Genomic DNA, 288,358 nt, shown 5'->3' with positions numbered 1-288,358 from the left:
AGCAGGAACAGCTAAGTAGTGACAATAGGGGATACTGACATGCGAAAAGGTTCTTATCTTTGCAACTGATGCCTTTACCCTCACCCCATCTTGGCTAACAGTGGAGTGTCCTCTAACTACTGAATGCTGCGATGAGTAAGACACAGCCCTTGTCTCTGAGTTGCTCATAATCAAGTGTAAGAGACAGCTAATCCATAACTGAAGTGTAATTTTAAAAGAGACATAGTTACTAGTGGGCAATTTTGCTTTATTTATGTCAAGTTTGGTTTAGCTGACCTGAGGGAACAGGACTTAGAGAAAGCAGGGAACAGAAAATCATGGAATACGAGGGCTGCTTAGGAAGAAATGGAGGAAAGTGGAATCTGCATATGGCAGGAGCTAAAGGAAGGAGAGATGACTTAGCACCAAGTGATGCTTTGCTTGTTTAACTTAATCTGAACCAAATATGGATAACTAAGAGAATAAACAAGTTTCTCATTTCCAAGCTATGTTCTTGAATTATGCAATACCCTTACCCTTCTCATACAGAAAATATTTTCTGGCCTATAGAGAACCCCATCCTGAAAAGTGGACATCATTCCCAGATTACAGGCCAGAAGGGTTGGCTGAAATTGAGAGAGAGAACCCGAACAGACATGTTCACCAGAAGCCATGTTGCTTCTAGCCCATGTTACAGGGGCACCCGCAGCAGAGTCTAGAGCTCTGAAACCAACAGCAAAGGGTTGCACAACTCAAACACAGCAGAGGGGCTCATAGAACATTGGGTCTGATTTTATTTCCTACACATTTTAAGAAAGCCAAATTCCTTCTATAGAATGATACAGAAAAAAACCAATAAGAGAGTAACAAATGGTGATCTTTTGCAATTGAACTACTAAACCCACACAAGCATTCGTAATCTGGGTATCTGGATTACTAAAATAAAATAATCAGAATAGATGATCTAAAGTCAGAAGAGTAGATTGAACCAGATCCTGAAACATACATGTTTTACTGTAGAATTTAGTAATTTGTAGTAACTGATTTGTTGAGTAATTATAGACATTCAGTTGCTGTGTTTTGAAGGGTTAGAAAAATCTGCTGATGTGTAAGAAAGAAATACCATAAGACCTGGCACAGCGGCTGGGGCCTATAATAGCAGCACCTTGGGAGGCCAAGGCAGCAGGATTGTTTGAGTCCAGAAGTTTGAGACAAGCCTGAGCCACATGGCATGACAACATCTCTAAAAAAGTGTTGTTTTGTTTTGTTTTTACGATAGCCAGGTGTGGTGTAGCATGCACCTGTAGTCCCATCTACGCTGAAGGTGAGGCAGGAGGATCACTTGAGCCCAGGAGTTGGAGGCTGTAATGAGCCATGATCATGCCACTGCACTCCAGCCTGTGTGACAGAAAGACCGTTTCAAAAAAGAGAGAGAGAGACAAGGGAAGAAAAGAAAGAGAGAGAGAGAGAAAGAAAGAGAGAGAGAGAGAGAGAAAGAAAGAAAGAAAGAAAGAAAGAAAGAAAGAAAGAAAGAAAGAAAGAAAGAAAGAAAGAAAGAAAGAAAGAAAGAAAGAAAGAAAGGAGGGAGGGAGGGAGGGAGGGAGGGAGGGAAAGAGACGGGAGGGGAGGGGAGGAGCAGGAGGAGGAAGGAAAGAGGGAGGGAGGGAGGAAGGGAGGGAGGGAGGGAGGGAGGGAGGGAGGGAGGAAGGAAGGAAGGAAGGAAGGAAGGAAGGAAGGAAGGAAGGAAGGAAGGAAGGAAGGAAGGAAGGACCATAAATAGGGGCAGTGAGAGGGCCTGGGTTTAGATTTGCTCCATTGCATATTACCGGTGAATCCTCGCCCTCTGACATTTCATCTGAAATGCTTAGGAGAGCAGCTGAGCCATTCTCTCCTTAACATGGATATGGTCCAAGAAATAGAATTCACAAACTGGTTACTCTATCTACCGACTTTAAATGTGATCCAGCTGCTACTAGGTTTATAGCTCATGAATGATAAACTCAAGAGGCAGCTATAACTAGGACTTGGAACATGCAGAGATGAAAGATGAAAGGGATCCTCAGTCCAGTTTACCATATTTATTTTAAAATAGCAAACTGATGCCATCTTGTGTTTAGTTTAATAGGGTCACTCAGCTGAAATTCTGGAAAGCCAACAAACAAAAGCTCCTCTTCGTTTTTCCTTTAAAATATTGTTAAAGATATTTCCCCTGGACTTTTAGACACACATATCTTACAATCTGGAGATTTCGTTAAAATGCTGCATCTACCCACATGAAAACACAATTACTATTAAACTATTAATGCTAATTAAGTGATTGCTAACCATGGAAAAAGCACTAAGCAATTTTCATAATTCTAGAAAGTGCACGTGATCTGCCTTTCAGTAATGGAGTTCAGTGCATGTTAAAAGATAGGATTTTCATTAAAATGGTGACATGGACACATGGGTCCCTCTACCCTGGGAACTGCAGAATACACCAAAGAAATTGAACAAAAGGGGACAAGTTTACAAAAATGCTGGAGACGGAAGGCAGTACCATTCATATCTCACATTTTGGAGAGTTTCTTCCAGATAGAATTTAGAGGAAATCAGATTTTAAAAATGATCCCATGGACTACTCATAGTTAATTGCTGGGATAAATGGTGCAAGCAAGTCCTCTAAACATGAATAGATAGATGCCTTTGTTTTATTCATAGATTCCCAATATCATTAAAAGAATGTATATATCAGTCCTCAAAAGTATGCTCTCTTAGCCAAAATTACCAACATGAGTATGGTAATTTACATATATGAATATAAAATACATTAAGATGAAAAAGGAAATACTGTTAACCAATATAGTCCTCTGAAATGAGAAAGAAAATAGCAAAATATATCCTTGTAACACCTGTAGACATATGCATGGCTTGCATGTGGAAGTTGTGGATGAGGATAGAGAATGACTTGGGTATAAGATTTTTCAAATACAATTTGACTAAATCAAACAGACCCAGGTTCTTTAGCTCTTGGACTCTGGGACTTGCCCCCGCGGCTTCTAGGGCAGTGTGGGAGGATGTTCCTCGGGCCTTCGGCCACAGACTGCAGACTGCACTGTTGATTTTCCTGGTTTTGAGGCTTTCAGATTTGGACTGAGCCACTACCAAGCTTTTCTCTGTCCCCAGCTTGCAGACAGCCTATCATAGTACTTCATCTTGCAATTCCATAAGTCAATTCTCCCTAATAAACCCCCTTTTAATTTTTTTGTTAATTTTATTTATTTATTTTTTTGAGACAGAGTCTCACTCTGTCACCCAAGCTGGAGTGCAGTGGCTCACTGCAACCTCCGCCTCCCGGGTTCAAGCGATTCTTCCGCATCAGCCTCCCAAGTAGCTGAGACTACAGGCCAGCACCACTACACCCAGCTAATTTTTGTATTTTTAGCAGAGAAGGGGTTTCACCATGTTGACCAGGCTGATGTCAAACTCCTGACCTCAAGCGATCCACCTGCCTCAGCCTCCCAAAGTGCTGGGATTTACAGGGATGATCCACCGCACCCAGCCCGTTTATCCTATTGTTTCTCTCCCTCTGGAGAACCCTAATAGAATAACCTATCCTTTGATCCAGTAACCTAGACTTACTCTTCTTGCCTCAGTTCAGTTATTACCTCACCTAAATTAGTTGAACATCTTCAGTTCTTGTACTGGGATCACCTTCAAATCTAAAGATAACACATGCAGTACAATCTCCATTGATGACTAAAAGCACTGCAACTCCAGCCAGTTGGTTAACTACTTATCAATAGGATTCCTTTCTCCTCATCGTTCTTTTTTTAATTATTTTTAATTTTAATTTCAATTTTATTTTTTGAGATGGAGTTTCGCCCTTATTGCCCAGGTGGGAGTGCAATGGTCACTGCAACCTCCACCTCCTGGGTTCAAGCGATTTTCCTGCCTCAGCCTCCCGAGTCACTGGGATTAAAGGCACCCGCCACCATGCCCAGCTAAATTTTGTATTTTTAGTAGAGATGGGGTTTCACCATGTTGGCCAGGCTGGTCTCAAACTCCTAATCTTAGGTGATCAGCCCGCCTTGGCCCCCCAAAGTGCTGGAATTACAGGCATGAGCCACTGTGCCCTGCTGAGTAAATTCTATTAATAGGAATTTTCAGAAAGAGGGAGGGAGAGGCTGGATGTGGTGGCTCATTCTGTAATTCCAGCACTTTGGGAACTGAGGTGGACGGATCATTTGAAGTCAGGACCAGCCTGGCCAACATGGCAAAACCCCGTCTCAAAAAAATAATAATAACACAGAAAGAGAGCGGGAGATTATATATATCGAAATAGAATGAGATTCATATCAGGCTTCCCATCAGCAATGCTAAAAGAAAACAATGCAAGAAGACAATAGAGTAGTATCTTTAAAGTTTTGATAGACAAAAATATTGACCCCCCAAATGTGATAACAGACAAATAATCATCCAAATGAACTACAAGATGCTACAGTGAGCTAAGTGATTAGGATATATTTTATTGCTTAAATAGGTTTGGTGTTTTTTTTTCATGGAAAAAACAATTTATAATTTTAAGGAATAATACCAATTTTCTCTTTTTCCCGTGTTATTTTTTTATTGATGCATAATAGAAGTCCATAGTTTTGGGGTACATGTGATAATTTAATACATTCATATAATTTGTAAAGATCAAATCAGTATACTTGGGATATTTATCACCTAAAATATTTGTCATTTCTTTCTGCTGGAACCATTCAAATTCTTCTCTTCTAGCTATGTTGAAATATCCAATAGATTACCGTAAACTATAGTCACCCTACTGATCTATCTAATACTAGGTTTTATTTCTTCTTTTCTTTTTTCTTTTTTTCAGACAGAGTCTCACTCTGTCACCCAGGCTGGAGTGCAGTGGCGTAATCTCGGCTCACTGCAACCTAGGCCTCCCAGGTTCAAGCAATTCTCCTGCCTCAGCCTCCCAAGTAGTTGGGACTACAGGTGTGTGCCACCACACCCAACTAATTTTTGTATTTCTAGCAGAGACAGGGTTTCACCATGCTGGCCAGGCTGGTCTCGAACTCCTGACCTCAAGTGATTCACTCGCCTCGGCCTCCCAAAGTGCTGGGATTACAGGCGTGAGCCACCACGCCTGACCTAGGTTTTATTTCTTCTATCAAACCATACATTTGTACTCACTAAGCAACTTCTATTCATCCCCTCTCCTGCTACCCTTCCCGGCTTTTGGTAACTACCAATCTATGAGAATTTTTTTTTTCTTAATAGCAAAACTAGGAACACAAATCCCAGATATCATCAATATGGGCAGTAGTTGTAAAGGAAAAGGATGCTGGGGAAATGCAGAGGAGGAGTAAAGAGGTTTTTTGACTGTATTAGATTTCCTATCATATCAACTAGAGCACATACATACATTCCTGACATTGTTTCAAAAAGAGAACCTTAAGAATGTTTATAAAATCTAAGAGTCATAAATAGGCTGGGTGCAATGGTTCATGCCTGTAATCCCAACACTTTGGGAGGCCAAGGCAGGAGGATGGCTTGAGCCCAGGAGTTAGAGACCAGCCTGGTCAACATAGTGAACCCCCACATCTTGACTAAAAATTAAAATTAAAATAATAATAACAAAATAACAGAAAGAGTTACAAGTAGAATAACAAAAGTAGAATTATAATTTACAAACCATTAAAAGAAAACAATTGAACAAAGAAAACTGGCAGTCCCAACCCCTTGCCTTCACCTGGGTCTGGTGCTCCTGAGCCCAGGCATCCTTAGCTTGACTGCTACAAGGGAAGATATTGTTTCCTACTGGAATAGAGGACAAGCAGTCATCTGACTACAGAGGCTGTGGATGAGTAACCTGATGGTCTAATCTTTACACAGACTTTCGACCCATTCAGCATTTAGGTTTCTACCTGGCACTGTTTTTCAGAAGTACCTGGTGCTTTCATTCCTGAGCCTTACCAGTTTCTGGCAGGATCATAGTTCACTGCAGCCTTGTGGCACAATCATAGCTCACTGCAGCTTTGAACTCCTGGGTTCGAGAGATCCTCTGTCCTCAGCCTCCCAAGTAGCTAGGACTACAGACACATGCCACCATGTTTGGCTAATTTAAAAAAAAAGTTTTTTTGTAGAGACAAGGTCTCGCTATGTTGTCCAGGTTTGTCTGGAACTCCTGGCCTCAAGCTATCCTCCTGCCTCTGCCTCCCAAAGTGCTCGGATTATAGACAATATTTCTTATCTTTATCTGCTCTTCTAGGTCAGCTGCTACTGCTGATAGCTCTCATTTTCTGTTGTCTTCTCTTGCATTTCCTTATTCGTATGGGTTTACACTTACATAGTTCCTGAAGGGAGATCATGGAGGCATGTATATATCTAACAGCCTTCTCTGTAGCTAGAGAGTATTTGCAGCCAATAATTCCCTGGGCTTATGTTTATCATTCCTAACCTCACTTTTGCTGAGTGAACCCATGCCAAAACGAACCCATGCCAAAAATGTCAACATTCTAGTGAACTTAGAGAAACTTCAAAGTCAGCCTTAAGGAAATATTAAATATAAACTGGAGAAAAGCAAAGATATATAAGTAATTAAAAAGATGATAATAGACACAGAAGATAATGTATGTAATTCAGCATTTCTGTAACTGAGGTTGCTAAAGAAAAGAATCTAATAAACATTTCTTTATCCAAGCCCTCAGAAAACCCTCAGGAAAGAATTCAAAAACAAAATTGGGAAAGAAAAGTTTATTAAATAAATGAAGACTTGAATATTCACATTGAAAAGGAGAAATTGATAAATGCACCATATGCTAATGAAGATACTGATTTTCAAACATAAATAAAGACTACTGTGGACAACCAGCCAATAAAAGGGTAGCGGGGAGTCACCTACAAAGGGAGATGACATCATACAAACAACATTGAAGGCCAGAAGACAGTGAAGCAATGTCTACAAAATTCTCTTAGAAAGTAAAAAAAGACTAGACACATATCTTCAAAGATACAAGATGCAAAGAGATGTAAGTCCTTATTTTTAAAAAACTAAAACTTCTTGGCAATTAAATCAGTTCAGCTAATAAATCAATCAAAATTAAGACCTCAGAAATTGGGAAGTCATGGTAAGGGAGCTTAAAGAAAATACTGAATCCATTAAAAATAGAGCTACAGATGTAAGCAGCTGCAAGAATTTTGGCTACAGAATAGAATGTAAGCTGAATAAATTATAACAATGTAAACAACAACAGCATATTTCACCAAACTCAGTGGTTGGTGGGGAAAGGGACAGAAAAGAAGAAAATTCTCTACTTTCAGGTTAGAAAGTCCAAAGTTGAAAAATCATGAAGTACGTGTTTAAGAATATCATTTAAAATTCATTAATTTTCAACAAATATTTATTGGGTACCTGATATGTCCAAGCTTTTTTTAGGTACTGAAGATACAAAATATAAACCACAATTAGAGACTTAAAACCAAACATAACTGAAATGTCAGTAAATATAAACAGAATAAATTATTAAAAGATAATCATTATTAGATTGAGTAAAAAGTGAATAATCTTCTATTAGTCGGGATAGGCTAGCTAATGGTAATGCTACAGGAAGAATAAAACAACAACATTTCAGCAACCTAACAAAAGTTCAATTCTTGCTCTATATAATGTTTAGACTGACTTCTATGCAATGGCTAAGAATTCCAGGCTGCCTCTATCTTATAGCACCTCCACCTCAACATAAAGCATTAGATTAGGACACAGAGAATTAGAACAGTGGCTCTGAAGTGTGTTGGACTGAAAGTAATACACAAAGGTTTTCATTATAACTCATTAGTCAGAACTAATCACATGACACTAGAGATTGGGAAATAATATTTTTCTTGTGTTTAAAAGGGAAAAGACAAGTAGAAATGCTAGTAAGCACTAGTAATATTTATCCCACTCCTGTACGGTGTATACAAAAAGCACATCAGGAACAAACAGATAAAAAAAGATTAAAGAAAATGTGGTCAAAAATAAACAAGGCAAATGAAAACCTAACGACATATGTATGTCTGTGTTTAAATACTGAATTAATTTCCTTTACAGTTATAGAACTATCAAAGTTTCTAATTTTTATTTGCATTGTTTTGTTAGGTTTTATATTTCCAGGTTGCTATGTCCCCAAAGTTTGGGCTTTTTAATTTAAGTCTTTAACTGATTAGGAATTTATCTGTATATGAAATATGATGTAAACTATTGTTTACCTATGTTAAATTGTTGTTACAATTAATGTTATTAATTTGTTATGTTATAATTAATGTATAATAATTGTTACATGAACAGTTTAACATAAACAATAGTTTAACATTAGGAAAACTCATACCTATAATGTTAACTGTTGTCTAACATTATGTGCATTCTCAAATTGTTGGCGAAGAGTACTAGAAATGTCTAATAAGTCAAGTTTGTTAACTACATTGTTCAAATCTTTTATACCAGCAAGTATTTTCTGGCAGATATTAGAATTTTCCTATAAGTTGAACTATTTGTCATTATATAGTCATCTCTTTATCTCTAATAATTACTTTTTATTGCCTTTTATATACATTTTTCCTGAGAATAATCTACATACTTCAACTTTCTCTTGGTTAGTATTTATTCGTTAGATATTTTTCTACTTCTCTTCATTTTTTGATAGTTGATTGACAAAATATAGAAACACAATTGATGTTTTTTAATATTGATCTTGAATCCTGCAACACTGTTGAATTCATTTTTTGGTTCTAATTGTGTGTGTGTGTGTGTGTGTGTGTGTGTGTGTGTAAAATTCCTAGGATTTTCTACATATAAGATCATGTCATCTGCAAATAGAGATGCTTTTACTTTTTCTGTTCCAATCTGGATGCCTTTTGTTTCTTTTGCAATTTCTCTTCTTAATTCTGTCCACTTTTGCATTATGTATTTTTAGTCTCTTTGGTTAGTTACATAAAAGTTCAAAATTGTTCTAACTTTTTGCTATATGAATTTTGCAATATAAATTTTTAAATACTTCTTTTATTCTCATGCTTCTAAAATTATTAACATCTTTTATAATTATCTTTTAGCATACAATTTACTAATATGATATCTTGATTGGTCATAAGATTTTTCTAGCTTTCTTTTTTTACAAATTCATTAGGTCATCAAAATAGATACCTTTAGTAACTTCATTATCAAATGAGGTAATTGAAAGCAACATTTGCCAACATCTTAACAAATGCAATATCATAAACAATTTTAATGATTTTTAATCTTGAGAAAGATCTTAATGATGATTGATATAAGTGTTGCCGGAGTTGCGAGGGGTATTTTATAGGTCATGACAACATTTGGATACATTTATCATAAATTGCTTTGAAATACAAGTTTTACTACAACTAGAACCAATGACTCTTGTAATTTTTCTTAAAATATTTACCTTTTAATACAAATCAGTTCCATGTACATCTGAGTTTAATTTTAAATGTATACAATAGAATTTTAATGTTTCCTCTGCAATTTCCTGTAACTTATGGAGTTTTTGTAAAATACTGTCTTTTTGATTTGTATATATTTCAAAATATCTATGTACTCATTCTATCACTGTATCTTCAATTATAAGAAAAAATTAATTTCAATATTGTCCTAATTAATAATTGGTTTATCCAAAACTTCATTCAAAAATGCTGTTATTTCCTGTTGAACACAAAAATCTTCACATCTAATTTCTGTTTCTAAGCCTGTGGAGATTCAAATTGTAATGTTGCGGCAGTATCAAAACCAGAGGTTCCAACTTAATTGAAGAATTCTACCTCCTTGATATGCTTTATTGAAATGTCTACGTGAGGACTTTTTTTTTGAGACAGAGATTGGCTCTGACTCCCAGGCTGGAGTGCAGTGGTACAATCTTGGCTCACTGCATCTTCCACCTCCCGGGTTCAAGCGATTCTCCTGCCTCAGCCTCCTGAGTAGCTGGGATTACAAGCGTGCGCCACTAGGCCCAGCTAATTTTTGTGTTTTTAGTGGAGATGGGGTTTTGCCATGTTTGCCAGGCTGGTCTTGAACTCCTGACCTCAAATGATCTGCCTGCCTAGGCGTCCCAAAGTTGTTGGGATTACAGGTGTGAGCCACTGCGCCCGGCCTGAATGCTTGTATTTTGTAATAATTTACTGACAAAGGTTACTGCCTGAGCACCAGCAGTTTCTGCCTCCACACAGATTTGCAAGTAAATATATGCAGCTGTCACAGGAATACACTCCAGGGACACACTGGCAAGTCAGCTTCCTCCACAGTTGCTACTACTTCTACTGCTGTTGCTGCTGCCACCACGAATCTGCCCAGGTCCTGGTCCCAGCTGCTCCCTTGGGACCTTTTGGCATCCCTGACTCCCCTTGGCATGCATGTGTTCACCAGGCTCCCAAGTCTACAGTTTAGTACACACACTGTTTCATACCAGCCATGCCCATGGAACTGAGCAGCACATGCACACACTGCCATTGGATACATGTCCTGTGCTTCATTCACTCATTAGACTTCACTTTGAATATATAAGTTCAAAGATAAAAATATTCAGAATTTCAAGTCAGCAACAGCAGAGCATTAAGTAGAGGGTGGAGTCCACCTGAGAATGGGCCACCAAGCCCTCCCAGACCCCCAGAGTTGTCCCACATCGTTGTTTCTATTTGGTATTGCCAGTCTTTTTCATTTTAGCCATCTAGTGAAGGTGGACTGGTAACTCATTGTATTCTTAATTATTTCCCCGATGACTTTTTATGTGCTTTTTGATCATTAATTTATGATCGACTTTCTTTGTGAAGAGCTTTGTCAAAGTCCTTTGCTCATTTTTACTGAGTTGTTGGTAACTTTTTTTTTTTTTTTTTTTTTTGAGAGAGAGAGGGTCTTCCTCTGTTGCTAATGCAATGGCACAATCATAGCTTACTGTAACCGGAGACTCCTGGGCTCGAGACCCTCCTGCCTCAGCCTCCAAGTACCAAGGACTACAGGCATGCACCACTATACAAGGAATACAGGCATGCACCACCATATGAGCTAATTTTTAATAATATTTATAGAGATAGGATCTTGCTATGTTGCCCAAACTAGTCTCAAACTCCTACCTTCAAGCAATCCTCCCACCTGGGCCTAACCATGCCTAGTTGTTTGTAATTTTCAAGATCTTTATATAACCTGAATACAAGGCTTTTTTCAAATATATGTATTAAAAATTATTTCTCCCACTCAGGAGCTTTCCTATGCATTTTTCTTAATGGTGCTTTTTGATGAGCAGAAATTTTTACAGTTTATAGAGTCCAATTCATTATTTTTTCCTTTTATGGTTAATGGTTTGTGTGTCCTACCTAAGAAACTGCTGCTTACTCCAAAGTGACCAAAAAAACGAATCTATATTTTCATCTCAAAGCTTAAGAGTTTTAATTTTTACATTTGGGTCTATGATCCACCATGAATACATTTTTACATCCCCTGGAAAGTATGGATACAGGTTTATTTTCCTCATGAAATAGTTACTCAGTTGTTCCAGCATCATTTGTGGAAAGACTATCCTCTCACCATAGGATTAAGTTGGCAACTTTGTCAAAAAATTCCATTGATCATTTACGTGTGCTTTTACTTCTATGCCGCTGACTTTTTTTGCCCATTCTAAAGACAATATCACACTGCCTTGATTACTGAAATGTTATGTTAGTTTTCTTAAATTCAGTTGTGTAGATTGGTCAAAAATTACATTTTTTTCTTTTCCAAATTGTCTTGGTTATTCCAGGTCCTTTGTATTTACTTGCTAATTTTAGAATCACTTGTCAATACCTCCAAAGCCAGCTGGGATCTTGACTATGTTGTGATAAATCTACAGATCAATTTGCAGAAAATGGATATCTTAGCAATATTGAGTTTTCAAAACCATTAGCATCATTTGTCTCTCCATTTACTTAGGTGTTCTTTAATTTCTCTGAGATATATTGTGCTCTTCAGTAGACTTATTCTTGAATATTTTATTTTTGCACCATTGCAAATAACATTAATCTTAAATCCCTTTCCAACTTTTTTCTAGTACAAAAAAAAATTGGTTTTGGTATAACTACCTTACGTTGTGTAACCTCATTATTCTCATTTATTAGCTCTTACAAATTTTTATGATTTCTTTAGCACTTTAATTTACACAATTATAATCTTTATCTCTTGTCTTAATCCACTGACTAAAACATTCAATAAACTGTTTAAAAACAAAGAGCAAACATCATTGCCTTGTTCCCACCTTCAGAGGGAACATGTTCAACATTTCATCAGTAAGTAAAATGATTATTTAGAAGTTTTTTATAGAGGTCTCCTATCAGATTGAGGAAGCTCCTTTCTGGTCCTAGTTTGCTCAAATGTTGTATCATGAATGAGTACTGAATTTTGTCAAATGATTTCTGTTCATCTATTAGGATTGTTGTATCATTTTTCTCTTTTAGTTAATGTGGTAATTCAACCTAAATGGTCTTTCAATATTACACCAACCTTAAATTCCTTGAATAATGCACATTGGTAATGGGATATTATTTTCATATACTACTATCTTTCATTTGTTAATATTTTGTAAATTATATTTGTTCCTATGATCACAATGGATATTGGTCTGCAATTCCCTGTTCTTGTAATGTCTTTCTCAGATTTTGATATCAGGGTGATGCTACCCTCAGGAAATGGGCTGGTGCTACTCATCCTGTCTTCTAAAATAAATGATGTATGGTTTATATAATTTCTTCATCGTTTCTTCCTTAAATGCTTGGTAGAATTTAGCAATGAATCAATTTGGATCTGGAGTTTTCATTCTGGAATGGTTTTTTTTTTCAAATTTATTTTCTTTAACAAATATGAGACTATTCAGATATTCTATTTCTTCTTGGGTCAGTTTTAGTATGTCTTCTCTCATAAGGAATTTACCAATTTCAGCTACGAGGTCAATTGATTATTTTCTTATTATAATTTTAATGTCTCTAGGTTCTCTGGTGGTATGCCCTCTTTAATTCTTGATGTTGCTAATTTGTATCATATCTCTTTTATTTTTATCAGTGCAGCCAGTGGCTTACAAAGTTTATTAAATTTTTCAAAGGATTAACTTTCAGTTTTATCAATTTTCTCTATTATTTTTCTATTTGCTAATTCACTGATTTCTCCTCTTATATTTATTTCTTCTCATTTTGTACTTAATTTGGGTTTAATTTTCACTTTTTTTTTTTCCTTTTAGGATGGTAGCTTAATTGATTTTATATCTTTTTATTTTTCTAACATAATTTTCAAAGCTATGAATTTCCTTCTAAACACTCTTTAGCTTCATCCATAAATTTTGATATAGTCAGCATTCATTATCATTTATGACAAAATATGTTCTTTCCTTTGCTATATCTTTTTTGGCCTACGAGTCAAACAATGTTTATATTCTCTTCACTTTTTAAGGATAAATTTACTAGATATATAATTTCTAGGTGGAAAGGTTTTTTTTCTTTCTTTCAGCATTTTAAGATTTCATTGCAATTGTCTTCTTACTACAATATTTGAATAGAAGTCAGCCTTCATTCTTAGTTTGTTTTATCCAATGTAAAAATGTCTTTTTTTCCTCCTCTCTCTCTCTAGCTTACTTAAGACTTACCTTTTGTTTTCAGTCATTTGACTATGATGTGCCTAAGTATGATCCTCTTTGTATTTAAAATGCTTGGGTTTCTTGCAGCTTCTAGGATCTGTGGCTTGTTTTTTTCCCATCACATTTGGAAATTTTTCAGCCTTTATTTCTTAAAATGTTTTTATGCCACTTTTCTCTCTTCTCTCTTTCAGGGACTCAACTACAAATATGACCTTGCATTTTTTTAGTTGGTTCATAAAATTATCCACAATTTTATTTAAATTTGTATCATATGGTAATTTGAATCTGTTGACACCTTCAGTGGAATCTTGTTTATGCAGCCTATTTTATTGAGAAAATACTCTCTCTAGAGACACTGAGATTCCTGGTGAACTCAAGAAAAATCTACTATGCGAATTTTGCTCTTTTTTTTTAACTGAAATCTTGAAATACTTAAGTCCAGTTATTTTCATTATTCGTTATTTTCATTATTTCAGGGTTTGCCAGAGAAACAGAGCCAAGGTTCACCAGAGGAACAGAACAGTGTGTATACATAAACACACACACACACACACACACACACACACACACACACACACACACACATACACGGAGAGAGGAAGGGAGGGAGAAAAGGAGGAAAGGAAAGAAAGAGAGAGACTTGAAGGTACTGGCTTACACATTTGCAGGGGTTGTAAATCCAAAATGTATGTCAGATTGGCAGGCTGAAAACTCTTGGGCAGGAGCTGATGTTACTTACATGCAGTCTTGAGACAGTATTTTTTTCTTTTTCTGGGAAACATCGGTTTTGTTCTTAAGGCCTTTCAACTTATTTGATGAGGTCTGCTTTCATTATAGGGGGTAACTCCTTTACTTAAAGTCAACTGATTGTAGGCGTTAATAACACCTACAAAATATCTTCAAAAATAAAATAAATATATAGAATATCTTCATAGCAACACCTAGATAATTGTTTTATTAAATTACTGGGTACTCCAAATTGACACAACAAACTAACCATCATAGTCCACTCCTTCATCAACTTGGCACCCATATACATTTCCTTAAACCATACATAATCTCCATATAAAAATAATTAAAAAGTTTTAATTCCACCTAACCTGACACAACTATCCTGAATGCAACTGAAAATGCACTCGCATTTTCCCTAGCAAAGTATACAAAGTACTTTGGTGATGTTCATGTTAATTCTTCTTTTTAAATACTGTGATGTAAAATTAACTATTATTAATATATCTTATCTTATAGGGGGATAAGAAAGGAAAAATATAAAAACTCCTAATAATTGCAGTCTTGGTTTCTGCAACTGGTCATATATTTGTAGGTAGTATTTATAACTACCTTCTTCCACTACCCATTCCATAGTTCCTGTGCCCAAAGCAAGCACCTCAGCTTGCTTGTGGTTCTTTGCACAGCAGAAAAACTCAAACCTTTATTGCTGAAGGGTCTAGGCCAGCTGTGTCCAACCCTTTGCACACAAGGACTTTTTTGCTTATCTGTGGTGGTGGATATCACGAAAATTATGCACAGACTTTTTTTTAAATAGCTCATCAGCTATTGTTAGTGTCAGCGTATGGCCCAAGACAATTCTTCTTCTTCCAATGTGGCCCAGGGAAGCCAAAAGGCTGGAGACCCGTGGTCTAAGTCATTAGTAGTCCTGCCTGAATTGGGTTGTTGTAGTTTTCCATTGACTTTAAACACAGGTATTATAATACTAACAGACATGCTATAGGATCTTCTGCATTCCATACATACTCTTCCTTACCTCCATTATGTAGCAGCATTCCAATTTCTCCTTGGTAATCAGGATCAGTCCTTCCAGCCAGTACAGTAACTTCCTTGGCTGCCTGTTAATTCAGAAGCATCAGAAGTCTAAAGTGGCCAGGTGGAAGTCTGAACTTCCATCTCAATGAGATCATTGTTGTGCCTCCAGGTGGAAACATACCTTTATAATTGAGACTCTGGACCAGCAGAACATAAAGTTGTGCAGACAAGAAAAAAAAAATAGTGTGTATCAATAAGGGTAATAGTAATGACAAGTGACACTCCTATTTCCACCCTGTGATTCCTGGACCTATGAATCCTGGATATAAGAGAAAAGGTACCATATGTTGGATGCTGATTTAGAGTATATGCGGCATCCTGGAGCGCATTTCCCCAAATCTGCAATGTAGTGTCATCTAGCTGAAACTGAGACTTCACAAGTCGTTCCACTGTTCTATCAATCTACCTGCCTCAAAGTGACAGGAAACAGTTATTATAATTTGATGAGCATGGGGCCATTTCCACGCCTCATTTGCTGTGGAGTTCCTTGAGCAGAAGCAATGCTACGAGTAATATCATGACAGTGAAAAAGGCATTTTGCAAATCCACAGATGGTAGTTTTGCCAGAAGCATGCTGTGTAGGGAAGACAAATCCGTATCTACAGTGTCTATTCCAGTAAGAATAAAAGTCCACCCCTTCCGTGATAAAAGCAGTCCAATGCAACCAAACTGACACCAAGCAGATAGTTGATCATCCCAGGGAATGGCTCCATATCAGGAACTCAGTGTTGGTCTCTGCTGCAGGACGACTGGGCACTCAGAAATAGCTGTAGCCATATCAGCCTTGGTAAGTGGAAGGCAGCTCAGCCTTGCTGAGCACATGCACAACCTCCATCTCTGCTTTGTTCATGAGCCCATTGGGGGATGATAGGGTGGGCTGAGGAGTAAAGTAAGCCGACTGCTATCCACAGAACAGGACATCTTATCCACTTGATTTTTAAAATCCCCCTCTGTGCAGTTCACCCTTCGGTGAGCATTCATATGAAACACAAATACCTTCATTTCTTCCCACTCAGAAAGGCCTATCTTTCCACAAGACATGCCTCTTTCCCAGATCTCCTTGTCTCCAATTTTTTCACTTCTGTTCCTCACAAGTACCTGACCATCCAGCCAAACCACTGGCCACAGTCCGTGAATCAATATATACTTATACCTCTAGCCATCTCTCCTTCAAGCAAAAGTAACAGCCAAATGCTCTCTGGGAGGACTTCCCTTTGCTGCTGTCCCTCAAGGATGTCCTAGAAAGGGACTGTAGTACTGTAGCTATCCACTTGTGGGTAGTGCTTGCACATAGTGCAGAACCACCTATAAACCAAGCCCTAGTTTTCTCTTCCTCAGTCAACTATCATAGGGAATCCCCCGTGAAATAATAAGGGTGGGCTGGGGCAGAGAAGGTAATGTAGCAGGAGCAAGGACGATGGGCAATTGGGCCACTTCATGTAATTTACTGTGCCTTCAGAGCCTCCTCAAGCCAGATCCTGTATATATCACTGCTGTATGATGATGGAGTATCGCTCTGCACACCCAAGTTTACGGTTTGTTGACTCAAACAACACTTAGGTTGTAAGAGTCAGCTCAGGTCACATGGTAGCCCATGGTTAAGCATTCAGTTTCTAAGGCCCAGTAGATAGACAAAAGCTGTTTCTCAAAAGGAGGATAGTTATCCACTGACTATGGCAGGGCTTACCTCCAGAATTCTAAGGTTCTGCACTGTGATTCACCTATAGAAGCCTTACAAAGGCTACAAATAGCATCTTTATATGCCAATGGTGCTCGGATCTCCTAGATCATATGGCTCAAGTGGCAGAACAGCTTGTATACCTGGACCTGTTGCAGAACCCTTCTCTTAAAACCAGCAGCCGGGCTGGGCTCAGTGGCTCACACCTGTAATCCCAGCACTTTGGGAGGCCTAGGCAGGTGGATCACCTGAGGTCAGGAGTTCGAGAGCAGCTTGACCAACATGGCGAAACCCCGTCACTACTAAAAATACAAAATTAGCCAGGCATGGCAGTGTATGCCTGTAACCCAAGCTACTCGGGAGGCTGAGGCAGGAGAATCATTTGAACCCAGGAGGCAGAGGTTGCATTGAGCAAGATCGCGCCATTGCACTTTAGCCTGGGCAACAAGAGGGAAACTTCGTCTCAACAACAACAACAACAACAACAACAACAACAAACTAGCAGTTTTTCAGGTCACTTGGCAAATGTGCCAGAGTAGCATATCCAAATGAAGAATATGTTGCTTCCACCAGAGATGGCCAGTAGGCATTGTACCTGATTTTTAGCTATAGGAAGAGACAGATGCAATCATTTATCCACAGAAATTGGATACAGGGGCTGTGAAAGTCCCCTGTATTTTTGTGGGATCTATTTTCCATTCTCGTTGTTGTTGTTGTTGTTGTTGTTGTTGTTGTTGTTGTTTTGAGACGGAGTCTCGCTGTTGTCAGCCCGGGCTGGAGAGCAATGGCGCGATCTCGGCTCACTGCAACATCAGCCTCCCAGGTTCCAGTAATTCTCCTGCCTCAGCCTCCTAAGTAGCTGAGATTACAGGTGCCCGCCAGCACACCCAGCTAATTTTTGCATTTTTAGTAGAGATGGGTTTCACCATGTTGGCCAGGCTGGTCTCGAACTCCTGACCTCAGCTGATCCAAATGCCTCGCTTCCCAAAGTGCTGGGATTATAGGTGTGAGCCACTGTGCCCAGCCCTCTTTGTTTTTAGATAGATGGGGTCTCACTATGTGGATCAGGCTGGTATTAAACTCCTCGCCATAAGCAATCCTCCCACCTTGACCTCCCAAATTGTTGGGATCACAGGCATGAGCCACCTTGCCCAGCCTATTTTCCACACTCTGACATACAAATGTCTTACCAATAAGTTAAGAGTAGTTATTACTTTTTGCTCACTAAGTCCAGTCAGCATAATATCATCAATGTAATGAACCAGTGTGATGTCTTGTGGAATGGAAAGGCAAGCAAAGTCCACATAGACTCAATAATGATACAAGGCAGGAAAGTTATATACCTATGAGGTAGGACAGTAAAGGTATACTGCTGGCATTGTCAGCTGAAGCAAAGCAACTTCTGGTGATATTTACTATAAAGTACTTGGGGGATAAAAGCACTTGTTCAAGCAATAAAGTCACATCTGAAATAACAGCTGCAATTGGAATCACCACTGGCTAAGTTTACATCCTAAGTCCATGCAGTCCTGGTGGCTTCCACTTGGCCTTTCCCACCATAATAGCCCTCACTCCACAGGTCAGGGGACCAATGTGGGAAATCTGCCAGTTGCTGAGTATCTCTTCCAACTGTGCCTTCTGGAACAGGGGAAATAACAATATTGATCCAGAGACATGCTGGACACACTGTGAGATGTCTAAAATTCACCTGACCTCCATAAGACAAAACTCTGACTGGTGGATCACAGTGAAATTTTGGGTCCTGAAAATTTTGGATCCTGTCAGTTCAGAGATAGTGTCCATTAATCCCCACAAAATACAATTTTTTCCTTTTCTCAAATGCACAGTCACCTAGTAAATGGCTTTAGTCTCCTGTGGGAAAGATAAGAGAAAAATTAACAGCACAAATTTTTGGCAGTAAAATCTTTCATCAAGGAGACCCAGCCTCCCCTTCATCCAAAGGGTTCTGGGTCTACAAACTGAATCAAGTCTGGAAATTGATTGAGTGGCTGCAGCTCTCTATTTTGATGACTCAAGTTAAACTTCTGTATACTTGACCTAAAATTCTTCCACATATACAGTAAAATTTAATAAAATTTCATAGTCTGCCCATGTATTTCTCTTTTAGAGACACCATAATCAAGTAGCTAATGCTAGATGGTTGGGTCTCTGCAAGTTAGAATATTCTTATTACTGATTTGATTATGGTAACCACATCCACCCTGTCTCTGGCAATTAAGTGTCACCACTTGACTCCTGTCACCCTAGGACTCAATTATCCCCATTTCAGTGGCAGAAGTATCCACTGTAATTTCCAGCTTACAAAGAAAAGTGAACACAGAGTTCTTCAAGGATGCTGGGCCTTCTCGACAAATTCAATCCTCATAAATTTGGTGAAAGATGTGTCCTCTAGTCCTCTTGCTCTTGATGGATAAGCAAGTTTGACATAATGAATCCACCCTAACATTCCAATCCAGTATATATAACCTCATCTGCAATATATGAAGGCAGTGCTAGAATTTCCATTTCATTTAGTGTGGGCCAGTTTTTGGTTCATGTTTCAGCCAACCAGCCAATCAAACTATTAAAGCCCTTTCTAATACTTTGAGGTGCAACATTGAATCCAGAATCTCTGTTTAGTAAATCCATATCAGTAAATTCAGGCTGACCCAACTGTATTTTCTTTCCATCATTATCTTACAGCTTTAATATCCATTGCCACACATATTCCCCAAATTTCTATCAGTATAAATTGGAAAAATCATGTGGTTCTTTTGGTGTGTAACATTACTCTTCATGGGTCACAGTTTGTACCCAACCCATTGGGAACAACTGGGACTTAATTAAGTCTATGTATATGCCTAAAATCAAAAAGGGGTATCTGGGATAAGTTTTGAGAATAATCAGCAGTATCTTGCAAGGAAATTACCTCCAGGAAAACCATTACAGATTCCTTAGGAAAATCAGGCTTAACTTATTCAGACAGGGGTGGGAGGACTGCTTCTATTGGTGAGAAAGATTCAGCAGAATATAGGAGTTTGAAGACCCCAGCCAGCTTCATCAGCATCTTCCTATATACCCCTATTCGAATTTTCAGGATCCCATTCCTAACCAATCAATGCCCGCAATTTAACAGAAGACACTTTGCAAAGCTGCAAATTCAGTTTGCGTTGTAATTTAGCCACTCGCAAATTCAGTTTGCATTGTAATTTAGCCACTCGCAGAATGAAACTCTGGGTTTAGTTTTCAGAAATCTTAGTCCTACAGATACTGGAGATAAGGGTTTCCTTAAGGACAGACATTAAAACTTTCAGTTCCTTTAGGAAGGGCTTTGAGCTGAGAATGTGAAGCTCTGAGATCATCCTTTTCTTTCCCCACTTTCTCCAGTGCAGTTAGGAGCAACTAGTCAACTGTATTATACTAGTTAAACTAATATGTTTTAAGGTATCAAATACATGGTCATGCAGGACATTGCCTTTCATAAGCATGTGTTTAAGAGTAACCAATGATAATATTTTACATATCTACTGCCACATCACAGCATGGTCTATTAGTACCCTCTTTACCACTGGAAATACAGTCATTTGTTCCTTTAAATATAATCAGATTAGAGAACCATTCCAAAAAACTCAAACTCAATTAATAAAACTCAATCTTAAGACTCTATTTCTCTGGAATAACTCTTGCTACCAAAATATATATAGGTCAGAGTCCTACAGGGAAACAGAACCAGTAGGATGGTGTGTTTTCTCTCTAACATCTAACTGTCTATCTGGCATATTTCAAGGAATTGGCTGCTAGAATTGTGGGGGCTGACAAGACCAACATCTGTATGGCAGGCCAGTAAGCTAGAAACTCTCGGGCAGGAGCTCATGTCACAGTTTTGAGATAGAACTTTTTCTTTTGGGGGGAAATCCTGTGTTTGCTGTTAAGGCAATTCAACTGCTTGGATGAGACTCATCCACATTACAAAGGATAACTACTTTATTTAAAGAGAACTGATTGCAAATGTTAATAACCTTCACAAGTTATCTTCACAGCAACATCTAGATGAGCACTTGATTAAATGATTGGGTATTGTAGTCCAGACAAATGGACATGACAAATTAACCATCACACATGGATACTGTCTTCTTTACTTCATTCAGAGTATCATTCTTAAGAAACACTTAAGAATTAAAATAAGTAATCTCTAGTTCTAATTATCTTGAATGTTTTGTCAAACCAAATAAGATGCTACAAAATAGGCATTTTCAATATTCCATTCATTACAGAATATAAATTTGTCCAAATAAAAACAGAAGCTCATCAAAATAGATATACATATATTTGAGACAATTTCACTCTTGTTGCCCAGGCTGGAGGACAGTGGTATGATCTCAGCTAGCTGCAACCTCCGCCTCCCAGATTCAAGCAATTCTCCTGCTTCAGCCTCCCAAGTACCTGGGGTTACAGGCATGTGCCACCACACCCAGCTAATTTTGTATTTTTAATAGAGACCAGGTTTCACCATGTTGGTCAGACTGGTCTCGAACTCCTGACCTTAAGTGATCCACGCACCTCAGCCTCCCAAGGTGCTGGAATTACAGGCATGAGCCACCATGCCCGGCCCAAAAATAATTCTTCTTACAAGTTCACATTTAAAAACACAATTATAAAATTTCTAATTTAAATCTTATACAGTGTTTTATTCTCATAGTATATATTCACTTCCTTCCTCACTTTTGTAGTGACAATTTCAATGGCTTCTAATACAAATTTTGTTTTTAATAATTGAAATTTGTTAAAAGTTTCAAAACTTTAAGTTTGGTTGGAATTCTATCCAATAAACACTTCGATTAAAGATCCACAACTGATTTTGAACAAATTGCAACAAAAATGAATAGAGGACTCATTTACAAACTAGTTTAATACATTGTAAGGCACTAGATTGATTGTCAGTCTTTCTTCAAAGACAAGCATTTGTAAAATGTGACTGACTTTGGACAACAAACTAAAGTGCATACTTTCATGCTTCATCTTTTTTTGTTTTTTGTTTTGTTTTGAGACAAAGTCTCACTCTGTCGCCCAGGTTGCCATGCAGTGGCACGATCTTGGTTCACTGCAACCTCTGCCTCCCGGATTCAAGCAATTCTCCTGTCTCAGCCTCCTGAGTAGCTGGGACTACAAGCATGCACCACCATGTCCAGCTAATTTTTTGTATTTTTAGTAAAGACAGGGTTTCACCATGTTAGCCAGGTTGCTCTCAAACTCCTGACCTCAAGTGATTCACCTGCCTTGGCCTCCCAAAGTGCTGGGATTACAGGTGTGAGCCACCGGGCCTGGCCATGCTTCATCATTTTTTAATTCAACATTGATTTAATCACCAAATATTTGTCCTTCAATTACTTTAGATATTTTATTAGCTCATCTTCCTCCTTCTTCATGCTATTCCTCAGACATAAATTTTGATTATTCACTTATATTAACAAAAAAGGGGTATTTTGCTTAATATGGGTTATTGACAAGATTCCAATGCAATTGTTAACTCTGTCTTCTGCAGCCAAAACTGGCTTCTTCTGTTGTCCTGGCAAACCATCTCATTTAAATTTGTTTTGGATGCCTTATTTCAAATGAAGTATTATTATCGATAGTTGAATTAAAATAAGCATGGACTGGTTTGATGTACTTCTGCTTTTTGCTTTCAGATACTGCCATAGTCAGATCTACCCATGTGGATGACACAAGTGCACTGAATAGAATTTTAACACTGGCTAATCCTGAAGTACACCCACTGACAAACCACCTTTCTTCCAGCTCCTTTTCAAACACTATGTAATTAACACCTCTCTTTCAATGTCAACAGGTAGAGTGCTGACTAAGTAAAATAAAGTGTGCTCAGATATGAGTGTTAGGGACGGCTGTATCTTCATGGGTTATCCAGTAGTAAAGCCAAACTGATCATTTTAATAAATAAGCCACAACATTTTAGTGGCTTATCACAATACAAATATATCGCTCACTCATGTAACAGTCACTACAGATGTTCCTGGTCAGTGACTAGGTATCTTGCCCGGAATGCTTCAGGAACCCAGGTTCCTGCCAGCTTATATACCACAGTTCAAGTAGGTTCCTCTGTCACCTATGTCTAGATGATGGGATGAGACAGAGCAATTATTAAAGGTCTTGGTCTGGAAGTAACACCCATCACTTCCACTTACATTCTGTAGCTGATTACTGGTCACAAGGCCACACAAGGGAACAAAGGGGACTCGAAAATGTAATCCTTGACTGGACAGCCATATTTCAATTACAATTCCATATTATGATGGAAACGGTAGCACAGTTTTTAGTTGACAACAATCCCTTAATGTCATTGATTCTTAACTGCTTACATTAAACTAAAATAAATTTCAGATGGATTAATATTTAAATTTTTAAAAAGCAGATAATTATTGTATTAGTCCATTAGTGCTGTTATAACAAAATATCTGAGATCCTGTTTACAAACAACAGGAATTTATTTCTCACAGTTCTGGATGGGGGAAGTCCAAAATCAAGATGTTGGCAGGTTTGGTGTCTGGAGGGCCCAGTCTTTGCTTCCAAGTTGGTGCCATGTGGCTGCACCCTCTGGAGGAAAGGACGCCTATGTCCTCACCTGGCGAAAGAGAGGAAGGGCAAAAAGGCCTAGCTAGTTATCTCCAGCCCTTTTATAAGGTCACTAATCCCATTCACAAGAGGTCTACCATCATGACTTAATCACCTCTAAAGGCTATCACATTGGGGTTTGGGTTCCAACCTTTGAATTTTGGAGGGACACATTCATTCAAACCACAGCAATTATAATCACAAAAAAAGAAAATTTATTATGACAAAAAATGGGATTCATGAAAGAAAAGTATTCATTAACTAAATTACAAAAATAAGCCATGGCAATAAGAAAAATGAGGGGAGAGGGGAGGCTTGTAACTCTGACCACAAGAAAAGTGGTCATTTCTTTAACATACAAATCAAGAAGAAAATCCTAAAATCCAATAGGAAAACTATTTAATGGAATAGGCATGCAAAAGATATGATAGTTTACTCAAAAAGGAAAGATAAGGATACTAAGCAGTACATTCAAAATTAAACCAAAGTAAGATACCACTGGCACAAACCACTTTGCTGACATTGTAGGATAGGCTATGGCAAATTGGTATATTGCTTATGAGGGTATAAATCAATACAACTTCTTTGGATTTTAATTTCTCATAGCTCTAAAAATTTAAAAAAACCTATCCTTTGGCCTAGTGAATCCACTCTAAAAAATTATTTCTGACAGATACGGTTCTTATGTACAGGTTTAAAAAATGATATTTATTTACTGAGCACTGTTTATAAAAGCAAATGACTAAACAATGTATGGGTCCATCAATAAGATTCTAGCTAAATTATATTTCATCCATACATTGGAAAAGCATAGAGCAGTTCAAAAAAATAAGATAAATCCACATGCACTGACATGTTCAAATCTTCTGCCACTGTAGATGAAAAATGTAATCTACATAACACGAATAGTGCAGTAGTATTTATGAAAAAGGTATATCTGCTATATCTTTGATATGCATGTATATGCATAGAAAGGGTTGGTAAGGATGCAGACCCACTTTTTAACACTTCTTTCAAGAGGAATGGGAGTGCAAGATTTTGATTTTTTTTCCCACTTTTCATTCTATGCATTTACTTCTTTTTACTAGGAGAATGTATGTATATGTTACACTTGTGGACAGAAAATAAAAATAATAACTAAGTCAAGTGCGTCAGGTTCACAAAAGTCTTACCCGAAACTGCTACTGGGTGAACGCCAAGAAAGGTAAAATCTGTCACTCAGGACACGTGGAATTTCTGTACCATTTGTGTGCGTGGAAGAAACACCCAAATTCTCCCAATAAATTGCGAGTCCCAAAGGATAGGCACACATTTGATGACCTTAAAGAAGCGTTCCTTGTATGTGCAGAACCCCTGAGAAACCAGGGACACCACAAACACATTTCAGATTAGTTGGGCGACGGGGCAAAACACGTGCTCCCAATGCAGCCTCCGCTTCTGGCGCGCGGCTGGAGCCAAACTCCCCTAGAATTCCTCCAGGAAACCGTTGGGTGGGGCCAGGAAAGCGTTGGGTGGGGCCAGGAAACCGTCTGGTGGGATCTCCGCAGCTACTTTTCACCTGCTGTCCCTCCTGCGCTTCCTTAGAGGAAGAATCAATGCCTTGGGTGGAGCCCGAGCCCAGGCCGAGCCCAGAGCAGAAGCCCAAGCTCACCAAGCAGGACTCGGCGACCGGGTCGGAGTGGTACCAGAAATCTGAGGAATCGGAGTCGGAGGGCAACCAGCCACCCCTGGGACCCCTGGCATCCCCGAGACCCCCCGAAACCCCAGGACCCCCGGCGTTGGAGCGGGACGATGCACCCCTGCCAGAGGGGGACGATGCATCCCCCCGGCCGTCGGTGCTGGATGATGCACCCCGCCTGCGGTTGGAGCTGGACGATGCACCCTTTCCAGAGGAGGAAACTCCCGAACCCAGGGCCATCTGCAGGCACCGGCACCGCTGTCACACCGACTGCCTAGAGGCGCCGCTGTCCCGCGCCTTCCAGTGGCTGGGGTGGCAGGTGGGCGCGCACCCCTGGATCTTCCTGCTGGCGCCCTTGATGCTGACAGCGGCGCTGGGCACCGGTTTCCTGTACCTACCCGACGAGGAAGAGGAAGACCTAGAGGAGCAGTACACCCCGGTGGGGGGCCCGGCCAAGGCGGAGCGGCGCTTCGTGCAGGGCCATTTCACCACCAACGACTCCTACCGCTTCTCCGCCTCCAGGAGGAGCACCGAAGCCAATTTCGCCTCGCTTCTGGTGGTCTCCTACAGCGACTCACTGCTGGACCCGGCCACCTTTGCAGAAGTCAGCAAACTGGACGGCGCGGTGCAGGATCTGCGTGTGGCGCAGGAAGACGGAAGCCAGATCCAGTACCAGCAAGTGTGCGCGAGGTACAGGGCGCTCTGCGTGCGCCCCAACCCGCTCCTGCACGCCTGGCAGGTGGACAAAACGCTCAACCTGAGCAGCATCTCCTTCCCCATCTACCACCACGGCGGGCATCCCCTCTACCTGACCGGCTTCTTCGGAGGACGCATCTTGGGGGGCAGCCTAGGAATGGGCCACTTACTCCTGCGGGCCAAAGCCATGCGGCTGCTGTACTACCTGAAGACCGAGGACCCTGAGGACAGTGTGCAGAGCAAGCAGTGGCTCACCCATTTCCTCGACCAATTTACCAACATTACGAACACCTTGGCCTTGAAGAAAATTGAGGTACCTGGTGGTTTGGGTTTACAGGGAGGCCAGGAGAAGGTCAGAGGGACGAGGAAGACTTGCTCCCCAGAACCCTAACAAAAGCACCTCCTGACTACTTTATGGAGCCCTTGCCTCTAGGCTGGGTGTGCTCTACCATATTTGGTACTCAATCCAATTTTCTTAACACCGACGGATGCCAGAAATCGTGAATCCTGAGTAACATTCTAGTCGATAACACAAATCTTTCGTCCACCCAATGGGCCTGTTCGGTACAGACATTGATCTTCATGTTTAATTTTGGGGTTTGGTTTCTAATCAAATTACAGTCTTCTGAAATTCTACTTTTAGTTAAATTCTTCACTGGCTTGGGGGAGCCCCTAAAACTTGCTTGGAGCTCATTGGGATTAAAAAACAAACCGTCTTGTAAGTAAAAGTTCTGTAGTGTTAAGAAGATAACTAGCTTAGCATTTTTCAAGTTAGATACATACAAAGCAGCCCCTGGCTTAGTGTGAGGTACATAGTAGCTGTTCAGTTATTGGTGGATCTGCAAGTCTATTAATAAAGATGTATAAATAAGCCCTAGTGAAAGAGACACCTGCTGGAAAGAGCTTTCAAAGGCCAGGCCCTCCTGAAATATCTATGCAATTGAAATAGTAAAAGACACCAACCTAATACAAATTTAGAAAAAGTTGCGGCCGGGCGCGGTGGCTCAAGCCTGTAATCCCAGCACTTTGGGAGGCCGAGACGGGCGGATCACGAGGTCAGGAGATCGAGACCATCCTGGTTAATACGGTGAAACCCCGTCTCTACTAAAAAGTACAAAAAACTAGCCGGGCAAGGTGGCGGGCGCCTGTAGTCCCAGCTACTTGGGAGGCTGAGGCAGGAGAATGGCGTGAACCCGGGAGGTGGAGCTTGCAGTGAGCTGAGATCTGGCCATTGCACTCCAGCCTGGGCGGCAGAGCGAGACTCCCTCTCAAAAAAAAAAAAAGAAAAAGAAAAAGTTGGTAATTTCTGAGCTATTAATGAGAACAAGATTAACCAGTTTCAGGCTAGGTGTGGCGGCTCACACCTGTAATCCCAGCATTCTGGGACACCAAGGCAGGTAGACCGCTTGAGTCCAGGGGTTCAAGACTAGCTGGGGCAACCTGGCAAAAAAAATACAAAAGTTAGCCAGTCGTGGTGGCACACACCTGTAGTCCCAGCTATTTGTAAGGCCAAGGCAGGAGGATCACTTGAGCCCAGGAGGTTGAGGGCCCTGTCTCAAAAAAAAAAAAAAAGATTTCAAAGTTTTATATAAAATTCAGATTTTGTTTATTCAGGAGTTTTATTTAAACTTTGAATTTGCAAGAAACTTGAGGAATCTTTAGATGTGTGGAAAGAAGCAAATTGACATTGTTTTCTCTATTCTGAAGTCATAATCCATGTATTTCTATCTTTTGCTGAATTTTAACATATTGTTTCATCACTAAAATAAAGTGTTTCAATAGTTTTTGTAACTCACACACAAATATTGTAATTAAAAGTTATTTATCTGAGTATATTTTTGTGGCAGGTGGTCCATTTTACATCACTTTCCAGACAACTGGAATTTCAGGCAACTTCTATGACTGTGATCCCTGTGTTTCACCTGGCATACGTTCTCATCATTCTGTTTGCAGTCACGTCATGCTTTAGGTAAAAAGCTTTGATTAGTTTTTAAATCTCTTACTTTATGAAAAATACTTTATTATGGTAAAATATTATAATATATATGACATATGTGCTATTCTAGCCATTCTTATGTGTACAATTCAGTGGCATTAATTACATCCACACTGGCGTGCAACCATCACAACTATCTGTTTTCAAATATTTTACATCATCCCAAACAGGAACTCTGTTACCATTTTGCAATAAATTCCCCATCACCACCACCACCACCCCCACCCAGTGCCAGTTAACCTTTAATCTACTTTGTCTCTGTGAATTTTCCTAAAGGTTTCATATAGTGGAATCATATAATTGTCTTTTTGTGACTGGCTCATTTCATTAGGCATAATATTTTCAAGGTTCATCCTTGTAGCATGTATCAGAACCCCATTGCGTTTTATGGCTGAATAATACTGATTCCTTCAGCTTCGTTCTTCTTCTTCAAGATTACATAGATCATCGAGACTCCTTGCAATTCCATATGAATTTAAGAATCAGCTTCTCTATTTCTTGGGGGGAAATGGCTGTTGGAATTTTGATGGGGATTGTGTTGAATCTGCAGACTGTTTTGAGTAGGACTGGCATTTTAGCAATATTGAGTCTACCAACCCAGGAACTAAGGATCTTTCCATTTATCTAGGTCTTTTTAAGTTTCTTTTACCTTGTTTGGTAGTTTTCAGTGTGCAGATTCTTCACCTCCTTGGTTAAAATTATTCTTAGGTGTTTCATTCATTTAGAGCTATTTAAATGGAATTGCTTTCTTAATTTCCTTTTTGGATTGTTTATTGCATATGTATAGAAGCACAACTAATTTTTTGGTGTTGATCTTGTATCCTGAAGTTGTGCTGAATTTATTAACTCTAGTAGTTTTCTTCTGGATTCTTTGGTATTTTTCAGGTATACAATCATGTGATCTCTGAGGAGGGAGAGTTATATTTCTTCCCTTCTAATTTAGATGCTTTTTATTTATACATTTTTTTTTTCTAATTGCTCTGGCTACAACTTCCAGTACAACATTGCGTATCAATGGGGAAGTGGGACATCTTTTCTGTCTTGTTTCTGATCTGATCTGATCTTAGAGGAAAGCTTTCATTGTTTCACCCTTGAGCATGATGTTAGTTTTACTATTTTTATAAATGTCTTTACTATTTTGAGGAATTTTCCTTCATATTCCTAGTTTTTTAGTGTTTTTATTATGCAAGGGTGTTGGATTTTGTCAAGTGCCTTTTAAACATCTAGTGAGATGATCATGTGGTTGTTGTCCTCTGTTCTATAAATATGGTATATTACATTGATTGACTTTCTCCCAATGACCTTTCTGGGATAAATCCCTGCTGACTATGATGTATAATCCTTTTAATATGCTTTGGATTGGACTTACTGGTATTTGTTAATGACTTTTGCACCTATATTCATGAGAGCTATTGGTTTGTAGTTTTCTTTTCTTATGATGTCATTGTCTAGCATTGTATCAGTGTAATGATGGTCTCCCAGAGTGAGTTAAGAAATGTTCCCTCCTCTTCAATTTTTTGGAAGAGTTTGAGAAGGATTCCTGTTACCTCCACTTTAGATGTTTGGTAGAATTCATCAGTGAAATCTGGTCCTGGACTTTTCTTTGTTGGGAGTTTTTTTATTACTGGTTTAATCTTTTGTTACAGGTCTTGAGATTTTCTATTTCACCTTAAGTCAGTTTAGATCATTTGTGTTTTTGTAGGAATTCGTGCATTCCATCTAGGTTATCCAGTTTGTTGACATACAGTTTTTGATAATATTCTCATAAACTTTTCTATTTCTATAAGGTCAGTAGTAACGTCTCCTCTTTCATGTCAACTTTAGTTATTTGTGTCTTCTCTTTTTCTTTGTGACACTAGGTAAAATTTAATCAATTTTGTTGATCTTTTCAAGTAACCAACTTTTGGATTGATTCATTCTATTGTTTTTCTATTCTGTTTTCACCTCTGTTCTAATCTTTACTCTTTCCTTCCTTTTTCCTGTGGCCTGAATGTTTGTGTCCTCCCAAAATTCCTATGTGGAAACCTAATTCCTGGTGTGATAGTAATATGAGGTGGGCCTTTGACAGGTGATTAGAATGGGACTGATACTCTTAAAAAGAATTCGGAGGGAGATTATTAGCCCTTTCCACCATGTAAGGACATAGCAAGAAGGCACCATCTATGGAGCAAAGAGCAAACCGTCACTAGACACCAAATCTTTGGCCTTGACCTTGGATTTCGCAGCCTCGAGTACTGTAAGAAGCAATTTTCTGTTGTTTATAAGTTTCTCAGTCTATTTTGTTACAGTGGGCAGAACAGACTAAGACACCTCTGTTAGCTTTGAGTTTGGTTTTCCCTCCTTTCTCTAGCTCCACAAGGTGTTAATTTATTGATTTGAAATCTTTTTTCTTTTTCATGTAAGTATTTACAGCTATAAATTTCCCTCTGAGCACTATTATCACTGTATCCCATAAGTTATGTTACGTTGTGTGTTCATTTTCATTCTTAACTATTTTCTAATGTCCCTTGATTGTTTAATAGTGTATTGTTACATTTTTGTAGATTTGTTAATATTCCAGTTTTCCTTCTATTGTTGATTTTTAGCTTTATTCTATTGTTGGTTAGAAAAACATACACTGTATAACTTCAATCATTTAAAATTTGTTCAGACTTGTTTTACAGTCAAATGTATGATCTATCCTGGAGAATGTTCCATGGGCACTAAAGAAGAGTGTATATTCTGCTGTCATTGGGTTGAGTCTTCTATATATTTCCATAGGGTCTAATTGGTTTGTAGTGTTGTTCATTTCTCTGTGTCCTTATTGATATTCTGCTCAGATGTTTTATGCATTGATGAAAGTGGTATATTGCATTGTCCAGCTTTTTTTTTCTTTTTCTTTTTTTTTTTTTTTGAGATGGAGTCTTACTCTGTCACCCAGGCAGAAGTGCAGGGACACAATCTTGCCTCAATGTAACCTGCACCTCCCAGGTTCAAGCAATTCTTCTGCTTCAGCCTCCCGAGTAGCTAGGATTACAGGTGTGCATCACCATGCTCACCTGATTTTTGTATTTTTAGTAGAGATGGGGTTTCACCATGTTGCCCAGGCTGGTCTCAAACTCCTGACCTCAAGTGATCCACCCACCTCAGCCTCCCAAAGTGCTGAAATTATAGGTGTAAGTCACCACGCCTAGTCCTCTCCAGCTATTATTGTAGAGTGCTCTATCCCCACCTTCACTTCTGTCAATATTTACTTCATATATTTCGGGTCTCTGTTATGCAGTGCACATATGTTTACAGTTGTTATAGCTTCTTGGGGAATTGACCCTTTTATCAATATATAATGTACTCCTTTGTCTCTAAGTCTTCTTTGCCTGATGTTAGTGTAGCCACTCCTGCTCTATTTTGGTTACTATTTGTGTAGAGTTATCTTTTTATATACTTTCAATCTACTTATATTTTTGGAGATAAAGTAAGTCTGTAAACAGCATATAGTTAGATCATGTTGCTTTATCCATTCTGCCAACCTGTCTTTTGATTGGAGAGTTTAATCTATTTACATTTAAGGTAATTGCTGACAAGAAAGAACTTTTAACTTTTTTATGTTCTATCTGTCTTATCACTTTTTTGTCCTTCATTTCCTCTATTATGCTTTATTTTTTTCACATTTCTTTTTTCTTTTCAGACAGGGTCTTTCCCTGTTGCCCAGGCTGCTATGGAACGGCACAATCGTAACTTACTGCAGCCTTGAACTCCTAAACTCAAGCAATCCTCCCACCTCAGCCTCCTGAGTAGCTGGGACTACAGGCACATGCCACCACATCTGGCTAATTTTTATTATTTTTTGTAGAGACAGGATCTTGCTGTGTTGCCTAGGCTGGCCTTGAACTCCTGGCCTCAAGTGATCCTCTCACCTCAACCTCCCAAAGTGGTGGGATTACATTGTGAGCCACCCCCACTGGTGGGTGCAGCATGAGCTACTATGCCTAGCCACATTTCCTTTTGTTTTTTTGGAGACAGAGTCTGGCTCTGTCGCCCAGGCTGGAGTGCAGTGGCACAATCTCGGCTCACTGCCAGCTCTGCCTCTTGGGTTCATGCCATTCTCCTACCTCAGCCTCTCGAGTAGCTGGGACTACAGGTGTCCGCTACCACGCCCAGCTAATTTTTTGTATTTTTAGTAGAGACAGGGTTTCACCGTGTTAGCCAGGATGGTCTCGATCTCTTGACCTCGTGATCCACCCGCACCGGCCTCCCAAAGTGCTGGGATTACAGGCGTGAGTCACCGTGCCTGGCCGCCACATTGCTTTTTTTTTTTTTTCTGGTATACAATACACTTGGGAATTATACTGCACCAGGTAAGATTTCTATCACAGTGACATTCCATTATGCTTTCTTTTATGTTTAGTTTATATTTTTCTAGTGAGCTGTTTTTATTCTCTTTTCATCCCCTTTTGTGATATTTTTAGAGATTTTCTTTGTGATTACCATGGGGATTTTATATAACATCCTAAATTTAAAATAGTCTGTACTGAATTGATACCAATTTAATCCAAAACCATATAAGAACCTCTTCTCCTCTTTGTCACAAATTACACCTTAATATATTGTATGCCCTATAACATAGATTTACAGTTTTTTTTTATGCATTTGTCTTTTAATTTCTATAGAAAATAAACTGTGGAGTTACAACCAAAAGTACAATAATACTTGCTTTTATAGTTGTCCATGCATTTCCTTTTACTGGATATTTTTATTTCTTCATACAAGTTAGTTACTGTTTATAGTAACTTTCTAAATTCCCCAGTATGCATAGTTGCTTTTCAATGTCCTAAATTCTCAGAGAAATGCTCCCCATCTTTTGTCTTAGTGTTTTGTACATTTGGGGTGTGATCTCTTGCCCCAGCCATCTGAGGGTTGTTAATTCAGGTTGCAATGTTTGCCACCTTTTTCAACCTGAGTTTTGAGTTAAGCAAAACAGAAAGGAGCACCTTGCATGAGTCCTTTGTGTAGCCAGACATATTATATATATATGTGTGTGTGTGTGTGTATATATATATATATACTTTTTTTTTTTTTTTGAGATGGAGTCTTGTTCTGTCACCCAGGCTGGAGTGCAGTGGCGCAACCTCCACTCACTGCAACTTCTGCCTCCCAGGTTCAATCCATTCTCCTGCCTCAGCCTCCTGAGTAGCTGTGATTACAGGCATGTGCCACCACACCCAGCTAACTTTCATATACAATATTTCTTGAGTAAAATTCGCTCTTCCCCCTCCAGATCCGGTGAAACACTCTGACACTGGGACTCAGGCTGTCATCACTTTAATACTGCCTCTGCTTTTGAGACTGTGGCCACTTTAACACCCCTGCTACCTTAACACTGCCACCATGCCAGAAAGGGGGGCGATTTTTTCTTTTTCCTTTTTTTTTTTTTTTTTTTTGGTTCATCACTCGCTTGGTTGCTCTCACTTTTTCCAGGGTTCATAAAATTGCTTCTGACAGTTTCTGCTTGTTTTTTGGATAATTCTTTGAGAGGACAAGAGCTTCTTATTCTACCATTTTTCCTGACATCCCGTGCTAAACTCTTATTTTTTAAGCCTGGTGATTTTTAAAAACATTTTTTCCCATCAGCAATAGTGTCTAATCGAATGGAATAGTAAAAGAAATTGTGGCCAGTTTTGTTTGATTTGGCGTATCTTTTTTACCTAACATATTGCATCAGTTACGATTAATTGTTCCATTTGGAAGGCAGATAAGTTGGTGGAACCAGGAAGCACGTCCTATTTCTACTAATTTAAAATAGCACTTTTCACTTCATAAAAAATTAAGTTCGAATTTAATTGACTTAAGTGTCTCCATTGTTCTAATGTGCAGTTTACCTTGTTAAGCACTTAAAAATTGTTCTCTAGGCATTAAGGGTAGTTTGTGTTCTTGTTTGAGTTCAAACTAAAATATGAAAGATATCATCAAACAACAGAATTTAGATGTAGGAGGAACCCCATAGATTATATTCTAATTAATTTACATCAGAGTCACCCAGAGAGCCATAAACCAGATATTCTCAGGCACCACCCTACCAAATTAAAATATCTTGGGGTTAAATCTGGAAATCTGTATTTCAGAAATTTCTCTAGCTGATTCTTACATGTAGGTAGGTTTAGGGACAAATAATATAATTTAACTATTTAGATGTATGGAAAAGAAAGATGAAGTCTCAGTAGGTAAAGGGATGTGAAAACATTGGGGACCTCTTTGGGTCAATAAACTACCTCATAATTTTGTTACCCTGGAAAGAAGGACCACATCCCTTAGAAACAAAGAAACTTTAAAAAGAAACAAAAAAATCCCGCAAAATTCAGTCTACTAAACTTAGTAGGATAAAGCATTTTAAAAATTCAGTCTACGTGTTACTAATAATTGGTTTGACAAAACTTTTCTACTAGATAGATAGTTGGTTTTGAAAATACAAATTCTAGTCAGTTCTTACATATCTTTACAAATGATTTGGACAATAACGCAGAAAAATATTTAATAAGAGAATTGGAAAATGATTTATAGTTGTCTCTAAAGACTCTTCTATGCTTATGTAACCACCATATTGAACACAAGACTCATAAGGTATAAACATAAAGCAGTTGTGTTTTTGTCTCCCTTTGTTTCCTGTTAGTTTACTAGGTAGAGCAAGTTCTTCCTCTGCCTCACGAAAATTCAGGCAGTCCCTATGTTATGGTAATTCTTAAGCAAGACAAAAAGTCCTCCAGTCAGAATTAAAATGTCCATGTTCATGTTCATGTCATAAACAAAAGTGGTAACTTGATTTGAAGCTAAGGTTTTTCCCCCTCTCCTAGCTGGAGCATGCTACATGGAATAGCCTTTAATAGGGAAAAAGGGATATTCCAGGCATCTCCTGTCACTTCTCCTACTATCCACCTTGCTGAGTGGTTCACAGACTGGAGCATGCTCAAAGAGTAGGAGAAATGGAATTGAAAAACTCTTAAGATATGAATGCTGCCACGACAGTCTAACATATGTCTTCTCTGGTCTTGAATATGAAATTGATCCTCTGGCAAGTGTTTGTTTGGTGTTTTGTGTTTTGTTTTTTGAGATGGAGTCTCACTCTGTCACCCAGCCTGGAGTACAATGGCACAATCTCAGCTCACTGAAACCTCCGCCTCCTGGGTTCAAGCGATTCTCCTGCCTCAGCCTCCTGAGTAGCTGGGATTACAGGCATGCGCCACCACACCCGGCTAATTTTTGTATTTTTAGTAGAGACGGGGTTTCGCCGTGTTGGCCAGGCTGGTCTCAAACTCCTCAGGTGATCCGCCCACCTCCGGCTTTCCAAAGTGCTGGGATTACAGGCGTGAGCCACTGCACCCAGCCGCCTACAAGTGCTTTTATAAGTTCCCTGGACACCTCTCGCTCCCCCTCTTCCCTTATCACAGAGGGTCTCTTATGTCTGCTCTGGGTGGAGCTTCCTAGACAGTTCTAGTACTTATCCCCATTTTGCCTGTCTCACACACACTCATATATGAAGGTTATACCTTGCATACACGCATTTAGCTCATTTAAGACACATATTCAAACATATTTCAGGATTCTATATTTATTGTCTTGCAATGAAGTCACTTAAATAAGACTTTTCCAAAAGCCTATGCTCTAAATTGAACTTAATTATAGTTCATGCTATTTCATGTATAGTAATACCCTGCCTTTCCACAGGAATACTATCCAAGACATCCAATGGATGCCTGAAACCACAGATAGTACTGAACTTTATTTATATCTAGCCAAAGTCTCTGTGGTCAATACTATACTTCACTCCCCTATCCTAAGAAAAATTCACAGCTAAGAAAAGGAGGAATGGGCATAACCTTGTCATATATACCTTTTATCCAAAATCTTTCTGATTTTGAAATTCATCTCTTTTACTTTCTTATCTTAAATCCTATCAACCAATATTGTTGTTTTAAAAATGTATTATAATAGGCCGGGCGCAGTGGCTCATGCCTGTAATCCCAGCACTTTGGGAGGCCGAGGCAGGCAGATCGCCTGAGATCAGGAGTTCGAGCCCAGCTGGCCAACATGGTGAAACTCCATCTCTACTAAAAATACAAAATTATCCAGGTGTGGTGGCACATGCCTGTAATCCCAGCTACTTGGGCGGCTGAGACAGGAGAATCACTTGAACCTGGGAGGCAGAGGTTGCAGTGAGCTAAGATCGCACCATTGCACTCCAGCCTGGGCAAAAAGAGCAAAAGTCTGTCTAAAAAAAAAGAATTATAATAAGAGATTTTATTATAACAAAGCAATTTACTTTTGCCCTGGAATTTATATGTGTATGTGTGTTGACTTGGGGCCCTGACCTAAATTCATAGTACCAGGTTGAGAAAAAGTGAAATACAATAACAGTACAGGCATTTTATTAGCAAGAAGAATTTTATCTATTTAAATGTGATCTCCCCTGCAGGTCTTTAGTCATGTTCCTGCTGTTTTGAAACCAGTGGTTCCAGTTCCTCAGCTCCTAGACTTTAATTCCCAAGTTAGTTTCTCTCCCCCACTAGAATATCTGAATGCAGGTATCAGTCATTTGTTCTGAAGCAATTTTTAACAAGTAAAATCTAAAGCCAGAGGTTGTTGCCAATATTTTAAAAGGTAACGTTATGGTTGTTGAGGACGTAAAGCACTGAATCATACTTTAAAATATTCTGTATATAGTCCCATTCCTGTTGGTTTGCCAAGGAAACAGGCACAGATTGGGTCATTTAAAATATAGCGCATTTTAATTTTTTCCAAATTCGTAGCAACTTTTCCACAGAATCCACTTCACCAGTAGAGAAGAATCCTGAAAGTAACTTGAAAGAAGACTTTCCTACTGTATGTTAACAACAATACACATTGTACTAGCTTTGAAATACAGGAGGCATTTAATGTTGTGTTGTGGCTAGTTAGAGATCAGCAATAGGTGAAAAGATAACTGCTTATATGTTCTTTCTCTAGTGCAGTTTGCTCTTCATTACCTGTTATATTCCATTCACACCCTTCTGAAGATCAGAGTGGAATTAGCCATTAGCAGTGTTTTAGTACTTCTTTGTGGCTCCAAAATGCCAGTCAGTGACTTAGTGCCTGGCTGGCTGCAAAGAATCACATGTAGGAAAGTTGGTAGAAGTACAGATTTACAGATTTCTAACTTTTCTGCTCCCTTTCTTTCCTTTTATTTATTTATTTATTTTTTAATTGGTCTGAGATTGTCCCTGGCAATTAAATGTCTCCAGAAGATACGTGTGGAAATTATTGCCTTAGAGATTTTTGACTACGTGTCCAAGTCAAAAATGTTATCCATTGATGAAAGCTGCCACCACAGATTCTATGATTTTTCCCTCCAACTTTGCAGGTTGGACTGCATACGAAACAAAATGTGTGTTGCAGCCTTTGGAGTGATTTCTGCTTTCTTGGCAGTGGTGAGCGGCTTTGGCCTGCTGTTGCACATTGGGGTGCCATTTGTCATCATAGTTGCCAATTCGCCATTTCTTATTCTAGGTGAGTAAAACCAAACGGGAGGCTACACACTGTGTATGTGGCAGGGTAGGGGATATAAGGGAAAGAATTGTATTGAGGTGGCTCTACAGTTCACAAATGAGGTGCCAGGAAACAGGGAAATGAAATTGAACTGGATATCTCTAGAGGTGGAAAGATCGAGTATCCTAATGGAAAAACAGACCATGTACGTGAACAGCAGTTCACATGTAAAAAACAAAATACGAATCACTAAAAATACAGTCATGTATCACTTAACATTGAGGGTCTGAGAAATGCTTCCATAGGCAATTTTGTCGTTGTGTAAACTTCCTAGAGTCTACTTACACAAACCTCAATTGTATATGCTACAACGCACCTCGGCTATGCTGGCCTCCTACTCCTAGGCTGCAGTCCTGTGCGGCATGTTACTATGCTGAATACTATAGGTAACTGTCACACAATGGTAAGTATTTGTATATCTAAATATATCTAAACATAGAAAAGGTACAGTAAAAATATGGTAGAAAATATAAAAAATGGTCCACCTGTACAGGGTACTTATCACGAATGGAGCTTGCAAGAATGAGAGTTGCTCCGGGTAAGTCAGTGAATAAATGTTGAGTGAACATAAGGTATAGGACATTCCTGTACACTACTGCAGACTTTATAAACACTGGACACTTAAGCTATTGCTACCTTTATTTAAAATGTAGTTTTCTTTCTTCGATAATAAGTTAACCTTAGCTTACTGCAACTTCATTATTTTATAAACTTTAAAGATTTTTTACACTTTTTGACTTTTGTGATAACACAGCTTAAAACACAAACACATTGGAGAGCTGTACAATAATATTTTCTTTCCTTATATCTTGGTGTAAACAAACTCTGCCAGTCTTATGAAAGTATAGCACATACAATTATGTACACAACATAATACTTAATAAACAATTGTTACTGCTTTATATATTCACTATGCTAAATTTTATGTCATTATTTTAGAGTGTACTCTAACTTATGAAAAGAATAGTTAACTGTAAAATAGCTTCATGTAGGTTATTCAGGAGATATTTCAGAAGAAGGCATTGTTATCATAGCAGACAACTCCACGTGTCCTGAAGACCTTCCAGTGGGACAGGATGTGGAGATGGAAGACAGTGATAGTGATGATTCTGACCCTATGAAGGCCTAGGCTAATGTGTGTGGGTTTTGGTTTGTTTTTTGTGATGGAGCCTCACCCTGTCACCCGGGCTGAAGTGCAGTGGCTCAATCTCGGCTCCTGGGTTCAAGCAGTTCTCCTACCTCAGCCTCCTGAGTAGCTGGGACTACAGGCACGCACTACTATGCTCATATGTGTTTTTGTATCTTAGTTTTTAATAAAAAGTTTAGAAAGTAAAAAAAAAATAAAATTTTTTAAAAATAGAAAAAGGCTTATAGATTAAAGATATAAGTAAAGAAAATATTTTGTATAGCTGTCCAATGTTTTTGTGTTTTAAGCTGTGTTATAAAAAGCCAAAACATTTTTTAAAAACTTAAAAGTTTGTAAAATAATAAAGTTACAGTAAGCTAAGGTCAATTTATTATTGAAGACAGAAAAATATATTTTAAAATAAATGTGGTGTAGCCTAAGTATCCAGTGTTTATAAAGTCTACAGTAGTATACAAGAAAGTCCCAGGCCTTCATGCAAACTCTACAAAATGGCTTACATTAAATCAATTATATACGTCTTAACTATAGTTATTTATGGCTGTGAGGTACACTGGATGATTAGGTGTGAGTGCGTAGGAGGAAGGTATGCCTTGAAAAGCTAGAATAAATAAGCTAATATCCAGTACACAACTCACTATCTCCCCCAGAAAACCAAGTATTAGTTTTTCCAAGATGCTTACTTTCCAAAATATAAACATCTTTATTTTCTCATGCTTACTGTAAAATAAATTCTGAACTTACCAAAAATACAAAGAAAAATGGAAAACAACTGTAATTCCACCCTTCAGGGATAATTCCTGCTAATATCTCTATGTGTATCCATCCAGAATTTGTTCTATGCAAATATACACATGTAGCTATCTCTCCATTTCAAACCTCTTATTTTATAACAAGAAATTTTCGTTTAACATTAAATATCTACCTCTTTTTAAAAAGACTGAATATGATTCCAATCTAACGCTATGTTTGATTTGGCCAATCTCATACTGTTATGGGATTATGTTGTTTTCGATATTTTCCTATTATAAATTACACCAAAATGAACACACTTGTTCTACTTTTGAGCATTTGTCCAATTAGGACAAATTCCTAGAAGTAGAATTGACAGTCAAAGGTATTCCCTTTTTAAGTCTTTTGCTTTGTTGCAAACTTGGACTGAAAAATTGTGTCCCAGTTTCCATTTCTCCCTAGTGGACTGAGTGTCTTCATTTGCAGAAAACCCTCCAGAAATCCTCAGTCTTGCTCATATTGATTAATAAGAAAACCAAGTGTCTCACTTGTGGTTTAATTTGCATCCCTTGATTAATTGAAAAGTCAAATATTTTTTTCTTATACCGTTATTCACTACATAACGACGTTTGGGTCAAAGATAGACTGCATATACAAAGCAGACCACATATACAATGGTAGTCCCAGAAGGTTATAATGGAGCTGAAAAATTCCCATCACCTATTGTTATCATAGCCATCCTACTGTCATAACGCAATTCATTACTCACATGTCTGGTAGGAGATTGGAGGGAGGTGAAATTTATCTGCAACACGCTCATGCTGCCCTTTCCAGTTCCTTTTTTTTTTTGTAATCCCCTTTCCCAGGCTTCAGTCATGACTTGAAAATTCTCTGATGTTCTCCTATGCCAACCAATCTGAAATATCACTGAGGAAAGGAACTAATTATCTAGTAGGCATTAATAGGTAAAGAATTCTTAAGATTTACCTTGATACATATTTCTGATCTCATTACAATGAACTGGGCAAGTGGAATTTGAATACCAACATCCTAGGTATCAGAAACAAACTAGAAGAAAAACTATATCTGTGTATGTGCCTGTGCGTGTCTATAAACTATGTGGTGCCTCTCAAATCATACCACAGAGATAGCCAGATGCTCACTGTAGAACACATTAAGTCCAGCTTATATTTCAAGCAACAGAATGTTGGCTGGATGTGTCTGTACATGAGCATGAAATATCTTACAAGAGAAAATGATCTCTCAAGCAGTCTACTGGAATCAAAGACACACATTGCCAATGCTGCTTTGACTGATACCCATCTAGCCAGGTTTCCTGACCTCATCATGGAAACACCCTAAGCAAAGAGTAGAGTATACTGCGCTACGTGCATAATAGGAGTATGTACAAAGCAAAGACTTATTACAAAGGAAGGAGTGATGAGTTCTGTTGTAAAGTCAGAGGCAACCAGGGAAAGCATCACAGAGAAGGTAGTATTTAATCAGAGGGTTGGACAAGATAAATAAAACCTTAAGATATAGAAAAAGAAAATGGTTTGAACCAAGCTGTTTAATTTCTAATGGATAGTAATATGTATGAAGATGAAGATTCTGTTTCTTTTTTTTTTTTTTTTTTTTGTTACAGGTGTTGGGGTCGATGACATGTTTATCATGATTTCTGCCTGGCATAAGACCAGACTTGCAGATGACATACCAGAGCGGATGTCCAATGTCTATTCAAAAGTGGCAGTGTCTATTACAATCACCACCATCACTAACATCCTGGCCTTCTATACAGGGGTTATGAGCTCTTTTAGGTCCGTACAATGTTTTTGCATCTATACAGGAACGACCCTGTTATTTTGCTATTTTTATAGCATCACCTGTTTTGGAGCATTTATGGCCTTGGATGGTAAAAGAGAAGTAGTCTGCCTACGCTGGTTGAAAAAGGCTGACCCAAAATGGTCCTCATTTAAAAAGTTCTGCTGTTTCCCATTTGGTTCTGTCCCAGATGAACATGGAACGGATGTCCATCCAATGAATTTGTTTTTTAGAGACTATTTTGGCCCCTTTCTCACAAGCAGTGAGTCCAAGTATTTTGTAGTCTTTATATACGTTTTGTATATCATAAGCAGTATATATGGGTGTTTCCATGTGCAGGAAGGTTTAGACCTTCGAAATCTGGCAAGTGACGATTCCTACATCACACCATATTTTAATGTAGAGGAAGATTATTTTTCAGATTATGGTCCCAGGGTTATGGTTATTGTTACTAAAAAAGTTGACTACTGGAATGAAGATGTTAGGCAAAAACTGGAAAACTGTATTAAAATTTTTGAAAAAAATGTCTATGTAGATAAAAATCTTACAGAGTTTTGGTTAGATGCATATGTGCAATATTTAAAAGGTAACAGCCAAGATCCTAATGATAAGAATACTTTTATGAACAATATTCCTGATTTTTTAAGCAATTTTCCAAATTTTCAGCATGATATTAATATTTCATCATCAAATGAAATCATTTCTTCCCGGGGCTTCATTCAGACAACAGATGTTTCTTCCTCAACCAAAAAGAAAATAATGTTATTCCAATTACGACGCATAGCTGAAGACTGTCAAATTCCCTTAATAGTATATAACCAGGCATTTATATATTTTGATCAGTATGCTGCAATAATAGAAAACACTGTTCGAAATGTATTGGTTGCATCAGCAGCTATGTTCATTGTTTCCTTATTGTTAATCCCTTATCCATTTTGTTCCTTGTGGGTGACTTTTGCTATTGGTTCTGTGATTGTAGGAGTAACGGGTTTCATGGCATTCTGGAAAGTCAATCTTGATTCCATATCCATGATTAATCTTGTCATTTGTATAGGGTTTTCTTTCGATTTTTCTGCACACATTTCCTATGCATTTATTTCTAGTTCTCAGCCCTCAGTAAACCAAAAATCAATTGAGGCATTATATCTTCTAGGCTACCCAGTGTTACAAAGTGCAATTTCAACAATATTAGGGGTGTGTGTTTTAGCTTCAGCAAAAGCATACATCTTCAGAACATTTTTTAAGATTATGTTTCTTGTTATGGTATTCGGGGCAGCTCATGGCCTAATTTTTATTCCAGTATTCTTAACCTTTTTTGGAAGGTTTATTTGAATATCCACTAACAAATCAAAGACCAATTCTATAATTCCTCATTGCCCCAATCCAATCTGATTTTTTTTAATGCACTATTAAGAATAGTCAACAAACTACTGGGAAACCAAGGTGGGTGGATCACCTAAGGTCAAGAGTTCGAGACCAGCCTGGCCAACATGGTGAAACCTTGTCACTACTGAAGATACAAAAATTATCCAGGCATGGTGGCGTGCACCTATAATCCCAGCTACCTGGGAGGCTGAGGCAGGAGAATCGCTTGAACCTGGGAGATAGAAGTTGCAGTGAGCTGAGATCATGCCACAGCACTCCAGCCTGGGTGACAAGAGTGAGACTCCGTCTCAGAAAAAAAAAAAAAAAATTGGTCAACAAACTAAAAACAAGGGCATGTTTCCTTGACTTGGAAATCCCATTTTAAATTATTATTTAAAATATACTGATAAAAATTAATTAGTCCTATATTAAAATATCTTCGCTAAATTAGGAAGTGTTATCTTTCTTACAGTCTTTACAATCAAGTACAAGGTACAACTTTTCTGTTATTTTTTCCCTTTACTTTATATTTATACCTGAAATTCAACTACTGTATGTATGGTTCATACTATAAATGGAATATTGTTTTCATTGTACTTGCTACATGCATTCATATGTGAAAATATATCTTATCATTTATTTTTCCATTCAAAGGCTTTTCTACACATTTTGTTCATGGTATATTTTGGTAAAAAATTTTTAAAGTTTATAAATCCAATTTATCATATTTTTTCATGGTTAGTGCTTTCTTATCCTAAGAAATACACTGACTACTCCAAGGTTACAAATAAAGTCATCTATGTTTTCTCCTCTAAGCTAATAGTTTTGATTTTACATTTAGGCCTGTGATCCATACACATGTATTTGTTGGGCCGTATGGATAGAGATCCGTTTCCTTCTCATAAAAGCTGCCCATTTGTCTCAGCATCATTTGTGAAAAGACTGTCCTTCAGGATAGGATTAACTTGGCATCTATATAAAAAATAAATCAGTTGACAATTTATGTGTGGTTCTAATTTTGTGCCATTGATCTGTTGGTCTGCTCTAAGCCCAGTACCACCACACTGCCTTCATTATTGAAGCTTTATATTAATTACTGGAATTAGGCTGTGTATGTTGTCCACTTTGATTTTTATTAATCTTTCTGATTTCAAAGTTTATCTTTGTTATGTTCTTTTTTTTTTCTTTTTTTTTTGAGACAGATTTGCGCCCTGTCACTCAAGCTGGAGTGCAGTGGTACGATCATAGCTCACTGCACCCAAAACTCCCGGGCTCATGTGATCCTCCTGTCTCAGCCTCCGAGTAGCTGGGAATATAGTCATGCCATTACATCTGACTAATTTTTTGTTTTAATTTTTTTTTAAGAGACAGGGTCTGTGCTGTCCAGGCTGGTCTTGAACTCTTGGCCTCAAGCAATTCTTCTGCCTCAGCCTCCCAAACTGCTGGGATTACAGGTGTAAGCCACCATACCAACACTTTGTTACTTTTTTATCTTAAACTCTATAAACCAATATTGTTTTTTTAAAGAAGGTATTCATCATAATAAAACTATACTGTAACAAAGCAATTCACTTTTACCCTGGGACTTGTTGGTTTTGGGCCTTGAATTTAACTCGTCACACCAATGGGATGGGAAAAGTGAAAAACAGCAACAGTGTAGAAGTTGTATTAATGATTAGAAATGTTAGCTATTTAAATATGATCTTGCCTAAAGGCTTTAGTCATGTTTTTCCTGTCTTGCAATCAGTGGCTCCCGCTCCTTAGTTCTCTCTCCTAGACGTCAATTACAAATTAGTTTCTTTTCCTCACCAAAAATATTTGGGGTGATGTCAGCATAAACGGGGTAGAATGTAGCTCCGAGAGCCCATTTCACCACAAAAATTTAAAAAAAAAAAATTGAAAAAAGCAAAAACTGTTAGAAATGATTCTAATTAAACTCTGAAAAATGGTCCAAGGTTTACACCAACCAAGTGGACACTAAATCAGAAAAAAAGCAACTTAAAAATGGTGGGAAAATTTTGTGGCATTTTTATTTGCCTTTGTCTCACACCCCCCTCCCTGGCTTGATAGTGATGGTGGTCCTAAGAAGGTAGCCTAGGCCAGGCAGGGTGGCTCAGGTCTGTAATCCCAACACTTTGGGAGGCCAAGGCGGGGTGGATCACCTGAGGTCAGGAGTTCGAGACCAGCTTGGCCAACATGGTGAAACCCCATCTCTACTAAAAATACAAAAATTAGCCAGGCCTAGTGGCATGCACACCTGTAATTCCAGCTACTCGGAGACTGAAGCAGGAGAATCGCTTAAGACCTGGGAGGCAGAGGTTGCAGTGAGCTGAGATCGCACTACTGCACTCCAGCCTAGGTGACAGAGCAAGACTCCGTCTCAAAAAAAAAAAAAAAAAGGTAGCCTACATTCATTCCTACCAGGTGTGGGACCCAGATTCCTAGTTCCAGAGGGAGAAAAGCCCTCATTCACAGAGAGTTTGTCTGTTTAAACATGTCTACGAGCTATCAGAAGACTGACACAAAGCACTTATGCTTGTTTTACCTTCCCCAGAACTCACTCATGGTGAAAAGTTAGCAAGAATTTCCTTAAAACATCGTAAGCCAAATGAACAGCCCACAAGCATCAGGGTCAAAACATTACTGTTGAGGTATTTAATAGTGCCCTATAAGCCGGAAGGATAGGCTGGGCCAAGAGTTTCTTTGTCAAATTAAGGCATTCAAAAGCACCTTTATATACTGGGAATTTTTTTTTTTTTTTTTTTTTTTTTTGGCTTTGAGACAGAGTCTTATTCTGTCACCCAGGCTGGAGTGCAATAGAGTGATCTTGGCGCTCTGCAACCTTTGCCTCCCAGGTTCAAGCAATTCTCCTGCCTCGGCCTCCTGAGTAGCTGGGACTATAGACGGGCGCCACCACGCCCAGCTAAGTTTTATATTTTTAGTAGGGATGGGGTTTTGCCATGTTGGCCAGGTTGGTCTTGAACTCCTGACCTCAGGTGATCCATATACTGGGAATTTTAAAGCCATGCACACGCTCAGGGCAGGACACATACTCAGAAAAGAGCTGCGAAAACTCAAAGCTTTAACCTCTGGCTAATCACTCCAGTCCAGCAGGAAGTGAGGGGGATGCTGTAGCTCCCTTGGGGTATGCTCACCAAGGCGATGCTTCCCTAGGGTACTTCTCCTCTATGGGATTGCACAAGGCTAGGGGACAGGGCCAAGAAATACTAGGGTGCTAGATCTCTCTAGTGGCACTAGTAGTCTCCATGAACAAATGGCTATGTTCCCAGAAGAGACTAAGCTGCTCACAGGGGATGCTGTAGCTCTTCCTGTAGCTACCTAGGGCCCAAGATTCAAACACATGTCTTCCAAAAATATGGCATCATTTAGTGATGGCTCTGTAAAACTAAAAGCAGATAGGGTTCATTGGGCTGCAAAGGTGGATGGCCATCTTTTGACTCAGACTGAATACAGATGTTCCAACCAACCGGCCAAACTACCTGCAGTGGTGATGGCCAAGCAGGCCACCCCTACCACCATATTGCTACATTTTCACGGGCCATTGCCAGCAGCCTAGTTAAATTGTCAGGAGAATGGTGGCTGAGTGACTAGGCTATTAAAGGATCCCCTGTGTGAGGACAAGGACTATGCCAACAGCTTCCTGTCTTGAAGGGACAAATACATGTCACCCATGTGGACGCTAGGAATACCATAGCCACCCTTGAGATAACATGTCATGTTTTTTGGATACTCCGTGAGATGTCCCGTTAACCAAACAACATACTTCACTGCCCAAGCAACATGACACAGGTTACACTTTCAGAGGATATGATCAGAGGATATGATGGCCTTTCCATGCAGCCTATTATGCACAGGCCAGTGAAACCATTAAATGATGGAACAGCTGATTCACACAGCAACTGAAGAGAGAACATCAAGACAACCTGCTGGTGGGGTGGTACCCCCACCTGACTAGGGCAATGTAGGCACTAAACACAAGGAAAACACAGCATTGCAACACGTGTTGAGAAACACTGAACTAGGTAAGGGTCGCGGTGGACCAGGCAGCTGCCTGATTGGCCTGAGCCTGCAAAATCCTCATGTTTTCAACAATTCTTTTTTCACTTTAGAAAGCATATCCTGTGGGTGGTTTGCAGTTCAGGCTGCCACAGTACCCCCAGACAGGGGGCTCTCTGACTCTAATCTGGAGGCAATGCTTCCTCTTGGTGCCTCCCCTCCCCTCTATGTGATTCCACAAGGGTGGGTGACAAAACCAAGGAATACAAGGGTGCTAGGGTCCCTCTAGGGGCACTAGGGACATCTGATCCTTCCAGTCAAGTGTCATCAGGCATATTAAGTTTTTACAGGACACCCTTTCTCTTCCTACACTGGACAAATGAGGACAAAAGGTCTGGGTTAAGCAGCAAGGGCAAGGGGTGCCCTCAGAGGTGGCAACCTCAGGATAGGGACAGACAGGCTAGGTCACTATACCACCTCAGCCCAATTCTTATCTGATGGGTAGGAAACACCTGGGCCCCCTGGGAGGGGTAGGGGTGGGGCACGAACCTGTCAGTCTGCTTTTCCACAAGGATGTGGCAGCAGAAGCCTTGAGTGTGTCTTTGGTGGGCTTTGGTGGGCTCTTTCAAGCTGTGGCCATGGCAGGCAACCTGACAAAGTGTTGGATTTGCCACCCTGGACCTCCTCCTGTCACAGACCACAGCAATTCTCTCCTGCCAGTGGTAAACTAAACCATTAATCTGTTCTCATGCTGCTAATAAAGACATACACAAGTCTGGGTAATTTATAAAGAAAAAGTGGTTTAATGAATTCCAGTTCCATGGCTGGGGAAGCCTCAAAATGATGACAGAAGGTGAAAGAGAAGAAAGGCACGTCTTACATGGCGGCAGGCAAGAGAGAAAACGTGTGCAGGGGAACTCCCCTTTAGAAAACCATCAGATCTCATGAGACTCATTCACTATCATGAAAACAGCACAGGAAAAAACCCGCCCTCATGATTCAATTACCTCCCACCAGGTCCTTCCCATGACACTTGGGAATTATGGGAGCTACAGCTCAAGATTTGGGCGGGGACACAACCAAACTGTATCAACCATTATTCTCTGAGTATTGTCACAGTGTAAGGCAATAACACCTGAGCATGGCTTACTGAGCAAGGATCTGGCACCTGCCACATGACAGGGAACCGGAAGTGCCCTATTAACTGACTCTGTGGCAAAATGTCACAACCACAACTAAAAAAACCTTGTTGGGCAGGTACTTTCATGGACACACTCCTTTGATTACATGGACTAGAACTGTCCCAGTAGTGATAATGAAAGCAAAGACTAGACTATCGCTAGCCCTCTGTGTAGGATTCATGAACAATATTGTATGGAAGAAACTGAGCTCATGCAACTATGCCATCAATCGGACTTGGTTGGTGAAAGCCAGTGCATCTTATCCCTATGTATGGGCCATTGAACAATAAAATGAGGAAAGGGATGTTATGTACAGCCGAGGGCTACATCTTTCTCTGCAGATGGTCTGGCGGTAACCCACAGGATGGGCATTGTCATGCCTGAAAATCTGTCAGACAGAGGGATCTTGCATATTGCATATGCTGGGGGTACCCCAAGATACCACCCCTGGGAATAATGAGATGCCCCCATTTGGGCCTGCAGCCCAAAGCCATACACCAGACTTACTAGGAACCTTCCAGGAGGTAGAACTGACTCTGGGCTTATGTCCTTTATGAGATCTTTGAGACCATGCATCAGAGTCAGTGCTCTGGAAAAAGTGATAAGAAATCTGTCCCTGACCATGGCAGATATGGCTTCCTCCACTGTCACTGCCTTGACCGCCCAGCAGACATCCCTCAGCTCCCTCAGGAAGGCTGTTTCAGATGACAGAAGTTATCTAGACTTTCTTTTAATCCAACTGGGAGGAGTGCATGCAATTGGCAGTACTGCCTGCCGTACCTGGATTAATACCACAGGTATGGTGGAAACACAAGTGAAGAAGATTCAGAAGCAGGTTCACTGGCCACAGACAGTGGAAACACCTGAAGAATTCCTCTTTCACCTCTTTGGCAACTTCTTAGCTAGATTGTTTGGATTCTGGGCTAGGTCACTACTCCAGGAAGGCTTGGTCATGCTTATGGTTGTAGTCCTCCTGAGCCTAGTGAAATGTATTCTGGCTATGGCCCAAAGGTGTTGCACTGAATGAAGATGTGTCAATCAAGATGTTACATGAATCTGATGAGACAAACCTCCACCTCCAGATCTGGGCATATGGTTGGTGAGCATATGATATGGACTGGTTTTGCTAAGGGTAATATCTTGTGAAAGTGAGGTGAGGCGCACTGCAGGACAGTTCTCTAGGTGTCCTTGGACCAACCCCATTCTTCCTCTTCCCTTACTCCTTCATAGTACTCAAGAAGAACTGTAGTATGTGCTGGGAACGCAACACCTTGAGATGTGGGGGAGTTTGCCAGAATAGTTCAGGCTCATTCCAGCCCCATTCTAAAAACAGAATGTCCATCAATGCTTCAGCCCAATGTGGAACAATCAAATGAGGAAAGGGATGTTATATGCAGCCAAGGGCTACAGCTTTTATACCCCAGTGTTGCCCCTGGGATATAAAACCCAGGGTGAGTTGCTTTCTGGAGTCCCTCAGCTGCAGTACAAGTAGGGCACTCACAGTTAAGGCTTCATCCATCCCGGGAAGCTTTCTGAGCCTTGGGAGGACTGACTCACAATGAATCCCAGGCATCTGCTGTCCCTTGTTGCCTATCCACAAGTAATAAATCCACTTAATGTAGCTTGTTGCATATGAGTACGTTCTGTCGCACTGGACTCAGACGACTTGATAAACCAGTACACAGTAAACCTGCTTCACAAAAACATGCAAGAATAAAAGAGTAATGTAAGCAGACATGGAATTCTAAGACATAATCCAAAAGAAATGGAATTGTAACAGAAATGAAGAATGCCCTCAGTAGGCTTATTGACAGACTGGACACAGCTGAGGAAAGAATTTCTACACTTGAGGATATATCCATAAGACTTCTCAAACTGAAAAGCAAAGAAAAAAAAGACTGGGGGAAAAAAAGAACAGGCTGTCAAAGAACTGTGGGATAACTACAAAAGTTGTAACACATGTATAATGAGAATACCAGAAGGAGAAGAAAGAGAGAAGGGAACGGAAGAAATTGCTGAAGCGATAATGACTTAAAATCTCCCCAAATTGATGTCAGACACCAAACCACAGACCCAGGAAGCTCCGAGAATACCAAACAGGAACAATATCAGTAATTATAATAATAATACTACACCAAGCATCTCATATTCAAACATCAGAAAAACAAAGAGAAAAACATGAAAGAATCTAAAGGAGAAAACTACTTTACCTATTGAGGAGTAAAGATAAGAATTACATTCAACTCATCCTCAGAAACTATCCAAGCAAGAAGAGAGTGGCATGAAATATTTAGAGTGTTGAGAGTTCAGAACACCAACCTAGCATTTTGTATCCTGCAAAATTATCCTTCAAAAGTGAAAGAGACAAAAATTGAGGGGATTTATTGGCAGTAGACCTGCCTTGCAAGAAATCTTAATGTTCTTTGGAAAGGAGGAAAATGATATAGGTCGGGAACTCATATCTACGTAAAGAAAAGAAGAGCACTGTAGAAGGAATAAGTGAAGGTAAAATGAAAATTTTTATTTTTTATTCTTATCTGATTGAACAGATAACAATTTGTTCAAAATAAAAATAGCAACAATCTATTTGGCAATTATAGCTTATACGTAAGTGAAACAAATAGCAGAAATGATTAAACGAATGAAGGACAGAATTAGGAATATGTTACTCTTACAAGATATTTTCACTACCAGTGAAGCAGAATGATGTTATTTGAAAGTAGACTTGTATTCATTGTAAATGTGTGTTACAAACTCTAGGGCAAGCATTTAAAAGTGTTTTAAAAGAAGTATAATTGGACATTAGTAAGATGGTGGAATAGAAGGTAACGTGCTCCTATCCCCCAATAAAGATTCTATACCTATTCACAGTCAAAAGTCTCTCTGCAGGAGCCTCATTATTCAGGTTGGAGTTTGTGAAACCCCAGCTGATCCCAAGACCTATGAGGGTCATTTTGAGATTGCAGACCAACAGCCAGGTAGCTAATCCACTGAGTGTGCTCCCAAGTTCTAGCACAGAAATGGCCCAGTCCCAGAAGGGCCTTGACTACAGCCCTGTTTGACCTTGAGCCTGCAACCAAAACCGTCTTCCAGAAGTCCAGGAGGAATTGTACATACTAGGATCTTGATGAAAAGGCTCACCTGCCTGCTGACATCAGTTCTGGCAGTGAACCTGAAAGTTGCTCTGTGGCTCAGCTCTAGCCCCGCTCAGCTGAGGCCCAGCTCAGAACTGCCCACGCAAGGACCCAGAGGGACACTCACCCATATCTCACAGCCCAAGAGCCTGAGCTTCCCCGATAGTTTTGCCAACTTCTGTCTCACAGCACATTCCAAGGAGGCCTGGTCTCAGCTCCTGCTGCCGTCAGGTAACTGTCCCGTCTGTGCTGAAACCTGTTGGAAAACAAAGTGCCCCTCTGATTCTTCGATTTGGGCTCTCCAGCCTCCATCCCACAGCAGATCCCAAAGGGGTCCAATCCCAGCTCTGGCCTATCTTCTTGCATAAGATCCTTGTGCAATCTCATTCCTTGGTATTTGGCCAGATGTGCTGAAAACTTGTGCCCATACAAAAACCTGCATACAGGTGTTTATAGCGGCTTTGTTTGTAATTTCTAGAACTTGGAAGCAAGCAAGACATCCTTCAACAGGCAAATGGGTAAACCGTGGTACATATATTATTATTATTATATAATTATATATATATATGTAAAATTCCATGCTAAAAAGAAATAAGCTCTCAAGCCATGAAAGACATGAAGGAACTTTAAATATATCTTATGAAGTGAAAGAAGCCAATCTGAAAAGCCTACATATTGTATGACTCCTACAGTAGGACATTCTGGAAAAGGCAAAACTTTGGAGACAGTGAAAAGATCCATTGTTGCCAGGGGTTTGGGAGAGGGAGGGATAAATAGGCTGAGCACAGAGGAGTTTTAGGACAGTGAAACTGTTCTGTACAATATTATAATGGTAGATACATGTCATTTTGCATTTGTCAAAACCCATAGAATGTACAATACCAAGAGTAAACCCTAATGTAAACTATGGGATTCAGGTGATAATAATGTGTTAATGTAAATTCATCTACTGTAACAAATGGGAAAGTCAGGGGGCAGGGGCTATATGAGAATTCACTGTACTTTCTGCTCAACTTCACCATGAACCTAAAACTGCCCTAAACAAAATTTAGTGTGTATTTTAAAAATTTCTCAAGACATATTTTTAAAAATACCTTTGTTTGATAAGAATCAAAACAAAGTCCATAGTTAGTGTGTTTCTTAAGACTCTTAGTCTACAAATTCTCCCTCCTCTTTTTATTTCCCCCTCTTGTAGTTTATTTGTTAAAGAAACCAGGTCATTTGTCCTGTAGAGTTAGAATCCTACATTTTGGCTTTTGTTGATTGCATTATGCTGTTTCAGCACATTCCTCTGACCTCTTGACATGGGTAAGACAGGTTTGATCAGATGTGTGCTTGGTTTTGTTTGCTGTTTGTTTTTGCAAGGTGGCATTGTGAGCTTTCAATCCAATATGTCAGGAGGTGCTTAATGACTGACTCTGTCTGTTTAAGATGGTAAAATTCACTAATGTGTTCAGGTATTGTCAGCCTGGTCCAACCATTACAAAATACTTCATCAGTTTTTTTACTTAATTATTTTAACAACTTTGAGAGGCAGAATAATACCCTCCAAATATGTCCACATCTTTTTTTTTGGAAATGGAATGTCACTCTGTCACCACCCAGGCTGGAGTGCAGTGGTGCAATCTCGGCTCACTGCTGCAAACTCCGCCTGCCAGGTTCAAGCGATTCTCCTGCCTCAGCCACCTGAGTAGCTGGGATTACAGGCATGCCCCACCATGTCTGGCTAATTTTTGTATTTTTAGTAGAGATGGGGTTTCACCATGTTGGCCAGACTGGTCTCAAACTCCCAACCTCAGGTGATCAGCCTGCCTCAACCTCCCAAAGAGCTGGGATTACAGACACACACCTCCATGCCTGGCTAATTTTTGTATTTTTAGTAGAGACGGAGTTTCACCATGTTGGCCAGGCTGATCTTGAACTCCTGACCTCAAGTGATCCACCACCTCGGCCTCCCAATGTGCTGGGATTACAGACGTGAGCCACCATGCTCGGCCTTAATGGGTTTTTACTATGTTGAAGTTTCTCGTGAGATTTAGTCAGATGTCAGCTGAGAATGCACACATCTGAAGGTTTGACTGGGGCTGGAATCAGATCCATTTTCAAGATGGCTAACTCACATGACTCTCAAGTTGTGCTGGCTATTTGTGGGAGACCCCAGTTCCTCTCCATATGGGCCCCTGACAGCTGCTGGATTCCCCTGGACCTAGTGGTCCAAGAGAATGGAAGATGAAATGTCCTTTATGCTCTAGCTTAGGATGCCACACAGAATCATATCTGCTACTCCACTGGTCACACAGACCAGTTCTAATTCAATGTGCAAAGATCAAAGTAATAAATACCAGGAGGTGATAAAAATTGGGGACCATCATAGAGGCTGGCTGCGAGTTTGTATGGATTAATTTCATCCCAGTTATGGTCACATTTTCCTTCTTCACATGTCTGGTGCATTTTTATTGGATACTTCTTATAGAATATATGTTGTTGAGTACTAGCTTTTGTTGCTTTCTCTTAATACTATTGGATATGACAAAGTTATCTGTGTATCAGGTTGGTCTTTTCAAAGCTCATTTTTAGGACTTCTTAGGATGAATCTAGAGTAGTCTTTAGTTCTAGGCTAGCTTTGCCCTACTATTAGGCACAACTCTCTGGGGTTTCTACTGAATCTCCCAGGTTTTCAATGAGGAATCTACATTCTGCCTGGTCAAAACTTAAACATCTCCCAGCCCTGTGAGATTGCTGGAGATTCAGTGTATACCTCTCTGGTTATGCTTTGCCTTGTCTCATAGAGCTTCATCCTCTGCATGTGCCATATGTGGCTAAGTATTTAGTAATAGATTCTCTGGTCAAACTTTGCAAAGCCTGACTTCATGGACATTTACCTTACACAGAGGTGAATAGGTATTTAGAGACAAGCTAAAAGGGGCCCCGTGCAGATTTAGGAAGTGCTTTACCTCCACGGTTCCTTCTACTCTGGCACTTTGACTTACATATTTTAGCCTGCCCAGACCTCCTAAACTCTGCCCTGTAAAGAAAATGCCATGCTCTGCCTAGATTTACCTTCGTATTCTGTGGTTTGGAAAATGTCTCCATGAAGAAAATGAGTATGATTATAGGACTCGCTTCATTTGTTTTCTGTCTTTGAGGGTTCATAATTCTTCTCTGTCTGTTGTCTGGTGCCTGAAAATCATTGTTTGACACATTTTGTCCTGTTTTTTCTTTTTCTATCTTTTTTTTTTTTTTTTTTTTTGAGACAAGGTCTCACTCTGTTGCCCAGGCTTAAGTGCAGCAGCACGATCACTGCTCACTGCAGCCTCAGCCTCCCAGGCTCGAGCAATCTCCCGCCTCAGCCTCCAGCATAGCTGGGACTCCAGGTGCATGCCACCACACTAGGCTAATTTTTGTAGAGATGGGGTTTCTTCATTTTACCCAGGCTGGTCTTGAACTCCTGGATTCAAGTGATCCGCTCATCTCAGTCTCCCGAAGTGCTAGGATTACAGACATGAGCCACCGCACCCAGCCTTGCCCAGTTGTTAACAATAAGAGAACAAGCTCTCTTCTAATTATCTTATCATGGCTGGAAACAGATATCCCCTATCTTTTTGTTTTCATGTTTGTGTCATTCATTTCCTTGTCTAACTTTACAGTCTGATTTTCTCTAGTCCATCTCCTTGAAGCAAACTTTGAAATAAATATGAAACTTCAAATATCTGGAAATTCCCCTTTTTCTCTTAATAAATTAATAGAAATATGATACTACAAATGTTATTGTGATTTGCTAATAGGCTCTTAAATCTCCTTAAATTTTTTTAAAAGGCTTCCTGAACAAAATAAGTAGGCTTTCAAGACCACTGCAAAAGAGACTGATATATACTATACCAATTGCCCAGAAAATTCAAAGGGAATCTTCCAAGTAACACTTTTGCCCCAAAATTTCAGAATAATTCACCACTGAAAATATTATCCTTTTATGCTGCAAGTGTGCAAGAAAACATGACTCTCCTCCTCCATTCCCTGTATACACACACATTGTTCCCTTCTCTGAAGGAGGATCTTTGATGTGGATGAGCAATTTAAGTATAAATTTGTTGGTTAATATCTGTCAAAGTATATAGTTATGCTTTCTAAAGTTAAAGGATTTGGTGGCCATATAAGAATCAAATTGTAACACAGTCATAAACAACACATGCATTTATAATTATCATTTTGCTTTGATATTAAGTCCATTTATTAGTCCGTTTTCACATTGCTGATAAAGACATGCCTGAGACTGGGCAATTTACAAAAGAAAGAGGTTTTTTTGAACTCACAGTTCCACGTGCCTAGGGAGGCCTCATAATCAAGGTGGAAGGTGAAAGTTACGTCTCACATGGTGGCAGGCAAGAGAAGAGAGAACTCATTTAGGGGAACTCCTCTTTATAAAACAATCAGATCTCGTGAGATTTATTCACTATCATGAGAACAGCACGGGAAAGACTTCCCCTCATAATTCAATTATCTCCCACCGGGTCCCTCCCATATCACATGGGAATTCAAGATGAGATTTGGGTGGGGACACAGCCAAATCATATCAGTCTGTAACTGACATATGTTATTTTTCACATATATTGTGGCTAAAAAACTTCCTGGCAACTGTCAGCGTAAAATAACTTACTTTTTATTTTTCTAATATCAATAAAGAATTACAGAGTTCATTTTCTCTTTTCATATAGATAATTGAAAAGAAGATATTCCTTTCTTTTAAAAGACAAAGGTTTTGAGAGTTCTAAAGTTCAAAATGTTCTCAAAGGGGATCTGGCCTGAACCCTTGTCACAGACTGGAGGCTACTGCAGGTCTCATCACCGTTGCTCTGCATGGATGATGCCCTGAGATGCCATCCTTCTGCCTAGACTTTCTTCAGGTCAAGAGGCAGGGCAGGGACTGGCAGATGAAGTCACCAGCCAGGAATGGCTAACATTTCTTGTTAGCTATCTCAGTCCTGCTAGAAAGAATAAATTTAAAGAAACCCCTACATTAGAAAGGGGAGGTCAGAAGCTGAGTGGTTGGTAACACTTCCTTCTTTTTAACCACAGTAGTGGTGGGCTTCCTTCCTAGTGCTAAATGCCTACTGTTAGACACCTAGTGTATGATTCATTCATGCCTTTTACAAATACTTGTCAAGTGTTTGCATTGTGACCGATACTCTTCCAGGCACTGATTACAAAGCAATGAACAAATAAACAGAAGTCAATCCCCACAATGGAAATTACATTCTAGTGCCTAAGGAAGAAAGCACACAAGACACATAAGATACGTAAGTAAATAGGTAGTATGTTAGGAGCTGGTAATTATCATGGAGAAACATACAAACAATTAGCATGAAAGCCAGCAAGCTAACTAAGTCCTTATCACGAAATAGGCAAGTGTGTGCAAGTACACACGTGTTAGTGTCCATGCATGTGCACAGCGTGTGCTGATGGAAGGGCAGGTCATTGCCACTATATCATAGGACCAAACTGGGGAGAAAGGAAAACTTATTCTTATAAGTCTATTAACATATATTCACCTGGAAAATAAATTAGGGAAAAGGAAGTACACTACTCCTACATATTATCAATCATGGTTATTGTTTTATTCTCTTTTCTAAAACGGCTTGGGTTCAGCATCAACCTTCTGGGTATTAACAAGGACACTGATTTTGAATTATAGAGTATAAACAATTATTTTAACAGAATTCATTATATTTAAGGGTTCACTGTAAGGACTTTAGTTTTGAGTAAGTAGAAAAACAATAGTGAGAACTGATATTCCAAGGGGGATTTTACAATAAAAAGCCCATACCTCATTATTTTGCCATAACAGAAGTCTTCACTCACTGGACACCCCAGTGAAGCCCTCTAGATGTTAGGCCCACTGTGTGCTGGAAGATATTATTGTATGTGCAGAAATCATTAAACTGGCTTTATGGAGAATTATGTTTTTGAAAGGAGAAAGCAGAGAAAACTAAAGGAATTCCGTAATGTGACACCAAAATGTAATCGAAGGGATAGTTTTCCCAATTCCATGTAATATCCGCCCCCTAAGCCACTGCAAAGAATCAGTGTATCAGACGCTACAAAGCATATAGAAGTAGACTGACTTTGGGGATATGCAAAATCTAATATCTAGCAGCTGAGAAATATAGTGAAAAGCCTGGGAATATGCTTCAAGGGAAAAATAGGTTCGCAACCAGCCTGGCCAACATGGTGAAACCCCACCTCTACTAAAAATACAAAAATTATGCGGTGTGGTGGTGGCTGCCTGTAATCCCAGCTACTCGGGGGCTGAGGCAGGAGAATAGTTTGAACCCAGGAGGCGGAGGTTGCAGTGAGCTGAGATTGCACTACTGCACTCCAGCCTGGGCAACAGAGCAAGACGCTGTCTCAAAAAAAAAAAAGAAAGAAAGAAAGAAAGAAAGAAAAGAAAAAGAAAAATAGGTGTTTATGTTTTGTCCAGGTATACTAAATACTAAATATCCAGAGGTTTCCTTAAGGGATTCAGAATGGTGCAATTTATTTCTTCCTCTGTTATAACGTTGGTTCAACAAAATGAAACACACTTAAAGCTTGGGTTGGGTAAATACATGTGTTTATCAAGTCATTCAAATAATAACTATCATCAATAACACAATGAGGAAAATCACCAAGGTCATGATTTTTAAAAATCTTGAAAAAAATCAATAAAATGAAATAAATAAGTCTTCTTCCTCCAAAACATAAACTACATTCCAGGTGTTAAACTGCTATGGAAATCATAAAAGAAATGTTAATAGGAAAAACATACAACTCGTCGATAAAAACCTAAAGCCAACTAAAGCTTGAGCCAAGAAACAATTGTGGGCCATGATGAAGCTGTTGAGGATTTTTTAAGAATCATTTATGGAAGAAACAGACATTTGGAATAAAGCAGGTTGAGCCCAAGACACTCTTAGAAGGCTGCATAACTTTTTATAGATGTTACTAGTAAAGGTAGCAGCCATTACTGTCACACACACAAACACATGTGCATGCACGCACACACACAAACACATACACACACACACAGAGACGATTGCAATGGCAAACTACATCCCCCAAATTTATTAATACTTTGAGGTTTTATTTTCCATTTTTCTCTTTATACTGAATTATTTGTCTCATAATGCACTTCTCTATAAATGCTTTATTTCTCTGAACTGGGCAACTAATGAAATGCTACAAATACATACCCACGTAAACAAACACAAGGTTTTGTGCTCTCAGCTTCTGTCTTCTACCTACACTGATTACACCCCAAGAGTAGTCTTCTATAACGTTATTCAAATAACAGGCCACCAGATACTCTTCCCTCTGGAAGTGCACCTGTATCTTTCATCAACTTTAACGGAAATTATGTGCAAGCAAACTCCTACTGCTAGTTCAAGAGTCAAAGAGGGGACAAGGCATTATGAATTTTTCAGATTGCTGACCAAGAAATAACATTCATTTCCTCCATTATCAATATTGTTTAAAATGAAAGTCACAGGATTTCTGAGGCAGAAATATGGGAACTTAAAAGAATAAACAATAGATTATTTTTATTTCACAGCTTTTTCGGGGGCTGGTATTTAAAAGGAAACACTTTACTGAGGCCCACTGCCAACAATTTGTCAATAATAAAATGAATAAAACTAGGGCACTACCAAATTTCTTCACCTGTGAGTAGTGAATAAGTATAATCTATGATTTTAATACCCTTTTCAGTAATATTTGCAAACTTTCCACCCAATTGATGGCTTATTTTATCCTCACACAAATATTTTCAACATGAGCCCTAGCCCAACTGTCCTTTCTTATTTTCTTGCTGAAATGTAATGAAATGCTAAATTTCAGGAATGTTGAGAAATACTCTTTTGTCTGTCCCCGAAGAAATAGCTTCATTGTTTCCTTCCTATGAACTCTGCTCCCAATTAATTGACTTTTGTAATCGTGTTTTGAGACCAGATACTGTTCAGCAGATTTTTTTTTTTTTTTACCAGGGTAAAGCTCTATTTATCACATGTCGTGTTTTTCCCACTCTGTCTTCATTGTCACTGGTTAGAAGGAAAGAGTGAATTTTTAAAGTTACTAATCAACAGTGGCTATTTGCCTTAGTTTAGCTAAGTCATCCTCAACTGACCAAAGAAAGAAATCGTCAGATCACTGATGGTTGGCAGCACAAACTGGTGTGTACGTAAGATCCAAGATCAACATAGGATACATTGTACTGCGTATTGCTTTACCACATTTCTTCTGGGTTTAGCTATGCTGGGAGCAGTTGGGCACATACTCTTACAAATGAAGTTTGGAGGTGCCTGTATTTACATCTACGTGTTCAGACGAGCAGAGCCGATAACCCTATCTGTGCCTTTAAAGAAGATCTGAGAGAGTCAACCAATGTAAGGATGGTCATATGGACTTTCCTTGCTTTTGGTCACCTCTCCTGGCCATCTCTAGCCACAGATCTGCACAGACCAATGCCACTTTATACAGAGATGATGTCCACAGATAAAGGAAGAAATGATTGTATCTACTGCTACAATGACTCCATTTTATTTCCTAAAGATCAGGAAACAACCCACATTTAGGATAGTGCAACAAATCTCAAGGACAAAATGGCAAAATACATACATTGCTTATTCACAATTAAGAGACATGGCCTCTGGCCTTTTGTTTTGTTTTTTGGCAGGTGGTACTTATTCTGACAGGTGGGAGTCTCCTCTGCTAAAGCCAGAGTTTATTCTTTTAAACTATAAATATGATATATTATGGGTTGCAAGAGTTGCATTCTTTTTTCCCTCCAATTTACTCTTCCATCCCTCCTTTCCTCATCCTGTGGCCAGCTCCTCCAGAGGCTATGGCAGAGGGAAAAGGGGCACAGTTGGAAATTCCTGCTGTTACCAGAACATGGCTATTGTTTACTTTGTGAAGGCGGGCTTTCTCTGTGAGTCCCAACTGTGGTTTTTTTTTTGGGGGGGTTTTTTTTGTTTGTTTGTTTGTTTGTTTACATTCCCCATTGCAGATACTCTCCATGTGACTTCTTTTCTCCCCTCAGCTTTATTGAGATATAATTGGCTTTTTAAAAACTGCACATAGGTACATACACACCATGGACTACTATGCAGCTATAAAAAAAGAATGAAAGAATGTCCTTCGCAGCAACATGGATGGAGTTGGAGGCCATAATCCTAAGTGAATTAACACAGGAACAGAAAACCAAATACCACATGTTCTCACATATAAGTGGGGGCTAAGCATTGAGCACACACAGACATAAATATATAACAATAGACACTGGACTACTAGAGGGTGGAGGGAGGTGGGCAGGTAGTTGGCAAAACTACCTATCAGGTACTGTGCTCATTACCTGGTGACAGGATCCGTGCCCTAAACCTCAGCATCACACAATATTCCTGTGTAAGAAACCTGCACACATACCCCTTGTATCAAAAAATAAAAGTTGAAAATTAACAAGCAAAGAACAACCCCATTACAACGCAGGAAAGGATATGAATAGACACTTTTCAAGAGAAGACATATATGTGGCCAAAAAGCACATAAAAAATGTTCAACATCACTAGTCATTAGAGAAATGCAAATCCAAACCACAATGAGATACCATCTCACACCAGTCAGAATGGTTATTATTAAAAAGTCAAAAAATAATGGATGCTGGCAAGGCTGCAGAGAAAAGCTAACACTGACAACAGTGTAAATTAGTTCAGCCACTGCAGAAAACAGTTTGCTGATTTCTCAAAGAACTTAGAACTACCATTTGACCCAGGAATCCCATTATTGGGTATATCCAAAGGAATATAGATTGTTCTAATGTAAAGACACATGCACACATATGTTCATCAAAGCACTGTTCAGAATAGCAAAGACACGGAATCAACCTAAATGTTCATCAACAGTAGACTGGATAAAGAAAATGTGGTACATATACACCATGGAATACTACGCAGCCATAAAAAAAGAACAAGGTCATGTTCTTTGCAGCAACATGATGGAGCCAGAGGCCGTTATCCTAAGGGAACTAATGCAGGAACAGAAAACGAGACACCTCATGTTCTCACTTGTAAGTAAGATCTAAATACCGAATACACATAGACACAAAGAAAGGAATCATAGACACCAGGGCTACTTGAGGGTAAAAATTGAAAAGCTACTTATTGAGTATCATTTATGCTGTGTTTATTACCTGAGTAATGAAATAATCTGCACACCAAACCCCCAGAACATGCAGTTTATCTGTAGAATAAAACTGCATGTGTCCCGCTGAAAAGAAAATAAAAGTTAAAAATAAACAAAAGTTGAGGCTGGGCACGGTGGCTCACACCTGTAATCCCAGCAATTGGGAGGCCAAGATAGGCAGATCACTTCAGGTCAGGAGTTTGAAACCAGCCTGGCCAACATGATGAAACCCTGTCTCTACTAAAAATATAAAAATTAGCTGGGCATGGTGGTGGACGCCTGTAATCCCAGCTACTAGGGAGGCTGAGGCAGGAGAATTGCTTGAGCCCGGGAGGCGGAGGTTGCAGTGAGCAGAGATTGTGCCATTGCACTCCAGCCTGGGTGACAGAGCAAGACTCCATCTCAATAAATAAATAAATAATAAATAAATAAATAAATGTTGAAATGAAATAAATTAAAAACTGCACAGAATTAATATATACAATGTGATGAGCTTGGACATATGTATACACTCATGTGACCATCACCACAATCAAAGTAATAAGTATATCCATCATCTCCAAAAGTTTCTTTGTGTCCCTTTGTTGTTTTGGTATTGCTGCTTTCATGGTAAGAACACCTAACATGAGACAGTATGCCACCATTGCCACCACCACCACCATCGCCATGAACAACGTCGTACAGACTCTCACACACGGAGCTTCAGTCGTATGATCAATGCTTTAGTTGTTGGTTTGTGGAGAAGCTTCTCAAGGATGATAGCTCTGGGGAGCCGTGCTCCAATCTCTTCAAGCATTACCTGCAGTGTGTTCAGAAAGCAGTAGCAGAGAGAATCCCTGTTGAAGGACTGAGTTCACGGGCCATGGCAAAGAAAAGCTTGAAGAGTCTTCTTGACCTTGACGGTCACCTTGAAAATGGATTCCTCAAATCAAGAAATTGAGGACTCTGGATTTTGTCAACTAAGTCTGTGAAGACAGCCATCAGATTTGATGGGGATTGGCAAGAGGAGTTTTGTTTCCTCCTTCTTGATGTTTTCCTCTCACTTGTAAAAGATGATGATTTTGGCCCGGGCATGGTGGCTCACGCCTGTAATCCCAGCACTTTGAGGGGCCGAGGCGGGCAGATCACGAGGTCAAGAGATCGAGACCATCCTGGCCAACATGGTGAAACCTCGTCTCTACTAAAAATACAAAAATTAGCTGGGCGTGGTGGCGCATGCCTGTAGTCCCAGCTACTTGGGAGGCTGAGGCAGGAGAACCCTTGAACCCGGGAGGCGGAGATTGCAGTGAGCTGAGATCGTGCCACTGCACACTCCAGCCTGGCAACAGAGCGAGACTCCATCTCAACAACAACAACAAAAAGATGATGATTTCTCACTTGCTGTGGTATCTTCTAGGAACCCAGGGTGCTAAAACTGAACAATTTCTGGGGATTATCATTGCAATACTTGGTCTGGCATCAGCTGTAAATATACCTTGTATGAAAATAATGATAAACTAGTCAGGATGATCCAAGTTGCCTGACCTCTTGATTTTTGCTATGAATAACATTATGTACACTTGTACCGGAGTCATCGTTCACGAAAGCAATTGGTTAGGACTTCCTTTTTCTCTCAGGGAACTAATGCTCTGAAAAGGGATCTGGGCACAACAGTTTCAGTCAGTGCTTCGGAACAGAGTCTTTTTTTTTACATGGTAACTAACAGTTAAGAGTGCTGGCAGCCTGGATAAGCAAAGAGGAAGACAGCTTTTAACACAACCCCCTGCCTGGAAAAGAGGTGTCAGATTAAGATGTGAAAGCTTCAAGAATGTTGCAGTGAACACCATTTCAGAGCTCACAGTGTAGATCAGGAATAAAGATACTCAGTGGCTATGGAGGAAAAGTCTAAATTGCACAGTTTGCTGTTGGCAGCTTTCAACTCAATTCAAGAATTAAGTCAACCTTCAGACTCTAAAAAATGCCAAATTGCTGCATCTGGTTAAATGGGGGAAAAGGTGTTTGCTTTATTTGCCTTGTTTACTCACCCCATCCTATAATGTCTGAAATCATGGAGATGGAATAAAGTGTAACATTTCATTTCTATCATTATTTTCCCCTGGAATTCAGTACAGAACAACTATTATCCTGCTACTCCGCATATCTCATATACGCACGAAGGAGAGTTTTATCTTTTACAATTTAAAGTTGAAGAAATAGTAATTTGTCTCAGCTAAGTGGTATGGCATGGCAATTAGAAACCTCGCTGATTTCTAACATTTATTTCCAGAATAGGCTACACAAATATCTTAAAATAAATTTACATTATGGTACCAAAAATGTCACGATCAAGAGAATACTTACATGCTTTAGAGTGTCTTGTGATCCCCAAAATTGCATCTCCTGAGTAACTTGGTTTAATTTATTCGATGCCAAAGAATAATACAAAACTTGATTTACTGGCCAGGCATGGTGGCTCATGCCTGTAGTCACAGCTACTTGGGAAGCTGAGATGGGAGAATCGCTTGAGCACAAGGAGGTTGAGGCTACAGTGAGCCAAGATTGCGCCACTGCACTCCAGCCCCAGTGACAAAGTAAAGACCCTGTTTTTTTTTAAAACACACAAGCAAAAAAAAAAACAAAAAACAAAAAAACAAAAAACAAAAAAACACCACCCTTGATTTATTGAAAACCTAAATTCTATTATCTTGTCTCTACTTTACCAGTTACAATTACTACTTCATATTTAATGTTACCAGTGCTTAATGTCATTTCAAAACATTCTTCATGGATATTTTCTGACTGGTTGGGGTTCATTATTCAAGGATTATAACAGATATATGGAACCCAACTGAAGGAGGCAGGCAGCAAGCTAAAGGACATCTGTCCTAAACTCAGACTGGCCACAAGCAAAATAGCTCCACAGAGATCAGAGGTGCAGGCTGTTATATCACATAATGGCAAAGGTAAAGGGATTCTTTATTCCTTATCGTAAATGGCTGTCCACGTGCCTTACCTTTGCATTACCAGTTGAATGTAATTACTACAAAATACCCTGTAGCCTCTTGAACCTTACCACAAACTGTCCCATGGAGTCTTCAGAAAAATCCAGCTCCAAGCCAACGATATTCTTTTATTATAAGTCGTATTAAGAGGTCTGTGTGTGAAAGCTGCATATTCCAGCCCAGAAATTCACTTTTGAACCTGATTTTTGGGGAAAATTGCAGGAAATATCTTGAACAAACCTCCTCAGTTTCAATCGAGGGGGTGAGAAGGATGTTCTAATTCATTAATTGCCAGGACAGATTTTAGGTTCCTGAAGTACAACTAAAAAGCTCAAGCAGTGGGTATCTCACCCTATCCATATTACAGTTAAGTCTTAAAGGCCAGATATTAGTAACTATCTTACTTTATGAACACATCCTACTGAAAGGAAAAACATCTTACCTTGCTGAGAATAATTCTTTCTGAATGTTCCCTACTCTGTCTTGACTTCATCCTCCCCATAGTGACTCCAACTACCTCAGCTACTTTAAAGGTTTTTAATTTTGATGAGGAATTAATTGCCCTTTCAGAGGGATTTTGTAACTTCTACTACTGTTTCTTCTTTCTAATTCTTATGGTTACAAGATGGTTTTAATTCCAAAAATCAGTAAAGCCAATACTTTAAGGAAAAAAAAAGGAACACTTAGCATGAGACGTACTGTCCTAACAAATGTTTAAGTGCACAATGCCTTATTGCCAACTGTAGATACTAAGGTGCACAGCAGATCTCTGGAATTTACTCATCTTGTATAAATGTAACTTTACATGCGTTGAACAACCACTTCCTGTATCTCCCTAACTCCATTTCTTGGTAACCACCATTCTATTGTCTACTTCTGTATGTTTTCCTATTTTATTTTATTTTATTTTGATGGAGTTCTGCTCTGTCGCCTAGGCTGGAGTACAGTGGCACCATCCCAGCTCACTGCAACCTCCAACTCCTGGGTTCAAGCTATTCTGCTGCCTCAGCCTCCTGAGTAGCTGGGATTACAGGCACCTGCCGCACACCTGGCAAATTTTTGTATTTTTAGTAGAGATGGGGTTACACCATGTTGGCCTGGCTGGTCTCGAACTTCTGACCTTAAGTGATCCTCCCGCCTCGGCCTCCCAAAGTGCTGGATTACAGGTGTGAGCCACTGCGACCAGCTACTTATCCTAATATTCTTTTCCTATCAAATAATATTTTTAAAAAACTGATATTAAGGTATCCCTTATAAGCACCCAGAAAAATATATGAACAATGTTTCTTAACCAGCTTTTGCCCGATATTAACTAAGTCTTAGTGAACGTAAAAATCATCCAGGGTTAGGAAAAATCATGTAAAAATAACTTTTGTTTGCAAATTCAAGAAGCATGCCCACTTCTTGAGGAAACCAGCTGATGAAGAGAAGGTATGGCATACGAGGCAGTTCTCATGACTGTAGCTACAAAATTAGCACTTACAGGCCAGGCATGGTAACTCACACCTGTAATCCCAGCACTTTGGCAGATCACATGAGGTCGCGAGTTCAGGACCAGCTGGGCCAATATGGTGAAACCCTGTCGCCACTAAAAATATAACAATTAGCCAAGCATGGTGGCATATGCCTGTAATCCTAGCTACTCAGGAGGCTGAGGCTATTTTATTTTATTTTATTTTATTTTATTTTATTTTGTTTTATTGAGATGGAGTTCTGCTCTGTCGCCTAGGCTGGAGTACTTCTCTTGGCATAAACCCATTTAGATTGCCTACTTGCCTATTTGCTTGCTAAACCCCAAGAGGTACTACTTTCTCTTCCATTGAGAATCCAAGCATTTTAATCCCACCCTTGTAACAAAGCACACTTCTACATGCTGTGGCACTTGCCTTTGGAATACACTCCTTCTGCATGAACTCAAGTAGATCAAGCACTCTGAGAGGCCGAGGCGGCCGGATCACTTGAGTTCAGGAGTTTGAGACCAACCTGGTCAACATGGTGAAACCCCGTCTCTACTAAAAATACAAAAATAAGCCGGAAATCGCTTGAACCCAGGAGGCAGAGGTTACAGTGAGCCGAGATCATGCCACTGCACTCCAGCCTGGGTGACACAGTGAGACTCCTTCTAAAAAAAAAAAAAAAAAAAAAAAAGGCCAGGTGCAGTGGCTTACACCTATAATCCCAGCACTTTGGGAGGCTGAGGAGGGCAGATCACGAGGTCAGGAGATCAAGACCATCCTGGCTAACACGGTGAAACCCCATCTCTACTAAAAATACAAAAATTAGTTGGGCGTGATGGTGCGCACCTGTAGTCCCGGCTACTTGGGGAGCTGAGGCAGGAGAATCGCTTGAACCCGGAAGGCAGAGGTTGCAGTGAGCCAAGGTTGTGCCACTGCACTCCAGTCTGATGACAGAGTGAGACTCTGTCTCAAAAAAAAAAAAAATTGTATCCTAAGGAAAAGATAATAAAAGGAAAATTATGACCCTTGTATACATTTAGGCAACATGTCTCCTACTAAACCCTTTGCATGAAGTATAGATAATATTTGATATTATTTATTATCCTTAATGAGACATGTTCTAAATTAATCCAGACATCTTCTCATTAATTCGCTCGTACTTACTTTGGAACCAATCATCCTTCACTTGAATAGCCCTCTGATCTCTTCACCAGGCATGGACCATGAAGTGCCCGCATTTAATAATAATCCCAGGTTACCACATTTCACCTGTGCAATCCCTGCTGTTTACCTGGCACAGGGTATTTATTTTACTCTAATACAGAGAAAAGAAAACTCATAGATGATCACATACTGTTTCATGCCAGCTTATTTTTGAAAATATAGTGAACAGCTAAGATGGTTCCCAGTTACCTCTAAAAATGAATGAAAGAATAAAAAAGGATTAACATGAATCAGAAAAGAAGATACCATTTGATAAGCCCCAAAACAACACTTTCAGTAGTAGCTTTCCCGTAGATCCTACAGTATTGGCCTTAACCACCATGTGCAACAATATTTTAAGAGCTATGATCAGGCACACAGGTTAGGAATTCTTTGTCAGCATAAGCAATGCTTACAAGCTCTGAGAAGAACAGACTCCGGTAACATCTGTCTTAAATTTCAGATCTTTTGGTTCATTTTACCAATGTCTATTGAGAGCTAAGCATGAGTCACAGAGATGAATAAAACATATCCCATGCACACAGTAAGTTCATAGCATAATGAGTCATATGGACATGCATCAGATTAATCAATATTATTGGTCATTCTTTGAATTAAAGCATTGAAAGTCCAGTAGGTAATATCAAGCTCCAAAATTACAACAAACACAGAAAGATATTCAGGAAAGATGAGTTTCCAGGGTAGGATGTAAGAAGGTTCTGGAATGTACACAGATGCTGGAGAAGAACTAGAGAACTGGTATCTCAACTGAGAGATACCAGTGAGGATAAATAAAGAAAAGATATGTGAGAGGCCATCAGAGAAAATTCTGCCTACATAATTTAACCAGTGTTTGCCCTAAGAATGCAAGTGATGACCCAGTCACCTATCTGCTAGCTTTGCCATTTTCCAAAGATTTTTAAATTGTCACTCAAAGAATAATATTTTCAAAGTATGAAGAACCCCTCTGTATTAGTCTGTTTTCATGTTGCTGATAAAGACATACCCCAGACTGGGTAATTTATAAAGAAAAAGAGGTTTAATGGACTCACAGTTCCATGTGCTTGGGGAGGCCTCACAATCATGGCAGAAGGTGGAAGGCACGTCTTCCATGGCAGCAGGCAAACAGCAAATGAGAACCAAGAAAAAGGGAAGTCCCCTTACAAAGCCATCAGATCTCGTGAGACTTACTTCCACGAGAAGAATATGAGTGAAACCGACCCCATAATTACATTATCTCCCACTAGGCCCCTCCCACAACATGTAGGAATTATGGGAGCTACAATTCAAGATGAAATTTGGATGGGGAGACAGCCAAACCATATCAACCTCTGAACTCAGTATATTTTATGCTTAGGCTCAGGGCTATACAAAACCTTCCTAGAATTAGATTTTGCCACATCCATTCTGATAACAGCCCTCCTAGCTTAACTTGCAGATTATTCCTTCTTCAATCTAGTTCATATGTGCTAGGTGGTCTCTATTGCTGCCCCAGGGGTGGACCACATGTCTCAGGCCCAAGCCAGTAAGCACATCACATTCCCCTGGCCTTGGTGCTTGCAGACACAAGAATAATTCCTAGCCTTGCAAGCAAAAGAGCTCACTGTTACCTACTGTGCTTAAATCTTGGACTAATCTGAGCCTAGGACTGCCGCAGTCATCTTGACATCAAGCACAGAGAGCCTAGAAGTTCCAGAAGTGATGACGAGGAGGTTGCACATGAAGTCAATCTAGTGGGAGGCAGAGAGGAGAAACACAGAAAAACAAAACAAAACAAACAAACAAACAAAAAACCCAAGCCCTAATGATTCTGTTTGAGCCCAGAATCCAACTATGCCGGCAGCCAGGCTACCTGTGGACTTTTTCGGTTGAGTGAGAAAATAAATTCCATCTTTGCCTCAAGACTTTTGGAGGAGATGTTCTAACCCTTGTAAATTAATACAGAAATAAGTATATAACAGACACGTTTAATCTGATGCCATCTCATTTCCAGGCCCCCTCCCAAACTCATCAGGGGCTAGAGTCTCAGAGCTATAAAACTGACACAGAAGGATTTCACAATTTCAAGTCACTTTAAAACCAACATCACAGGAAATGTGATCACAGAATCTTTAGCCAAATTCTATTTTGTAGGCATTTTCAAAAATGCAAATCCCATTTATGAGATAATCAAGAAAAACTACCAAGAGAGTAATTACATGCAATCTGCTTTGATTATTGGTCTTAGCCATCAAAATTCATAAATGCATTAGAAATCATATAACAAAGACAAGACATATAGCCTGATCCTGAAGCATGCAAATAGATATACAAAGTACTTCCTGCTTTTTATTGGCTGAGTGGTGAACAGGTGTAGTTATACAGTTTTTTCCTTTTCAGGAACAAAGATCTGAGCACTTTGCATGAGAGAAGCCTCATAAAATTGCCAATATGTGGCTTTGGGTTTGAAACTTACTCTGGAACCTAACGTTTGTGAAGAAGTGCACTAAGAATTCCCCCTTATTCATTAGAGTCACTCCCTCCACATTGAAGTCGTGATACGCAGAATGCAAATTATAAACCTAACTGCACATATGGATTCTTGTTTAATGCAATGACCCTAGTTTTATAGTCCAGGAGTCCATATTTGAGGGAAGGTGGTAACCAACCTCACCCAACAGCTAACCAACCTCACCCAACAGCTTGTAATCTTGGAAAAAAAAGTAAAAAATGAAAAACACCCATGGGCCAAGTTTCTAAAATGGGAAAATGGTGCCATCTTGTGGTTACAAATATGTAAAAATAAACGTTTTACCTTTTCTCTTTTTTTAGAGATGGTTTCACTCTGTCACCTGGGCTTATGTGCAGTGGCTTGATCATAGCTTTCACTGCAATTCAAATTCCTGGGCTCAAGTGATCCTCCTGCCTCAGCCTCCCAAGCAGCTAGAAATAAAGGCGCACACCAATGTGCCCAGCTAATGTATTTATTTTTCAAGACAGAGTCTCACTGTGTTGCCCAATTTGGTCTCAAACTCCTAGCCTCAAGTGATTCTCCTGCCTTGGCCTCCCTGGGACTACAGGGGCACACCACCATGCCTGGCTGAATTATTTTAAAAATTTGTATAAAAGTGGGGTCTCACTATGCTGTCCAGGTTGGTCTCTAGCTCCTGGGCTCAAATGATTCTTCTGCCTTAGCCTCCCAAAGCACTGAGTTTACAGGCATGAGCCACCACACCTGGTCTCACTTTTTTCTCATATTAAAGAATCATTGCCAAAATCAGGCTCACTTTAAGTAATCATTTCCCTCAGTGTTCTGATACACCCCAATAAAGCTTCTTTTTTTCTTCTTTAGAATACTGTTAAAGTGTAGACACCTTTCTTTGACAGTCAATTTCCCTGCTTTTTCAGCCAGGAAACTCCAATTTCCTGTAAAAGTCGTGTCCATGATTACACTTTAATTTTTGGATCAGAAGCAGGCTTTAATTCTGAAAGCTAAGATGATGCATTCATGGAAGAAAAGAAGAAAAAAAAAAGCTCAAACCAATTTTTAGACATTAACACAATAATCAGCGAATGTCTTGAGAGATGGCCTGGGACATTAGAAACAGCATTTGAGAGTCCTTGAAAATGCGGATTGACTTCCAGAAAACATAGTGTTCATAGTGAGGAGTCAAACACCTTCTTCTCAGAAATTGTTGGATTGATTTAAAAAAAAAAAAAAAAAAAGCCAAGATAGGCATGAGCCAAGATGTCATCCGAAATACCTTATATTTTGTGGAACTTTTCCTACGCAAATGCAAGTGGGGCTAGACTGGAGGAAGTGCCAAGGGCTGACTCACTGTGAATGTCAAACGGTGCCACGGAAAAGCCAGCCGGGCGCAGTGGCTCACGCCTGTCATCCCATCACTTTGGGAGGCTGAGGTAGTCGGATCACTTGAGATTAGGAGTATGAGACCAGCCTGGCCAACATGGTGAAACCCTGTCTGTACTAATAATACAAAAATTAGCTGGGCGTGGTGGCGCTCACCTGTAATTCCAGTACTCAATAGGCTGAGGCACAAGAATCACTTGAACTTGGGAGGTGGAGACTGCAGTGAGCAGAGATCGAGCCACTGCACTCCAGCCTGGGTGACAGAGTGAGACTCTCTGTCTAAAAAAAAAAAAAAAAAAAAAATTTAAAAAATTTAAAAAATTAAATTATAAATAAAATTTATTTTTAAAAAAGAAAGAAAAGTAGAGAAGGCTTTCCTCTGCATTATGAAGACAGTCTGGTAAACCCGTGGGCAGATCGGATCATGAAAATTAAAGAAATTTCCCCAAAAGCAATAATGTTTGGGTGGCTTGTATTTATACTAGGAGATAGGACTTCAGTCTAAATTGGTATCATAATTTAAATAATTTATATTTAAGTTTAATAACATTCCTCAATATTCAATAGAAAATTCTTCCTTTATAAGAATAAAGCATAAATATAGAAATTACCTGCCTGGTAGAGTTATTGATAGGAAAGATGGGAATCAAAATAGAACACGACTTAGAGCGTGATTGTGGAGCTGGCCACAGCAAAGAGAAAGAGAGAGAAGTGAGGAATGAGAGAGTGGGGTTTGGGGAGAGCAAGTGAAAGAGAAAGAGAGAGTGAGAAGTTCTCATGTAAGCATACGGTAAAAGCATGTGCCCTAGATTACATATGGCTGAGCCGAATAAGAGAAATAGTAAGTCTAGTTACAGTGGCTCACACCTGTAATCCCAGCACTTTGGGAGGCTGAGGTAGGAGGATCGCTTGAGGCCAGGAGTTCAAGACCAGCCTGGACATGATAGTGAAATAATTAGTCTCTACTAACAATACAGGTGGTGGGCACTTGTAATCCCAGTTGTTCAGGAGGCTGAGGCAGAGAATTGCTTGAACCTGAGAAGCAGAGGTTGCAGGGAGCCGAGATCGCACCACTGCACTCCAGCCTAGGTGACAGAGTGAGACTCTGTCTCAAAAAAAAAAAAGTTTTAAAAATCAACCAGGCATGGTGGTGTGCACCTGCAGTCCCAGCTACTTGGGAGGTTGAGGCAGGAGAATCACTTGAAAAAAAGAATCTTTACCCAAAAAAAGTTTTCTAAAAAATTAGCCTGGTGTGGTGATGCAGACCTGTAGTCCCAGCTACTCAGGAGACTGAGGCAGGAGAATGGCTTGAGCCCCAGAGTTCAAGGATGCAGTGAGATACGATGGTTCCACTGCCCTTCAGCTTAGGCAGCAAAGTGAGACTCTCAAAAATAAAAATAAAAAAGAGGGGAGAGTAATAGCAATAAAAGGCAACATTTTTGGACCCTCACCCCATACCAGGTGGAATAGTAAACTCCAGTTACACAACGCTTCATTTAATCCTGTTTGAAAATTTAAAAAAATTTTAAAAAGATGTGATTTTTTCCCAACACTACTAGATTCTGGTAACTAGATGAGACTTTTCATAGAATTTTTTTCCAACTAAAAAAACTACAGATCACTTTAAATATGTATGGCATTCTTCATCAGCACCTGCCATAATGCACCTTCATTGACCAAATGAATATGCCAGATATTTTTCAAAAAGTCTGAAACATTTTTAGAAACATTGTATCCAACTTAGAAGTTGGATACAATGGCCATGTAATCACAGATTCTTGAAATGTCTCTTCCCTCCAAAGTGAGTTAAGTGAATCTAAAAAGTGAAAACATTAAGAAGTATGTAATTCCATACTGAAGCCAGAAATAGGTCCAACCTTATACCACAAACCTAGCACCAAATTTAGATAAAATAACTGAACTGGAAAAGTGACTCACTTTCAAAAAAGAAGTATGCAAAGAAGCAGCAAACAAAAGACATGTGGGTAAACATGTGAGTAAACCCCACTTAGTATGGGCAGTTCAGGAGGCAGAAAGAACGTAGTTGGTTACTAGCCTATTTCCCAGGGCCCACACTGGAAGAGCTGGCAAATTTATCTTCCACTTTGGTCCAGGGTGAAAACACTGATCACCATTTTTATACACCTGGTAATGGAGGGTGCAAACAAAGATTGTACTACAAGAGAAAAGTTCTTAGGTATTTTTTTCACACTTTAGTATTTTTAAACTCAAGTTGCTTTAAAAATCTACAGCAAAACAAACTTTCCATCTTCCAGATGGAAGAGTAAGTGATAATATAATCATCAATTCCTGTGCTTTTTCTTACCTTTGAATAGAAGAGTTTTCTTGTGTTACATCTTTTAAAATTTTACTCTAAATGTAGATCTCTAATCATTTCTATGGATGTCCTCAAAAGATTGCCCCAGTGAGGCATTCTTAGCATAGAACTATCATGTATATGTTAACCATAATAAAGAAAATATTTGTTCCATACTTTTGTGGATTTTTCTGGGGCCTTTCAACACAATTCTTTGTGCTGAAAGAATTAGACTTTGCTCCAGGCTCTGATATGGAACAGGATTGTATATTAATTGAAGTCATTAAGGACATTGATGGCCATTCTGAATTTAAAGTTGAAACTTCACTTCTGTTCTATTTCCTATTTCAAATTGTATCCAGCAATATATTGCCCAATATAGACCTCAAAGTTTATGCAATGAGATTAAATAACAATATTAAAGTATTCCAACAATCATATGTCACTATATACCGATGTTCCAAAGTTAAATATAATCTCCCTCCCATTAATAATTTCCAAAGATTTGATTAAATTCAAAGATGAAAACCTTTAAAACATTAAAATCCCAAATATCTAATTTAAAGTCTAAAAGGGCAAAAATCTGAAAGAAGAAAAATAACCCTGCTGTGTTTGTTGTGTAGTATGCATCCAAAGAAATGAAAGTCCCAAATCCCAACCTTCAATGCAAAATCATTCTCCCCAACTTCTCATTCTGTTCAATTTCAGTTCTATGAATTCTCCATTTGCATTTTTTCAGGGACTGCAGCCTGACTGTCTTTCTCTGGAGTGGGTTCAGTTCCTTCGGGACCTCAGAAATTGTGTCTGTTTGCTGTTAAGTCCCTCAGGGGCCTCCTTTTTAAGGATCCAAAGCATTCATAGAGCATACAAAATTAGACCTCACTGTGTTCCACATCTATATATTTTAGAAAATAGAGCAATCCCCAATTCCTAGAACATAATCATGTTCCAGAACCCGGCACTCCCTGTTGTCAAGATCATAAAAGAAACTGAAAAGTACCTAAAAATAAAATACTGGTTTCAGCTTTACTCGATTGCTGATCAACCCATGATATTTGCCTGGGATGCGTGATAGTCACCCTAAAAATCAGTTAGGATTGTGCAAGAATGTTCGGAGCAGCATTACGCAAAATAGACAAAAAAAAAAAAAAAAAAAAAAAAAAAAACAGAAGCAATTCAATGCCTATCAACTGATGAATGGACAAACAAAAATGTGGTCTGTCCAAAAACTATTCAGCTATAAAAATGAATTTATATTGGTACATGCTACAATATAGATGAGTCTTGAAAACATTGTGCTAAGTGAGAGAAGCCAGGCACAAAAGACCACGTATTTTATGATTCCATTTATATGAAATGTCCGTAATAGGCATATTCATAGAGACAAGAAGTAGATTCGTGGTTGCCAGGAGATGAGAGAAAGGGAGAATTGTGACTGACTGCTAATAGGTACAGGGTTTCTTTTGGGGTTGATGGGAATACTCTGGAGTTAGATAATAGTCATGGTTGCACAACATAGTTAATATACTTAAAATCACCGATGTGTACACTTTTAAACAGTGAATTTTATGTTCTTCTAAATTTACAGTAGCATCTAAAATAATGTCAGGAGTTTCACCTTTGACAGGATGAAAAGCTATACTTTGATTCCATAAAAAAGGATTAAAAGTAACCTATTATTAGAATTAACTGCTCTTTTATTTGAAGCATCTCGTGACATCAGTGTGGTAGTGACATTATTTCACAGTGTGAACAATTCTCTTTGGGGTATTCCAGACAACCTCTTACAGCTACCACTTAATTTTTTTCTGAGAAGAATTTACAATCTAAAGTGAACAAAATTAATTTAGAGAAACAGTCGATCTAAATAAACGTGAAACCTTTTTTGCAGTGTAATAGGTACATGTACTTTGCATATCTTCATGTTTTACATTGTTTACAGGCATAGGTTCCTTAAAATAACTATCACATGTTCAAGTTTATGATAACACTTTTTTAGGAGACATATGTCTTCTGTATTTATGTGGTCAGTGATATCACAATAGACCCTTAGTGGATGAGGCTATAAACATTTTACATAGGCTATGTATTTATCATCTGCTTTCTTGAGAATGGAATCCAGTTATGTGTTTATTTTCAAACCGAAATGTACTTTTTTAGATCATTTCTACTGCAAGGATTATCGCAAAAAATGTTACAAACAACAAAATAAATACGTCCAGATTTTTTCTACACAGAGTCACTCTAGCGAGGTCTTCTTTGCCTGCATTTGTTTTCTTGCACTTCACCTGCAATTTCCCAGGTGTCCCTCTGACCATTCCACATGGCCTCGAGCATCTCCCAGGCCCTAGCAAGGACCGTGGCACAAGCAGCCGAGGTGAGCTGAGGTTGAGCTGTGGGAGCACCAGGGACGGCCGCTGACTCTTTCGCCTCCACCCAAGTGCGGAAGGATTCTGCTGTCGCAGGCTTCGGTGTCATCGCACAACCTCATTACAGCCACAAGCACCCTGCGTGAGGCCAGTGACACTACGATGCTAGGTAGGTTTGGAAAAGAGGGTTAGAAGCCAGAAGTGAAAAGGGGACAGTATTCAAATCCATCCTAGATTATTCTGAAGGCAGCAGTTAGTTAAATATTCTATTTTATTTTAAATGAGAAAACGTCACTATTCGTGTTAAAGGGACAGGGAGTGGTTCAAGAGCCATAAACCCAGACTGTGCAGGACAAGCAAGTTATGACGTTCTAGGACTTCGACAAAAGGAGGTTGTTGTCTTGTGTTATTTCGAGGTACTGATGGGGCAAATGACGTTTCTGTTGTTACTGGCAACAACAAAGACTGCGTTTTTTGGTATTTGTCCCACAGCCTCTTTTGAAAGAGCCTCTTCCACCCTTTATGCTTTTTAGGAATGAATCCAGGCTTGACTCTCAGGGTTTAAAGCTCATGAGCTTTCTCCTAATCCATGTCCCTGTAGGAAATTTCATCAGGAGCCTCCACTTACCTAGTTACATGGCTTGAAAGATGATCCCAATTCTGAAATGAGATGCCACCCTGAGCAGAGGGCCCAGCCAACATGTGCCCAGATTCCTGACCCAGGGAACTGTGAGATAATTCATTTGTGTTGTTTTCAGCTGGTAAATTTGTGGTACTCAAAAACCAATGCAACTTTAAATAAATATATCAACTCGAATAAACTAATTTTATTTATATATGTGTACTTATTTGTGTATCTGTGTATGTGCACAAATGTCGACAAAGAGGCTGCCCCTAACAAAACTCTAGACAGGCTTCTCTGAGCTCTTTTTTGACTAGGCCTCATCTTTGGTGTGTTCTCCAGAGCCCAGTTTTAGCAAAGGCTCCTGCCGAGTTGGTTTTGCCGGAATCTCTCACCCTTGTTATCTGATCCAAGTCCCTATTCCCCAGCATCCCCCAAGTGATTATCTGATCACCTCAGCTTGCATTCAGCAAGAATGTAAAGTCCATTTAGCCAGAAATCCTTCACCAGAAGTAGTTTCCTGTGGTTTGTGCGCGTTTTTAAATATTTAAAAGTGATCCATGCTTTATACGTGGTTCTAAATGCTTCTGTAAGATCTCAGATTTCTTTTAGTTTGAACCCTTCATTTATTGCTTAAGCAAGTGGGTGAGGGAAGTGTGAACCCCGCCTGCCTTCTCTTAGCTCTCCCTCACTGAAGATGGGAACGCAGCCCTCCGCAGTGGCACCTGGGACCCCTGGTGCAGTGCCCAGGTGACATTCCTGTGGAGAAAAGCACTTTAGGACCGGTCTGCAGACACTCTCTCATGAATCTTCTGCTTTACCCTGAAGCCTGGGAGAAAACAAAGGGGAAAAATGTGAGAAGAACTACGCTGCCCTTCCCGAATAGAAACCTGTTGGGCAGAGGCACACGTAGCTGAGGACAGAGCTCAGCATTTTATGTTAAATTTGCACATAGTTTCTGTGACCTCATTTGACAGACTGTTTTTGAGCTCCCTGTTGCAAATGTGTCTATTTTCCTGTTCACTTAAACCTAAGGGAATACTCACATCAGCCGCAAGAGGTGACTCTGTTGCACTATTGCTCCTGTATTCTCTTACGGCTGTCACAATGACACTGATATCACACAGTGACATGAACCTGGACGTAGGGCAGGGTACGTGCAGAAGAAGACTGTGCCATGGTTAGCCCAGCACTCATTCAATCAGCTAAAACTGTGATCAGGGCACGTGTCAAACACTACATTCAAGGTACCCAGAAGTGAAAATGGGAGAATCTTGACCAATTCATGATGGCAAAGCCACATTGCCTGTGTCATTCACAGTCCTTCTCTATGATCTGTGTTTATGGAGTAGATCTATGTGTAGCCTCTCTTACGTAGAATAAGGTTCAATTGAAGGTGACAGAAAATCCCAAAAATGATAGTCCTTTAGGCAAGTTAGCATACTTCTTGCTCATGTAAAATCAGGCAGAGGCTTGGCCATTCAGGCGTGGCAGCTCTGCTTCATGAGCCATCAGAACTCCGCACTCCCCAGCTGTGCCCAGGGCATAGCTCACTTACTCATAGTCACATACGGCTGCTGGAGCTCCAGGAAACACAACTGCATCGCAAGCTGCAGTCATGAAAAAGGAGTAGGAAAAACAAAAGACCTCCTCCCGTAAGGAAAGTCCCGGAAGTCACAGGCAAACAGTTCCGCCTCTACCTCACCTTCCCAACTTCAGTTCCATGGCCACACTGACCTGCAAGGGAGGCTAAGAAGTGTAGTATTTACATGGATGTTGATGTTATCAACTGAATATGTGGGGCTTTAGTAACTAACAAAAAAATGAGAATAAATATCAGGAAGAAACTAGGATTTTTAGACACACAAAACACTCATTCCGTAATAGTAATGATTCCTTTTTAAGAAACTATTTTACATTAACAAGAACAGACTTGGGAAATTCAACAGAACACTAAGAAGCATAAGAAAAGGTAATTCAAAGTAGGAAAAACTTTAATAGATTAAAAATATGTGAAGGGAAACTCAGAAAATTTAGTCATGAGATAAATGACACAGGCTGGGCGCAATGGCTCAAGCCTGTAATCCCAGCACTTTGGGAGGCCGAGGCCGGTGGATCACAAGGTCAGGAGATCGAGACTATCCTGGCTAACATGGTGAAACCCCGTCTCTACTAAAAATACAAAAAACTAGCCAGGCGTGGTGGCGGGCGCCTGTAGTCTCAGCTACTTGGGAGGCTGAGGCGGGAGAATGGCGTGAACCCGGGAGGCGGAGCTTGCAGTGAGCCGAGGTCACGCCACTGCACTCCAGCCTGGGAGACACAGCGAGACTCCGTCTCAAAAAAAAAAAAAAAAAAAAAAAAAAAAAATGACACAAAAGAGCACTTTACATCAATTTACTAATTTTCAAAATTTGAATTATGCCAAAATTAGTGGAAATGTATGTGGACGTGTTCATGTTTTATCTCAAGGATTCAGACACACTTGGAGATTTTCTTCATACTTAGTGAAAATAATTATGCATATACTTTATGTCCCAACCATCAAATCCTGGGCATATTCCCCTGACAAGAAGCCATGGAGGACATTTTCAAAGATCTTATTTGCAACATTTATTGTACTGCAAAGTATACTAAATTTAGATGCCCTTTACCTGGAGATTTTGTGTATAAGACATGGCTGTATTTATTGTATACATTTATATTTATATACTATATATATTTATCTATATATATCATAGCTTTTATAAATAATTTCGTATAAATGTGCAGGTGGCAAGAGGGCCCAATGGTCCCTCGTATAAATGTATTTGCATCTGTTTTTTGTTTGTGTGTGTTTATTTTCTGGCTGTATTTGTTTTATAAATTTATATTTATAGATGTATATATTTTTCTCTATATATTATAGCGATTACACACAACTTCGTCATGCTGTAATATAGCTATATTAACTGTATATTCTATATGAAATAGATATATGTGCACATATATGCATATATACATAAATACATACAAACAAAGCACTATGGGTAGGCCTCAAAAGCAGTGGGTGTTTACCATCTGCAAACGGGCCATATAATGTGGCTTTCTGGCTCCCTGCCAGTAGGTGGCAGTTTTGCCCAACAGCCAGGAGTGTAAAAGTACGTGTATCTGTGGGAGGGTGTGTGTCTTTGTGTGAGATTTTTGGGTTATGTTTAGTTTGTGTGTGCGTGTGTGTGTGTGTGTGTGTGTGTGTATCCACATGCTTTGGGGTGTATAATTTATATAAGAATATACATACATATCTTTATATATGAATATATGTACATACGTACATCCATATTTATATATAAATCTATGTGATTATATATGTTTACTAAGTGATACATGTTTTTAAGTATTAATTTACATATCTAGGCTTTCTTGTTCCTGCCTGGAGGCACACCACCACAAAGAGAAACAGCTCTAACAAGTTCCATGCATAAATATGTATGTTTTAATTTTTATGTATATGTTGATGCATATATTTATATATGTTCTCTATTTCTTCATATATTAAAAATACAGACATGGATTTGTGTATGTGTTTGTTCGCGTCGTGCCTTAGCTGGTGCCCTGTGTGTGGGAAGCACTCCAGACCGGCAGAGCGCACCGCTCCGTTCTCCAGAGCAGCAGTTTCCACACGCTGAGCCCCACCAATGGTTTATCCCCCGGAGAGTGGAAGGCACAGCTGTTCCATCTGGTTGCTACCTCCCTGAGCTTCAAAAAACAGAAGAGCTAGGACTTTCTTTTGGGTGTAAGGCAATACAGTTTTCAGCCTAGACTTGGCGACCCAAATTCTGTGCAGAAAGCTAGCGCTGCTGCTGTCCCAAAGCCAGATGCCAGGCCGGGAACCTCAGGGCTCCCCAGGGACTCCCCACTTGTGCACGTGCAGTTCAGCCTCTTAGGACGGACCTGCGTCACCCACAAGCTGGACCCGAGTTCTCTGAAAGGCGTCATCCATCCCCTGTGGATGGCCACATCCAGCATCTGCCTCTGACCTGGTTTTCCTCGTTTGCCACCTACACCGTGGACCAGAAAGTTTTGTCAAGCCAGAACCATTCCATGATTCTCAAAGTTTTGGGTGAAACCTCAAGCCTGCGGGTTCCCAGGTGTCTTTTTTTTTTTAATTATTATTTTAGATGGAGTCTCACTCTGTCGCCCAGGCTGGATGTAGTGGCGCAATTTTGGCTCACTGCAACCTCCGCCTTCCGGGTTCAAGTGATTTTCCTCCCTTAGCCTCCCGAGTAGCTGGGATTACAGGCACCTGCCACCATGTCTGGCTAATTTTTTTGTACTTTTAGTAGAGACCGGTTTTCCCCATGTTGGCCAGGCTGGTCTTGAACTCCTGACCTCAAGTGATCAGCCCGCCTTGGCCTCCCTCCCAGGTGTCTTTAATCCAAGTGTTCTCCAGGTCTGCCCTGGTTTCTCGAGATGCAGCTGGGGCCTGCCATAACAGGCTCACACAGATCTGTGCAGTCTTCAGTATAAATTGGGGGTCACTTTCCTGGTCCCCAAATGCTCTCAGGAACACTCAGAGCCATCCTGTCCTGGCCTCGATGTCCCTCTGGCCCGACCCAGATTCATGCCGCACCCAGTGACTCCTGTGTGTTCAGACCTAGCCTGTTTTCATCCTCCTGGAAAGCCTCCCCTCCCCCCACCCAAACCGGGACGCCTCTCTCTGTCACCACCTCAACTATCAAAAAAGAGTCACTGTCCTGACTGACAGCTTCTGGATAAGTGGGCAGCTTTCCACTAGAAGACGATGGCGCTTGGCTGGATCTGGTCAAAGGGCCATGTTCAGGGTTTTGTCATTTGTGGAGGCTCACACAGAACTGGCAGGAAAAGAGCCTCTGGGCCTTTTGTTTCACTCCACTGCCAGCCTGTGGTAAGGGGGCCCAATGGCTTCTTATATAAATGCAAGTGCATCTGTGTGGATTTGGGGTAACATGTTTGGGTTATGTTTATTTTATACATAGAGACTTGTACATATACACCTATATATATTTGTTCACATACATTTTTCTATATATATAATTACACAAAATATTTACATTCACTTATGTATATAAATATGTCTATATTTATGTGTGTGGATGGATAGACAGATAGATAGACAGATAGATAGATAGATAGATAGATAGATAGATAGATAGATAGATAGATAGACAGACAGACAGACAGATAGGGAGATAGGTTTTCTTCTTGCCTGAATGGAGAAGCACCACTATGGACGGGCAGAAAGCGCTACACAGTTTCCTGTATAAATATATGTGTGTGTGTATATATATGTATATATATGTGTGTGTGTATATATACACGAATATTTACATGCTGATACATATATTCACATGTTACATATGCCCTTCTATCTTTAACAAACACACATTTCTGTGTGTGGATAAATCTATTTCTTGCTGTGTCTTAGCTGGGGCCCTGCATGTGTGAAACACTCCAGACCGACAGGCTGGGCCTCCCTGTTCCTCCAGAGCAGTGATTCCCAAAGCTCAGGCCCCACCCAGTGTTGATTCTCTGGCCCAGTGGGAAGGTGCAGCTGTGCATTTGACTTCGGGCGTCAGGGCCATTGCTTCCCTCGGTGTTTGGGGGAAGTCACGCTGCTGCTCTTCGTCCCCAAATGCTCTCAAGGGCACTCAGTGTAGTCTCACTGTGGCCTGCCTGTCCCTCCACCCTGCGCCATCTTACTGCCCCTGCCTTTCTCTGCTCCCAGTGAATCCTGAGGGCTCAGACTCTTCTTTCTCTCCATGGAAAGCCTCTTCTCTACTCACCAAACTAATTGTATTGCCCCCACCTGCAGTGTTCCAAAGAAGCCCAGCTAACCTGATGCGCAAGTTCTGGGAAACTGGCCATTTTTCCCAATGGAGGGTGATGGCCCTGGGACTGCCTCTTGTTAAAGGGAGATGGCCAGGTGTTTCCCATCCAGGACCGGTGACATGGACCTGGCAGGAAAGGACTCCTGCTGGCTTTAGGGTTCCCCAGGCTGCTAGTAGGTGGCTTGAAGGCCCCAGGGGACCAATGGCCTCTAATATACATGCAGGTGCGTCTGTTTGTAGTACGTGTGGGTTTTTCAGTGAGTTTTGGATGTTTATTTTATACATATATGTTTGTATTTATACATTTATTTTAAATATATTGTTTGTATTTATGTTTATTTTAAATATGTGTTTATATATAAATTTATATATATAATTATACCAAATATCCAAATTTATTCCTTCATAAGAATATGTATATTTTATGTTTTCTAATCACCTGCATGGAGAAACACCAAGGTAGACTGGTGGAGAGTGCAGCAAAGATCTACATGGACACATCTATATTTTGATTTATATGTTGATACACATGTTTACATGCTACATACTCCCTTACACCTTTACATGCAAACACATTTATGTGTGTGAATATATTTATTTCTAGTTATATCTTAGGTGGTGCCCTGTCTGTGTGAAACACTCCAGACTAGCAGACTGGGCTGCACTGTTTCTGCAGATCAGTGATTTTAAAACACTGAGATCCACTGAGTGTTGATCATCTGGTCACGTGAGAAGACGCAGCTGCACGTTGGACGTCCAGATCAGAGATATTATTTCCCTTGGTGTCCGGGCCAGCTTGCACTCACAGTTTTGGAGATCGACAGAGAGTGCTGACAGCTGTGTTGGCATGAATGGGAGCGTCCAAAGCCTACGATAGCTGATCGCATTAGGTGTTCTTCCAATCGAGTTCCACCTGGTCACTGTCTCCCTGAGGGTCTAATAACAGAAGGCATCATCCATTTCTTTGGCTTGTGCAGTCATGCATTTTCCAGCCTTGTTCTGGCAAGCATGAGCCAGCCAAGAAGCGAACAGTGTGTGCGACCCGAGGCCTGAGGGTTGTCGGTAGCATCCCCACTTGAGCAAGCGCACTTGAATCCACCACAATGGACTGCCTCAGCCACAAGCTGGGCCCTGGCGTGGGGACGGGCATTATTCCTCCAGCTGGGAAGGTAGTGCCCAGCACTCTGCCACTGAACTGTTCTTCCCTGTCAACCACCTACATCGCAGGCCAGGGGGTTTTGTTAAGCCAGACCCGTTTCCCTGCTGTTCACACTAGTGTGAGGTCTCAGGCTCACGGCTCTCCTGCTGCCTTTCATCCAGGGATTCCTCAGACCCATGAGACCCTGTCCTAACAGGCTTTGTCAGTCTGTGTAGGCTTAGGCATCCAGAAGCTCTCAGGGGCACCCGGCCCAGTCCTCCTCTGGCCTTGTACCACCGTAACACCCCCCCAACTGCCCTTCCCTCAGTGCATTCTGCAAGCTCAGACCCAGCATTTTCTCTTCTCCCGGGAAAGCCTCTTCTTCACCCACCAGATGTGGGACACCATTGGATGCACCCACCTTATGTACTCAAAACATGGGCGCCTAGTCTCATTGAGAGGTCCTGGAGGTGTGGGCAGTTTTTCCACTAGAGGGCAATGGCCGCTGGGCTTGCTCTGGTTAAAGGCCAATGGCCAGGTATTTGCCAACTATAAAATGTCTTATAAAACTGGGTTTTTTGGCTCCCTGTGCTGCCACAAGGTGGCAGAAAAGCAGTGTCTCCCTAGGAACATGGAAGTACATCTGTGTGTGTGTGTTTGTGCGTGTGTGTGTGTGTGCGCATGTATGTGTGAGTGTGTTTATGTGAGATGCTCCAGTGAACATGGAAGTGCATGTGTGCGTGTGTGCGTTTATGTGAGATCCTCCAGGGAATGTGGAATTGCATCTGTGGTGGCGGGGGGGACATGTGTGATTATGTGAGATTTGGAGATCACGTTTTTTAATAAATAAATATATTTATATATACAGAGAAATACATGCTCATACATGTAACTACATGTAGTATCTATAGTTATATATACATAAGTTGCCTCTCACCTACATGAAGAAACACCACCTCAGACTATAAGACAGCATCACATACTTTATGTGTAAATATCTCTATTTTAATTCTTGACTTATATGTTTACCATATATTTACATATGGTATATATTTCTTTATATATTTTTAAATATACACATATACACATTAACGTGTGTGTGTATCGGTTTATTTCTAGTTATATTTTGGCTGGCGCCCTCTATGTGTAAAACACTCTGATTGACAGACTGAGTCACACTGTTTCTCCCGATCAGCGATTTTTTTCTTTTTTTTTTTTTCTAGCAGAGACGGGATTTCATCGTGTTAACCAGGATGGTCTCGGTCTCCTGACCTCGTGATCCACCCGCCTTGGCCTCCCAAAGTGCTGGGATTACAGGCGTGAGCCACCACGCCCGGCCCCGATCAGCGATTTTAAAACCCTGGGCTCCCACCGAGTGCTGATCTTCTGGTCCAGTGGGAAGATGCAGTTGCACACCGGACTTCCAGCGCCAGGACCGTTTCCTCCCTTCGTGGCCGGGAGAAGTCAGTCTCCCACCAAAGGAGGTCAGAGAGCGTTGCCTGGATGTTTTAGGGAAAATGGAGATTTCAAAAGACTGTGAGACCCAGTATAGTTCATTGGTGTTTCATTCCAGTCCCGTCTCGCTGCTACCTGCCTGAGCTTCTGAGAACAGATGGGGATACTATTGGCTAGCGCAGTGAAGTAAATACACGTATTTCATCTCACTTTTAAAGGAACCTCTACCATCTACCCTCTCTGAGGGCTGCTGGCTGTAAAGTATGAGCTCTATAACAAGACCTCATTTGCAAGCCAGGTCTTCTCTTCTCTCTTATAGCCTGCCTTGCCACCATAACCTGATTTTGCCATAACTTGTTTCTGGCCATGCTCTGAGCCCCCATTGTTCATGGCCTCTAGATGGTAGCTATGCTGCTAAGCACTGTTGGAGGTTGGAGTCATCGCTTTGTGGTTCTCCCTTGTGCGCATCAATAACCCTGCATGCCATTTCTCCTATTAATCTGCATTTGGCCAGTCGATTTTTCAGTGAAACTTTAGACCACAAAGGGGAAGCATTCCCTTGTCCTCTATCATTTTGTGGCTGTGAGCAGAATACTAAAGCCTGCTCTTCCAGAAGCTGCAGCCAAAGGAACCCAGGACCAGAGCAGCTGGCAGAAGAGTACGAAATTCTTACCAGCCAGGCTGCTGGGCTCTGTGTGGAATCTGTTTGAGCAGATGGTGAAAATTGTTGCCTTTTCTTTCTCCATAAAATCTTGATGAGTGGAAGAAAAAGATTTGTGTGACTAGTCATACGTGTAGTGACTCTTGTGTAGTCTTTGGCATGAATAATCATGTTGTTTGATCCCTTTTCCTCCTAGAATAGTCTCTCACTCTCTCGCTGTCTTTCTGGGTTGTGCTGTCATAAAGAAGGGCACCTCAGAATAGAACAGGGGTTCCGAACCCCTAGAAACCCAATTTCGAGCCACTTCTAAGAGTGGTTAGATTTATGGTTCTGATCAGACTGGTGTCTATTCAAGCAAACCTTACTATTTGTTCCACAAATAAAACCACATGAAGCTCCCCTCTGACCTTGTTTCATGTCCTTGAGAGCTTGGCTTTTAACCAAGTGGGAGCACTCTTGGTCGCCACCATCTGAGAAGCGTGATATTTGGGTCACATCCAGTGGCCAGTCTAAAACTGGCTGGGGACCTCAGACATGTAAGATTTTAGGCAGCACATTTTTTGTTCCAAATGTGTCACACTCTCAGGAGAGTTTGTCTTAAGAAGTCCTATCCCTATGGGGCTTATGTCACATCAACTCTTGTTGCCTAATTAGTACTGAAACAGTACACTTTCAGGAGGGCCTCCCTAGCATCGCAGATTAAGGTGTCCGTGACTGGCAGTCCCCCACTAACTTGTGGGTTACTGGAGGTACTGTGTGCAAAAACACCATCCTTAACCATCTGTGGCAACAAGAGCTCTTGCCATCTTAAGCCTATTTCTGAGAGTAAATTTTTTGAGGATCATTAGGGGTGCCTCATCTATGCTGTCTCCAGGAATATCTTTTGTTTATATGGTTAAAGTTATTTTAAACTGTAAAATTGCCTTGTGGGCTTTTCATGACCAGGCTTGTTGGACTGAGTCACGATTGAAATAAGTTCACCATTGGAAATTCTAATCATTAGTGGTTAGAAAACCGATCCTTTATGTTAGAAAGACTCCTAAATTTAGAAAAAGAGATCTTTTATTCTAAACAATTGCTTCATTTGTGTTTACGGAAAGATTAATTTAAAATAAATATTCATAGTAGTTTCATGGCTATACTTAGAAATTCTTTTGACAAAATTAAAGGGCGAAAATCTGGCCCAAAGCAAAGTTTAAAGTTGTCGTATGCTCCGAGTGCCTGCTGTGACTCTCCTGCAGAATTTGCAGTGCCGGCCACTCCACCTCGCAGTCCGGTTAAAATTCCAGACTTCCACTGCCATAGCCTGGGTTTGATTCCTGGTGGGGAATTAGTCACTTTGGTTGGATATTTGTGTGATTTTTATCTTTTGGGGGACCATTTGTTACCCATCCTTTTCCTTCCCATGGACATATATATATATATATATTTTTTTGTTGTTGTTGTTAACTTTTATTTCAGGTTCAGTGTGTGCATGTGCTGTTTTGCTACACGGGTGAATTGTATGTCACTGGGGTTTGGGGTACAAATGATTTCATCACCCAGGTAGTGAGCATAGGTAGTTTTTTAACCCTCACCATTCTCCTCCATTCCCTTTTCAAGTGGGTCCCAGGCAGTAACAAATGCTGGCGAGGATGTGGAGGACAGGGAACCCTTGGACACTGTTGGTGGGAATGTAGTTTACACTATGGAGAACAGTTTGCAGGTTCCTCAAAAAACAAAAAATTGAGCTAGCATGTGATTCAGCAATCCCACTGCTGGGTATACATCTAAAAGAAAGGAAACCAGTATATCAAAAAGATATCTGCACTCCTATGTTTGTTGCAAGACTGTTTACAATAGCTAAGATTTTAAAAGCAACCTAAGTGTCCATCAGCAGATGAATGAATAAAGAAAATGTGGTACTTAAACAAAACAGACTACTATTCAGCCTTAAAAAGAGTAAGAACCTGTCATTTGTAACAACATGGTTGGAACTGGAAATACGTGAAATAAGCCAGGCACAGAAAGACAAACATCACATGTTCTCACTTATTTGTGGGATCTAAAAATCAAAACAACTGAACTCATGAACAGAGAGCATAGAAGGATGGTTACCAGAGACTGGGAATGGCAGTGGAGAGCTTGGGAGGTGGGCATGGTTAATGGGTTAAAAAGAAAAAAAGGAAAAAAAAAGCTCAGAAAAATAAATAGGACTTACTATTTGATAGCGCATCTGGGTGACTATAGTCAACAATAACTTAATCGTACATTTTAAAAAGACTTAAAGAGTGTGACCGAATTGTTTGTAACTCAAAGGATAAATGCTTGAGGGAATGGATACCCCATTCTCCACGATGTGCTTCTTTCACATTGCACATCATCAACACATCTCATGAATCTTATAAATATATACACCTACTGTGCACCCACAAAAGTTTGAAAAATAATCAAATAAAAATAGTCTAATCATAATTTGCAAATACCAGCTGTTTTCTGTCACCACTAAATCAGTCTCCATTAAATACAAAATATACATAAAGTATGTATAAAGCTTATATATATTTGCTATTTCTGAATAAAATAAAATCAATCAATCAGCTACATCTTATACATTCTTACAGGGATGGAGGTATTTAAAAACTACCTCTACTAATCCTAGAAATGTTTCAACTCCTGTAGAAAAGATAGAACAGCTATCAGATTAATTTTCAAATTATACTAGAGAAACTTCAGAGAACAAATTTTGTGGCATCATACATCAAAATTAAACAATGACATCAGTGAGAATTACATACAATTAACTTAGGGACAGTTATGGATTGGTTTATGGTCTTGGATAGCCATTATTTCCACACAAGTAAAGCTCATGACTCAGTAATTATTTCCTCTTTCCTGAACAGATTTGGCCCTGGTCAGTTCGTGACCCAGAATTTTTTTTTCCAGGAAACAGCACTTATTCTGTCTATTGATCCACAGATAATAGACTCTGCTCACAGATTGAAATACAAACTACCCGCCTGATTTCTTTCTGCTGCCAGGACAATGGGCTCAGGTTTATGTTTACAACAGCCAATGAGTGCATAGAGGTCTGAGTATGGGCCTGCGATCCTGTGACTTTACTTCCCCCGAGAACTGCAACTGTCATCTCACCTGTGGATACAAGGACAGTACATATTTGATGACTTAAAGTTATTTTTTAATAACTTTGTCTTAGTTTCCAGTTACCAGAAAAATGACAACTTTCTACCAAGCATCTTCAAAGACATGAAAATGGGAGAGGCTCTGTTTTTCCATGATCCCTGGAGGCAGACAGGGGTTCACATGGAGAGAACAGGACATGCTGAGTCTGAGACATAGGAGACTGACAACAAAGCACATGTGTCTTACCGGATTCCGCGCTTCCCTGAGATCTGCCTCTGCTGAAAATCTGATTTTCAGTTAACCCCCAAATTCCTGAGCCAAACTATTAGTGAATTGTAAATAGATGGGACCACACAAAGACCTTGAGAAGGAGGTGTCAACAGGTTACAGTGCAGAGAACTTAAAGACAAATATTAAAAAGGAAAATAGGGACAAAATAGTGTGCTTCAATGCAAATTAACATTAAATTGTGGCTCATATATAGTCTAGGAAATGTACTTTAAGATCATTTACCCCATAGAGATAGACATGCTAAATTAAATAATATTCATAGAAGAAACAGAACATTTATTAAAGATTTGTTTTCCACACAAGAGAGCACCAAGTTTATATTGTCCAAAAGAAAATTTTACTCATGAACTAATTAATACACCAATACCGCTTAAATGATTTAAAAGTTACAAAGTAACCAATCTTCCCAATAGTTTTTAGGAAGGATATGTAAAAGTGATACGGGCAGCGCCTAGCTGCGCGCCACAGCCGTGTTGCTGGCGGGGCGGGGCCGGGCAGGCAGAGTGGGCGCCCGGGTCCGGCCTTTTGCCACCTGGCTCCTGGGCGCGGCCACCCCCTGCGCCCCGCCGCCCCTGACCCTGGTCCTGCTCCCGCCCAGGCCAGATGCCCAGCTGCTCCGCCAGCAGCCGTGACCTCAGCCAGGCCACGGAGACAACAGGCAGTAGGGTCAGCCGCACAGAGGAGAAAAAGCAAAGCAAGTCACAGCAACTGAAGAAGATTTTTCAAGAATATGGCACTGTTGGCGTGTCGTTGTACACTGGAATCTCATTAATCTCCTTGGGCATATTTTACATGGTTGTGTCAAGTGGTGTGGACATGTCTGCAGTCCCGCTGAAACTCGGATTTAAAGAGTCCCTGGTACAGTCAAATATGGCAGCAGGTACAAGTACCTTTGTGGTGGGCTATGCAATCCACAAGCTGTTTGTGCCAGTGAGAATCGGCATTACCTTAGTCTCTGTGCCCTTGATAGTCAGATAGTTTTGCAAAGTGGGATTTTTTTAAACCTCCAGCTGCAAAACCTTAATGAACCCTTCAGTCGTAGGCACCGAAACCCTATTTCTTCTAAATTACACAATTTGGATTGGTTTTAGGGTTGTAGGATTTCTTTTGGAGGGGTAGGGGGCTAATTGCTATGTTCTCATGGATACACTTTGCCAGTAAAATTCAGGCTTTTGAACAATTTTAATTTTTTGCTTCACAGATTTTGTGAATGCTATTCATTATAGGACTTGTATATATAATCTAAAATGTCAGGAAGATACCACAGATGGGTTAACATCTCAAGACAAAATAGTCTGCAAATGTGCCTTCTGGGAGATTTTTGGCAAGGGTCTGTCTGTAAAAGTTCCAGGGCGTTAATCTTGGCTCAGGTTCCTAAAAAGCAATGATTAATTTAACTGGCTTTTGAATATCCCCTTCCGCTGATATTTGTTGTCAGCTGCCCACAGTTTAATATGCAGCGTTCTGCAAAACAGCTGCCAGTGCTACAATCAATGAAGCAAAACTTAATATGTATTCACAACCTAAATTAGTATCAATACTTTGACATTCATTACATTTGTTTTGGGGGAGGGAAAGTATTTCTGGTATGTTTCATTGATCCCCAAACTCCTTCCAATCTGGACATGATGGGGCTGATTCCAGATGGTTTTTCTGAAATTTTATTAAAGTATGTCAGCGTCATTTGTTTAGGTAAAATATGAAAAGTCTGCTGAGTAGCAGTGGCATCACTTGGTTCCTGATGCCCATGTTCCAGATACCACACATAAAACAGCTAAGGCAATCTTAGCTTTTCTTAGACAACCTTTATCTCAAACTTTCAGACATTCCAGAATTGTCATGATATTTACACTGTCTCATTATTTTGAGTTAAAAATCCTGTTCAAGAAAAGAAAATTTTGTATCACTTCCTCAAAAGGAAAATTCATAGCACTTGTCACAAATGGAAGGCAACGATGAGATAATACAAGCCAGGGAGGGGCTTGTATTACACAGGCAGGTGTAGTTAGTCAACCGAGCCAGTTTTACCTAATGAAGGGCAGGTGTGTTAGAGAGATTAGCTAAGAGTAGAAAGTCAAGCACAGAGGCTGGGTGCGGTGGCTTATGTCTGTAATCTTAGCACTTCAGGAGGTTGAGGCAGGTGGATTACTTGAGGCCAGGAGTTTGAGACGAGCCTGGCCAACATGATGAAGCCCCATCTCTACTATAAGTACAAAAATTAGTCAGGCATGGTGGCACACGCTTGTAGTCCCAGCTGCTGGGGAGGCTGAGGCAGGAGAATTTCTTGAACCCAGGAGGTGGAGGTTGCAGTGAGCCAAGATCGCACCACTGCACTCCAGCCTGGGTGACAGAGGGAAACTCTGTCTCCAAAGAAAAAGAAGAAAGGAAAGGAAAGAAAGCAAGAAAGACAGAGAAAGAAGAAAGAAAAAGAGAAAAAGAAAGAAAAAAGGAAAGGAAAAGAAAGAAAAGAAGAAATAAAGAAAGAAAAGAAAAGAAATCTGAGCATAGAGCCAAACTGAGACACTGGGACCTCCTCCTTGTAGTAGTCAGGAGCAGATGATTGAAGTAATTCTGTCCTGTGGGGTTCAGCGTCATGCAAGCTCCCCCTGGGCCATTCTCTGATGCAGAGCACTTGCTCCACACTCTGGGAACCCAGATTAACCAGTCTGCCCTGTCACATAGTTGAAGGAGTTGCATTTATCTTTCTGGCTCCCAATTCCTTTAAAATTATATTTGCTGCAGAACCTCCACAAGGCTAAATAAAATAAAATCACATTTGCGACCATCAGAGAACTGAAGGAACTATTAACTGGCTGTCCTGGTTTTGCTGAGATTGGGCTGTTGACAGTAGTTCCTGGTTGGCCCCCAGTTACCCATGTCAGTTACCTCTGTTAACATTTCCAAGAATCTTTGTAGGACAATTCTCCACTTGCAAGGTCTTTAAAGTAGAACTCTTCCCCCACTCTTTTAAGACAATTGGCCCATTGCCAAAAGGTTTTACTGTCTTAAAGCTGGAACTGTCTTTCTGAGATCGAATTCCAAGGACTCCTCCACAGCTAAGTGAGCTGCCTCACACCAGTGTTAGGTGATGCTTTGTGTGGACGAAACTGAGCATTTTCATCTTGTGTTTAAAGCAATTTGTTGGCTTCGGCTCCTCACCACTTTCTATACCAGTCTCCCATTCACATCCCTAGTAATGCTTAGGCAAAAAGAAAAAAGAAAAAAAGAAAGAAGAAAGGAAGGAAAGAAGAAAGGAAGGAAGAAAAGAAAAGGAAAAGCTGATGGTGAAACCTACAGGTTTAAGGGCTTAAATCTCAAACTTTGTGTTAGGAGTAACAGGAGTGTGCTGAGAGGGCAAGCAATAAAATGAGTCATACCAAAAAGCCACATTGCTCTCTCCTAAGCCCTAAACCCACTCCACTCCTGAGGCCAGTGTTCCAAACAGAAAATAACTGGAGAAGACAAGGAGGTCAAAGGATCAGGGAACTAAGCATTACGTGAATTCACCAGCAAGATGTACAGAACACTTGTGTTTACATTGTTTTTATGGAACTAGCAGAATAAAACTGTTCTATTTTAAAAATGAAAAAAATGTGATAACTTTGTTTGATGCCATATAGACTATGCCAATATAGATAATTAGAGCATATTAATATGAAAGTAAAATTTTTGAATGCTAAAAACCACTGTGCCAACCCATTAAAATATTAGATCATTAGGAAATCCCTTTATACCAGAAACGCAAGTACGAGTCATCACATTAGGAAACTCATTAGCACAATAAATTACGTTAATTGAATTAATGAGAATGTCTTGTGTTCATGTTCATAGATAGAAAAGAGATAATGCCAAAATTTTAAACAAGATTATTTTAAATGATTCAATTAGTATGGAATTGGTGCAAAATATTTCTTTAAAACATAAAAATAGATTTGTATCAATGAAAATTAAGACATTACATGATTAGGCAGGATAAGCATTGTTAAGACATCAAAGGTACTTTAATTAATAAGTTGATTTTATGGTTGCGTAGTATTCCATGGAGTATATGCACCTTTACAAGGGCGTGGATGGAGGTGGAGACCATTATCCTTAGCAAAGGAAGGCAGAAACAGAAAACCAAATACAGCATGTTCTCACTTGTAAGTGGGAGCTAAATGATGAGAACACATGGACACATAAAGGGAAACACACACACTGGGCCTGTCGGAGGGTGAAAGGTGGGAGGAGAGAGAGGATCAGGAAAAATAACTACTGGACACTAGGCTTAACACCTGGGTGATGAAATAGTCTGTACAACAGCCCCGCCCCGCTGACAGACATTTACCTGTGCAACAAACCTGCACATCCTGCACATGTACCCCCGAGATTAAAATAAAAGTTAAAAAAATAAAGAAAATAAAATAAGTTGATTTTAACTCCGATATAGATTCCATCTGTGTTGAGGATATAGAAATTGTACTGTAAGGAAGAGCAAACAAATTAAAATACCCATGAAAAGTCTCAAAATTAAAAGAGAGCGACTTCCCTTTTAAAATATTGTAAAGACTTGGAAATTAAAATTGTGTTGTGTTGTTTCATCATTAGTCTGAAAGACCAATGGAATACAACATTCAAAAATGGAATAAAACATATATGAAAATGTGCAATGAAAGCAGGAGTGTAGAAAGAAGAGACGAAAGCTTGCTGCGTCTCACTGGGCACTGAAGCTCACAGACAGGCAGCAAGCTTTGTTTCTCACCACATGTGCTTTCTGCAAGTTTGGCATTGCCACATGTGCAGGAAGGACCTTTAACATTTGAGCAAGAACATTTGGGGGCTAATATCTGATTCATGTGACTTTTTCTGCCTCAATATTCATTGTAACCTGTTCTCATAGCTCACAGTATGTTTCCTGCTGAGCTAAGATGTTACCGCCATTAATAGAGCTGTATTACCTGCACCTTTCCCCTTTCTATGTTTGGGAACCTTGAGAACAGTCACACATAATTGTGGTAATTCTTTAGTTGGTCACTTGCCTAGTGAAAGACTATCAGGGGGCTCCTCTCCACACTGGGCCCACAGGGGGAAAAAAAGCTTGTGAAGAGTTCTGGGACAGAACACTGCCTGGGGACAGTGAGGTGGGTCACTTCAAGGCACAATATTCTTAACTTATATCCCAAACTGATGCAAACAGAAAGTTCCACACGCCTTCAGAAAAAGAGAGAGAGAAAAAAAAACATGATTGAAACATGGAATCATCTTTGGTTGTGAAAAACACTATCTTCGGCCGGGCGCGGAGGCTCACGCCTGTAATCCCAGCACTTTGGGAGGCTGAGGCGGGCGGATCACAAGGTCGGGAGATGGAGACCATCCTGGCTAACACGGTGAAACCCCATCTCTACTAAAAATACAAAAAAATTAGCCAGCCGTGGTGGCGGGCGCCTGTAGTCCCAGCTACTCGGGAGGCTGAGGCAGGAGAATGGCGGGAACCCGGGAGGCGGAGCTTGCAGTGAGCTGAGATCCGGCCACTGCACTCCAGCCTGGGCGACAGAGCGAGACTCCGTCTCAAAAAAAATAAAAAAAAAGAAAGAAAGAAAAGCAGAGGATGTGCTAAAATCAAAATTAACAGATGATCTATGTCTGGAATAAAAGTGGTTATTTGTTAACAGATGCTGGTGAGGCTGCAAAGGAAACTCCTATTCACTGTCACTGGGAATGTAAATTAGGTCAGCCACTGTGGAAAGCAGTTTGGAGATTTCTCAAAAAATGTAACAGAGCTACTAATTGACCCAGCAATCTCTTTACTGGGAATATACCCAAAAGAAAATACAACATTCTACCAAAAAGACACATGCGAACCTCCACACGCAGCACCTCTATCTAATATAAAAGTTAGCATTATTTCAAAAAGTGTTTGTGAAAAATTTTCACCCATGGTAGGGATGAAGAAGAACATTCTCACTAAGGTCAAGAGGCGCACATCCAAAGGCAGCCCCGGGGACAGGGCTGGGAAAGCCAGCAGCACCAGCGTCCTGGGCACATGCCAACAGGTGTTGGCTGAAGCAACAGGTGCCCTGGGGATATGGAAAGGAGTTACTTAGACACAGTTGCTGATTCTTGAATTTCCTATTTTTCCCAGGATGTCTTTATCATTTTCTTACCCTCCTGTGTATGTTTAGACACATGGCCCTAGAGGTGACTTGTTGGCCGCAGAATGAAGAATTCATCACTGTCCTTTGGTCAAGGTAGAGGGAGTTATGTAATTTCATAAACTTTCCATATCTGATGACAGCAATCAAAAAAGAACTGAACAGATGGAGAAGATACATTATATTTATGAACAGGAAAACTCAATATCCTCAGGATGTCAATTCTTCCCAAGGTACAGATTCAATGCACTTCTAATCAAAATGGAAGCAAATTATTTTATGGACATAGAAAAAGTAATTCTAAAACTTACATGGAGAAGAAAAAGACCTTGAATAGATAACACGATATTGAAGTAGAACAAAGCTGAAGGAAAGACAGGCACTACTCAACTTCAAGACTTACTGAAAAGCTACGGTAATCAAAGCAGTATCATATTGATGAAAGAATAGACAGGTTAATGAAACAAGACAGAGAGTTTAGAAATAGAGACACATCAATATATTTAATTAATCTTTGATGAAAAAGTAAACGCAACATGGTGAAACAAAGATTGGTTTCTTCAGAAAGTGGAACTGGAACAACTGAATATCCACATGTAAAAAAAATGAATCAGATCTTACCCCCTCATCAAAATTAAGTCAAAATGAATCACAGACCTAAATGTCAAATACAAAACTCTAAAACATCTGGAAAATAACAGGAGAAAATCTAGACTCTCTTCGGTTTGATGATCTCTAGAAAAAAAACACCAAAGTTAGTGTATAAAAGAAATAAGTTCCTGATGGAATATAGATTAAAAATTTTTAATTTTGTATAAAATGAGAAAAATACCAGAAGAAAACATAAATGCCTATTTACACAGATACATTTTTATGTTGACAAAACCTTTCTAAGATGCTCAGAAACAAGCACTGTGAAGGTTAATTTAGCAAAACAAAAAAAAAAATCACCCTGCATATGAGAAAAAATAAAAGGCAGCATACTGGTAAAATATTTACTATACATGTATGTGCGTGTGTGTATACATATTAGATTTAAACGTCTTCATTTTATACAGAATTCACTCAAATCAACAAAAAACCCTCTAATTTAAAATTGGGCAATTTAAATCAGAGATCTAAATTGCAGATCTAAAAAAAGTACTTTGCCTCTAATTTAAAATTGGGCAAAGTCCTTTTTTAAGATCTGCAAGTGACCTATGCACACAGGAAACAGTATTTAGTGTTCCTGGTTAGAGAAGGCATTTAAGTTAAAAGAGGAATCAAATGCTGTTTTCTATCCACAAAGTTTGTGAGGATAAAGAGCAGTGATATTTATATTGCTGCTTAAAGTTTAAGTTGCAGATGACTTTCGAATAGACAATTTGGTGGTAAGTACCATATTAAAAAAAATGTATATGCCCATTAGTGATCAATTCTATTACACTAAAATATTTTTAGAAAATAAGGAAACATACATGCAATTTCTTTTCTGAGCACTGCTTAAAATATCAATGTATTAAGAAGAATCCATATAATGGCTTTTATAAATACATTTCTGTGAATTTATAGCATGGGGTAATATGTGACCACTGAAGGTAGAAATATATGCAGAAGTATGTTGACATTTGAAAATGTATTTTGGTGTACCAAGTGAGCGTAAAGTTCAGTTTGTTTATACATACAGACGATAGTCTTGTGTTATCTGAAATTATGTACAAAATATAAAATTTGTTATTTGAGGGCATTTGTTGTAACTTAAAATGTTTTTCCTATTTGTTCTCTTTGATTTCTGCATCGGGCATGTACAATGTTATTAGTAAAAGTTTATTATTAATGAGATAATTTTTGGGAAGAGCAGGACTATGAATTTTGCCCTGATAAAAACAATTTTTCACTTTCTATATTTTAATTTTTATTTTTTTGTGGATTAGTATATTCTGCGAACTTTTAGCATCTTCAGAAGAAAATCATTTTATCTGTGCTTGTTGATTTACATATACATTTTATTAGAAATGTATTTTATTATATCTAGATTTATTATACATATGTCAGTTATTACAGATTAATCCTTTTAGTGTAGTTTTATTATTAGGAAAATAAAGTAGCAAATATAAGTGCTTTATTTATAGCAGTTTTTTAAGATATTGAACTTCCCAACTGTATTTATCCATTCTTTGAATCCATTTATCACATGTAAGTTGAATGCCTATTATGTAGAAGACACATTCTATTAACTCTCAAGACCCTTTCATACTTAAAAATTTCACATTTACCTGCTAAGCCTGAGCAATGTGAGAGACTTAAAATTGGAGTAATAGGACTGAATCTCAGTTGCAGCTTTTCCTCTCATCTTTCAAACAAAAACACTTCCGAAGTCAGAAACTAGTAAGAGATAACTACCAACCACAATTTTGGAAATTTATAACAGCTTTAAATAGTAATATTAATCATTGGAAATACCTAATTTACAAGTATTCCCTCCATATATCTAAATATGAATTAATATACATTCTGTAAATCTAAATACAAAGTAAAATGAGCCATACCTGTTCATTTGAATCCCAAGTTTTCTTTGGCTTGAAGTTTTTAAAATATTAAAGGAGTACTTTGTTTTAACTTTTTTTTTTTTTTTTTTTTTTTTAGACAGAATCTCGCTCTGCGGCCCAGGCTGGAGTGCGGTGGCGCGATCTCCACTCACTACAAGCTCCGCCTCCCGGGTTCACGCCATTCTCCTGCGTCAGCCTCCCGTGTAGCTGGGACTACAGGCGCCCCCCACCGCGACCGGCTAATTTTTGTATTTTTAGTAGAGACGGGGTTTCACCGTGTTAGCCAGGATGGTCTGGATCTCCTGACCTCGTGATCCGCCCGTCTCAGCCTCCCAAAGTGCTGGGATTACAGGCGTGAGCCACCGCACCCGGCCAACAATTTGTTGTTTTTATTTCAACTCTCCTTTTGCGTAGTACTCTTAAAAGCTAAAATTTCTTTAAGTGTTAATCCTGTGACTAGGACTGCCATCGACCTGTTTGTTGTATATACCATATTCCACTTCATGGAAGGCACCGTGAATTGTGTGATGCCTCCTTACTTTATGTACCAATAAAAGATTGTTTAAATTTTTGCCAAATACATTTCTAATAAATAATGAATTGTAAGTGGCATTTCAATGCCACAGATGTTAAAATATGAGAAATTGAGCATCCTAGAACCGTTAAAATACAGTGTTATCTCTAACCTTTAAAACACACCACAAAGTAGGCATAATTGTATTATATTACTTAAAATGTTGTCTTTGTTAAGAAGAAGTAATAATTATAATATCTAACAATTACTGAGCTGTTACATGTGCTAAAAACTCTTCAAAATACTTTGCATAGATTGTTGAGGCATTCTCAACAATCTCATTGAGGCATCACAGTGATGTTCTGTGAGATAACTGCTGTATTCATCTTCACTTTATTGATGAGAAAATTGAGGCACAGAGAGGTTAAGTGATAGCTAGTAAGTGAAAGACCTTAAAGTAATACTCAAGTCCAAGTTGAACTGAATCCAAAGGCCAAGCTCTTTCTATTCAAATAGGCCACTCTTTCATTAATGTCGTGAGTAATAAGAGTGAATGAATGTTGTACTTTCTTCAGGAGATTATTAAATATTTGTTTTGAAGGCAGATAAAGAGCATGGTATTTAATGTTTACAATTACATAAATCATTGTATGTTTTGAGACAGTGGACTAAACTTTCCTAAAACGTCCTCTCACTCTCGTAGGACTACTCTACACTGGGCCTGTGCCAAGGGCCATGCGGAATTAGTAACACTTCTGCCAGACAGAAATTGTCGACTTGACATCCATGACAGTGAAAACAGGACACCTACTGTGAAGGTAAGTTGTAGACAATTCTTTCAGCAGGAGATGGATTTGGTTTAAATACATGGAATAAAATGAATTTGTCTCATTGAAATACAACTAGTTTGTGAAACCTGTGGAATATTTATTTTGATTTCCTAAAATTTATAATTTACTACTTGCTTTAATACTGACAGGCTCTACAATGCTGGAGAGAGGCTTGTGCAAATATTCTGGTAGATTCTGGTCCCAATGCGAATATTGTAGATGTGTATGGCAACACGGCTCTCCATCATGCTGTTTATAGTGAGAATTTGTCAATGGTGGCAAGACTGCTGTCCCATGGTGCAGACATCGAAGTGAAAAACAAGGTAGACATTAACCAATGTTATTTTCAAAATATTTGAAATCCATTTGTTTTAACATTAACATATGTAAGTTTTTTTATATTTGGAAGCTCAAACATTCCTTGAATGAAAACAGTTTGAAAGAACTTAATTGTCTAAGATTTTACTTGAAATATTAATATTTTTACAAGAATTATTAGAGAGTATGGTTTTCTGTTCATTTATGATAAATATTTGAATTTGTTAAAGGTAAAACTTTTTCAAATATTCTTTCCCCCCGCCAAGTTTTTTTTCTTTCCAATTTGTGTAAAACTACAAGACCGCAAAATTTGCCTCCATAAATTGAGTCACCGTGTAAAATTTAGGAGACATGCAGAAATCTGGATTTCCTCTTAAAGGATAAAACCTGGTGTCTCTTGAGCCCATATGACTGTTTGGTATGTTCTGAAGAGGCTCTAGTTTTACACAAAGCATGTGTTTCCAGTTTGCTACTGCGCCTACCTAAGCACATCACTCACTCAACGTACCTCTTTTGCCTCTGTCAACATTTCAGTTATCAACTCCTCTCTCATAGTATATTTTGGTAAAGATTTCAAGGTATTCAAGACAGTTGATAAGTGTTTATAATATATAGTTTATATTTTACATTAATTCATTAATAATGGGGTTGATTTCTAGAATTTATAAGATTTTTTAAACGATTTTTCTTTAAATAAACCATAAATTGAGGCAATAATTAATAGCCTACCAACCAAAAAAAGTCCAGGACCAGACGGATTCACAGCCGAATTCTACCAGAGGTACAAGGAAGAGTTGGTACCATTCCTTCTGAAACTATTCCAATCAATAGAAAAAGAGGGAATCCTCCCTAACTCATTTTATGAGGCCAGCATCATCCTGATACCAAAGCCTGGCAGCGACACAACAAGAAAAAAGAGTTTTAGACCAATATCCCTGATGAACATCGATGCAAAAATCCTCAATAAAATACTGGCAAACAGAATCCAGCAGCACATCAAAAAGCTTATCCACCATGATCAAGCGGGCTTCATCCCTGGGATGAAAGGCTGGTTCAACATACGCAAATCAATAAACGTAATCCAGCATATAAACAGAACCAAAGACAAAAACCACATGATTATCTCAATAGATGCAGAAAAGGCCTTTGACAAAATTCAACAGCCCTTCTTGCTAAAAACTCTCAATAAATTCGGTATTGATGGAACGTACCTCAAAATAATAAGAGCTATTTATGACAAACCCACAGCCAATATCATACTGAATGGGCAAAAACTGGAAGCATTCCCTTTGAAAACTGGCACAAGACAGGGATGCCCTCTCTTACCACTCCTATTCAACATAATGTTGGAAGCTCTGGCTAGGGCAATCAGGCAAGAGAAAGAAATAAAGGGTATTCAGTTAGGAAAAGAAGAAGTCAAATTGTCCCTGTTTTCAGATGACATGATTGTATATTTAGAAAACCCCATTGTCTCAGCCCAAAATCTCCTTAAGCTGATAAGCAACTCCAGCAAAGTATCAGGATACAAAATCAATGTGCAAAAATCACAAGCATTCTTATACACCAGTAACAGACAAACAGAGAACCAAATCATGAATGAACTTCCATTCACAATTGCTTCAAAGAGAATAAAATACCTAGGAATCCAACTCACAAGGGATGTAAAGGACCTCTTCAAGGAGAACTACAAACCACTGCTTAGTGAAATAAAAGAGAACACGAACAAATGGAAGAACATACCATGCTCATGGATAGGAAGAATCAATATCGTGAAAATGGCCATACTGCCCAAGGTAATTTATAGATTCAATGCCATCCCCATCAAGCTACCAATGACTTTCTTCACAGAAGTGGAAAAAACTGCTTTAAAGTTCATATAGAACCAAAAAAGAGTCCGTATTGCCAAGACAATCCTAAGTCAAAAGAACAAAGCTGGAGGCATCACACTACCTGACTTCAAACTATACTACAAGGCTACAGTAACCAAAACAGCATGGTACTGGTACCAAAACAGAGATATAGACCAATGGAACAGAACAGAGCCCTCAGAAATAATACCACACATCTACAGCCATCTGATCTTTGACAAACCTGAGAAAAACAAGAAATGGGGAAAGGATTCCCTATTTAATAAATGGTGCTGGGAAAATTGGCTAGCCATAAGTAGAAAGCTGAAACTGGATCCTTTCCTTACTCCTTATACGAAAATTAATTCAAGATGGATTAGAGACTTAAATGTTAGACCTAATGCCATAAAAACCCTAGAAGAAAACCTAGGTAATACCATTCAGGACATAGGCATGGGCAAGGACTTCATGTCTAAAACACCAAAAGCAATGGCAACAAAAGCCAAACTTGACAAATGGGATCTAATTAAACTAAAGAGCTTCTGCACAGCAAAAGAAACTACCACCAGAGTGAACAGGTAACCTACAGAATGGGAGAAAATTTTTGCAATCTACTCATCTGACAAAGGGCGAATATCCAGAACCTACAAAGAACTCAAACAAATTTACAAGAAAAAAAACAAACAACCCCATCAAAAAGTGGGCAAAGGACATAAACAGACATTTCTCAAAAGAAGACATGCATGCAGCCAATAGACACATGAAAAAATGCTCGTCATCACTGGCCATCAGAGAAATGTAAATCAAAACCACAATGAGATACCATCTCATGCCAGTCAGAATGGCAATCATTAAAAAGTCAGGAAATAACAGGTGCTGGAGAGAATGTGGAGAAATAGGAACACTTTTACACTGTTGGTGGGATTGTAAACTAGTTCAACCATTGTGGAAAACAGTATGGCAATTCCTCAAGGATCTAGAACTAGCAATACCATATGACCTAGCCATCCCATTACTGGGTTTATACCCAAAGGATTATAAATCATGCTGCTATAAAGACACATGCACAAGTATGTTTATTGCAGCACTATTCACAATAGCAAAGACTTGGAATCAACCCAGATGTCCATCAGTGACAGACTGGATTAAGAAAACGCGGCACATATATACCATGGAATACTATCCAGCCATAAAAAAGGATAAGTTTGTGTCCTTCGTAGGGACATGGATGCAGCTGGAAACTATCATTCTCAGCAAACTATGGCAAGAACAGAAAACCAAAGACCGCATGTTCTCACTCATAGGTGGGAATTGAACAATGAGATCACTTGGACTTGGGAAGGGGAACATCACACACTGGGGCCTATTATGGGGAGCGGGGAGAGGGGAGGGATTGCACTGGGAGTCATACCTGACGCAAATGACGAGTTGATGGGTGCTGACGAGTTGATGGGTGCAACACACCAACATGGCACAAGTATACATATGTAACAAACGTGCACATTGTGCACATGTACCCTAGAACTTAAAGTATAATAAAAATAAATAAATAAATAAATTTAAAAAAAAACTAAAAAGAAAGAAAAATAAAAAAATAAAAAATAAATAAACCATAAATAATCATCTTCTATTAGAATGCCTTTAAGCCTTTTTAGATTAATCATGGTTATATTTGAACAGGTTATGCCTATTGCAGAAAGTATATCTTTCTCCTCAGAACTGTCCCTTAAAATTCAAGTGATTTTTGTGGCTTCTATTATGCTAATCCATATAGATGAGTTAGAACTTTTGTTAATAAGCCATTTTATTCGTATTTCTTATATTTTGCCAAAAATTAAGTAGCAATTACAATGGAAACCAGAATCAAAATGGATTATTGCATTTTAAGAAGTAGAGATGCATTAGGGTCTTAGTATTATCGTTATAATTGAGAATAAGCTTTTATACTGAATTTCTAATAGTTGAGATAAAATTCTATTGTCTTATAATAAGAGAAACCCCATGGACCACTTATAATAAGCAATCAAATTCATTTGAGGCCAATCTCTTTAAATTAAAGCTCACTTCCTTAGTGACCCACATAGAGCAGGAGTGCCTGACATTGGCGTCTGGGATCTTGGGATTGTTGATAGAAGAGAATCAGCGAGTTTGTATCACCCAGAGGAAACCTCCATTTTTCTTGGGAAATTTTCAAAACTGTATCCCTGAAATTCTAATGTGTCAAATAGTAATGTCTGCCACAAAAATACATTGTCAAATAAGGATTAGGCAAAGTTCAAGTCATTTCTTGGATAGTGGACTTTTGATTCACAGTTTTATAATATTTCTTGAACATAGGTAATGGTGGAATCTGTTGGGATACAGTGCTTCTGGTAAGGTAATTACTCTTTGGAATATAGTTAAGAAACACTACTCTAGAGGTAATACTTTAGATTACAAATTTACTAAAAAAACAAAGTATTTACTACTATGTCTTAGGGTTTAAGGATATAGAGATAAAAGATACAGCCCCTGCCCTCAAGAAGCTCTTGCTTTAGATGGGAAACAATAAAACTATTACCATATAAAGATTTTTGGAGATAACCAGAGTTAATGTGGTGATGCAGAGGCTGAATGTTTCCAAGGGAAGGTGCAGTGCATGGGAAAGCGCAGAAAAGGGAGAAAGAAGGGGCTGCTATTGATTTACTTTCTATTTGATGTGTTTAAGTTCACAGGATATTATACAAGGGATTCAGTTCAGTTGAAAAATATGTAATTTCATGAATTATAAATTGTTTTTGCTGTTTTACAGGCTGGCCTCACACCACTTTTACTGGCCATAACAAAAAGAAGTGAGGAAATTGTGGAATTTTTAGTGACAAAAAATGCAAATGCAAATGCAGTTGATAAGTGTAAATGGTATAGGAGTTCTTTGTTTATTAAAAAACACTTGAGTAGTGTTCTAGAGTAATAGCACTCAAGTCAGAAATATTAATAACATTTACTTAAAATTATTAGATTATAGTGAAAACTATCAACACAAATTATCAGAAAGAAACGCAATTATTGGGACTGGTCAACATAAAGAACAGTATATAGTAGGATTTATCTTCTCTTATGATACTGACTGATTCTTATTTGTAATCTGATGTTTTTGGTTGCATTATCTTCTATTAGCTAAAGTGGTTCTGTATTAGTTTTAAGAAGTATGAACTTTTTTAGTTTACTTTATAATTCAGTATTGAATGATTAACACATTTATAGTATTTTTCTAACTTCTGTTTTTTATACACTTTTTAAAAATGCAATATGTGCTGGTCATGGTACCTCTCGCCTGTTATCCCCGCACTTTGGGAGGCCAAGGTGATTGGAACACTTGAGGCCGGGAGTTCAAGACCAGCCTAGTCAACATGATAAAACCCCATCTCTACTAAAAATACAAAAATTAGCCAGGCATGGTGCGACATGCCTGTAGTTCTAGCTACTCGGGAGGCTGAGGCACAAAAATCACTAGAAGCAGGGAGGCAGATGTTGAAGTGAGCTAAGATTGTGCCATCACACTCCAGCCTGGGTAACAGAGCAAGACTATGTCCGACAAAAAAAAAAAAAAAAGCAATATTAATCAGAAATAGGAATTTAAAATCATTTTGTCTTTAGGATGACAGTTTGCTTTAAGTTGTTTTCTTTGAAGAATATTAATTTTAGGTTATCCCTACGTGACTATTAATTGCTATCATCAGATACTGTGAATTTATCATGTTTTTCCTTTTTTATTCATAGTGTATTATTATTTCTAATTTGTATAGGTAGAGGGAAGAAAGACATCTTTAATTTATTGAACGTTTTAGTTAATTAAGATAATCCAGCCAGGTGCGGTGGCTCACGCCTGTAATCCCAGCAGTTTGGGAGGCCAAGGCAGGTGGATCACCTGAGGTCAGGAGTTCAAGAGCAGCCTGGCTAACATGGTGAAACCCGTTGCTACTAAAAATACAAAAAATTAGCCAGGTGTGGTGGCGGGTGCCTGGAATCCCAGCTACTCAGGAGGCTGAGGCAGGAGAATAGCTCAAACCTGGGAGGTGGAGGTTGCAGCGAGCTGAGATTGTGCCACTGCACTCCAGCTTGTGCAATAAGAGCAAAACTCCATTTCAAAAAAAAAGACCAGCCATAGGTGAGTGATAAAAACAGAGAGGCTTCTGATTCACACAAGACTGGGTTTCATTTCCAGCTTCCTCACTTTATATGTGTGACTTTACAAACAGTACTGAATACCAAGTATGATTTTCTATATGAAAAGGAGAATAATAATATGCCCTTTAAGGACAGTTGTGTGGAAGTAACATTATGAATATCAACAGCATTTAATTCAGTGTCTCATACGTTCTTATCAGCATAATTAACTGAACTTACTATGACTACCACTGCTATCATTACTCCTAATATTGTTTTAAGCCTTCAGATTGCTCTTGTTTGACTTCTAGCTGATTTTGAAGTACAAAATATTATATCAGACTAAGGAAGAAATAGAGAATTCTTCACTTAAATCTTTGCCTCTTTAAGATTCGTGAACAAAGTGTATTTTCTTGCCCCTCAAAGGAGCTTATGTTAGCCACTTCTAGTACGCCACATGCCAGTGGGACATGAGTCTTTTTGCCCCTTCCTTTAGCCTTAGTGGTGATTTACAAGGATAAACACTTGAGCACTCAATATACTTATGTTTGTTAGTACATGTAAATGGTTAATTCTACACTGACAGGCACATATTAAATTGGTTCTGTTCCTAATAATGAAGTTGTCTCTTTGTTATTTTGGCACAGCCCTCATGCTTGCTGTATGTCATGGATCAGTCAGGAGGCAGAGGGAACTGGGGGAAAACATGGGAAAGGATCTTTATTGCAGTTCCATGGGAAGGAACAAGCAAGTCAAGGCAATCAGGCTTAGCATTGGCTAGTTTGAATAATTTCATTGGCTTCTCTAAAGAAGAGGCTGCTATCTGGCCCTGAGGAAATTAGGGAAGCAGAATAGTGGCCAGAAATGTGAGAGTGATAAGGAACATTAAAGACTGTAAAAGAGATAAACAGAGATAAAGAAGAGTAGAGTGATGAAGAGACGAGAAAGAAGGGGGTATAAACTCTGGGTTGGTTGGATATATGGGAAAGGCATACAGGCAGGCAAGCGGTTTTTTACATCCAGCAATTAGCTTATCCTGAGAGGCGCAGTCCCTCCAGGGTCAACAAGGCCCAGATATCAAAGCATCAAATTCAGGAAATAAGAGACATGACTAATACACCGTTAAAGTCAGTATTATAATTAATATTATTCAACATTATCCTGGAGTCTCTAGCCAGTGCACACAACAGCAAAACCAATAAGATAACAAATATCTGAATGGAAAAGACAGACTTTTAAATTCTCAGATGATGTATCTACTTAAAATTTAAAAACAAAGTCAAGTAATCCATTAAAAGCTATTAAATATAGACACTAAAAACCGTCCTGTATACTATATACCGGTGAAGCTCATTTATAAAATGTAGTGTAAAGCGTGATTCAGAAGAGCAACAAGAACTAAAATAGTTTTAGAACTGATGGAAAATTTCAAAGTCTATGTAAGGAAAAGTGTAAATGCTTATTGCAGATATAAAAGAAAGCATCAGGAGAAAAAGAGGTACAGGTCATCACTGCTCCACCTAGTTCCAGTAACCATGATTTAATTAAATAACATGAGTTCCCCAACATGGTTCCAATTTCAGTTACCGTGGTATTTCACCTGTAATTACATAAAGTACAAACTTTGTGTGAGCTTTTCAGTCCACAAATCACAGTATAAATAACAGATGTAATCATGATCAGTGACGCATCACTTCTTTCAAAGTATGCTGTTGCCAATCACTGCATATTTGTTACTGAGTTTATACAGAGAGCAAAGCATGTCACTGTCTTGCCTCCTTGTCTCCCAGTGAGAAGCCCATGTGACATTTTACAAAAAATGAATAATTAAAAGAGGAAAGTGGTCAACAAACATGAAACTGCAAAAAAAAAAGAAAAGGGATAACACACAGTGAAATTCAAATGGCACATAAATGTAGTTGTAGAAGAAATAGTGGCCATTCACTGAGGCAGATGTTTGCTCGGTATTTCAATTAGTTTTGACAAATAAATCAATTCTGAGTCTGACTGAAGCTCTGTATTTACAGAAACACAGGGGGCACAGACACGTGCTGTGTTAGGGGGTTTTTCTGTTGCTGTAAAGAAATACCTGAGGCTGGGTCATTTATACAGAAAAAGTTTAATTGGCTCACAGGTCCACAGGTTTACGGGAAGCATGGTGCAGGCAACTGCTCACCTTTTGGGGAGGCCTCAGGAGGCTTCCATTCATGGCAGAAGGCAAAGTGGGAGCAGGCTTCTCACATGGAGAGACTGGGTGCAAGAGAGCAAGCGGGGGAGGTGCCACACACTTTTAAACAACAGATCTCCTGAGAACTCACTCACTATCAGTGGGACAGCACCAGGTTATGAGGAATCTGTCCCAGTGACCCAAACACCTCCCACAAGGCCCCACCTCCAACACTGGGGATTATATTGATGAAAGAAGGTAAACACCAGTAACATGTGGAAAGAACTGCATCTGGAAATCTGCTCTATCAACGAAATCATTAGAAAAATGTGATGTACTTAGTGTACGAATTTTAGGAAATTTCCCTATTACACTTGCTAGTTTGAATGAATACATGTGTTATTTCCAAAAACATATATATTGAATATTTAATTATTGAATGCATGTATATATCTCATATATATGTATATATCTCATATATATGTATATATCTCATATATATATTATATATATATGCTGACATCACAGGGTAGACTTAACTCATGGCAATTTTTTTCCTGAAGCACCTGCAGAAATCTGTCCTCTTTTCAGTTTTGAAAACCCTCACAAGCCATGGGGGAAAGAGGATCCTTTAGATGCCAGATAGTTCATGGGGCACATTGGGTTACAGTAATTTTAACATAGATCAAATTCATAATTCACAGTGAGGAAATCTGAGAGTTACTCCCAGCTATCATTGAATCAAAGGTGGGGCGGGGCTGTTGTGGGGGCGGGGCCTTGTGAACCAGTGCCTGGACTCCCACATCACAAATGGAAGGGCGGCGCGTGGAGGGAACTCAAGGCCTGATTGGTTCCTCCTAAGCAGGATTCGACCTGGTTGGCAGGGCAACCGGCCTTCGGTTAGTGCCTTCAGTGGGTGCCTTCAGTTGGTGGCATTTGGCTGCTTTTCCTGGGGAGAGGTGGCAGGTGCTCAGCTCTGCAGGCGTGGGGCAAGCGAAGGCCCCAGCTGCCCGAGAAGAACAGAGTTGCCCTATGGGGACTAAGCCCGCCCCATGCAGGGCCTGCGCAGGGCTTCTGCAGAGCCGTCGTGCAGTTCTGACATCTATGAGTGGGCAGTCAGCAAAGGCGCAGGCCTCAGCAGAGAGGAGCAGAGGCGCCCAGAACACGCTGTCCCCTAATGCCAGCCCTAAGCGGGACTGGCTCAGGGTGCGGTGGGCGGAGCCGTTCTGCAGCCCTGAGGTCCACGATGTGGCCGTGGGAGTAGCGCCAGACTCCACTGCTTTGGAGCCTGCCTAGTCTGATTTGGAAGCCGTGACTTGCAGCACATTGGCGACCAGAAGACGCCAAAAGGTAGGGAGACTGCAGATACCGCTTGGCCTTAGGAGCTCCTTTGGCAGTTGCTCACCCAAGGTTCCCCTCAGAGGCTTCCACAGCCTAGGGCTCCTCCTCCTGCCCCTAGTTCGCGTTCCTAGGCCCGGGTCCCAAGCAGGAGGACTGGCTCTGCCTTGTCTCCCCACCCTTTCTTTTTTCCCTGCAGTTTCCAGCCAGTTTCTTTCCTCCTACATAATCCAATGCTCACTTCTGGGCCCTCTTCTTCTTCCCCAGGCTGGCCAAAAACTACATTTTTAGAATACAAAATGTATGCTACAGATTTCATTGCTGTAGAGGAAATGCCTGACAGCTCTTGTATTTAAACTTAAGTAGCCACACCGGGACTCACAATTTCATATCTTGAGTTCTAGAGCACAGCCCTCTCTCCTAAGGCAATGTCAGAGGGTCAGAGGTACTCTTCTTGATTCTAATAAAGAAAATGATTTTTTGTAGAGACAGGGTCTCACTGTGTTGCCCAGGCTGGTCTCAAACTCCTGGCCTCAAGTGATCCACCCACCTTGGCCTCCCCCATTGCTGGCATGATAGGCAGGAACCACCACATCCCGCCTTTGGAGGTGCTCTAGATCTGTGTGTTTTGGCTGATGTTCCTGCACAGCTGTCAGTAAGATGCTCCTGCAGCACAGTTCCAAACCTTCCTGCACAAATTCAGTGCATCCTGTGATTTCATTTTTTTTACATGGAATAGAATAGCCCTTTTGTTATTGCAGAGAAGCTAGACAATTCACAGTTAGTAACCTACCGCCTAGAAAATTGTATTTCTTGATCAAAACACCTGTTTATAGAGGCTTGTGGTCCAAAGATGCAGATTCCTAATCATGCCCAAGAAGAAGTGATGTCCACTACAGACAACCAGGGAGGGAGTTTAGGATTGTTCTGAGGCGGTGCAAGCTGTTGAAATTCACCCATAAGAGGATAGAGAAAGGGAATCCACATGTTTTGATCCCTCCATGTGCGGGGTATAACTGGGTCTTCATTAAGTTGCACCACCTTTGCTCTCAGAGAGAACTGGATTTGAATCCCAGTTCCAACACTCATTACAACGTGATGGTGAATGAGCTTTTAAATCCTCTGAGCCTCAGTTTGCTCATCTATAAAAGACTGGATTCCTATGAGGCTTGCCTAAGATTAGTGTGTAAAAATCTGGGAATAATGCCTGCAATTTGAAAGACAGGGTTGTTATGAGGCTTCAGTTAGGTAAGTGTGTGCAAATCTGGACAAAATGCCTTTAATTTTGTATTTGTTCAATATATAGAGAAGGAGTATTATTTTTCTCTCCTTAATTTTTAGAATAAGTTTATACAATTGGCATTATTCATCTTTTTGAGATAGCCAAAGGACCAGTAAGTTTAAATGTGGCTATGATTAGTCACAAAGCAGTTCACCATATATTTACTTGGTAATTGCTACTTAAAAGTAGCAATGATGCTCACACTGAAAATCTTGTATTACCTAGTGGTTTTCTCTTCCATAAGCCTCTTCATTTGTGGAAACCATAGATTCTAAGTTGCTCTATCAAAGTGATCATTAGAAAAATGTGATGTACTTAGTGTATAAATTTTAGAAAATTTCCTGTTAGTCTTGTTAATTTGATTGAATATATGTGTTTTGGATTATGAATATGAATATGTATTGATATAAGAAATATGACTTGACATCATAGAGTAATCTTAGCTCATGGCAATGTTTTGTTCTGAAAGCACTTGCGGAAATTTGCCTTTGTTCTAGTTTCGAAGAAAATCAGAAGTGATGGGGCAAGGGGGTGGTCTTTGAATGTCAGATAGTGCATGAGGTACATTAGTATACAGTAATTTTAACATAATTCATATTCGTAATTCACAGTGAGGAAACCTGAAAGTTGCTACCAGCTACTAATAAATGAAAGGTGGGGCGGGGCCTTGTGAGCCAGTGCCTGGACTCCTGCGTCACAAATGGAAGGGAGGCGCGTGGAGGGAACTCAAGGCCTGATTGGTTTCTCCTAAGTAGGACGCGATCTGGTTGGCAGGGCAACTGACCTTCAGTTAGAGCCTTCAGTGGGTGCCTTCAGTTGGTGGCATTTGACTGCCTTTCCCAGTGAGGGGTGGCAGGTGCTCAGTTCTGCAGGCGTGGGGGCAAGCGAAGGCCCAAGCTGTCCGAGAAGAGCACAGGTGCCCCATGGGGACCACGCTGACCTGTCACATGTGCCCCAAAGCCCGCCCCAGGCAGGGCCAGTGCCGGGCTTCTGCGGAAAGGTGCTGCAGCTCTGACGTCTATGAGTGGGCGTCCAGGAAAGGTGCAGGCCCCAGCACAGAGGAGCAGAGGCGCCCACAACGCGTTGATACCCAAAGCCAGCCCCAGTCAGGGCCAGCGCAAGGGTTCTGCAGAGCCAGCCTATGGCTCTGACCTCTACCAGTAAGCAGAGAGCGAAGGCGCAGGCCGCGCTGTAGAGGAGCAGAGGCGCCGGGAACACGCTGTCTCCCAATGCCAGCCACAAGCAGGGCTAGCTCAGGGTGCGGTGGGTGAAGCCGTCCTGCAGCTCTGGGATCCACGAGGTTGTGGAGGCACTAGTGCCCGACTCCACTGCTTTGGAGCCTGCCCAATTGAATTTGGGAGCCAGCGAGGGTCCTGACTGCAGCATATTGGCCATCAGAAGACGCCCAAAAGTAGAAAGGCAACGAATACTGCTAAAGTTCAGGAGCTGCTCTGGCCGCTGCTGGCCCAAGGTTCCCTCAGATGCATCCAAAGCCTCAGTTTTGTCATCTATAAAAGATGTGATTGTTATGAGGCTTCCATGAGGTAAGTGTGTAAAAATCATGGCAAATTCTTGTAATTTAAAAGAGAGAGTTTCTATGTAAGTGGCTTCTATAAGGTAAGTGGGTAAAAATCTGGACACAATACCTGTAATTTTTTAAGTGTTCAGTATATGGAGAAGGAGGATTATTTTTTCTCATCTAATTTTTAGAGCAAGTTTATAAAATTGGTGATACTCATATTTATTAGACAAACCAATGATCAGAAAGAATAAATAGATCACCAAAGTCACAAAGCAGTTCACAATGCATTTACTGGGTAATTTCTAGTTAAAAGTAGCAATGATGATCACATTGAAAATTGCGTATTATGTGGTCATTTTGTCTTACATAATCCTCTTGGTGTTTTGAAACCATAGATTCTAAGTTGCTCTATCAAAGTGATCATAAGAAAAATGTGATGTACTTAGTGTGTAAATTTTAGAAAATGTCTTCTGTTAGTCTTGTTAATTTGGTTGAACATGTATGTTATTTTCAAAAATGTAAATTGAATATATGTGTATTAGATATATATGTGTATCTATGAAATATGACTTGACATTATAGAGTAGACTTAGCTCAAGACAGTATTTTTTTCTGAAAGCACCTGCAGAAATCTCTTTTCTAGTTTGTAAGAATCTCAGAGGTCATGGTTGAAAGGGGGTTCTATGAATCCCAGATAGTGCATGAGGCAGATTTGGAAATTTTCAGCAATTTTAGTATCATTCATTGTAAGGTGATGATGCCTTGGAGCTTCGTCACAGTGAGAAACCTGAAAAATCATAGCAATCAGCAATGAGTGAAAGGTGGGGCAGGCCTGCTGGCAGGGCGGTGTCTTGTGAGCCATGTGCCTGTGCCCTCAATTCCATGTTGTGGGGATGCATGCAGGGGATTCTGGACCTGATTGTTTCCTCTGAACCAGGATTCGCTCTGGTTGACTTGGTAGTCGGCCTTCACCTGCTGGCGTTCATTGGTTACCCTCAGTTTGTGTTCTTAGTTGGTACCCTCAGCTGGTGATCTTCTGTTGGTGACCTTCAGTTGGTGGGCATCGGCTGAAGGAGAAGGAGGAGCTCCACCTATCTTCTCTCCTCCCGCAGTCACAGCTCTCATGCTTGTTGCATCCAAGCCATTTCTGAATAAACCAGGCAGGGTGATGGCTGCTGCAGACAAGTCAGCACAGGATAGGCAGGTGAGGCAGGGTGGAGGCTGCTAGTGGGGTGCAGCCCCATGGCCTGGTGCTGCCTGTGTTAGCTGTGCCTTTGCTGGGAAGAGGCGGCAGGTGCTGAGCTTTGCAGACTTGGGGGCAAGCAAAGGCCCAAACTGCCTGAGATCTGCTTAGTTGTCCCTTGTGAATCATGCTGACCTGTTCCATGTGCACCAAAGCCAGTCCCAGGCACAGCCGGCACAGGGCTTATGCGGAGCCTCCTGCAACTCTGACATCTTTGAGTGGGCCATGGACAAAGGCACAGGCCCCAGCAGAGAGGAGAAGAGGCAACTGGAACATGCTGGACCCCAATGCCAGCCCTAAGCAGGGCCAGCTCAGGGCAGGGCTGTGAGCAGAGCCATCCTGATGATCTGAGATCCACCAGGTGGAGGTGGGAGTAGCGTCAGACCCCACTGATTTGGAACTTGCCCAATTGGATTTGGGAGACAGCCAGGGTCCTGACTGGCAGCACACTGGCGACCAGAAGACGCCAAAAGGTAGGGAGGCGACAGATATCGCTTGGCCTCAGGAGCTTCTCTGGCCACTGCTGACCCAAAGTTCTCCCCTACAGGCATCCACAGCCTGGGGCTCCTCCTTCCTGCCCCCAGTTAGCTTTCCTAGGCCCAGGTCCCAAGCAGGAAGACTGGCTCTGCCTTGCCTCCCACCCCCTTTTACTTTCCCTGCTGCGTCTGGCTGGTTTCTTTCCTCCTTCCTACCCCAATGCCGAGTTCTAGGCCCTCTTCTTCTCCCCTAGGCTGGCCAAAAACTAAGTTTTCAGAATACAAAATGGATGATGCAGATTTCATTGTTGTAAAGGAAATGTCTGACAGCTCTTGTATTTAAACTTAAGTAGCCACACTGGGACTCCCAATTTCATATCTTGATTTCTGGACCAGAGCCCTCTATTTTAAAACAATGTCAGACGTGTCAGAAGTATTCTTCTTGATTCTAATCACAAAAAATAATTTTTTTGTGGAAACAGGGTCTCACTGCATTGCCCAGTCTGGTCTCAAGCCCCTGGCCTCATGTGATCCCCCCGACTTGGCTTCCCACATTGCTGGGCTGACAGGCAAGAACCACCACACCTGCCCTTCGGAGGTGCTCCTGCTTTGTGTGTTTCGGCTGGTCTTCCAGCCCAGCTCTGAGTAAGTTGCTCCTGCAGCATCGTTCCAAATCTTTCTGTACAAAATCAGTGGATGCTATGATATTTTACATGTAATAGTCTCTTTGTTTATTGCAGGTAAGCTAGACAATTCGCAGTTAGTAACCTAGGGTCTAGAAATTTTCATATATTTTATTTTATTTACTTATTTTTGAGAGGAAATTTCACTCTTGTTGCCCAGGCTGGAGTGCAATGATGTGAACTAAGGTCACTGTAACCTCCACCTGCTGGGTTCAAGCGATTTTCCTGCCTTAGCCTCCCGAGTACCTGGGATTAGAGGCATGCACCACCAAGCCCGAATAGTTTTGTCTTTTTTAGTAGAGATGGGATTTCACCATGTTGGTGAGGCTGGTCTCGAACTCCTGACTTCCGGTGATCTGCTCACCTTGGCTTCCTAAAGTACTGGAATTACAGGTGTGAGACACCATCCCTGGCCAAAAATTTCATTTCTTGATCAACAAACCTGTTTCTAAGGAGATGCTTGTGGTCTAAATATGCAGATTCCTAGTCATTTCTAAGAAGGGAAGGACTGCAAGGCAACCTGGGAGGGAGTTTAGGATTGTTCTGAGGCTGTGAAAGCCATTGAACTTCACACATAAGAGGGTAGAGACAGGGAATCCACATGTTTTGATCCCTCCATGTGCGGGGTATAACTGGGTCTTCATTAAGTTGCACCACCTTTGCTCTCAGAGAGAACTGGATTTAAATCCCAGTTCCAACACTCATTAGGACGTGATCTGTGAATGTGTTTTTAACTCCTCTGAGCCTCACTTTGCTTATCTGTAAAAGGGGATTCTTATGAAGCTTCCATAAGGTAAGTGTGTAAAAATTTGGGTGGGCAAAATGCCTGTAATTTAAAAGATAGGGTTGTTGTGAGGCTTCGATAAGGTAAGTGTGTAAAAACCTGGACACGATACCTGTAATTTTCTAAGTGTTCAATACATAGAGAAGGATTATTTTTCCCTCATTTAATTTTTAGAGCAAGTTTATAAAATGGTGTTACTCACATTTTTGAGATAATCAAACCAAGGATCACAAAGATTAAATGAGTCACCATAGTCACAAAGCAGTTCACAATACATTTACTGGGTAATTGCCAGTTAAAAGTAGCAATGATGGGAGGCTGAGGCCTGCGGATCACGAGGTCAGGAGATTGAGACCATCCTACCTAACACGGTGAAATCCCATCTCTACTAAAAATACGAAAAAAATTAGCTGGGCGTGGTGGCGGGTGCCTGTAGTCCCAGCTACTCAGGAGGCTGAGGCAGGAGAATAGCATGAACCTGGGAGGCAGAGCTTGCAGTGAGCCGAGATCCTGCCACTACACTCCAGCCTGGGCAACAGAGTGAGATTCCATCTCAAAAAAAAAAAAAAAAGTGCAACGATGATAACATTTAAAATCTTATATTATGTGGTACTTTTCTCTTACATACGCCTCATTGTTTGTTGAAGCTGTAGATTCTCAGTTGCTGTATCAAAGTGATCACTAGAAAACTGTGATATACTTAGTGTATAAATTTTAGAAAATGTCCTCTATTAGTCTTGTTAATTTGATTGAATATGTGTGTTATTTTCAAAAATTTAAAATGGAGTACGTGTGGATTGAATATATTTGTGTGTGTATATATATGAAATATGATTTGACATTATAGTGTAGGCGCAGCTCAAGGCAATGTGTTTTTCTGAAAGCACCTGCAGAAATCTGTCATTTTTCTAGTTTGTAAAAATCTCAGAGGTTATGGGGGAAAGGGGATTCTGTGAGTCCCAGATAGTACATGAGGCAGATTTGGTTTCAGTGATTTTAGCATCATTTATTGTCTCAAAAAAAGAAAGAAAGAAAACCCCATCATCTCAGCCAAAGATCTCCTTAAGCTGATAAGCTACTTCAGCGAAGTCTCAGGCTACAAAATCAGTGTGCAAAAATCACAAGCATTCCTCTACACCAATAATAGACAAACAGAGAGCCAAACCATGAGTGAACTCCCATTCACAATTACTACAAAGAGAATAAAATACCTAGGAAAAAGGGATGTGAAGGACTTCTTCAAGGAGAACTACAAACTACTGCTCAAGGAAGTAAGACAGGACACAAACAAATAGGAAAACATTCCATGCTCATGAATACTAAGACACAATATCATGAAAATGGCCATATTGCCCAAAGTGATTTATAGATTCAATGCTATCTTCATCCAGCTACCATTGAAGAATTAGAAAAAAACTACTTTAAATTTTGAGAGGTGACAATGTGCCAGCAGCCCTCACTCGCTCTGGGCGCTTCCTCCGCCTCGACCTCCGCTCTGGTGGTGCTTGAGGAGCCCTTCAGCCTGCCATTGCACTGTGGGAGCCCCTCTCTGGGCTGGCAGAGACTGAAGCCGGCTCCTTCTGCTTATGGGGAGGTGTAGAGGGAGAGGGGCAGGGTGGGAACCCGGGCTGCCTGCAGGGCTCGTGGGGCAGTGCAAGTTCCCGTTGGCCATGGGCTCGGCAGACTCTGCACTTGGAAAGGCAGGCCAATGCCGCCGGTCCCTGGCAGTCAGGAGCTTAGCACCCGGGCCAGCAACTGAAGTCCCCCAGCACTGCTGGCCCACCCAGGCCATGCTCGAATTCCCTCCCGGTCTCAGCTGCTTCTGTGCAGGGCAGGGCTCCAGACCTGCAGCCCACCATGCCCAATCCCCCCCACTGGTGGGCTCCCGCAAGGCCATAGCCTCCCCAGTGGATGTCACCCCCTTCTCTGTGGTGCCCAGTCCCATTGACCACCCAAGGGCTGAGGAGTGCAGGCCTGAGGCAGGCAGGACTGACAGGCAGCTCCGCCTGTGGCCCCAGCAGCGTGGGTTCCACTTGGTGAAGCCAGCTGGGCTCCTGAGTCAAGTGGGAACTTGGAGAACTTTTATGTCTAGCTAAAGGATTGTAAACACCAATCAGCACCCTGTGTCTAGCTCAAGGTTTGTAAATGCACCAATCAGTGCTCTGTGTCTAGTTAATCTAGTGGGGACTCAGAGAACTTTAGTGTCTAGCTAAAGGATTGTAAAGGCACCAGTCAGCACTCTGTGTCTAGCTCAGGGATAAACGCACCAATCAGCACCCTGTAAAATGGACCAATCAGCAGGATGTGGGTGGGGTTAGATAAGGTAATAAAAGCAGGCTGCTGGAGCCAGCAGTGGCAACCTGCTCAGGTCCCCTTCCACACTGTGGAAGCTTTGTTCTTTTGCTCTTTACAATAAATCTTGCTGCTGCTCACTCTTTGGGTCCATGCCGCCTTTATGAGTTGTAACACTCACGGCGAAGGTCTGCAGTGTCACTCCTGAAGTCAGTGAGACCACAAACCCAACAGAAGGAAGAAACTCCAAACACATCTGAACATCAGAAGGAACAAACTCGGGACACACCATCTTTAAAAACGGTAACACTCACCGTGAGGGTCCACGGCTTCATTCTTGAAGTCAGTGAGACCAAGAACCCACCAATTCCGGACACAATTTCACATGGAACAAAAAAAGAGCCCATATAGCCAAGACAATCCTAAGCCAAAAGAACAAAGCTGGAAGCACCATGCTACCTGACTTCAAACTGTACTACAAGAAGCATAAATTTAAAAATATGAAGCACAATAATTTTTTGTCCTTTAAAAAAGAAGTATATTTTTCATTCCTGTAATCCCAGCAATTTGGGAGGCTGAGGTGGGTGGATCACGAGATCAGGAGATCAAGACCATTCTGGCTAACATGGTGAAACCCCATCTCTACTAAAAATACAAAAAAAATTAGCCGGGCATGGTGGCAGGTGCTTGTAGTCCCAGCTACTTGGGAGGCTGAGGCAGGAGAATGGCATGAACCTGGGAGTTCATTTTAAAGGTAATTTATACCTGATGAAAATGTTGTAATTTAAAAATGAAACTCTAGGCTTAAATTCCAAGAGTATACAAACAAATCAGTTGTAAAAGCCATGAAGCTTGCAGTGAGCCGAGATTGCACCACTGCACTCCAGCTTGGGCAAGACATCGAGACTCCATCTCAAAAAAAACAAAAACAAAAAAAGTATATTTTTAATTTGAAAGGTACACTGTTAGATAGTTTTACTAAAATGACATAATTATTTGCACACTCTCTCATCTAATTACTCTGTTTTAGTTCCTATGAACCTGATTATAAACTAGCAATATTTCTTTTGGCCTATTTATAAGCTTTTATTTTTATATTTGAATAAAGATATTTAATTAAAAATTGTGTAGTTTTAAATTATAGACTGTACATTTGCTCAAATAAAAATTTCTTCTCTTTTCTAATTGATAAACCTATTTCTAATTAGCATTTCTCCAGTTTATATATGATCACAGCTGTTTCCTATACTAATGTAGTATTTTCTGCATATATACTGAGGGTGTCTTATTTACATTATAACATATAAAATATTTTAACAACCTAAGAGTTATTGTTTTCTAGTTGTGGAGGATATTTTTATTATTTTTATTGCTGAAGATGCTTATTCTCTCATAATTTACTATACTTTCATTTTTTTCTTTCTTTCTTTTTTTTTTTTTTGAGACAGAGTTTTTGCACTATTGCCCAGGCTGGAGTGCAATGGCTCGATCTCGGCTCACTGCAACCTCCGCCTGCTGGGTTCAAGCGATTCTTCTGCCTCAGCCTCTCCTGTAGCCGGGACTACAGGCGCCCTCCACTGCACCTGGCTAATTTTTGTATTTTTAGTAGAGACCAGGTTTCGCCATGTTATCCAGGCTGGTCTTGAACTCTTGACCTCAGGTGATCCACCCGCCTTAGCCTCCCCAAGTCGCTAGAATTACAGGCATGAGCCACCGCGCTCATCCTGTTGATGAGTTTTTAACAAAGACACTTAACCCTAACATTTGAAGTCAAAATTTTATTAAAAAATGGTTTTAATCAATGCCAAGAATAAGATTAGATATATTAATGACCACTGTGGAAGACTAGAAGTCATCAGTTACTTCTTTCCAACACTGTGTTTTCTACAACTGATTTGTTTGTATACTCTTGGAATTTAAGCCTAGAGTTTCATTTTTAAATTACAACATTTTCATCAGGTATAAATTACCTTTAAAATAATTTATTTTGATAATTCCCAAATTCACAGATCGAAAGTCATCACCCTGTAGCACACAGGATTATTGCTGTGTATGGGAAACTGCAGTCCTTGTATTTTTAAGGTTTCATTGTGTATTTTCTTTGGGAAAATATTTCAACATTTTATAACTGCAACTAGCTGAAGTTACAAAATTATCTCTGGATTTGAGAAGATTATGCCTGAGCATGGCGAAGAATTAGAAATAATAGCTAACTTTTTCTATCTGCCAGGCACTGTGCTAAATACTTTGCATGAAGATGATAATTTCAAAACTAAACACAGAAAAGCAACTTTAAAAGAAATAATTTCTTTAAATAAATCCGATCTCCATTCACTCTAGAGTGAATTTTTACTGTAAATGTAAACTGTTTTCCTATGTCATTACTTTTCTGAATATAATTATAATGTGTGAATTTAATGTGTGAATTTTACAAAAAAAAAACAGATTTTTACCTCTGGCAGATCTCCTTCTAATGCAAGCATTTTACTAAATGGCCTTCTTGAAATTCAAGTGTTTAATAAATGTTGTATACATTTATTTAATTTGGCTTAGGGTATTTGTTTATTAGTAGCACTTTTGCATCTATGGGATTGTTGCATAAATAAATGGTTTAAATATGTAGGATATTTAAAAGCTGTTCTTTCTGCATTTGAGATTTTGAAACTTTAAAGAAGGCATTATAAAATGTCTCATGGAAAACATATTATTTTAAGAATTATTAAAGTAAAATAAAAATCTGTGACTCATAAAGATACACTCCATTTTTGTCCTCTATGATTTTTTTAATGGGACTTGAATATTTTAAGCTAGTGTTTTTAGAAGATCACGTAATTTTAACAGGAAATTTCAAAAAAATGAAAGCCTAAATCCAATTCCAATTTCAATTACTTGAAAATTCTCACTGATATAAATTTATATAAATGTGATATTTATAATCAATAAATAAATACAATAGAATCATTGTTAAGTTGGGTAAAAAAATATTTTAAAAAACAATGAAGCCCGGGTGTGGTGGCTCATGCCTATAATCCCAGCACTTTGGGAGGTCGAGGCAGGCAGATCATGAGGTCAGGAGATCAAGACCATCCTGGCTAACACAGTGAAACTCCGTCTCTACTAAAAATACAAAAAAATTAGCCAAAATTAGCCAGGTGTGGTGGTGGGCACCTGTAGTCCCAGTTACTTGGGAGGCAGGAGAATGGCGTGAACCTGGGAGGTGGAGATTGCAGTGAGCTGAGATCGCACCACTGCACTCCAGCCTGGGTGACAGAGCGAGACTCCATCTCAAAAAAAAAAAAAAAAAAAATGAAAACTTCTATTACCTCTATATGTATGTATGTACACATGTACGCACACAATGAATATTTATATATATATTTACATACACCATATATACCTGTGTATAAATGAATAACAATAGACTATCAGTTGACCTCTACTATATCATTTGAAGGCTCATTGCACAATGACCGCAACAGAGAGGACAGCAGAATACAACCTCAAATTTCCAAGATGGCTTGAATTGTATCTGAATTTCTTACAGGGTACAGAGATATTAAAATCTTGTTTAATTATGCTTCTTTGTTTATTACTGGGAGAGCCTCACATGCAAAGCAGATCAGGATATTCTCTTACAAAATGTGATAATTAACAGTCAATTCATAATGTAAGGGTAATTCAAACGGCAGTTTCAACAGCAAACAGGAGGGGCTTTTGTAGCCCATTCTATTTTCAATCAGCCACAAACCACCCACATCTGCTGAAATAAAAACTAAAAAGGCAGGTGGAGGAAAAGATGTTCTAGATCAAGCAGTAGGTACCAGGTCTGCTGAAGACATAGCGTGCCACCCACAAACACACAAGTTCAACAAACGTGGCTTAATCCTTCAGAAAATTAAGTTCTAACTTTCTAATCATTAGGTATCTTCTTTATAAAAGACATAGCAGGCCGGGCGCGGTGGCTCAAGCCTGTAATCCCAGCACTTTGGGAGGCCGAGACAGGCGGATCACGAGGTCAGGAGATTGAGACCATCCTGGCTAATACGGTGAAACCCCGTCTCTACTAAAAATACAAAAAAAACTAGCCGGGCGAGGTGGCGGGCGCCTGTAGTCCCAGCTACTCCGGAGGCTGAGGCAGGAGAATGGCGGGAACCCGGGAGGCGGAGCTTGCAGTGAGCTGAGGTCTGGCCACTGCACTCCAGCCCGGCGACAGAGCGAGACTCCGTCTCAAAAAAAAAAAAAAAAAAAGACATAGCAAATATAAATACAAAATATACCCCTCTAAGTTTACTGGGAAGTTAAAAAAAGTGACTTGTAACTTTTAATAAATAACTAGGGAGGTAAGCTTGTTCATTTCTGAGATTTACAACTTTTATAAGGAAAGCCAGTAAAGGAGCTGTATTAATATTTGAATTGTGCCATGTTCAATAGAAGCAATGAGCCATAATACATACTGAGAGAAGAAAAGCAAGAGAAAGATTTAACAAGAAAATCTAACTATGGCGTTTAGTTTCTCTAAATATTTATTAAATTCTGAATGCTATATGATTGCTTTCATGTTAATTTTTCAGTAAAGAAATTGAATACAATTGAATACAATTTCTCAGTTGAGAAATTGAATACAATGGATTTTAGTTTGATGTGACACTTGATAGGATAATTTTAAAATCATTATTTTAATTAGATATAATACTTCTAGGTAGAATAATAAAAATAAAGGAAAGCTGATTTTCTTTAAATTCCATCAATTATTTCTTTCTCACAATAATTAATATTATTTACCAATGACGTAGTAGATTAATACCAAATAATTATAAAATCAGGGAGTCAAGCCTCGCCTATCTGACTGTGAATAAAATGTCTCAGGCTGCTTTTGCATTTAATATACATGCTCTTGCCTTTACCAGTCACACCCACATCTTCCTTCTGGTTTTGTAAAACACTGGGTAAAGAAGAAGACAATGTTTCCGAGTTTTGCATTATCAGCCCAATAGAGAACTCCTCTCTTCCCTGAACTGAGGGCCACGTCTCAGGGGTTGAAACAGGGCCAGTTACATTCTATGTTCCCAGCATAATTGTCCATGCATAGATCCAATCAAGTTAAATGAGCAATAGGATATTTATTCTAAAAACACCTGATTGCTGCAATAATAATATAGTAATATTATTCTAATAATGATATTAGAATAAACTGGTTTTTAGAATACTAAATAGTTGAAAATAATCTAAATGCCTCACAAGGTAACATGTCAACTACAGCAAGTATGTAAGATTTAGTATTATTCACACACTAAAATAATATTCCAAAAAGTAATGGCATAGGAAAAGTGTATTGATACAGAGATAATAAATATAACTAAACCATGCTAAAATGCATTTTAAAATAAAATATGCCAAAATGTTATTGATGATGATTTGAGATGATAGTATTGCTAAGTAAGGTTTCAAATTTAATTTGCTGCTTTTGTGGTACTTTTATAAATTTTTAAATAATTAGTGTGTTAAAAATATCAAAGTCTAGAAATCAGAAAAAGGTATATTGCCAAAGGAAGACTGAGTTAGTAGATTTGGGGATCCATTAAGTTCTGTTTATGCTCAAAAAACAAACAAAAACCAGGTAACAGCAGCAAAAAATATCTCACTCATTTCCTGGAAAAATAAATGAAACTACAAAGAATTTCCAAACTGAAAAACTATACATTTCCCTTCTGCCAGGTCTGTCCCAGCAGGTGTCACTAAAAGGCAGCCCTTGTGCTTCTGTCACTGTGACAGCTGTGAGAAGGAAGGTGGAAGGGAAAAGAGACCCAGTGCTGAACTCCAAGTAGAGATGGGGCTTTTCTCTCTGCTTTTCCCTCCCCTCCCAGCCAATAACAGATTGATTTGTATTTGTATTATGAGACAAAAATGGTTGTCGGCAGCTATTCTTTCCTTTTATACACAATGTAAGCTCATATTTACATTCCTAGCTGAACAATATCTAAGAGGTACTTAAACTGACAAACGCAGATGATCTTAGTCTGACCAACTGCTTAATGCAAGAAAAAAACTTCAAATTGGAAGAGGAGTCCCTCCAAATATAGAAAGGACCAGTATTTTAAGAGGCATGTTAACTAAAAATGTGGCAATGCAAGGAGCAGAGCAGGAAGAACCTTTAAGTCTGAAACACAACAGGTCAATTTCATAGTCAGTGTCCATGGTGCTTCCACAACAAACTCTGGCGTCTGTTTTCTCTACAATGGAGGTTAACAATAGTAGCTATTTCAGAGCAGGAAAAGGCTTAGAAGAGTCCTAGAATATGGTCGTGGCTATATAAAGTTTAGATATTTGTATATTGTAACAAACCTACAACGCATTTTTTTCTTGGGTAGTCAATAATAGATTTCTTTTGGAAAAGTTGCAGCCTCCTGTCCAGGGAACACCTGCAGTTCCCACTAAGTGAACATTGGTGTCTGCTAACTGTTGCCTCTATTTCTCTCAATAATACACTGTCAAGCTATTCCTTGATTTAGCAATTTTATTTACTTTTTTTGTTTCGTTTTGTCTCGCTCTGTCGCCTAGGCTGGAGTACAGTGGTGTGATCTCAGCTCACTGCAACCTCTGCCTCCCAGGTTCAAGCGATTCTCCTGCCTCAGGCTCTTGAGGAGCTGGGATTACAGGCGCCTGCCACCACACCCAGCTAATTTTTGTATTTTTAGTAGAGACAGGGTTTTGTTTGCCATGTTGGCCAGGGTGGTCTTGATCTCCTAACCTGGTGATCTGCCTGCCTCAGCCTCCCAAAGTGCTGGAATTACAGGTGTGAGCCACTGCACCCAGCTACATTCTTTTTTTTTTTTTTTTTTTTAGACTGAGTCTCGCTCTGTTACCAAGTCTGGAGTGCAGCAGTGTCACTGAGAGGTGACAATGTGCTAGCAATGTGCTAGCAGCCCTCACAGCACCTCCTCAACCTCGGGTCCACTCTGGTGGCGCTTGAGGAGCCCTTCAGCCTGCCACTGCACTGTGGGAGCCCCTCTCTGGGCTGGCTGAGGCCAGAACCGGCTCCCTCAGCTTGCAGGGAGGTGTGGAGAGGCGCGGGCGGGAACCGGGGTTGCGCAGCAGCACTCACAGTCTGGCACCAGTTTTGAGGGGCACGGGTGTGGGCTCGGCAGGCCCCCTGCTATGAGCGGCCAGCCTGCACCAACCCAGGCCAGCGGCTGCGGTGGGTGAGCTGGGTCCCCCAGCAGTGCCTGCCTGCCGGAGCTGGGCTCCAGTTCTTGCGTGGTCTCAGCTGCCTCCTGGCAGGGCAAGGCTCAGGACCTGCAGCCCGCCATGCCCAAACTCCCCACCATCATGGGCTCCTGTGCAGCTGGAGCCTCCCCAACGAGCACCACACCTTGCTCCGCATCCCTGGGTCCCATCAACCGCTCAGGGCCTGAAGAGTATGGGTGCACAGTGCGGGACTGGCAGGCAGCTCCACTTGCGGCCCTAGGGTGGGATACACTAGGTGAAGTCAACTGGGCTCCTGGGTCTAGTGGGGCCTTGGAGAAATTTTATGTCTAGCTAAGGGATCGTAAAGGCACCAATCAGCACTCTGTGTCTAGCTCGGGGTTTGTAAATACACCAATCAGCACTCGGTCTAGCTCAGGGTTTGTAAATACACCAATCAGCACTCTGTGTCTAGCTCAGGGTTTGTAAATACACCAATCAGTAGTCTGTATCTAGTTAACATAGTGCAGACTTGGAGAACTTTTATGTCTAGCTAGAGGATTGTAAATGCACCAATCAGCACTCTGTGTCTAGCTCAGGGATTGTAAACGCACCAATCAGCTCTCTGTAAAATGGACCAATCAGCAGGATGTGGGTGGGGTCAGATAAGGGAATAAAAGCAGGCTGCCCTAGCCAGCCTGCCACAACCCGCTGGGGTCCCCTTCCACCCTGTGGAAGTTTTGTTGTTTTGCTCTGCAACAACTCTTGCTGCCCTCACTCTTTGGGTCCATGCTGCCTTTATGAACTATAACATTCAGTGCGAAGGTCTGCAGCTTCACTCCTGAAGCCAGCGAGACCACGAACCCACCAGGAAGAATGAACAACTCCAGATGCACCACATTTAAGAGCTGTAACACTCCCTATGAAGAGCTGCAGCTTCACTCCTTAAGTCAGTGAGACCACAAAACCACCAGAAGGAAGAAACTGCTGACACACCATCTTTAAGAACTGTAACACTCAACCGCAAGGGTCTGCAGCTTCATTCTTGAAGGCAGTGAAAGTCAGTGAGACCAAGAAGCCATCAATTTGGGACACATCATCATAGCTCACTGCCACCTCGACCTCCTGGGATCAAGCAAGCCTCCTACCTCAGCCTTCAGAGAAGCTGGAACTCCTAGGCTCAAGTGATCCACCTCACTCGGCCTTCCAAAGTCTGGGATTACAGTGTGAGCCACTGAGCCAGGCCAATTTATTCCTTTCTGATTAATAAATTGGGCCGGGCGCCATGGCTCATGCCTGTAATCCCAGCACTTTGGATGGCCGAGTGAGGCCGATCACTTGAGCCTAGGAGGTCCAGACTGGCATGGGCAACATGGTGAAAACCCGTCTCTACTAAAATACAAAAAAATTAGCCGGGCGTGGCGGCAGGAGCCTGTAGCAGCTACTCAGGAGACTGAGGCAGGAGAATCACTTGAACCCGCGCGGTGGAGCTTGCAGTGAGCCGAGATTGCACTGCTGCACTCCAGCCTGGGCAACGGAGCAAGACTCCACCTCAAAATAAATAAATAAACTGACCGGGTGCCAATTGATTATTAGAAACTATGGATTACCTCATTAAACCACCTCTCAAGCCTCTCCTTTCAGTCTCCTGCGTTAGTAACTCTGTAATTTTTGCTTTTTTGTTTTGTTTTGGTTTTTTGAGATGGAGTCTCGTTCTGTCGCCAGGCTGGAGTGCAGTGGCACCATCTCGGCTCACTGCAAGCTCAGCCTGCTGGGTTCAAGCAATTCTCCCGGGTAACTGAGACTACAGGCGCCCGCCACCACGCCCGGCTAATTTTTTTGCATTTTAGTAGAGACGGGGTTTCACCATGTTGGCCAGGATGGTCTCGATTTCTTGACCTTGTGATCCGCCCGCCTCAGCCTCCCAAAGTGCTAGGATTATAGGCGTGAGCCACCGTGCCCGGCCATCCTGTATATTTTTAATCTACGTGTGTTATTTTACTTTTGGCTTCATTTGTAAAACACACGTTTTCTAAAGCCTAATCTGAGAGTCTTTTTCATTTAATTGACTAACATATTTATTTACACGTCAAGTCAAAAAATTGGTTTCACGTTTATCATAATGTATATATTCTTTGTTTCTAAAATTCTTATTCTTTGTTATTTCTTTTTTCTTATAATATTGCATATATTTTGTTGGTTTTTATGTTCTCCAGATGTTTGAAAGGTATGTATATGTTCATCCTACTATACTAGTGATTGTAACTTTTCAAATCTTAAATTTTGGTTTTCCAGTTCCTTAAATCCATCATTTTTACCTACTTGTCCTTTATCTTCATAGTCTGGGAGGTCTTCTCAAAGCTACCCTCTTTATATCTCTTTTTTTATTTTTGAGACAGAGCTTTGCTCTGTCTCCAAGCTGGAGTGCAGTTGTGTGATCTCAGCTCACTGCGACTTAGTAATTCTCACAGGCAACTATGTGAAAACTTAAGGCGCAAGCTGTTCCTTGGAAATATCACTTTATGAATGGTTGTCTCTGATCACCTTTCAGCATTTTAAAAGGTTTCATTTTCATTTGAGTTCTGTTTTTCAATTTTAATTTTGTATTACTAAAATATTCCTCTCTAAATTGCTATTGTAAAAAATGTTATCTTTAAATGAAAACTGATCAAAGGCAAAACTGTGTGTGTGTGTGTGTGTGTGTAATAGGACCAAAAAGTGAACACAGTGTGTAGAAGATGTACATCTTCATCACTGTATCAAAGATACTCAAAAGCACTGAAGTCAGTGAGCAAGAAGCAGTTTTTACGCCTATCTGCAGTCCACCAATTTGGGAAGACGTGGAAAAAAAGCGCTTAAGAGAATCATGGCCCGCTGCTAAGGAGTTGCCCGAATCCGTGAGACAGTTAAGTCTAAACTTCAATTTTGCTTTTCCTAGGTGCCTGACCTGAGCAAATGCTAAAAGTGAATTTCACGCTGCAGTACCTCCTATTGGGCTTGGAAAAACAGTTACTGACTCACTTTGGGGAAGACTCCAAACTGTTGAAAGTAGAGAGTGGTGTTGCTGCTTCAAACTGAGACTAATATATCTCCCTAAAGCCACTTTCCAACTTGGTTGTTATCCCTCTAATTATATCTGGCCACTTCCTGGTGATAACTTCAATGTCTCCAGTGTTAGGTACAAGGCAGAGGGGAGATGCCACTGATGGTCTTCAAAAGCGACCTTGTTTTTCCAACTATGTTCAATTTCTATTACTACTCATGCTACTGCTACTGCTACTGCTGCTACTACTACTACTACACACACACACACACACCACAGAAACCTTTGGCCACCAATATTAACTGTGTGGGATCTTCTGCAAACCATTTCTATTTCCATCAAAGATGATCCCTAGGTACTATATGGCTATTACAGCCGACAATTTATAATATCAACTTGTGGAAAAACCTTTCCACTCTAGCTATTAAAACAGAGAAACTTTCAGAAATGCACACACACCTACTCCAAGTTCTCAAAAGTTCAACACTAATGATTTAAGTATTTTTTTAAAGTCGTTTAAGTACCTGAAGGTGCCAAAACCCGTTAGACTTACTGTACCAAGGATCAGGATCACATCTCCAAGCAACAGAGCAACCCATAGCCAAAAGTGAATATTTTCAGGGCCTTGTACAGAGGCTAAAGCAATTTCCTAACATGAGAAATAAGGGATTGATCTGGAAGATCCTTTAAAAGCTGATTGCTGGATTTACAAAAATCCCTGACTACTTCTTTAGTGCAATGAAACAGAGAAATTGGGTAACGATGCCGTCAAAGAGGAAACAGAGAAAAAGTTCATTACGCAGCTGTTGTTTAAACACACCACCCTTCATTTAAACTGAAAACTGAGAAAAATATTCAAATTTTGTGAAGGAAATTGGGCAAAGTGAACATGTTTATTATATTTTTTCACTCCCTCAAAACTCACAATTATAAATTATATCATTTATAATGGAAAACAAGAAATCAGTCTTCCAAAGTTAAAAGTATCAAAACTCTGGACTGGAAGAAAGCACATATTTACCCTGTGTAAAAATTCTGTTACATCAAAAAGACAAATTTTAACACAGAAAAATACCTGCTTAATTTTAGAAACAAGGTAGGGAGGCAGAAGGGAAAAAACCAACTGCAACTAATAACAACAAAAAAAGATGAAGGAAAAGAAACCAATTCTATATTCATTAAATAGAATGTCTTGTTATTTTTGAAGACAGTAAAAACTTTTTGACATTCTTTTTATCGTAGGCCACGGAAGTATCATTGGATCTCATTTGGTCTAGTCAGTGTGTAAAGCGTTTACAAACCTAACTAAATATAGAATTAATGGGAGTTGGCCGGGCGCGGTGGCTCAAGCCTGTAATCCCAGCACTTTGGGAGGCCGAGACGGGCGGATCACGAGGTCAGGAGATCGAGACCATCCTGGCTAACACAATGAAACCCCGTCTCTACTAAAAAATACAAAAAACTAGCCGGGCGGGTGTGGTGGCGGGCGCCTGCAGTCCCAGCTACTCGGGAGGCTGAGGCAGGAGAATGGCTTAAACCCGGGAGGCGGAGCTTGCAGTGAGCTGAGATCCGGCCCCTGCACTCCAGCCCGGGTGACAGAGCAAGACTCCGTCTCAAAAAATAATTAATTAATTAATTAATGGGAGTTATGTGCTTATATTCCTTATACACAGGAGAAAAAGAAAAGGACCTCTTTATGCCAGCTTTGAGTTTGGCTTGATTTTTTATGACTTATTTAAAAGTGCTACTGAATGAGAAAATCTCTTAATGGAAATACTGACACGGTCTTTTTTTTTTTTTTTTTTTTTTTTTACACGGAGTCTCGCTTTGTCGCCCAGGCTGGAGTGCAGTGGCATGATCTCGGCTCACTGCAAGCTCTGCCTCCTGGGTTCACGCCATTCTCCTACCTCAGCCTCCCGAGGAGCTGGGACTACAAGTGCCCACCACCATGCCCAGCTAATTTTTTGTATTTTTAGTAGAGACAGAGTTTCAGCGTGTTAGCCAGGATGGTCTTAATCTCCTGACCTCATGATCCGCCTGCCTCGGCCTCCCAAAGTGTTGGGATTACAGGTGTGAGCCACCACGCCTGGCCCTACACAGTCTTAAATATAGTGACATGAACAAGCACTTCTGTGAAGCTGCCCCAGGATGTGACTGACCACTGAAGCAAGTCTGAAATGCACTGAGTATCAGAAAGTCAAATATGATCGATTTGCTGATAAATATCAGTAGAATGGTAACGCCAAAATACAGAGAATGCCTTTGCAAGATCAAAATTTCGTGTTGATAACTTGTTCTTAACAGGAAAATATGAAAAATGTATGGGATCTTCGCTCTTACACATGGAGGAGAGAGAAAATGTAAAATTTCTGTATGGACTTTCTCCCATTCTCATATGCAGCTAAAAATAGTCATTCTTAAAAAGTCACAACTTGGACTTAGGGTTCTTATCAACCCTGACAGTCAAGGTGGCAGCAGGGTTTAAATGAGTGGGTTTAGAGCTGTGCTTTATTTCTTAAGTCTCACCTCCAAGGCTATGGTACTAGGTAAACAATAAATCCCAACATAGTGAAGTCAAATTTGTAAAAGCTCCATTTGTTTTTATTTGTCTATCAGCTGTGCTTTTTGTTCTTTGGTGGATTTTCTTTAAACTAGCTAAATTTTTCCATTTTTCATCCTTGCATCTCCCTGGAAGTCACTCTTTTACTTGAAAATCGATTTAGTTTCATTTTACTCTTTCTGTGATTTTATTTTGACTCTCTTAAACATTTCATTGTTTTCAGCTTCATTGTTTAATTTTCTTTTTACTTTACATTTTTCTTCTTTTTAAAACTTTTTAAACACCAATTTAAACTTATTCAGGATCTTTCTTTTGTTCTGTTCACAGACACAGATCAACATATACTTAAGTAAATTAAAATGTATTTTATGATTTAAGGAGCAGATATACTAAATCATGAAAACATTAATGCATTCACTTAAGAAACATTTATAGAGTAAATACATGAAAGACAGGGTAGTAAGCACTAGGGGAATTATAAAAATTAATACAACACCATTTCAGGGTCTCCAGGAGCTTTTAATACAAGGCAGTGAGAGCTAGTACCAAAGGAAAGAGATAGGATGTGGCTGCATTTTGGAAAACAATTTGCCCACATTCAGCCGAATATGAAATCAGCGTTGCTATCTTTTTTAGGTACCACAATGTAAAAAGACAAAAATGTCAGAAGCTAACACAACCCTAAAATATCTGTACAGTTTCTAGGCTAAACTGCCTCATACTTTCGATTTGTTTGTAAGCCTAGTAGGAAAGTGCGAGTCTCAGCATCTATCTACATGTAGGATTTTTCGGGCTCTCATGTGACACCAAATAACAAAGAAAAGGGAATGGAAAGCCACCCCTGAAGGAACCAGCACATAGCTCATGTTGCCAATATTTCTTCTTTTTTTCTCTTCTTGTCTGCCATTAATCTCTCAGTTCTTCACAATGGGTGAAACCCTGGTACAATTGCATTTGGATTTTTGCAAGTGAAGCCGGAAAGAAATATGATTTTCAAACATCAAATTAATTTGAACTTCAGAAAGAATCCACGTCAATGTGTTTTGTTTCTACCATGACTCATAAACGTTTACTGAGAATTATGGTATTCCGAATAGTGCTTAAGTTTTTATAATTCTGTAGTAAGCCCATGCATATTCAAAGGGTCAGCATTTATATAAATCTCATTTTAAAAGATTCTGCTTAGAAATAAGTAATTAGAAAAGTTCCCTTTTAAAAAGGCTGTCAGGAAGACAAGGCTCGTTATTCAAAGGAGTGAGGGGCAAGTTTCCGATAGTGATTAACCCTCAGGTTACTGACTTGAAAGGGTGGAACAATATAAGAAATACAAGGAAGAGGAAGTTTAGAGAATAGAAAGATTATTAAAGTACCTCTCCAAAGCTGTGCTGAATAGTGTAAGTTTAGAAGAGAAGAAAATTCTCTATTTTTTAAATTGGTCCTTAAATTTCTGCTATCTGGAAATTGGACTTATGTGAAATACCTCATTCCCAGATGGCCTTTGTTAGGTAAGGTACAAGACAAGGAATTGGACAACCTTTCAAGTATCCTTTAAATGTCACTCGCTGGACTGTTGATAGAGGCTTTTATTATTCTCTGCTGGAGTACATCAACAGTCATTTGCATGCCAGGAAAAGAATGTCTGGAATAATCCAAAAAGGCAAAGCTTAATTCTTTCACTAAAACCAAGAAAGTGACAGCACAGAATGGGAAATAAAATAAGAAAATAAGTGTCCGAGGTAGACTTACTGGTAACAAAAGCCCAAAAGAGAAACCGTGCGTGTGCACCGAGGCACTCGACGCAGGGCCCTTAACACAGATGGCTCTTGATGCCGCCGTAAGACTTTTTTTAAGCTACCCCCCAAAACAAAAGCTGAAATGAATGAAACAGATATTGTTGGGCGAATATTCACTGCTCAAAAAGATCTGCCAAGGCATCTTTTTAAACCTTTCTTCTGGTTCATTTAAATATGGTTTCATGGATAGAGTGGCCAGCACCAAACACAGGCCTCCAGTGAGTCTAAGCCAGAGCCTTCATGGAGTGGCTCTTAATTATCATTTTTGCACGTGGAATGAGTGCACATAGGAGCAGCACCTCATATACCAATGGATTCTGTCCCAGAAGGGTCCTTGTTACATTGGTTGTTTAGAACGGAGAGTACATTTTTCCAAAGAAACTATGCCATAAATTAAGCTTGAAGCCCAGGCAGATCCAATGGTTTATTGAACTCATGAGCATATCGAGATTTTACTACTGATACCAGTTTAAATTCTAAAGTACACAGTGTGCAGAAAGAGAGAGAAAAAAAGAATAAAGAACATTTTCTCCCCTGAGGGTCATTATGAGCCAAGAAAAAAGGTTTAGAGATGGCAGTTGGACTTGTTATCCTCCAACACTTTCTATGTCCTTGTTCCTCTTTCCCCAGTAACCAAAATGCTTTGTTCTCTTGTTTCGTTTCCACGTCTCCAACCACAGCAGGGCATCCAAATGGATCCTACCTCCCAGTGTCTCATGCACCAATAAATTACTTCTTTTTTCTCTCAGTCAAAATTTTCGTTTCTTCTCAGGGATATTCACCTCCATCAAGCACCTGGGAAGTCAGCCTTATTAATTCGTACTAACATAAAAAAGACTCCTATCTGCCTAGATGCTTTGGCTTATACCAGATATGTCTAATTAAGAGGGATTTTAGAGAGTTCAACAAGATTAAGTTTAACATTCAGCTTCTTGGGAGCAAGATAAGTTTATGAATTATATACTGACAGAGCCATAGAGCTCATACAGCAACCTTTCCAATGCACTAGGCCTTTTTTTTTTTGAGACAGAGCCTTACTCTGTTGCCCAGGCTGGAGTGCAGTGGCACAATCTCAGCTCAGTGCAACCTCCACCTCCCAGGTTCAAGCGATCCTCCTGCCTCAGCCCCCCTAGTATCTGGGATTACATGCACGTGCCACCATACTGGGCTAATTTTTTTGTATTTTTAGTAGAGACGGGGTTTCGTCATGTTGGCCAGGCTGGTCTCAAACTCCCGACCTGAGGTGATCCACTGGCCTTAGCCTCCAAAAGTGCTGAGATTACAGGCGTGAGCCACCGTGCCTGGCCGGCACTAGGCCTTTATAAACTAATCATCTGTGATCTGTGAAAGGGAAAAATGCGACAGGGACTTGTCTTCAAGTCAAGCAAAACAAGAGGGGAACTCCACAGGTTTTATTTCAAGACTTGCCTGATTTACTCCTTCTTAGAAACCTCTTTCCTCTTCAGTAGAGAAAGAAATTCCATAGGCTTGGTTCTGAGGGTAAAGTCAAACTCTAATTCAAGTTAGGAAAGGTTCCAGTGAGAACCCACTCTGTAAGGCGGCAAAGATGGTTCCATCTGGAGAATTTGAACCCTGGCTCAACAGGAATGGAGGTAGATATTACACTGGGGGTCCTTATCCTGGCACCTCCCAGAGCAGATGATCTGGGGGCTAGAGGCTTGGAGGTCAGTTTGTAAGGAAATTCACTCAGTCAAACTTCTGAAAATTACCATTCGCTAAGCTCACATGATAAAAACAAATATAATTTTAATTTAGATGACTTAATTCAATGGATGACACTGAGTGACTAAATTTCCTTTAAGTATTATTTAATTACATTTAGATGCAATCTTAATAACTCTGATCAATTACAATGGTATAACAACTGCTGTCAAAAATGTTTCAACCCATTTGCACTGAGAGCGTGCTATGCCCCTGGAATGAAGTCAAAGACTGTGGATTACAGAGAAATAATGTCTACGTAAAATCAATAAAAATATGTTTGCATTTGCTTTGATGTTTCTAGCAATATCTTCAATTAGGATTACCACTTTATAATCTATAAGACTCCTGCCCCCTAGAATTTAATAAAAATAAGTGAAATAAAATTCAGTGATACATTATCCTTTCTCACACCAACTCTGAACTGGCTTTTTTTTTTTCTTTTTTTTTTTTTTGAGACAGTTTAACTCTGTCGTCCAGGCTGGAGTGCAGTGGCGCGATCTCGGCTCACTGCAACCTCTGTCTCCTGGGTTCAAGCAATTCTCGTACCTCAGCCTCCCGATTAGCTGGGATTACAGGCGCCTGCCACCAAGCTCGGCTAACTTTTGTATTATTAGTGGAGATGGGGTTTCACCATGTTGGCCAGACTGGTCTCGAACTCCTGATCTCAGGTGATCTGCCTGCCTTGGGCTCCCAAAGTGCAGGGATTACAGGTGTGAGCTACCGTGCCCAGACTCAACTGGCTTTTTGATTTTATGTATTTAATAAAACACATCACAAGACAGTCACTCTAACAAAAATGAAGAAATGAAGTTCCTTAACAATAAATTGTAAGAAAAACAAATTAATTGTAAAGTGTTCTTTTAAAAAATTTGAAAGTTGAAAATCTTTTTTCTGCTGTAGCACTCAGGGAGGGGGTGTCAATACAGACTTAGAAAATTTCTATTTGGGTGAGGAAAGAAAGATATAACCAGATGGAATTGAAAGAATTCAGAAGAAGGTTGTATGCCAGAGAAAACCACAGCAGTTGCTCAGAAAGTATTTCTTGAAATCCCCGGTTTTACTATTTATACATGCCTGGTAACCCAGCTACAACTGCAGCAACGCTGTCACTCAATTCCCACAGAAGACAGCCATTGATTGTTTTGATCTGAAACCTAGCAGATCAGTCTTAGGCCACCAGTCTTTCTCAATTCTCCAACCATAAACACAAATCATTTAGTCTGCCCTTTTTAAGTTGATGCACATGAGTGTAAAACCAGAAGTTTACATGTCTAGGTTGCTTTCTCATTGCTTCCCTAACTCCAAAAAATAGGCTTTTATTTAAAAATAGAACTTGTAAAATGAGGCCGGGCGCGGTGGCTCATGCCTGTAATTCCAGCACTTTGGGAGGCGGAGGCGGGCGGATCATGAGGTCAGGAGATCGAGACCATCCTGGCCAACACGGTGAAACCCCGTCTCTACTAAAAATACAAAAACTTAGCCGGACGTCGTGGCAGGTGCCTGTAGTCCCAGCTACTCAGGAGGCTGAGGCAGGAGAATGGCGCCAACCCGGGAGGCAGAGCTTGCAGTGAGCTGAGATCATGCCACTGCACTCCAGCCTGGGCGACAGAGCAAGACTCTTTGTCTCCAAAAAAAAAAAAAAAATTAGAACTTGGCAAATGAACAGTCCACACGATGGACCATGTGCCTTTGGAATGCTTTTTTTTTTTTTTTTTTTTTGAGACGGAGTCTTGCTCTGTCGCCCAGGCTGGAGTGCAGTGGCCGGATCTCAGCTCACTGAAAGCTCCGCTTCCTGGGTTCACGCCATTCTCCTGCCTCAGCCTCCCGAGTAGCTGGGGCTACAGGCGCCCGTCACCTCGCCCGGCTAGTTTTTTGTATTTTTTAGTAGAGACAGGGTTTCACCGTGTTAGCCAGGATGGTCTCGATCTCCTGACCTCGTGATCCGCCCGTCTCGGCCTCCCAAAGTGCTGGAATTACAGGCTTGAGCCACCGCACCCGGCCTGGAATGCTTTAATAAAAATAAGCCACTGAGATATTTAACTTTGAAAAGAATCAACTATACAGGCATGCTATGCATTCTGGCTTCATTTTCTGTCACTTTTGAAAAGAGCATGCATTTTCAGAAGACTCACCACGCCGGGCAAATTGCATAGGCATCTAACCTATATTTTTACTAGACAATGGTAAACATTGTATAAGAAGAATATTTTTGCCTGTTTTCAGCCGAAGCGGGCGGATCACGAGGTTAGGAGATCGAGATCATCCTGGCTAACACGGTGAAACTCCGTCTCTACTAAAAATACAAAAAATTAGCGGGGGGTGGTGGCGGGCACCTGTAGTCCCAGCTACTCAGGAGGATGAGGCAGGAGAATGGCGTGAATCCAGGAGGCGGAGCTTGCAGTGAGCTGAGATCACACCACTGTACTCCAGCCAGGGCAAAAGAGCAAGACTCCGTCTCAAAAAAAAAAAAAAGAAAAATATGTTTAAATAAAAGATTACCAGTTACCAATTACTCTGTCTCATTAAAATTTATGTATTTGTCATTTTTTTGTATTTGCCTATGCACATTTGTACTGTCACAACTGTGTTCAGTGTTTCCACAATTTTGAATTGTTTTTCAATTAATATTACACTATATATATTTCTCAGGTATTTTCATAGTATCAGTATTATAAATAAAGACTGACTTTTATGTAATCTTAATCTGGTTTGGGGTTAGGATAAAATTTATATTTTTTTAAAATTGAGATTTTTTTTATATGTTCCAGAAAAATGTGTAAAGCACGGGCATTAATTACTACTTCAAAGTTTGAAAAAAAAAATGGATGTATTGAGTAACGTATTTTGGGAATTGAATTGACTAAAAGAATCTCAATTTTTCCTGAGTTATTGGTCATTTAAAACTTTTCTCGTTTATGAACTTTTGTGTGGAAAATGCCAATTTATTTAAATACACCTTCATATATAGTATATTGCTAAACGATTGTGCATAGTATTTCATCTTAATTTTTTTAAAACCTTTTTTGTTTAATAAATATTTATTCCTGTATCCTGCCTTTGTAATTTCCAACTTCAATTTGTATTGACTTTTGCTTGTTTAATTTATTATTGCTTTAAACGAGTCAACTCATTTACTTTTCAACTTTTCTTTTGACCTTTTTTTGTTTTATTTTTATTATTTTTTTCAATTATCTGTATTTGAACAACGTGATTTCTTTTCCTTTCTCTAAAAATAAACATTCACAAAGCTCTGAATTACTTTCAAGTTCTGCTCTGGTCACAATAGTTAGATGTTAATATGTAGTTTCTTCATTTTCTTTTTTTTCTTTTGCAACAGGTGCTCCCCACTGTTGCCCAGGCTGGGTGCAGTGGCACGATCATGGCTCACTGCAGCCTCCATCTCCTGGGCTCAAGCAGTCCTCCCACCTGAGCTCCCCAAGTAGCTCCTTTCAAAATGGCTTTTACTTTTGTCCATTAAGATGGTTTTGACCCCACCTCTAGACACCCTACCAGCAAGAGTCCCAACTGGAAAACCAGTGAGGGATAAGGGAGTGGGAATATTGAGGCGGGGGTGGGTAGGGAAGAAAGCACTATCTTGGCGTGGGGGGACACGGTGCTTAGGGACCAGTGCCGGAACATTTAGGATGATGGGATGTTTCGGAATTAAAACTGGATTCTTTTCCGGATGCCAAAGAGGCATATGTGGAATGTCAGGATATCTCCTGTCATTATACGGATACTGTTCAAAGCAGAACCTTCCTGCAAACATGTAGGGATATGAGGCATAGATATTTGTGCTTTATTTTCGGTTTTTTGGAGGTTGGGGAATGGAGTCTGGCTCTGTACCTAGGCTGAAGTGCAGTGGCGCTATCTCCGCTCACTGCAACCTCCGCCGCCCAGCTCACTGCAACCTTTGCCTCCCAGCTCACTGCAACCTTTGCCTCCCGGGTTCAAGAGATCCTCCCGCCTTCAAGACATCCTCCCGCCTTCAAGACATCCTCCCGCCTCCGCTTCCTGAGTAGCTGGGATTACTAGCATGCGCCACCATGCCCAGCTCATTTTTGTACTTTCAGTAGAGACGGGGTTTCACCATACTGGTGAGGCTAGTCTGGAAATCCTGACCTCAAGTGATCTGCCCACTTAGGCCTCCCAAAGTGCTGGGATTACAGGTGTGAGCCACAGCGCCTGGCCTGTTTTGGGTTCTTTTCTTCTCTTTTTGAAAGTGCAAAAGTTGTTAGGAATTGAAGAGTTTCGCCTAAAGGAGCCTCTACCTGCAGAGAAGCTTAGGCTTGCAACCAGTGAGAAAGGGGTTTATGCTAATAGGTATATAGCCTGGGCAACAGCACAAAAACTCTGTCTCAAAAAAAAAAAAAAAAAAAAAAAAAGAAAGTATCGTAAATTATGAAAGACAGAATAAGCATCTTCAACAATAAAAAATGAAAAATAATAAAAACTATACTCCATAATTAGAAAACAATAACTCTTAGGTTGTTAAAATATTTTGTTAAAATATTATGTTGTAAATAAGATACCCTCAGTATATATGCAGAAAAGATTATATTAGTATAGGAAACAGCTGTGATTGTAGATATATAAACTAGAGAAATGCTAATCAGAAATAGGTTTATCAATTAGAAGAGAGAAGAAATGTTTGAGTAAATGCAGTCTATAATTTAAAAATATACAATTTTTAAATTAAATACATTTATTCAAATATAAAAATAAAAGTTTATAAATATGCCAAAAGAAATATTGCTGGTTTATAATCAGGTTCATAGGAACTAACAGAGTAATTAGATGAGACAGTGTGCAAATAATTACGTTATTTTAGTAAAAATATCTAACACTGTACCTTCCAAATTAAAAATATGCTTCTTTTTTAAAGGTCAACAAAAAATTATTGTGCTTCAGATTTTTAAAATTTATCCTTCTTGTAGTATAGTTTGAAGTCAGGTAGTGTGATGCCTCCAGCTTTGTTCTTTCTGCTCAGGATTGTCTTAGCTATACGGGCTCTTTTTTGGTTCCATAAGAAATTTAAAGTAGTTTTTTCTAACTCTGTGAAGAAAGTCAATGGTAGCTTGATGGGGATAGCACTGAATCTATAAATTACTTTGGGCAGTATGGCCATTTTCATAATATTGATTCTTCCTATTCATGAGCATGGAATGTTTTTCCATTTGTTTGTGTCCTCTCTTATTTCCTTGAGCAGTGGTTTGTAGTTCTCCTTGAAGAGGTCTTTCACTTCCCTTGTAAGTTGTATTCCTAGGTATTTTATTCTCTTTGTAGCAATTGTGAATGGGAGTTCACTCATGATTTGGATTGCTATTTTTGGTATATAAGAATGCCTGAGATTTTTTGCATACTGATTTTGTATCCTGAGACTTTGCTGAAGTTGCTTATCAGCTTAAGGAGATTTTGGGCTGAGACGATGGGGTTTTCTAAATATACAATCATGTCATCTGCAAACAGAGATGATTTAACTTCCTCTCTTCCTATTTGAATATGCTTTATTTCTTTCTCTTGCCTGATTGCCTTGGCCAGAACTTCCAATACTATGTTGAATAGGCATGGTGAGAGAGGGCATCCTTGTCTTGTGTCACTTTTCAAATGGAATGCTCCCAGCTTTTGCCCATTCAGTATGATATTGGCTGTGGGTTGGTCATAAATAGCTTTTATTATTTTGAGATACATCACTCATAAGTGGGAGCTGAACAATGAGAACACACGAACACGAAGTGGAACACCACATACTGGGGCCTGTCTGGGGGTGGGGGAGTACAGGAGGGATAACATTAGGAGAAATACCTAACATAGATGATGGGTTCATGCGTGCACCAAACCACCATGGCACGTGTATACCTATGCAACAAACCTGCATGTTCTGCACATGTATCCCAGAACTTAAAGCATAATAAAAATAAATAAAATAAAATTTATCCTCCAAGTGAAATTACTATAAGAAGATACATCTAACCTATAAGTAAATAATCTACTGTTTGGAAAAGTTAACAAACTTCTCAACACACAATAGAATTAAGGAAGACAGGGTGGGCTCGGTGGCTCATGTCTGTAATCCCAGCACTTTGGGAGGCCAAGGCTGGCAGATCACAAGCTCAAGAGATTGAGACTATCCTGGCCAACATGGTGAAACCCCGTCTCTACTGAATATACAAAAATTAGTCTGGTGTGGTGGCATTCGCCTATAGTCCCAGCTACTCCGGAGGCTGAGGCAGGAGAAACGCTTGAACCCAGGAGGCGGAGGTTGCCATGAGCCAAAATCCTGCCACTGCACTGCAGCAGGAAATTAATAACAAAAGAGAGAGAGAGAGAGAGTATGGGGGTGGGGTGTGTGTGTGTGTGTGTGTGTGTGTGTGAGTGTGTGTGTGTGTATGTGAGTGAGAGAGAGAGAAAGTTTATCTCTGCTGCTTCTGTGGAAAAGCAGTCCCACCTCCTCCTGCTGATCAGGGTATATTAATCCTGCCCCATCGTCTTTTGGTTACTGGACCCAAGGAATCTAAAGCCCCCCGGCAGATAATCTTCTTTAGAGAGCAGGACTTGCCTGCCTTCCAGATCCCAGAGCGGCAGGGATGAGAATCACAGAAAACCTTAGAAGATTATTGGGGGCATCTGTAACTGGGGACACTACTGTTGCTACCTCTTATTTTCCTGTAGATTCTTCCTACGGAGTAAGAACTACTATATAAAGATCTGTGACTGAATATGTATAAAAGATGATGCCTCCTGCTTTCAGAATGTCTCCTTTGGCATAGTGCCACCCTTGCATCTTGAGAATGTTTCCCCGGGGCTTCATCATGAGTCCAACTGCTTCTTTTTTTTTTTTTTTTTTAAGACAGAGTCTCGCTCCACGGCCAGGCTGGAGTGCAGTGCCTCATCTACAACCTCCGCCTCCCAGGTGCAAGTGATCCTCTGCCTCAACCTCTGGAGTAGCTGGGACTGCTGGTGGCCACAACCATACCCGGCTAATTTTTGTATTTTTAGTAGAGACGGGGTTTCACCTTGTTGGCCGGATGGTCTTGATCTCTTGACCTCGTGATCCACCCGCATCGGCCTCCCAAAGTACTGGGATTACAGGCGTGAGCCACCGGGCCCGGTCAAATTAAGACTATATATATATATATATATATTTTTTTTTTTTTTTTTTTTTTTTCTTGAAACCTACAGGGATTTAAGAATCAGTATATTGGGCGGGAAGAAACAAGATGGTGGCTGAAGGTGATCCAGAGTAGGGCCCCAGCGATTCGGATTGAGCCTTCTCCCTCCACCCGCCCGGCCCCTAGGGCCTCCCTACCCGGCCCACCGCCCCCACTGCGCCCGCCCCTCCCCGCCCGCTTTCCCTTCTCCCGGTGCCTCGGCTCCAACCTGAGGAGCCGGCGGGCCTGGCCAACCAGGTAGCCCGCGGCTCCCGCTGAGGAGCGCTGCGCCCTGGCCCCGCGGCCGCCGCCCGCATCCGAACCCATCCGGGGGCTCCGCTCGCGGCAACGCGGTAGCAGCCGGGGCAGGTGGGCTGCCGCCAGGCTGAGGTGGCGCCCAAGACGCGGCTGAGCTCGCCCGGAGTGGGCAGCAGTAGCAGGAGGAAGCCGCCGCCGCCAGCACCCCCAAGCCCCAGCGTCCCTGGCCGGCGGGGGGCGGGGCGGGGCGAGGAGGCGGGGACAGCCACCTGGCCCGGAGGGCTGTCGACAAAGTGGTATACTATGACCTCGAGAGCGAGGAGGAGCGAGGACGGTGACGCCGAGGAGACCCAGGAGTGTGAGGACAACTAGGAGGATGAGACGGAGGACGACGACGATGACTCCGATTACCCAGAGGAGTTGGAAGACGACGACGAGGACGCCAGTTGCTACACGGAAAGCAGCTTCAGGAGCCATAGTACCTACAGCAGCACTCCAGGCTGGAATGCAATGTTGCGATCTCGGCTCACTGCAGCCTCTGCCTCTCTCAGGTTCAAGAGATTCTCCTGCTTTAGCCTCCTGAGTAGCTGGGATTACAGGTCAGTTGCTCTCCCTGGAAGGAAGAGTACTCTCGATTTCACCTTGAAGGAGGAAGAGTTCAGGCTGCCAGAACTGGACTAGCGCTTCTGAATATCCCCAGGAGAGGTCCCGTGACTTCCTCAGGAAGCTCTGCCGTGCCCCCACCCAACCTTACCCCACCACAGCAGGCCGCTGGAGTCCTGGGACCACCCGGGTCTGCGGCCCAAATCCTCCCTCACGAAGGGGAGGGGAGGGGTATTCCGGCGAGGAGGCATGGGAAGGGGTGCTTGGGCGGGATTGTGACATCAGATTGCCATGGTGACATGGAGCAGATCTAGACCCGAGCCTAATAAAGGCATAAATAAAGGTGTCATAAAGACAGGGCGCGGCGCACGCTTATAAGGGGCATGAGGGTCTTGGGGCTGCCAGAATGGCTGCAGCTTAGTGTGCGGCGCCAGCATGTGTCATGTTCAGCTGCGTTTCTGGGGCCCATGGCCCCTCCTCACGTGGCAACTATTGTGGCTACTAGTCAAGGAGGCTCAGCCTCTGGAGTGGGTCAAGGACCCGCTCAAGCTGACCTCTAACTCCCCTGCCACCCCTGGGGCCGCCTGAGCCCTGGTCTTCCCGCTCCTCCCATCTCCCATGGGAATCTCCCCATGCGCCTACTCCCCCGGCAGACCCGGGGGACTTTGATTACCTGGGGCCCTCTGCTTCCTGGCAGATGTCAGCCCCACCCCAGGAATCGACTGAAAATGTGGTGCCATACCTGGACATGGATTCAGCTGGAGAGCTGCTCCTGGGGTCAGAGCAGTTCTGGGCTGCACACCAGGATTTAAATGACAAGCTGACTCTGCAAGAAAGGCTCCCAGAGGTGGTTCCAATGCTGAACGGGGATCAGAACCAGACCCTAGTTCAGCCTCCTCGCCTCAAAAGTAAGTTTCAAACTGCAGATTTCGATCGGGCTGCAGGTCATCAGGCAGATGAAATACTTGTTCCACTAGACAGTAAGGTTTCAAAACCAACCGAATTTATTGTTTCGCCCAAGAACCTGAAGAAAGATCTAGCTCAGCGTTGGAGCCTTGCTAAGATTGTTGGAATTCCACACCAATTATCCAAACTTCAGCATCAGAAACAGACTTTGCAGGCTGAATATTGGAGTATAGACACACTGTATCCCGGCAGCTGCCTCCAGAACTCCGGGTTAACTTGGATGAGCCCCTAGGGCTCCCTGAGCAAGTTGGACTTTCTCAATTCCATCTAGAGCCTGAAACTCAAAATCCAGAGACCCTTGAAGACATCCAGTCCTCTTCACTCCAGCAAGAAGCCCCAGCGCAGCTTCCACAGCTCCCTGAGGAGGAAGAACCTTCTTCAACCCAGCAAGGGGTCCCAGCTGGGCCTCCAGAGTACTCTATGGAGAGTTAAGCTCAAACTCTACCGAACCATGAGGTGACAGTTCAACCTCCAGGTGAGGATCAAGCTCATTATAACTTGCCCAACATTACAGTTGAACCTGCAGATATGGAGGTTACCATAACTTCGGAGCCTACCAATGAGACAGAATCTTCCCAAGCCCAGCAGGAGGCCCCAATTCAGTTTCCAGAGGAGGTGGAACGTTCTGCGACCCAACAGGAGGCCCCAACTGAGCCTCCAGGTTCTCCTATGGAGCGTGAACTTTCCATCAGTGAGCAGGAGCAGCCAGCTCAGCCTTCTGAGTCTTCTGGGGAGGTTGAATCTTCTCAGACCCAGCAGGAGACCTCAGCTTAGCCTCCAGAAGGGATGGAACCTTCTGCAAACCAAGAGGAAGCCCCAACTGAACCTCCAGGTCCTCCTATAGAGCCTGCACTTTCCCCCAGTGAGCAGGAGCAGCCAGCTCAGCCTTCTGAGTCTTCTGGGTAGGTTGAATCTTCTCAGACCCAGCAGGAGACCCAGCTCAGCCTCCAGAACATCATGAAGTCACAGTTTCGATTCCAGGTCACCATCAAACTCAGCATTCAGATTTGCCCAATGTCTCTGTTAAGCCTCCAGACATGCAGCTCACCATAGGAACACAGCCTAGTGCAGAGGTGGGAACTTCTGCAGTCCACCAGGAGGCTACAGCTCAGCTCTCAGGGCCAGGTAATGATGTAGAACCTCCTGCTATCCAGCATGGGGGCCCACCTCTGCCTCCAGAGTCATTGGAAGAGGCTTTACCTTTAGCAATTCAACAAGAGACTTCAGTTCAATTTCCGGAACCTATTAATAATGCAAATCCCTCTCCAACCCAGCAGGAGGCTGCAGCTGAGCATCCACAGACTGCTGAGGAGGGTCCAGCTCAGACTCCAGAACTCCCTAATGTAGTTGTAGCCCAACCTCCAGAGCATTCAAACCTGACTCAAGCCACAGTTCAACCTTTGGACCTGGGGCTTACCATCACCAGAATCCACAACAGAGGTTGAACTTTCTCCTACCATGCAGGAGACCCCAACTCAGCCTCCTAAAAAAGTTGTACCCCAACTTCCAGTATATCAAGAGGTAACAATTCCAACACCAGGTCAGGATCAAGCTCAGCATCCAATGTCACCCAGCGTTACAGTTCAACCTTTGGACCTGGGACTTACCATCACTCCAGAACCCACTACGGAGGTTGGACATTCTACACCCCTGAAGAAGACTCTAGTTCCTCCCAAGCACCCTAAAGTGACACTTCCACATCCAGACCAGGTTCAGACTCAGCATTCAAACCTGACTCAAGCCACAGTTCAACCTTTGGATCTGGGGCTTACCAGCACTCCAGAATCCACGACAGACTTTGAACCTTCTACAGCCCTGACGACTACAGCTCCTCCTCCAGAACTGAGGACACTTCCACCTTCAGACAAGGGTCAGGCTCAGCATTCACACCTGACTTAAGTCACAGTCCCACCTCTGGACCTGGAGCTTATCATAACTACAGAACCTACTGCAGAGGTTAAACTGCCTCCAACCATGGAGAAGACCTCAACTCAGCCTCTAGACCTGGGGCTTGCCATCACTCCAGAGCCCACTACAGAGACTGGACATTCTATAGCCCTGGAGAAGACTACAGTTCCTCGTCCAGACCAGGTTCAGACTCTGCATCGAAAACTGACTGAAGTCACTGGTCCGCCTACTGAACTAGAACCTACTCAGGATTCATTGGTTCAGTCTGAAAGTTATGCCCAAAATAAGGCTTTAACTGCACCAGAGGAACAGAAGGCCTCCACAAGCACCAACATATGTGAGCTCTGTACCTGTGGAATGAGACGCTGTCGTGTATTGATCTCAGCCTGAAACAGAGGCTCCACCAAATACCTGTGCCAGAGCCCAACACCCACAATGGCACCTTCAGCATCTTAAATTTCCAAGGAAACTATATTTCTTACATTGATGGAAATGTATGGAAAGCATACAAGAAATTAATTGTCAATGAAAATTATTTGACTGAATTACATAAGGATTCATTGAAGGCCTGCTATCCCTCCAGTATTTAGATTTATCCTGCAATAAAATACAGTCTATTGAAAGACATACATTTGAACCACTACCATTTTTGCAGTTTATAAATCTTGGTTGCAATTTACTTACAGAACTGAGCTTTGGAACATTTCAGGCCTGGCACGGAATGCAGTTTTTACACAAGTTAATTCTCAATCGCAATCCTCTGACAACTGTTGAAGAACCATATCTCTTTAAACTGCCAGCATTAAAATATCTAAACATGGGAACAACGCATGTCCCATTTACAACAATTAAGAACATTCTCATGACTGTTGAACTGGAGAAACTGATCTTATGTAGCCATGTGGTCTGCTGCCTCTGCCAATTTAAAAATAGCATTAAGGCTCTCTGCAAGACAGTCAAGCTGCACTGCAACAGTGCATGTCTGACAAACACCATACATTGTCCTGAAGAAGCATCTGTAGGGAATCCAGAAGGAGCGTTCATGAAGGTGTTACAAGCTCCGAAGAAGCACACAAGCACTGAGCTGACTTTTGAGCCGGAGGCGGCCTCAGACAGCAATGGCATCAACTTGTCAGTCTTTGGGAGTGGACAGCTAGACACCAATGACGTGAGGGATGTTATCAGTGCACTAAGTTACATCTTGCCTTATTTCTGAGCGGTAAATCTAGATGTGAAATCAATGTTGTTACCGTTCATTAAACTGCTTTCTTCAAATGTGCAAGATGGAGATAGGCCCCTGGGTATTTTGAAAAACAATACAAAGAGCCCCTCTCTTCAACCTGTATCCAACAACTCAACTTATGAAAATAAATTGAGAAAGCTGTATTTGCTGGAAAATATGTTAGATGCAGAAATACAAGAAAAAATCGATGAAGTTAAAAGGGAAGAAAAAACTGCCATGCTTTTGCAGTCCAGCTTTCTAGGACAATTTTAAATGCCAAATATTTGAAAAGAAATTAGAAACTATCCAGCTACAGGAAAACAGCCTGGCAAAGATTCAAAGCATAGGCAAAAACCTGCTGAACAGACTCCTCATGGGCCCAAAGAGCATCCAGAAAAGGCACTTCGAAGAGGTGGGAAAGCAGAGCATCAGGAGGGAAGATGGGCCCAGACATTTGCAGAGAACACTGCCAAAGAAATAAGGCTCGGGAGTCCAACCCAAGGGAGCTGAAACAGCCTCACATAGAGCAGGGGTCTGAGAAGTTAGGGGAAACACCGACTACACCAAGCCTTCGTTCACCCAAGAGCAGTCTCCTTTATGTTGAAACTGTTCTCCATGGGCGTGCCTTCTGCCTCCACCTCTGCAAAAGCCCTACCTCAGGTCAGAGACAGATCGAAAGACTTAATCTACACCATTTTCATTTTAGAAAATGCAAAGGCTAGAGTTAAAAATATGAAGACTGCTAAACCAATCGTACATTCCAGAAAAAAGTACCGCTTTCATAAAACTCGCTCCCGCACGGCTCACAGAACACCCAAGGCCAAAAAAGAGTCCAAACTTCAGAAAGAAAAGTTATCTCGATAGACCGATGCTCGCAAAGAGGCCTCCGTTCTCTGCAGCGAAGAGCCTATGAATTCCCCTTCACAGGGGGCTTTTTCATCTTTAGGAGACCCGAGCCCTCAGGAAAATCCTCTTCCGGAAGCATTTGCTCCTTCAGAACGTTTTATAGAAAACACTAATGTAAAAAACACAACTGCAAGAAATGCCTTTGAAGAAAACATTTTTATGGAAAACACTACTATGCCAGAAGGCACCATCTCTGAAAACACAAACTACAATCCTCCTCCTGAGGCAGATTCTGCTGGGACTGCGTTCAACTTAGGGCCAACTGTTACACAAACTGAGACAAAATGGGAATACAACAACGTGGGCACCGACCTGTCCCCCGAGCCCCAAAGCTTCAATTACTCATTGCTCTCATCTCCAGGTGATCAGTTTGAAATTCAGCTAACCCAGCAGCTGCGGTCCCTCATCCCCAACAACAATGTGCGCAGGCTCATTTCTCATGTTATCCGGACCTTGAAGATGGACTGCTCTGAGACCCACGTGCAATTGACCTGTGCCAAGCTCATCTCCAGGACAGGCCTCCTGATGAAGCTTCTCAGTGAGCAGCAAGAAGTAAAGGTGTCCAAGGCATAATGGATACGGACCAGTGGAAAACTGAGAACTGTATCAACGAGAGCACGGAAGCCCAGAATGAACAGAAACAGCAAAAGTCGAGTAAGCTCACAATATAAGTTCCAGGATATGGCTATAACAACAAACTCATCTTGGCAATATTTGTGACTGAAATACTAACGACTTTAATTCTAGTTTTCTGCCTCATTGAGATTTATTCTCACCGAAGGTCATCACAAGAAGATGAAGGATTCTCAAGGGGCATTTTCAGATTTCTGCCATAGAGGAGATGCTCTTCGCGAAGTGAGACTCAGGTTGAATCTTTCTCAGACAGCCGCTCTGGCTTACAAGATATGTACAAACCTCTCAATGCCACAAGAGTAAATACCAGGCATGGAAGCTGCACAAGAAGTCATCTAATGAGGATGAGATCCTCAACAGGGACCCTGGGGACAGCGAAGCCCCAACATAGAAGGGGGAGGAGAGTGAAGCCCTGCCATAGGAGGAGAACACAGAGTGACCCCAGCCCGCCTCAGGCCTCCTGCAAAAATACTTAGCATAAACAACAAGGGCCATCAGAAAGAAAAGCGGGACTGAAGCCAGCAGCCCACGCGTCCACAGAGGCAGCGGGCAGAGGAAGCACAGGGCCATCATTCCCTCCCTTGTTTCCCAGTATAATTAGTCACCCAGACCTGAAAACATATCCTCAGGGGGTGGAGATTTTACAATACCATTGTTCTTGGTGGAAAACAAAATCACTAGTTTATTATATATTGTGCACTGACAGTGATACAGTAGACTTCTTGATCATCTTGAGAAGTCTACAAGACACTAGAAGAATAATCTACTTGTTCAGTTATCTTAACTTTCAATATATCTGTTTTGTCTGTCTTAATTTTATGCATAGAACTGCAGTGATTCTAACTAAAGTGAGTAATAATTCAAGAAGCTTAGGCTCTATTAAAAACACACAGTCATGAATTCTCTATTTAACATGCCTCATTATAGGAATTTAGTCAAAAGTAAATATTTTCCACCTTTGCAGTGGTTCTGCCATTTCCAAATTCTTCCTCCTAAGTGCTCTCAATTTTGTTGTGTTGCTTTTTTTAGAAAAAATTATCACCACAGCCCTGTTTAAATTTAGGTAATGGCTCCCTAAAGCCCCCATGTTAACGTCTGAATTTCTGACATGATGCCTCCAATTTTACTCCAAATTCTTTTTTTTTTTTTTGAGACGGAGTCTCGCTCTGTCACCCAGGCTAGAGTGCAGTGGCGCGATCTCGGCTCACTGCAAACTCCGCCTCCCGGGTTCATGCCATTCTCCTGCCTCAGCCTCCCAAGTAGCTGGACTACAGGCACCCACCACTAAGCCCAGCTAATTTCTTTTTGTATTTTTAGTAGAGATGGGGTTTCACCGTGTTAGCCAGGATGGTCTCGATCTCCTGACCTCGTGATCCGTCGGCCTCGGCCTCCCAAAGTGCTGGGATTACAGGCATGAGCCACCGCGCCCGGCCCAAATTCTTATCTCACTAATATTTGTCATACCTTCTATGTTCCTTCCAAATCCTCTTTATCTCCCAAAACTCAGTTCCTCCTCTGCCTTTGCATGTCGTCTATATGGAATGCCCAACTTTTTTTTGGATAGTGATAGGCCTTGCTCTACTGGCCAGGCTGGAGTGCAGTGGTGTGATCATAACTCACTGTAACCTCAAACTCCTGGCAAGCGATCCTCCTGCCTTGGCCTCCCAAAGTGCTCAGATCACAGATGTGAGACACTGCGCCCAGCCCACCTCTTTCCCACAGAATGTATCCTCCTTGTTCCTCAAGGTCAGTAAATATGCTTCCTCCTCTCTAGTCTTTTCTGGTTTTCACCAGAAGCCAGGATCAGGAGTCACTATACCTCCTCTGTTTTCCCCAAGCATTTTATTAATAGATCTTTCATAGAACTCATTGCACTGTATGATATGCACTGGATTATATTGCATTATAATGTTATATTACTGCATCTTTTTCTCCACATTGTAAATTTCTTAAGGATAATTTCCTTTATTCATTTTATGTCCAACATTATATTTCTTGTCATGTAATAAGCAATAAAATTTTAGTGACTTGAATGATGTGAGAAAACAAGAAGAAAAAAACAGACTTGAGGAATACACAGGTGTATGCCTTATTTTTCATTCTGCATAACTCTGCCTGTATTTTATTGATAACCTTGGCCTTGAATATGTCTCATATTTTGGAGTAGGGTGTAGCAAATTAATCATCGAATTGCTTATTTATACCATTCAATTTGATCATCACAATTTAGGTCTCTAGCAAGAAGAAAAAGAAGACTTTCACATAGGTGACAAATAAATAGGATACAAGTAGGATTTGTTAATAATAGGAATCTGTTAAAAACAAGATAATTTTTATTGTTTTGTGATAATAACAAAGTAAAAGAAATTGTGTTCCTAGGGTTTACTTATAAATTAAACACACTATTACCACTTTATTTTCCAATTTCATCTCTTTAAGAAAAAAAATGTATTACTTTAAAATGATCTATGAGTACAATTTTATATGGAAAGGGCAATAACTACTTTCAATGCAAATAGAAGTTTATCATTGCAAGGGCAGCTGTAAAAAAGACTTTTAATTCACAACAGGGTGTGTGACATAGGCCTGTAATACGGGGCCAATGTCTCTGAGAAGTTGAAAATACAGTATTACAAAATCAGAAAACAAGCAACAAAACAAAAGTGTCTGTCTTCTCTTCTTTGTCCGATATGTTTGGGTGTTAGTATTGAAGGAGTTCTATAACAAGTGCAAATGACGTGTGAAATGAATCAGCTCTGCCCAGCATATACACAAAGACTATAAAGCTACTTATGTAAATATAGCTCTGCAGTGTTAATTGCTGCAGGACTTGGACAGGTATGGCAGAAAGGGCCTGATTTAGATGACCTAGACACTGATGTCACACTAAACTCTCGGAATTGGCTTCTTGGCTTTCCTCCCTGACAAGTGACTGAAATGGGGGTAGGGTTGAATTTTATGAAGATGTGACACCCCACCACACACACACAATTATTGTATTTTCTTCTTCCTGCCTGTGTTATGGCCTGCTAATGATATACTTTACTTGAATGAACTCATGTGCTCCAAATTTCCTATGGGATAGGGATTGATAATATTCACCATTTTAAGGAAACTACGGCTTGAAAAAACTAAATAATGTGGCAAGAAAGCTAGTAAGTTGCGAAGTCAGGGAAGGTCCCAGGATTCTGTCTCTGGAGACTGTCCCTTCCACCCCATCACACATGGCCGCTGATCATCGAGACAGGTTTCCATGATGCACAGGATGGTGGGTGCAGTGGGGAGACAAGACATGTTTACCACACTCACATCTGTCATTTACCAGCAAATCAACCATGGAAAGCACCAGGGTTCTTAAATAAATGACCCCTGCTGGGACTCACCTTAGATAGCGGATATGTTCGAAGCAGCCTTGGCTCACACCCAGGCTTGGGGCCTCTGTGGAGACGGCGCATCTGCCCATTTGATGTAGCAGAGCCTCCCAGCACACGCAGTGGGCATGGCCTGCAGAGCGCATTTTTCTCATTCCACAGAGCGTCGATTTTAAGACAGATCACCCTGAATTGCCCTTAAAGCTGAGGACAATCTGTCCATCCACTCACACATCACGTAAGAGACAGAAACTTCATTCTCTCTCTCTCTCTTTCTGGGGGTGTGTGAAGACATTTCCGTTCCCTCTCTCCCTCGCCAAGGCACCTGCTCAGCACACTTTCCTGTTTGCTTTTTCCTCCTGGGCAGTGCCCGTCCTCCTTGCCTGATTCAGATCCTTCCCTCGTACTGCTGTCCAATATTTATTGCTCAGCTAAGTATCAAAAAAGAGGAAATACAAAAATATTGAAGGCTACTACGTGCTAGGTAATTTCACATTCTTTATCGGAGAAAACCAAATTTTTCAGAGCTTGTTTCTTGACGGTGTCACACCGTGAACTAACGGCAAATCCAAACTGGACTTTGGGCCAAGATAACCCCAAACCCGCTCATTTTCCTCAATCCCATCAGAGATCACCCTAAAGAAGGCGATTTAAACAACTGAAACATCTATAGGTCACATTTATTATTTCCCATTAAAAATGAAAAGGATTCTATTAAATCCAATAAGGGGGAAATGAATATTTCTTCAATTTAGGTTTGTTCCTTTTATGGAATAAAATAATACGCGTTAGGTGTCACTGCTTTTTAGCCACTCATACATTACCATTTGGAATTATTTAGTATTTACAACCCCAAGTTGGTTCTCTAATCTATTCCTCATCTTTGTGTGGTAATTTTACAAAATGTCCTCTTCATTTTTGAAGACAAAGAAACGTGAAACGTTCACGATCAAATGATTCCCCCTGTGTTGTATTAGACGAACCCGAAGCAAAGCCTCCGGAGGGCGCTGGAGAAGCCGCAATTCCAGACACCGCCGCAGTCTCAAGACACCACTGAGCGACTGTCCGCTAAGCTGGAAGAAGCGGATGTGGCATTTCGAGGTAGCACGAAATGCAACCGGCTAGGAAGGAGGGCTTTCCGTCGCACGGCGGCTGCGTCGCCTGGACAGAGACGCCGAACCGGAAGATCTAGCAGGAATACCGCCCGCCGCTGGGAGGTATCCGGAAGCGCGGCAGAGCGGAGGACTACATTTCCCATAAGCCCGCGGGGCAGGGCGAGGGGCGGGCGTCGGGGACATTACCGGACAGGCCTTGCCCGGCAATACCAAGGTAAATGCCGGCGCCGCGGCTCCGAGGGAAGAGTAACTTACGATCTGCGCCTAGATTTTTACTAGTAACCCTCCTAACCCATCCCCGAACTGACAAAAACGACTCTTCCATCCGGGAGACTTTGGGATTTCCGGGCCCCAGGACTCCACCCCTCACAACCTAGTCAGTCCCCCCACCAACGCTGGGCCTGCGGCACTTCCCAAATGCCTAAGGACGCTGGGGGTTGCGCTAGTAAGTTGAAGGCCCAGGGTACCCCCTATCTAGGATTGACGACCCATACTGTTATTGGCCCCTCCCTCCACGCCCAGTATCCTATTTTTAATTTTTTTTTTTTTTTAATTATTGGTTTCTTAAATAGAGCCAGGGTCTCGCCATATTGCCCAGGCTCGTCTTGAACTCCTGGCTTCAAGCGATCCTCCCCACTCGGCCTCTCAAAGTGTCGAGATTACAGGCGTGAGCCACTGTGCCCGGCCGTCCCCAAGCCCAGTCTCCTATAAAATCCGGCGGGAGGTGCCTGGCTCCCTGGGGCTGGGTGGAAAAGGCAGTAGAGGGGAAAGTTGCCCTCCGTCCCAGCCCAGTTTAGGAGCCGACGACCTCCCCTCTCCTTAGGCTGCTCCTCGGACGTTCTTGGCTCAGGGCGGCGAAAACTGTCGAAGACCTGCGGGCCAAGGACTGCTGAGCACCTCCATCCAAGGTCCCCAATGCTTTTCTCCATCTACCCTTTAGAGTGGTGTCACGATTGCCACTGGAGAGGCTAAGTGACTTGCCCTAGGTCACATAATTTAAATGGCAGTACTGGAGTTTCGCACAGAACCTGCCCCGACTTAAAGCCCTTTGCTTAGGCCCCATTACCTTCCTCAAACCTTAACTTAGGAGAGTGCAGGCGCTGGGGACCGCAGAGTCATTTTTGTTGCCCAGCGGTGCCGTCGAGTGCAGCTTTGGGCCCAGGCGCAGAACCCAACCGCGCATCCCCAGCGCGCACTTTGTCCACCCGGCTGCCAGAGCGGACACATAGGTCCGGCCTCGGTTTCCCCCTTCTGAACAAAAGTGCGCACAGGGTGCTCCCCGCACCGAGCCGGGACTGTGGCCCCCTGGAAGGTTCTCTCTCCTCCTTTCCTCGCTTCCCGGACCCTCCTCTGGGGACAGACGGACCGCGCGCGTCCTCGCCGCGGCGGCGGGTCGAGTGGGTGGGGTTTGCGCACTGCCGCTGCGGCGGCGACGCCAGTGGATCCTCCGGTGACTCTGGGGCGGGGCTGTGGGGAGGGCACGGACTGACAGACGGACTCCAGCGGAATGGGGGGTGTGGCTGCTCCGCCAGGGTCCCCAGGGTGGGAGAGCGGCTCCGCGGCTACCGGTGCCCGGACCCCCTCTGTCTTCTGCTAGACATGCTCTTCCTCTCGGTGAGTTGTTTTGCTGTCGTCGCGGGCCGGATTTGTGGCCTTAGTCACGCCCCGGGGGAGGAGGAAGGAGCCTGGCCGCTTCGATCCGTGTGGCCTGGATAGGGCAGGGCAAAGGGGAACAAACTGACCCGCTTCGCTCCCGGGCCTCCTCCCTTTGGGGCATGTTGATCCGCGGCTGCGCTCCATGTTCCAGTTTCATGCAGGCTCTTGGGAAAGCTGGTGCTGCTGCTGCCTGATTCCCGCCGACAGACCTTGGGACCGGGGCAGACGCTGGCAGCTGGAGATGGCGGACACGAGATCCGTGCACGAGACCAGGTTTGAGGCGGCAGTGAAGGTGATCCAGAGTTTGCCGAAGAATGGTACGTGCGCTGGGCCCCGGCTGGAGACGTCTGCTGCAGAGAGCCCCGAAGCCCCGGCTTACCTCTTTTCACTTTTTGGTTCTAGTGTTGTTTATTTAGCCTACTTTTTTTTCCGTGTAGGAGCCATGTAGTGGAAGGGGAGCTATTGAATATGAATTAATTAACGTTTGATCTTCCAAACCGGAGAAAAATATAATATCCAGATTTTAAGTAGTTCATATTGTTGAAAACAGAAGTCTTGTCACTTAATGACTGCGGATTTGGGTATACTAAAAAAAAAAAAAAAAATCCGGGCCAGGCGGGGTGGCTCACGCCTGTAATTCCAGCACTTTGGGAGGCCGAGGTGGGTGGATCACCTGAGGTCAGGAGTTCAGGACCAGCCTGACCAATATGGTGAAACCCCATCTCTACTAAAAAATACAAAAATTAGCCGGGCATGGTGGTGTGCGCCTGTAGTCCCAGCTACTTGGGAGGCTGAGACAGGAGAATTGCTTGAACTCAGGAGGTAGAGGCTGCAGTGACCCGATATCGTGCCACTGCACTCCAGCCTGGGCCAGAGAGCCAGACTCCGTATCAAAAAAAAAAAGCCAAAAAAACAAAAACAAAATTCTAGGCTGGGGTGCCTAATGCCACACACTCATAGGGTCTACCAGCTGAAGCCTTTTGAAAACTTTTGATATGAAGGGACAGAAAGGAAAGAATACAGTCAGTTGTGAAATAATTTCTCTTTATTTTAATAAATATATATTTTCTACCTTTTTATTTGCTATTCCATTCTATCAGGTTCTCTTTTTTATATTCATATTGGACCTTCTTTCCAGCTTGTGAGAAAAAAGTCATTCCAGTTGCTGAACTCTTTCTTGTGTTTAATGTGTTATTTCTCTGGCTGCTTTTTAGATTTCTTTTCTATCTTCGGTTTTCAGCAATTTGACTAGTGGGTGTGGTTTTTCTTCATATTAACCCTGTTAACGATTTGCAGAGCTTTTTGAATTTGTAATTTTATGTCATAGACCAATGCGAAGTTTTTGGCTACTAGTTAAATATTTTTCTGTTCTAAATGCAGAGTCTTAGAGAGGAAGGCGTACTTTTCAATTCATATCTTTCTACATTATATGAATTATATTTCACAATAAACATATTTACTTATTTAGAGATGGAGTTTCGCTCTTGTTGCCCAGGCTGGAGTGCAATGGTGCAATCTCAGCTCGCCGCAACCCCCACCTCCCGGGTTCAAACGATTCTTCTGCCTCAGCCTCCCGAGTAGCTGGGATTACACACATGCGTCACCATGCCCGGCTAATTTTGTATTTTTAGTAGAGACGGGGTTTCTCCATGTTGGTCAGGCTGGTCTTGAACCCCCAAGCTCAGGTGATCCGCCCGCCTAGGCCTCCCAAAGTGCTGGGATTACAGGCGTAAGCCACCGCCCCTGGCCCAATAAACATACTTAGAAAGTAATGTTAGGTACTACTACTGTGCCACAATTGTAAAGCTAGGAATACAACTATAGTATTTAATATCATGGTTTCTGTTTTCATTAATTATCATCTGGCTAGGTAATGAATATTCACAAATCATTCAGTAAAAATTAAATACAAATTCAGGAAGTTTTTAAAACAAATACACAAAATAGTGTTGCATTTGTAATTTCTTTCCTTCTATGGTGTTGTCTGAACCTTTTGTAATTTCAGACATTCTATTGCAGGAGGACATACGGGGGACTGAAAGATAAGAAAGAATAAACAAAATATAAAAAAATAACATAAATTTATTTAGGTATTGATTTTTTAAGTCCCTGATTATTAGAGTTCATAGAAAGGTATGATTCTAAGAGCTTGATGTAAGTAGTATGTTTACACTTTCTCCTAAAGCACACGTTTTTATAGTTTTTTGAAAACTGGTAAAGCTAGACTGATGTCTCTAGGCCACTATCCCTGTTGACATTCCTTATTAGGAAACCCGTATAAAGTACATTTTGTATTTACATAACATTTAAGAAGGTATTGCAAAGTTTTAAGATACCCTATCCGCCGGCGCGGTGGCTCACACCTGTAATCCCAGCACTTTGGGAGGCCGAGGCGGGCTGATCACGAGGCGGGCGGATCACAAGGTCAGGAGATCAAGACCATCCTGGCTAATACGGTGAAACCTCGTCTCTACTAAAAATACAAAAAATTGGTTGGGCGTGGTGGCGGGCGCCTGTAGTCCCAGCTACTGGGGAGGCTGAGGCAGGAGAATGGCATGAACTGGGGAGGCGGAGCTTGCAGTGAGCTGAGATCCTACCACTGCACTCCAGCCTGGGTGACAGAGACTATGTCTCCAAAAAAAAAAAAAAAAAAAAAGATAACATATCAGGCCAGACATGGTGGCTCACACCTGTAGTCCCAACACTTTGGGAGGCTGAGACAGGCCCTGAGGTCAGGAGTTCAAGACCACCCTGGCCAACATGGTGAAACCCCACCTCTACTAAAAATACAAAAATTAGCTGGGTATAGTGATCGGCTCCTGTAATCCCAGCTACTTGGGAGGCTGAGGCAGGAAAATCGCTTGAACTTGGGAGGTGAAGGTTGCAGTCAGCTGAGACTGCACCATTGCACTCCAGCCTGGGTGACAAGAGCCAGACTCCAACTCAAAAAAAAAAAAAAGATACCCTATCAAGTGGTAACTGTGTTGGACAACATCCAGTATACTGTTACCCCTTGAAACTAAGTTGATATTAATTGAAGCAGAAGTTTGTTATAATGAATTATAAATATTTTTGTAATACTACTTTTAAACCATTTGATTTGCTTTGAATCATTATACGAAGAGCAAGATCTTGGAGTTTTTTGTTCCTTGTTGCTCAATCCTTATTTAAGGCCTGAAATAGTAATGAATCCTATGGCATCTATGTTTGGTATGACCTTAACCTTTTAAAATTTAAATTCTTAGCTAATATTTCAAATACATATTAAATACATCATGTATGAGCACCTTGAGAACAGAAATCTTACTTGAGTGTCTTACACACAGACTACACTCGATAAATGATCTCGGTTTTGGGGTCTTTTTAATATCATTCACCTAAGCCAATAAACTTATTTGGTTGACTTACTGAAGATATTTTGAGATTAAACTTTTGATCTTTTTTTCTTTTTCTTTTTTTTTTTGAGATGGAGTCTCGCTCTGTCGCCCAGGCTGGAGTGCAGTGGCCGGATCTCCGCTCACTGCAAGCTCCGCCTCCCAGGTTCACGCCATTCTCCTGCCTCAGCCTCCCGAGTAGCTGGGACTACAGGCGCTCGCCAGCTCGCCTGGCTAGTTTTTTGTTTTTGTTTTTTTTTTTAGTAGAGACAGGGTTTCACCACATTAGCCAGGATGGTCTCGATCTCCTGACCTCGTGATCCGCCCGTCTCAGCCTCCCAAAGTGCTGGGATTATAGGCTTGAGCCACCGCGCCTGGCAACTTTTGATCTTTTAAATTTAGATTTGTGTTATTTAAATAAGCGACCGTTTTAAACTGTGGTTTCTCCTTTTTTTCCCCTCTGCTTTATAAAGGTTTATGTCATTAAAACACTGTATCTATTAGGTACTCCTAAATGTGCATATATTATACAGATAATTGTTATAGTGATTTGAGAATTAATTATGCACTCTCGGCCAAACCTGAAACACCAGCTCTCAGTTTATCTGTGTGGTAATTTCCACAGCTTTTTTTTTTGAGACCAAGTCTTGCTCAGCTGCCCAGGCTGTAGTGCAGTGGTGTGATCTTGGCTCACTGCAAACACCGTCTTCTGAGTTCAAGCAATTCTCCTGTCTCAGCCTCCTGAGTAGCTGGGATTACATGCACCCGCCATCATGCCCAGCTAATTTTTGTGTTTTAGTAGAGACGGGGTTTCACCATGTTGGCCAGGCTGGTCTTAAACTCCTGACCTCAGGTGATACGCCCGCCTCGGCTTCCCAAAGTGCTAGGATTACAGGTTTGAGCCACTGTGCCCAGCCCACACAGGTCTTATAAACTGCTAGCTTATGCAATTTACAAACTTTAAAAAAATCTTGTTATAATTTTTATTTTTATTTTTATAATTTTGTTATAAAGGTAATATACACTGATGTTTAAAACTTTTTTAAAAACAGATAAGTGAAAAGGAAAAGAATCTGTATACTTACTATTCAGAGATAGTCTTTAAACATTTTATATTTATCTTTGTACTGTACTTTTTATGTATATAAATATTTGCCAAAATGTATCATATTATATATGTTGTTTTTAAACTTATTTTTCTAAATTTATAGTAGATCGTGGAACTTATACCATTATTTATATTTTTCTACAATATAACTTTTTAGGGCTACAGTTATATATTGTCCTGTTACATTTATATATCATAATTATTTAAACATTTATTATAAAACAATAATTTAACAATAATATAAAAACATTCCAATTTTTCAGTTATTGAGAATACTACAACTTATGGCACTTGCTTATACAATTTGAATTTTTTTTTTTTTTTGAGACAGGGTCTTTCTCTGTCGCCTAGGCTGTAGTGCAGTGGTATGATCACAGCTCACCGCATCCTTGACCTCCCTAGGCTCAGGAGATCCTCTCTGCTTAGCCTCCTGAGTAGCTGGGACTACAGGGTGTGCCATCACACCCAGCTAATTTTTGTTTTTATTTGTAGAGACAGGGTTTTGCTATGTTGCTCAGGCTGGCCTTGAACTCCTGAGGGTCAGGCGATCTGCCTACCTCAGCTTCACAAAGTGCTGGGATTACAGGCGTGAGCCACCACAACTGGCCAATTTAAAAGTTTTAAACATGAGAAAAGTTATAGATATGCTAGAAACATATATGAAGAATTATCATCAAATTGATGTCTCCAAAATTACAGAGATAGGAAGTGAGATATCTGTTTTGTCTTAGATTAATTCTTTTTCTACCATAGTGTATACTTTTTGGCTTTAGCCCCAAATTCCTTATCTACTGAGAATTTGAAATTTGGCAGAATGTACATGTAACTTTTTCACTTACGCTAGTCAGTTTTGATTTGTCATAATCTTTGAATAAAAATACCTTATCACAATTGATTAATAATAGTTATTCTATATTTTAGTATGTTTTTAAAGAGACATTTGCTGGTTATTTTGGTTGTATCTACTGCATGTCTATTCATGTATTGTTTTATTTATTGAACCATCTTAGGCGTTGCTATTAAAGTTTAAAATCTCAGAGTGTTTTGAAATCAAAGAAGCAAACAACTGACAGAACCATAACTTTTGTTTCTATAAGATAGAAATAAATCATTATCTAAAGTATTAATGCAATATAAAATCACTATTAGTATAGCTAAGCTAATTATAACCTTAGATTATCTATCAGTTGTATTCCCCAGGTGATCTGTATTTAATGTGTGTTTCCAACAGGTTCATTCCAGCCAACAAATGAAATGATGCTTAAATTTTATAGCTTCTATAAGCAGGCAACTGAAGGACCCTGTAAACTTTCAAGGCCTGGATTTTGGGATCCTATTGGAAGATATAAATGGTAATTTTTTGTGTAGAGCTATGCAAGAATTTAAATTTTAATGACATAATTATCATATGGCTGTTACTTAAGTGGTTATACATTATTCTGTGCAGGAAGTGTCCTAGGTATCTAGGTATTGGGTAGAATTTTTATCCTCCAGGTTTTTTGTTTTTTTTTTTTTTTTTGAGACAGAATCTCATTCTATCGCCCAGGCTGGAGTGCAGTGGCAGGATCTCGGCTCACTGCAGCCTCTGCCTCCTGAGTTCAAGTGATTCTCCTGCCTCAGCAACCTGAGTAGCTGGAATTACAGGCATGTGCCACCACGCCCAACTAATTTTTGTATTTTTAGTAGAAACGGGGTTTCACTATGTTGGCCAGGCTGGTCTCAAACTCCTGGCCTCAGGTGATCCACCCACCTCGGCCTCCCAAAGTGCTGGGATTACAGGCGTGAGCCACCATGCCCAGCCTTTCCAGGTGCTCTTAGCACAATTTTACACAAATAGGAAAATCTTGGGGAGGAGAGAAAAATAGTAAAACCAAAAGGGATAGGTACATCAAAGATAAAGAAGCATTTTCAGTTAATCTTTACTTTTATGGAGTTTTTCTCTCTTTTTTTTTAAGGCAAGAGCAACTCCCTACCTAAGTTAAAGAAACAAACTTTAACTGCCTCTTTTGCCTCCAAGAAAAATAATGGCTTTTCCTTGTTTGTGTTGAGCCTTGAAGATAATAAGTAACTAGGAATATGACTCAGGTACTGCCACGCTAACTTTTTCTCTAAGCCGTCACTTCTGACCTACTGTAATTGAATAGAAATTTGATTTTTTGTATACTTAAAAGAATTCTAAACTAAAAAAGTATACTTAAAAGAATTATAAACTATAAATTAAAAGAATTATAGACACAGATACCCGTACCTGTCCGTGCTGTTTTCCCAGTTGAGTAACAGTTGATATTCTTAATACAATTGAAACCTTCACAAATGTCTGAGAAAAGTCCATTTTAGACTGTACATTATGAACAGAATATGCTAATTGGTGAAACATGTTTTATTTATTTATTTATTTTTGAGATGGAGTTTCGCTGTTATTTCCCAGGCTGGAGTGCAATGAGGTGATCTCAACTCACCACAACCTCTGCCTCCCAGGTTCAAGCGATTCTCCTGCCTCAGCCTCCTGAGTAGCTGGGATTACAGGCATGTGCCTCTACGCCTGGCTATTTTGTATTTTTAGTAGCGATGGGGTTTCTCCATGTTGGTCAGGCTGGTCTTGAACTCCTGACCTCAGGTGATCCGCCTGCCTCGGCCTCCCAAAGTGCTGGGATTATAGGTGTGAGCCACTGCGCCCGGCGGTGAAGCATGTTTTAAAACCCACACTTTTTTTGGACACAGGGTCTCACTCCCATCACTCAGGCTGGAGTGCAGTGGCACGATCACGGCTCACTGCAACCTCTGCCTCCTGGGCTGAAACAATTCTCCCACCTCAGCCTCCCTAGTAGCGGGGACCACATGCTTGTGCCATCACACCTGGCTAATTTTTAAAATTTTTTCCTAGACGGGGTTTGCCTGTGTTGCCCAGGCTGGTCTCAAATTTCTGGTCTCAAGTGATCCACCTGCCTTGGCTGGGATTACAGGTGTGAACCACCATGCCACACGAGTTTTGTTTTTTTTTTTTTCTCTTGAGACGGAGTCTCGCTCTGTCGCCCAGGCTGGAGTGCAATGGCGCGATCTTGGCTCACTGCAATCTCTGCCTCCCGGGTTCAAGCAGTTCTCCTGCCTCAGCCTCACGAGTAGCTGGGATTCCAGGCACGTGCCACCACGCCTGGCTAATTTTTGTGTCTTTAGTAAAGACAGAGTTTTACCATGTTGTCCAGGCTGGTCTCAAACTCCTTACCTCAAGTGATCTGCCCACCTTGGCCTCTCAAAGTGCTGGTATTACAGGCGTGAGCCACTGCACCCAGCCCATTTTTGTTTGTTTTTTGTCCACACATTGTGATGTTCAGTTTCTTCACCCTGAATTGGAAGTGCCTAAGCTTGTTTTAAGATTTCTTAGTATTCTACTTTCCTTTAAGATTTTTATGAATTGTCATAAAATAACAGGTTAAATGAAATAGTAATATGTTATTATTTAATATAACTTAATTTTAGTAGTATTAAATATTATTTAATATGATTTGATTTACCCATTTTAAGAAGATTTAATTATTTGCTTCATGTTTCCCCCTAGAATTGACCTTTGGTGGAGTTAAACACCTTCAGGGAAAAACATATAAAAAGGAGGGTTTACACGTCGGGCAAAAATTTGAAAGAACTATTATTATTTAGGGGTTTAAAAATTTCCTGTCTCTCACATTTTCAGTATCCTAGAAGTGAGAAACCATTTCCTTTTTCAGTTCAAGTGTACAAGTTAGGCTCTTATTTAAATTAATAGAACCTTTTAACCAAAATGTCTATTCATTTAAAACATGGCTGGCTGGGCGCAGTGGCTCATCCCTCTAATCCCAGCACTTTGGGAGGTCAAGGCGGTGGATCACTTGAGGTTAGGAGTTCGAGACCAGCCTGGCCAACATGGTGAAACTCCATCTCTACTAAAATACAAAAATTATCTGGGTGTGGGGGCGCATGCCTGTAATCCCAGCTACTCAGGAGGCTGAGGCAGGAGAATCTCTTGAATCCAGGAAGTGGAGGTTGCAGTGAGCCAGGATCACACCACTGCACTCCAGCCTGGACAACACAGCGAGACTCCATCTCAAAAAAAAAAAAAAAAAAAAAACCATGCCTGAGTGTTACAGCTCTTTTAGAATTTTTCTAGCAGGCTTTCTGGTCTTTACCGGAAAGCCTATTGAGAAATTTATATTAAAAAGAAAAAGAAAAAATGCCTGTGACAATTAATGTAGTCTTGTACACTTAGCGAAAGCCTGAGAAGCAATAATGTAGTCTTCTAAAATGTTTATTTCTGTTACTGTTCTTTGTAATAATATAAAAACTTAAGAGTTCTTATGAAATATTTGTGAATAGTCTGTAGTCTCTGGTATATTACTATATAGATGGGTTATATGCCTATTTGTTTAAATACTATTTAATTTGCTAGTTTATTTGCTGTGATAATTTTCTTCATGGTGGCACATTTAAGACAATCCTGTTATGGCTTTAAGTAGAGCCTGTTTTAATTAGTAACCCTATAGCATCAACTATAAATTGTATTCTGAGCAGTGAAAAATCAGATGTCTCTTTGTCATTATGTGGATATTTTCATTTCTAGGGATGCTTGGAGTTCACTGGGTGATATGACCAAAGAGGAAGCCATGATTGCATATGTTGAAGAAATGAAAAAGGTAGGGAAAATAATTCACAGTTAAAATGAAAATTCAGAGCAGCTCTAATTTAATTTGGTTATGAGACAAATTAGTTGCTTTGCTTTAAGGAGACTGTAGTATGTTATACAATAGAATCTAGATTATTGGGTTTATTAGGACTCTTCTGCTTCATTAAAGTTCATCTTAAGATAAGTGTTTTTTCCGTAAGATATATAACACTGTGATGATGTGATGTTTTATTTTGTTTTTGTTTTGAGACGGAGTCTTGCTCTGTAGCCCCGGCTGGAGTGCAGTGGCGCGACCTTGGCTCGCTGCAACCTCCACCTTTCAGATTCAAGTGATTCTCCTGCCACAGCCTCCAAGTAGCTGGGACTACAGGTGCACACCACTACGCCCAGCTAATTTTTGTATTTTTAGTAGAAATGTGATTTTTCCATGTTGGTCAGGCTGGTGATCACGTGCCTCAGCATCCCAAAGTGCTGGAATTACAGGCATGAGCCACTGCGCCTAGCCCGTTTTTTGATTTTTAATCTCCCATATCTTTCTCTATAGTCAACTTCTTAAGAAGTGTAGAAATAGTAATCTTTGAAAATATTGAAGTCTCTTACTCAGGAGTCTAGGAAGTAGCTGGACTCTCTTGAAAGTATTTCTGCTTTGGAGCTTTTTACTTAGTTCAATAATGTTCTCATGCCAGTTTTCACTCATAAATTGAGGTAGGTATTCTCATCACTGGAATTCTGTAAGAAGTCACATTTTTCTGTGAGTACATAGATCCTTCAGAAGCATAATAAGATAAGTTTTTTTCTGTGAGTACATAGATCTTCAGAAGCATAAGTTTTCAGGTTCTCTGCTAACTAGTAAGCAGGGAAGTTCATTTTAACTAGCTCTTTTAAGTGTGTCAAAGGCATTCTTTTGAGGAGCAAGTATATGAAGAAATCATGACTTTTAAAGATGATCATAGAGACTTTTGTTTTTGTTTTTGTTTTTTGTGTTTTTTTTTTTGAGATGGAGTCTCGCTCTGTTGCCTGGGCTAGAGTGCAGTGGCATGATCTTGGCTGACTGCAACCTCCGCCTCCTGGATTCAAGAGATTCTCTTGCCTTAGCCTCCCAAGTAGCTGGAATTACAGGTGCACGCCACCACACCAGGCTAATTTTTGTTTTGTTAGTACAGGTGGGATTTCACCACGTTGGCCAGGCTGGTCTCAAACTCCAGACCTCAGGTGATCCACCTGCTTGGCCTCCCAAAGTGCTGGGATTATAGGTGTTAGCCACCATGCCCGGCTGAGACTTTAACCATTTTTATGTTAGACATGGATCAGAGGTTGTGAAATCTAAGTTTGATAATTTTAAAAAAATTATCTTTGAACATAAAGAAAATCTGTAAAAAAGAATAGTTTTTTGCCATATGATTTGATGGTATTAATCTTGGTAGTAATTTTTATTTGTTATTACTAGATTTAGACTAGTTTTTTTATTGTTTTTTTTTTTAAATTTCTTCTACACTGCTTATAGTCATGCCCTTTGTTACCTTCTTGCAGTTTTTATTTGGTAGACTTTGTAACAAAGGGCAGAGTTTAGTTCTTTTGGCTATTAACTATGTCAATAACACAACAACAGATAGGCCTTTCAAAAGCAGAGAAAGAAAGATAATCGAAAGCCTTTTGGTTTCATAACTATTTCTCTCTCTTTTTTTTTAACCTTAAATTTCTTTATAATTTTTAGGATATGCTTCTATAATGTAAAGTTGAATTGACACATTAAGTAAAATTTACCCATTTTTCCTATTCAATTGTGTTTATTAATGGTATAGCCACATTTTAAAGTTGGAGGACGATGAAGCAATGTGTCTTCTGCCTTTTTCCCTAAGAAAGATTAAAACTATATTGCTGCTAAAATACCTGTAACTCCTTCTTTAATTAAAATAATTTATTTCTTTTCATTCAGACTTTAAAAATTTCATTGCATATTGTGAATATGGCAAAGTTTACAGTGCAGTTTTAGAGGTAAACCTAAAAATATCAAGATACGCATAAATTGAAAATTTGATTACTCTTTTGAATTATTTTTAGAGTTTAGCTTTATGACTATCAGTCAATAAAATTGCATGTTTCTAAATAATCTTGTGGGATAGTACATTATCCCAAAGATTTGATTATTGAATTTGGGACTTATTCTAATTTCAATAATTTACTAATTGAAGCACTTGTTAAATTATCTCCTTAAATATAGTCTTTGTCCTTTTTTTTTTTTTTGAGACAGGGTCTGGTTCTGTTGCCCAGGTTGGAGTGCAATGGTGCATGCCTCAACCTCCCAAGTAACTGGGATTACAGGGACATGCCATCACGCCCAGCTAATTTTTAGTATTTTTAGTAGAGATGGGGTTTCACTGTGTTGGCCAGGCTGGTCTCAAACTCCTGACCTCAGGTGATAAACTCACCTCAGCCTCCCAAAGTGCTGGGATTACAGGCATGAGCCACTGTGCGCCTGGCCTGTCACTGTCATTATTCTTTAGAGTATAAATCTCATTTTATGTCTTTGCAGTCAGAGGTTTCAGCAATCTTACTAATTTAACTTATATTTTATAATGAATGCTGTTTTGTAGAAAGTGACTTTTCATAATTTTTAAGTTGCCCCATAAAATATCACTGAGAAAGTTGATTGAATAAAAAATTCTTTTAATGCCAGGCATGGTGGCTCATGCCTGCAATCCCAGAACTTTGGGAAGCTGAGGCGGGCAGATCACCTGAGGTCGGGAGTTTGAGACCAGCCTGGCCAATATGGCAAAACCCCGTCTCTACTAAAGATACAAAAAAATTAGCCTGGTGTGGTGGCATGCACCTGTAGTCCCAGCTACTCGGGAGACTGAGGCAGGAGAATCACTTGAACCAGGGAGGCAGAGGTTGCAGTGAGCCGAGATTACACCACTGCACTGCAGCCTGGGCAACAGAGCAAGAATCTCTTTAAAAAAAAAAAAACTATTTTAGCATAATAGAATTATGTTTTGTAGAAAATTGCTTTTCATAATTGATAAAGTGTCCCATAAAATGTCACTGAAAAACTTGATAGAATAAAACATTATTTTAATATAACGTAATAGGATTTTAGCTTTGAGGGAAAGTAATGTGGCTTGAGGGGTAAGAGAAATGCATGTTTAATTCAATAAGGTTTATTTATAGACGTATAAAATTATCTTTTTTTGAGGCAGCATCTCGCATTGTTGCCTGGGCTAGAGTGTAATGGCACCATCTTGGCTCACTGCAACCTCTGCCTCCTCGGTTCACGCCATTCTCCTGCCTCAGCCTCCCGAGTAGCTGGGATTACAGGTGCAAACCACCACACCTGGCTAATCTTTTGTATTTTTAGTAGAGATGGGATTTCACTGTGTTGGCCAGACTGATCTCAAACTCCTGACTCCGTGATCTTCCCACTTCGGCCTCCCAAAGTGCTGGGATTATAGACGTGAGCCACCATGCCTGGCCAAAATTCTATTTTTTTGGTACAAATTTAGGCTATCTTCTGGGGATTTCCAGAGTATTCAGCTAACATTTGAATCATGTGCCTTGTGTCTGTTGAATTTAAAAAGAGATAGGTGTACTCAACCCTGGCTCCACATTAGAATCACTAGGGGATCTTGTGAAAAAATACAAATGCCCCAGGATGACCCCAGACTAATTATTTCAGGATTTCTAAGAGATTGGGATAATCGCTGTAATACAGGGAGGATTAGAGAATGGTCCCATTAAAGATGGAATCTCGGCCGGGCGTGGTGGCTCATGCCTGTAATCCCAGCACTTTGGGAGGCTGAGACAGGCAGATCACCTGAGGTCAGGAGTTAGAGACCAGCCTGGCCAACATGGTGAAACTCCATCTCTACTAAAATACAAAAATTTAGCTGGGTGTGATGGGAGGCGCTTGTAATCTCAGCTACTAGAGAGGCTGAGACGGAAGAATCACTTGAATCAAGGAGGTGGAGGTTGCAGTGAGCCAAGATCACACCATTGCACTCCAGCCTGAGCAACAGAGTGACACTCTTGTCTCAGAAAAGAAAGAGAGAAAGAGAGAGAAAAAGAGAAAGGAAAGAAAGAAAGGAAAGGAAAGAAAGGGAAGGGAAGGGAAAAAGGAAAAGGGGAGGAAAGGAAGGAAACAAGGAACCTGAAAGTTGTCATGGCTTGAGGGTCTAGTCCAAGGGAGGAAGAGAGGAAGGGAGGAAGGGAGGGAAGGAAGGGAAGGGATGGAAAGGAGGGAAGGGAGGGAAGGGAAGGAAGGAAACAAGGAACCTGAAAGTTACTATGGCCGAGGGTCTAGTCCATAGCTCAACAACTGTAGAACACCAAGAACACCAACTTTCTCTGAGTACTGAGGGTTGGCTTTTGTTTTAAGGTTTCACTCATAGTAAACATCTTTTGCATATTGAGGGGGAAAACGAATGCTAGTTTCTTAGAGTGAGTGATAGGCTTCTAGTGATCAGCATATTCAGGACTGATATCTAGGTCACTCTTCAAAAGGTTAGAAGCGCTTGGGAGACTGAATTAGTGATTCTGTTGTACAGAGAGTAGAGCGTTGGGATTTGGATGGCTTTAAGAGATGTGGTCATTTTGGACCAAAAAAGCCTGAGAAATTTAGTCTTCGCTTTCTTAGAGTATATCTACACCTTTCCAGTATATTTTCATCATCTAGAAATGATGTCTGTCACTGAGGAAAAGTGCTGGATAGACCTAGAAGAATTATTGTGCTTTGGATGCTGCTTTTCTGGTGTCCATGCAGCTTACCAGATATTTCTGTCAAAACATTCTTCATTTGCTTGGGTTATAATATATTAAGTTAGCATAGTTAACTTGTAACTTTGGACCAGGGATGTCCAATCTTTTGGCTTCCGTGAGCCACACTGGAAGAAGAATTGTTTTAGGCCACACATAAAATACATGGATACTAACAATAGCTGGTGAACTAAAAAAAAAAAAAAAAATTGCAAAAAAAATCATAATGTTTTAAGAAAGTTTATGAATTTGGGCCAGGCGCAGTGGCTCACGCTTGTAATCCCAGCTAGTAATCCCAGCACTTTGGGAGGCCGAGGTGGGTGGATCTCTTGAGGTCAGGAGTTCAGACCAGCCTGGGTAACATGGTGAAACCCTGTCTCTACTAAAAATACAAAAAGTTAGCCGATCATGATGGTGTATGCCTGTAGTCTCAGCTACTCGGGCAGCTGAGATAGAAGAATTGCTTGAACCCCAGAGGCAGACGCTGCAGTGAGCCAAGATTGTGCCACTGCACTCCAGCCTGTGCAACAGAGTGAGACGCTGTCTCTATAGAAGAAAAAAAGAAAAAAAAAAAGTTTACGAATTTGTGTTGGGTATTTAAAGCCATCTTGGGCCACATGCGGCCTGAGGACTGCAGATTGGACAAGGGTGGTTTAGATAACACTTTCTCTGAGGGTAGGTAGTAGTTACCTAGACTGAGATTTGTCTGTGTCTGCTTGTGTGTGTGTGTGTGTTTGTGGTCTATATCTCATGTGCGTACATGTACACCATTTCGTGTTTTTCAACATTGGTGTAAGGGAGATAATTTTGCAAATGGCTGAGATCATTCTTGGTTTGTGTATGTTTAAAGTTTCTTCCTCAGAGAATAACCTCTTCAAAAGGGTGGAGGCAAGGGCTGAGAAACTTCCTATTGGGTACTGGGTGACTGGATCAATAGAAGCCCAAACTTCAGCATCACACAGTATACCCTTATAACAAACCTGCACATATACCCTCTGAATCTAAAAGAAAAAGAAAAACCAAAGAGAGTAACCTCATCAATTTTGGATGTGTCTTGCTTTGGTTACTGTGTCTTCACTATATTAACTACTGACATTCTGGTTTGTTGACAGAATGATTACTCAGTTGATACTTCCTTAGTGCCAATGGATACTCCTTTTATTGCATGCTGACATTTCAAGTCCACAGTTTACTCTTTTACCCTGTGGGGCATGAGAAATCCAGATGCTGAATTTAGTAGCCTTAAAAACAAGGACGAAGTTAAGAAAGAGATCTTTTAATAAGCCTTGAGAAATAGAGATGTTGCTTGCTTGTCAGGATGTGGTATGTGATTGACTTACTAGATTCTGCTAACTGAAGTCTTGATATTACAGCGGCGTGGGATAGTGTAAAGGGTGCTGATTTATGTTCGAATTGTTTCTCTGCCGTTTGTTAGTTGTGACTTGGTCACAACTTTCTCCTGGTTTGAATCTGATTCTCAGAATTATTATTATAATTCAAATATGTTACAGCTCAGATATTTATAATAAATAATAAAACATTCCTTCACATAGCCGTAGCCTCATAACAAATGTTTCCTTTAGCAAAAAGAAATTTTGTGATTAAAGCATTCCTTTCACAGTACATTCAGAGGAGCAACAATCAGATAATTTACTCCAAGCTGTAAAATTAAATTATAATCACTAGAACCAGTTATTGTTAACATAGTTCATTCTGTGTAATCTCTCTCAACAACCTCCTCCTACGCATACAACACGGTGGGGAATGGTGTTGATGAGCATGTCTCAGATCAAAATCCTATCAGAGTTGCTGACTACCATAGACCACTGATGATCCATCTTATATCTGGTTTAGAAATAAAAGCATGTTGTTTGAACAATAATTTTAGGGTTTTGGCTGGGCGCAGTGGCTAACACCTATAACCCCAGCACTTTGGGAGGCCGAGGTAGGTGAATCACTTATGAAGGTGTCTGAAATTGCTTGAAGGTGAGAATTGCTTGAACCCGGAAGGTGGAAGTTGCAGTGAGCTGAGATCGTACTGCTGCACTACAGCCTGGGTGATGATGGAGTGAGACTCTGTCTCCAAAAAAAAAAGAAAGAAAGAAAGGGAGGGAGGGAGCGAAGGAGCCAGTTCTGGTATCTTTTTTTTTTTTTTTGGGAGACAGAGTCTCACTCTGTTGCCCAGACTGGAATGCAGTGGTGCGATCTTGGCTCACTGCAACCTCCACCTCCTGGGTTCAAGCAATTCTCCTGCCTCATCCTCCCAAGTAGCTGGGATCACAGGTGCATGCCACCAAACATGGCTAATATTTGTATTTTTAGTAGAGATGGAGCTTCACCATGTTGGCCAGGGTGGTCTCGAACTCCTGACCTCAGGTGATCCTCCTGCCTCAGCCTCCCAAAGTGCTGAGATTACTGGCATGAGCCCAGCCCCTGGTAACATATTAAACATACTGTGATTAGCATACACAGAGCTGACTTTATTCTTTTTAATATCTGCAAAATATTTCAAATCTAGAAGTACTTTAGTTTCTTTGATCAGTCACCAATTGATGGCTGTTTAAATACCTTTTCAGTTAATTTACCTTGCTCTTTAAATTTGATGATTCTAAACTGGCCCATATTTATGAAGGTGTCTGAAAGTGATTGCCATTTCCTACTTTACTTTTGTGCCCTGTTAGAAATTCTATGCTACCTTATTGTTAAAGAACAGACATCATAATTTTATTCTAACTTCAGTTTTCTATTTCATTTAATGAAAGCCCCTAGTTTGTTTGTTTGTTTCCTTTATTGTTTTGGAGACAAGATCTCGCTCTGTTGCCTAGGCTGGCGTGCAGTGTGGTGTGATCATGGCTCACTGCAGCCTCAATTTCCTGGGCTCAAGAGATCCTTCCATCTCAGCCTGCTGAGTAGCTGGGACTACAGGCGTGCACCACCATGTCTGGATAATTAAACAAATTTTTTTTTGTAGAGATGGGCTCTTACTTTGTTGCCCAGGCAAGTCTCGAACTCCTGGGCTCAAGCCATCCTCCTCCTGCTTTGGCCTCCCAAAGTGCTAGGATTACAGGTGTGAGCCATTGTACCCTGCCCCCTAGTTTTTAATACACAATTTATAGGTTATTGTATAAAATTTTACATGAAGCTCATGTAAAATAGTCTTCAAAATGAGAACGCTTTTAGATCTTTAATATACTTGAAGCTTTTCTAGGAGTGTATATACATTTTTTAAAAGGATTCCTTTTATTTTATTTTTTAATTTTTGGAGATGGTATCTCACTCTGTCACCAAGCCTGGAGTGCAGTGGTGCCATAATGGCTCACTGTAGCCTTGATCTCACAGGCTCATGTAATCCTCCCATCTCAGCCTCTGGAGTAGCTGGGACCACAGGCACACACCACCATGCCTGGTTAATTAAAAAAAATTTTTTTTTGTAGAGACAGGGTCTCACTATGTTGCCAAGGCTGGTCTCAAACTCCTGGGTTTAAGCCATCCTCCTACCTTGGCCTCCCAAAGTGCTGGGATTACAGGCATAAGCCACCACCTCACCTGGCCACAGTGTGTATACATTAATAAAAGTATGTAATTAATGTAGATCCTTCAGAGAGTGTATTATGAATGTCAAATCTTAAAATTATTGACAAATTGGAAATAGGAAATTATCTGATACTAGTGGAGATCAAATTAAGAGTTTGTGATTTCACAGTATTTGTTTCTTTTGATTACAGATTATTGAAACTATGCCAATGACTGAGAAAGTTGAAGAATTGCTGCGTGTCATAGGTCCATTTTATGAAATTGTCGAGGACAAAAAGAGTGGCAAGAGTTCTGATGTAACCTCAGGTTGGACTATTTTACCCATTTTAAAATTCATCAACTGATATATTATGCACATATTAATATTTGTATGTCTGATTTTTTTTTCTTACTTTCACATGCCAGTCCGATTGGAGAAAATCTCTAAATGTTTAGAAGGTAGGAATCATGAAATCATGTAAAAGTTTTGTTTAAAATTTACATGTCAAAAGAATTCTGCACAAACTTATAGAACTTACAGTCTTGTCATCCAGGAGTTTTCATTCCAAGCAAACACATTGTATGAAGTTCCAAAACATTATAAACCCTTAGCATTTTAACCCTAAAGTTGTAAGCTATTAAAATACACCAGGTAATTTACTTAGTATGTTCAAAATTATAGCAGAATTCATGGTTTTATTTTGATAGATCATGTTTTCTATTTTGCTTTGAGAATTAAATTAATAGTACATTGAATTCAATGATTTACTAGCTAATTTTAAAATGGATATGTTGGCCAGGTGTGGTGGCTCATGTCTGTAATCCCAGCACTTTGGGAGGCCAAAGCGGGCAGATCACCTGAGGTCAGGAGTTCAAGACCAGACTTAACAACATGGTGAAACCCCGTCTCTACAAAAAACACAAAAATTAGCCAGGCATGGTGGCACACACCTGTGATCCCAGCTACTTGGCAGGCTGAGGCACAAGAGTCACTTGAACCCAGGAGGTGGAGGTTGCAGTGAGCCCAGATCACTCTGCTGCACTCTGGCCTGAGCAACGGAGTGAGATGCTGTCTCTAAAAATGGATGTGTTTAGAGTATGGTTTAACTGTAGTATAGTAAGCTAATGCAAGACAGTTCATTTAGCTTGGTTTTTTTTTTTTTTTTTTTCTTCTTTCAGTTCAAGCATCTCTGCACGGATTGCAGTTTTCTTTTTTTTTTTTTCTTGTAGAATTTTGTCTTCATGTACACAAAGGATTTAAAGGATTATGTTTTGCATATTTGTAGGAGTTGAATAAAATGCAAGATTTGTTAGTATTAACTAAACATTTGATCTTGAAATTTTTTTAGAAAGCAGGGTGAAATGAGACCACAAGAGTCAATTTACGAGAAAATTGTATACCCTTTAAATAAAAATTACCTGGCATCCCCTTTTTTTCCTTGTCATCCCTATTTATAAGACATCTTTTAATAATTGACAGTAATGGCAGCATTTCAGAATAGTAATCTTCCTGTGCTGAAATCAGTCCTTGAACCTGTCACGGTAATAAACTATGTACAAGTAGTACTGACTGCTTACTGGGCATAACTCTGTCACATCATTCTACATCTGATTTGCTTACAGAAGTCAAATATTAACAAGTAGTCCTTCTTACAAGGCATGCTTATTCAATTCAGAAAAAACTAAATGTTATTTGAGATGGAGTCTTCCTCTGTCACACTGACTGGAGTGCAGTGGTCCCATCTCGGCTCACTGCAACCTCTACCTCTTGGGTTCCAGCAATTCTCCTGACTTAGCCTCCCAGGTAGCTGGGATTGCAAGTGTGCACCACCATGCCTGGCTAATTTTTGTATTTTTAGTAGAGCCGGGGTTTTGCCATGTTGGCCAGGCTGATCTCGAACTCCTGACCTCAGGTAATCCTCCCAACTCAGTTTCCCAAAGCGCTGGAATTAAAGGCATGAGCCACTGTGCCCTGCCAGAAAAAAAAAATTAAATGTTTTCTGTATGTCAGGCATGTTAGGATGCAGAGGGAAATAAATCTGGATCTGCTGCAGTGGTGTCCAGCCACTGGCCAGAGGCAGATATTTAAACAGCTAATTATAAAACAAAGAAGAGTAAATAATAGTAATAAAGGTGCAGGCTCACAGCTTCCTAGCTATAACTTAAAATTTTTTAAATCTTTGAAGACCAGAAGTTTTTTGGTAAACTCATTTGGCAGCAAAACATGTCTGACATGAACTAAAAATCTGGGGAGCAAAATCTGACCTAAAGTAAAACGAGGGTATTTTGAGTCTCTGTCCTCTTTAGTGTAACTATTTATATGTTTTGCTGCAAAAATCATATTTTCTCTTTTTAGTGAGAGCTGCCTTAGACTCTATTGGATGTGTTACATAATATACCAAATGGCATATGTACCATATAGCCTTTGCAAAATTAGAAAACTTGAGATTTCAAAACATATCTGGATCCAAGGGTTATAAGTAAGGGATTGTGGACCCTCACCATAATTTTTTTAACCTGAGCCATTCTGGTGGACATTTAGGTTATTTACTCCTTCAGATCTTCAGAAAATACTGCTGAGAATGACCATGTACATCTGTCATTTCATATATGTGAAAGCATATCTGTAAGAAATATTAGAAATGGAATTAGAAATGTTTGATGTTTGTAATTTTGTAAGATATTACCAAATTGCAAGACAGTTTGCAATCTTGCCTTTTTTTCCCCTAAACAAAGCATTTTCTTAAAAGTAGCCATTTAGGTCCAATAGAACAGATGTATCAGTTTTACATGGCCATTTTCAGAATATACATATACAGTAAGTTTTGAAATCAGAATGATGAGTCCTCCAATTTTGTTCTTTTTCAAGATTGCTTTGGCTAATCTTGATCCTTCACATTTTCATATGAATTTTAGAATCTGCATGTCAATTTTTGCAAAAATGCCAGCTTGGATTTTGATAGAGATTGCAGTGAATTTGCAGATCATTTTGGGGAGTATTGTCACTTCAAAAATATTGTCTTTCAATTCATGTTCTCAAAACAGTGTCCAGTAACCAACAGCATTAGCAACAAATGTGATCTTTATAGAAATTCGGAATCTTAGATCACCATAGACCTACGAATTCAGAATCTGCATCTTAAATAGCTCTCAGGAGGTTCGTATGCACATTAAAGTTGAGAAGCTCTGATGTTACTCTCAGGATATAGCTTTGGCCACTTGGACAATTTGCTTTTGTACGTGATTGATCACATCAACGGATACTTTAAGAAAAAACTTAAATATCACAAAGACATGATAATTTGAGTTGTGCACCTGAAGCCCTAAAGGTAATACTGGAATAAAATTTTTAAAGTGGACTCCAACTGTAATATTGATGAGATTATTGGTAGAACCAAAAATGTACTTTTGTTGTCAGCATGCTAGCATATAGGAAGTATCTCTTCATTTGCCATGTATGAAGATCCATTGATCTCTGAACTTTATTTTTACTGATATTAACTTAAAAATAATTTACTTTCTGCCTGATTCAGAAAGGACTTAAGATAGCTTGATCATAAGGTGATAATTGAAGGAATTTGTCTATGTAATATATGTATGTTTATGGTCAAAGAAAATAATACTATTATATATATATAACTAACATTTTAATTCACAATTATTTTATTAGTTATTTGTAAATTGTATTAGTATTACTTGGAAATTATGGTATAATTGTATGTTACCACATTGTGACTAAGTGGTCATTTCATGTTTTAGATCTTGGTAATGTTCTCACTTCCACTCCAAACACCAAAACTGTTAATGGTAAAGCTGAAAGCAGTGACAGTGGAGCTGAGTCTGAGGAAGAAGAGGCCCAAGAAGAAGTGAAAGGAGCAGAACAAAGTGATAATGGTAATGTTTGGATAATCAGTTAGTAATTTTACAATAAATAAACGAAGAGGGTATGAAGACATTTGGGCTGATTTGGTATTGTAGAAGATTGGAGCAGGTGGTGGGATATAAGCTGTTGACCTTATAACCAGGTTTGCTGTGGACTGAAAGGCTCTGCTACAGAGAAAGGAACAACCAACCTTATGCATAAATGGAGTAGGTGTTAACTGAAGATTGACAAGAATAGGCCACTCCTCCAAATGGACGGCCTGAAATGCTGCATTAGACATGTGCTATTTTAAGGTGTTGTTTCCAACATGAATCTGCGTAAGTTACTAAGGACAGGAGACAAGTTAGACTCTCAATATCTTACCAAAAATAGAATGGAATCCAGAGAATAGGATACAGGCATAAGTTTTTTTTGTTTTTTGGTTTTTTTTGAGATGGAGTCTCGCTCTGTCGCTCAGGCTGGAGTGCAGTGGTATGATCTTGACTCACTGCAACCTCTGCCACCCACTGCAACCTCAAGCCGTCTTCCTGCCTCAGCCTCCCAATTAGCTGAGATTGTAGGCATGCACCACCATACCCGCTAATTTTTGTATTTTTAGTAGAGACAGTATTTCACCATATTGACCAGGCTGATCTTGAACTCCTGACCTCAAGTGATCTGCCCACCTCGGCCTCCCAAAGTGCTGGGCCTATAGGCATGAGCCATCGCACCCGGCCTACAGGCATAAGTTTTCATAAGGAAGGAACATTGGAATTATGGCTTAGAGCATTGAGGGCTCTGTTAGAATACCAATGACATGTGGGAAGACTGTTTTCAAAAGGGGAGGCAGAAAGACACTACAACAAACTGCGGCCAGGCACGGTGGCTCATGCCTGTAATCCCAGCACTTTGGGAGGCCGAGGCGGGCAGATCACCTGAGGTTGGGGGTTCGAGACCAGCCTGACCAACATGGTGAAACCCCATCTCTATTAAAAATACAAAAATTAGCCAGGCATGGTAGCAGGCGCCGGTAATCCCAGGTACTTGGGAAGCTGAGGCAGGAGAATCACTTGAACCCGGGAGGTGGAAGTTTCAGCGAGCCAAGATCGTGCCATTGCACTCTAGTCTGGGTGACAGAGTGAGACGCCGTTTCAAAAAAAGAAAACCAAAAACTGCGTAACTTAGTTTTGCCTTCCCTTTCCAGTGAGGTATGACAAGGAGCGCCTTCTTTAAAGGTCCTTTTTATCAGATATGTGGAAGAGCAATTTGCTTATGCCTAAAGGAGTAAAAAGACTTTGAGAGATTACTTTTTAAAAGAAACTCTAGAAGATTGACAGGGAACTGAAACAGTTTTGAAGCCAACATAGCTTGGGTGAGCTCTCAGCCTATAGTAAACCGCATTTCAAGAAGCATGCCTTCTCTTTGATCCAAGTAGGAAACCCTTCAAAGGGATTGTGAGGTTAGGGAAATGACATCTGGGTATTAAAACATGGTATGCAGAAGGTAACCTACTGTGAACTTTTATGAATCTCTCCATTTTCTCATAAAAGATAAGAAAATGATGAAGTCAGCAGACCATAAGAATTTGGAAGTCATTGTCACTAATGGCTATGATAAAGATGGCTTTGTTCAGGATATACAGAATGACATTCATGCCAGTTCTTCCCTGAATGGCAGAAGCACTGAAGAAGTAAAGCCTGTTGATGAAAACTTGGGGCAAACTGGAAAATCTGCTGTTTGTATTCACCAAGGTATTGTCCCCAAATAATTCTGTGTCCAGCCTCTTTCCTATGAATAGTCTTTTAGTAATTACAGGATCTTTAGGATTAGTTTTGAATTTAAAAATCTCTTCTTTAGTAATATCTTAGGGCTTATTAATATTATAAGGGTTTATGGTTTTGAAAGAGCATAAATTAGGGCCAGGGTTATATATGTATCTCTTTCTGTTGCCCAGGCTGGAGTGCAGTGGCATAGTCAAGGCGCACTGCAACCTTGAACTCCTGGGCAATTCTGCCTCAGCCTCCTGAGTAGCTGGGATTACAGAGACAGGGTTTTGCCAGGTTGCCCAGGCTGGTCTGCAACTCCTGAGTTCAAGTGATCTGCCTGCCTTGGCCTCCCAAAATGCTAGGATTACACGTTTGAGCCACGCACTGGCTTATTTTTTAATTTTTAGGGATACATAATAGTACATATGAGAAACATCATTTCTTTTTTTGTGTGTGTGTGTGTGTGAGATGGTGTCTCACTCTGTTGCCCAGGCTGGAGTGCAGTGGCGCAATCTCGGCTCACTGCAACCTCCACCTCCCAGGTTCAAGTGATTCACCTGCCTCAGCCTCCCAAGTAGCTGGGATTACAGGCACATGCCACCATGCCCGGCTAATTTTTTATATTTTTAGGAGATACGGGGTTTCACCATGTTGCCAGGGTGGTCTCGAACTCCTGAATTCAAGTGATCCGCCCGCCTTGGCCTCCCAAAGTGCTGGAATTACAGGTGTGAGGCAACATGCTTGGCCGAGAAACATCATTTCTTTTTTTTTTTTTCTTTGTGTGTGTGTGTGTGTGTGAGATGGTGTCTCGCTCTGTCACCCAGGCTGGAGTGCAGTGGCGCGATCTTGGCCCACTGCAAGCTCCGCCTCCCGGGTTCATGCCATTCTCCTGCCTCAGCCTCCCGAGTAGCTAGAACTACAGGCGCCCACTACCACACCAGGCTAATTTTTTGTATTTTTAGTAGAGACAGGGTTGCACCGTTTTAGCCAGGATGGTCTCGATCTCCTGACCTCGTGATCCTCCTACCTCAGCCTCCCAAAGTGCTGGGATTACAGGCGTGAGCACTGTGCCTGGATGTTTTTTGTTTTTTTTTTTTTTTGAGACAGAGTCTTGCTTCTTTGCCCAGGCTAGAGCACAATGGCCCGATCTCAGCTCTCTGCAACCTCTGCCCCCTGGGTTCAAACAATTCTCCTGCCTCAGCCTCCCCAGTAGCTGGGATTATAGGCACGTGCCACCACGCCCAGCTAATTTTTGTATTTTTAGTAGAGATGGGGTTTTACCCTGTTGGCCAGGGTGTTCTCAAACTCCTGATCTCAAGTGATCTGCCTGCCTCAGCCTCCCAAAGTGCTGAAATTACAGGTGTGAGGCAATGTGCCCGGCCGAGAAACATCATTTCTTTTTTATTTTGAACGAAGTCTCACTCTGTCATCCAGGCTGGAGTGCAGTGGCCCGACCTCGGCTCACTGCAAGCTCCACCTCCCGGGTTCACGCCATTCTCCTGCCTCAGCCTCCCGAGTAGCTGGGGCTACAGGTGCCCGCCACCACGCCCAGCTAATTTTTTTGTATTTTTTAGTAGAGATGGGGTTTCACTGTGTTAGCCAGGATGGTCTCAATCTCCTAACCTCATAATCCGCCCTATTCTGCCTCCCAAAGTGCTGGGATTACAGGCGTGAGCCACTACGCCCGGCTGACAAATATCATTTCTTAATATGAGAACCAAACTTACCTAGTTGGATCTTACATTTAGGCATCCTGCTTGGTAGGTAATTTTCTCTTAAAGGGTTATTAGGTTTTATAAGATTTCATCTAGGTTGTCTTTATGGAATTCAATGAAAAAATATTTTGTAATATTTTCAAATAAAAATTATCAACTAAATTTAAAGTTTTGGTAAATTTTAAACAGTGTGGCTTGATAAATCAAATTTGTCTCTCAGTATAAAAATAATATAAGGCTGATGAATTTTGAAAATGGAATAAAGGTCAGACACGGTGGCTCACGCCTGTAATCCTAGCACTTTGGGAGGTCGAGGCAGGTGGATCATCTGAGGTCAGGAGTTCGAGACCAGCCTGACCAACATGGTCAAACTCCGTCTCTACTGAAAATACAAAAGTTGTCTGGGTGTGGTGGTTCATGCCTGTAATCCCAGCACTATTGCAGGCTGAGGCAGGTGGATCACCTGAGGTCAGAAGTTCAAGACCAGCCTAGCTAACATGGAGAAACCCCATCTCAAGTGAAAATACAAAAAATTAGCTGGGCATGGTGGCATGCGCCTGTAATCCCAGCTACTTGGAGGCTGAGGCATGAGAATCACTTGAACCCAGGAGGCAGAGGTTGCAGTGAGCCAAAATCATGCCACAGCACCCCAGCCTGGGCGACAGAACGAGACTCTGTCTCAAAAAACAAAACAAAACAAAAATTAGCTGGGCATGGTGGTGGGCACCTGTAATCCCAGCTACTTGGGAGGCTGAGGCAAGAGAATCGCTTGAACCCAAGAGGTAGAAGTTGCAGTGAGCCAAGATCACACCACTGCACTCCAGCCTGGGTGACAGAGCAAGACTCCATCTCAAAAAAACAAAGGAATAAATTTGTTTTTCTTCTATTAGAGTATAATTACCCTATCTGCACTTTTGTTCATATTTAGATATAATTGATGATCATGTTGAAGATGTTACAGGAATTCAGCATTTGACAAGTGATTCAGACAGTGAAGTTTACTGTGATTCTATGGAACAATTTGGACAAGAAGAGGTAAAAATGACATTTTCTGATTGGTGTATTTTCAAAGTGGTGTATTAGAATTCAATGCATAACTTCCGTTAGTGGCAAATATACATGCTATTTTTCATTTTGAAAATATACCCCTAAAATGTTTAAACATTTGTATTTTAAACTATTTTTTTCTGTATTGAAAAATACGTAAAATTCTGTAAAAGTCAAAAAAAGAAAAATTAATAATAACTATTCCAATATAACTATTAATGTACATATATTTATAAATATTCTAGGAGATGTGGGATGGGGATGCAGAGGAAACACTTTTTATGCTAGTCCCTATGTTTGAAACATGTATTAATGTTCAGGAAAATTGAATGATCTTCTTTGTTGTTGTTTTTGTGTTTTAGAGATGGGGTCTCCGTCTGTTGCCCAGGCTGGAGTACAGTGGCGCAATCTCAGGTCACTGCAACCTCTGCCTCCTAGGTTCAAGCAATTCTCCTGCCTCAGCCTCCCAAGTAGCTGGGATTACAGACATGTGCCACCACACCTGGCTAATTTTTATATTTTTATTAGAGACAGAGTTTCACCATGTTGGCCAGGTTGGTCTCAAACTCCTGGCCTCAAGTGATTTGCCCGCCTCTGTCTCTCAAAGTGCTGGGATTACGGACGTGAGCCACTGTGCCCAGCCTAGAAATGGGTGCTTGATATGTTGCCTAGGCTGGTCTCAAACTCTTGGCCTCAATCAGTGCTCCCACCTCGGCCTCCCAAAATGCTGGGATTACAGGTGTGAGCCACCGAGCCCGGCCTGAATAATGTTCAGACAAATAAGTCTGTTCTTCACGTTGACTGTAATTCACTGGATTGAAATTTTTAGTGGAAATAATTTTTAAGTTTCAGTTAAGATCCAGTATTGGAATAAAAAAAAAAAATTATAAAACATCCATGAATTCTTTTTCTCAACTTTTCCTGATAATGATGACAACGGTATTTTAATTTTTAATTTTTTAATTTTTAATTTTAATGGGCACATAGTAGGTGTATATATTTATGGGTTAGACTGGGCACGGTGGCTCACACATGTAATCCCAGGAGGCTGAGGCAGGAACTTTGCTTGAAGTCAGGAGTTTGAGACCAGCCTGGGCAAGATGGCGAGACCCCCATCTCTACTTTATTTTTGTAAAATATAAAAAATATAATAAATATATATTTATGGGGTATGTGAGATAATTTGGTGCAGGCATATGATGTGTAATAATCACATCAGGGTAAATGGAGTATCCATTATTTCAGGCACTCATCATTTCTTTGTGTTCCAAACATTTCAATTGTACTTCCTCAGTTATTCTAAAATGTACAACAAAGTATTGCCGACTATAGCCACTCTGCTGTGCTATCAGGTACTAGATCTCATTCATTGTATCTCTATCTCCATGAGTTTAATTGTTTTAATTTTTAGCTCTCACAAGTAAGTGAGAACATTTGAAGTTTTTCTTTCTGTGCCTGGCTTATTTCACTAAACATAATATCTTCCAATTCCATCCATATTGCAAATGACAGGGTCTCATTCTTTTTATGGTAGAATAGTACTCCATCGTGTATATGTACCATGTTTTCTTTATCCATTCATCTGTTGATGGTCACTTAGGTTGCTTCCAAATCTTGGCTATTGTGAACAGTGCTGCAGTAACCATGGGAGTGCTGATATCTCTTCAGGATATTGATTTCCTTTCTTTTGGGTATACAGTCAGCATTGGAATTGCTGGTCATATGGTAACTCTATTTTTAGTGTTGTTGGTTTTTTTTTCCCTTTGAGACGGAGTTTCGCTCTTGTTGCCCAGGCTGGAGGGCAATGGGGCGATCTTGGCTCACTGCAACCTCCGCCTCCCAGGTTCAAGTGATTCTCCTGCCTCAGCCTCCCAAGTAGCTGGGATTACAGGCATGCGCCACCACGCCTGGCTAATTTTGTATTTTTAGTAGAGACGGGGTTTCTCCCTGTTGGCCAGGCTAATCTCAAACTCCCTCAGGTGATCACCTCAGGTGATCTGCCCACCTTGGCCTCTCAAAGTGCTGGGATTACAGGCATGAGCCACCACACCCGGCCTGTTTGTTTTTTGAGGAACTTCCATACTGTTCTCCATAGGGGCTGTACTAATTTTACATTCTCACCAACAATGTACAAGGGCTTCCTTTTCTCCACATCCTCGCCAGCATTTGTTATTGCTTGTCTTTGGGATAAAAGCCATTTTAACTGGGGCAAGATACTATCTCGTTGTAGTTTTGATTTGCATTTCTCTGATGATCAGTGATGTTGAGCACCTTTCATATACCTGTTTGCCACTTGTCTTTTGAGAAATGTCTTTTCCGATCTTTTGCCCATTTTTAATCAGGTTATTAGTTTTTTTCCTATTGAGTTGTTTACGCTCCTTATGTATTCTAGTTGCTAATCTGATAAGGGTGGTTTGACAGCTATATTTCTGTTTGGCCTTTTTATATCCTCTCCCCATTCTGTCTCCTACCTCCCTACCCTGTTCTAATACAGTTCAGTATGTCTTACAGAAAATCATGTATCTTTTGCCTCCCTGAAATGACTTTAACTTTTTGTGTTTTTCTCCTTTTCTCATTTCATAATGCAATTAAATCTACCTCTTAGTTTTCTCAAATTTTAAAAACACATGAATAAATTATCTTTTACTTAAGGTCAAACACAAATGAGTAGCGTAGGCCAGTCATGGTGGCTCACGCCTACAATCCCAACACTGTGGGAGGCCAAGGCAGGTGGATCACTTGAGCTCATGAGTTTCAGAGCCGCGTGGGGAACATGGCAAAAACCACGTCTTTATAAAAAATAAAAAAAGTAGCCAGGCGTGGTAGCTACTCAGGGAGGGCGGCTTGAGCCTGGGAGGCAGAGGATGCAGTGAACCAAGATGGCACTGCACTCCAGCCTGGGCTATAGAGCCAGAACTTGTCTCCAAAACAAAAAAGGGCAGCATAGATTGGAAAAATAATGATAAGGAGCCCAAACTGAGAATGAGTGAAATTAGTAAAAAATGAAAATGATGAAAAACCCAGATTCCCTTTTATTTTTTCTTTTTAAAAAAGAGATGTTTGGGGAAGATTGATGAAAGGGACCAGATAGAGATTGATTTCAGTAAATATCCGGCTGCTAAATTATAGGTTTGTTCCTGTTTTCTCTCTCAATCAGTTAATGGACTAAAGCTCAGGGGGCTGTCTGACCTGGCTTCTGGAGTGCAGTGGCACAATCTGGGCTCACTACAACTTCTATCTCCTGTGTTCAGGTGATTCTTGTGCCTCAGCCTTCCAAGTAGCTGGGACTACAGGCATGTGCTACCCTGCCTGGCTAATATTTGTATTTTTAGTAACGACAGGGTCTCGCCATGTTGGCCAGGCTGGTCCTATACTCCTGGCCTCAAGTGATCTGCCTGCCTCGGCCTCCCAAAGTGCTGAGATTACGGGTATGAGCCACTGTGCCTGGCCCCTTGCTGGCCTCTGTTAACACCACTCTCCTATTTGGTCATTGCTCACCACCCACCCTGGCCATCTCACTGTTTCTCTAATGTGTCAAGTCCCTTCCCACCCCCACCCCTACTTGTACATCCTCCCTCTTCACTGAGGACTCATATACCTTTTGTATCCTAACTCAGATGTCCCTTCCTGAAGGAAACCTTAGATAAGATACCCACCTCATCACCACCTTCACCAAGTCCAGTTAATTATAGGTTGTCATCCACCAAAGTCTTAGGTGGGTTCTACACAGTAGTCATTCTTTATTCCTTTAGTTTCTTAATAAACTTGCTTTGACTTAAAAAAAATATTTAGGACTGGGTGTGGTGGCTCAAGCCTGTAATCCCAGCACTTTGGGAGGATGAGGCGGGCGGATCACGAGGTCAGGAGATCAAGACCATCCTGGCTAACACGGTGAGACCCCGTCTCTACTAAAAATACAAAAAAGAAAAAAAGTAGTCAGGCATGTTGGCGGGCGCCTGTAGTCCCATCTACTCGGGAGGCTGAGGCAGGAGAATGGCGTGAACCCGGGAGGCGGGGCTTGCAGTGAGCCAAGATCGCTCCCCTGCACTCCAGCCTGGGAGACAGTGCAAGACTGCATTTCAAAAAAAAAAAAAAAATTTAGGCAGTAATCTCTAAGCATAAGGTAAGCATAGAAATTTAGATGTTTCTTTAATAACTGACTCACAAAAACAATTCACTGGCCAGGCATGGTGTCTCACGCCTGTAATCCCAGAACTTTGGGAGGCCAAGGTGGATGGATCATGAGGTCAGGAGATTGAGACCATTCTGGCCAACATGGTGAAACCCCATCTTTACGAAAAATATAAAAATTAACCGGGCGTGGCAGCGCGTGCCTGTAATCCCAGCTACTTGGGAGGCTGAAGCAGGAGAATCGCTTGAACCTGGGAGGTGGAGGTTGCAGTGAGCCGAGATCGTGCCATTGAACTCCAGCCTGGTAACAGAGTGAGACTCTGTCTCAAAAACAAACAAACAAACAAAAACAAAAAAACAATTCACTGCCCAGTCTTCTTGACTCTGTTCGTGGACAAATCATTCTTATCCCATTTCTTCCCTTCAGGTAGGAAGCAACATATGAATTAAAGACATTTTTTAGTTAAAGAATATTTCCAATAATGACATGAAAGAACGTTTTAGGAAAACAGTATTTCTCCTATTGCTGTAAAAACTTTGTGGTGTATAATTCATGTTTCTAGCTTTTAACTAAGTGTCATTTTAAATTTGTAGTCTTTAGACAGCTTTACGTCCAACAATGGACCATTTCAGTATTACTTGGGTGGTCATTCCAGTCAACCTGTGGAAAATTCTGGATTTCATGAAGATGTTCAAGTACCTCCTGGAAATGGCAACATTGGGAATATGCAGGTGGTTGCAGTTGAAGGAAAAGGTGAAGTCAAGCATGGAGGAGAAGATGGCAGGAATAACAGCGGGGCACCACACCGGGAGAAGCGAGGAGGAGAAAGTGACGAATTCTCTAATGTCAGAAGAGGAAGAGGTGTGGATTACCTTTTTTCTTCCCTCACTATCTTTACTGATTTTCTTATTTATTTTTGAGATGGAATCTCGTGCTCTGTCACCAAGGCTGGAGTGCAGTGGCGCAATCTTGGCTCACTGCAATCTCTGCCTCCCGGGTTCAAGTGATTCTCAGCCTCCCGAGTAGCTGGGATTATAGGCACCTGCCACCACGCCTGGCTAATTTTTGTATTTTTAGTAGAGATGGGGTTTCACCATATTGGCCAGGCTGGTCTCAAACTGATCTCGGGTGATCCATCCACCTCAGCCTCCCAAAGTGCTGGGATTACTGGCATGAGCTATGCCTGGCCGCCTGACTAATTGAAAAAGTTTTTTTTGTAGCGATGAGCATCTCACTATGTTGCCCAGACTGATCTCAAAATTTACCTCCTTGATAGATTTTTCAAGATAGAAGTCTTGAAAACAGCATCAGGCACCTCAGGGCCCATTTTGGGGTTTAACTTGGCAAATAGCTATAATTCAGTTTCCCTTTTAATCCCCGACAATGCTTGATGCAGGTTCAGCTATGGGAATTCTGCTGCAGTGGAGGTCCAGGATGCTACAGGGCAGTGAGCTAGACAATTTCCTGTTTATTATTCAAAACAAAACTTGCTCATTGTATTAGCAAATGTAAAATTTTGTAATATTCCATTCCTGCAAGGGTAGCGTAACGCAATAGTACCTTTTGTAGTCTGCACTGTAACACTGTTTCAGCCTTCTGAAAAATAGCTTGGGAACCTTGACCCAGTTGTTATCCTTTAATCCAGTAATGATTTTTTTGGAATCTGTCCTAAAGAGATCAGGGGAAATTTGGACGAGGATTTACATATATAAAACCATTCATTGCAATTTTATTTGTAACAGAAAAAATTTGAACTCATCCTACCTATCCAAAAGTGGAGAATGGTTGAGTGAATTATTTCATAACCTAACTAGGGAATTTATGTAACCATTTAAGTGTTTTTGGAATAAAATTTAATGATGCAGATAAGTGTTCATAATACGATTTTAAAACTAGGACATAAAAATCAATGTATAAGGGGGTAGTGCCAATTTTGCAAATATATGTCCAGAGAAAAGAATGGATGGCTATATAACAAAATCTTAATAGTAGTGAGATTTCTATAAGGAACATACAATTTAGAATAAGAACAACACATTTAAAATCCTTTGGATGTCTGGGCATGGTGGCTCACTTCTGTAATCCCAGCACTTTGGGAGGCCGAGGCAGGCAGATCACTTGAGGTCAGGAGTTCGAGACTAGCCTGGCCAACAAAGTGAAACTCCGTCTCTACTAAAAATACAAAAATTAACCGGGCATAGGTGGCATGTGCCTATAATTCCAGTTGCTTGGGAGGCTGAGGCAGGAGAATTGGCTGAACCTGGGAGGCGGAGGTTGCAGTGAGCCATTGCACTACAGCCTGGGCAACAGGGTGAGACTCTGTCTCAAAAACAAATACCTTTGGAGATTTATAATGTAATGAAACAAATAAAAAAGACCCAAAAGGCAAAAGTAGCTCTTTATTGTAACTTTTAATACTCTAAAGTAGGAGTCTTCAGGGCCAGGAGTGGTGGCTCATGCCTGTAATCCCAGCAGTTTGGGAGGCCGGGGCATGTGAATTGCTTGAACCCAAGCGTTCGAGACCAATTTGGGTAACATGGGGAGACCTCGTCTCTATTTAAAAAAAAAAAAAAGTCTTTAGATTTTTTCAGTCTGGTTACCTTATTAGTAAAGAATGTTTGAGCATGCACTCCAAATGTGTGTATTATTTCTGAATTATTTGCATAATGTATTAGTATATTGTGTATATTACAGAACCTTAGCAAAAAATTTTAGAATATATCAATATGAATAGAACTTTACAAATCAATTCCTTTGATCTCAGCAGTTTATTTTATGTACTTCTCGATTGCTTCTACTCCACTTTGGAAGGTTATTTTTTTATTTTTTTGAGATGGAGTATCGCTCTGTTGCCCAGGCTGGAGTGCAGTGGCGTGATCTCGGCTCACTACAACCACCGCCTCCAGGGTTTGAACGATTCTCCTGCCTCAGCCTCCCAAGTAGCTGGGATTACAGTCGCATGCCACCACACCCGGCTAATTTTTATATTTTTGGTAGAGACAGGGTTTCAGCATGTTGGCCAGGCTGGTCTTGAACTCCTGACCTCAGGTAATCCACCCGCCTCAGCCTCCCAAAGTGCTGGGAGTACAGGTGTGAGCCACTGCTCCCGGCCACACTTTGGAGATTTACATCTAAAAGAAATAACAGGAAAATGAATAAAACACAGTTTCTACTTGTATAAGAATTATTTAAAACAAGCTTATTTTTGCCTCTTAAAATAGGACATAGGATGCAACACCTGAGCGAAGGAACCAAGGGCCGGCAGGTGGGAAGTGGAGGTGATGGGGAGCGCTGGGGCTCTGACAGAGGGTCCCGAGGCAGCCTCAATGAGCAGATCGCCCTCGTGCTGATGAGACTGCAGGAGGACATGCAGAATGTCCTTCAGAGACTGCAGAAACTGGAAACGCTGACTGCTTTGCAGGTAAACTTCCAAATGTGTCATATCTTCTTCTGCTTATTGATTCTGGAAAGCAATGTGGAATCTCTGTTGATCATATTTACATAAATTAATGTATTTTACTGATTTTTTTAGAAAATAGAAAGAACTTAGTTTTGAAAATATTGTTTAAGAAAAGACTGACCAAGAAACTACTGCTTAAAATAATAGAAAAATGGCTGGGCATGGTGGCTCACGCTTATAATCCCAACACTTTGGGAGGATCACCTGAGTTCAGGAGTTCGAGACCAGACTGGTCAACATGGTGAAATTCTGTCTCTACTAAAAATACAAAAGTTAGCCAGGTATGGTGTTGGCATGCCTGTGATCCCAGGTACTTAGGAGGCTGAGGCAGGAGCGTGCCGTGAACCCGGGAAGCAGAGGTTGCGTGAGCCGAGATCACGCCACTGCACTCCAGCCTGGGTGAGAGAGTAAGACTCTGTCTCAAAAAAAAATAAATAAGTAAATAAATAAAAGAAGGGAAAAGGGTTCATAGGAAGAGACACTACAGCTTGATTTATAGTTTCAACTGTGGCCTATGATAATCCCTGAACTCAGCTGCCCTTTCTTGAGTAACATTTGTTGGAAAGAATAGAGAAGTAATTAGCGTTGGCTCTCTGACCTAGCTGCAAACATTATACAACATTGAAGCATCATGCTGTAACAGATGTTAAGAAGTATTTGTAAGGATTAATCAAAGAAGATGTGCTTCCGTTGCAAGATAAATACATTAAATGTAGGCTTATGTAAAGAAACTGATACCGCAGGCTTTCCTAAACAACCACCATGAATATCTTTGTCTTTACCTAATCAGTAAGTTACTCAAGCTATCACATTTTTTAAAATTATATGTATCTCCAGGATTCTCAGTTACTTGTTGTTATTGTTGTTGTTGTTGTTATTATTATTATTATTATTATTTTGGGTTTTTTTTGAGATGGAGTCTCATTCTGTCACCAGGCTGGAATGCAGTGGCAGGATCTTGACTTACTGCAATCTCCACCTCCCGGGTTCAAGCGATTCTTCTACCTCAGCCTCCTGAGTAGCTGGGACTATAGGCGCACGCCACCATGCCCGACTAATTTTTGTATTTTTAGTAGAGACAGGTCTTCACCATGTTGGCCAGGGTGCTCTCAATCTCTTGACCTCGTGATCCACCCGCCTCAGCCTCCCAAAGTGCTGGGATTACAGGCGTGAGCCACTGCACCCGGCCTCTCAGTTACATATTATTATTAATCAGACTGCAAATTCCTAGACTTCCAGGAGTCTATGAACGCCCTAAAATGCTATGCACATTTGTCTTTGATCTTGCATTTTTGATGGGAGAGGACTTGTTGTCTTCATCAGATCCTCAAGAAGGTGTATAAGGAAAAAGAGTTTAAAATAGTGCCTTATGACCAGGTGTGGTGACTCACACCTGTAATTTCAGCACTTTGGGAGGCCGAGGCGAGTGGATTGCTTGAGGCCAGGAGTTCGAGACCAGCCTGGCCAGCATGGTGAAACCCCATCGCTACTAAAAATACAAAAATTAGCTGGGCGTGGTGGTGCGTCCCTGTAATCCCAGCTACTCAGGAGGCTGAGGCATGAGAATCACCTGAACCCCGTTGGCAGAGGTTGCAGTGAGCCTAGATCATGCCACTGCACTTGGCTCACTGTAACCTCCACCTCCTGGGCTCAAGTCATCCTCCCACCTCAGCTTCCCAGGTAGCTGGAACCATAGGTGCACACAACCACGTCTGGCTAATTTTTGTATTTTTTGTAGAAACAGAGTTATGCCATGTTGCCTAGGCTGTTCTCAAACTCCTGAGCTCAAGTGATCAGCCCACCTCGGCCTCCCAAAGTGCTTGGGATTACAGGCGTGAGCCACTGAGCCTGGCAGGCTCTATTTTTTTTTTTTTTTAAAGAATATTTTACATATATTCAATATCTTTAGTGGTATTGAAATTCTGCTAAAATTCTTTTGATGTATTTTCTTAGACATTTACTTTTTCACTGTTAATAGAAAACTTTAGGCTAGGCCCATGGCTCACACTTGTAATCTCAGCACTTTGGGAGGTCAAGGCGGGAGGATAACTTGAGGCTAGGAGTTCAAGACCAGCCTGGGCAACATGGCAAGACCCTGTGTCTACCAAAAAAGTAAAATTAAGATAGCTAGGCTTGGTGGTCGGCCCAGCTAATCAGAAAGCTGAGGCAGGATGATAGCTTGAACCTAGGAGTGCAAGGCTGCAGTGAGCCATGATCTCACCAGCCTGGGCAACAGAGCAAGACCTCATCTCTACAAAAATACAATACAATAATAAAATAAAGTTGAAAAGATTTTGATTTAAGGACTTTTTTCCTTAAAATTTGAATAATTCACTTGGATGACTCATAGAAAAAATAAATTGGGCCAGGCATGGTGTCTCATGCCTATAATACCAACACTTTTGGAGGCTGAGGTGGGTGGATCACCTGAGGTCGGGAGTTCGAGACCAGCCTGGCCAACATAGTGAAACCCCATCTCTACTACTAAAAATACAAAAATTAGCTGGGTGTGGTGGTGCATGTCTCCCAGCTACTTGTGAGGCAGAGGTTGCAGTGAGCCAAGATCGTGTCTCTAAAAGAAAAGTCAAGTAGGTAATGTAATAAGACTGTAAACATAAGAGTTTAGATTTATTTGAGGTTTTATTTTGATAATTTTATGCAATTTGAGCTAAAAACTTAAAGCATCAAAGTATTGTTTGGATTGCCATTTTAGGGAACTTGTCCTTTGGTAAGTATTAGTTTCAGGATAATCTAAGTATAGTTAGCAGAAAAATACTGAATAAACTAATATTTCTTTTTTTTTTTTTTTTTTTTTTTTTTTGAGACGGAGTCTCACTCTGTCCCCCTTGCTGGAGTGCAGTGGCCGGATCTCAGCTCACTGCAAGCTCCGCCTCCCGGGTTCAGGCCATTCTCCTGCCTCAGCCTCCCGAGTAGCTGGGACTACAGGCGCCCGCCACCTCGCCCGGCTAGTTTTTTTGTATTTTTTAGTAGAGACGGGGTTTCACCGTGTTAGCCAGGATGGTCTTGATCTCCTGACCTCGTGATCCACCCGTCTCGGCCTCCCAAAGTGCTGGGATTACAGGCTTGAGCCACCGCGCCCGGCCATAAACTAATATTTCTATGTTCCAACCGTTCTATACATAAAGAAAACAAAAGCAACCCCAAAAAAAACCCTCAATATTTCTGCCTTTTAAAAAAAGATGGGAAATAGAAAAATTATTGTGTCTTTCATTTTTTCAAGGCTAAGTCACTTTCATTTGCATTTACAGGCAAAATCGTCAACATCAACATTGCAGACTACTCCTCAGCCCACCTCACAGGTAAGACGGTTTTTTAAAAATTTAAATGCCAGGGTTTCATATGTTTTGTTTTGTTTTATTTTGAGATGGAGTCTCACTCTCGTCTAGGCTGGAGTGCAGTGGCGCGATCTCGGCTCACTGCAAACTCCACCTCCTGGGTTCATGCCATTCTCCTGCCTCAGCTTCCTGAGTAGCTGGAACTACAGGTGCCTGCCACCATGCCCGGCTAATTTTTTGTATTTTTAGTAGCGACGGGGTTTCACCATGTTAGCCAGGATGGTCTCGATCTCCTGACTTCGCGATCCACCTGCCTCAGCCTCCCAGACTGCTGGGATTATAGGCATGAGCCACCGCGCCCGGCCCAGGGTTTCATATGTTACAATACATTTAGAATATACAAAATCTTTAAATCATTCCAAATGAAATCTACCTTTGCAGTTAAAAAATACTTGTTTTGTGTTTATTTAAGCCTGAACTACTCCTGAAAGCCTGCTTCCTAAATTATACTCTGAAATGCAGAATATCTTCCTCCTTTTCAGCAGGAGTGAGATTTGTTACTAATTTTCTTTTCCACTTTCAAAATTGTGAATTAGGTATGTTTGTAAGTTGATACATGCAGTTGGTGACAAGCTCATTGTATTTTCTCAGAGACCATCTTGGTGGCCCTTCGAGATGTCTCCTGGTGTGCTAACTTTTGCCATCATATGGCCTTTTATTGCACAGTGGTTGGTGTATTTATACTATCAAAGAAGGAGAAGGTAAGACCAGTTTTATCATTTGAAATGTTGTATAACTCTCATAACCTATAGTAGACAGAGTTTTAAGCAGCAATTAAGGGATGCTAGGTCCCTTTTATAGATACATCCATCGTCATAGTGAACATTCTATATTTATCCTGAGACTGAAACTACCTTGGAAATGTTATCTTGTGGATTCCTAGGTACTTGTTAGACTTAAAAACATTTTCACTTGAGAGCATCTGATGGATTTACACACCTTTGATTTAGGCAACAACACAAAAATGACTACACGCTGCTTTTTTTCTTCTTTTTTTCTTTTTTTGAGACCAGGTCTCGTTTTGTTGCCCAGACTGGAGGGCAGTGGCTATTCACAGGCATGATCGTGTGCACTGAAGCCTCAGACTCCTTGGCTCAAGTGCTCCTTTCCGCCTCAGCCTCCTGAGTGGCTGGGACTACAGGCATGTACCACTGGGCGCAGTTTATGTGTAGTTTAAATGTTATGGTTTGTGAGGAAACAATGTTCTTAAAGGCACAGTGGCTCACACCTGTTATCCCAGCACTTTGGGGAGGGCGAGGCAGGAGGATTGCTTGAGCAAAGGAGTTTGAAACAGGCCTGGGCAACATGGGGAGATGCTGTCTCTATTTTAAACAATTAATTAAACAGGAATTTGGAGGTACCTTTATTTTTAAAATTTATTTTATTTTATTAATTTGTGTTTTTGAGATGAAGTTTTGCTCTTATTGCCCAGGCTGGAGTGCAGTGGCGCCATCTCAGCTCACTGCAACCTCTGCCTCCCGGGTTCAAGCGATTCTCCTGCCTCAGCCTCCCAAGCAGCTGGGATTACAGGCATGTGGCACCACGCCCAGCTAATTTTTGTATTTTTAGTAGAGATGGAGTTTCACCATGTTGGCCAGATTGGTCTCAAACTCCTGACCTCAGGTGATTTGCCCACCTCGGCTTCCCAAAGAGCTGGAATTACAGGCACGAGCCACTGTGCCTGGCCGGACGTTACTTTAATTTGAGGGTCGGAATTTCAGTTTGGGATGACAAGATACCTCAAATAGGTCAGAAAATAATAGATTGGAATCCCTGAAAGTAACTCTGAGTCTGTCCATGTTAGGAATAACCTGAGGCCAAACCCTTGGGTTCAAGAAAATCCTTAAATCTTAAAAGTTGCCAGGTGCGATGGCTCATGTCTACAATCCCAGGACTTTGGGAAGCTGAGTTGGGTGGATTGCTTGAGCCCAGGAATTCAAGAACAGCCTGGGTGAGAAAGTGAGACTGTCTCTACAAAAAGTTTAAAAAATTAAATAAAAAATTAGCCGGGTTGGTTGTGCATGTCTCTAGTCCCAGATACTCGGGAAGCTGAGGCGGGAGGATCAACTTGAGCCCAGGAGGTTGAGGTTGCCATGAATCATGATCATGCCACTGCACTCCAGCCTGGGTGATGGAGTGAGACTGTCTCAAAAAATCAAAAAGAAAGATATAGACCTGAATTTAAATCCTTTCTTTTCTTCTTTTACACATTTTCAATTCCTCCTGTGATGGTTGGGTTTAGTGCTATACAGTGTTTTACATTAAAATATCCCTGGTAATAGGAAAGAAGAACCAAGCGTTTGTTAGATATGTAGTAATGCTGGATATAAGCAGCAGAGCTCCGTGCCACTATGGGTAGATGTTTACATATTTTTAATGCATCTCAAAGTTCCTTTTCATGTTTCCGTTGTGGAAAGTTGGGAGTTAGAGAGTAGAGGAATTTGCCTGGGAAAAAAAAAAAACCTAAAGCTTACTTTGGTTAATAATTTATTTTATGTTTAAGATGGAAGCAGCTTATCAATTCATTAAAGACTGAAAAAACAAACCACACTCAGCTTCAACAGTCACATAAAATTAGAGTTTTTCTAAAACTTTTTAAAATGTTCCTTACTAGTAGAAGTTTTGTAAAAGGTTGTTCACTATTTCTCCTAAATATCCCTTTTAGCTGTTCATAGATGTCTCTGAATGTAGAAACTCTTTCCTATTTTTAATTTTCTACTTGTTTATTATTGAACCTTTATAAGTTTTTTACTGTATGTTAACTGTTTGATCCTTCCAAATTGCAAATTCTGCAGCACTGTGCAACTTCATTTTGATGACGTGTAGTATTTTTACATATTGTTTGCTTATATATGTAATAGATTAACTGTGGTTGGTGGTAGGGTCATATTTGATATGGTGGAAATAAGTTTTAGTCTTGAGGGGATTTAGACATCTTTTCATCTAGCATTGTTTAGCAATTTTTAATCTGCTGGTTAAAGGAATGAAGACCAGAGAGCAGTTGTATGGTTTGGAAGAGACAGGTTCTATGTTAGAGATTAAGAGAAAGGTCTAGAAATCTGATTAGGATGGGGAAAGTGTGGGCAAATAGAGGGTGTGCCCTACTCATAATGGGGATCATCCTGTAGCTCATCCCCCAAAACAGTGTCTGGCATGTAGTAGGTGCTCAATAAATGTGTTGAGTCTATGACTGAATCCCTCTTTGGGCAAGATGGCAAACAGAAGTACCATAAGACATGGAAAAGCTTTCATTTTATTGAATAAATATGCATGTGGACACAGACATACTAGGATGTGTCCAATAGAGATAGGATAGTCTTATATGTATATAAAACATATAGGACTGGAGGCTGGAGTGCAGTGGCGTGATCTCGGCTCACTGCAACCTCTGCCTTCTGGGTTCAAGTGATTTTCTTGCCTCAGCCTCCTGAGTAGCTGGGACTACAGGCATGCGCCACCACGCCCAACTAATTTTTGTATTTTTAGTAGAGATGGGGTGTCACCATGTTGACCAGACTGGTCTCGAACTCCTGATCTCAGGTGATCCAGCCTCTTCGGCTTCTCAAAGTGTTGGGATTACAGGCGTGAGCCAGCGCACTGAACCTGTGATAAGCTTTTGAAAATAAATATCTTTTCCTTCAACATTAAAAGTAATACATAAAGTCTGCTGTTTTTTTTTCCTAGTGTGGAATAATATAAATTTAAAAGTAAAAGAGATTTCTTACGCTATCACTCTGCAATGAATCAGAAGAAAATTCTGTATGTGATAGGAAGAACAAAGCCTGCAGACTTCTTGTTCAGAAATAGGCCCTGAACGGTCTCCTGTGGTAACACCTGTCCCTGGTTGTCTAGCCTGACAACTCTGCTATTAAAATTATCCTTGAGTTAAATACTGAAAGCAGACCTGTTAAGTCTAAGAACTACTCTTAAACTATTACTTTATTTATTTATTTATCTGAGACAGGGTCTCACTCTCTTGCCTGGGTTGCAGTGTAATGGCACAATCATTGGTCATTGCAGCCTCAAACTCCTGGGCTCAAGCAATCCTCCTGCCTCAGCCTCCTGAGAAGCTGGGACTACAGGCAGGTGTCAGCTAATTTTCTTAGTTTTTGTTGAGATGGGGTCTCACTATATTGCCAAGGCTAGTCTTGAACTCCTGCCCTCAAGAGATCCTCCCACCTCAGTCTCTCTCATACTGGGATTACAGGACTGAACCACCATGCCCAGCCTAAATATTACTGTTACAAGAAAGGGGCCCCAATCCAGACCCCAAGAGAGAGTTCTTGGATCTTTCTTGTGCAAGAAAAAATTCAGGGCAAGTCTGTAAGAGTAAAGTGAAAGCAAGTTTAAGAAGTTAGAGGAATAGGCCATGCGTGGTGGCTCACGCCTGTAATCCCAGCACTTTGGGAGGCTGAGGTGGGCCCATCACCTGAGGTCAGGAGTTCGAGACCAGCCTGACCAACATGGTGAAACCCCATCTCTACTAAAAATGCAAAAATTAGCTGGTTGTGGTCTGGTGCCCATAATCCCAGCTACTAGGGAGGCTGAGGCAGGGGAATTGCTTGAACCCAGAGGTGGAGGTTGCAGTGAGCTGAGATCATGCCACTGTACTCCAGCCTAGGTGACACAGTGAGACTCCATCTCAAAAAAAAAAAGAAAAAAGAAAGTACAGGGATAGAATAATGGCTGCTCGTTGCCCATTTTTGTGGTTATTTCTTGATGATATGCTAAACAAGGGGTGGATTATTCGTGCTTCCCCTTTTTAGACCATATAGGGTAACTTCCTGATGTTGCCATGGCATTTGTAAATTGTCATGGCACTGGTGGGAGTGTAGCAGTGAGGAAGACCAAAGGTCACTCTCATCACTATCTTGGTTTTGGTGGGTTTTAGCCAGCTTTTTTATTGCAACCTGTTTTATCAGCAAGGTCTTTATGACCTGTATCTTGTGCCGACCTGCTGTCTCATCCTGTAACTTAGAATGGCTTAACCGTCTGGGAATGCAGCCCAGTAGATCTCAGCCTCATTTTACCCAGATCCTATTTAAGATGGAGTTACTCTGGTTCACATGCCTCTGACATTACTTTGAAGGAAAGGATGTTTCTAACCAGTTTTCTTTTTTGAGATAGAGTCTCGCTCTATCGCCCAGGCTGGATTGCAGTGGCATTATCTCGGTTTACTGCAAGCTGCCCATCCCGGGTTCACGCCATTGTCCCGCAGTCTCCCGAGTAGTCGAGTAGCTGGGACTACAGGCGCCCGCCACCACGCCCGGCTAATTGTGTTTTTGTATTTTCAGTAGAGATGGGGTTTCACTGTGTTAGCCAGGATAGTCTTGACTAACCAGTTTTCTTAAGCAGCCTGCCCAGATTCCTAAATGTGCTATCATGGAATCTTGGGGACATGCAGCCTTCTGTAGAGAGGTAATAAATACAAACTTGTTGGGAGTGGGGAGGGTCTCAGGAAGAATATTCTCCAAATGGAGCCTAGGGCAGAAGGCACTGACACAGAAAGTCAGGCCCGGGCTTCTAAGGAGAAGGAACCGCAGCAGTGCAGCTACAGCAGCATTCACCGCGGTGAGGGGTAAGGCAGAATTTATTCCTGTTCCCTTATCTGTTGTTTCCTGTGACTTTTCTTCTATCACACTATACCCTCCATTTTGCAAGTTGATTTAGAACAAAACAAAACAGAAAGATCTCACTAAGAGCCTGAAAACAAGTCTAAAGTTCTGAAGACAGTGATTTATGTTTACTCTATTACCTTAGAAGATTGGGGGTTCAGACTGGGCACAGTGGCTCACACCTGTAATCCCAGCATTTCGGGAGGCTGAGGCAGAATAGCTTGAACCCAGGAGGTGGAGGTTGCGGTGAGCTGAGATCGTGCACCACTGCACTCCAGCCTGGGTGACAGAGTGAGACTCTGTCTCAAAAAAAAAAAAAAGATTGGGGATTCAGAGACCAAGTTGTCTGCCCTTTTTTATTGTTTTAATTTAATTTTATTTTTTGAGACACGCCCGGCTAATTTTTTGTATTTTTAGTAGAGACGGAGTTTCACCGTGTTAGCAGGATGGTCTTGATCTCCCGACCTCGTGATCCACCCACCTCGGCCTCCCAAAATGCTGGAATTACAGGTGTGAGCTACTGTTCCAGCTTTGTCTGCCCTTTTATAAATCTGCAAAGGATTGTGTGTAGTAATCTACATCACGCAGATTCTTGATAAGTGTGGCTAATTGTGCAGGCACCCTGCGGCTAACATTTTTGCTCAAACCTCACTCAGGCAGTTGGTCTTTACAAGGATCCACATCTCTCTTGTCTTTGTCAACCATTTCAGTTCTCTTCCTCCAGGGGCCTGTTTTCTTCCTGCAGCTGGGATCTCCTTCTGTTATGTGAAAGTTGATCTGACTATTTAAAATGTCACTCCTGCCAAGGAGATGTATATAAGAGGATTTCTGTAGAGGATAAGGAATGATCTGATTATTTAAAATATCACTCCTGCCAAAGGAGTTGCATAAGAGTATTTCTACAGAGAGGAATCAATCTGTTATGAGAGTTTCAGGCATTTTGGCATCTTGAGTGCTGGGCAGGGTTTGTAGATTTTGGAGCAGAACTCAGATCATATGTGATTGTGTGTCTTGTGCTAATGAGCTCAGCCTTTTCTGATAGTTCATTCACTCTTCTGTCTTTGAAACCATCACATTGTATATATCCAAGTTTGGGGTTTATATGCCTCTTCCTCCTCCACCACCTAAACTGAGAGCTGTCTTGAGGCCTGAGAGCCTGCCTTGTTTATCTCTGAAAGCCCAGGGCGTGGCACAGAGCCTGGAAACCAATAGAAACATAACTCATGTTGATTAAATGAATAGTCCAGGTCGTACATCTATTATCCTCTTACAGTTTTGTCAAGGATTTGTTTCACAACTTTTCCATTTTGATAAAATTATGAAGTCATTTCCACAAATCTTAATTGTGTCATAGCCAATTAGAAAAGCGTAAGAATCTAGAAGGTAAGAGAGGATGAATGTGCATTTAAATTATTTATTAAAAACTGGCCGGGATGGCCAGGCGCCATGGCTAACGCCTGTAATCCCAACACTTTGGGAGGCCGAGGTGGGTAGATCACCTGAGGTCAGGAGTTCAAGATGGTGAAACCTTGTCTCTACTAGAAATACAGAAATTACCCGGGTGTGGTGGCGGGCACCTGTAATGCCAGCTACTTGCGAGGCTGAGGCAGGAGAATTGCTTGAACCTGGGAGGCGGAGGTTGCAGTGAGCCAAGATGGCGCCATTGCACTCCAGCCTGGACGACAGAGCAAGACTTTGCCTCAAACAATAAATAAATAATTTAAAATTGTTTGGTAATGTCAGCACTTGTAATTGGATCTTTCCTATCGGGCTGCAAGTCATATGAAGTAGTTTTATAAAGACTGTTGGTAATGTTATGGTTTTATTTTGAATTTGAATGGTATTATTATATTACCATCCAGAGAATTATTTGCATTCATACTCACAGAAAATTGGTTTTTATTTTCTTTTTAAAGAAAACTGAACTGAGGAAAATGGCATTTTCCTCAAGAAGACTACTGGAACTGGATGACCTCAGAATGAACTGGATTGTGCTGTTGACAAGAAAATCTTAGTTTGTGATGATTACATTGCTTTTTTTGTCCAGTAGTTTGGTTTGTGTACATATATACACATATATATTTTGCACTACACAAGCGATAACATTTTAAGGACTAATATTGCTGATACTTGAATAATCAATCTCTGCTAGGTTATAAGTAGTATACACAGATTTACCCTGCCCTTGAACTTGAAGGACATTAAATTATTAATGATCATTTGGTAACAAGTTTACCTGATTATCTTCCATAGAGTAACATAAGCTGCTTTTCAAAGGTACCATTGTGATAATGAGATCAAATTTATAAGTTATTATTTTTAATTTTCTAAATTAAATAAAAGAAAGAATGCAAACTAGGAGTGAATTTCAAATGAGATGTAATCAACTTCATATCTTAGTCACGGAGTCGCCATGCCACGTAGTAGAAAACCACAGGAAGAAACGTCATATTCACTTTGTGGGCTGCGCATATTCTTTCTTGGGTGTTCACAACTCTTGAGTTTGGTGTTCAGGCATCATTATTAAAAAGCAGAGTCCTATGTACCAGACTGAGTTTTTATAAATGATTTGCAGACTAGACATAACGCGCCGATGGAAATGGTGAAGAATGAGCTTCATGTAGGTTTAAAAGTGTATTCTGAGCCTGTAGATGATTAATGAGGTTTTTATTCAACCATACAAATGTATTCCTTTGTAATCATTTTTCTTTAACTGAGGATATCTAGTGTCTGCTTCATAGGGTGCTTTGAAATATAAAATGAAAACTTATTTTTACTGTTTTTACAGCAGTCAAAAAGGAACCACATGAAAATCACTTTTGTGCAACTGATGAACTATACAGACTGGACTCTTAACCTCTTAGTGCCTCAGTTTTTCCTTCGGGGTATACTATTTTAGATACACCTACTTCACAGGAGTACTGGAGGGATTTGCAAGCTAACGGGCCAAATTCTTCCGTAGGAATAAGGCATGCCTAACTAACAGAAATTTAAGTCCCTCTTCCCCGCCTCTCTCATCTAGACCAAAAAGAAGACTATAATTTAGATCCTTGGAGACTTCTCCTGTATGCCTTCCAAAACTTCCTGCTCACTTAGATGTACCTTGTGCTTTGAAGATTTCTTTGATTCACTCTTAATAGCAAATAATTTTTTTTTTTTTTTTAAACGGAGTTTCTCTCTTGTTGCCCAGGCTGGAGGGCAATGGCGCGATCTCGGCTCACTGCAACCTCCATCTCCTGCTTCAGCCTCCCAGGTAGCTGGGATTACAGGCATGCACCACCATGCCTGGTTAATTTTGTATTTTTAGTAGAGACGGGGTTTCTCCATGTTGATGAGGCTGATCTCAAACTCCCAACCTCAGGTGATCGGCCTGCCTCAGCCTCCCAAAGGGCTGGGATTACAGGTGTGAGCCATTGCGCCTGGCCTGTAGCAAATAATTCTTAAGCATTTTCAAGATGTATGATGTTGGGTTTAGCATCATATGTTCAGAGTATTTTAAATAAGAAAGAATTAATCTGTCTTTAGTATACAGGATGGTTCTTTGTTTGCCTGAAAAGTATAAGAATACAATTTACCTTTCCCAAACCCTTTTTTCCTTATTTTTTTCTTTCAGATAACTTTAATTATTTAATCCCACACTGATTAAAATATGTCTATCTAAAGGGATCTACTACTATTTGCTTTTTAAAAAGTGTTCCCTATTTATTTAGGAAAAAGTGAAGCAAGCAACTGAATTTATATGTAAAAATCACATTTAGACCCGTGGATCAAAGATTATTTTAAAAAATTAGATATTAATTTGGTATCAGTAAAAAGTGGCTTTTCTCTTAGTATATACATAAATAAAATGAAAATTAAGAGTATAAGCAGTTGTGAATCATTACAAGCAGTCTGGAATAACTAACTCCTAGGGATAACCATTTCTATCCTGTTCCAAAGTCTTATTTTATAGTTTGAAAAGCACTTTGCACACAGTTCTTGTATATAAAAGTAAAGATGTAATTATAGGATATAGTGTTCTTGCTTTGTTTAATAAGAACCTCATTTAAACTTGACAGCTATGGTATTTTTTTAATGATCAAGTTCTTTTCTGTTTATTGTAAAACTAAGTTAAAAATAAAAGGTTAATGAGAAATGATATGGCTTTTATTACTTGTTACTGTTAGTCCATTGATTAGGTAAGAATTCAATGAGAGTAAGTAGCAGTCACACATAAAGTAATTATGATTCTCAAAATAACGCCGTGCTATTCCATACAATTTGATAAAAATCAGAAACTGGGATGAAATTTAACTTATTTAGTCATCTAGTTGAGAATATTAGCAATTCAGTCAGATTCTTGGTTTTACTTTTTTTTTTGAGACAGTCTCGCTTTGTCACCAGGCTAGAGTACAGTGGCACAATCTCAGCTCACTGCAACCTCCGCCTCTCAGGTTCAAGTGGTTCTCCTGCCTCAGCCTCCTGAGTAGCTGGGACTACGGGTGCATGCCACTATGCCCGGCTAATTTTTGTATTTTTAGTAGAGACGGGGTTTCATTATGTTGGCCAGGATGGTCTCGAACTCCTGACCTCAAGATCAGCCCGCCTCGGCCTCCCATAGTGCTGGGATTACATGCATGAGCCACTGCGCCCGGCCTTCCAGCTGCATTTCTGAGGTCACAAGTATGGCTTAAATGATTGCCCTCAAGAACACAGCTTTTGAAGGTAATATGCAAGTAAATTACAATCAAATGAAACTGTATGATTATTTTGTTATTTTAATACTAAACTGAACAGTGAACTGAAATCAGAGGAGAAAGAAAATCAAGCTAGTGGCTCACTCTCGATAGTGTCTTCTAATTTTATTGATGCTTCAGTTTTCATAAAGTGCAATAAACAAAATAAATAGATGAAAAAAGCTTTGAAGATTTATATACAGTTTTGAGATTAAGATAAATTACTGACTATATGCCTTTCATTACGTTAACTCTGTGAAAGCTGTAACGTACATTAAAAGCGCACTAAATTAGGTTAAATAATGATCTTTCCCCCTTAGATCAATCTAGTATTAAGGAGTATATAATTATGCAAGCTTATTCTATAACACAAGGCTAGACTAAAAGGAAAATGTTTGTGCTACAGACTAAATCCAGATACGGTCAGGTGCTGAGCAGTATTCCTGGCTTCAAAATAGGAGGTATCTGTTTCGTCATCTGGCTGGGGGATGAAAGGCATAGTTTGATGCTGCAAATTTTCCCAGTCCACATCACTGAAGAGAGGATGACGTTTTAGTTCTTAGGAAAAATATAAAACAAAACAGTATGGTCTCATTACCTAAGTAAGTACTGCTTTACAAGAATTATAAAAAGAGAATGTCTCACATATAACTTACCTTACTTTATTATGCCAGTTTCACAGATGTTTGTTTAACGTCTGTTAGGCCACATACTTCACAAAGGTCTACATGGGCCATTTTGAATACCACTTGGCATATGACAGGTCCCTGGTTTGTATTTGTTTAATGACAGAATGAATGATTTGCCTTAACTCAGAAGCCTATCTTTCTCACATCTTTTTTTTTTTTTTTGAGACAGAGTCTTGCTCTGTCGCCCAGGCTGAAGTGCAGTGGCGCAATCTGCTCACTGTAACCTCCGCCTCCCGGGTTCAAGCGATTCTCTTGCCCCAGCCTCCCGAGTAGCTAGGATTACAGGTGCACACCACCATGCCAGGCTAATTTTGTATTTTTAGTAGAGCTGGGGTTGGCCAGGTTGGTCTCGAACTCCTGACCTCAGGTGATCTGCCCACTTTGGCCTTCCAAAGCCCGGCCCTCACATCTTTTTTTTTTTTTTTTTTTTTTTTTAAATGGAGTTTCTCTTCGTTGCCCAATCTGGAGTGTAGTGGTGCAATCTTGGCTCGCTGCAACCTCCATCTCCCAGGTTCAGTGATTCTCCTGCCTCAGCCTCCCAAGTAGCTGGGACTACAGGTGAGTGGCCCCATGCCTGGCTCATTTTTTTTGTCTGTCACCTAGGCTGGAGTGTAGTGGCACAATCTCGGCTCACTGCAAACTCTGCCTCCCGGGTTCAAGCAATTCTCCCACCTCATCCTCCTGAGTAGTTGGGATTACAGATGTGAACCACCACGCCTGGCTAATTTTTGTATTTTTAGTAGCGATGGGGTTTTACCATGTTGGCCAGGCTGGTCTCGAACTCCTGACCTCAAGGGATCCACCCGCCTCAGCCTCCCAAAGTGCTGGGATTATAGGTGTGAGCCACCGCACCCACCTTGCATCTTCTTACAGAATCCCTGACTCAAGGGAAGAGAGCATGGCCTACTTTCTGCTCCTTGATAAACCTTCCACGTCATTGATCTTCCATGATGAATGCTCCAATTCTTACTCTAAAACCTTGCCACCAGTTTCTGTCACCACATTCCTTAGCAGTATCTATTGCCCTGGACAGCTTTAGCATGAAGCTCACCCTCCTCTCCCTTTCTTCCCTGCACTCCGTCCTTATCCCTCATGGTGATTTCAAGATATACACTGATGACACTTCTGACACGTTCTCTTCATGGTTCTTTGACTTCCTTGATCTCACTGACTTGCATCTCTACAACATACTGACTTCTAGCATATGGCTACATTGGAAGCTCTGTATCACAGAGCTGCTCTGCTTACAAGATTTCAAAGCCTTCCTCACCTCTTTACTGCCATTTCATTACCTGTCATTTTTCCTATTTCCTTCTACCTAGTAAAATAAAAGTATGCTCTTCTGGGCCAGGCGTGGTGGCTCATGCCTATAATCCCAGCACTTTGGGAGGCTGAGGTGGGCAGATCACTTGAGGTCAGGAGTTCGAGACCAGCCTGGCCAACATGGTGAAACCCCATCTCTACTAAAAATACAAAAATTAGCCAGGTGTGGTGGGGCACACCTGCAGTCCCAGCTACTTGGGAGGCTGAGGCGGGAGAATCACTTGAACCTGGGAGGCAGAGGCTGCAGTGATCTGAGATCATGCCACTGCACTCCAGCCTTGGCAACAGAACGAGATTCCATCTCAAAAAAAATAAAAAATAAAAAAAAATCTTATGAGTGATAGTGTTTTTTATAATAGCAATCTGACCAATATGTTGCCTTTGGACACTCATATCTATTCTGAAATAACACTACAAGGACTCAATATGTCCAAATCCAATGTACAGCATCGGAAGTTGAAATGTGTGTGTTTATGTGTTTTAAGTAGCATAATCTAAATCTGAAGTGCCTTGAACAAGGTAGAGCTGGGTTTCCAAATGTCTGCTCCCTTGCTTTACACAGGTTTCTGCTCAAATGCCTCTCTTCACAGAGGTCTTCCTGACCACACTGTCTAAAAAGAAGTCTCGTGCCATCACTTCACGTCCTCTCACCCTGCTTTATTTTTCTTCCTAGTATTTACCACTACATGACATTATGTTGTATCTGTAACTGTTCACTGTCTCTCTTTCCACCAGAATGTAAGTTCCACAAGGACAGGAGTCTGAGTCTAGATCATCCTTAGGGTATTCCCAGGGCCTGAAGCAGTATCACCTGGCTCCTAGAAGGCACTCTATAGGGTTGGTTAAATCAGTGAGTAAACAAACTGGGCCAGGCGTGGTGGTTTATGCCTGTAATCCCAGTACTTAGGGAGGCCAAGGTGGGCGGATGGCTTGAGCCCAGGAGTTCAAGACCAGCCTGGGCAACACGGGGAAACCCCATCTCTACTAAAAATACAAAAATTAGCTGGGTGTGGTGGTGTGCACTTGTAGTACCAGCTACTTGGGAGGCTGAAGTGGAAGAATTGCTTGAGCCCAGAAGGTTGCAGTGAGCCGAGATTGTGCCACTGCATTCCAGCCTGGGCGACAGACCCAGAACCTGTCTCAAAAAAACCCCAAAACCAAAAAAAAAACCCAACTATTGATCTTATTACAGGAACACCTAGAAGCTGATGCAAATGACATATTTCTGAAGCTCATTTTCCTGAGTAAATCCTACTTGACATAGAAATGCATTTTGGGACATAATTTTAAAAAGGATTTTAAAATCCCAGCACTTTGGGAGGCCAAGGCAGGAGGATCACGTTCCAGGAGAGATCGAGACCATCCTGGCCAACTTGGTGAAACCCCATCTCTACTAAAAAATACAAAAATTAGCTGGGCGTGGTGGCACATGCCTGTAGTTCCAGCTACTTGGGAGGCTGAGGCAGGAGAATCGCTTGAACCTGGGAGGCGGAGGTTGCAGTGAGCCGAGATCGCGCCACTTCACTCCAACCTGGCGACAGAGCAAGACTCCGTCTCAACAACAACAACAACAAAAGCATTTTAAGGCAGCTGCTAATGAGATTTACTAGTTTCCAAATTAGGGTTTAAGATACTCCTGCATTGAGAAAACTATTGAGTGGTTTATAATATACCAAGTTTGTCATGAGCCAACCTGGGATCCAGTACATTTATCAATAAATAATAGTATAAAAAATGAAGCAATAAGAAATTACAGAACATCCCTCTAGCAAGATTAGGGAAAATAAATTTGTTTTAAAAAATTACAGAACAGAGGTTTTCATAAAAAAAGATTTCCTGTACTTCCTTAACTTTATCAGGCTTTGAAAAACCCAAGACACTAACAAGATTGTTTTAGGACAGGCATGGGTGGCTCACACCTGTAATTCCAGCATTTTGGGAGGCTGAGGTAGGAGGATCCTTTGAGCCCAGGAGTTCAAGACCAGCCTGAGCAACATACTGAGACCCTGTCTCTCAATAAATAAATAGCAATAATAATGTATGTTTAAAAAAAAAAAAAAGAGGTAAGATTGTTTTAGATACTTCAGATTAATAATTTTTTTTTGAGACAGTCTCACTTTGTTTCCCAGGCTGGAATGCAGTGGCATGAACATGGCTCACTGTAGCCTTGACTTCCTGGGCTCAAGCAGTCTTCCTGCCTAAGCCCCCAAGTACCTGGAACTATAGGTGCGCACTGCCTTGCTTGGCTATTTTTGTATTTTTTTGTAGAGACAGAGTTTCACCGTGTTGCCCAGGCTGGTCACAAACTCCTGAGCTCAAACGATTGCCAGCTGCAGCCTCCCAAAGTGCTAGGACTACAGTCATGAGCCACCACACCCACCGATTACTAAAATTTAATGCATGAATACAGTATTGCTATTTGACCACACTAAATTTTTTTTTTGCCTCTTCTACCATGTGACACATTGAATTTTCATGTAGAATAAGGACCATATCAATGCATACCTAGAGGGCAGAAATAAATTGAATTATCTTTGTACCAATTTAGCAGTCAGATTATCTGTAGTCTTATACTGGAACTTGATTTTTTTTTTTTTTTTTTTTTTTTGAGACAGAGTCTCACTCTGTCGCCCAGGCTGCAGTACAGTGGCACGATCTCTGCTCACTGCAATGTCTGCCTCCTGGGTTGAAGTGATTCTCCTGCCTCAGCCTCCCGAGTAGCTGGGACTACAGGTGCGCGCCACCATGCCTGGCCTAATTTTTGTTTTTGTTTTTTTTTTTTTAGACGGAGTCTTGCTCCGTTGCCTGGGCTGGAGTGCAGTGGTGCAATCTTGGCTCATTGCAAGCTCCGCCTCCCGGGTTCACACCATTCTCCTGCCTCAGCCTCCAGAGTAACTGGGACCACAAGCACCTGCCACCACGCCTGGCTAATGTTTTGTATTTTTAGTAGAAACGGGGTTTCCCCATGTTAGCCAGGATGGTCTCGATCTCCTGACCTCGTGATCTGCCTGCCTCAGCCTCCCAAAGTGCTGGGATTACAGGTGTGAGCCACCGCGCCCAGCCGGAACTTGCTATTTTTATAAATATTCACCATCTGGAACAAATCAATGGTAAAACAGTGTATTAACACAAAACTGTACCTTTCATCCCAGCTCTCTTTGTATCATCAATGGTTAAAAGTATTTCTACTGCACTTTGAGCGTTATCAGATAACTTTTCTTCACCTTCTGGCCAAGGGATATCTAAAATTACACATATACAAATAAACTTGTTAATCACTGCTCAAAATAATAATACCCAGAGATAAATAACTACTTTTTTTTTTTTTTCCTGAGATGGAATTTCACTCTTGTCACCCAGGCTGGAGTGCAATAGCGCGATCTCAGCTTACTGCAACCTCCACCTCCCAGGTTCAAGTGATTCTCCTGCTTCAGCCTTCCGAGTAGCTGGGATTACGGTACCCGCCAACACGCCCAGCTAATTTTCTGTATTTTTTTAGTAGAGATGGGGTTTTACCATGTTGGCCAGGCTTGTCTTGAAATCCTGACCTCAGGAGATCCACCCACCTTGGCCTCCCAAAGTGCTGGGATTACAGGCATGAGCCACTATGCCCAGCCAGTAAATGACTATCTTAATAGGAGAAAAAGAATCACCTCTTTTCAGAATATTCTGAAATACTTGTTGTGGTGTTTCATCATTGAAAGGGGGAATTCCTGTTAGAAATTCAAACAAGCAAACTCCAAGTGCCCACCAGTCTACCGCAGGACCTGTAATTGAAGAGGAAACAGCTAAAGTGGCAAGCATTCTCTACAAATATGTGATGAACAGAAATATTAATTGTGGAGTCCTAATTAGGGAAAAGGAGTTAGGCTGGTCGGACTGGAGGAAGCAAAAAGAAAAAGCCGATAAGCTGCAAGTCTGCCTTTCTTCATGGTCCAAGATGTACAGCCCTCCTATACAAATAACTCACAATTGTCCTGTGTCCAGCTATCACCAGACCCTTGACTGATAGAAAAATGCAAGGTAGAGCTGGGTGCGGTGGCTCATGCCTGTAATCCCAGCACTTTGGGTGGCCGGGGAGGGTGGATCACCTGAGGTCAGGAATCCAAGACCAGCCCAGCCAACATGGTGGCTGTGTGTACTAAAAATAGAAAAATTAGCCAGGTGTGGTGGCACATGCCTGTAATCCCAGCTACTAAGGAGACTGAGGCACGAGAATTGCCTGAACCTGGGAGGCAGAGGTTGCGAGCCTCGATCACGCCACGCCACTGCACTCCAGCCTGGGCGACAGAGTAAGACTGTCTCAAAAAAAAAAAAAAAAAAGAAAAGAAAAATGTGAGTTAGCTTACTGCAACCTTGGCATTATCAGTATAGCACACAGCCTTCTCTAGCACAAGCACCATCCTATAACATCTCTAGCAAGCCTTTGTCTCCTTGGAATCAGCTCCCCTCTCGGTGACTTGCTCATTGCATCCTTACAATGTGTTTTCCTACTTCCTCTAATAAACCTACCTTTCTTTACCTACGACTGTCTTGGTCAATTCCTTTATTGCCCACACCGTCAGCCCCAGACAGTCACTATCTGCAACATTAATATGTGCACATTTTGGCATTATCAAAAGTGCAAAAACCCACATTGCTTTCACTTGGGCAATGTGATAACTGCTTTCCTCTTTATTTTCCAAGAAGTTTAGATTACCAATTACCACAGCTGATTAAAGAAAAGATAAAGCCATTTTTTTCATTTATTAATAATTTCTGACATTCTGGATATGTTATGTATCCTAAATCCTAAAATTATTCTCTAAAATAGGCAGACTACTACTCAATTTCATATCAGGAAATGTAAACATTTACATGATTATTCTGTATCCTGCACAAGGTATGAGATAAGGCAGCAACATTTATAGTAATTGAAAGAAAGCCTGGTAACTAGGGAAGGCCTTACTTACAGAGTAGTTTAATGGGGCTTTATTCCTTTTAGGAACACAGAGGGACAAATTAGTTTAGCAAAGAGTATTCACTTAAACTACGGTTTCAAGATATAAGTAGGAGATGTCTTAAGAAATAGGTAAAATTGATTTCTAAATAAAATATTCATTGGACGCAACATTTACATACAAAGTTTTTTGTTGTTGTTTGTTTTTTGAGAAGGAGTCTCACTCTGTCGCCCAGGCTGCAGTGCAGTGGTGCGATCTCAGCTCACTGCAAGTTCTGCCTCCTGGGTTCATGCCATTCTCCTGCCTCAGCCTCCCGAGTCGCTGGGACTACAGGCGCCCACCGCCACACCCAGCTAATTCTTTTCTGTTTTTTCAGTAGAGACGAGGTTTCACCATGTTAGCCAGGATGGTCTCAATCTCCTGACCTCGTGATCTGTCTGCCTCAGTCTCCCAAAGTGCTGGGATTACAGGCGTGAGCCACCGCGCCCGGCCACAGAGAGGTTTTTAACAGTCATTTAAAATATGATCTGATAAACCATAAACTAGTTTATACTTTAGTTCTATGAATAAAGTGTTTCCTAAGAAAAGGTTAATTTTAGTTGAAAAATGGATAACTTCAATATAAATTAAGAATAGGGATCCTTGTCTAGTGCTAAATTTGCCTGAAAGTTACTCTTTAAAGACAACTTCACAAAATTCTTTATTGTGGTTAAAAAACTGCCACCATTCCATTTGAAGACAACTAGGAAAGCATTGTGGAATCTGATCTTAGGAAAAATAGCTGCATGCATTTAGAGTGCCATTTTAACTGCAAGCCATATAATCCCATCTTCCCTTAAAGGAACACAAAATGCAAATATTCTATAGGCTTCTATTTCTATAATACTATAAAAACATACAAACCACCTCAGTTAGTAGGCCTTTCAAGCAGCGCTGAGAAAGCATTATCCCAACAGATTAGATAATGTAACCAAATAACAGAAAAGTAGGGGGAATTAGGAAAAAAAAATGTACTTATTTTACTTATTAGGTTAGAAATTAGGCCCCTTTTACCAGCTCAGCTAAAATATACTTGTGTTAAAAAAAAAAAAAAATACATGATTTCTGCATGGATATGCCACACATACCCATATACTTAAGTCAAAGTCTAAGAAGATCACATAGTGGAATAAAACTTTGCAATTATACGTTATTAGCCACAGAAAAAGAACAGACTTGTTTTACATTGCTGGCTTTCTAATTCAAAACTCACTCCTTTAGTTTATAGGATATGTTGATATTGTTACACTTTTTTATTTTCTAATGATAATAAAAGATTTGGAAAATTAGAGCCCTTCTGTAATTGTTAATTTTTTTTTTTTTGAGATGGAGTCTCGCTCTGTCACCCAGGCTGGAGCGCAGTGGTGCAGTCTCAGCTCACTGCAACCTCCGCCACCCGGGTGCAAGTGATTCTCCTGCCTCAGCCTCTTGAGTAGCTAGGATTACAGGCATGAGCCACCACATCCAGCTAATTTTTGTCTTTTTTTAAGTGGAGACAGGGTTTCACCATGTTGGGCAGGCTGGTCTCGAACTCCTAACCTCAGGTGACCTACCTGACTCAGCCTCCCAAAGTGTTAGCATTATAGATGTAAGCCACAGTGCCAGCCATTTTTAATATTTGTATCAATACTATTTCTTCTGTTGTAATAAAAAAGACTTTATCTTCACTCTGTGCTACCTTTAGAAGTTAATGAAAAATGCGTCAGGCCTACATTTCTTTTCACAGAGAAGAACTACCTCTCTGGATGTCTCGCTGCTGAGAAGACAGAAGACAGTTCATTTTTGTATTTCACAAGTGAGCTAAAAGGAAAAATAATTTTTTATGCAATGTGATCTAGTTATACTTTGACTGTTCAGTTTAATGTGCTTTGCCACATTACTTTATAGAGAAGCTCACTCACCAGAAGTCAGAAATCCTGCATGTAAGAAAACAGTAGTTAGGTACATTGCATTAAAATTATTAGAGTCCCTTCCCTCTTCATTCACTGAACTGGGTACCAGGTATTGTGCCAGATATAAAAGATACAAAGAGGATTAAGGAAAATCTCTTTTCCCAAAGAGAAACCAGCCTACTCTGGGAGAGACAATACAGAGAATTTTAACACACTAAGCTGAAACAAAAAGGTGCACATAAAGTTATGGAAAACTCAGGACAGAGTCCCTGGCTCATCTCTGCTGAGAGGCAAGATGGAGGGGCATCAGGAAGGTCATGGTTGGGTCTCAGCATGTTGTTTAGCTGAGGGAGCTAGATGTCTCACTAAAACAGTGGCAAGATGCTATAAAATACATCTTTATGTTTGAAGCTTACTTTCACATTCTGTCCTTAGAGATAATGCAAATTATAATACAGAAAATGGGCTAGCAAATCTGTGACAGAGCAAAAGAGGCACTATATAAAAATCAGTGCTCACAGGAATTTATTTGCTTTGGCTAAGAGAGAAAGAGGAACATTAAATGTGTCTATTTCCAATATTATAGAGATTAGTAATATCAGTTACTGAGTGCTTCCAAGGAATTCAGGAGTGCTGTGCAGACGGTAGAAAACTCACACTCTTGGCTGGGTGCAGTGGCTCATGCCTGTAATCCCAGCACTTTGGGAGGCTGAGCACTTTGGGTGGATCATGAGGTAAGGAGTTCAAGACCAGCCTGGCCATGATGGTGAAACCCTGTCTCTACTAAAAATACAAAAATTAGCCAAGCATTGGGGCGGGTGCCTGTAAGCTACTTGGGAGGCTGAGGCAGACAATTGCTTGAACCCAGGAGGCGGGAGTTGCAGTGAGCCGAGACTGCGCCACTGCACTCTAGCCTGGGCGACAAAGTAAGACTCTGTCTCAAAAAAAAAAAAAAAAAAGGAAAGAAAGAAAACTCACAGTCTCCTCAAGTTTTCTTAAGCTTTTGTAGTGGAGATAAATTAACAATTAATTACAACACAGGAAGAATGTCATATTTTAAACAGTTTCTCATAAGGTAACAGAAGTGAATAATTCCCAGTAGTTGATCAAGGGATGCTTTATGGAAGAGGTAACATTTGAAATGATGAAATGAGAAGAATTTGACTGGAAGATACTAGGAAACTGGCTTTGCTCAAATAAGCTTAAATACACAAGCAAAATAAGGAAGACCTGAAAATTAAATGTATTTAAGAAATGGAATGGGAACATAAGGCATATAAAGAGACATAAGGCATATAGAGAGACAAGGCTGGTATGAGAGCTATAACCTGAAATGCCATGATCAATTTGGATTTTACTTAGCAGCTAAGAGGCAGCCACTGTAGTTTTCTGAGAAGGGAAATAGAATGAGCCATGTGATGGTTTGGGAAGAAAAATCTGGTGGCAATGATTATTGATAATAAGATGAAGTTGAAGAGACCAGATAGAAGGGCACTAAAATAATAAAAGAGAAAGATGAGTTCTTAAAGAGAACAGTGGCAGAGAAGAAAATGAGAGGTGAAACGCTGCAGAGATCTAATTGGCTGGATTTAAATGCTGGAATGTAGGAACAAAGATTGTGTCACCATGAAGCTGATGAAACTGAGGTAGGGAACAGAGGAAGAGCTAGCTGGATAATAAGCCCAGTTTTTTCTTTTTCTTTCTTTTTTTTGAGATGGAGTCTTGCTCTGTCACCCAGTCTGGAGTGCAGTGGCATGGTCTTGGCTCACTGCAACCTCCGCCTCCCAGGTTCAAGCGATTTTCCTGTCTCAGCCTCCTGAGTAGCTGGCATTACAGACGCACACCACCATGCCTGGCTAATTTTTGTATTTTCAGTAGAGACGGGGTTTTACCATGTTGGCCAGGCTGGTCTTGAACTCCTGTCCTGAAGTGATCCACCCACCTTGGCCTCCCAAAGTGCTGTGGGGCCACAGCACCAGGCCCCACAAGTCCACTTTTGATATCCAACATTTGAAAGACCAGTAGAATACTGAATAGCCAGATTGGCTGTGTGTCTGCTGCCTAAAGAAGGTCAGGATTAGAGACAGAGATTTGGGAATCATCAACATGGAGGTGACAATTGAAGTCATGGGAGTGATGAGATGAACAGGGAGCACGTGTAGGGCAAAAAGCGTAAGGGCAGAATCTCGAACTAAATTTAGAAGAGGTAAGGAAGGAACTGAAGAGCAGGAACAGAGGTCAGGGGAATGAGAAGAGACGACTGGATTTGACAATAAGGAAATCGCTGGTGCCCATTAAGAAGTTTCAGTTAGGCAGGGCGCGGTGGCTCACGCCTGTAATCCCAGCACTTTGGAAGGCTGAGGCAGGCGGATCACCTGAGGTCAGGAGTTCAAGACCAGCCTGACCAACATGGAGAAACCCCATCTCTACTAAAAATACAAAATTAGCCGGGCATGGTGGTGGCACATGCCTATAATCCCAGCTACTCGGGAGGCTGAGGCAGGAGAATCATTTGAACCTGGGAGACGGAGGTTGTGGTGAGCTGAGATTGTGCCACTGCACTCCAGCGTGGGCAACAAGAGCTAAACTCCATCTCTAAATAAATAAATAATAAATAAAATAATTTTCAGTTAAATAGTGAGATGATGATCAAATTGCCAGAGCAAAATAATCAAAGAAAGAGGAAACCTTTGAGAAGTTAGGCAGTGAGGGGAAGACAAGAGTGGAAATTTATTTTCAGGCTGAGGATAAAAGTCGGCAAGGAAATAAAAACAGAAGAAAGGGTGTGAGAGGTGGGGTGGGGAGGATGAAACAGATGATCATGAAAAGAGCTCAAAGAAAAGGGAATTAAGTAACATCAACATGTAGAAGGGTTTCATGTAATGGGCTGAACTGTGTCCCTCCCAAAAAAGGTATGTTGAAGTCCTAACCCCCAGCACCTAAGAATGACCTTATTTGGAAATGGGTTTTTGCAAATATGATTAACTAGGTTAAGATGAGGTCATACTGGAGTAAGATGGGCTCCTAATGACTGGCGTCCTTCTAAGAAGCCAGCCCTGTGATGATAGAGACACAGGGAGAACACCATCACAGAAAGAGGGAGAACTGCAATGAGGCATCTTCAAGTCAAGGAACACCAGTGAGGATTGCCAGCGAACCACCAGAAGCCAGGAAGAGGCAAAGAAGGATTTCCCTACAGGTTTCAGGGGGAGAATAGCCCTGTGGACACCTGATTTTGGACCTCTAGCTTCTAGAACTGTGAAACAGTGAAGTTTTATTGGTTTGAGACACCCAGTTTGTGCTACAGCGTCCCTAGGAAAATGAATACAGTTCATTTCAGAATGTAAGAAGGGAACCATTTTCAAAGAGAGAAAGGGAAGAAAAGAATATAGGTGAAAATGTCATCTTTTTATTCTTTTTTTTTAATTTGAGACAGAGTCTTGCTTTGTCGCCCAGGCTGGAGTGTAGTGGCGCGATCTTGGCTTATTGCAACGTTGGCCTCCCAGGTTCAAGCAATTCTTATGCCTCAGCCTCCCAAATAGCTGGGATTACAGGCATGCACCACCATGCCCAGCTAGTTGTGTTTTTAGTAGAGGTGAGGTTTCACCATGTTGGCCAGCTTGGTCTTGAACTCCTGGCCTCAAGGGATCCACCCGCCTCAGACTCCCAATGTGCTAGGATTAAAGGTGTGAGCCACCGTGCCCGGCCCTATCTTTTTATTCTTATGTTCTGTTTTGAAGGATGATGGTTCATTTCTGGTTTGACTCTTCTGGTAAGGATATAAGTGAGAGTAAGTTCTAAACAGGAATAGGCTTCTGCAGAAGCCTATTCAGAACAGAAATTTAGACCCAACATTGTAGTACCGAGCCCAAACTCCATCCAACCTGAAGAAGCATTAAGAGGTAAGACAGGCAGGGTGCGGTGGCTCATGCCTGTAATCCCAGCACTTTGGGAGGCCAAGGCAGGCGGATCACCTGAGGTCAGGAGTTCAAGATTAGTCTGGCCAACATGGCGAAACTGTCTCTACTAAAAATACAAAAATTAGCCGGGCATGGTGGTGGACAACTATAATCCTACCTACTCAGGAGGCTGAGGACAGAGAATCACCTGAACTTGGGAGGCAGAGATTGCAGTGAGCCGAGATCGCGCCATTGCACTCCAGCCTGGGTGACAAAAGAGAAACTCTGTCTCAAAAATAAAAAATAAAAAACAAAAAACAAAAAAAAAGAGGTAAGATAATATCAAGGGTGGCAGGTGTGGCTTTTCTGGAACATTGAGACTGAACCAGAAGGCAAAGGACAAATGACTGCATGTACTCTAGCGTCTGGTCTTTTACATTCAGAGAGTGGGATAGCCATGGCCACTGTTATTTTATTTTCCTATGATAAATGCCATATAAATATGAGAGTACTGGATGAGCTCATTTTCTTTTACTTTAGGTAATGTAAGTACTGAAGAAATTTTTAAAAATTTAACCTTGAAAGATAATGTAGTGACAGATAACACTTCAAAAACTCAAGACATGCAAGCCTTACCATGGGCCCTGCCTAGTAACAGCTCGGGTGCAAGGTAGTCTGGGGTTCCTAGAATTCGCCCATCATCAACGGGGGCTGCCCCTCTTCTCACACTCTTCGGAGTTCGGTACGGAGTTCCCGACTTGATCTGATTTGGGGTCTGCTAATTCAAAAAGTGTTTAAGAGATAACAAATATCTTAATTCCTTTTACACTGAATAGGAAACGGTAAAACACACAAGCCAAATAACTAGCTTATAGGCTACTAAGCATAAGAGATGTAGTCAAATTTTTGATGTTTTGAAAATGAATGCATTAGTTATAATTATTAAAACGTCCTTTTATCTAGTGAAGTTCAAAAGCTTAGATGACATTGATTATTCCAATAAGATCTGGATAAGAAACAGTAAAAAAGTCTGCAAGAAAAACGTTCAATGAAAAAATATGCAAGAAGACTGATAGCATGGATAATACAAGCTTAAGAAGAGCCACTGAGGCCGGGCGCGGTGGCTCACGCCTGTAATTCCAGCACTTTGGGAGGTCGAGGCAGGTGGATCATGACGTCAGGAGTTCAAGACCAGCCTGGCCAAGATGGTGAAACCCTGTCTCTACTAAAAATACAAAAAATTAGCTGAGCATGGTGGCGGGCACCTGTAATCCCAGCTACTTAGGAGGCTGAGGCAGACAACTGCTTAAACCTGGAGGGGCAGAGGTTGCAGTGAGCCGAGATCATGCCACTGCACTCCAGCCTGGGCGACAGAGCGAGACTCCGTCTCACAAAAAAAAAAGAAACGTATATTTTTCAACTTTTATTCTGTTAAGAAAAGAGATCATCTAAATATGTCCTTGGAAGGCAGTAAGGTAGAGTGGACTTTAATTTTGTATCTCTGGCCGGGTGCGGTGGCTCACACATGTAATCCCAGCACTTTAGGAGGCCGAGGTGGGCGGATTGCTTGAGGTCAGGAGTTTGAGATCAGCCTGGGCAACATGGTGAAATGCCGTCTCTATTCTAAATACAAAAATTAGCCAGGTGTGGTGGTAGGCCCCTGTAATTCCAGCTACTCGGGATTAGGCTGAGGCAGGAGAATCGCTTGAACCTGGGGAGTGAAGTCTGCAATGAGCCAAGATCACACTACTGCACTCCAGCCTGGGCAAAAGAACGAGACTCTGTCTCAAAAATGATAATAATAATAGTAATTTTGCATCTCATAGTACTGTAGGGATCAAGTGAAAATATGTGATTGTATTTTCTTAGAAAAGTACATAAAACTACACAAATGGAAGGAGGCATTACAACTAAAAATAATAAACATGATTTCTACCAGCTTTACCTTTCTGGGTAAAAACTTACAACAGCCCATAGATTCTCAATAAGAACAAAACTATGTGATTAATACCGCACAGTCTAGCTTAGAGGCAAATGTCTGTCTTCATAGTTTTTCTAAAATCCAAAAAACAAAGTGTTAGAAAGTTATAAATATACCTGATACGGCATACAGGATCTTCTTTTTTGAGTAGGGGTTACAGCCATGGGATATGAACCACTGTAGGCACACGAAATGTCCATTGCATCTAAAGAAGTCATGTTCATTTTGGATGGTTCTGAGTTATTGGATGCATTAATATGACTGTTAAAACTTCGAAAAGCTACAGCATTTCTTTTAGAGGCTAACGTTTTCAGCACCTCCAAAGGAGGAGCTAACATTTTTTGGTTATTCTCTTGTACAGCAGGGTTCTCGTCACCTTTTGGTGAGGTCTTTTCTTGGCAATTTGGTGATACAATAAGTGGATCTTCAATATTTGATTCTTCAAAAGAGGATTCTTTCATGCTTCTATCTGCATCTAAGGGCTGACTTTCTAATGGACTTTCCATTATAGAAATTCCAGGAAAAGATGAATCAGAGTTCATAGAAATATTTTTGGAAGCTCTATCATCATCAGAACATAGAAAACTAGAACTTAAGTAGTCCCTCTTACTATTCTTTTCACAATCTTCATCCAGTTCACACATAAGGTTTTTTGCTATCATTGGTATTGGTAATTTTTCTGGTGTTTGTTGTTTATTAGTAAAAGAATTGACAATGTTCTCCTTATTAGCACAGTCATTTTGTTGACTTTTGTGCACTGATAGCTTCAGGTCCTGAACTTCAACTGTTAAGCCTGTATTTTGATTTGTATAACAATCTATCATTTCGTTATGCTTATACTCTACACAAGTTTTTTTATTCTGTATGATTTTTTTACAAGGACTGGAGTCAACCAAATCAAAGTTTCTTTTTAAACTTCTTTTCCCAAGGTGCTCTTCAGATATCCCACCAGAATCCACAGCCCACTGACGTGACTGATGGAAACCTGACTGTCTTGTGTCAGTGTCCATATTTATATTATTTACATCCAGTTCTACTGCTTCCCAAGAAACTTCCCCAGATAAGCAATTTTTAGCAAGGTTTACACAAGAGCGTCCAGTGGTGGGAAGGGCACTGCTGTTATGAATGGGAGAAAGAGCTAACTCAAGATCCTTTTTATTGAAACCCTTTGTCTCAATGGCATTTGGAGATTTTGCGCATAACTTTTCAACTGCATTCCAACTCATCATTGTTGGGCCCAATGCTTCGTCATTTTCCTAAGAGGGAAAAAAATATTCGTTTTAGTTATATAAAGCTGATATTCTTTGACCTTTTAACTGTGGTCCACTAAGGTAGGATAAACGACCCCATAAACTATTATGCTACCTGTTCCCACTTTTGAATGGAAAAAATAAACAACAGAGAATTAAAAAGCAATATAAACAATTATAAGCTTATATACATTATTCTGAATGAAATGGTCTAAAATTTAAATAAATTATTCTATAATACTTATTTTGATAGTATATCACAGGTTACTTAAACAGGACAAATTAACAGGCAACATATTCAGGCATACTTGGGGGTAAGGCTGCATTATGTACATATCTATTTTGCAATAGGTATATGGATGATTCTGGGTTTTTTTTGTTTGTTTTTTTTTGAAACAGTGTCTTGCTCTGTCACCCAGGCTGAAGTGCAGTGGTGTGATCTCAGCTCACTGCAGCCTCCACCTCCTGGGTTCAAGTAATTCTCCCACCTCAGCCTCCCAAGTAGCTGGGATTACAGGGGTACACCACCATGCCCGGCTAATTTTTGCATTTTTTTTTTTTTTAATGGAGATGGGGTTTCAGTATGTTGGCCAGGCTAGTCTCAAACTCCTGACCTCAGGTGATCCACCTGCCTAGGCCTCCCAAAGTGCTGAGATTATAGGCCTAAGCTACCACACCTGGTCTGGATGATTCTGTTTCAAACTGCAAAATACACAGGGCTTGAAATTTAGTCAATGAAAAATTATAGACCTAAAATATTGTTAATGTAACTATATATCACTTCATATAAGTATTAAAAACCAAGCTAAGGATGAAGTGACATTAATAGTAATTAATAATTACAAACCCCAAAGAGCAGAAATTAAAATCCATTGTCAAGATGAACTGATAATGCATTAATAATGATATGTTTTTTTCTGAATTCCAACTATCTATCTGTGGGTACTCAGCTTTATACATAATATTGCAAATTGGTGCTTGGTGATCAAGATTTTTACAAGATTAGTCAAGTAGAGTGAGTCTTAAGTAAACTCTAATAGTGCTTATTTTTGATGTATAAATAGTAAACTTTATTAACTATCATTAACTTAGTAATAATAATGAGCACTTGGTCACAAGCAAAAAGGATTTTTTTTTTTTTTTGAAGATGGAGTCTTGCTCTTGTTGCCCAGTCTGGAGTCATGATCTCCGCTCACTGCAACCTCTGCCTCCCGGGTTCAAGCAATTCTCCTGCCTCAGCCTCCTGAGTAGCTGGGATTACAGGCACCTGCCACCACGCCCAGCTGATATTTGTATTTTTAGTAGAGACAGGGTTTTGCCATGTTGGCCAGGCTGGTCGCAAACTCCTGACCTAGGTGATATACACGCCTTGGCCTCCCAGAGTGCTGGGATTACAGGCATGAGCCACCACGTCTGGCCTAAAAAAGGATATTCTTGAATTATATCTCACTGATCTGCAAGCACAGAAAATGATGCATGTGGGGATCAGTATAAGGTTTTTCAGAGGGTGCCTTATCATTCCTCTAATCATAACTTGAGAAGCACCACTATAATCCCACCATTGCATCCCTCAGGGATGCAGAAGTGGGAGGAAGATGGTAAAGCCGCATGTAATTTGAAATAGTAAACAATATGTTTTCTTCAATAGGAAAGGAGTGCAATAATAGTACTAGGAATGGAAATCTGTTTATCTTGCAGAATATACTACCTTACTTTATAACGAGAGAAGGAAAAAAGATTAAGAAATTCTGGCTTAGTTAAAAGTTAATTTGATCTTGCTTATAAAATACAAATATCCAATAATAATAAAATTCTATTGCTGAGAATAAGCAGCAAATAGAATCAAAATTATCTTAACAAATATAAGGTTTATTCTTTGGATATTAGTGTTATCCTAATCTATCATTATTTTATTAGTACTCTATGAAGGAAACCTTATTATGATTTTAAATTTTAGTTCCTATCACCTTTAATATCTATTAGCTCTAATAACTGTTTAAAAAGGCAAAAACAATACGTAAGTTAAGTAAAGTAACTTTAAGTAAATCCATTCATTTGGCAAGCAATATCCTCAGAATAGATACTTTAAGGGCACACCCACATTACCTTTCTGGTCTAAAAGTTATTTCTGATCCAGAAGAGTTACCATTCCATTAAACAAGAAACTGGCAGGAAATAGTATAGAAGGAGGTAGTATGAGTTTTAAAATGATATAGGTTAAAAACAAAATAAAACAAAACCAACAAGCCAATGTCTGTATCATGGGAAGGACTTTTAAAAACAAGTGAGGTCCACCTAGACATACAGAAGCCAAGCATTTACTATCAATTTACTGCAGGGATCTCATTATATAATCAAGCAAGAACAATGTCACAATTGAATGAGAAATGAAATATTTCAAAAGAATTTGACAGAGTGTGCAGGAAAATGAATTTCTGATTAATACCATGACTGCCATTCATGTAACAATTTCGTTTCTTTATGGAATTTATATGAAAAGGTATGTTTCTATCATTCATTTGACATACATAATTGGTTTTCATTAAGATAAATGTCCCTCAAACCTGGCAATCTTTTTCCCATTTGGGACTGCTGTGGCATTCTGATTCCACACTGGATATGAAGGTGTGGGATTGACTACTGGCACTGGATGTGGCCAGCCTTTTCCTAGACTGGAGTAGATTAGAAGTCAGACACTTCACAGGCATTCCTGGGTTGGAGGCAACTGTTTCAAGACCTACAGAGAAGAGACAATACTGAATTCTATGTTACAGCTTTCTTAGTTCCTTACTGAACCTGAATCTTTACAGATAATTAAGCAAAGTATTAAGAATTACATAGTAAGAATTACATATCAGAACTATTTCTTTGTAAACACTATCTAGTCCAAAAGAACAGCTGGCATGCTTCCCATTATGTTTAGATACACATACTATTAATATATCTAAACATATCCCACTATGTTTAGATATAAGTACTGCTGTGAAAGTTAGAACCAAACAAAATCCCCTTAACATTCATACAGTAAAGAATAAGAACAAGGGAATGGTGGATTTATTGACTGATTCACGGCCGGATCTCCCTCTGTCATCCAGGCTAGAGTGCAGTGGTATGACTACCCTCACTGCAGCCTTGACCTCCTGGGCTCAAGCAATAGTCTCATCTCAGCCTCCTGAGTGGTGAGGACCACCAAATCTGGCTAATGCTTTAAATTTTTTTTAGAGATGGCGGTCTCACTATATTGCCCAGGCTGGTCTCAAACTCCTGGGTTCAAGTGATCCTCTCGCCTCAGCCTCCCAAAGTGCTGTGATTACAGATGTGAGCCACCAAATTAATGTATAACTAGGAGCAAATCAATTTGGAGTATCTATCATCCAATTTGAACCCATTCCTGACAAAGGAACATTATTGATGTGGTATATCCAGATGTGCTATAAGGTTAGAATATGACTAAATTTACTCAGTTCAACTTGTATTTAACACTTGTATTTAATTCAACTTGTATTTATTGTAACACTGAGGTTTATGCACTTACAAATGTGAATTATACACACTTATAAGGGATTTTTAAAAAATACTACTGGATAAAGCAAACAAATAATGGTAAATTGCTTGTTTGTTTGTTGGTTTTGAGATAGTCTCACTGTCACCCAGGCTGGGGTACAATGGCACGATCTCAGCTCACTGCAACCTCTGCCTTCTGTGTTTAAGCGATTCTCCTGCCTCAGCCTCCTGAGTAGCACAGGTGCCCACCACCATGACCAGCTAATTTTTGTATTTTTAGTAAAGACAGGGTTTTACCATGTTGGCCAGGCGGGTCTCGAACTCCTGACCTTAAGTGATCTGCCCGCCTTGGTCTCCCAAAATGCTGGGTGTCATGTTGGTACTCAAAATGTTTTGAATTTTGGAGCAGTTTTTTGTTTTTTTAAGGTAGGGTATCATGCTGTCACCAAGGGTGGAGTGCAATGGTGCTATTATGGCTCACTGCAGCCTCAACCTCCTGGGCTCAAGTGATCCTCCTGCCTCAGCCTCCAATGTAGCTGGGACCACAAGTGTGCGCCAACATGCCCGGCTAATTTTTGTAGAGATGAAGTCTCACTTTGTTGCTCAGGCTGGTCTTGAACTCTTGGCTTGCAGTGAGCTGCTGAGATCACGCCACTACACTCCAGCCTGGGCAACAGAGTGAGACTCCATCTCAAAAAGAAAGAAATCCTGCCTCAGCCTCCCAATGTGGTAGCATTATAGGTGTAAGCCTCCATGGCTGGCCTACTTTTTATTTTATACTCACATGATTTTAGTAACTTGCTAGAATAAGAAGTAGTGTCCTTTTGATCTATAGACATAGGGCATACGAGTCCTTCAGAAAGCTGTGATGTTTCAGATAGACAGGCTGAAAGGATGTTTGCAGAGTCGTGATTTTTTTCTGCAATTGGTGTGTTCTATTAAAAAGAGAAAAATAAAAACAGGTTTACCTTCCCCAAAACACCACCTAAGTATATAGACTGTTATACCACGTATGCAGACAAACTGCTAAAGTAAATCCAATTGCTTGATATTTAAATCTATTTTGATCTTTTTTTTTTTTTTTGAGACGGAGTCTCACACTCTCGCCCAGGCTGGAGTGCAGTAGCCCCATCTTGGCTCACTGAAAGCTCCACCTCCTGGGTTCACGCCATTCTCCTGCCTCAGCCTCCCGACTTAGCTTGGGACTACAGGTGCCCGCAACCGCGCCCGGCTAATTTTTTTGGTATTTTTAGTAGAGATGGGGTTTCACCGTGTTAGCCAGGATGGTCTCAATCTCCTGACCTTGTGATCTGCCCACCTCGGCCTCCCAAAGTGCTGGGATTATAGGCATGAGCCACCACGCCCGGCCTTGATATATTTTTTAAAGGTAATTTTAAATTTTAAGTGGTGATCATGAAAGGGCACGTCATGTTCAAATTTTCTTTTCAAGTACGTACAAATCCCAACGAGCTGATGAGCGATAACACTTGTCCTGGGGTTCTTGAATAATCTTGTCTAGGTTTCGCCATTGATGGTGTTGTAAGGATATCCATCATATTAATATCTATATATGCAAAGAAAAATATATAAATTAATTAAAAACCTTTACCTCCTATTGACTAAAAATGAATGTTATATATATGGCAACAATAAATTTTTTGTAAACCAAATGTTAAAAAAGGAGACGGTGGCCGGGCGCGGTGGCTCACGCCTGTTATGCCAGCACCTTGGGAGGCTGAGGCAGATGGATCACTTGAGGTCAGGCGTTCGAGACCAGCCTGGCCAACATGGTAAAACCCTGTCTCTACTAAAAATACAAAAATTAGCTGGTCGTAGTAGTGGGCACCTGTAATCTCAGCTACTCAGGAAGCTGAGGCAGGAGAATCACTTAAACCCGGGAGGCGGAGGTTGCAGTGAGCTGAAATTACGCTTCTGCACTCCAACCAGGGCGACAGAGCAAAACTCTATCTCAAAAACTAAATAAATAAATAAGGAGATGGTATGGAATCAATATTAATTTTGGGCCCCTCATGTTAGCTAATATGTTTAAGCCTAGGTCAAGATAGAAACTGACCCAGATTGTTAGCATGTTTCAGTGCATAGTATTTTAAAAGAATTCAACAATGACACATAATACTATACTATTCCACTTAGATATAAAAAATGGTAAGAGAAGTCTAATGTTCTTATCCAGGCGTGGTGGCTCACACCTGTAATCCTAGCACTTTGGGAAGCCAAATGGAGAGGATCCCATGAGCCCAGGAGTTTGAAACCAGCTTGGGCAACAAGATAGAGTGATAGAGTGAGACCTATCTCTACAATTTAAAAACTAGCTGGGTATTACAGCAAGCACCTGTGTAGCCCCAGCTACTGGGGAGGCCGAGGTGGAAGAACTGCTTTGCCCAGGAGTTCGAGGCTATAGTGAGCTATGATCACATCACTGCACTCTAGCCTGGGTAATACAGTGAGACCCTGTCTCTTAAACAAACAAACAAAAAATAATCCAAGAACTCTAATGTACTTATATGATACATGACTTTTTAAAATTAGCTGGGTGTGGTGGCTCATGCCTGCAGTCCTAACTACTCGGAAGGCTGAGGCAAGAGCATCACTTGAGCCCGGGAGGCAAAGGTTGTAGTGAGCCGAGATCACGCCACTGTCCTCCAGCCTGGGTGATAGAGCAAGACTCTGTCTCAAAATAAATAAATTAATGAATGAATAGGCCAGGCGCGGTGGCTCACGCCTGTAATCCCAACACTTTGGGAGGCTGGGGTGGGTGGATTATGAGGTCAGGAGATCGAGACCATCCTGGCTAACACGGTGAAACCCCATCTCTACTAAAAATAAAAAAATTAGCCAGGCATGGTGGCGGGTCCCTGTTGTCCCAGCTACTTGGAGCCTGAGGCAGGAGAATGGCGTGATCTCAGGAGGGAGAGCTTGCAGTAAGCCGAGATCGTGCCACTGTACTCTAGCATTCCAGCCCGGGCAACAGAGCACGACTCCATCTCAAAAAATAATAATAATAATAATAAAATAAATAAATGAAAGTATACTGAAAGTTTTAACAACAAATTTCATTTATGCCTCACATTGATGAAGTGATAAGAATAATAATAATACACATATACGATATTTTACAAAAAAAGTTTTATTAAAATTAGACCCTTATGATATACAAAGTGACTTAAATTTATCAACAATTTTATCTTAATGCAAATTTTTTGTCCTTTGTGATATTTTCCAATAGCTTATCTGAAATCCTTAGAATCAGATTTCAAAGTCAGATTTCTTTGAAATCACAATTAAAAAATGTTGATTTTAGAAAAGTAATGCGGTAAATATACTGCATATTATGAAATATCCCTAGTGGCAAATCATATGACTAATCACATGAACTGGGATCAACAGACTATAAATACCCCTGGCCAGGCACGGTGGTTCATGCCTGTAATCCTAGCACTTTGGGAGGCTGAGGCAGGTGAACCATCTGAGGTCAGGGGTTTGAGACCAGCCTGCCCAATGTGGTGAAACTTCGTCTCTACTAAAAGAAAAAAATTAGCTGGGCGTGGTGGTGGGTGCCTATAATCCCAGCTGCTCAGAAGGCTGAGGCAGGAGAACTGCTTGAACCTGGGAGGTAGATGTTGCAGTGAGCCGAGATCACGCCATTGAACTCCAGCCTGGGAAACAGCAAAAACCCCCATCTCAAAACAAACAAACGAAAGACCATAAATACCCCTACATCAGCACAGATCAGATTTTATTAAACTTAGTAAAAAGTTTTAGGTGTTCATAACTGTTGAACTTTGTACTTCCACATGAAAAACTGTAGATCTGCATATATTTTCAAATACTAATAGTTATAATTCCAGAGTTTATAAGTCCAATTTCTGGTTATTTTCATTATTAATACTTTCCCATCCATGTACCCTTTCTAATAGAGAATACAGTATTTTTTTTTTTTGAGATGGAGTCTCACTCTGTCCCCCCAGGCTAGAGTGCAGTGTCACGATCTTGGCTCACTGCAAGCTCCGCCTCCCAGTTTCAAGCAATTCTCCTGCCTCAGCCTACTAAGTAGCTGGGACTACAGGCGCGTGCCACCACGCCAAGCTAATTTTTGTACTTGTAGTAGAGATGGGGTTTTGCCACGTTGGCTAGGCTGGTCTCCAACTCCTGACCTCAGGTGATCTGCCTGCCTCGGCCTCCCAAAGTGCTGAGATTACAGGCATGAGCCACCATGCCTGGCCTGTTGGATGTTTTAAAAAGGTACTTACTCGATATTTTTCTTACCTCTATTCAAAGTAACTTTTGAAAGGCCGAAATCCGTCAGTTTAATATGACCCTCATTAGAAATAAGCATATTGTCCGGTTTCAAGTCCCTGCACACATAAAAGGCAAATAGTAGATAACCAAAAAAGGGCTAGTTTTAATGTTAGAATTTCCAGAAAGAAAGTTACAAAGGAGGCAAGCCCTATTTATTTCCTCCAAAATGAAGATGTCACTGATGGCTTTGAAGAGTACAGAAAACATCTCTTAAAAGCAAAACATCTTTTGTACCGTTTATCAGAATCGACAAAAAAGATAAATTAATACTAGATTATTTTTGGTATCATTGGTTAGATATTCCATTAAAATAAAGAAACCTTATTAGATAAAATCAATCTCAAGCCAGTTCAAATTTATATTTACCATTTACCTTCTTTTTTTTTTTTTTTTTTTTTTTGATGGAGTTTCACTCTTGTCACCCAGGCTGGAGTGCAATGGCACAATCTCAGCTAACTGCAACCTCCACCTCCCGGATTCAAGCAATTCTCCTGTCTCAGGCTCCCAAGTAGCTGGGATTACAGGCATCCACCACCACACTTGGCTAATTTTTGTATTTTTAGTAGAGAAAAGGTTTCACCATGTTGTCCAGGCCGGTCTCGAACTCCCGACCTCAGGTGATCCACCCACCTCAGCCTCCCAAAGTGCTGGGATTATAGGCATGAGCCACTGCACCTGGCCTACATTTACCTTCTTAAAGGAAGGTACGATTGAGATTTAATAAGTCACTTAATCTGACTTTCTTTGCATAGAGAAAAACATTGTAAATCAGTTGGACTACAAAATACAGCACTTCTGTATAATGCAGAGCAGCAGAAAGGATTCAATACTCTTCACATAAAATGCCATACTTAGTGGGGCGTGGTAGCTCATGCCTGTAATTGTAGCATTTTGGGAGGCTGAGGTGGGAGGATCCCTTGAGCCCAGGAGTTAAACAGCAGCCTGGGAACCTTGTCTCTAAACACACACACACAAAGTCAGGAGTAATGGCACATGCCTCTGGTCCCAGACACTTGGGAGGCTAAGGCAGGGGGATTGCTTGAGTCCCAGAGGTCGAGGCTGTAGTGAGCCAAGATCAAGCCACTGCACTCCACAACCTGGGTGACAAAGTGAGACCCTGTCTCAACAAAGAAAAAGATAAATAAAAATGTAAATAAATACAAAAATAAATAAATACATGCTATACTCATGTTCAAAGCAATATATTTTTAAAAACACAGGGAGATGAAAGAAGAGTTAATTTCTAAACGAATACAAGTCACTAGTAAACTTTAGATAACCTGGAAGTAAGTGCAAGTGGTTACCGTGAATATTTGAGACTCAAATATATAATTTGATTACTTGAATTTTTAAGTAATAATTTGGAGAAAAGTTGGTCTTTACCTGTGGATGATTCCATGTCTGTGAAGGTAGTCTAGAGCCAGTGCTACTTCAGAAATATATTTCACAGCCATCTCTTCATCAAAATAACCATATATATGTAGGAGAGACTTGACATCTCCCCCAATGAGATATTCCATTACCTATCAAAAAAGAATTTAACATTGTGAAATAAAAACAATATGATTACTTTAAAAATCTAGTATTTGGGCATTACAGTTACAATATTTGGCATGGCTCTGTAACAAAACTACCTTTTCTTGCTATTACTTGTAATACATTAATACTAGGTTTATTCATGTTGCCATATAGTTTTTAATTAAAAATTAAATTGTTTAGGCTGGGCACAATGGCTCACGCCTATAATCTCAGCACTTCTGGGAGGCCAAGATGGGCAGATCACTTGAGGCCAGGAGTTCGAGAATAGCCTGGCTATTCTCGAAATAGCGAAACCCCGTCTCTACTAAAATATAAAAAATTAAGCTGGGCCTGGTGACACATGCCTTTAATCTCAGCTACTTGGGAGGTTGAGGCACGAGAATTGCTTGAACCCATGAGGCACAGGGTGGCCAAGATTGCGCCACTGCAGTCCAGCCTGGGCAACAGAGGGAGACTCTATCTCAGGTTGGGGTGCAGTTATGTGCAATGGTATCTCTATTAGCTAGCTGCACACCACCATGCCCAGCTAATTTTTATTTTAATTTTTTTGTAGAGATGGAGTCTCATCCCCAAGTTGGTCTTGAACTCTTGGCTTCAAGTGATCCTCCCGTCTCAGCATCTCGAAGTGCTTGAATTACAGGTGTGAGCCACGGCCCCTGGCCTGTGTCTCTGTGTATATATACGTACACATACACACACACCGTATGTATCGGGAGAACCCGCTCACGATGTTTACCATGGGTTCTTTTCTATTTCCTAAGTGTCTCGGCTGGGTTGAGAAATAAAGGGAAAGAGCACAAGAGAGAGAAATTTAAAACTGGGTGTCCAGGGGAGATATCACATGTCGGCAGGATCCAGCAAGTTTTTATTAGCGATTTTCAAAAGGGGAGGGAGTGCAGGAATAGGGTGTGGGTCACAGAGATCACATACTTCACAAGGTAATAAAATATCACAAAGCAAATGGAGGCAGGGCGAGATCACAGGACCACCAGATGAGGTGAAATTAAAATTGCTAATGAAGTTTCGGGCACGCCTTGTCATTGATAACATCTTATCAGGAAACAGGGTTTGAGAGCAGATAATCTGTCTGACCACAATTTATTAGGTGGGAATTTTCTCATCCTAATAAGCCTAGGAGCACTATAGGAGACCTGGGCTTATTTCATCCCCTCGGCCCTTTGACCATAAAAGACGGGATGCCTTAGAAAGGGGCGATGCCTTAAAAAGGGGCCGTCTATAGGCCTACCTTCAGGGCGCATTCTCTTTCTCAGGGATGTTCCTTGCTGAGAAAAAGAAATCAGAGATATTTCTCCTATTTGCTTATGAAAGAGGAGGAATGTAGCTCTGTTCCGTCCGCTCACCGGCGGCCAGTTCAAAGTTACCACTCTTGTTCCCAGTTCAAAGTTACCTCTCTTGTTCCCCGAACATGGCTGTTATCCTGTTCTTTTTTTAAGATGCCCAGATTTCATACTCAAACACACACGCTCTACAAACAATTTGTGCAGTTGACACAATCACAGGGTACTGAGGCGACATTCATCCTCCTTAACTTAGAAAGAAGAAGACGAGATTAAGAGATTAAAGTAAAGGCAGGCATAGGAAATTACAAGGATATTCATTGGGGAAGTGATAAGTGTCCATGAAATCTTCACAATTTATGTTCAGAGATTACAGTAAAGACAGGTATAAGAAATTATAAAAGTATTAATTTGGGGAACTAATAAATGTCCATGAAAACTTCAAAATTTATGTTCTTCTGCTGCGGCTTTAGCGGGTGCCTCCGTTCGGGGTCCCTGACTTCCCACAACACATATGCATATATCCTATTGGTTCTTTTTCTTTGGAGAACTCTAACTAATATAACAGGTAAATTTGCCAAGGTAGTGAGTGCAGCCAGAATTCAAATGCAAGTACTCTGAATCTAGACATGGTTCTCTTAAATCACTGGGTCCACTGACTGCTGAATGGATAAAGAAACAAAGTAAAAATTATTTACTCACCAAGTAGACATTGTTTGCAGACTGCAGTGAATAATACAAATGGACAATGAATGGGCTTTTGCTTAGTGCCAGTGCATCTCTCTCAGCTTGGACCTGATGAGTCATATTTTTGTTGATCATGTCTGCTTTTTTAACAACCTGTAATAGATAAAATAAAAATGATATGTTATTTTATTCTGAGACAGAGTCTCCGTCTCTTACCCAGGCTGAGTGCAGTGGCATGATCAAGGCTTACTGCAGCCTTGATTTCCCAGGCTCAAGTTATCCTCCCACCTCAGCCTCCCAAGTAGCTGGGACTACAGGCACGCATCACTACATCTGGCTACTTTATGTTTTTGTAGAGACAAGGTCTCACTATGTTGCCCAGGTCGGCCTAAAATGAGCCTCAAGCAATACCCCTGTCAAAGTGCTGGGATTACAGGTATGAGTCACAGCTCCCTGCCTTTTTTTTAAAATTACAGAGTGATCTCTGCCGGGTGGGGTGGCTCATGCCTGTAATCCTAGCACTTTGGGAGGCTGAGGCAGGTGGATCACGAGGTCAGGAGATCAAGACCATCCTGGCTAACATGGTGAAACCGTCTCTACTGAAAATACAAAAAAAAATTAGCCAGGCATGGTGGCGGGTGCCTGTGGTCCGTTACTCGGGAGTCTGAGGCAGGAGAATGGTGTGAACCTGGGAGGCGGGGATTGCAGTGAGCCGAGATCGTGCCATTGCACTCCAGCCTGGGCGACAGAGTGAGACTCTGTCTCAAAAAAAAAAAAAAAAAAAAAAATACAGAGTGATCTCAGGTTTCAAAGTTACCATCATAAAAATACGAACAGAGAGAACACATATAGATGTCATGTGGACTTGCACTGCTATCAGGAAACCACGTACAAAAAATAGTTAAGACAGTTTTAAAAAAATCTTCAAGATAGAATTGCTTATCTTGGTATTAAATGGCAGAAGTATCACAATCTCTTTAGAGAAGGAAAAAAAATTAAACAAATGCTCCCAGACTGCCCTGCATATTAATAGAAAAAAAATTCTGTTCCACTGTTCTGATAACAAAGTCAAAAGATAGTTACATTCTTCATAAGCCCACAGATAACTAGGACCTGGGCATGGAGTAACTACCTAATTTTTTTTTTTTTAACTTCTGATTCTTTGATAGATGGGAATAGAATCAGAAAGAGGAATAATGTCAGAAGTTTGCCTATGAAAAAAAATCTTAAGCTGGAATGGTTAGAACTTCAAGTTTCAAGGTAATCTGTACAGAAACAGAACTATTAAAGTTGGAACACTAAAAAAAATTAAAGGCCAGGTGCGGTGGCTCACGCCTGTAATCCCACACTTTAGGAGGTCGAGGCGGACGGATTACAAGGTCAGGAGATCGAGACCACGGTGAAACCCGGTCTCTACTAAAAATACAAAAAATTAGCCTGGCATGGTGGCAGGTGCCTGTAGTCCCAGCTACTCGGGAGGCTGAGGCTGGAGAATGGCGTGAACCCAGGACGTGGAGCTTGCAGTAAGCCGAGATCGCGCCACTGCACTCCAGCCTGGGGCGACAGAGCAAGACTTCTGTCTCCAAAAAAAAAAAAAATAATAATAAATAAATAAATAAACAAACAAACAAATAAATAAATAAAAATAAAGTTGGAACACTAAACTGAATAGTCAGTAACACTGGGATCAATTCTCAGAACTGCTACAAGAAAAAAGGCATATTTCTTTCAAAGATTACTTAATAAAATCATTAATACATTATAAATTCCTGCCTTAACTGCTTTCTTTAAGAAAACTGAGGGAAATTGACAAAGCAAGTCGGTAACATGATTTTTCCTATCATTTCACTGGCTATGAGGGCATGCTTGTTTTGTTCTCCATTGTTGTCCAGTTCTTAGACACGAAGAGGGTGGGTGCTAAGCAAATACTGATTAAATACATGGATTGGTGTTTTCGTTTCAACAACTGATCATGACTGAGTACTGTAGAAGGAAAAGCAAAAATCTCAGGAACATATAAAGTAACCAATTCAATGAGATGGGTCTGAAAGATTAGGGAAGGTCTGAAGGGGAGCTAAGATGAATCGTAATACATGAATAAGACAGGTGGAGAATAGCAGAAAAGGGTGGAAGAAAAGCACTTAAAAAGGAGCCAGCATAAGGCCAGGCACAGTGGCTCACACCTATGATCCCAGCACTTTGGGAGGCCGAGCCAGGCGGACCACTTGAGGTCAGGAGTTTGAGACCGGCCTAACCAGCATGGAGAAACCCTGTCTCTAATAAAAATACAAAATTAGTCAGGTGTGGTGGTGCATGCCTGTAATCTCAGCTACTCAGGAGGCTGAGTCAGGAGAATCGCTGGAACCTGGGAGGTGGAGGTTGCGGTGAGCTGAGATCACACCATTGCGCTCTAGCCTGGGCAACGAGAGCGAAACTCTGTCTCCCAAAAAAAAAAAAAGAACTAGCATAAACATAAGCACAGAAGCAAGAAAATACACAGCATTTAGAGACTAGCCAATTGTCTGCTGAGGCCAAAACACAGGGTATGAGGAAGATACAGTGGAAATACGGAGCCAGAACTGGGAAAACGACTGCTTTTCTAAAGAGTCTGAACTTGAGTTTACATGTCACAGTGTAAGGAATGAATGAAAAAATGAAGATAATGATTCTAGCTAGGAGGCTATTCCAACAGACTATGTATGGAAATGAAGGCATGATGAACCTCAAAAATGTCATGTCGAGTGAAAAAAACCAGATGCAGACCACATATTGTATGATTCCATTTATATGAAATGTCCAGAAATGGCAAACCTATGGAGACAGAAAGTAGATCAGTGGTTATCTGGGGCTGGGGGTGTTAATGGGGTAGGCACTGCAGATGAGCAGAAGAGGTTTTCCGGCAATGGAAATATTCTAAAACTAGATTGTGGCGATGGTTATACAACTATCTTAATTTACTAAAACCACTGAATTGTACCTTTTTTTTTTTTTTTTGAGATGGAGTATCACCCTGTCTCCCAGGCTGGAGTACAGTGGCGCGATCTTGGCTCACCGCAACTTCTACCTCCCAAGTTCAAGTGATTCTCCTGCCTCAGCCTCCCGAGCACCTGGGATTACAGGTGCACACCACTATCCAGCTAATTTTTGTATTTTTAGTAGAGACAGGGTTTCACCATGTTGGCCAGGCTGGTCTCGAACTCCTGACCTCAGGTGATCCGCCCGCCTCAGCCTCCCAACGTGCTGGGATTACAGGCGTGGGCCACAGTGCCTGCCCTTTTTTTTTTTTTTTTTTGACACTTAGTCCTGCTCTGTCAACCAGGCTGGAATATATTGGTGTAATCTCAGCTCGCTGCAACCTCTGCTTCCCGAGTTCAAGTGATTCTCCTGCCTTAGCCTACTGAATAGCTGGCGTGCCAGCACGCCCGGCTAATTTTTTGTATTTTTAGTAGAGACAGGGTTTCACCATGTTGGTCAGCTGGTCTCAAACTCCTGACCTCAGGTAATCCCACCTATCTTGGCCTCTCAAAGTGCTGGGATTACAGGAGTGAGCCACTGCACCCAGCCTGTACCTTTATAACCAAATAAATAGGGGGAAAAGTGAAAGCCTGTACTTGGGCAGGGACTTGGGAATGGAAACGGATAAAAAGCATGACTAACAGAGAAGGAACTGACAGGAACACTGAGAGAGATACAGAGATGAAATAAAGTGATTCAGGTTTCTAGTCTGAAGGACAGGGGTGAAGGTGTTATCAAACGGAGAGAAGGAATATAGGCGGTTCAGAATTTAGGCAGTTAGGTGGAAAGGATTAGTTAAGGTTAGGCAAGTACAATTTGGAGGTGTGTGCCGGATATTCACTTGACAATGTCCAATAGGAAGCTGAAATCCCACTAACAAGTTGCTGGTTTCTCATTTCCTTTACCACCTTCACTCAGTGCCACAATGTGAGTAATGTGAAACCACTGCAATGGACGAGTACCAAGAATGGACAGAATAGCTGTCAAGATACATGTTGAATGTTTTTAGAATGATACACATGGCTGCATGGACAAAGGATCGGCTTAGGACATATTTCAACTTACTCTTTAAATAAAAGTGCATTCTAGATTTCACAATGGAAGATTTGAAGAGAAAACAATGGGCTCATTCAATGAGAACTTTTGGTTATACAACAGGTCAGAAATTAATCAACATCAAACTGCAAAGCTAGAATATAACTTGGAAGTGACAGTTACTAATTTAATGAATATTCCCAACTTAATCCTGGCAAAGGCCAAATGAGTAAAAAGGATCCAGAAGATACATCAAACGAATAGGTAATGCTAACACTTAAAAATTTCATAATGCCACGCACGGTGGCTGACGCCTGTAATCCCAGCGTTTTGGGAGGCTGAGGCGGGCAGATCACCTGAGGTCAGGAGTTCGAGACCAGCCTGCCCAAAATGGTGAAACCCCGTCTCTACTAAAAATACAAAAAATTAGCCCGAGTTGGTGGCGTGCACATTTAATCCCAACTACTAGGGAGGCTGAGGCAGGAGAATTGCTTGAACCTGGGAGGTGGAGGTTGCAGTGAGCTGAGATCACTTCACTGTGAAACTCCGTCTCAAAAAAAAAAAAAAAAAAAATTCGTAACAGGGCCGGGCGCGGTGGCTCACACCTGTAATCCCAGCACTCTGGGAGGCCGTGGTGGGCGGATCACATGAGGTCAGGAGCTCCAGACCAGTCTGGTCAACATAGCGAAAACAACATGGCGAAACTCAATCTCTACCCAAAAAAATACAAAAATCAGCCAGGTGTGGTGGCGCGCGCCTGTAATCCCGGTTACTCGGGAGGCTGAGACAGGAGAATCGCTTGAATCCAGGAGGCAGAGGTTGCAGGGAGCCGGGATCGCGCCACACTACTCCAGCCTGGGGGACAGAGAAAGACTGTCTTTAAAAAAAAATTAGTAAAGACTTATCAGAAAAGAGTACATCTTTCTCCTGGTTAAGAGTCAAAAAGTTATCAGTGCCTACAAATTAATCACTCTTCTGCGGTAGAAAAATTTCAGCGATTCTGCACGTCAAAGCAAACAAACAAGGTAAACAAAACCACTAATTACTAAAAACCTTTTGGATTTAGAAACCTAACCGAAGCACGGGTGAGACTACGAATCACGGCTTTGGCTTTAAGTCCCTGTTGTACTAAGGCCGATGTAATCACTTCGGTCAAGTCCCTCTGCCTTTGGCCTCAGTTTCCTCATTTGCTAACGCTGGGAAGGGAGAAGAGGGTCAAACTACTGGGCATCCGAGATATGGAGGGAAGGGCGGAACAGAGGTGAGACACCCGACCCGATCGCGGATGTTGCAGGGCTCTGAAGGCTTCAGCAAGCCAGGCAAGCAAGGCCACCCAGACTCCTTGCTCCAGCGGCCCCGGGGCCTGCCCAAGCCAGGGGGCAGGAAGGAGGGCCGAAGGGCCTGACCCCTTCCTTTGCTCCTCCTTGACTTCCTACCTTTACTGCATACAATTTGCCGCCTTTCTGCCCCAGATACACTTTCCCGAAGGCGCCCCGGCTAATGGGCTTCACGATGCTGAATTCCTCAATGGAGGGCGGTTTTGGCACCGAGATTCTATTCACGCCCTCCTCGGTCGCCGCGCCTCCTCCAGCCTCCTTCTTGCTTCCCGCGGTGGGCTCCATCGCTAGCCAGCCTACAGCGGTCCCGCGGCCGCGGCCCCCCGCCCAGCAGCCACTCCCGCCAACTGGGTTCAAAGTGAGGCTCCGCCCACGCCGCGCGCGGCCGTGACGTCACAGCGCCGCTGTGCCCCGCCCCCGTCACCTCCCCTACGCAGACGTGGAGGGAGGGGGCGTCGGGAAAGCCCAGAGTCCCCGGCAGTACACTAGTCGTGGGCGCGACTGCGGCACTATTGACGTCATTCCTCATGAGGGAGGAGGCATAGACAGTTCTGGGCCGACAGTAAAGGGACGACTGGGGCTTCACTGAATCGCAGGATTTGAAAACATTTCTCCCGGCTTCCCACCGAGGCTGGTGGGAAGCGGTCCTCCTCGCATACACGACCTCCCCACCCCCGCGAGGCGTAGAAACCAGTTCGGACTGTACAGTAAAGCGAAAGCCAGGGCTGAGGTCTGGAAGCTAGTGAAGGCACAGAATGTGGAGAAACGATGAGCAGGAAGCGGGTGGCCGCCCCTGTAATCTGACGTTTTCCCAGGATATAATTTGCCTGACTGAAACAGATCAGAACCAACAGGGAGAGTTTTCGATTTAGTGTGAGGAAAAGAGCACGAAATTGTAGTGAAAGACCTTATTGCTCAGCGCCCAGTCAGAAGATTTCATAAGGAAGCTGTAGAGAGTCTTAAGAGGAGATTAGCCGAGCGTGGTGGCGGGCACCTGTGATCCCAGCTACTCGGGAGGCTGAGGCAGGAGAATCGCTTGAACCCGGGGGGCGGAGGTTGCAGTGAGCCGAGATCGCGCCACTGCACTCCAGCCTGAGCGAAAGAACGAAACTCCGTCTCCAGAAAAAAAAAAAAGGAAAAGTCTAAAGAGGGTAAAGGCTGTTCTCTCGTTAAAAAACAGCTAAAGACCTTTGGGGACGCTGTTCCTTGTAAATGTCAACTACTTCCGCGGGAAAGAACGCTCAGGAACTTGGCCGTGTGGGCACTCACTTGCCCCGGAAGTAGTGTTGCGTTTGCGCCTCACCTTCCGGGGCGGATTGTCTGTCGTTGCAGTAGCTGTAGGAAGGGGAGGCCATTTTCCGTTTCTGGGAGGAGTGCGGGGCAACGGGTCGGAGAAAAAGGTAAAAAGAAGGGCTCGGCGCCTCCCCGCCGGGCCGTCGACAGAGGGGCACAGTTTCGGCAGGCGGGTGAGGTCGCTGAGGGCCCGCAGGAGATGTTTTCCTTGTCGAGCACGGTGCAACCCCAGGTAAGCGCGGCATTCACCCCATTTTTTTCCCTCCCGTCCTGCCCGTGGCTGTTTGCAAATTGCGCTCTTGGAAGCGATTTCTCAGAAAGGACTCTAGGAAAGAAGTGATGAACTCAGTGCGCGTCCCAGGATTGAGGAGTGGATCAGGGGACGTCGCTGAGAGTGGGCCCGAGACTTCAGGGCTGACGATGAAGCTGTTGGGGGCAGAGGCGGGATGTGAGCGTGATGGAGAGAGACCCTGGCTTACCGAACTGATGGCGTGGAATTTCTGCTAGAGAATCCGTCCGGCATTGTTCAGTGTCTGGCGTTCTGGGGTGGGGGCTGGGGAAATGTCTCTACCATACATGTAAAGGGAGCAGGTAATGTTCCCGTTTCTTCCGACTTTCTAGTGGCTTTAGTGTTCACAGCCCCTGTCCCGTGCTCTTTCTTTCTTTTTAAATGGAATTTAAATTTAACCCAAACATGGTATAATAATTCGAATGGCCAGCCTTGCAAGTTTTCTCTTTTTGACCAGAAGTAACTAATAACGTGTATTTTCGAGTCGTAAACTGTTTGCAGTTAAAATTTTGATTCAGCCTCATCCTCATCGTTTTGTAAAACAAAAGGTAGTGAAGAGAAAAATGATTTCAAGGGTTTTCAGTATGCTCTTTGATGGGCAGTCACTTATGACAATGTTTTATTCTTGCTTCATTCCAGTCTCTTTTTTTGATGGTAACATTTTAATAGATTTTTTGAGAGTTCCTACAGTTTTGCAAAGAAATAGTTTTTAAAACGTTGAGTTTTTTTTTTTTTAATAATTTTTAAGAAAATCGACACTCAGGTTCTTGGTTTAAGCATATGATTGTGTTCCTTTGTGTAACTTTTACTCCCCCTCATTTTAAGAATTTTTAATTTTTTTGTGCTAGTATTGGCTAACGAACTGAAGCAGCTGCTTGTTTATTGGGCATCAGTTATGTACCAGGTGAGCAAAGCAAATGTGGAATCTTCTCTTAATATTGATATGAAGTAAATATGACTAGGACTTAACCAGGTGAAGAGTGAACAGGTATCACGGGCATACAGAAAAATACCTGGAGGTCCTGAGTTAGGAAACGATTTAGCAGGTTGGAGGAACCAAAATAAGGCTAGTGTGGCTAGAACATAGTAATTAAAGGGGGTAGTGACAGAAGAGGTTGGAGAAAAGACTTGAGGCAGATCATACAGGGAGTAAAGCATTTGTTATGGCTGATTTCATGTTAAGTGCGTTGGCAACCACTGAAAGTTGTTTTTTTTTTTTTTTTTTTTTTTATTGAGACGGAGTCTCGCTCTGTCGCCCAGGCCGGAGTGCAGTGGCGCAATCTCGACTCACTGCAAGCTCCTCCTCCCGGGTTCACGCCATTCTCCTGCCTCAGCCTCCCGAGTAGCTGGGACTACAGGCGCCCTCCACCACGCCCGGCTAATTTTTTTTTTTTTTGTATTTTTAGTAGAGACGGGGTTTCACCGTGTTAGCCAAAATGATCTCGATCTCCTGACCTCGTGATCCGCCCGCCTCGGCCTCCCAAAGTGCTGGGATTACAGGCGTGAGCCACTCGCGCCCGGCCACACTGAAACTTTTATTTTTTATTTATTTTTTTTTGAGACGGAGTCTCGGTCTGTCTCCCGGGCTGGAGTGCAGTGGCCGGATCTCGGCTCACTGCAAGCTCTGCCTCCCGGGTTCCCGCCATTCTCCTGCCTCAGCCTCCCGAGTAGCTGGGACTACAAGCGCCGCCACCTCGCCCGGCTAGTTTTTTGTGTTTTTTAGTAGAGACGGGGTTTCACCATGTTCGCCAGGATGGTCTCGATCTCCTGACCTCGTGATCCACCCGTCTCGGCCTCCCAAAGTGCTGGGATTACAGGCTTGAGCCACCGCGCCCGGCCACACTGAAACTTTTAAAACATAATTAGATTTTCGTTTTTAAAAGATGACTGGCTTTTGCTGTATGGAGAATAGGAGAGGGCAAGAGTGGAAGATGTTACCAGTTAAAAATACCGCCCCTGCCCCCCCATTTATGCGGTTGCAGTGGTTATGGAAAGAAGGGAATGAGATATATTTTGAAGAAAGTGGAATTGCATGAGAGATCAGATAAAAGAGATGATGGGGAGAGGTGTTTCTGGGTTTGATCAGATGAATGCATTGAAGGTGCTATTTACCAAGATGACAGTGTCTGGAGAAGTCCTAGTAATTGAAAAAGAAGTCTGGCATGGCCTATTGAATATGGTATTCAAGTTTTTGGAACAACTCTTTGTCTTAGTTAACATCAAGAGGCCTGATTTTAGGAGAATTTACCATCAACTGGATGGACAGTTAGTAGTATGTGATGTTGGTAGAGATGATAAAGGGATTTTTATGTACCCTAGGCAGTCTTAACAGGGCTCAAATATAGTGAGAACACTCAGGCATTACTTGCTTTGAAAGATGGTAACACATTTGGAATTCCTGGTTGCTTAATTGGCTGAATACACTTGAAATTAAATGGTAGAAAGGAAGCCACAGAAAACGAACTGTTTCATTGAGAAGAGCTCAATCCTAAATCCTTTTGTGAAAGAAAAGAGTTAAAACTAATTCAAATAAATCTTTTCAAAGAAATAGGTAGAAAATATGTATCTTGAAATGATCTGATTATTTTTACAGTTTCAAAAGAAGTTACTGTTTATTTTTTTCTTTTTACTGCCCCCAGGCTGTAAGGAACTTACTGTTTCTTTCTGACTCTAAAAATGATACATTGCTTCACTTGACTAGCCTTAAAACAAATACATTTATTTTGCTAAAAATGCTGAAAATATAATTAAATCACCCATAATCTCATTACTGAGGGATACGTGTCTTAGAATAAATTCTTTCAGACAGTTTTTTCTATAGACAAACGCGAATATGCATACTTTCTTTTTTGTTTTTATTTTTTGAGATGGAGTCTCACTCTGTCGCCCAGGCTGGAGTGCAGTGACACGATCTCAGCTTACTGCAAGCTGCGCCTCCCAGGTTCACGCCTTTCTCCTGCCTCAGCCTCCCAAGTACCTGGGACTACAGGCGCCCGCTACTGCTTTTTAGTAGAGACGGGGTTTTCACTGTGTTAGCCAGGATGGTCTCGATCTCCTGATCTGGTGATCCATCCACCTCAGCCTCCCGAAGTGCTGGGATTACAGGCGTGAGCCACTGCGCCCGGCCACAGATATGCATACTTAAGGTAGTTTTACAGTCTGCTTTATTCCCTAGTATGTCACGAATTTGTGTATCAATACCCATGGGATGAGAAGTCTGGAATTTTGAGTCAGATTCTAAATCTCTGTTGTCTTCATCTGTTAAATGGTCTGTACCCCACGGTAATGGCATTAGTCATTGATGAGGGCAGAGCCCTCCTGAACTAAATGCCTCTAAAAGGTCCCACCTCTTAACAGGATTACAGTGGCAACAAAGTTTGCCATTCTTCTCAACTCAGACTTGAGTTTTGGAGGAGATGAACAGTGAAATTTTTACTGGAAGTGGGCCCTGTTCCAGACCCCAACAGAGGGTTCTTGGATCCCGCACAAGAATTTGAGAGAGTCGCCGGGTGCGTGGTGCTCACACATGTGAGCTCACACATCCCAGCACTTTGGGAGGCAGAGGCGAGCGGATCACGAGGTCAGGAGATAGAAATCCTGGCTAACATTGTGAAATTCCATCTCTACTAAAAATACAAAAAATTAGCTGGGCGTGGTGGCCTGTGCCTGTAGTCCCAACTCCTTGGGAGACTGAGGCAGAAGAATCGCTTGAACCCAGGAGGCGGAGGTTGCAGTGAGCCGAGATCACATCACTGTGCTCCCAGCCTGGGCGACAAAGCGAGACTCCATCTCAAAAACAAACAAACAAACAAAAAAACACGAGAGAGTCTATAAAGTGAAAGCAAGTTTATTAAGATATAAGAAGGTAAAGTAAAAAATGGGGTACTCCATAGGCAGAGGAGCGGAGCTGCTTGGGCTTCTCCGCTAAGGATACCTACGGTTAGTTATTTCTTGGTTTTATGCTAAACAATGTGTGATTATTCATAAGTTTTCAGGGAAAGGGGGACCTTCGAGATTCCTCCCCTTTTTGGACCACACAGGGTAACTTCTTGACGTTGCCATGGCATTTATAAACTGTCATGATCTGGTGGGAGTGTCTTTTAGCGTGCTAATGCATTATAATTAGCACATAATGAACATTGAGGATTAGCAGAGGCCACTCTATTCATCTTGGTTTTGGTGGGATTTGGCTGGCTTCCTTACTACAGCTTGTTTTATCAGCAAAGTCTTTATGACCTGTATCTTATGCCCACATCCTATCTCATCCTGTGACTTAGAATGCCTAACCTCCTGGGAATGCAGCCCAGTAGGTCTCAGCCTCATTTACTGTCATTTTGCCCCTGCTCCAGATGGAGTCGCTGTGGTTCAAACATCTCTGACAGAACTGTAACAAGAAGTATAATTGTTACTCATTATTATAGCTATTTGAGGATTAAATGGGATGATGTAAGTAAAGCATGTAATACTAAACCTGGTATATAATAAGAAGCCATTTAGTTTGTTTGTTTATTCAACAAATATTTATTAAGTAAATTTTTTTTTTTTCTTGAGACAGGGTCTTGCCGTGTCACTCAGGCTGGAGTGCAGTGGCGTGATAGCTCACTGCAGCCTCAAACCTCCTGGGCTCAAGTGTTTTTTTGTTTTTATTTTATTTTTTTTGTTTGTTTTTATTTTTTGAGGTGGAGTTTTGCGCTCTTGTCACCTAGGCTGGAGTGCAGTGGCACGATCTTGGCTCACTGCAACCTCCGCCTCCCAGGTTCGAATGATTCTCCTGCCTCTGCCTCCCAAGTATCTGGGATTACAGGTGCCCATCACCATTCCTGGCCAATTTTTTGTATTTTTAGTGGAGACGGGATTTCACCACATTGGCCAGGCTGGTCTTGAACTCCTGACCTCAGGTATCTGCCTGCATTGGTCTCCCAAAGTACTGGGATTACAGGTGTGAGCCTCTGTTCCTGGCCTACTTACTATTTTTTTTAATGTTGGATGTATTTCATTATGTGGTAGTTTCTTTTTTTTTTGAGACAGGTCTTACCCTGTTGCCCTGGCTAGAGTGCAGTGGTGTGATCACAGCTCACTGCAACCTCCGCTTCCTGGGATCAAGCAATTCTCCTACCTCAGCCTCCCAAGTAGCTGAGACTACAGGTGCACACCATCACACCCGTGTAATTGTTGTATTTTTTGGTAGAGATGGGGTTTCACTGTGTTGGTCAGGCTGGTCTTGAACTCCTGACCTCAAGTGATCCACCTGCCTCGGCCTCCCAAAGTGCTGGGATTACAGGCATGAGCAACTGCACCTGACCAGTGGTGTCATTTATTTTGCCGCTCCTCTAATGGTGGATGTTTCCAGCTTTCTACTATTTTTGAAATGTTTTTGATGAGAGTTATTCTCTATGCATGTGCGAGTACTTGTCAGATTCCTTAGAATAAATTCCTAGAAGGTGGATTGCTACAAACAAGAAATATATGTATTTTTGATACTTTTGATTTACATATTCAGAATAATATCCTGAAAGAATATACCAATTTTCTTCTCACCAGCAGTAAATCCGAGTACTTACAGTTTTTAGTATACTGGGTTGACGTATGATGTATATTTAAATACTTAACAAATCCTGACAAGAAAAAGGAGATTGTTCTGTTTATTCAAAAAAAAAAAACTACTTAATTTTTAACTTTTATCTTTTTCTAGGTTACAGTTCCTCTGAGTCATCTCATCAATGCCTTCCATACACCAAAAAACACTTCTGTTTCTCTCAGTGGAGTGTCAGTTTCTCAAAAACAGCATCGAGATGTAGTTCCTGAGCATGAGGCTCCCAGCAGTGAGGTAAGTCTTTATCCTGGTTGTGTGAGAAAGCCTTTTTGATATATAGTTAACCGTGAACAAATGAGGGATTAAGGATATTGACCCTCCCCCATAGTCAAAAATTTGAGTATAATTTTTGACTCCTGAGAAACTTAACTACTAATACCCTACTATTGACCGGGAAGTCTTGCCAATAAAATAAAGAGTCCATTAACGTGTATTTTGTATATTTTATGTATTATGTACTGTATTCTTACAATAAAGTAAGAGAAAATAAAATGTTTTTAAGAAAATCATAAGGAAGAGAAAATATACTTACTATTCATTAAGTAGAAGTGGACCATCGTAAAGATCTTCATTATCTTCAAGTTGAGTGGGCTGAGGAGGAAGAGGAGGGGTTGGTCTTGCTGTCTCTGGTGGCAGAGTAATTTGAGTAATTTATCTAGTGGTCTGTTAGACATTTTCCTTGGATAGGCTCCAGGGACCTCAAATTTAATATGCCCAAAACTGAGAAAGTCCATGTATCTGTGGATGTGCACAGCTCTAATCTGTTGTTCAAGGATCAACTGTACTATTAATCATGTTGGATGAAGTATCTTTCTCTAGGCACTTGTGGCAGGTGATTTCTGCCTTCAGCTTAATCTTCTTTGCAATTGAAGATATTTCTGGCTTTTATTATACATATTGCAAATATATTTAGACTTTTTTTTTCTTAATTTTCATTTGGCATTGTACTTCGTATTAGCCCCTCCTACATTGTGCGATACCAGTCGGCTACTCTGTTGTGTTCCCTCAGCAGTAGCGGTGAACCCACAGGTAACTGACCATAATTACCTCCCAAGTTTCAAGGAAGATAAAATAGTATGAGGTTACCATCTACTGCCTTATAGGAGCCTTCAGTGTAACTGAACAATTAAAATATAGGTACTGGAAAGTGAAATATATAAGCTAGGACACTGTACTTTCAGTATTTGTATAATTATAAAATCAGTGTTTCCTAGGATATTGAGAATTATGAACCTAAGAACTGATGTATTTACAAGGCTTATTAGTAAGATAGTTGCTTACAAGCTCAGGATACATTTTTCATGGAAAAAATGTTATAATCTGGCATTAAGTTCCCAAAGCCTCTTCAACACATAAATAGGTTATGTTCTTAATCTGGTATCAGGAGCTAATGGCAAAGGACAGTAGTGGAGGAGTTGAAAAGAGCTTGCTTTTGAGAGGGTTGTAGAGTCAGCCTTGGGATAAAATTTTAATTTAATGAAAAGTTTGTCATCTTGTACTTCCTTTTGAACTATTTGCCTAGTTCTTACTGCCTTTTCCTATACACAGTCCATTATTGTCTTTCTACTCTACTACTGACACTCTTCTCCAAAATTACAGTCCAAGAGAGCCTTACTACTGAAGATGGTATCAACACTGGTACATGCAACAAAATTATGTTCATTTTACAAGTTTTAGAAAATATTAGTGTAGGTAGAAGAAACGGAATTCATCCGTGGACTCTTTTCCAGATATAAGGCTGTTAACATTTTGTATTTTCGTATGTCTTTTTCTCTTGCACTTTCCGTATTTTATAATAATTAGATACTATTGCACATGTTGATTTAGATTCTGCTTTGCTTATTTAGTAGTCTTATGAATTTATGCTGTATGTTTTCTGCATGTGTATTCACACTACATTCTATTGAAATTTGGCTACTACTTTTACTATTTTTCAGACTTCTTTCGCTGAAGTTAGTGCTCATTTCCTTAGTGTTAAATATAGGCCTTTTACCAAAAAAACCCTGCATCTCTCAACTTGTCATTTGCATTTGACCTTTCTTACTTTGCAAATACTCCCTTAAATTGAGTGATACTACTTTGATGGGTTTTTTTTTGTTGTTTATTTGTTTGCTTTTTGAGACAGAGTCTCCCTCTGTCGCCCAGGCTGTAATGCAGTGGTGTGATCTTGGCTCATTGCAACCTCCACCTCCTGGGATCAAACGATTCTCATGCCTCAGCCTTCCGAGTAGCTGGAATTACAGGCATACCCCACCACACCTGGCTAATTTTTTGTATTTTTAGTAGAGATGGAGTTCACCGTGTTGGCCAAGCTGGTCTCAGACTCCGGACCTCAAATGATCTGCCAGCCTCAGCCTTTCAAAGTGCTGGGATTACAGGCGTGAGCCACCATGCCTGTCCTAATTTTCAGTCTTTACTTTCTCCCAGGTTACATTCCCACTTACATATTTTCTTTCTTTTTTTTTTTTTTTCTTTAGTTTTAAGATGGAGTTTCGCTCTCGTTGCCCACGCTGGAGTGCAATGGTGCAATCTTGGCTCACTGCAACCTCCGCCTCCCCGGTTCAAGCAATTCTTCTGCCTCAGTCTCCCTAGTAGCTGAGATTACAGGCGTGAGCCACCACGTGTGGCTAATTTTTTGTATTTTTAGTAGAGACGGGGTTTCACCGTGTTGGCCAGGCTGGTCTTAAACTTCTGACATCAGGTGATCCGCCTGCCTCTGCCTCCCAAAGTGCTGGGATTATAGGCGTAAGCCACTGTGCCCGGCTGCCACTTGCATATTTTCAGTTAACATCTCTCTATATGTTACTCCCAAATATATCTTCAATGGTAAAGTCACTTTCAAGTTTTGAGTAATTTATCTAGTGGTCTGTTAGACATTTTCCTTGGATAGGTTCTAGGGACCTCAAATTTAATATGCCCAAAACTGAGTTATTGGTCTTACAGTGGCTTTAGTCCTACTTTTTCAGTCTGAGTCCAACTAGAAAAGAGAAACCACATAGTCATTTGAACAGTAAAAGTTTAGTATAAAAATGTAATGTCTGCTGGGCACAGTGGCTCATGCCTGTAGTCCCAGCACTTTGGAAGGCTGAGGAGGGTGGATCACCTGAGGTGAGGAGTTCAAGACTAGCCTGACCAATATGAGAAAATTCCATCTCTACTAAAAATACAAAAATTAGCCGGGTGTGGTGGCATGTGCCTGTAGTCCCAGCTACTCGGGAGGCTGAGACAGGAGAATCGCTTGAGCCCAGGAGGCAGACGTTGCTGTGAGCTGAGATTGCACCACTGCACTCCAGCCTGGGTGACAGCAAGACTCTGTCTCAAAAATAAATAAATATAAAAATGTAATCTCATTTTTTTGTTTAATCTTAAAAAAAACCCTGTTTTTACAGGGAAGTGGAATAGGTAGGGATTTAAGAAGTAAAGAAAGGCCGGGCGCGGTGGCTCAAGCCTGTAATCCCAGCACTTTGGGAGGCCGAGGCGGGTGGATCACGAGGTCAGGAGATCGAGACTATCCTGGCTAACATGGTGAAACCCCGTCTCTACTAAAAATACAAAAAACTAGCCGGGCGTGGTGGCGGGTGCCTGTAGTCTCAGCTACTTGGGAGGCTGAGGCGGGAGAATGGCGTGAACCCGGGAGGCGGAGCTTGCAGTGAGCCGAGATCACGCCACTGCACTCCAGCCTGGGAGACACAGCGAGACTCCGTCTCAAAAAAAAAAAGAAGTAAAGAAAACACTTAAAAAATATAAAAAATAAAAAAGGACCAGCAGATTTAGGGAGCAGCTCATACTTCTAGGGCTGAGATAGAATCAGGAAGAGTTCTCCACCCTCAGGGCTGAGATCCTGATGTTGGCGAAGGCATGGCCTTGGCTTACTGAATGGTAGAGAAGTTGCTGTGATGTCATGCCAGGAGAACTTGCTGGATACTGGGGAAAGCTGTTCCTGGGGATGTGTCCTACTAGAGAAGCTGCTATATGAGTGGTGCCAGGGGAAGCTGCTAGGTATTGCTGGCCATTGTGCACTCCAGGAGCCAGGGTTTGGTGAAACTGCACAATTGACAGGAGCCAGATGCTATAGAAACCATGGGTGTTACAGACAGGAATCTGCTAAATGAGCATACCAGAACCAGGAATCAAAACTTCTCTTCCTACAGTGTGCATTCAGTGACTTCCTGACGAAGCTTAACATTGTTTCAATTGGCAAAGGAAAAATATTCAAAGGGTACAGATCCATGTTCATGGAGCCAGCAAAAAGGATGAAAGAGCGCTTGGACACAACCAGCTGATAACTGGCACGTCCGTCCAGAACCCTTCTCCCTCTCAATCCCTATACTGTGGGTTTCTCCAAATGCCTATTGCCTATGATTTACTGTGTCCATCCTTCTTAGTCACGGCTTAGTTCAGGTTCTTGCCATCTTTCACTTGTTCCATCAGCCTTCTCTCTCATCCAGTCTAGCTTGTTTGTTTGTTTTATCATTTTAAAATTTTTTGTAAAGACAGGGTCTTGCTTTGTTGACCAGGCTGATCTCGAACTCCTGGCCTGAAACAGTCCTCCCACCTCAGCCTCTCAAAGTGTTGGGATTACAGGCTTGAGCCATCATGCTAGGCCAGTCTATCTTCCTTAGTTCTGTATTTTCTTCCGTAAGACAGAACTAATCATATTACTTAGAGAATTAAATTCAAATATGGCTCTTCACAGTTTGGCCATAGCATATCTCTTTACTTTTTTCTTTCCTTGAATTTTTTGAGATGTTCCAGACCCTTGGATAGCTTTTTGTTTGCCCCTCTCCCTAAGTCTTCTTCATCCATCATTTTTAATAGCTTAAAATACTTAAAATACTCTTAAGTATTTTATTTCACCATGCCTTTAACTGTCTTTTACTATGGCCGTCATGCTGTATGCTAGGCTGTGTAGATGAGTAAGACATGATCTTTGCCTTTGATCTTTACTATTATGAAATAAGGTGTATTTTATAGTTATGTTAGTATTGAGAAAATGAATTCTAGGAATATGAGTTATATCTAGTAAAAAAAAAAAGTACTATACTCCCAGACATCAATCTAAAGCTATATAATCCATGTCCATGCCTCTTTTAAGAAAATTTTTAGTTTTAGAGATGGGGTCTCCCCTCTGTATCCCAGGCTGAAGTGCAGTGATGCTATCATAGCTCACTGCAACCTCCAGCTCCTGGGCTCAAACATTTCTTCTGAATAGCTGGTACTGCGGGCGAATACCACCACACCCAGCTAATTTTTTAATTTTTCGTCGAGATGATGTCTTACCATGTCACCTAAGCTGGCCTCAAACGCTCCTCCCACCTTAGCCGTTTTGGGTTTGAGTAACATATAATTGTTACTTGTCTTTAAGTGCCTCCTTTTCAGCTCATGTGGACAAGAAAATAACTAATCCCTGTCCTGTTGTTTAAAAGTGGGTATATATACACACATATTTGTGATTTTTTAGACTTTTTTGCCTGATTTTCACAGTTTTGACTTTAATTTTCTTCCGTATTAGAAGATAATGGGTAACTTTAGAACCTCTGAGTTCAAGGAAGGATCTCAGCAGTGAGGCCAGAGGAGTGAGATGTCCTGTGGTAACCAAGCATACCATTTCCTTGTCAAGTGGGCTTTTGTTTATGGCCGCCTAGGGGCTTAAAACTCCATGGACTGGTGAGGATTATCATTTGAATAGAATTTCTCCAATTCAAAAACCTTACTATTATCCTCCAATCAGTTTTACACTGTTGGGGAAAATCCCCCTGACCTTATATAACATACTTTGTAACCCTGCAGGTAGTTACTCTTATACTCTTGTCATTATAAATGCTTGATCAATGGTTGATAGACTAGCTCTTGATCAGAGTACCCTTGTATGGAGAGAAGGAAAAAATATACATTTCACTTGATTCTGTGAACCATAGTACTTAGGACAGTAGTGGTTTGGGTTTGATTTAAAAACAAATGTTTTTCTCATTCATGCTGAAATGTTATCTCTTTATTTAAGGATACCATTGGGAATATAATTTTTTAACCTATGTCAAACCTTATATGACTGATCTCAGTGAAACGAACTGTAAAAATATTTGCATCAATTTATTTTTAAATATTAAAAAAAGAAATATATGTATTAGACTTTTAAAATCTAATTGTTTTAATTGATAATATGTACTTCTTAGGTTAAATATCTTGGTAATATTAATGCATACCTGGTTGACCCAATCTTTTACAGCCTTCACTTAACTTAAGAGACCTTGGATTATCTGAATTAAAAATTGGACAGATTGATCAGCTGGTAGAAAATCTACTTCCTGGATTTTGTAAAGGCAAAAACATTTCTTCCCATTGGCATACGTCCCATGTCTCTGCACAGTCCTTCTTTGAAAATAAATATGGTATGTTAATGTATTTTTTGTTCTAATTAAATATTTTAGCACTATTAATAAATACCATTTATTAGCTTTTACGGTAGCATTTACTGTGGGCTGGGTTCCTTCCTGAAGGGTTTTTTTTTTTTTTTGGACAGAGTCTCCCTCTGTCACCCAGGCTGCAGTGCAGTGGTGCAATCTCTGCTCACTGCAAGCTCCACCTCCTGGGTTCATGCCATTCTCTTGCCTCAGCCTCCCGAGTAGCTGGGACTACAGGTGCCCACCGCCACAGCCAGCTGATTTTTGTATTTTTAGTAGAGACGGGGTTTCACCGTGTTAGCCAGGATGGTCTCGACCTCCTGACCTTGTGATCCACCTACCTCAGCCTCCCAAAGTGCTGGAATTACAGGCGTGAGCCACTGCGCCCAGCCTTAAACACAGTACATCTTTTATCACTGGTTTTGTTTTGTTTTGTTTTGTTTTTGAGATGGAGTTTCACTCTTCTTGCCCAGGTGGGAGTGCAATGGCTCACTCTCAGCTCACCACAACCTTCACCTCCTGGTTTCAAGCGATTCTCCTGCCTCAGCCTCCCAAGTAGCTGAGATTACAGGCATGTGCCACCATGCCTGGCTAATTTTTGTTTTTAGTAGAGACGGGGTTTCTTCATGTTGGCAAGGCTGATCTCAAACTCCCAACCTCAGGTGATCCACCCACTTCTGCCTCCCAAAGTGCTGGAATTACAGGCGTGAGCCAGCGTGGCCGGCCATGTTTTATCACTGTTAATTTGAATTTAGTTTCATTAGCAGCTACATTTGTATGCCAGATAAAAAAGACAATGTAAGCCAGGCGCGGTGGCTCACGTCTGTAATCCCAGAACTTTGGGAGGCTGAGGCAGGCGGATCACAAGGTCAGGAGATCAAGACCATCCTGACTAACAGGGTGAAACACCATCTCTACTAAAAATACAAAAAATTAGCCGGGCGTGATGGTGGACACCTGTGGTCCCAGCTGCTCGGGAGGCCAAGGCAGGAGAATAGAGTGAGCCTGGGAGGCGGAGCTTACAGTGAGCCGAGATCATGCCACTGCATTCCAGCCTGGTGGACAGAGCGAGATTTTGTCTCAAAAAAAAAGATAATGTAACCAACAAGTGATAGTAAACTAAAGGATTGTGAGATGTAAAGTAGTTAAATTAGCAATGCTTTAGATATTTTCATAAAAGTTGAAACTCATATTGTGATTTCCCTAATATTTGATAGAATTATTTATGTTTCATAGGATATTTGTTTTTTGTTTTGGAAATTAGAAAATTTACTTTTTGCAATTTCCTTCCAGGTAACTTAGATATATTTAGTACGTTACGTTCCTCTTGCTTGTATCGAAAACAACATTCAAGAGCTCTTCAAAGCATTTGTTCAGATCTTCAGTACTGGCCAGGTATGAAGCAACAACCATAGCTATTTTGGAAAAATAATATACTTATTTACTGTAGTCTGATTTGTCTTTCTTAATGGTATTAATGATTATAAACATTCATTTGCAATTCACACGGCCTAAAGAGTATTTGGAATTGATTAGTTTGGGTTCTTTTGTATAATTTTTAATCTGGGATATAATTATATATATAGGAGTATAATATATAGTAGCTAAATTTTGAGTGTGATAGTGCCACAATAAATCAAACGCCAGGGAATTTATCTAACTTGTTTTAAGATAAATGACTAAGCACATTTGCTTACTCATCCTCACTTTCAAAAGCCCATTGAAATTAATTTTATATATATATATATATATATGTATATGAAAAAAGCAATGACAGAAGGGTTTTGTTAATGGACCAGAAATTTGAGGACTTTCAGTAAGTTGTAATATAGGTGACATCAAATTGACAGTAAAATCAAATTTGCATTTATTCGTGTAATTTTTGAATACAAGGCACTAGTGATAGATGTCAGGTGATAGCGATCATTGTAAATGAAAAAGACATGTTTTCTACCTTCATGGGACTAAGGGTCTCATGAAAGAGGTAAGTACTTCTGCTTCCAAGAGAACTCAGGAAAAACCCCACTTCCAGAGCCAGTAAAATTGGACTCTGGGATGGAATGGAATAAACAGTTGAGGATTGCCAGAAATGGGCCAATCACAGAACAGATATGGCCTTTAACCTTTAGGTAAATTAGCAAAAAACACCTTTCTAATAAGACTTCTGTGTGTGTGTTTGTGTATCGAGGGACATCTGTCTGTGGAGACTCCTGGTTTGAGCATTGATGCCAAGGAAAGAAACAAGATAGTACCCCAGATTACTTTGGTTTTGAATTATACATTCACTAAAGGTGTTCTGCTCATAGTCCAAGTTTTATATTCTGAATATATTTACTTTTGCTAGTGTTGAGGATACCCATTTGTAGTCAATACCGATGACTGTATTTGTTTTGTTTTGTTTTTGAGATGGAGTTTTCCTCTTGTCACCCAGGCTGGAGTGCAATGGCACCTCCTGGGTTCAAGCAATTCTCCCGCCTCAGCCTCCCGAGGAGGTGGGATTACAGGTTCCCCTACCAGGCCCAGCTAAGTTTTGTATTTTTAGTAGAGATGGGGTTTCACCATGTTGGCCAGGCTGGTCTCGGAACTCCTGACCTTAGGTGATCCGCCTGCCTTGGCCTCCCAAAGTGTTGGGATTACAACATGAGCCACGGTGCCAGGCCCTGATCACTGTATTCTTATTTATAATTACAAATGGATTACCAAGAATCTACGTATTTGAGGAAAACTTAAAGCATAAAAGAGAGGCGCCAAGTTCAGCAAAGAGACCAATAACCCTCCGAAGAAATGATTAATGCAGAAGACAGAAGAAGACAGCTGATACGTTTTTAGATACTGTTGGAAGATGTTTAAAAACTGAGCATGTGTTACCTAGAGTATGAAAACTATCTTAATAAATTTTCATAGTGTTGTAACTCTGAGATCAGATTCTCTCAACATCAGAAAATAAAGCTAAAAATCCAGTAACAGAAAAGACAGCTTAAAAAAATACCTAAATACTTGAAAATTTAAAAACCCTTTTCTAAATGTCTCATGACTGAATGGAAATCAAAACTGAGATTACAGACACTCAGTAATTAACCACAGTGAAAATCTGTTTATCAGACTCTTTTGGTGAGGACAAAATGACGTTGAGGGCATTATATAATTTATTAAGAAATCAGGCCAGGCACGGTGGCTCACGCCTATAATCCCAGCACTTTGGGAGGCCGAGGCGGGCAGATCACCTGAATTCGGGAGTTCAAGACCAGCCTGGCCAACATGATGAAACCCCGTTCTCTACTAAAAAGGAAATACAAAATTAGCTGGGCGTGGTGGTGCATGCCTATAATCTCAGCTACTCGGGAGCCTGAGGTAGGAGAATCACTTGAACCCAGGAGGCGGAGGTTGCAGTGAGCCGAGAGCACGCCATTGCCCTCCAGCCTGGGCAACAAGAGCGAAACTCCGTCTCAAGAAAAAAAGAAAAGAAACCAAGATGGGCTGGACACAGTGGCTCACGCCTATAATTCCAACACTTTGGGAGGCTGAGGCTGAGACTGAGGCTGAGGTGGGCGGATCACTTGAGGTCAGGAGTTTGAGACCAGCCTGGCCAACATGGCAAAACCCTGTCTCTACCACGATATACAAAAATTAGCTGGGTGTGGTGGCAAATGCCTCTAGTCCTAGCTACTCAGGAGGCTGAGGCAGGATAATTTCTTGAACGTGGGAGATGAAAGTTGCAGTGAGCCAAGACTGCGCCTCCATCCTGGGTGACAGAGCAAGACTTTGTCTCAAAAAAAAAAAAAAAATTAAGATATAAAACATGGAAAATAAATTGAATTTCTGAAAAATAATAGAAGAAATTAATACAAAGCAAATATTTTAAAATAATAGGTGGAAATAGTTTTACTTAATTAAACCAAAAAAAATTTAATATAAAAAAATGGAACAACATAACAATTCTGATTAAGAAACAACAGAAAAATACAAACAGTATTAGAAGTATGAGTGGGAATTGCCATGGATATGTGAAGGTTTTAAAATTGCAAGGTGGTATGTGTAACTTTATGTCATAAAAATACGTTGAAATGGACAGTTATCTAAGCAATAAATTGACAAAGTTGGCCCAAGAAGAGATAGGATAATAACCATAAAGTTTAAAAGATACTATTTTAAAAATATTGTTCCTTTGCCTCAGAGGCACTAGGTTCAGATAGTTTTTATGGCTGCATTCTTCTAGAATATTGAGTTTCTTGTTAATTTAAAACCATATTAAAAAGAAAAAGGTCTAGAATACACTTCCCTGTTTATTCCATGAGATTGCTGTTAGTAGAACTTGCTAGTATTGGTGTAAGGCCAGGCACTGTGGATCACACCTGTAATCCCAACACTTTGGGATGATCACTTGAGGCCAGGAGTTCCAGACAAGCCTGGACAACATCTCAACAGCAACAAAAGTTAGCCCATCGTGGTATCATGCCCTTGTAGTTCTGGATACTTGGGAGGCTGAGGTGAGAGGTTTGCTTGAGCCCAAAGTTCAAGGTTACAGTGAGCTATGATGATACTGCTATACTTCAACTTTAGTGACAGAGCAAGATCCTGTCTAAAAAAATATATATATATATGTATGTATGTATGTATGTATATACACACACAAGCACGACAGAGGAACAAAATCGATGAGTTTCAATTAACAGAAATCCTAAATAAAATCCAAAGAAAGCAAATCTAAAAATGTGCTAAAAATATTATATCATGACTAAGGAATACAAAAGTGATTTAACGTTAAGTCAATTAATATATCATATTAATTGATTAGAAAAGAAAAATAATGTCATTATTTCAATGTGTGATACAGAGACATAATATACTTTAATTGCTGTGCTTCCTGAAAACTCTTAGAAAGCTAGAAATGGAAGGAAACTTTTAAAATTTCTTAACATCTATTATGTTCCTGTTAATTTGAGAAACATGGAGTATCCTGGTTTTTTTCAGCATTAATTTGGAGATTCTGAACAATATGATTTAAAAGAAAACGAAATGAGCCATATGTAAGTTAAAGGAAGGGGTAAAATTATAATTTGCAGGTGATACAATTGTTTACCAGAAAATTCAAGAAAATCATCCAAAAGGCTGTTCAAGTAGAGTTCACTCCTTTGTCCATACCAGATAAATGCATAAAAATCAATAGTTTTCTTATAATCTAGCAGCAGGTTTTATTTACAGTTTCTTTAAAACCCAGTAAATGTTTTATCCTGACAAGAAATATACAGCATACATATATACACACGTACACACGTGTGTATATGAAGCTTTACTGAAGGAAAAAGAGGAACTGAGTGAAATAAAATGAGAGAAGGCCATAATCCTATTTGGAAGAACTAGGTATTATAACAGTATCAATTTACACCCAAATTTATAAAGTCAGTACAACCCCAATCAAAACTCTCATGACCCATTTGGGAAATTGAGAAGTTGATTTTAAACTTAATTTGGAGTAACTGAGAACATGTTAAAAGAATACTAATGAAGGGGATTTCACCCTACTTAAGTATATGAAAATATAGATATTTAGCCGTGGAAATCAGCAGTGTAGTATTATAAATAACTAAAATTAAAAAATTTAACCTAGTGCTGGCATACATCAGTGCAACAAAATTAAGAATTTTAAATCAATAAGCAAATGATGGATAATGAAATGTTATCAGCCTAAGTGACTGTTTTGGAAAAATCAAGTTCTTTTCTTACATCATACCAAAAAAAAAGTTCCAAATATGTTAAAGGGCTGAAAACAAAAATATAAAACTGAAAATATTACAGGTAAGTAGACTTCCTTTCAAATCTTAGTTTGGCGATGAAACTCTAATCAAGTTAAAATGCAGAAAACACAACAAAGGTATGGCTACACTGACCTAATAAATTTCTGTATCATGTGATTGAAAGACAAAGACACATTAATAATAAATATTTACAATATATATAAAGATTACTATCTGTAACATCCATATTCTCTAAATAAAAATGGAAAAATGTGCAAAGGACATGCATGGTCAGTTTACCAATGAAATAAAAATAAAAATAGTGAATAAAAATACAGAGGAATCTTTTCAAAATTTTCCCACATTTGTAATCTGGGAAATGCAAAGTAAAACAAGGTACTGGTATTTTTGCCCATCAGACTTGTACAAATTTAAAAGATTCATATTGTTTAGTATTGGCAAGGATATGAAGAAAAGGAAACTTATAAGCATTGGTGGGCACATAAATTGATAACAGCCTTTTTTAGAAAGTAGTCTCGGCCAGGCACAATGGCGTACACCTGTAATCCCAGCACTTTGGGAGGCCGAGGTAGGCGGATCACGAGGTCAGGAGTTTGAGATCAGCCTGGTCAACATGGTGAAACCCCACCTCTACTAAAAATACAAAAATTAGCTGGGCATGGTGGCGGGTGCTTATAATCGCAGCTACTCAGGAGGCTGAGGCAGTGAATCCGTTGAACCCAGGAGGCGTAGTGAGCGGAGATCATGCCACTGCACTCTCGCCTGGATGATAGAGTGAGACTCTACCTCAAAAAAAAGTAGTAGTTTCTTAGTGTCAAACAAAATTTAAACCTTAACAGTGTTTCTTTTAGGAATTCGATCTACATCTGCTGACATACATGTACAAGAATGTTCACCACAGTTTGTTTCCAGCAATAAAAACCAGAAAACAAATAATGTTCATGGTAGGGAAATGGTTGAATGAATTGCACTCTGATACATTGGAAAAGTGTAAACAGCCATTAAACTGAATGCACTGTCCTGTTCTGAAAAATAATGCGTGAAAAATGAAAATTGCAAAAAATTAGGTACTATTTCTAGAGTAGTTTTTATAGAAAGAGCATGTATGTGCAGGCATAGAAGGGTAGTTAGAATTGTTAACAGGTTATACTTCTGGGAAGTGGGATTGGGGCTTGAGAAATTAGAAGACACTAATTTGATACACTCACCTTTTTTTCAAAAACATGTAAAAATCAGTTGTGTAGATTCAACCTATTTTAATTACTTGGCTGGTTTTTTTTTTGGAAAAAAATCACAGTTTATCAGAGTTGATACTCAGTTTTTAAAATTATACTGTACAACCCTCTGACTTCTCTATTTACTTTTATCCCCTATCAACATAAAAATAGGGCAGGCGCGGTGGCTCGTGCCTGTAATCCCAGCACTTTGGGAGGCCAAGGCAGGTGGATCACCTGAGGTCGGGAGGCTGAGGCAGGATAATTGCTTGAACCCAGGAGGTGGAGGTTGCAGTGAGCAGAGACTGCGCATTGCACTCCAGCCTAGGCAACAAGAAAACAAAACTCCATCTTAAATTAATTAATTAATTAATTAATTAATTTCCTTTTGAAACAAGGACAATAGAAAAAACTGTAGGCTGGACATGGTAGATTTAAGTGCTCAGACCTAATCCCAGAACTTTAGGAGGCTGAGGTAAGAGGATTGCTTGAGCCCAGGAGTTCAAGGCCAGCCTGGGCATAAAAGGAGACCCCGTCTCTACAAAAAAGAAAGAAACAAAGGAACACATATTTAAGTGTCAGGCAAATTAGATAGACTAGGATATAGAGGTAGAGTGTCAGACTTTAGAATCTCAGGCGTTTTTCTTTTCCTGTAACAATTTACAGTGACAGTGAATGGTATTGTTTTATTTAGTTTTCATACAGTCTCGGGGTTTTAAAACTTTGAAATCAAGGACACGACGTCTCCAGTCCACCTCCGAAAGATTAGCTGAAACACAGAATATAGCGCCATCATTCGTGAAGGTAATTAGACCTTTTTATGATCCAAAAAGCAAATATTTTCAAGTTGTTAAAAAAAATGAGGAGCTTCAATATCTGATTTCTTTTGTTGGCTGATAGATTTTCTTCCTTCTTTCCACTAATAAGGGATTAGTAACCTGTGTAATCATTATACCTGTAACTCTTCTGGGCCCCAGACTTGCCTCTCCACTTACTAGATTTTTTCCCCACAAACCTACACCTGTTAAGGTGTTCTCTGTATTAATGAGCAGCATCCACCCAAGCTAAAAACCTGGCTGTGAACCTATGTTTGTCCATGTTGCCTCACCTCCACATCCATTAACCACTAAAGTTCTGTTGATCCAGCCTCCTAAATATTTGTTAAATCTGTTCCACTGGCATAGATAGGCTGTAACTATTTGTTGCCTAAATTACTCTAATGAATATTTGTTTAATCTCCTTGCCTCTAGTCTTGCTATGTTCAGTCCAGCCTCCAGATTGCCACCCATCAATCTTTCTAAAATTTTGATCTAGTTATATTACTCTGCTTTATTGCTTACCTCCACCTGATACACTGGGAATTTCATCATTTGGTCTTTACCTGCTATGTTTCTCTTCTCACCATTCAATATGCCCCTCTGTTTCCCTGCTCCTCTTTGGCACTGAAGTCTTATATAAGATTGCTAGGGCCGGGCGTGGTGGCTCACACCTGTGATCCCAGCACTTTGGGAGGCCGAGGTGGGTGGGTCACCTGAGGTCAGGAGTTTGAGACCAGCCTCGACATGGCGAAACCCCGTCTCTACTAAAAATACAAAATTAGTTGGGCGTGGTAGTGCATGCCTGTAATCCCAGCTACTCGGGAGGCTGAGTGTATGAACGGTGCTCAGTAGATATTTAGTAAATTAATGAGATTTTTCCTCTAGTAAAGATAAAGGGATATGAATATTAAGTCAATCAAACCCTAAGCTAATATGTGACCTGTTTTCAGTATAGTGTTCATGCAGAGAATAATGCCACTTTCTTTGTATTATTACTTGATTGATGCAGGAATAGGATCTAGTATTAGTTTCCTAGTTATTAATTCATTGCTGAGTCTTAATCTGTTTCTTCACATTGACAGTAAAAGTTACAGAATTTTAGTGAATTTTTTTGAGTGGTCACAATATTGTTAGGGAGTGTCACTCTGTCGTTAACCAGTACTGATGTGTTGTTTGTGTATTCAGGGGTTTCTTTTGCGGGACAGAGGATCAGATGTTGAGAGTTTGGACAAACTCATGAAAACCAAAAACATACCTGAAGCTCACCAAGATGCATTTAAAACTGGTTTTGCGGAAGGTTTTCTGAAAGCTCAAGCACTCACACAAAAAACCAATGGTAAGTTGATTTGAAACTGTCCATGTTTGAGAAGAGTAACTGAAAGGAAGTCATAGTCCTACATTTAAGTTTTAAGTAACTTTTCTAAGACCATCTGTCTTTCTATTGATTAAATTCTACTACATTTGTAACTTGATCTATGTAGAAATAGAGATACTGCTGATGGTTTCCCTTTCTCAAGAGAGAAAACGAATTGGAGAAAAGGAAGTGTGAATGGTTTAAAGGTTTTTGTTTCTTTGTTTTTTGTTTGTGTTTGTTTTTGAGACACGGTCTTGCTTCATTGCCTAAGCCAGAGTGCAGTGGTGCAATCACGGCTCATTGCAGCCTTAACTTCCTGGGCTCAAGTGATCCTCTCACCTCAGCCTCCTGAGTAGCTAGGACCACAGGCGTGTGCCACCATGCCCAGCTAATTTTTGTAGAGATGGAATTTTGCCATGTTGTCCAGGCTGGTCTTGAACTCCCGGGATCAAGTGATCCTTCTGCCTTGACTTGTTAAAGTGTGGGGATTACAGGCATAAGCCCACCTTGCTTGGCCTTAATGAAGTTTTTGATAATAGGGTACTTACAGGAAATCATAGCAGTAGTGAAAAAGAATGCCAGATTCCAAAATTGGATGTGATGAAATGTGATTATCAACAATAACCTGATGTTTACATTTCATTGAGCTGTCTTTTTTTTTTTTTTTTTTTTTTTTTTTGAGATGGAGTCTCCCTCTGTCGCCCGAGCTGGAGTGCAGTGGCCGGATCTCAGCTCACTGCAAGCTCCGCCTCCCGGGTTCTCGCCATTCTCCTGCCTCAGCCTCCTGAGTAGCTGGGACTACAGGCGCCCGCCACCTCGCCCGGCTAGTTTTTTGTATTTTCTAGTAGAGATGGGGTTTCACCTTGTTAGCCAGGATGGTCTTGATCTCCTGACCTCGTGATCCGCCCGTCTCGGCCTCCCAAAGTGCTGGGATTACAGGCTTGAGCCACCGCGCCCGGCCGAGCTGTCATATTTAATTAATGTCATTTGATGTAAAGCTTTTTCTTTCTACCCTAGATTCCCTAAGGCGAACCCGTCTGATTCTCTTCATTCTGCTGCTATTCGGCATTTATGGACTTTTAAAAAATCCATTTTTATCTGGTAAAAGCTTTTTTTATTTATCTAACTTGTTAGTTTCTTATTCCTTTAAATACATGATTCCTTTTAATGCCTAATCTAACCCTTAAAAGAAAGAACACATTAATGTTTATAGTTCTAGAATTAGGCTTTCATTCCTAGTAGTGGTTAGTTTCCCAAATTTTAGAAAATGATACCTGTCCAATTATAAAATTTAAAAATTATCCTGGTCAACAGGGTGAAAGGAAAGTAAATTAATTAATTGAAAAATTATGTAGAAGAATTTTATAATAGTGCAAACAAATAGTTTTCTGTTTCAAAGATAAACTAATAAATTCAATTTATTAATAATATCATATTAAATGTTCCCCTTTTTTTTAGTTTGCTTATCTGAAATTAAGCAATAGTGTCAGACTTAAGTGGTTCCAATTACCTTTTCCACTACTATGTAGTTTTCACCCTGTGTTCTCTATTCTCTTTAATATCAAGGATATGTACAGATTCTTAAAAAATACTTTGTGGGCTAAAACTGTTAGTGTTCATTCTAGAATTACTATTTTAAATTTGTTTTCTCAGTTTCTGTGTTCTTGATTTATTAAGCATTTCTTCTTAACCCTGTATTTTGCCAGCTCATTTTTCAGCCTATCTTAACAGTATTTTGGGCTTCTTTTGAGGAAATTAGAAATTGCTCAGTTTACTCATTTATAACTGTTCTAGTTTGGAAGTTTCTACCTGAGTGGGAAAGACTTAAGAAATTCTTGTAATAGTTCTCCAAAATTGATCTCTAGTATTTTACTGTCCTATCAGACTTTTTCTGTCTTGCTTGTCAGACTTAATGATGTCATAATTGATAGGTCATTTGAGGGCAAGTAGTAACAGTTGTCAGAAGACGAGGACTACATGAAAAATATCATAATGTGTTAAGCCCATGTGTGTCAGTGTTTTTTGCTAACTGTAAGGCAATGTATTTCAAAGTGTAGACCTGCGACCAGTTATATCAGAATAATCAAAGTGTTTGTTAAAAATGCAAATTCTCCTGGGCCCTGTGCTGTGGCCTGAGAACCTGCATTTTAACATATTTCTCAAGTGAATTTTATTCACACCAGAGTTTGAGAAACTTTGTTCTATCATTAGATACTACAATGAGAAGTGGAAAATAATTCTTGATTTTATTAACTGAAAAGTACAAATGTCTTTTTATTTTATGTTATTTTATTTATTTATTTATTTTCAGTTGGAGTCTTGCTCTGTTGCCCAGGCTGGAGTCCAGTGGCACGATCTCGGCCCACTGCAATCTCCGCCTCCCGGGGTTCAAGTGATTCCCCTGCCTCAGCCTCCTGAGTAGCTGGGACTACAGGCCTGTGCCACCATGCCCAGCTAATTTTTTGTATGTTTAGTAGAGACGGGGTTTCATCATGTTAGCCAGGATGGTCATGATCTCCTGACCTCGTGATCTGTCTGCCTCAGCCTCTCAAAGTGCTGGGATTACAGGTGTGAGCCACTGTGCCCAGTCTTTATTATTTTTTAATTTTTATTTTTTCAAATTGATTAAGAAAGTAAAGTAATAAAAGAATGGCTACTCCATAGGCAGAGCAGCCAAAATATGTCTTTTTAATGTGAATCACTTACTCTTTGAAGATGGTTTAGAAATCCAGAAGACCTAGTTTCTGTTCCTCACTCTGATTTGATATGTGAATTTAGGTCTCTTAGACATTTAATTTTTCTAGGCTTTGCTTTCTTGCATCTAAAAAAATCAGGTGATTGGAATGTTATTAATCTATCAAATATAAACATTTCTTTTCTTCCCTTTAGTCCGCTTCCGGACGACAACAGGGCTTGATTCTGCAGTAGATCCTGTCCAGATGAAAAATGTCACCTTTGAACATGTTAAAGGCGTAAGTTAAGAAGATTGCCTTGCCTTCTTCATACATTCTCTAATTGATACTCTATATAAGGTGGATATTTGATTCTATAGCGTATGCTAGAACAGGTAAAATTGTATCCAAAAGTATTAGAAACAATATTTTGGGATAAATATTAATAGTCAAGGATCCAATCTTGCTTTATGACAGGGGATAGTATAATTTATGAAGGAGCAACCTGGTGTAGTGGAGTGAATGTGGACTTCAGAGTCAAGCTGACTAACATTTGGAATTCATTTTTATACTTATTAGCTATGAGACCTTGAAGAAATTACTTTAGATCCTGACAGATAATGTATGTGCTTGACACATAGTAGATAGTTAATAAATGGTCCTTCTTTACCTGTTCCTCTTATTGATCTTTGTAACTCCAGTATCTAAAACATATTAATGTATATTTCTTGAATGAATAGAATGGATAAATGCTAGTTTACAGTCAATCAATTTGTTAAATATTTAATAGTATCTATTTAGTGCTAGGTCCTGTTTTAGCTGCTGGGATAGAATAAATAATCTTTGCGTTCTTAGAGTTTAAACTCTAAAAGCAGTAATTGGACACTGATATGTCATATAAGAAAAAGTAGAGTATGTTAAAAGGTAATAAAAGTGTATGGAGGAAAAAGTAGAGCAGGGTAAAGAGGATTGGGAGTTTTGGGAGAAGGCTTAAGTTTTAAATGGAGTGTTCAAGGTGCGATTGATGGAGAAGGTGACATTTGAGAGAAAATCTGAAGGAGAAGATGGAATAAACTGCATTTATCTGAGAAAAGAACATTTCTGACCAAAGGAACAGTTTGAGCAAAGGCTCTGAATTATTAGGGTGTCTGACTTGTTCATTTTTGAAAGTAGAACCAATAGGATTTCTCATTGGAACATAAGGTGTAAGAGAAAAGAGAAGTCAAAAAGGACCACAAGATTTTTGGTCTCAACAATTATGGAAGGATAGAATTGACATTTACTGAGATTTTTGTTTTTGTTTTTGAGACGGAGTTTTGCTTTTGTTGCCCAAGCTGGAGTGCAATGGCGTGACCTCGGCTCAGTGCAACCTCCGCCTCCCAGTTCAAGCGATTCTCCTGCCTCAGCCTCCAGAGTAGCTGGGATTACAGGCACAAGCCACCACGCCCAGCTAATTTTTTGTATTTTTAGTAGAAACAGGGTTTCACCGTGTTAGCCAGGCTAGTCTCGAACTCCTGACCTCAGGTGATCCGCCTGCCTCAGCCTCCCAAAGTGGTGGGATTATAGGCGTGAGCCACTGCACCCGACCTTTAGTGAGGTTTTCAAAGGCTGTGAGTGGAGCAGATTTGGGGGACAAAGGTTAGAAATTTAGTTTTAGGTATGTTAAGTGTGAGAGATACAAATGAAAGTGTTGAGTAACTTGGATATACCACTTTGGAGGTATGGGAGAGGTCTGAGCTAGAATTAAAAATAGGAGATTATATGTATGTTAAGTCTACATATTTGGATGAGATCACCCAGGAAGTGAGTGTAACCAGAAGAGAGATCTAAATACTGAGTTATAGAGCACTTGAAGGTTCACAAGACAGAGAAGAGAAGCCAGGAACCCAGGTGAAAAGGAGCTGCCAGTGAGTTAGGTGAGAATGGTGTCCTGGAAGAAAATATTTCTGATGAGGGGAGTGATCAGCGACGTGAAATGCTATTGATGGGCCAAGTGACAGCTATCCATTTGATTTAGCAGTAAGTCATTGGTTTACCTGATAAAGAGCAATTTTAGTGGAGTAGCAGGGGTTAAATTCCGATTGCAGTGGGTTTACAAGAGGTGGAAAGAAATGAGATGGAATAGAGGATTACAGACAATTCTTGGATTTTGTCTGACAGAATAGTGCAGATAATTTATATTATAATATAAAATAAAGTTGGAATGTTGGTAAACTGTTGAGTGGGGGGTTGTGGAAATTGATAGTATCAAGGTCACCAGCAGAGAGAATATGGATGGGAGAGGAGGAATGAGTGGTTAATGGAGGAAGTAAATTGTGCAGGAATAGGAGAATGAATGGAAACGGGAAATAAAACTGTTGGGCTCACTTGAAATTTTGGATCATGAATTTATATTAAGACAAGTCAAAATGAGTCGTTTTTCTACTGATTTTCTATTTGTTTTATCTCTTCCAAATGTGAATTCTGCAACTTTAGTACCACACTGTGCTCTTCTCTGTGTTTTGCCATTATATCTGCTCTATTATATTTGATTTCTGAGAACTGTAGTGGCTGGGTAATTATCTTTCAGGAATGTTTTAGAAGAAATTCTTCCTGCAGGAGGGATTTGAAGTACATGATCTGAGGACTCTTCCAACTCTGAAGAGATTGGTTATGTTATTTCTGCTTTTCCTCTTTACATATTCATGTCTCTGTTTATACATAACCATGTTTTTTCAACCTCGACTATTTTGGGAATAAGGCATTGGGAATCATTATGATAGTTTTACACCAAGCAGTTCTTTCCTTTCCTTTCCTTTCCAGTTTAAATGGCTATGAACCCTGTTGGAAATGTATAAAGGGAACAATTGAGGAAGAGGTTGGTGCAGTGATTATTTGAAAACTTCAATCATCAGTGTGGAGGGCCCTTCTCATTGTGTTTGAGGTCTGCATGCCTTTTCTAAATTGAGCCTGTATTAAGGCTGAGGTCAGATAGAGCATTGTTATTTTCTGCCTGCAATGTACGTACATACTTACTGAATATACCACACTTTCACCTCTTTTGAGAGAATTTGTTTTGTTTTGTTTTGTTTTGTTTTGTTTGAGACAGGGTCTCGCTCTCTTGCCCAGGCTGGAGTGCAATGGCATGATCTTGGCTCACTGCAGCTTTGACCTTCTGGGCTCAAGTGATCCTCCTGCCTTAACCTCCCTTGTAGTTGAGACCACAGGCATGCACCACCACACTTGACTAATTTTTTTTTTTTTTTTTTTTTTTTTTTTTTTTGAGACGGAGTCTCACGCTGTTGCCCAGGCTGGAGTGCAGTGGCGCGATCTCGGCTCACTGCAAGCTCCGCCTCCCGGGTTCCCGCCATTCTCCTGCCTCAGCCTCCTGAGTAGCTGGGACTACAGGCGCCCGCCACCGCGCCCGGCTAATTTTTTGTATTTTTAGTAGAGACGGGGTTTCACTGTGGTCTCGATCTCCTGACCTTGTGATCCGCCCACCTCGGCCTCCCAAAGTGCTGGGATTACAGGCTTGAGCCACCGCGCCCGGCCGACTAATTTTTTAGTTTAATTTTTTTATTCTTTCTAGACAGGGTCTGGCTCTATCATCCAGACTGAAGTGCAGTGGTGTGATCTTAGCTCACAACAACCTCCTCCTCCTGGGCTCAAGCCATCCTCCTGCCTCAGCCTCCCAGGTAGCTAGGACTACAGGCGTATGACCCTACGCCTGGCTAATTTTTGTATTTTTTTTGTAGAGTCGGGATTTAGCTGTGTTGCCCAGGCTGGTCTTGATCTCCTGGGCTCAAGTGATCCACGCATCTTTGCCTCCCAAAGTGCTGGGATTACAGGCATGAGTCACCGAGCCCAGCTGATTTATCCTTCTCCTTCTTCCTTCTCTTCTGCTTCCTCTTGTTCTTCCTCCTCTTCTTCCTCTTCTTCTTTCTCCTCTTCTTTCTCCTCTTCTTCCTTTTCTTCCTCTTCCTCTTCTTCCTCCTCTTCTTCTTTCCTCTTCCTTTTCCTCCTCCTCCTCTTCTTCCTCCTCTTCCCTCTTCTTCTTTCTTCCTCCTCTTCTTTCTTCTCCTTCTCCTCCTCCTCCTCCTTCTTCCTTCTTCTTCTCCTCCTCCTCCTTCTTCTCCTCCTTCTCCTTCCTTCTCCTCCTCCTCCTCCTCCCTTCTTCTCCTCCTCCTCCTCTTCCTTCTTCTCCCCGTCCTCCTCCTCCTCTTTTTGGGTGCAGGGGGTAGAGACAGAGCTTCACTTTGTTCTCCAGTCTGGTCTCAAACTCCTGAGCTCAGGTAGTCCTCCCATCTCAGCCTCACAAAGTGCTTGGGTAGTAGACATGAGCCATCATGCCTGTCCTGGAATGTGGGGATTTCTGAGTACTAAACTAAAGCCATGCTGATGACTAAGCATAATGAAAGTAGACATCACAATTAAGGTAGATCCTTACCAAGTTTTCCATGCTAAAATGAATCAATTTTATAATTGCTGTAAGACCTAAATTTATATAGAGCAAAGTAATTCAGTAGCATTTACCAGAACAGATTTACCATTAGGTAGTTCCTGTGATCAAATTTTTACCAAATCTCAAAGAGCTTGTGTGGGAATGTCATTTCCTTACCTAGAATTTCTGGATATATGGGCATACTTATATATATAGTCTTTAAAATGTTAATACAGGCATTTAATAACTTGATTCATTACCTTGATCCCATTAACTATTTTCCTTGATAGATCTTAGGTTCCTGAAGTGGGAATTCTCTTGCCACAGAATTTGGGGAGAGAATATAGTTTATTTGAGTAGCAAATTACGTTTAATCTCTTCTCCTTTATTCCTACAAGTTAAAATTGGAATTATATCTGTTATTTTGACCAAATACAATTTAGTCATCTTTTAGTACATGGATATTATCTTTCAAGTTCTCTTTTAATAAACCAGCCAGGTCTTTTTTTAACCATAAATTTCATTGAAGTTTAACAAATTCACACAGAAGTGCACAAATCCATAAATTTTCACAAAGTGTCTGTGTTATAAGTACCCAGCTCAAGGAACAGAACGTTATCAGAAGCCTAGAACCTCCTTGATGCCTCCTTCTGGTTACTGGCCTAGGGACAATTTCCTATCTAATACCATATATGAATTTTCCCTATTTTTGAATTTTAGATAAATGTAATCCATATAGAATATCCTTTTTTGTATGAGGCTTGTTTTATTCAACATGTTTGTGAGATCCATCTATGTTATTTGGAGTTGAGGTTTATTTATCCTTACTGCATAGTATCCCATTATACGAATACCACAACACAGTGCAGTTATACTACTTTAGAGTGGACATTTGAATTATTTCTAGTTTTTGGTTCAAATACAGCTGGTGTGAATATTCTTGTACAAGTCTCTTGGTGAAAATCTGTACACACTTCTCCTGGACCTAGGAGTGGACAAAGCTTTGTTTTCTATTTTTTTAAATACTCTGTGAAAAGAAAATGCTATGTTTTTAACCATTAACTTCATTAAAACATTAGTAAATTTTTAATTATTTAATCAGAATAACTTTCAAAGATCATTCCAAGTCTAACAAAAAAACATAACTTTGCTCTTTAATAAGTATAATATTTCCTGGAAATATATCTGGGAAGTTTTTTTGAAATAATAAGTGAATCTTGACATTAATTGGACATTTTCAGAACGCCGTTTGGCATAAAACTATGTTTCCTGTTTTAGTATGCTCCTCTCTAGGTACTTTCTTTTTAACCCTGTCCAATGTACTTGACTTTTGTTTTCTCACTGAGAAAATGAAAGTTCAGAATGATTTTTTAGGGATAGTAAGGAGACTTTGCATAATTGGAAATAATGGTCAGGGGAAAACCCTTTGTGTGTTTTATAAGGGGCCATTTTTGTATGCTGCTTTTACTGAAACAAAGAAGGCCAGGTTAATTCCATATCCAAATTAAATTTATGATTTTCAAAAGGGCTAATCTCACCAAATGTGTCCATAATCTAAAGTTTTTTGGAAAATTGTGTCACTTTAGGTGGAGGAAGCTAAACAAGAATTACAGGAAGTTGTTGAATTCTTGAAAAACCCACAAAAATTTACTATTCTTGGAGGTAAACTTCCAAAAGGTAAGATAATCTTTTTTTTACCATGATTTGATGGAAAAAACAAAAACAAACAAAATCTATATTACTTATTTAATGTTAACTGATTAAAGTTTAAGTCTTAATTGCTGTTTTACAAAATAGATGTTCATTCTGAACATACAATTCCACAACCTTTTTTGGTAACTGCAAATTTTTATATACTTTCAAATTTTAAGTAAAGTTATAAGAATAGTACATAGAATGTTCCTCATATCCTTAACTTAGACTCACAAATTTTTAATATTTAACTTCCTTTTTTTAGACCCAGGCTTGACTGCAGTGGTGCAATCATGGCTTACTGTATCTACAACCTCTTGTGTTCAGGCGGCACTCCCAGGTAGCTGAGACCACAGGCACACACTACCATGCCACCTAATTTTTGTATTTTTTGTAGAGATGAGGCCATGTTGCCCAGGCTGCTCTTGAACTCCTGGGCTCAAGCGATCCACTCACTTTGGCCTCCTAAAGTACTAGGACTGCAGGCATGAGCCAGCGCACTCAACCTAGCTCCATTTAAAAAATCATTCACTTTGTCTCTTTACGTATATATAAATACAAAAATTATTTGTAAATAAATAATTTTTTAATTATTTGAGAGTAAAATGTAAACATAATCACCCCTAAGAGTGTATTTTCTAAGAATAAGGATATTCTTCTACATAACTCCAGAATTATATTAAAATTAGGACATTAGTTAGGTGTGGTGGCTCACACCTTTAATCCTAGCATTTTAGGAGGTGGAGGCGGGTGGATTACTTGAGGTCAGGAGTTCGAGACCAGTCTGTTCTTGAAGCAGGGGCCATTGGAGTTCCAGCCAGCCTGGCCAACATGGTGAAACCCTGTCTCTACTAAAAATACAAAAAAAAAAATTAGCCGGGCTTGGTAGCAGGCGCCTGTAATCCCACCTGCTCGGCAGGCTGAGGCAGGAGAATTGCTTGAACCTAGGAGGTGGAGGTTGCAGTGAGCCAAGATTGTGCCCACTGCACTCCAGTCTGGGAGACAAAGCAAGACTCTGTCTCCAAAAAAAAAAAAAAAAAAAGGGCATTTAACGTACATACAAAACCATTCTCAAATTTAGAGTCTATATTCAAATTTCAGCATTTGTTCCAATAGTATCCTTTGTAGGATACCCTCTTCCCCAGTTCAGGACCCAATCCAGGATCGCAGATAACATTTAGGCTTTTATTTTATTTTGTTTGTTTGTTTTTTAATGAAACAATTCCTTAGCCTTTTTGTGAGGGAGTGGGGAGAAGAGGATCTTTCATGATTTTTACAGTTGTAAAGAGTACTTGCCTAATTATTTATAGAATGTTCTCAGTTTAGCTTTGTCTGATGTTTTCTCGTGGTTAACATGACTTTTGATGACTTAATAGTATCCTTCTAATTTATGGTTGTATCACAGTTTAACCATTTACATTGAATTTTTGTATGGCTTCCGGTTTTTTATTAAGAATAGTACTGTGGTTCATCTTAATTCAAGGCTTTGCCTGCATGCTTAATTATTTCCTTAGAATAAATTTCTAGAAATGGAATTGCTGAGTTAAAGGATGACACTCCTTTTTAATGCTTGTTTTTATACTGTCACCTATCTCTACTGAGAATACAGCAGTGTATGAAATTATTTGAAGTAACCTTTGCTAATTTAGGGTACATTTATTAAATCAGTGCTAATCACATCACAGAGTGAATGTTTAAAACCATAGAAGTATTAATAGTTAGCCTCTTCCTCTTTCTAATCACAAGGAGTATTTTAAATTTATAGAAAATTTGAGTAGTATAAATTTGTAGAAAAATCTTCAGATACCAAGATGTAATCCACAGAAATTAATATGATTTACACCAGTTAAGTATAACTAAAACATGACAATACTAGGATAGTCTTTTTTTTTTTTTTTTTTTTTTTTTTGAGACGGAGTCTCGCTCTGTCGCCCAGGCTGGAGTGCAGTGGCCGGATCTCAGCTCACTGCAAGCTCCGCCTCCCGGGTTTACGCCATTCTCCTGCCTCAGCCTCCCGAGTAGCTGGGACTACAGGCGCCCACCACCTCGCCCGGCTAGTTTTTTGTATTTTTAGTAGAGACGGGGTTTCACCATATTAGCCAGGATGGTCTCGATCTCCTGACCTCGTGATCCGCCCGTCTCGGCCTCCCAAAGTGCTGGGATTACAGGCTTGAGCCACCGCGCCCGGCCACATACTAGGATAGTCTTAAAGCTATTTTTGAGCTTGAGCTTTCTTTAAAATTTTTATGTTAAAATGCAGCAAACATGTATGTAAAGAAGTTTTGTTGCTTTTTAAATGTAATATGTATATTTATAAAAACATATAAATCAGGCAATTCTGTTTTTTCTAACATGTGAAAATCTTTGATATTATGAAAATTTTCAAACATATGGAAAACCTTGAAAGAACAGTACAATTAACATCCATATCCTATCCACTTAGACTCAACAATTAACATTCTGTCATATTTGCTTTCTGTGTATGTGTGTATTTTTCCTCCTGAACATTTGAAAGAAAACTGTAAACACCTACTTGACATCTAAAGACTGTTGTACATCATCTAAGAATAAGGACAGTGTCCTAAATAAACATAATAACCTTATCCCACCAAAGAAAATTAACACTATTTCCTTAATATTATGTACTCTCCAATCTTGTTTAAACGTTTTCACCAAATGTCTCTAGAATATTTTGTTCTTTATGAAAAAGCATCAAATCAAGATTAATTAATTACATTTGGTTGTTTAGTCTTTTAATCTATTTCTACATGAATTTTAATCTTTTTTAGTGATAAATGGGTTTATATTTTTTTACCTCAAGATTCTTCCTGTCATGTCTGTTGTTGATATGTAATATTTATATGATACAGGAACATTAATTTTGGACAAGATTCTGAAGTGAACCATTAGCAGAGACAAGTACGGTTTGCTGTGTTTCAAAATACTGGTTTTTGGTGTGACCTCAGCCTGAAAATTATATAAATGAATAATTATTTGTTTTATAGGTTCATATCGAGGAATTTTTAAAAAATACTTTGAATTATTCTTGTTTTCATTTTCTTTTAGGAATTCTTTTAGTTGGACCCCCAGGGACTGGAAAGACACTGCTTGCCCGAGCTGTGGCAGGAGAAGCTGACGTTCCTTTTTATTATGCTTCTGGATCCGAATTTGATGAGATGTTTGTGGGTGTGGGAGCCAGCCGTATCAGAAATCTTTTTAGTACGTTTTGATGTATCTTTCATACAGTGCTAAATTTTGTTAAGGGAAGTGTGTATCTTACCCTTCTTTGCTAATTACTTTTTTTCTTCCTTTTTTTAATTTCTATTTTTTCGGGCCTCCAGCTTTGCATGCTAATTAGTTTTGATAGCTAAAATAGCCATTGTGGGATCTTGGTTTGGGTAACTTTTACTATATGAATTAGCTAGTAGAAGTGCAAGGATGAGGTTGAAGGCTACCAAAAAAAAAATTTTTTTTTTTTTTTTTCATTTTATTCATCAGTTTTATAGTATGGAATTAAGAAGTAATTAGCTTCAAACCTGATTGTATATGGTATTTGTATAGCTAGGAAGAATGAATGCCCAACTGTTTTTATTTTATATCATTTTCTTTGGTATAGTTTTTTCCCCCTGAAGCTACTATTCTTAAATCAGTAAAAAATGACCTCCTTTTGTGTATTTTCTTCCAATGAATATTTTTTGTTGGCTTTTGACAGTTTTATAGGATTTTAATATTTATCTCGTTTTGTTCAAAAGTGTTGACTTCTTTCAGCTTATTTGAATGTTTTTTGTTTTCTTAGGGGAAGCAAAAGCGAATGCTCCTTGTGTTATATTTATTGATGAATTAGATTCTGTTGGTGGGAAGAGAATTGAATCTCCAATGCATCCATATTCAAGGCAGACTATAAATCAACTTCTTGCTGAAATGGATGGGTAATTGAATCTTCTTTTGTCTTAGAATATGGTGATGCCTCCCAGCATTTGATATATGTAGAATTGATCTTATGCAAATTATTTCCGTAAGGCATTTCATATCTAGAGATACGAAAAATGTGATGTGTATAGGAAACAGAGTAGTCCCTCATGCAAGAACACAAGACAAGCTTTTTCTGTCAGTATTGTATTGTTTTCATTACTAATTGGATATTTGAATATCAACTCATCTTAATTGATGGTATTTATATTCTTTTTCATTTATTGTTATACTTATGACAGAAAAACAGTGATTCATGCTGAGACTAGTAGTCTATTTGAAGAAATACACTCATTTCTACACAGTTTATGACTAGCTTTGAATGTGGCAGCTTTAAAGCTTACATCAATGTTCATAATATAAAAAGCAAGAGGTGATGTTGCTTTGAAAGAAGTATCTTAAAGATAATATATAAGACATTTTGAAACCACATAGGAAGCCCAGGAGTGAATAACTTGAATTGGTATACTTGAATTTCTTCAAAAATTAACCAGGTACCTAAGCTTTTTATATCAGGTTATCTTTTCCTACATAGATCAGACAATTGTGAAGGTATGTAGTCACAGATGACTGGTGGTTTATTATCAGTCTCTTTTCTTAGCTGTTATTTAATTAATGAAGCCGGGCATGGTGGCTCACGCCTTTAATCCCAGGACTTTTGGAAGCCAGGGTGGGAGAATTGCTTGAGGCCAGGAGTTCAAAACCAGCCTGGTCAATATAGCAAGACCCTATCTCTACTAAAAATAAAAATAGTCGCCGGGCACGGTGACTCAAGCCTATAATCCTAGCACTTGGGAGGCTGAGGCAGGTGGATCACTTGAGGTCAGGAGTTCAAGACCAAACTGGCCAACATGGTGAAACCCCATCTCTACTAAAAATATAAGAATTAGCTGGGCATGGTGGCAGCCGCCTGTAATCCTGGCTACTCAGGAGGCTGAGACATGAGAATTGCTTGAACCTGGGAGATGGAGGTTGCAGTGAGCGCCGTTGCACTCCAGCCTGGGTGACAGTGAGACTCTGTCTCAAAAAAAAAAAAAAAAAAAAAAATAGTGGCTTGTACCTAGAAATTGGGTAGAAAAAATATAAAAATAAATAAATTAGGTATGTTGGCATGCACCTGTCATTCCAGCTACTTGAGAGGTTGAGGCAGAAGTTTCATTTCAACCCAGGAGTTTGAGGCAGCAGTGAGCTATGATCATACTGGTGTGTTCCAGCCTAGGCCACAAAGCGAGTGCTAATCTCAAAAAAGGAAAACAAACCAGTTTTGTGTAGAGCATTTCTACATGTGTGCTGTGCTTCAATGTTAGTGAAAATATACTGTTTTTTTTTTCCTATATAGTTTTAAACCCAATGAAGGAGTTATTATAATAGGAGCCACAAACTTCCCAGAGGCATTAGATAAGTAAGTATTAAAAGAAGATTTTTGTGAAGTACTATTACCTGCTATAAAATTATGCTAAAAGAAGTCAATTGCAAAAGATCACATTGTATGATTGCATTTATATGCAATACCCAGAATAAGCAAATTCACAGAGACAAATTGGGTTAGCAGTTACCAGAGGTTAGGGAGAATAGGAGATGGCTGTCATTGGATATGGGATTTCTTTGCCGGGGATGGGAATATTCTAAAATTAGATTGTGGTGATGGTTGTACAATTCTGAATATATTAAAAATCACTGAGGTATCCACTTTAAATTCTGTTATGTGAATTACATCTCAATAAAACTTAAAATTTATTTGTTAGATGTCACAAAAGTTTTATGTAGAAAGGATTTTAAAAATAAATTCACTGTAGTAGTATAACTAGGTTTAAAGTTACTATGAAAAAAAATTGTATTGTAGAAGTTATTCATATTTTCATTTGCTCAGTAGTTTGTCACTGCCTAAGACTCTAGTCTAACATACATTCTGTGCTTAGCAGTTGAGATGGATGTGTGGTTCTTATCCACAATAATAGTTTATTGTAGAATTATTTGTTCCTGGACTGAGTTACTTGCATGCTTTTGTTTCTGAGGGGTAGGCTACCTAGGTACACACATGTATCCGAATGAACCTTTGTTCTACCCTCTGGTTATTGACACTGTTACTTGAGCCATGTTTTAAAAGGAACTATCTGAATATTTATGTACAAAATTCCATCTGCACTCTGGCTGCCATTGGCTTCCCAGTCATGTCATTAGGGTGTCAGTCCTGCTGACTTTGAGCTTGAATTGTTTATTAATTTATATTTTCCTTTTGCATTCTTCCTGTAGTGCCTTAATACGTCCTGGTCGTTTTGACATGCAAGTTACAGTTCCAAGGCCAGATGTAAAAGGTCGAACAGAAATTTTGAAATGGTATCTCAATAAAATAAAGTTTGATCAATGTAAGTCTAATTCTATCAAAATAAACATTTGTCATTTATGTAAAGTGGTAATATACCACTCACCCTGTTTGTGGTCTTTTCATGATAAATGTATTAATATTAAAAGACCAGTCCATTTTTGTCTTTTTTTTTTTCCGTTACTATGTTCACTTAAAAGTCCATTCCTTAGTGTATATCCAGGAGATTATATTGTTTTGAACCCTGATTCTAAAGAAAGGTTTTTTTAGAGTATTCAGACAGATATTTGAGGATATATATATATATACACACACACACACACACACACACTTTTTAAGATGAATGTAAAATGCAAAATAATAGAAAAAGCTGCAGAAACAGTAACTCATGATATAGTCAGTATGGGGCCAAAAGAGAAGAAAGCAAATTATAAAACAAAACACATGGAAATTTATTACCCACTTGAGTAATAAATGAAATTATTAAAGCTGCAGTAGTTTCAGAGATAGCTGTATCAATTCATTAAACTATATGTGTTTCCTATAATAAGGGCAACTGTTATGTCCAAAGTTTCCAGATGAAATTCAAGAAAAAAGTGTCTAAACTATAGCTCAGAATAGCTAGCTATTTTCTTTTTTCCCTCAGAATGTAGTTTTTGTTTGTTTGTTTGTTTGTTTTGAGACAGAGTTTCGCCCTTTTTGCCCAGGCTGGAGTGCAGTGTCACAATCTCAGCTCGCTGCAGCCTCTACCTCCCGGGTTCAAGTGATTCTCCTGCCTCAGCCTCCTGAGTAGTTGGGATTACAGGTGCATGCCACCATGCCCAGCTAATTTTTGTATTTTTAGTAGAGATGGGGTTTCACCATGTTGGCCAGGCTGGTCTCGAACTCCTGACCTCCAGTGATCTACCTGCCTCAGCCTCCCAAAGTGCTGGGATTAAAGGCGTGAGCCATCACACCCGGCCCGAATGTGAGTTGTGTGTGAAGAATTTTCTTTTACCTGTTTTCGACTTTTAATGTTGTGTTCTCCTTTTACATTAGCCGTTGATCCAGAAATTATAGCTCGAGGTACTGTTGGCTTTTCTGGAGCAGAGTTGGAGAATCTTGTGAACCAGGCTGCATTAAAAGCAGCTGTTGATGGAAAAGAAATGGTTACCATGAAGGAGCTGGAGTTTTCCAAAGACAAAATTCTAATGGGTAGGTTTCCTTTGTTTTTTTTTTTTCTGTCTTTACTTTCCATTGTGTTAGATAATTCATTTGGGGCAAATACCCTATTCAAACAGCTAAAGCCATGGCTATGTTGAATCTAATCTTACTCTAAAACTTCAGTGTCTGGGTTTTCAAGATTTGTAATAAATGATTTTACAAAATTACCAATTTAACAGTCAAATGCCATTAAACAGTAACATTTTCTTGACAGTACTCTTGTCAGTGATACAGAACTGATTTTATAGTGTACCACATTTATTAGTTTTGTCTCTTTCTTAGAAAACCTTTTTTTCTGACTGGAAAGTTTCAAAAAGTGATGGGAACATGAAAATATATACTTGACAACACCACAATTTGGCCTTTTATAAAACAAATATATTCTAGTGGCTTATATAATTGTATAGTTCAACTGTTGGTGGGGAGATGAGGCACATATACATTTCCTCTTGTCGGACATTGCTGCTAAAAAGGATAGTTAACTTTATTCTGTGCTTGATTTCGATTTTAAATCTTGGATTGACTTAAAAGCACATTAGTTATGATATTCTTGTTAAATTGGAAGTTTATTTTATAGAAATAGAAATAAGTTTTCCCTTTTGATGTAAGAATTAAGATGATAGTTTTGACAGTTTTGGTTTGCAGATAAATTGTTAAAGTTTGTATGTGTTATGGAATGAATTCTGCCCATTTTAAAAAACTTTTACTCTGTAGACTGGGCGTGGCGGCTCACACCTGTAATCCCAGCACTTTGGGAGGCCGAGGCAGGAGGACCACGTGAGCCCAGAATCGTTGGAGTTCAAGATCAGCTGGGCAACATAGCGAGACTCCATCTCTACCAAAAATTTTAAAAATTAGCTGGGTGGGGTAGCACGCGTCTGTGGTCCCATCTACTCGGGAGTCTGAGGTGGGAGAATTGCTAAAAAGTCCAAGAAGTTAAAGCTACAGTGAGCTGTGATTATGCCACTGCACTCCAGCCTGGGTTACAGACCCTGTTTAAAAGTTTAAAAAATTGCTATTGCTAAAAAATTATTAAAGCTAGGCACAGTGGCACATGCCTGTAATCCCAGCACTTTGGGAAGCTGAGGTGGGTGGCTTACTTGAGGCTAAGAGTTGGAGTGAGCTATGACAAAAATGACTTTAAGGAGAATGAGTTTTTTGTTTTTTAATATTAATCCAGTATCAGATACATTCATCCCTCAGTATCCACGGAGGGGGTGGGTATTGGTTCCAGGTCCCATGTGGATACCAAAATTCAAGGATGCTCAAGTGTCTTTTATAAAATGGTGTACTATTTGTGTATAACATACATAATTCTCCTGTATACTTGAAATCATCTCTAGATTACTAATACAATGGAAATGCTCTGTAAATAGTTGTTATACTGTATTTTTCATTTGTATTTTTTTTATTGTTCCTCTTCCCCATACTTTTAATCCTTATTTGGTTGAATCTATGGATGCAGAATCTGCTGATAGGAAGGGTGGAGTGTATTTGATTTGCAGACAAGAATGTGTTTTGTTGATTTAAATATACCTTTCTAGTGGAGTATTTACGCAATTAAATTTTTATCTTAGGGCCTGAAAGAAGAAGTGTGGAAATTGATAACAAAAACAAAACCATCACAGCATATCATGAATCTGGTCATGCCATTATTGCATATTACACAAAAGATGCAATGCCTATCAACAAAGCTACAATCATGCCCCGGGGACCAACACTTGGACATGTAAGTTTTTTGTAGCATCTCGCCCTGTCGCCCAGGCTGGAGTGCAATGGCACAGTCTCAGCTCACTGCAACTTCTGCCTTCCGGGTTCAAATGATTCTCTCACCTCAGCCTCCCAAGTAGCTGGGATTACAGGCGCCCACCACCATGCCCAGCTAATTTTTGTGTTTTTAGTAGAGATGGGGTTTCACCATGTTGGCCAGGCTGGTCTTGAACTCCTGACCTCAGGTGATCCAGCCGCCTCAGCCTCCCAAAGTGCTGGGATTACAGGCATGAACCACCATGGCCTGCCTAATTCTTAAATATCTAATTACTGTGCTGTCCCAAAAGGGAAAACATTATGTTTTGCAGCAACTGATTCAGTAGTTTTTCTAAGATTTTTCTCATTTAGTACAAGTTTATCAGATCTTTCAAAATTGTAGACATTTTAAAAATTTCTGTGCACCTGGGGAGAAAACAGTCCTATTGCAGCATTATCCACCTATTGTTGTTGCTTTATAAAGGATTTTTTATTCTCTAATTGCTGGTTTTTCATCAGTCCCCTGATGACCAGCTTTCAGCATGGTATAAGAGAGCTAAATGATAATTCTGGTTTGTATTTTTTTATTTTGCCCAGTCTTATGGTGCTGAAATTCTGGTTTTTAATGTAACAATCTCAGAACTATATCTGAATTTCTTTTTTTTAAATCTTCATTTTATTTTATATTGATGGGGTCTCACTATGTTGCCCAGGCTAGTCTCAAACTCCTGGACTCAAGTGATCCTCCCACCTCAGCCTCCCAAAGTGCTGAGACTACAGGTATGAGCCACTGCGCCCAGCCTGTATCTGAATTCTTTCCTTACATTTTATATTATTTTATTTATTTATTTATTATTTTATTTTATTTTTGAGATGGAGTTTCATTCTTGTTGCCCAGGCTGGAGTGCAATGGCGTGATCTCAGCTCACCGCAACCTCCATCTCCCAGCTTCAAGCAACTCTCCTGCCTCAGCCTCCCGAGTAGTTGGGATTACAGGCATGCGCCACCATGCCCAGCTAATTTTGTATTTTCAGTAGAGACAGGGTTTCTCCATGTTGGTCAGGCTGGTCTCGAACTCCCAACCTCAGGTGATCCACCCACCTCAGCCTCCCAAAGTGCTGGGATTCAGGCGTAAGCCTCCACGCCTGGCCTCTTTTTTTACTTTTTATCTGATTGATTTTTAATCGTCTAGGTGTCCCTGTTACCTGAGAATGACAGATGGAATGAAACTAGAGCCCAGCTGCTTGCACAAATGGATGTTAGTATGGGAGGAAGAGTGGCAGAGGAGCTTATATTTGGAACTGACCATATTACAACAGGTTAGCGTTAAAGAATGGCTTTAGTTCAAATTGTATGTGGTCTTAAAGATATTTTTTAAAATTGTATGTTTTTATTTTAGGTGCTTCCAGTGATTTTGATAATGCCACTAAAATAGCAAAGCGGATGGTTACCAAATTTGGAATGAGTGAAAAGGTAATAGATTATTTTAATCCTTTTCATGTATCAAATTACATGTCAAGTGTTGATTTGAGAGATGGTTCTGATATATAAATTGGTAATATTCACTTTTGCTCTGTCTCACTCCAAATGGATTTGAGGCTGCTTATTCTGAACATTGTTACTCTCTGAATAAAGAAAATGGAGCCTTCTCTTAGCTGCTCAGAATGAGCTGCCCAGATAGTAACTATTACTTCATGAGTTAACTAAGTGGTAAAGCAAGGTGAATTCCTTAGCTTTTCCATGTGGCATAAAAGAGCCTACTTTCTGAGTTTGGTTACTTTACTGTTTCCGTATATTTCATATTTTCATCTTACTGTTCCTTGAAGCACTACTATACTCTTAATTATGGATTTCTATATTTGAAGTAGCTGCTAAGGTTTTTCAAGAAAGTACTGAGAACCAGACTTAAAATTATTTTAGGCTGGGCAGTGTGGCTCACACCTATAATCCCAGCACTTTTGGGAGGCTGAAGAGACTGGATTGCTTGAGCCTAGGAGTGAGTTCTGGACCAGCCTGGGCAACATAGCACAACCCCATCTCTTAAAAAAAATACAAAAATTAGCCAGGTGTGGTGGTGTGTGCCTGTAGTCCCAGCTGCTTGGGAGTCTGAGGTGGGAGGATTCCCTGAACCCAGGAGGTCTAGGCTACAGTGAGTCCTGGTTGTGCCACCGCACTCTACCCTGGGTGACAGACCAAGACCCTGTCTCCAAAAAAATAAAAGATTTAAAATGTTCTCTCTTGCTCATATTTTTACTATTTTGATATTAGTGGTTTTTTATTTGTTTGTTTTTGAGACAGAGTCTTGCTCTGTTTCCCAGGCTGGAGTGCAGTGGCGTGATGTTGGCTCACTGAAGCCACTGCCTCCCAGGTACAAGCCATACTCCTGCCTCTGCCTCCCAAGTAGTTGGGATTACAGTCACCTGCCACCATGCCTGGCTAAACGTTACTCTTTATACTTTCAGAAGAATGTGGAAATTTCTTTACCCTCAAATGCAGTTTTTATTTTTTATTTTTTGGAGATGGAATCTCACTCTGTCACCTAGGCTGGAGTGCAGTGGCGTAATCTCAGCTTACTGCAACCACCGACCCCTGGTTTCAACCAATTCTCCTGCCTCAGCCTCCTGAGTAGCTGTGATTACAGACACGTGCCACCATGCCCAGCTATTTTTTGTGTTTTTAGAAGAAATGGGGTTTCGCCATGTTTCCAGGCTGGTCTCAAACTGCTAACCTCAGGTGATCCACCTGCCTCGGCCTCCCAAAGTCCTAGGATTACAGGTGTGAGCCACCGTGCCCTGCCTCAAATGCAATTTTATATTGTACTTCTTTCTTGTTCCTCCGTATATTTGTTTCCTTATATATAGGCTAGTACTTTCTCTTTTAAATTTATTGGTATTTGGGGGTTTTCTGTTAAATTGCTTTCTTCCTTTTGGTTTTAGCTTGGAGTTATGACCTACAGTGATACAGGGAAACTAAGTCCAGAAACCCAATCTGCCATTGAACAAGAAATAAGAATCCTTCTAAGGGTAATGATAATATTTTTTCCTGCATATTTATTTTCTTAGGAACAATGTGCTTAAATAGTTAGGTTCTTAAAAAAATAACAACTGAAGGCCCTCTGTTCACTAGAAACATCATTTTATAAAACAAAGATAATAGTCACTGTGGTGTCTGGGGAAAAAATTAGAAAATAAAGATAATAGGTGCACCATTTCAGCAATGATTTAAATGTTATTAAGGCACCTCTCTCTGTTCATGAACTGGGACTTATTTTCTCCTGGACATGGGCTAAGAACAGTTATATATTGCATGGTTGTAAAAATTCAATTCTCAGGGTAAGGGACAAAATAACTACATATTAGGTACAGTGTATACTATGTAGGTATGGATACACTAATATCCCAGACTTTACTTATACACAGTTCATCCATGGAACCAAAAACCACTTGTACCCCATAAGCTGTTGAAATAAAATATGTCTACATATAAAATTTTATATATATATATATATATAATTCAATTGTACTTTAGCTGCAAAACTGTAAGAGGTAATAGAATGGGAAGAGTATTGTTTATTGAATCTTTGACATGTATTCAACAAATACATTTTTTTTTTTTTGATATGGAGTCTCGCTCTGTTGCCCAGGCTGGAGTGCAGTGGCATGATCTCGGCTCACTGCAACCTAAGAAATAAGTTTAGTAGATTTTTTGTTGTTGGTTTTTTGCAAGTTTTATCTTTTTTTTTTTTCTTTTTTAAGGGGATGGGTCTTGCTATATTGCCCAGGCTGGACTTGATCTCCTGGGCTCAAGTGAGCTTCCTGCCTCAACCTCCCAAGTAGCTGGGGCTACAGGCACACACCACTGTGCCTAGCTCCATGATTTCAGTTTTGGTTTTTTTTTTTTTTTTTTTTGAGACAGCATCTTGCCCTGTCACTCAGGCTGGAGTGCAGTGCTGTGATCTCGGCTCATTGCAATCTCTGTCTCCCAAGCTCAAGTGATCCTCCCACCTCAGCCTCCTGAGTAGCTGGGACTGGGACTATAAGCACACACTGCCACGCCTAGCTAATTTTGTTATTTTTTGTAGAGAGCATTTCACTATGTTACCCAGGCTGGTCTCGAACTCCTGGGCTCAAACGATTCACCTGCCTTGGCCTCCCAAAGTGCCGGGATTACAGGTGTGAGCCACCGCACCCAACCAGGCAGGTTTTAAGAGTAAGACTGACCAGCCTGGGCAACATGGCAAAACCCCATCTCTACAAAAAATAGAAAAATTAGCTGAGCGTGGTGGTGGTTCATACCTGTAGTCACAGCTACTTGGGATGAGGTGGGAGGATCACTTGAACCCAGGGAGGTTGAGGCTGTAGTGAGCTGTGATTGCCTCACTTCACTCCAGCCTGAGCAACAGAGACTGGAAAAAAAAAAAAAAGAGTGACTTGAGCTGAGTGCCAGAGTCTTTAGTGAATAAGGAGTATGTTTGTTAGATGGCACAATGAAGACAGTTGGATAGCTCCATAGTCAAACGGCCTGGACTTCAACAGAATAGGAAGAGTGCATTATATAAGAGGGTAGGTTAGTAATGGTCTGAAAGAGGTGACTAGAACAAAGAGCTCAGCTCTCTACTTTGAAGTATCTAGGGTAAACGTGAACACATAGCTTGAGAGGGCTTAAGGAATGTAGTCTCCACAGGAGGGACCATGGCTTTGATTATTTCAAGGAGGTGGAGGGAATGCTTTAGAGTACTTAAGGATACAGAAAGTTTGTATGATGGAAAGGTTTAGAGAGTGTTATAGAAGAGGTGGTCTCTGCCTTCTCAGGTGTTTATTCTCTTTTCCTTACTATTTATGTTATAATGCACAAATTATCTCTACAGTAGAATCAAGATTCTACATGATTTTATAAATATAAACAGATTTCATATTTTTTAGGGTACATAAAGTTTTTCTTTTCCTATTGACTGGTTTTTGCATCCCTACATTTACTGCTACTTACGTATCTCCTTTTCTATTTAGGACTCATATGAACGAGCAAAACATATCTTGAAAACTCATGCAAAGGAGCATAAGAATCTTGCAGAAGCTTTATTGACCTATGAGACTTTGGATGCCAAAGAGATTCAAATTGTTCTTGAGGGGAAAAAGTTGGAAGTGAGATGATAACTCTCTTGATATGGATGCTTGCTGGTTTTATTGCAAGAATATAAGTAGCATTGCAGTAGTCTACTTTTGCAACACTTTCCCCTCATTCTTGACGTGGTGTAATTGAAGGGTGTGAAATGCTTTGTCAATCATTTGTCACATTTATCCAGTTTTGGTTATTCTCATTATGACACCTAATGCAAATTAGCATCCCATGGCAAATATATTTTGAAAAAATAAAGAACTATCAGGATTTAAAACAGCTCGTTTGAGGAATGTCAATGAGTTATTAAGTTGAAAGTAACTAATGATTTTATGTTTGGTTACTCTACTAGATGTGATAAAAATTGTGCCTTTAGCCTTCTATATACATCAGTGGAAACTTAAGATGCAGTAATTATGTTCCAGATTGACCATGAATAAAATGTTTTTTAATCTAAATGTAGAGAAGTTGGGATCAAAAGCAGTCTTGGAAACACAGAGCCGGGCATGTAGCCTTTTGGCATGGTGCAGTGGCTCACACCTGTGTAATCCCAGCACTTTGGGAGGCTGAGGTGGGTGAATCACTTCAGGCCAGGAGTTCGAGACCAGCCTGGCCAACGTGGTGAAACACTGTCTCTACCAGAATACAAAAAAAAAAAAAAAAAAAAAAAAAGGCTGGGTGCAGTTGCTCATGCCTGTAATCCCAGCACTTTCGGAGGCCAAGGCGGGCAAATCACCTGAGGTCGAGAGTTTGAGACCAGCCTGGCCAACATGGTGAAACCCCATCTCTACTAAAAAAATGCAAAAATTAGCTGGGCACGGTGGCAGGTGCTTATAATCCCGGCTACTTTGGGGGCTGAGGCAGGAGAATTGCTTGAGCCTGGGAGGTGGAGGTTGCAGTGAGCCGAGATTGTGCCACTGCACTCCAGCCTGGGCAACAGAGGAAGACTCTGTCTCAAAAAAAAAAAAAAAAAAAAAAAATTTGAATAACTTTAAATATTAAAAAAGTAGCCAGGTGTGGTGGTGCATGCCTGGAATCCCAGCTACTTGAGAGGCTGAGGCACGAGAATTGCTTGAACCCGGGAGGTGGAGGTTGCAGTGAGCCAAGATCACAAGAGCCACTGCACTCCAGCCTGGGTGACAGAGTGAGACTCCCTCTCAAAAAATAAATAGATAAATGATTATAACCTTTTAGAAATGCAGTGTACATTTTCATGTTCCTTTTGTAAGCATTACTGTCACTCTCCCTAATGAAATGTACTTCAGAGAAGCAGTATTTTGTTAAATAAATACATAACAAACCTCATTCTGAATAATGTCCCTCATTTTGACTATAATTATGCTTGGTTTCAAAAGCAAAATTAAATCTCAGTCCCCTCTGAAGCGAACTTTGTGTTATACCCTGTGCCCTGCGTCAGAAATGCCAAGTTGTGTTTACTTTTCATCCAGATTTTGTGAATATGAACATGTTGTTACAGGATTTACAGATGAATATTTAACTCAATAGAAAAATTATTTTAGAGCACATTGTATTGGTATTACAACCAGATTATATTCTTGACGATGACTTTATTAAAATTACCTACAATTTCCTAATAACTTAAGCTGCATATGGTCTTCATTGAAAAAAGATGGATATTGTTTCAGGAAGCTTGTTACATTATATTCTTGACCTTTTGGTTGATGATCTATGTAATTTCAAACTGACAGAAATGTTGTCAGCATAATACATGGATCTCTCATATACGCTGCATCCAGATTTACCAATTGTTTTCATTTTGCCCGTTTTTTATTGCCCCAAACCTGTTCTGTCTCCCTCTCTGTATGTACATACATACACGTATAAAATATTGTTAAAGTCTTATCTGTCTTAAATTTTTTTACATATTTGTTGAGGTATAATTTACATATGATAAAATTCATTGTAAATGTACAGTTGAAAGATGTGTGTGTAATCACCACCACAATCAGGTTTTAGAACATTTCCATCACCCAAAAACATTGTCATACAAGTGTGTGGGTTAATTTTTTAAGAAACTTATGAATCATTTTCAAAGTGACTATAGTTTTATGTTCTAACTAGCAATGTAGGAGGGTTATAGTTTCTCCACATCTTTTTCACTGCTTATAGTCTGCCTTTATTATTATGGCCATTCTAGTGGACCACTCACATCCAAATTAATCTCATCCAAGTTAGATCATTTCTCTAGTGACATAAGATGCTGAGCATCTTCTGTGCTTATTGGCCATTTGTATATCTTCTTTGGAGAAGTGTCTATTCAGATCTTTTACTTCCTCCTTTTAATTGGGTTGCCTTGTTTTTATGAGTTATAAAAGATGTTCTGAATGCAAGTCCTTTATCAGATGGATCTTGCTTTTTTATCCCGTTTCACAATCTCTGCCATTTTGGTGGAGTGTTCAATTCATTTATACTTAATATTATTGATACATTTGAATTTATACCTGTCTTTTGGTATTTTTTTCCTCATAATTAAAGAGATCCCTCTGTTCTTCCTTTTCTACCTTCTTTTGCTTTAAATAATTGGAACTACTGGCTGGGAGCAGTGACTCACCTGTAATCCCAGCAGTTTAGGAGGCTGAGGTGGGCAGACCACTTGAGGCCAGGAGTTTGAGACAAGCCTGGCCAACATGATGAAACACCGTCTCTACCAAAAATACAAAAATTAGTTGTGCGTGGTGGTGCGTGCCTGTAATTCCAGCTATTTGAGTAGCTGAGGCAGGAGAATCACTTGAACTTGGGAGGCAGAGGTTGCAGTGAGCTGGGATCATGCCAGTATACTCCAGCCTGGGTGACAGAGCAAGACACTGTCTCCAATAATAGTAATAATAATAATAATGGTTGGAACTACTGCTTTATACGATCTTAATGTCCTCAATCTTTATCTGGGAATGTCTGGTCTTGCCTTGATTCTCTTCTTTTTTTAAGGATAGTTTGCTGGATATAGAATTTGTGCCTGACAATTTTTTCTTTGACTCTCTTTTAATGTCATCCCAGTGCACCCTGATTTCCATTACTTTTGGTGTTAAGTCAGCTGTTAATTATTGTTGGTCTCCTTTGTGTAATTGTTTTCCTCACTGCTTTTGGGCTTTTTTCTCTGGGCCTTGTCTTTTAAACAGTTTGACTAAGATGTTTTTAGGTGTGGATCTCATAGTGTTTATCCTACTTGGGTTTGTTGTTGGTGGTTTTTGTTTGTTTTAGCTTCTTGGATATATAATGTTTTTTATAAAATTTGAGAGATTTTTGGACATTATTTCTTCGTTACATTTTTCTGCCCTTTGCTCTTTCTTCTGTGGTTCGCCTTATGCAATTGTTGGTACATTTCCTGTTACCCTGGTCTCAGGCTCTGTTAATTTTTTTCAGTCTTTTTCTCCCTCTATTTGTCAGGTTGCGTAATGTTGATTTTTCTTCAAGCTCACCGATGCATCTGCCATCTCAAATCTACTTGCATTTTTTTGTTTCGTAAGTTGAATTTTTCAGCTCCCAGGTTTCCATTTGGTTCTTTCATAACTTTGTACCTCTTTATCGAGATTCTTTGTTCATTGAGTATGTTTTCTTTAACATGATAAACAGATTTCCATTTATTTTTGAACATGTTTATGAAGTCTTTGCTAAATCCAATACCTAAGGATATTCAGGCAGTTTCTCTTGAATACTTTCTTCCTTAGTGACTTATTTTGTAACCACAGTCCCGATAAAGCAATTTATTATTAAGAGTGAACCTAGGCCGGGCGCGGTGGCTCAAGCCTGTAATCCCAGCACTTTGGGAGGCCGAGACGGGCGGATCATGAGGTCAGGAGATCGAGACCATCCTGGCTAACACGGTGAAACCCTGTCTCTACTAAAAAATACAAAAAACTAGCCAGGCGAAGTGGCGGGCACCTGTAGTCCCAGCTACTTGGGAGGCTGAGGCAGGAGAATGGCGTGTACCCGGGAGGCGGAGCTTGCAGTGAGCTGAGATCCGGCCACTGCACTCCAGCCTGGGCCACAGAGCATGACTCCGTCTCAAAAAAAAAAAAAAAAGTGAACCTAAAGAAGACTTAAACGTTTCATAGCTATTCACTCAAAACTATCAGAATGCCAGAATTTCACCTATTATCTATATCATTATTACTTTTAGTAATTGATACATATTTTATTGCTAGATACTCTCTAGTATTTGTTCATATTCATTTTAAAGGCAATTCTGCATTGTTTCAAGCCAGCTAGTTATAAGCATATTTCTTAATATAAGTGTGTAATACTTTAATAAAACGTGGTAGAATATAGATCTTTGGATTGGAAACATAACAGTACTGGATGTGAAGATTTGCAGAGCTGTTTTTTTTTTTTTTTTTTGAGATGAAGTCTTGCTCTGTCGCCCAGGCTGGAGTGCATTGGCATGATCTCGACTCACTGTAACCTTCTTCCAGGTTCAAGCAATTCTCATGCCTCAGCCTCCCAAACAGCTGGGATTCCAGGCACCCGCCACCATGCCTGGCTAATTTTTTTGTATTTTTAGTAGAGATGGGGTTTCACCATGTTTGCCAGGTTGGTCTTGAACTCCTGACCTCAGGTGATCTGTCTGCCTCAGCCTCCCAAAGTGCTGGGATTACAGGCATGAGCCACTGCACCTGGCCAGAGTTGGTATCTTTGAAGTGAGGATTTTACTTATATGCAAATTCTTTTCTGTCAGAGGTGAATCCCTGTTTTAGTCAGGAATATGATATTTATTCCTCTTTCACAACAGGAACTTCATATATATGAGTGCCGTGTGGTGTTCTGAACTATTTCAGTCTTGAATTAGCATGGTAATACATAATGTAGCTAATCTGCTATGAATTTGAGAATGCATTTTATGACAAATTTACAAAGCTGTCAGGGAGGATGGAAAGGTGCTTATTTCTCATATAAAACTGTCTTCAGAGAGCTCGATGTGAATCTTCTGCACACCTGCTTCCTCCTGGAAGCAGGTATGTAACTCATCCCCAGGAAATCAAGCCTGACAAATTCTGATGAGCTGCTTGGCTACTGTGTTGAGACCGGTCTGCTCTCTTAGCATTTGTTTTGGCAAAGAATGTTTGAATGTTTACAGAGGACAGATGTTGGTCAAGTATGAGAGCTGTTGGTGGGAGGGAGAATCCATTTGGGATCCCATATGAAAAGGCCTGTTAAGGGTGCGAGCAGGCCTTAGAAGAGGGTAATCCAAAGTGAATCTGTGGATTCCTTAGGAGCTAAGAGGAAAGGCCAGAGTGGAGTGCATTCATTCAGGTCAAGGCAATTGCAGGTGAAAACAGCTGTGGGAACAGAAGTGTCCCTGTGAGAGTCAGCGTTCAAAGAAAGGCCACATCAAATACTCAAAAGCATCTCACAACAGTATCAGCCAGATAAGAACCACCCTCTGCAGTTTTTGTTTTGTTTTGAGATGGAGTCTCACTCTTTCGTCCAGGCTGAAGTGCTGTGATGCGATCTCAGCTCACTGCAACCTCTGCCTCCCAAGTAACTGAGATTACAGGTGCACACCACCATGCCTGGCTAATTTTTTTGTATTTTTAGTAGAGATGGGGTTTCACCATGTTGACCAGGCTGGTCTCAAACTCCTGACCTCAAGTGGTCTACCCACCTTGGCCTCCCGAAGTGCTGGGATTACAGCAGAAGCCTGTAGAGGAGTCCTGTGCCGGACAGAAATGGCTTGGCTTTGTATCCTCTTTGTGCTCAGTCATTGGCTGGAAGCAGCCTGACAGAAGCAAGGTGCTGGTGAAAGCACCAGCTGGAGGCTACAGTTCAACTGTGCACTCCACAATAGGGTCTCCCGAAGACTGATCTGAACAGTGCAACTCCACGGCCTTTGTATCAATCTGGGTCCAATGACAGCGTAGAAACCACACAGCAATTTAGTTTAATATAAAGAATTACTAAGCTGTGAGATAAGAATAATTATAAAGATGGAAAGAGAAGTCTAAAGGGTACCTTAGGACTGAAGGAGAGTACTCAAGAAGGGGTTAATTTGGGAGGGGGGTTCAAACATTGGTGAATGAGATGGGATTGCAGCCTGCTAGGTGGCAGAGAAGTTTGACTCTATTTGCATGTCTGACTTTCCCTTGCATCTGACTACCCACCTCATTTAATCTGCATCCCAGCAGGTTGTTTCTGCTTGCCTAGAGACCGAGGGGTGGCCCTGGCCTAGGTTCTGGTGTGCTGCTGGGTTGCGTCTTCGTGTTCCTTCTACACCAATGCCAGTAGTGGGTGCTCTGCCCAGGCTGTGCCTTCCCAGAGCATGCAGTGCGTTGACTACCCTGAGCTCTGGCCCCAGCCAGTAACCCTTTTAACATGGACACCATTGGTCTTTGTGAGCAGGCTTGTAACAACTTCCTACCCCCAAGCCTTGTACTGCTGTGTGGGGAAGTGGGCTTCCTGCCTCCTCACAACCATCTATGCACCTATCAGATTGGGCCCCTGATACTCCAGAAGGGTGTTTTATGTTTGCTCGATGACTGTGGACAACTCCCGCCTTGGCAACCACACCCTCTCCAAGGACATCTGAATCCCCAGCCTTGTGAAGCCATTTAAGTTGTTCATACTTTCGGTATAATCTCACTCTAAGGGATTCTTTAGATTTTTCTTTTCACTTTTATACTACTGTTACAGTTAATAGTTCTTTTTTGGGGGAAGGGTTTTTTTTGGTTTTTTTTTAGATGGAGTCTCACTCTGTCGCCAGACTGGAGTACAATGGCGCAATCTTGGCTCACTGCAACCGCTTACTCCCTGGTTCAAGCAATTCTCCTGCCTCAGCCTCCCAAGTAGCTGGGATTATAGGCATGCACCACCACACCCAGCTAATTTTTGTATTTGTAGTAGAGATGGGATTTCACCGTGTTGGCCAGGCTGGTCTGGAACTCCTGACCTCGTGATCCACCCACCTCGGCCTCCCAAAGTGCTGGGATTACAGGCGTGAGCCACAGCACCCAGCCTGAGATGGGTCTTGCTATATTCCCCAGGCTGGTCTCAAACTCCTATGCTCAAATGATCCTCCTGCCTTAACCTCCCAAGAAGCTGGAACTACAGGTATGTGCCACCAAGCCTGGCTAATTTTATTTTATTTTATTTTATTTTTTTTTGAGATGGAGTCTTGCTATTTTCCCAGGCTGGAGTGCAGAGGTGCGATCTCAGCTCTCTGCAGCCTCTGCCTCCTGGGTTCAAATGATCCTCCCACCTCAGCCTCCTGAGTAGCTGGAATTACAGGCATGCACCACCATGCCTGGCTAATTTTTTTTTGTATTTTTAGTAGAGACAGGGTTTCATCACGTTGGCCAGGCTGCTGTTGAACTCCTAACTTCAAGTGATCTGCCCACCTCAGCCTCCCGAAGTGCTGGGATTACAGGCATGAGCCACCATGTCTGGACATGGCTGTTTTTTTTTTGTTTTTTTTTTTTTTGAGACAGAGTCTTGCTCTGTCACTCAGGCTGGAGTGCAGTGGCACAATTTTGGCTCACTGCAACCTCCACCTCTCGGGTTCAAGTGATTCTCCTGCCTCAGCCACTGAATAGCTGGGATTATAGGTGCCTGCCACCACACCTGGCTAAATTTTATATTTTTAGTGGAGATGGGGTTTCACCATGTCGGCCAAGCTGCTCTCTGACCCCAAGTGAGCCACCCACCTCCGTCTCCCAAGGTATGTAATCCCTGCTGGGATTACAGGTGTGAGACACGGTGCCCAGCACTGGCCATGGGTAATTTAAAAAAACTTTTTGGAGACATGTTCTGGCTATATTGCCTAGGCTGGTTGTTGGGAACAAGCCCCCCAAAATCTGGCCATAAACTGGCCCCAAAAGGGGCCATAAAAAAATCTCTGCAGCACTGTAACATGTTCATGATGGCCATAACGCCAACGCCGGAAGTTTGTGGGTTTACCGGAATGCAGGGCGGAAAACTGCTTAAAGGCATTCTTAAGCCACAAACAATAGCATGAACGATCTGTGCCTTAAGGACATGCTCCTGCTGCAGTTAACTAGCCCATTCCTTTGTTTCCCATAAGGGATACTTTTAGTTAATTTAGTATCTATAGAAACAATGCTAATGACTGGCCTGCTGTTAATAAATACATGGGTAAATCTCTGTCCTCTGTTCGGGGCTCTCAGCTCTGAAGGCAGTGAGGCCCCTGATTTCCCACTTCACACCTTTATATTTCTGTGTGTGTGTCTTTAATTCCTCTAGCGCCGCTGGGTTAGGGTCTCCCCGACCGAGCTGGTCTTGGCGCTGGTCTTAAACCCCTGACTTCAAGCAATCTTCATGCCTTAGCCTCCCAAGTAATTGGGATTACAGGCACAAGCTAACATGCAAAACTTCTATAGTAAATAATAATTTGTATTAAAATTTTCTTGTTCAGGTTACTAGGTGGTTTCTCTCCTGATTGAAACCTGGCTGACACATTATTTCTTTCTAGGATGTACTTTTTTCCCCCATCTTCCCCCCTCTGACAAACTCCTGTTTATTCTTTAAGTTTCGGCTTTTAAATTTTAATTTAATTTAATTTTAGAGACAAGGTATTGCTATGTTGCCCTGGGTGATCTCGAACTCTTGAGCTCAAGTGATCCGCCAGTCTCAGCCTTTCAAAGTGCTGGGATTACAGGCCTGCACCACCATGCCCAGCCCTAAATCTCAGCTTTGACATCACTTCTGCATGTGCCTCTCTCCCTGACCCACCACCCTTCTCTTGACATGATGCTGTAGGCCCTCTGTGCTCCCCCTTAATGTGGCACTAAACATGAAATTTGCCTCCCTCCCTGAACTGAAGAATGACACATCTGTTGTTTCCTCACTGACTCTCACAATACCTAGAATAAAGAAGGTTCCCGGCCGGGCGCGGTGGCTCAAGCCTGTAATCCCAGCACTTTGGGAGGCCGAGGCGGGCGGATCACAAGGTCAGGAGATCGAGACCATCCTGGCTAACACGGTGAAACCCCGTCTCTACTAAAAACACAAAAAACTAGCCGGGCGAGATGGCGGGCGCCTGTAGTCCCAGCTACTCGGGAGGCTGAGCCAGGAGAATGGCGTGAACCCGGGAGGCGGAGCTTGCAGTGAGCCGAGATCGCGCCACTGCACTCCAGCCTGGGGGACAGAGCAAGACTCCGTCTCAAAAAAAAAAAAAAAAAAAAAAAAAAGAAGGTTCCCAGAACATGTTTCTGTTTAGTGTTGTGGCCTCCTTACTGTGATCATCCCAGGTCTTGGATCTCCAGGAGATACAGGCAGATGGGCCTCAATACCCTTGAGCCCTTATGTTCTAATCATGGTTTAATTATAGTCTCATTATTCCTCAACAGATACAGCAGAATGCATGGGAAGACACATTTCAAAGAATGAACCAGTTTTGGAAAAGGGTTTGATGAATTTCTTGGTAACTCTTAAAAGGAGAAAACGTGTGACAGCCTTGAACTGGAATTAAAGAGCTTTATCTGGCCGGGCACGGTGGCTCATGCCTGTAATCCCAGCACTTTGGGAGGCTAAGGCGGGCGGATCACGAGGTCAGGAGATTGAGACCATCCTGGTTAACAAGGTGAAACCCCGTCTCTACTAAACAAAATACAAAAATTAGCTGGGGGTGGTGGCGGGCGCCTGTAGTCCCAGCTACTCTGGACTTTTTGGGGATCCAGCATTTGGCTGACGAATTCAACACCTTAGAGCTGGCCTAACATAGTCCTTGAGTATCTCTGGTCTATACAAAAACACTATAGTCAACCAAATCTCTACAACTTACCTGGAGGGTGGTGTGTGATTCCTATATCTGTCCAGACTGGTAATGTCTTTGGCTCTCATTTCAGGATGCATTAGGAAACGTCAGAGTCTTCTGTTCAAAGTCAGTCTTCTCCACATTTGAGTATTTTTTGTTTGTTTGTTTTTGTTTTTTGAGATGGAGTCT

At 40.7% G+C, this 288,358-nt stretch overlaps 4 protein-coding genes, 1 non-coding gene and 2 pseudogenes across 31 annotated transcripts; 6 read left to right on the top strand and 1 right to left on the bottom strand.

The window, feature by feature from the left end:
- The first annotated feature begins 25,240 nt into the window (after positions 1 to 25,240).
- PTCHD3 (patched domain containing 3) lies at positions 25,241 to 43,317 on the top strand. The gene is made up of 4 exons (XM_015146674.3): positions 25,241 to 26,429; positions 27,964 to 28,085; positions 37,480 to 37,625; positions 41,186 to 43,317. Exons 1-4 carry the CDS (start codon positions 25,338 to 25,340, stop codon positions 42,691 to 42,693), a joined length of 2,868 nt encoding a protein of 955 aa, XP_015002160.2. The 5' UTR covers positions 25,241 to 25,337; the 3' UTR covers positions 42,694 to 43,317.
- Positions 43,318 to 77,173: 33,856 nt separating this feature from the next.
- LOC107000076 (protein FAM210B, mitochondrial-like) lies at positions 77,174 to 89,604 on the top strand (annotated as a pseudogene).
- A 51,775-nt stretch (positions 89,605 to 141,379) lies between these two features.
- Positions 141,380 to 147,052, top strand: LOC714786 (leucine-rich repeat-containing protein 37A3-like; annotated as a pseudogene).
- A 4,226-nt stretch (positions 147,053 to 151,278) lies between these two features.
- ACBD5 (acyl-CoA binding domain containing 5) lies at positions 151,279 to 199,259 on the top strand. Of its 14 annotated transcripts, XM_077946065.1 has the most exons (15): positions 151,279 to 151,331; positions 151,941 to 152,025; positions 152,935 to 153,090; positions 158,487 to 158,607; positions 161,847 to 161,919; positions 170,384 to 170,498; positions 170,598 to 170,630; positions 173,931 to 174,065; positions 175,584 to 175,784; positions 178,443 to 178,549; positions 183,287 to 183,554; positions 185,915 to 186,114; positions 189,423 to 189,473; positions 190,101 to 190,210; positions 197,041 to 199,259. In XM_077946065.1, the coding sequence occupies exons 3-15, from the start codon at positions 153,015 to 153,017 to the stop codon at positions 197,051 to 197,053; spliced, it is 1,503 nt and encodes a 500-aa protein (XP_077802191.1). In that variant the 5' UTR covers positions 151,279 to 151,331; positions 151,941 to 152,025; positions 152,935 to 153,014; the 3' UTR covers positions 197,054 to 199,259. The 14 variants fall into 14 exon arrangements, with proteins under 14 accessions (XP_077802191.1, XP_028681943.1, XP_028681940.1 ...); XM_028826110.2 differs by lacking the exon at positions 151,941 to 152,025; XM_028826107.2 differs by lacking the exon at positions 151,941 to 152,025 and having other exon boundaries at positions 152,925 to 153,090.
- Positions 161,366 to 161,427, top strand: LOC114670201 (U7 small nuclear RNA). Its single transcript, XR_003719684.2, has one exon. It is a non-coding gene; the product is annotated as a U7 small nuclear RNA (small nuclear RNA).
- A 691-nt stretch (positions 199,260 to 199,950) lies between the features above and the next one.
- MASTL (microtubule associated serine/threonine kinase like) lies at positions 199,951 to 233,858 on the bottom strand. Of its 13 annotated transcripts, none has more exons than XM_077946059.1 (12): positions 233,776 to 233,858; positions 227,216 to 227,353; positions 225,060 to 225,199; positions 223,644 to 223,732; positions 220,814 to 220,920; positions 220,141 to 220,291; positions 218,417 to 218,589; positions 214,719 to 215,858; positions 213,258 to 213,399; positions 205,505 to 205,618; positions 204,992 to 205,093; positions 199,951 to 200,397 (listed from the first exon to the last, which is right to left on the bottom strand). In XM_077946059.1, the coding sequence occupies exons 2-12, from the start codon at positions 227,333 to 227,335 to the stop codon at positions 200,240 to 200,242; spliced, it is 2,436 nt and encodes an 811-aa protein (XP_077802185.1). In that variant the 5' UTR covers positions 227,336 to 227,353; positions 233,776 to 233,858; the 3' UTR covers positions 199,951 to 200,239. The 13 variants fall into 13 exon arrangements, with proteins under 13 accessions (XP_077802185.1, XP_077802187.1, XP_001104617.4 ...); XM_077946061.1 differs by having other exon boundaries at positions 213,258 to 213,396; XM_001104617.5 differs by having other exon boundaries at positions 232,687 to 233,846.
- A 47-nt stretch (positions 233,859 to 233,905) lies between these two features.
- Positions 233,906 to 278,724, top strand: YME1L1 (YME1 like 1 ATPase). 2 transcript variants are annotated; one of them, XM_002805592.4, is made up of 19 exons: positions 233,906 to 234,112; positions 239,862 to 239,996; positions 245,989 to 246,151; positions 247,457 to 247,558; positions 253,828 to 253,937; positions 255,137 to 255,287; positions 256,323 to 256,406; positions 258,195 to 258,277; positions 263,984 to 264,074; positions 267,156 to 267,308; positions 267,886 to 268,018; positions 269,398 to 269,460; positions 270,312 to 270,424; positions 271,420 to 271,575; positions 273,162 to 273,313; positions 274,523 to 274,649; positions 274,730 to 274,803; positions 276,267 to 276,353; positions 278,337 to 278,724. In XM_002805592.4, the coding sequence occupies exons 1-19, from the start codon at positions 234,080 to 234,082 to the stop codon at positions 278,478 to 278,480; spliced, it is 2,154 nt and encodes a 717-aa protein (XP_002805638.1). In that variant the 5' UTR covers positions 233,906 to 234,079; the 3' UTR covers positions 278,481 to 278,724. The 2 variants fall into 2 exon arrangements, with proteins under 2 accessions (XP_002805638.1, XP_028681936.1); XM_028826103.2 differs by lacking the exons at positions 233,906 to 234,112; positions 239,862 to 239,996; positions 245,989 to 246,151; positions 247,457 to 247,558 and adding an exon at positions 248,338 to 248,454.
- Positions 278,725 to 288,358: the final 9,634 nt, after the last annotated feature.

The sequence above is a fragment of the Macaca mulatta genome, chromosome 9, assembly GCF_049350105.2.
Source record: "Macaca mulatta isolate MMU2019108-1 chromosome 9, T2T-MMU8v2.0, whole genome shotgun sequence".
Classification (NCBI taxonomy): Eukaryota; Metazoa; Chordata; class Mammalia; order Primates; family Cercopithecidae; genus Macaca; species Macaca mulatta.
Note: the sequence above shows the minus strand (reverse complement) of the source record. Positions and strands in the feature narration are given on the sequence as shown.

Excerpts from the sequence above, each read along its gene's own strand:
- PTCHD3 (XM_015146674.3), top strand. The coding sequence starts at position 25,338 with ATGCCTTGGGTGGAGCCCGAGCCCAGGCCGAGCCCAGAGCAGAAGCCC. Across the intron at positions 26,430-27,963 it reads TGGCCTTGAAGAAAATTGAG|GTGGTCCATTTTACATCACT; the intron begins GTACCTGGTGGT and ends TTTTTGTGGCAG. Across the intron at positions 37,626-41,185 it reads TTCGCCATTTCTTATTCTAG|GTGTTGGGGTCGATGACATG; the intron begins GTGAGTAAAACC and ends TTTTTGTTACAG.
- ACBD5 (XM_028826104.2), top strand. Across the intron at positions 175,785-178,442 it reads TGCTGTTTGTATTCACCAAG|ATATAATTGATGATCATGTT; the intron begins GTATTGTCCCCA and ends GTTCATATTTAG. Across the intron at positions 189,474-190,100 it reads CTCCTCAGCCCACCTCACAG|AGACCATCTTGGTGGCCCTT; the intron begins GTAAGACGGTTT and ends GTATTTTCTCAG.
- MASTL (XM_001104617.5), bottom strand. The coding sequence starts at position 232,872 with ATGGAGCCCACCGCGGGAAGCAAGAAGGAGGCTGGAGGAGGCGCGGCG. Across the intron at positions 220,921-223,643 it reads AAAAGTTACTTTGAATAGAG|ATATTAATATGATGGATATC; the intron begins GTAAGAAAAATA and ends TTGCATATATAG. Across the intron at positions 215,859-218,416 it reads AATGGGAAAAAGATTGCCAG|GAAAATGACGAAGCATTGGG; the intron begins GTTTGAGGGACA and ends TTTCCCTCTTAG.
- YME1L1 (XM_002805592.4), top strand. The coding sequence starts at position 234,080 with ATGTTTTCCTTGTCGAGCACGGTGCAACCCCAG. Across the intron at positions 255,288-256,322 it reads ACTCACACAAAAAACCAATG|ATTCCCTAAGGCGAACCCGT; the intron begins GTAAGTTGATTT and ends TTTCTACCCTAG. Across the intron at positions 274,650-274,729 it reads AACTGACCATATTACAACAG|GTGCTTCCAGTGATTTTGAT; the intron begins GTTAGCGTTAAA and ends TTTTTATTTTAG.